The sequence below is a fragment of the Mobula hypostoma genome, chromosome 3 (assembly GCF_963921235.1).
Source record: "Mobula hypostoma chromosome 3, sMobHyp1.1, whole genome shotgun sequence".
NCBI classification, from domain to species: Eukaryota; Metazoa; Chordata; class Chondrichthyes; order Myliobatiformes; family Myliobatidae; genus Mobula; species Mobula hypostoma.
Window position 1 is genome coordinate 132,656,506 of NC_086099.1, and position 288,358 is coordinate 132,944,863.

Consider the following 288,358-nt stretch of genomic DNA (forward strand, 5'->3'; position numbering starts at 1 on the left):
CTGAGTCCATGGATGTCTTCGGCAAGAACAAGCTTGCAGCAGCCTGCAGACGAATGCAGTGCAGCTTGTCTTCCACAGAGCAAACACTGGAGGGCAGCACTGACCCCAGCATAGATGTTCTGCCACACTGCGTAAAGTGACAACCCCCCTGGGCCGCTGCAATAGATGACACCGTGGCATGAGGCCTAGACTGCACTACAACCAAGGGCACACATTTCCCCCACTGTTGGTTCCACCGATAAACCAGTGAACCGGACTTTTGGTAACCATTTAACAAAACAGTGTACCACAGCGCTGGACTTGGTTTGCCATGTTCTGTATTTAACTGTCCTGCACTCTACTGCTGACATGCTGATGAAGCTGAGATTGAATCTAAATCATGTTTTTGAGGATATCACAATGCAGAACATGCTTTATTAAGTAAAGTTTAGGGCCAGCTTAAGATCAAAATAATAAATTACATTGACAAACCTAGCAATTATAATCTAACCAAGATGACTCATTAACATGGCAATGAGACAGGATCAAATAAGTGACTAGTGTGGGTTCAACAAAATATTTATTAGAGATACCTTCATACATTATTTGTGCTAGTTCTTTTGATTATAATAATTCTGCAGAGGAAAGAAAAATTGTTCCCTCCAGTTCCTGTCTGTAGTCAACAATTTTGCCCTTGTACTGGTCTTCAAGTTTGCTGAGATGGATACAATTATTTGTGACAAGTGGAAAATCTTTCTGTAATTGAATTTCTATTTGCAAACAGATTCCTTCATTCCACCAGTGTCTACTTACAGATGGCATGCTGTGATAATGTTATTTCCTTCCTATTTATCAAATGTCTTCATCTATTTTTTTACTTGACTGCTGATCTTTAAAATGAAATGGGTCAAATTGGAATTCTTTTTAAAGAGTGGAGGGGTGGAGGCAGTGAATGAGGACATTTTCTTCTCTTTAGCAGTACTTCCTCTCTTATCTGGTTAAAGGGGTCAGGCAGGAACTTCAGATCACAAGATAAATGACAACACTGGAGCTGATAGGAATTGTCTGCAGACGCATTTGTAAGTTAGATCACTTAAAAGACATGAGAACAGAGTCTTTAGACAGAATTCATGTTACGCTTACTCCTTTAATTGTTCTTAAAGTTAATGATCTTCTAGATTATAAGTTCAAAATTGCTTAATGTCATTTCCAGTACGCAAGTGTAAAGGAGAACAAAATAATTGTTATTTTGGATCCAATACAGCACAAAAAAACCACAATGTTAAAGAACAGGATAATAAAAACACAATAAATATAAATACTTAAGATAGCTTATATACATAGATTGATTCCATAAAGTGACCATGGGTACAGGAGTGTCTGTACATATGGTAACTGACAGGAAATAATGAAGAATTGGTGGTTGGGCATGTGAAGAGTTGAGTTAGTGGGTGGAGGTGTTGATCAGCTCTACTGCTTGGGGAAAGTAACTTTTTTTGGGTCTGGTGATTCTAACGTGGATGCTATTGTAGCCTCCTCCCTGATGGGAGTTGTCAAACAGTCCACAAGCAGGACGGGAAAAATTCTTTATGATATTACTGGCCCTTTTCCGGCTCCTTTCTTTATATTTCCTTAATGGTGGGTAGGCTGATGCCAGTGATGAGTTGGGCAATTTTGAGTACCCACTGTAGAGCCTTCCTCTCCGCCGTAGTGCAGTTTCCATATCGTGCAGAGTTGCTCTCTGCTGCGTATCTGTCAAATGACATTCTTAAAATGCATACTTACAACTTGAAACAAATAAAACATGAATTAGGCAAAAGAACAGGGAAGCGGAAGCTAAATTTTATGGTATTCACCTCTTTATAAATATTTTTTCCATTTTTATTTAGTCATTTTGGTCTTAATAATTTGTTTTGAAAACTTAGAAGCAGCATAATGAAGCTATCTTATGTGAACAATGGTAAGAAACCTTGAATGACAAAAAGCAAATGAAACATAAATGAAACATAAATTAGGCAGACCTAATCAGTTCCCCTCCACCATCACTTTCATCAATGTAGCACAACTGATCCTCACTCTCAAGTATTTATCTTTCGGCATCGCCTACTTTCTCCAAACTCAACGTGTAGCATTGGGCATCCGAATGAGCCCCAGCTAAACCTGCCTTGTCATTTGCTACAGGGATAGTCCCCGTTCCAAGCCCCCACTGGGAATGCTCCCCAACTCTTTCTGTGCTACATTGAGAAGTGTGCTGGTGCAGCTTCCTGCACCCATGCTAGGTAATCAATTTCATCAACTTTACCTGCAACTTCCAACCTGTTCTCAAATTTACCTAGTCCATCTTGGACAACTCTATCCACTTTCTTGATACAGGTTGTCTACTGATATATTTTATAAACCTACTGCTTCCCACAGCTACCTGATTATACCTCTTCCCACTCTGTCACTTATACAAATGCAATTCCTTTCTCTCAGTTCCTCTGTCTCTGCTGCATCCGTTTTCAAGACGAGACTTTCCATTCCAGAATATCTGAGATAAGTCCATAAGACAATAAGATACAGGAGCAGAATCAAGCCATTTGGCCTATCAAGTCTGCTCTGCCATTTCATCATGGTTGTTCCATTTTCCTCTCAGCCCCAATCTCCTGACTTCTCTCCATATCCCTTCATACCCTGACTAATCAAGAATCAATCAAGCTCTGCCTTAAATATGTCCAATGACTTAACCTCCACAGCCACCTGTGGCAACAAATTCCACAGGTTCACTACTCTCTGGCTAAAAGAATTCTTCCTCATCTCCATTCCAAATAAATGTTCCTATCTTCTATGGCTGTGTCCTCTGGTCTTAGTCTCCCCTACAAGAGGAAACATCCTCTCCACATCTATTCTAGCGAGGCCTTTCAACATTCAATAGGTTTCCATGAGATCCCCCTCACTCTTCTGATTTCCAGTGAGTACAGACCCAGAGGCATTAAAAGCTCCTCATATGATAAGCCTTTCAATTCCAGAATCATTTTTGTTAACCTCCTTTGAACCCTCTTCAATGTCAGCACATCTTTTCTTAGTTAAGTGGTCCAAAGCTGCTCATGGTACTCCAAGGGATGCCTCAGCAGTGCCTGCTAAATCCTCAAAATTACAACCTTGCTCTTCTATTCTAGTCCTCTTGAAATGAATGCTAACATCACATTTGCCTTCCTCACCACCAACTCAACATGAAAGTGAACCTTTAGGGCATCCTGCACAAGGACCCCCAGTCCATTTGCATCTCCAATTTTTGGATTTTTTTCTCCATTTAGAAAACAGTCTGTGCTTTTATTCCTTCTACCAAATGCATGACCACACACTTCCTGACATTGTATTCCGTCTGCCACCTTTTCCCATTCTCCTAATCTGTACAGATCTTTCTACAGTCTCCCTGTTTCCTCAAACCTACCTGCCTCTCCACTGATCTTTACATTGTCTGCAAATTTGGCAACAAAGCCATTAATTCCGTAATCCAAATCATTGACATATAGTTGAAAAAGAAGTGAACTCAACACCAACTCCTGCAGAACACCACTAGCCATTGGCAGCACAATTTGCCTCCTATCAATCAGCCATTACTTTATCTATGCCAGTATCTTTTGCGTAATACCACAGGTTGCTAACTTGTTAAGCAGCCTCATGTGTGGCACCTTGTCAATGGCCTTCTGAAAATACAAGAACATAATTTCCACCAATTCCCTTTCATCTATTCTGCTTGTTATTTCATTAAAGAATTCCAACAGATTTATTAGGCAAGATTTTCCCTTAATGATGCCAAGCTGACTACGGCCTATTTTATCATGTGCCTCCAGGTATCCCAAAACCACATCAACTCCAGCACCTTCCCTACCACTGAGATTAGACTAACTAGCCTATAATTCCCTTTCTTCTGCCTCTCTCCCTTCCTGAAAAGTGGAGTGACATTTGCAATATTTGGACCAGTCCTCCAGAACCATACCAGAATCAATTGATTCTTGAAAGATCATTACTAATGCCTCCACAATCTCTTCAGCCACCTCTTTCAGAACCCTGGAGTGCAGACCATCTTGTCCAGGTGACTGATCTACCTTTGGACCCTTCAGTTTCCTAAGCACCATCTCGCTGATTTGCAACAGCACTCAAACTGCATTTTTTCAAGGTGGTGAGTTCCCTTTCTTGGAGCTCACTGACTGATAGGCCATTTTCCAACATTCTCCAAGCGTGGCGTGGAAGACACTGGGGTGTGGCCCTGCGCGGCCAGGCAGCATCTATGGAAAAGTGTACAGTTGACTTTCAGCCCGAAACATCAACTGTACTCTTTTCCATAGATGTTCCCTGGCCTGCTGGGTTCCTCCAACATTTTGCATGTGTTGCTCTCTAATCAATTGCAGTTCATGGCGTAACACCCAATCCAGAAACGCCAATCTCTAATGGGCTCAATCACAAGGTGCTCTAAAAATCTATCTCATCCTCCTTTTTCAAAGAATGGGGCTTCCTTTCCTCTACCAGTGATGCTGCCCTCATCTCCTCTATTTCCTGTACATCCACCCTCATCTCATTTGTCCACCATCATAAGAGGGATAGAGTTCTCTCTTTCTTTATCTACCACACCATAAGCCTCAGTATCCAGCACATCATTCTCCATCTTCATCGGAACTCTACCACCAAACACCTCACAAGCTAAGTACTTGTCTCCTTTATTTGCTGTCATATCAGGGAAGGAGAAAATTGTAGAAAAAGGGAAGGTATTTAAAATATTTTTTCATTGATATTTCAAGGCAGGACAAGACACTTGTCTGAAGAAGCAGAAGTATTGTGAGTTGCTGTTTTATGTTCCTGTTACTGGACAGCGTTATATGAGGAGAAATGGGAATCAGCACTGACTGATATTTGTCTGAGATTTTGTACATCTATGTGCTTCACAATAGTTAATACTGGTACTACACGTCAAAATGGAAAAAGGCTGAACAAAAAAAATGAGTATAGATAACTTTGATTGACACTGAAAGGGATATTCCTAATATGTGGGTAGGGTAAGAAATCCTTGCAGTGGTTGGCATTGTCATCTGAACCTTGCAGCATGTAAAAGGATTATGAAATGATTTACAAACAAGAGAAAATCTGTAGATGCTGGAAATCCAAGCAACACAGGCAAAATGCTAGAGGAACTTAGCAGGTGAGGCAGCATCTATGGAAAAGGTCTATTCCATAGATGCTGCCTGGCCTGCTGAGTTCTTCCAGCATTTAGTGTGTGTTGCTACAAAATGGTTCTTCTGTTTAGTCGTGCCAGGATCTGAGATGTGTTTTTTCATGTTGTGGAGGATGCCTGTTCAAAGTAATTTTATTATCATATTACCATATACAACCATGAGATCCATTTTCTTGCGGGCATACTCAATAAATCCAATAACCATAATAGAATCAATGAAAGACAACAGCAACAGCGCAACAGCCAATGTGTAAGAGACAACCAACAGTACAAATACAAATAGAAAGAAAAGAAAGAAGGAACATAATAATATTGCAATCTTGCTTCAAAATACAAACTCATTAATGAAAAACATACCTTACTATAAATACAAGCCTAATCCAGTCTTAGAGTCAGAGCACTACAAATTATATTATGACCGATCAGTTATTACAAATAGGACAATCCATGATTACGATCCAGATAAAAGAATACAGGATAAACAAACAAGAATATCTTATTTAATAGATATAGCCATTCCAAGCACACACAACTTACAGAAATCAGTAAGTGAAAAACATGGGAAATTTGCTGAACTAAAGGAGGAAATTGAAAGACTTTGGAACAAGAACAAGGTATACATTGTCCCGAAAGTAATATCGACAACTGTCATCCCGGGGCGTTACTCAATAGCATTAAACAATTAGGGCTACACAGCAATATCCATGTAAATCTTCAGAAAACACCTCTAGGATAGTCCAAAGTTCCTAGCAATTAACAAATGAACGTGCTTGGCTATGCCTGTACCTCAGGTTTTATCAGCTTGAGCTGAGAAAAAATAAATAAAGGTAATAATAATAATAATAAATAAATGCAATAAATATCAAGAACCTGAAATAAAGAATACTTGAAACTGAGTCCATAGGTTGTGGGAACAGTTCAGTGATGGGGCAAGTGAAGTTGAATGAACTTCTGGTTCAAGAGCCTGAAGGTTGAGAGGTAATAACTGGTGTGCGTCCTAAAGTTCCTGTACTTCTTTTTCCTAATGGCAACACTGAGAAACGAGCTTGGACTGGATTGTGGAGGTCCCCGACGATGAACGCTGCTTTTCTGTGACAATGCTCTGCGCTCAGTGGTGGAGTGGGCTTTACCTATGATGGGCCATACTGGGCCATATCCACTATTTTTTGTAGGATACTCTGTTCAAAGGCATTGTTGCTTCCATACCAGGCTGTGTCTTGCTGAATCTTCACAAACTCTTACGGAAGTAGAGGTGCTGCTGTACTTTCTTCATAATTGTACTTACAGTACATGCTGGGCTCAGGACAGGTCAGTTGAAATGATAACACTGAAGAATTAAATTTGCTGATGCTCTCCACCTCTGATCCCCTAATGAAGACTGGCTCATGGACCTTCAGTTTCCTCCTCCTGAAGTCAATAACTAGATCCTTGGTCTTGCTGACGATGGTTAAGAGGTTGCTCCTGTGGTACTATCCTGTCAGATTTTCAGTCTCCCACCTTCATGTTGATTTGTCAACACCTTTGATTTGGCTAGCAACAGTGGTGTCATCAGCAAACTTAAATATGGCGTTGGATCTGTGCCTAGCCACACAGCCATCAATGTAAAGTTAGTAGAGCAGAGTCTGACGAGGGTCAGCAATTGAGGAAATCGAGGATCCATTTGCACAAGGAGGTATTGAGGCCAAGGCTTTGAAGATTATTGATTAATTTCGAGGAGATGATAGTATTGAATACCGAGCTATAGTTGATAAAGTACATCCCGATGTAAGTATCTGCTGTCCAGATGCTCCAGGGTTGAATGAAGAGCCAATGAAGTGGCACCTGCTGTGGACCTGTTGCTATTGTAGGCAAATTGCAGCAGATACACTAGCAGCAGAGGCACTAACAGGGATGATGGCAGATCAGCAGTTGATGGAGTTTCTGGAGCAATTTGCAATGCACAGGAATAGATGCATCCCAAAGATGAAGAATTATTCTAAAGGCGAGATGATGCAACAGTGACTCACAAGGGAAGTCATAGCCAACATAAAAGCCAGTGAGAGGGCTTATAACAGAGTAAAAAATATTGGAAATTTAGTGGATTGTGAAGCTTTTAAAAACAAACAGAAGGCAACCAAAAGGGCCATAAGGAGGGAAAAGATGAAATTTGAAGGCAAGTTAGCCAATAATATCAAAGGGGACACCAAAAGTTTCTTTTCCAGATATATTAAGAGTAACAGAGAGGCAAGAGTAGATATTAGACTACTGGAAACTGTTGCAGGAGGGTTATTAATGGGGGACAAAGAAATGGTGGACTAACTGAAAAAGTATTTTGCATCAGTCTTCACTATGGAAGACACAATCAGTATGCCAGCAGTTCGAGAGTGTCGGGGGGGGGGGGGGAGAAGTGAGTGCCGTTTCTATTACTAGGGAGAAGGTACTTGGGAAATTGAAAGGTCTGAAGGTAGGCAAGTCACCTGGACCAGATGGATTGCACCAGAGGGTTCCGAAACAGATAGCTGAGGAGACTGTGGAGGTATTAATTATGATCTTTCAAGAATCATTACATTCTGGATTAGTTCAGAGGGAGTGTAAAATTGCAAATGTCACTCCACTCTTCAAGTAAGGCCAGAGACAGAAGAAAAAGGAAATCCTAGTCCAGTTATGTTGACCTCAGTGGTTGGCAATATGTTGAATTTGACTTTTAAGGATGAGATTTCGGTGTACTTGGAGGCTCATGACCAAATAGGCCAAAGTCAACACGGTTTCCATTAGGCAAAATCTTGCCTTGCAAATCTGTTGGAGTTCTTTAAAGAAATAACAAGCAGGATAGACAAAGGAGAATTGGTGGATGTTGTGTCCTTGGACTTTCAGAAGGCTTTAGACAACGTGCCACACGTAAGGCTGCTGAACAAGATAAGAGCCCATGGTATTACGGGAAAGACACCAGCATGGACATTGGCTGATTAGCAGGAGGTAAAGAGTGGGGAAAAAGGTGTCTTTACTGATTGGCTGCCTGTGACCAATGGTGTTCCTCAGGAGTCAGTGCTGGGATTGCTTCTTTTTATGTTGTATATCAATGATTTGGAGGACCGAATTGAGGGCTTTGTAGTCAGGTTTGCAGATGATACAAAGATAGGTGAAGGGGCAAGTAGAGTTGAGGAAACAGGGAGGCTGCAGATGGACAGTTGAGGGGATCGGACAAAGGTGGCAAATGGACTACAATGTTGGGAAGTGTATGGTCATGCACTTTGGTAGAAGGAATAAAAGCATAGACTATTTTCTAAACGGAGAGAAAATTCCAAAATCTGTGGTGCAAAGGGATTTGGGAGTCCTTGTGCAGGATTCCCTAACTTTTAATTTTCAGGTTGAGTCTGTGGTAAGGAAGGCAAATGCAATGTTAGCATTCATTTTGAGAGGACTAGAATATAAAAGCAAGAATGTAGTGCTGAGGCTTTATAAAGCACTGGTGAGGCCTTATTTGGGGTATTTTGATAAGTTTTGTGCCCCTTATTTAAGAAAAGATGCTGACATTGGAGATGGTTCAGAGTAGGTTCACGAGAATTATTCTGGGATTATTGTATGAGGAATGTTTGATGGCTCTGATATTTTACTTGCTGCAAATTAGAGGAATGAGGGTGGATCTCATTGAAACCTGTAAAATGTTGAAAGACCTAGATAGTGTAGATGTAGAAGGGATGCTTCCGATGGTGAGGAAGTTTAGGAACAGAGGGCGCAGTTTCAGAATAGATGAAAATCCATTTGAAACAGAGACGTGGAGGAATTTCTTTAGCCAGAGGGTGGTGAATCTGTGGAATTCATTGCTGCAGGTGCTTGTTGGGGGGGGGCGCGGTTAAGAAATTGGTTATATTTAAGGTAGAGTTTGATAGGTTCTTGATTAGTCTAGGTGTGAAATGTAACAAGGAGAAGGCAGGACAATGGAGTTGAAAGGGAAATGGATCAGTCATGATAAAATGGCAGAGCAGGCTTGATGGGCTGAATGGCCTACTATGTCTTCTGGTCTTCTGGCTATGATTTCCCCTTAAGGAAACCATGATCACTTTGGCCTACTTTTTCCTGCACCTCCAAGTACCCCAAAACCTCATCCATAATGAATGGACTCCAACATCTTCCAGGCTAATAGACCTATAATTTCCAGTCTTCTGCCTCCCTCAATTTTAAAGAATGGAGTGACATTTGTAATTTTCCAGTCCTCTGGAACCATGCCAGAATCAATTGATTCTTGAGGGATCATTATTAATGCCTCACAATCTCTTCAGCTACATCTTTCAGAACCCTGGGATGTAGTCCATCTGGTCCAGCTGACCTATCAGGTACAGACCATTCAGCATCCTAAGCATCTTCTCCTTAGTAATCACACCTACACTCACTTCTTCCCACTAACACTCTTGAAACTCTGGCATACTAATAGTGATTTCCATAGTGTACATTGACACAAAATACTTATGAAGTTCATCTGCCATTTTTTGTCCCCCATTACTACCTCTCCAACGTCATTTTCCAGTGGTGCAATATCCATTCTCTTTGACTTTTTATATACCTGAAAAAAACTTCTAGTATCCTCTTTAAAATTATTGACTAGCTTGTTTTCATATTTTATTTTCTCTTCCTTATGGCTTTTATAGTCACATTCTATTGGCTTTTAAAAGTTTCTCAATCCTCTAACTTCCCCACTAATTTTTGCTATATTATTTTTGCAACAGTGAGAGTAGGAATGCGATGAGGTGGAGGATAAATGCGTGGCTGAGGGATTGGAGCAGGGGGCAGGGATTCAAGTTTTTGGATCATTGGGACTTCTTTTGGCACAGGCGTGACCTGTACAAAAAGGACGGGTTACACTTGAATCCCAGGGGGAACAATATCCTGGCAGGGAGATTAGCGGGGGCTACTGAGGTGACTTCAGACTAGAATGGTTGGGGGGTGGGAATCAAATTAAAGAGGCTAGGCGTGAGGAGGTTAGTTCACAACAGGGGGATGGGAACCAGTGCAGAGAGACAGAGGGGTGTAAAGTGAGGGTAGAAGCAAAAAGTACTAAGGAGAAGAGTAAAAGTGGCAGGCCGACAAATCCAGGGCAAGCATTAAAAAGGGCCACTTTTCAACATAATTGTATAAGGGCTAAGAGAGTTGTAAAAGAGCGCCTGAAGGCTTTGTGTGTCAATGCAAGGAGCATTCATAATAAGGTGGATGAATTGAAAGTGCAGATTGTTATTAATGATTATGATATAGTTGGGATCACAGAGACATGGCTCCAGGGTGACCAGGGATGGGAGCTCAACGTTCAGGGATATTCAATATTCAGGAGGGATAGACATGAAGGAAGGGGAGGTGGGGTGGTGTTGCTGGTTAAAGAAGAGATTAGCGCAATAGAAAGGAAGGACGTAAGCCGGGAAGATGTGGAATCGATATGGGTAGAGCTGCATAACACTAAGGGGCAGAAGACGCTGGTGGGAGTTGTGTACAGGCCACCTAACAGTAGTAGTGAGGTCGGAGATGGTATTAAACAGGAAATTAGAAATGTGTGCAATAAAGGAACAGCAGTTATAATGGGTGACTTCAATCTACATGTAGATTGGGTGAACCAAATTGGTAAAGGTGCTGAGGAAGAGGATTTCTTGGAATGTATGCGGGATGGTTTTTTGAACCAACATGTCGAGGAACCAACTAGAGAGCAGGCTATTCTGGACTGGGTTTTGAGCAATGAGGAAGGGTTAATTAGCAATCTTGTCGTGAGAGGCCCCTTGGGTAAGAGTGACCATAATATGGCGGAATACTTCATTAAGATGGAGAATGACATAGTTAATTCAGAAACAAAGGTTCTGAACTTAAAGAGAGGTAACTTTGAAGGTATGAGACGTGAATTAGCTAAGATAGACTGGCAAATGACACTTAAAGGTTTGACGGTGGATATGCAATGGCAAGCATTTAAAGGTTGCATGGATGAACTACAACAATTGTTCATCCCAGTTTGGCAAAAGAATAAATCAAGGAAGGTAGTGCACCCGTGGCTGACAAGAGAAATTAGGGATAGTATCAATTCCAAAGAAGAAGCATACAAATTAGCCAGAGAAAGTGGCTCACCTGAATTAAATGCAGCATCTCCAAGTTTGCGGATGACATGAAGCTGGGTGGCAGTGTTAGCTGTGAGGAGGTTGCTAAGAGGATGCAGGGTGACTTGGATAGGTTGGGTGAGTGGGCAAATTCATGGCAGATGCAATTTAATGTGGATAAATGTGAAGTTATCCACTTTGGTGGCAAAAATAGGAAAACAGATTATTATCTGAATGGTGGCCGATTAGGAAAAGGGGAGGTGCAACGAGACCTGGGTGTCATTATACACCAGTCATTGAAAGTGGGCATGCAGGTACAGCAGGCGGTGAAAAAAGCGAATGGTATGCTGGCATTTATAGCGAGAGGATTCGAGTACAGGAGCAGGGAGGTACTACTGCAGTTGTACAAGGCCTTGGTGAGACCACACCTGGAGTATTGTGTGCAGTTTTGGTCCCCTAATCTGAGGAAAGACATCTTTGCCATAGAGGGAGTTCAAAGAAGGTTCACCAGATTGATTCCTGGGATGGCAGGACTTTCATATGAAGAAAGACTGGATGAACTGGGCTTGTACTCGTTGGAATTTAGAAGATTGAGGGGTGATCTGATTGAAACGTATAAGATCCTAAAGGGATTGGACAGGCTAGATGCAGGAAGATTGTTCCCGATGTTGGGGAAGTCCAGAACGAGGGGCCACAGTTTGAGGATAAAGGGGAAGCCTTTTAGGACCGAGATTAGGAAAAACTTCTTCACACAGAGAGTGGTGAATCCGTGGAATTCTCTGCCACAGGAAACAGTTGAGGCCAGTTCATTGGCTATATTTAAAAGGGAGTTAGATATGGCCCTTGTGGCTACGGGGGTCATGGGGTATGGAGGGAAGGCTGGGGTGGGGTTCTGAGTTGGATGATCAGCCATGATCATAATAAATGGCGGTGCAGGCTCGAAGGGCCAAATGGCCTACTCCTGCACCTATTTTCTATGTTTCCATGTTTCTATATGCCCTCTCTTTTACTTTTTTGCTGTCTTTCACTTCCCTTGTCTGCCAAGGTTGCCTCATCCTCCCTTTAGAATATTTCTTCATCTTTGGATATATTTATTCTGCGCCTTCTGAATTTCCCCTAGAAACAGCAGCCTTTGCTGTTTTACCATCATACCAGCTTGTGTCCCTTTCCAATTAACGTTGGCCAGCTCCTCTTTTATTCCTCTGTAATTTCCTTTACTCTATTGTAATAATGATACATCTGACTTTATCTTCTCCCTCTCAAGCTGAAGGGCGAATTCTATCATATTATGATCACTGCCTCCTAATTATTCCTTTACCTTAAAGTCCCTAATGAAATCTGGTTCATTGCACAACACCATATCTGAAATTGTCATTCCCCTGGTGGGCTCGACAAGCTGCTGTAAAAAGCCATCTTGTAGGCACCTACAAATTTCCTCCTTTGGGATCCCGCACCAACCTGAAATTTCCAATTTTCCTTCATTTTGAAATTCCCCATGACTATCATGACATTGCCTTTATTACGTGCTCTTTTTATCCTCCAATTTAATTTATATCCAACATCCTGGCTAGTGTACAGAGGCATGTATACAACTCCCAATAGGGTCATTTTACACTTGCAGTTTCTTAATTCTAACCACAAGGATTCTACATCTTCTGATCTTATGTCACCTGTTTCTAAGGATTTGATTTCATTTTTTTAATCACCCCTTCTGCATGCCATTTCCATACAATGTGTATACCTTGAAGTTAAGCTCCCAATTATGACTTCTTTCAGCTATGACTCAGTGACGCCCATAACATCATAGCTGCCAATGTTAACTGTGCTGCAAGATCATCTACTTTATTATGTGTACAGAGTGTATTCAGATATAACACCTTCAATCCTGAATTCATGATTCTTTTTGATTTTGTTCCCATTTTACACTTCAATTCATCCAACTGAAGGCAATTTTGCTGTCATACATCTGTCTTTCCTTACAGTCTCACTACACACTGAACTGACTTGTATACCAATTTCCCCATCTTCGGCCCTGTCACTCTGTTTCCTATCCCCCTGCCAAATTCATTTAAACCCTCCCCAACAGCTCTAGAAAACCAGCCTGCAAGGACATTGGTCCCCCTCAGAATCAGATGTAACCCATCCTTTTTGTACAGGTTATACCTTCCCCGAAGGAGACCCAAGTGATCCAGAAAATTGAACCCTGCCTCCTGCTCCACTTCCTCAGCAACTCATTCATCTGTAATATCGTCCTATTTTTGCCCTGACTACTATGTGGTACTGGGAGGTCCCACTCTTCAGCCTCTTCCATAACTCCCTATACCCACTGTGTAGGACCTCTTCCCTCTTTCTACCTGTGTCATTGGTGCCAATGTGCACCACGACCTCTGGCTGGTCGGTCTCCCTCTTGAGAATCTTCTGCAGCATCTCTGAGACATCCTGGACCCTAGCATCTAGGAGGCAAAACACCATCATGGTTTCTCTTTCTTGGCCACAGAATATGCTGTTCGTCTTCCTAACTATTGAGCCTTCTATCACTATTGCTCTGCCTGACTTTACCCTTCCCTGCTGAGCCTCAGAGCCAGCCACAGGGCCCCTGGCCTGGCTGCTGCTGCTGTGCTCTGATTGGCCATCCTCTCCAGCAGTATCCAAAGGGGTATACTTAGTAAACCTTCTAAGGATTCCCTGCACTCTGTGTGAAGGATTTTCTTTGCATCTTTGCCCTGCAAGGCTCTTTCCTTCTTTGAAATTGTGACTTCTGGCTCTAATCACCCAATTATGGAAAAATATCATCCTTGTGTCCAGCAGATAAAGCTTGATAAAAAATTTTTTTGTCCCACCCCTCCCCAACCTCCAGAATCAATATGATGATCCTTTGTTATGCTACCTTTATTAGAAATGTACCCTTCCCTAGGTAGAATGACCAGGTCTGTTCACAATATTCCAAGTGTGGTCTTACGAAGGGTTTATCTATCTGAGCTTGACGAACTAAATAAAAGTACAGAAGGGATAAACGGAGCAGCCATTGTCAGGAGTGGGCCAGTAGCAAGAGTAGGAGTGACAGGCTTTTGCTCCTACGGGCTTTGGCAAGGTAAGTGGGTAGGCGGACTTTGTTTTTGGTTTTTCTTTGTACTTCATTTGAGGAATAGCAAGCATGTCAGTAGGGTTCGTATTTTGCTCTGGGTGTCGGATGTGGAAATCCTGGGAATCTTCCAGGTTCTCAGATGGCTACATCTGCACTAGGTGCACCAAGATGCGGCTCCTGAGAGACCTTGTTAAGGATCTGGAACTGCGGCTCGATGACCTACAGCTTATGAGGGAGAGTGAACAGGAGATAGAGAGGAGCTACAGGGAGTTAGTCACCCCGAGGCTGCAGGAATTGGATAAGTGGGTGATGGTCAGGGAAGCAAGGGAAAGAGCTCAGGTAGTAGATAGCACCCTGGTGGCCATCTCCCTCAGTAATCATTATCTCATTTTGGATGCAGTTGAGGGGGATGACCTGACACAGGACGACCAGGGCGATCGGGTCTCTAGCACTGAGCCTGGTTCCGTGGTGCAGAAAGGAAAGAGGAAGATGAGGAATGCAGTAGTCATAGCGGATTCCATGGTGAGGGGAACAGACAGGAGGTTCTGTCAGCCTGATAGAGGTACCCACATGGTGTGTTGCCTCCCAGGTGCCAGGGTATGGGATGTCTCGGATCGGGTGCAGTGTATTCTGAAGGGAGAGGGTGACCAGCCAGCAGTCTTCGTACACGTTGGTACCAATGAGATAGATAGAAAAAGGGAGGAGGTCCTGAAGGCAGAATTCAGGGAGTTAGGTAGGAAGCTCAAAAGGCAGGACCTCTATGGTAGTAATCTCAGGATTGCTGCCTGTGCCATGTGCTAGCAAGAGCAAGAATAGCATGATTAGCTGTATTAATGTGTGGCTGAGAGACTGGTGTAGGGGGCAGGGCTTCAGATTCCTGGATCATTGGGGCCTCTTCTGGGGGAGGTACGGCCTGTATAAAAAAGACAGGTTACACCTGAACCCAAAGAGGTCCAATATCCTAGCGGGCATATTTAATGGAGCTGTTAGGGAGGATTTAAGCTACAAACATAATTTGGCAGGGGTATGGAAACCAGAGTGATAGGGCAGAGGAAGGGGAAAGCAGAAATAAATCAAAGATACTGTGCAACAGAGATTATAGAAGGAACAGGCAGGAGATGAGGCTTAATCAAAGCCAGTGGGATGAGTTACAGGGCAATAGAGGTGTGGTGCAGTTAAAACAGAAAGCAACAAATACTGGACTGAGAGTGTTGTATTTGAATGCATGCAGCATAAGGAATAAAATGGACGATCTTCAATTTCAGCTGCAGATTGACAAATATGACTTTGTGGCTATCTCTGAAACTTGGCTAAAGGATGGCTGCCATTGGGAGGTGAACGTCCAAGGATATACGGTATATCGGAAAGATAGGTTAGTAGGCAGAGGCGGTGGTGTGGCTCTGTGTATACTTCACTTTTCTTTATATACTTTATAGTCGCCAAACAATTGATACTAGAGCGTACAATCATCACAGCGATATTTGATTCTGCGCTTTGCGCTCTCTGGAGTACAAATCGATAGTAAATATTAAAAATTTAAATTATAAATCATAAATAGAAAATAGAAAAGGGAAAGTAAGGTAGTACAAAAAAACCGAGAGGCCGGTCAGGATATTTGGAGGGTACGGCCCATATCCGGGTCAGGATCCGTTCAGCAGTCTTCTCACAGTAGGAAAGAAGCTGTTCCCAAATCTGGCCGTATGAGTCTTCAAGCTCCTGAGCCTTCTCCCAGAGGGAAGAGGGACGAAAAGTGTGTTGGCTCGGTGGGTCGTGCGCTTGATTATCCTGGTAGCGACAAGACAAGGACGGAAGATTGGTTTCTGTGATGTGCTGGGCTGTGTTCACGATCTTCTGCAGCTTCTTCCGGTCTTGGACAGGTCAACTTCCATACCAGGTTGTGATGCACCCTAGAAGAATGCTTTCTATGGTGCATCTATAAAAATTCGTGAGGGCTTTAGAGGACAGGCCGAATTTCTTTAGCTTTCTCAGGAAGTAAAGGCACTGGTGGGCCTTCTTGGCAGTGAACTCTGCTTGGTTGGACCAAGTCAGGTCATTTGTGATATTGACCCCGAAGAAATTAAAGCTTTTGACCTGTTCCAATTGTGCACCACTGATGTAAATGGGGTCGTGCAGTCCACTATTCCTTCTGAAGTCAACAACCAATTCTTTTGTCTTGCTGACGTTGAGGGATAGGTTATTGTCTTCGCACCATGCCACCAGGTTCTTAATTTCCTCTCTGTACTCAAACTCATCATTACCAGAGATATGGCCTACAATTGTGGTGTCATCAGCAAACTTATATATTAAGTTAGATGGAAACTTGGCTACACAATCATGGGTGTACAGTGAGTACAGCAGGGGGCTGAGTACATAGTCTTGTGGGGCACCGGTGCTCAGAGTGATTGTAGAGGAAAGCTTGTCCCCTATTTTTACAGCCTGGGTCCTGTCTGTGAGGAAGTTGAAGATCCAGCTGCAGATCTGAGTGCTAAGGCCCAGGTTCTGGAGCTTAGGAATCAGTTTAAGGGATGGCTTTTTAGAACAGCTTGTTGTTAAGCCCACTAGGGGATCAGCTGTGCTGAATTGGGTGTTGTGCAATGATCAAGAGGTGATAAGAGAGCTTAAGGTTAAGGAACCCTTAGGGAACAATGATCACAATATGATTGAGTTCACATTGAAATTTGAGAGGGAAAAATAAAATTCAATGTGTCGATATTTCAGTGGAATAAAGGAAATTACAATGGCATGAGTGGGGAAATGGCCAAAGTTGACTGGAAAGAGACATTTGCAGGAAAGGCAGCAGAGCGAAAAATAAGGGAAGCACAAGGCAGATATATTCCAAATAAGAAGAAACTTTCAAATGGAAGAAGAACACTACCATGGCTGACAAGTGAAGTCAGAGCCAAAGTAAAAGCAAAAGAGAGGGCATACAAGGAAGCCAAAGCTAGTAGGAACATAGAGGATTTGGGAGCTTCTAAAAACCTGCAGAAGGAAGTTAAGAAGGTCATTCGGAAGGAAAAGATGAATTATGAGTTGAAGCTGGTGACTAATATCAAAGCAGATACTAAAAGCTTTTTTAAGTATATAAATGGTAAAAGAGAGTCGAGGGTAGATACAGGACCAATAGCAAATGGCGCTGGAGATATTGTAATGAGAGATGCAGAGATGACAGAGGAACTGAATGCATATTTTGCAACAGTCTTACAGTGGAAGAGATCTGCAGTATACCAGACATTCAAGACTGTCAGGGCAGTGAAGTTTATGCAGTGAAAATTACGACTGAGAAGGTGCTCAGGAAGATTAATGGTCTGAGGGTGGATAAATCTCCTGGACCTGATGAAATGCACCCTCGGGTTCTGAAGGAAGTAGCTGGAGAGATTGCGGAGGCATTAACGATGATCTTTCAAGAATTGATAGATTCTGGCATTGCACTGGATGACTGAAAAATTGCAACTGTTACTCCGCTATTTAAGAAGGGTGGGAGGCAGCAGAAAGGAAACTATAGACCTGTTAGCCTGACATTGGTGGTTGGGAAGTTGTTGGAATCGATTGTTAGGAATGAGATTACGGAGTACCTGGAGACACATGACAAGATAGGCTGAAGTCAGCATGGTTTCCTGAAAGGAAAATCCTGCCTGTGTCACAGTGAGGGGAGCATTGAGAGCAAGGGTGGACCCAAATGCAAGACACATCTTGTGAGGTTAATTAATTGCAGTTTCTTGCCTCGGGCTCGGACCCCAGAACCAGGCATGGACATGACATGGGCTAGGGAGAGGAGGAACATAGAAAAACAGAGCCTGGGTCTCAGGAGAGCAGGTACATGGAACCATGGACACATACACAGAACACAGAACCTGGACCCCTCCTTGGGTACAGGATGTAGGGCCGGGACTCACACACAGAACAGAGAGCCGGGACCCCTCCTTGGGTACAGGACATAGGGTCGGGACTCACACACAGAACAGAGAGCCGGGACCCCTCCTTGGGTACAGGACATAGGGTCGGGACTCATGACCCCCCACGGGGCAACGGCAAGACGGCCAGACTTACCCCACGGAGGCGAGGACCTGACAAGACAAGATATGACCCCCCCCGCGGGGCAATGGCAAGACGGTCAGACTTACCCCACGGAGGCGAGGACAAGACAAGACCAACACGAAAGAACACCAGACAGTACCTATCTAGCTTCGATGATAGAACTAGACCGAAGTGCAGGCAAGGGCTGCAGACAAAGCCTAGAGGCGAGAGGGACAGAGAAGGGATTCAGACAGTGGGGTAGGACAAGAATCACAGACCGCCAGGACCAGGACTTGACTCAGAACTTGGATGCTGCTAGGGATAGGACTTGACTCGGAACTTGGATGCTGCCAGGGCCGGGACTTCACTTGGTACATGGATGTCGCCAGGTAACGGCGAGCTCTCAACTTGGCCCCGGAACAGTAGACAGCGGTTCTTGATTCCCTCCGGCGGGTTAACTGATGGACCCACCTCGGTGAGGAAACTTTGCAGGCTCGCTTTGCCAGGGTAACTTGACAGGGTTGCTCCGGTGAGGAAAGGCGAATTACTGGCACTCGCTTCGGCCGGAGACTAGGCTTGCTCCGGCCAGGTGACATTGGCACGCCGTACCTTGGTGACTTTGCAAACGTTCTTGCGCCAAATGGCTGAAAGCTGGAGACTATAAACTACTGGTTCAGCCCGGAGTAAGTTGCCTTCAATCACCAAGGCCAAGGGACACGGGAAAACAGGGAACCAAAGGGAAACAAGGAGTCAACGGTCTGGATCGTAACATAAACAAAGTAAATTTAAAGGGACCCCGATCCGGACCATGACAGCCTGACTAACCTACTGCAATTCTTGCAGAAATTACAAGCAGGGTAGACAAAGGAGATGCAGTAGATGTGCTGTACTTGGATTTTCAGAAGGCCTTGTGAAGGTGCCGCACATCAGGCTGGCTTAGCATGTAAATACTCGATAAAATTACAGGGAAGCTTCTGGCATGGTGGAGCATTGGCTGGTCGGCAGAAAACAGAGTGGGAATAAAGGGATCTTATTCTGGCTGGCTTCCGGTTACCAGTGGAGTTACACAAGGGTTGGTGTTGAGACCACTGCTTTTTACGATGTATGTCAATGATTTGGATTATGTGATTAATGGATTTGTGGCTAAATTTGTTGATGATACAAAGTTAGGTGGAGGAGCAGGTAGTTCGGAGGAAACAGAGAGCCTGAAGAGAGACTTAGATAGTTTATGGGAATGGGCAAAGTAGTGGCAAGTGAAAGGCAATTTGGGGAAAGTGTATGGTCATGAACTTTGGTGAAAGAAATAAACGGGCAGACTATTATTTAGATGGGGAGAGAATTCAAAGTACAGAGATACAAAGGGACTTGGGAGTCCTTGTGCAGGATACCCTAAAGGTTAACCTCCAGGTTGAGTTGGCTGTGAAGAAGGTGAATGCAATGTTGACATTCATCTCTCGAGGTATAGAATATAAGAGCAGGGATGTGATGTTAAGGCTCTATAAGGCACTCGTGAGTCCACACATGGAGTATTGTGTTCCGTTTTGGGCTCCTTATTTTAGAACGAATATACTGTCATTGGAGAGGGTTCAGAGAAGATTCAGAAAAATTATTCCAGGAATGAAAGGTTTACTGTATGAGGAACATCTGGCAGCTCTTGGGCTGTATACCCTGGAGTTCAGGACAATAAGGGAGGATCTTATAGAAACAATCAGAATGTTAAAACGCCTGAACAGATTAGCTAAAGCAAAGTTACTTCCAATGGCAGGGAAGTCAAGGACAAGAGGGCACGACTTCAGGATTGAAGGACAGAACTGAGATGCGGAGAAATTACTTTCGTCAGAGGGTGGTGAATCTGTGGAATTTGTTCCCATGAGCGCTGTGGAGGCCAAATCATTGGGTGTGTTTAAAGCAGAGATAGGTAGGTGCTTGATTAGCCAGGGCATCAAAGGGTATGGGGTGAAATCAGGGGAGTGGGGATGACTGGAAGAATTGAATCAGCCCATGATTGAATGGTGGAGCAGACTCGATATGCTGAATGTCCTACTTCTGCTCCTATATCTTACAGTCTTTTGGTCTAAATGCTTGCATCGAAATTCTCCTGCGATAAATGGCAACATATAGTTTGCATTTTTCTTTGTTTCTATACTTGCAAACTAACTTTCACTAAATTATATATAGGAATAACGAGGTTCCCTGAAAACCAACTTTCAATTGTGTGCCGCATAAAAAATTTTCAACCTTACCTTTTCTGCCCACAAAGAGGATGACATCTTTTACTTTCCAAATAATGCTAAATTCACCATCAGCTATCTTATTCATTTGGCCTCTTGAATCATCATTGTCTCCACAATCCACTCAACCAGGCAGTTTGGTATCATCAACAAAGTTGGAAATATTTCAGAATTTTGAAAGCAGTGCTTAATTTTGTTGGTTTTCTAAATAAGCCATTTTTATATTGTGTAAGAACTTAAAAGTCCTTAATTGGATAAGTATGGAAAATGTTTAGAGGGCGCAATCCATTCTGTAGCTCTGTTCCTTCATTATTTTATTGCCTTGCTGTGGAGCAGTGCCATCTCATCTGGGATGCCTGTTTACACATTGTAATTATAGGATGAGAACTTTGTCGTCTCCTGAAAATTCCAGCGTACTTCATACTTAAGTAGTAAGCAGAACTAATTTTAAAAAAGATAAAAAAAATTGTTTTAATCAGCTTATGATTCTTTAATCCTCTTTGAAAAATGATAAAATACCTAATATACTTACATAAAATTACATGGTTTTGCACCACAGAAGCAAGCAATTAGTATGTCTATGTTGGTGCTTGTGTTCCATACAAACCTCTGCTATCAAACTCAATTAAACGATCTTTCAATTTTTTTTCTTTCTTGTTTCTAAATAACTTCTCTTTAAATGAGCCTATACACCCTAATTGTCTTTTGCAAATATTTTTGGATTAAGATATTTTCCCCAATTCCATCATTGCATTTTAATGTGACCTTCTGAAATATATGACATTTATCATCCAAAACAGTAAATATCTTCTCTATGTCTACCATTTCAGACCTTCACAATAATAAAGAACCCTAATACCTTCATCGATCTAGAGTAAATCGTACCAGGTCAGTCGATTTTCACTGATAACCATAAACTTTAAGAGCTGGTATCATTCTTGAAATCCTTTTTCCAAATTCTTTAGTAACTTTTTGAAATATAGAGAACAAAATGGCTTACTGAACTTCATGTGTGGTATAAAGAGCTAATAACAAATATTCACACATCATTTCTATTCTATCATATCTGATGTAAACCTCTCTGATTTTGTCTGGATGTAGGAATAATTGGCAAAGCCAGCACTTATCCCTTATCCTTCAATATCCTGACCATACTAGATCTCCGCAAGGGACAGTTAAGATTCAGCTATTAGACCCAGAGTCACACATTGTAAGGTAAGTGGATTTCTTCGCTCAAACAATGCAAGTAAATCAGTCCCTGATGAGCACACTTGTAAGAAATGCAGCTTCTTACAGGAGGACGGGCAGTGGAGGAGGATCACAAACAAGAGAAAATCTGCAGATGCTGGAAATCCAAGCAACACACACACAAAATGCTGGAGGAACTCAGCAGACCAGGCCTGCATCTATAGAAAAAAGTACTGTCCATGTTTCAGGCTGAGACTCTTCAGCCGGTCCTAGCCTGGCCTGGCTTGTTGAGTTCCTCAAGCATTTTGTGTGTGTTGCAGAGGAGGAGGGTTGTCTTTGCTAATAAAAAAAAATGAAATCAGATATTTAGAAAGTGCTGACATAGGTTTGGAGGATGTAGAATCCTTGTGGGTAGAGTTAAGAAACTGCAAGGGTAAGAAGTCCCTGATGGGACTTACTTACAGGACCCTGAACAGTAGCCAGGATGTGGTCTACAAATTACAGTGGGAGATAAAAAAAATGTCAAAAAGACAATGTTACGTTAGTCGTGTGAGATTTCAATATGTAGATAGATTGGGAAAATCAAGTTGATGCTGGATTACAAGAAAGAGAATTTGTGAAGTGCAGCTTGTGGTTGAGCCCACGAGGAAATCAGTAATTCTGTGGAATGGCTGTTTTGTAATGAACCAGGTATGATTCGGGAGCTTAAGGTAAAGGAACTCTGAGGTAACAGTGATCATAACGATAGAATACAGCCTGCAATTTGAGAAGGAGAAGCTAAAGTCAGATGTATCAGTATTACAGAGGAGTAAAGAGAATTACAGAGGCATGAGAGAGGGCTGGTCAAAGATCATTGGAAGGGGGCACTAGAAGGGATAATTGCAGAATAGCAAAGGCTGGGGTTTCTGGGAGCAATTTGGAAGGTACACGATAGATACATATCAAAGAAGAGGAAGTATTCTAAAGGTAGGAAAACATGATCGTGGCTGACAAGGGAAGTCTAATCCAACGTAAAAGTCAAAGTGAGGGCATGTAATAGAGCAAGAATTAGTTGGAAGTAAGTAGATAGGGAAATTGTTAAAAACCAGCAGAAGTCAACTTAAAAAAAGGGGTTAATAGATGAAATATGAAGCTAAGCTATTCAATAATATCAAAAGTGATACTGGAAGTTTTTTCTGATCTATAAAGAGTAAAGAGAAGTGAGAGTGGATATCGGACCACTGGAAAATGATGCGAGAGAAATAGTAATAAGGTCAAGGAGGTGTGGATGAACTGAATAAGTATTTTGCATCAGCGTTCACTCTGAAAGACCATCGTGGTTTGCCGGAAGATCGGGAGTGTCAAGGAGCGGAAGTGAGTGCAGTTGCTATTACTAGTGAGATGTGCTTGGGAAACTGAAAGGTCTGAAAGATGACTAAGTCATCTGGACCAGATCAACTACAAACCAGGGTTCTAAAAGAGGTGGCTGAAGAGATTGTGGAGGCATTAGTAATGATATTTAAAGAATCAATTAATTCTAGCATGGTTCCAGAGGACCAGAAAATTGCAACTGTCCCTCCACTCTTCAAGAAGGGAAGGAGGCAGAAGAAAGGAAATTCTAGATCAGTTTCCTTGTCCTTGATGTTCAGGAAGATATTGGAGTCAATTGTTAAGGATGTGGTTTCAGGATACTTGGAGCACATGATAAAATGGGCCAAAGTCAGCATGGTTTCCATATTGGAAAATCTTACCTGACAAATCTGTGGAATTCTTTGAGGAAATAAAAAGCAGAATAGACAAAGAACTATCAGTGGATGTTCTGTACTTGGATTTTCAGAAGGCCTTTGGCAATGTCCCACACATGAGGCTGCTAAACAAGATAGGAGCCCAGTGCATTACAGTGAAGATATTAGCATGGATGGAGCGTTGCAGGAGACAAATAGTGGGAATAAAGAGACGCTTTATAGGTTGGTTGCTGGTGATTAGTCATGTTCCACAGTGGTCTGTGTTGGGATCATTTTTTTAAAGTTGTATGTCATCAGGTTGGATGATGAAATTGATGGTGTTGTGGCCAAGTTTGTGGATGATATGAAGATAGGTAGAGATACAGGCAATGTTGAGGAAGCAGGGAGGCTGCAGAAGGACTTAGAGAGATTAGGAAAATGGTCAAAGAGTTGGCTGATAGAAGGCAGTGTCAGAAAGTATATGGCAATGCACATTGGTAGAAGAAATAAAAGTATAGACTGCTTTCTAAAATGGGTGAAAATTCAAAAATCTGATGTGCTAAGGGATTGGGAATCCTAGTGCAGTATTCCTTAAAGGTTCATTTGCAGGTTGAATCAGTGGTGAGGAAGACAAATGCAATACCCAGCTCAGTAACACAAAAAAGGAAGTGGGGAGAAGAGGAAAGCAGGATTCATAGGGAATTCATTGATTAGGGTTACAGACAGGGGCTTCTGTTGACAAGAGTGAAAATCCTAGGGTGCCAGGGTCAGGGGCATAAAATTCTTAAGAGAGGTATGGGAGCCAGACATCGAGGTCCATGTCAATAATGTAGACAAGAAGGATATCAAGGTCCTGAAAAGTGAATTTAGGAAGTTAAATGCTAAGTTAAAGGACAGGACCCAAGGGTCGTGATCTCAGGATTGCTATCCATGCCATGTGCTAGGAAGGTTTGAAGTAGGAAGATAATACAGGTGAACATGAGCAGATGATGCAGAGGGGAGGACTTCAGACTTTTGGATGATTGGGCTCTCTTCCAGGGAAGGTGGAACCAGTTCGAATGTGTTGGTTTGCATCTGAATTAGGGGGAGACCAATTTCAAAAACATTGCGGAAAGGTTTGCTAGTGCTGCTCTTGGGGATTTAAACTTGAGTTGCAGGGGGATGGGACCAGAATGCCATTGCAGCTAGTGAAGTGGTTGTGAGGAAAGAAGATGTTAAGTTGACATATAAAGACAGGAATCAAAATGTTGAGCACGTGGGGATTGTTGTTCTTAAGTTTGTCTATATCAATGCAAGGAGTGTTGTAGTTAAGATAGATGAACTTAGAGCATGGTTCAGCAGTAGGAAATCTGATGTTGTTTTCATTAGTGAGATTTGGTTGCAGAAGGGGCAGGACTGGCAGCTCAATGTTCTGAAGTTCTGTTGTTTCAGAAATGATAGAGCAGGAGGTACTAAAGGGGAAGTGGTGTCACTACTAGTAAGGGAAAATGTAACAGCAATGCTCAGACAGAACAGACTGGAGGGCTCATCTATTCTCGCTATAGAATCATAGAACCATTAAACCATAGAACCATAGAACACTACAGCACAGAAAACGGGCCATTCGGCCCTTCTAGTCTGTGGCAAAACTTTGTAAACTCTATATGGATGGAACTTAGGAATAAGAAAGGATGACCACATTAGCTAAGTATAGTGCTCCAAGAGTCAGTGGGATTTAGGGGAGAAAATTTGTAGAGAGATAGCAGACAGTTGCAAGAAACATGAGGTTGTGATAGTAACTTTCCATATATTGACTGGGGCTCACATGCTGTAAAAAGGACTGGATGGGATAGAGTTTGTTAAATGTGTTCAGGAAAGTTCTTTAATCAATGTATAGAGGTCCCAACTAGAGAGATCATGATACTGAATCTCCTTTTAGGGAATGAGGCATGGCAGGTGATAGAAGTTTCTGTATGGAAACAGTTTGGATCTAGCGATCATAACTCCATTATTTTCAAGCTAATTATGGAGAAAGATAGGACTGGCCTTCGAGTTGAAGTTCCATAATGGAGGAATGCCAATTTTGGTCACATCGGAAAAGATAAGACAGACTTGGATTGGGATAGGGTGTTTTCGGGCAAACAGATGCTTGGGAAATGCAAGGCATTTAAAAGTGAAATATTGAGAGTACAGAGTTTGTATGTTGCTTGAAGATCACCGAGGTCATCAATGCATGTAGCCAAACGACATAGGGGAGATATTAAAATAATTTTTTTGCATTTATATTTACTCTGGAGACAGACGCAGAGTCTATAGAACAGAGGCAAAACAGCAGAGATATCTTGGACTGCATATGGATTACAGAAGAGGAGGTGCATGCTGTTTTGAGGCAAAAAAGAGTGGCTATATCCCCAGGGCCTGACAAGGTATACCCACGGACAATATGAGAGGCTGCTGTAGAAATTGCAGGGACCCTGGAAGAGTTAATTAAAATGTTCTTAGCCATGCGTGAGGTGCTGCATAACCGAAGGATAACTAATGTTGTTCCAACAGTCATGTAGGACTCTAAGAATAAATTTAAAAATTATAGCTTAGTGAGCCTGTCATCAGTAGTGATTAAATAATTGGTAGGTATACTAGGATATATAAGTATTTGGATAGACAGGGCCTGATTAGGGATAGTCATAATGGATTTATGCATGGTAGGTTGTATCTAGTCAAACTTAAAAGTTTTTTGAGGAGGACACCAGGAAAGTTGTTGAAGGGAACACAGTGGATATTATCTTCATGGACTTCAGCAAGGCCTTTGACAAAGTCCTGCATGGGAAGCTGGTCCAGAAGGTTAGTATTCAGGATGAAGTAGCCAATTGGATTCAACATTGGCTTAGCAGGAGAAAAGTTTAATGTTCAAAGTTCAAAATGAATGTATTATCAACCAACATATACGTCACCATTTGCAATCTTGGGCATACTCAATAAATCTAATAACCATAATAGATTTAATGAAAGACTGTACCAAAAGTGGGTACAACCAGGATGCAAAAGACAAGGAACTGTGCAATTACAAAAAGAAAGAAAAAAAGGAATTGTAATAATAATGATAATAATAAATACTGTAATACAAGCCTGATTTAGTCAGAGTCCTACAAATTATATTACAACTGATCCATTATTACAAATAGGACAAACCATAACAATCACCTGGATATAATATTACAGGACAAAGAAGCAAGAACAACTTAATAGATATAGCATTCCAAACACACACAACATACAGAAATCAGTAAGTGAAAAACACCAGAAATATGCTGAATTAAAAGAGGAAATTGAAAGACTATGGTACATGAACAGGGTATACATTGTCCCAGTAGTAATATCTACAACTGCTATCATCCCAAAGTCATTACACAACAGCATTGTACAATTAGGCCTACTGAGCAATATTTATATAAACCTCCAGAAAGCCATAATACGAAACAGCACTAGAATAGTCCAAAAGTTCCTAGCAATTGAGAAATGAGTGTGCTTGGCTATGCCCATACCTCAGATTTTACCAGCTTGAACTAAGAAAATGTAAAAATTCACCCCGGAGCCAGAAATGATGTTGGTGAGCTGATTGTACCATCTCCATCTCTGATCTCCTGATGAGGACTAGTCCATGCATGTCCAGTTTCTTTGCCCTGAAGTCAGTAACAGCTATTTGGTCTTGGTAACATTAAGTAACAGGTTGTTGTTGTGGCACCACTCAGCCAGATTTTCAATCTCCCTTCTTTACACTAATTCATCACCACTTTTGATTCAGCCTACGGCAGTGGGGTCATCAGCAAACCTGAATATGTCACTGGAACTGTGCTTAGCCATATATTCACAAATGTAAAGTGAGTAGACTAGGGGGCTGAGCACACAGCCTTGTGGTGCACTTATGCGGATGGAGATTGTGGAGGAGATGTTACCAATCCAAACTGACTGGGGTCTGCAAGTGAGGAAATCGAGAATCTAATTTGCACAAGGAGGTATTGAGGCCAAGGTCTTGAAGCTTATTGCTTAGTTTTGAGGGGATGATAGCATTGAATAGCAATTTGTAGTTGTTTAAGAACATCTGATGTATGCATCTTTTCTGTCCAGATACTCCAGGGTTGAGTGAAGAGCCAATGAAATTCCAGAGAGAGTGTTAGTATTTGGTTACACCTTCAACTGGAGGCCTGTGACTGGTGGTCTGCCGTAGAGATCTGTGCTGGATCCATTGGTGTTTGTCAATTATATTAATGATATGGTTCATAATGTGGTAAACAGGACCAGCAATTTTGCAGATTATAAAAAAATTGGAGGTCTAGTGGACAGTAATGAAGACTATCAACACATGCAGCAAGATCTAGAGCAGCTGGAAAAGTGGAACATGGACAAGCATGAGGTGTTTCACTTTGGGAATACAAACAGGATAAGACTTACACAGCGAACTGTAGTTTTCTGAGGACTGTGGTAGAACAAAGGAATCTGGGAATACAGATCCATAGTTCTTTGAAAGTGGAATCATAGATGGATAGTGTCATAAAGAGAGATTTTGGCACAATGACCTTCATAAATCACATTATTGAGTGCAAGAGCTTGGATGTTATTTTGAAGTGTAAGATGTTGGTGATGCTAAATTTGGAGTATTGTCTGCAGTTTTGGTCACCTACCGACAGTAAGGATATCAGTAAGGTTAAAAGAATACAGAGAAAATTTACACAGAGGAGCTGGCTCAATGACTATCATGCATTAACATTCATGTTCACTGTGATTATTTCCTTTGAGAGGTTGGTCATGGCTAGAATTAACTCTTGGCTAAGCAGGGACCTGAACCTGCTGCAATTTTCCTACCACCACAATAAATCAATGGCAAATGGAATCTCACTATTTCACCACTCGGCCTTAGATCACCTGGACAACAGCAATACTTATCTCAGCTGCTGTCTATTGATTACAGTTCAGCATTCAACATCATCATCTCCTAAGTACTAATCAATAAGATTCAAAACCTAGTCCTCTGAAACTCCCTCTGTAACTGGATCCTGCATTGGGAGACCACAGTCAGTGAAGATCAGAAATAACATCTTCTCCTCACTGACGATCAACACTGGTGCACCTCAAGGATGGGTGCTAAGCCCTTTGCTCTACTTTCTCTGCAGCCGTGATTGCATGGCTCATCACAGCTCAAATAATATCTATAAATTGTCGATGACATAACTTTGTTAGTAAAATCTCAGATGGTGACATGGAAGATCAGCTAGTTCAGTGGTGTCACTACAAACAGCTTGTACTCAATGTCAGGAAAACCAAGGGAACTTCAGGAAGGAAAGGCAGGGAAGCATACGCCAGTCCTTCGACAGGTCAGCAGTGGAATTGGTGAGCAGTTTTAATTTCCTGGGTGTTAACATCTCCAAAGGTCTATCCTGGGCCCACCATATTGATGGAATTATGAATAAGGCACCCCATTGGCTATATTTAATTATGCATTTTATGAAATTTGGTATGTCACTGAAGACTCTAGCAAATTTCTGCAGATATACTGTGGAGAGCATCTGACAGGTCACATCACTGTTTGGAATGAAGGCACCAAAGCACAGAATCGGGGAAAAAACTGCAGAGCCATCTCAATAAACTCAGCCAGCTCCCTCATGGATGCTAGACATCCCAGCAGCGAGGACGTCTTTCAAAAGATGATGTTTCAAGTAGGTGGCATCCATCATTAAGACCCTGATCAACCAACACAGGCACTGTTCTCATTTCTACAATCAAGGAGGAGGTACAGGAGCATTGAGACAAAACTCAACATTTTCAAAATAGCTTTCTCCTCTCAATCATTTTTAGATTTCTAAATAGTCTATGAACCCATGAATATTACCTCAATATCTTGCTCTGTATTTGCAATGCATATTTTTATTTTATACTGTAACTTAGTGACTTTTCTGTATTGTCCTGTACTACTGCTGCAAACCAATTAATTTCACAACAAACATATGTTACTGATAATAAACCTCATTCTGACACAAGGATGCTGCTGGCACTTGAGGACTTGAGTTATCGGGAAGGATTGAATTGGTTAGGACTTCATTCCCTGGAGTGCAGGCGAATGAGGGGAGATTTGATAGGGGTATAGAAAATTATGCGGGAGTATAAATAAACAGGTTTTTAGCACTGAGGTGGGGTGAAACTGGAACTAGAGGTCATAGGTTAAGGGTGAAGGGTGAACTATTTAAGGGAAACCAGAGGAGGAACTAGAAGGTGGTAAGAGTGTGGAACGAGCTGCCAACAGAAGTGGTGGATGTGGGTTTGATTTCAACATTAAAGAGGGATTTAGATAAGTATACCAATGGGAATGATATGGAGGGCTATGGTCCAAGTTTGGTTCGATGAGATTAGGCAGAATCATGTTTTAGCATGGATTTGATGGGCCTGCTTCTTTTGCTACATTTCTTTATAACTCTGTGACTCTATTTGCTGTCTTTTTCTGAAAGAGAACATCCAGAATTTCAATACAACAGCTTTTATGATGCAATTTGAAATTTGTCTCTAGCCTGTCAGCCTTTGCCTCCAGTTATAACAACTGTACCTATATCATTAGAGACTGCTCAACCTCAGTTCCCTCTGCACCCTACTCCACTTGGATACTCATTTTCTTCCTCCAATATATTTCACAGCCTTTTTATAATATTTTACCTTTCATGCTCCAGACCATGAATTCCCAAGCTGTGGTCCAAGGACACTTTTCTTAATGGTATTGCTCCATGGCATATAAAAGATTGGGAACTCATGCTCTAGGCAGTCACTTGGGAACAAGGATGATTTGCTTCCACTCCACTTCTGTGAGTCCTGTGATGGGTGATGAGACCATTACTCCTTTAAGGGAAGCATTATCTGCATAACTCCCCCCTGGCATTCAGCATTTGTACACCGGTATCCAGTTAACACATGAGGTGTAGGCAAACAAAGCAAGTGGGAGACAGCAGCTTCCAAAACCTCCAACAGAACTACGTATAGGATCCGGATAATCTGTCAATGTGTGGCGTAAGTGCTGCCAGTTCCCAGCATGAGGCCCACATACGCAATACCAGCCAGGGTACAGCACAAAGTCTCACATCTCAGTCCTGAATAAGCTACCTACTCGTTACACTGATTCATTGCTGGATTTACACCAGATTCCTGGCATGCTCAGTGCACCACACTGGGGAAGGAAGGAGATTGTGCCAGATTCTCAGCAACACGGTGCTGTCAATTACTGATCAACTTAGAATATTATAATGACCCCTCTTAACATTGATTCCATCCATGATCTCATCCCTGGGAACACATCCTGAACACTAAGTGAGGTACTGGCGTATATTGAAAATTCCAGAGGCAGTCTGTTAAGATTCCTTAAACTGCGCATAAGTTGTTTGAGTTCCTTAAGTGTCTGAATGCATTGATCTATACACTTGGCAAATGACCGAAGTTTAAAAATTATTCAGTCCAAAACACTGAAGTTTACTTTGCCAGTTAGAGAAACTGAAAATATTCTACAAGTATATTATGAGGAAACTAGGGAGAGAATAGGCCTCCTGAAGAATCACTATGGTTGTCCATGGGTGGTGCCAAAGAAGATGGGTGAGGTGTTAGAAGAACATTTTTCATCAGTAATACCATATAGACGGTCATGGGAGTTAAGAAATTAAGGGAAGTGAATTGTAATGTATTGGAACATATTCACATTACAAAAGAAGAAGTGCCTGGGGCCTGATCAAGTGTGTCTTAGGACTTTTGTAGGAAGATGGAGAAATAAATTGTTGGCGGAGATATTTGCATCGTTTTTAGTCAAAGCTGAGATACTGTAAGACTGGACGGGAGCCAATGTTGAGTCTTTATTTAAGATGGGTTGCAAGGACAGGCCAGAGAACTACAGGCCAATGCACCTAAAAACAATTGCTCATTAAGTGGCCAATCTAGAAGCATAGAAATCTTGAGTACAAAATAGCAAGGTTGGAAATTTACATCCTAAGTATTCTTAAGTGCTGCCTCACATTTCCAATCATTTCATTTCTTAAGAGATTTGTCTTCGTAAGAAAATGAAGGTCCAACTTGAGATATCCTACTCTTCACTACTTGAAACTAACAATACTTGTTCCCTGATTTTTACAAGAATGTTAATTGATGCCCTCATCTCCCCACTTCATTCCTCTGACACCCATCTTGCTCTGACCTCACTTTCCCTGGAAACCCAACTCTCCTCTGATCTCTCTATCATTGTACCCTTCTGTGACCCCAGCACTACCCACCTTCTATCAAGTTTAGTCACTTTCACCACCCCTTCCAACCTCCCCCTTTCTGAGGCACTCAGAAAGGGCTTTATGTTTTTCTTTCTGTGCTCACACCTCAGTGAATTCTGCACCCACCATGCTACCAAAGTTAAATTTTCTGTGGAAGATTCCTTCTGGACAACAAACCTAATCAGTTCCCCTCAACTACCACCCTCTTCTATCTGACAGAACTGATTCTTATCCTCAACAATTTCTCTTTTGGCTCCTCTCAATTTCTCCAAACTAAAGGTACAGCCATGGGCATTCACTTGGGCCCCAGCTATGCCCAAGTTTCAAACCTACACTGGTGACGCTCCCCAACTTTTTCTCTGATACATTGGTGATGACATTGGTGCTCCTCTTTGCACTTATGCTGAGCTCATAAATTTCATCAAATTTGCCTCCAGCTTCAACCCTGCCCTCAAATTTATTTGGTCCATTGCTGTTATTTCTTTCCCCTTTCACTAGCTCTTTCTCCATTTTTGGAGACAGACTATCCCTCTAGCATCTTTTACAAACCTTCTTCTCACAGTTATCTTGACCATGCCACTGTCACTTGTAAGAAATATATTCCTTTCTCTCTGTTCCTCCACCTCTGACATCTGTTCTCAGGATGAGGCTTTTCAAAAACATCTGTGATATCCTTCTTTTTCAAAGAATAGGGTCTTCCTTCCCACCTCCATTGATGCTTTCCTCATGCACCTCTTCTCCATTTCCCACATATCTGCACTCTACCCATCCTCCTCTGTCATAACAGGGTTAGGGTAGTCTCCGTATGTAGCTCTTTATTTTTCATAAGTTCTCCATAAGATCCCACCACTAAGCACATCTTAATCCCCATCCCCACCTCTCTGCTTTCCGTAGAGAATGCTCTCTATGTGAATCCCTTGTCCACTTGTCCCTCCCCACTGATCTCCCCCTTGGCACTTACCCTGCAAGTGTGACAAGTGACTTGCTCTTAAATCCCCTTCCTTACCACCATTCAGGCCCCCAAAAAGTCCTTCCAGGTGAGGCGACACTTTACCTGTGAGTCTGTCAGGGTCATCCATTGTATCTAGTGCAGCCTTTTCTACCTTGATGAGACCCGACACAGATTGGGAGACTGTTTCATCAACCAGCTTCCCTCTGCCCAACACAAATGTCGAATCCTGCAAACACGAGGAAATCTGCAAATGCTGGAATTTCAAGCAACACACATAAAAATTGCTGGTGAACGCAGCAGGCCAGGCAGCATCTATAGGAAGAGGTACAGTCATAGGAAGACATTTTGGGCCGAGACCCTTCATCAAGACTAACTGAAAGAAGAGCTAGTAAGAGATTTGAAAGTGGGAGGGGGAGGGGGAGATCCAAAATGATAGGAGAAGAGGAGGGGGACAGGATGGAGCTAAGTGCTAGAAAGTTGATTGGAAAAAGGGATATGAGAGGACCATGGGTCAGGAGGCCTAGGGAGAAAGAAAGGGGGAGGGGGAAGCCCAGAGGATGGGCAAGGAGTATAGAGAGAGGGAGAGAGGGAGAAAAAAGGGGAGAGAGAGAGAGAGAGAGAGAGAGAGAGAGAGACAGACAGACAGAGGGAGAGAGAGAGAGAGAGAGAGAGAGAGAGAGAGAGAGAATAAATAAACAAATAAATAACTGATGGGGTACGAAGGGGAGGTGGGGCATTAACGGAAGTTAGGAAAGTCAATGTTCATGCCATCAGGTTGGAGGCTACCCAGGTGGAATATAAGGTGTTGTTCCTCCAACCTGAGTGTGGCTTCATCTTGACAGTAGAGGAGGCCATGGATAGACAGATCAGAATGGGAATGGGACATGGAATTAAAATGTATGGCCACTGGGAGATCCTGCTTTCTCTGGTGGACAGAGCGTAGGTGTTCAGCGAAATGGTCTCCCAGTCTGCGCTGGGTCTCACCAATATATAGAAGGCTGCACCGGAAGCACCGGACGCAGTATATCACCCCAGCCGACTCACAGGTGAAGTGTCGCCTCACCTGGAAGGACTGTCTGGGGCCTTGAATGGTGGTGAGGGAGGAAGTGTAAGGGCATGTGTAGCACTTGTTCCGCTTACAAGGATAAGTGCCGGGGGGAGGAATGGACAAGGGAGTCACATAGGGAGCGATTCCTGTGGAAAGCGGGGGGGTGGGGTGGGTACTGAAAGATATGCTTAGTGGTGGGATCCCGTTGGAGGTGGCGGAAGTTACAGAGAATAATATGTTGGACCAGGAGGTTGGTGGGGTGGTAGGTGAGGACAAGGGGGATCCTTTCCTAGTGGGGTGGCGGGTGGATTGGGTGAGAGCAGAAGTGCGTGAAATGGGAGTGATGCATTTGAGAGCAGAGTTGATGGTAGAGGAAGGGAAGCCCCTTTCTTTAAAAAAGGAGGACATCTCCTTCGTTCTGGAATGAAAAGCCTCATCCTGAGAGCAGATGCGGCGGAGACGGAGGAATTGCGAGAAGGGGATGGCATTTTTGCAAGAGACAGGGTGAGAAGAGGAATAGTCCAGGTAGCTGTGAGAGTCAGTAGGCTTATAGTAGACATCAGTTGATAAGCTGTCTCCAGAGATAGAGACAGAAAGATCAAGAAAGGGGAGGGAGGTGTCGGAAATGAACCAGGTAAACTTGAAGGCAGGGTGAAAGTTGGAGGCAAAGTTAATGAAGTCAATGAGCTCAACATGTGTCCAGGAAGCAGCACTAATGCAGTCGTCGATGTAGCAAAGGAAATGTGGGGGACAGATACCTGCATAGGCTTGGAACATGGATTGTTCCACAAAGCCAACAAAAAGGCAGGCATAGCTGGGACCCATATGGGTGCCCATGGCTACACCTTTAGTTTGGAGGAAGTGGGAGGGCCAAAGAAGAAATTATTAAGAGTAAGGACTAATTCCGCTAGATGGAGCAGAGTGGTGGTAGAGGGGAACTGGTTAGGTCTGAAATCCAAAAAGAAGTGGAGAGCTTTAACACCTTCCTGGTGGGGGATGGAAGTATAAAGGGACTGGACATCCATGGAGAAAATAAGGCTGTGGGGGCTAGGGAACTTAAAATCATCGAAAACATTCAGAGCGTGAGAAGTGTCATGAACATAGGTAGGAAGGGATTGAACAAGGGGGGATAAAACAGTGTCGAGGTATGCAAAAATGAGTTCGGTGGGGCAGGAGCAAGCTGAGACAATGGGTCTATCTGGACAGGCAGCTTTGTGGATCTTGGGTAGGAGGTAGAAATGGGAAGTATGGGGTGTGGGAACTATAAGGTTGGTAGCAGTGGATGGGAGTTCCCCTGAGCGGATAAAGTTGGTGATGGTGTAGGAGACAATGGCCTGGTGCTCCTTTGTGGGGTCATGATCGAGGGGTAAATGTAGAATCTTGCAGTAGTTTCCCATTCTGAGATATCTGTCCAAGGTCTCACCTGCTGCCAGTACTGAGTTTGCCCTCTATTTTTCTCCCCTCCCTCCTTCTCTCTTTTTCCATTCCTCATTCTGTTTGCCTTCTCATCCCTTCTCTTCTCACCTGCCCATCACCTCTCCCTGGATCCCTTTCACCTTCCCTTTCTTTCATAGTTTGCTGTCTTCTCTGACTTGATTTCTTCTTCAGCCTTTTATTTCTTCAATCTATCACCTCCCAGCTTCTTACTTCATACCCCCCTCTCCCACATCCCCCACCTCCTCCCTCACCTGGTCTCCCCTATCACCTGCCAAAGTGTGCCCCTTCTGCTCCCCTCTCCATCTTCTGCTGACTTCTACCCACTTCCTTTCCAGTTCAGAGAGTCTTGGCTCAAACTGCCAGCTGTTAATTCCTCTCCATAGATGCTGCCTGAAATGTTAAGTTCCTCCAGAATTTTGTCTTTATTGCTCAAGATTTCCATATCTGCAGAATCTCTTGCAGTTGTGTGTGTTTAATTAATGCTAATTTTAATGATTTGAGTTATGATTCACGAGTTGTTATTTATGAGTTATTAGATTGGTTCGTTATTGGCTAGAACAATAACAATTAGCCAGTTACAAATCAACACATCTATGTTAAACCGGAGGAAGTTTTAGTTTCTCATTCTACTCCTCTCAGAATCTTGCTCCTTTGCAGAAATGGGACTATGTAAGATAATTTAATATAGTTCTTTCACAGAGATAAGAAAATGCTTATTGAAAAAAAATAAAATAGTGTGTGGTAGGAAAGACATAAATATAAAGAATGCATTGATTGAGCACAACATGAAGGAGCAAAGTGTTGAATATTCAGCCAACACTGGCAGTGGAGCAGAGAACAGTGAGGAGTAATTTTGGAGTCAGTGGAAATGAAAACATGGAATGGTGCAGAGATGTAAAACAGATGACTAAATCAATAATGCCTGCTTTTTTCATTATTCATTTGCACAATGAGGGCATTGCTGGCCTCTTGAGTTTCCACCACTCAACACAGGCCAGTTCCATCACTGCGCAGAAACAGGTTGAATGGAAAGAAAGTACATGGAACAAAATACACTAGACCTACTGATCTCCCACGTGGTAGTTATCCCTGCAAGTAAGAGAAGTGCTACATCTGCCCATGTACCTCCACCCTCACCATCATTCAAGCCTTCCTTCCAGGAGAGCTATCATTTCATCTGTGAAGCTGCTGGCGTAATCTATTGTATCTGACACCCCTGCTTCATCCTCCTCTACATTAGTGAGACTGATTGTAGATTGGATCAAGAATTTTGTCAGGGACCTTTGCTCTGTTTGTCGCATAAAACGGGACTTTCCAGTGGCCACCATTTCATTTCGACTTCCCATTCCCATTCTGACATGTTGGTCCACAGCATCCTCGACTGTATTAGAACATAGAACGTAGAAATCTACAGCATATTAGAGGCTCTTCGGCTCACAGTGATGTGCCAATCATGTAACCTGCTCTAGAATCTGCCTAGCATTTCCCTACTGCATTGTTCTCTATTTTTCCAAGCTTCATGTACCTATCTAAGAGTCTCCTAAAATACCCTATTGTATCAGTCGTCGGCAGTGCATTCCACGCAGCTGCCACTCTCTGTGCGAAAAACATACCCTTGACATCCCCTCTGTACCTACTTCCAAGCCCGTTCAAACTGTGCCCCCTCGTGTTAGCCATTTCAGCCCTGGGAAAAAGCCTCTGGCTATCCACACGATCAATGCCTCTCATCATCTTAGACACCTCTATCAGCTCACCTCTCATCCTCCATCACTCCAAGGAGAAAAGGCCAAGTTCACTCAACCTATTCTCATAAGGCACACTCTCCAATCCAGACGACATCCTTGTAAATCTCCTCTGCACTTTTTCTATAGTATCCACATCCTTCCTGTTGTGAGGTGACCAGAACTGAACACAGCACTCCAAGTGGGGTCTGACCAAGGTCTTATATAGCTGTAACACTACCTCACAGCTCTTGAATTCAATCCCACGGTTGATGAATGCCAATACACCATACGCCTTCTTAACAACACTGTCAAACTGTGCAGCGGCTTTGAGTGTCCTATGGACACGGACCCCAAGATCCCTCTGATCCTTCAGTCCGCTAGGAGTCTTGGTATTAATACTATATTCTGCCATCATATTTGACCTTCCAAAATGAACCGCTTCTGTTTTGAACTCCATCTGCCACTTCTCAGCCCAATTCTGCATCCTGTCTGTGTCCTGCTATAATCTCTGACAACCTTTCAGACTATCCAGAACACCCTAGCTTTTGTGTCATCAGCAAACTTACTAACCCACCCTCTACTTCTTCATCCAGATCATTTAGAAAAATCACAAAGAGGAGGGGACCCAGAACAGATCCCTACGGAGCACCACTAGTCACCGACCTCCATGCAGAATACGAACCATCTATAACCACCCCTTGCCTTCTGTGGGCAAGCCAGTTTTGGATCCACAAAACAAAGTCTCCTTGGATCCCATGCCTCCTTACTTTCTGAATGAACCTTGCATGGGGAAACTTACCAAATGCCTACTGATATCCATATTCACTACATCTACTACTCTACCTTCGTCAGTGTGTTTTGTTACATCCTCAAAGAATTCAGTCACACTCGTAACGCATGATCTGCTCTTGACAAATCCGTGCTGACTATCCTTAATCAGATTCTGTCTCTTCAAATGCTCATAAATCCTGCCTCTCAAGACCTTCTCTAACAAGTTGTTCACTGCTGAAGTAAGACTTGCTGGTCTTTAATTTCCTGGGTTATTCCTACTCCCTTTCTTGAAGAAAGGAACAACATTTGCAACCCTCCGATCCTCTGGTACTTCTCCCGTCCCTATTGATGATGCAAAGATCATCACCAGAGGCTCAGCAATCTCCTACCTCGCTTCCCACAGTATCGTAGGGAATATCTTGTCTGGACCTGGCGACTTATATAATTTTATGTTTTTCAAAAGCTACAGCACATCCTCTTTCTTAATGTCTGCATGGTCAAGTGTTTCAATCCGCTGAAAGTCATCCCCACAACTGGTAAGTTCCTTTTCCCTGGTGAATACGGAAGGAAAGTATTCATTAAGTACCTCCATTACCTCCTCCTACTCCATGCACACAATTCCACTATCACACCTGATTGGTCCTATACAGCTCATTCTCTTGCTCTTCACATACTTGTAGAGTGCCTGGGGGCTTTCTTTATTCCTGCTCACCAAGGTCTTCTTCATGATCCCACACTCAGGGTGGAGAAGCAACCTGTCATATTCCATCTGAATAGCCTCCAACATGATGGCATGGACATAATTTTTCTTTAACTTCCAGTAATTTCTCATACCTTCCCCTTTTCTCTTTTTCCAATCCACATTCTGGTAACTCTGTCAACATTTCTCTTTTCGTCAACTGCTCATCACCTCTCTTTGCTGCTCATCCTCCTTCCCTTTCTTTCATGCTCCACTATCCTCTCCATCTTTAGGCTTCATCTGCCTGGATCTTTATCTATTCCACCTGTCATCCCCCACTGCCTTACTTCATCTCCCATCCCTCCACCAACCTCCTTCCCCCCTCAGCTGGTTTCACATATCACCTGCGAGTTTATACTCTTTTTCCTCCCCTTCCCTCCACCTTCATATTCTAGCTTCTACCCCTATCCTTTCCATTCCTGATGAAGGGTCTTGTCAACTATTTCTTCCCTTCCATAGATGCTGCCTAGCCTGCTGAGTTTCTTCAGCATTTTGCTTTTGTTACTCAGAATGTGCTGCAATACAATCTCTGAATCTCATTGAGTATTTGAATTTGAGCACTTCCCCATTATGACACAGGAGAAGACCTTTCAACCCATCAGGCCAATGCCAGCTCTCAGCAGAGCAATACTATTCCCCCTCTAGTTACCCAATTTTCTCCCATGGCCGTGCTACATGGAGGAAGTGTAATCAACAGTGGACAATCACTGCACACATTTAGAATGAGACGGGGCCCCTGGAGGAAACCTTCAGAGAGAGAGAGTGCAAATTCCACACGGACAGTATCTGAGGTCAGGAATGAATACAAGTCACTGGAACTGCATCACCCCAGGCTGAGCAAGAAGTTGTACACCCTGGCTAATGATATTCTGTCTTCTCAGGAAGTCTCCTGAAGTCAAGAATACTTGCTTCCTCTTTGGAGGCAGTGGAGAGGAGGTTAACCAGGTTGATTCCAGAGATAAGGGGGTTCGACTAGGAGGAGAGATTGCATCACGTGGGACTGTACTCGCGGGAATTCAGAAGAATGAGAGGAGATCATATAGAAACTTATAAAATTATGAAATGGATAGATAAGGTAGAGGCAGCAAAGTTGTTTCCACTGGTAGGTGTGACTAGAACCAGGGGACATAGCCTCAAGATTTGAGGGAGTAGATTTTGGATGGAGATGAGGAGGAAATGCTTTTCCCAGAGCGTGGTGAATCTGTGGTATTCTCTGCTCAATCAAGCAGTGGAGGTTACCTCAGTAAATACATTTAAGACAAGCCACTGACATATCTTCTTCATAGTTGCAGCAATGTGTAGAGCAGAGGACAGATCCTTGGAACTTGAAGCAGCTTACTCTTTTCATTGCTGATCCCTCAGTGAGAACTTGTGTGTGTGTGCTCCTGTCTTCCCTTTTCTGAAATCTTCAACCATTTCCTTGATTCTGTTGATGTTGAGTCGAAGGTTGCTGTGGCACCACTGAACCAGCCGATGTAGCTCACTTCTATACGCCTCCTCATTGCCATCTGAGATTTTACCAACAACAGTTGTGTCATTGGCATATTTATAAATAGTGTTGAGCTATGCCCAGCCACAAGCTCATGAGTGCAGACCAGGGGATGCCAGCCTTTTTCATGCCAAGGACCGATACCATTAAACAAGGGGTCCATGGACCCCATGTTGGGAACCCCTGGTGTAGAGAGAGTAGAACAATGGGCTAAGCACATATTCTTGAGGAGCGCTTGTGTTAATTGGCACCAGTCTGCACTGACTGTTGTCTGCAATGAGGAAGTCGAGGATCCAGTTGAGGAGGAAAGTACAGAAGCCTAGCTTGGTAATTAATATGGAGGCGATTACAATATTAAGCACTTAGATGCTCAGAAATTTTTTGAAAAGCAGCAACCTGATATATCTTTCTCTTCCAATTATCTGGCATCAGAATAGATACATTTTGCCAGTCGGCATAGTCGGCGCCACTTTCATTATAGAATTAGAGTCACTTAACCAGTCACCAGTTCCAGTACAAGACAGACGTATGTTTGGAAGCTAAACTCTGATTCAGTATAAGAAGACTTCAATAGAAAAGGCCTTACTCTTGAGCCAGTTGTCCCAAATGCATGATGCAATACCCAAAAATAATGGCTCACAGGGATCTTCAACAGAGGACAGTTCCCATATATCAGAGACCCTTCTCAATTGAGGTAGATGATAAAATACACCATTGTTTAAGGTACCAGAAAAGGCACTGACCAAAAGGCAAACTGTCTGTATCCTCTGCACAATTTGCTTTTCCACTCAATTTAGTATCATCGGCAAAATTAGATACACTATGCTTGGTCCCCACTTCCAGATGGTTAATGTATATTGTGAACAGTTGCCCCTGGGACACACCACTCGCCACTGATTGCCAACCAGAGATACACCCATGTATCCCAACTCTATGCTTTCTATTAGTTAACAGTCCTCTATCCATGCTTATACATCACCCACCCCCATCTCCATACACCTTTATCTTCTGGATAAGTCTTTTATGCAGCACCTTATTGAACGCCTTCTGGATATCCAAGTAAGTAACGTCCGTCTGTTCTCCTCTATTCACTGTGCTCATTATATCCTCAAAGAACTCTAGTAAGTTTGTCAAACAGGACCTGCTTTTTCTGAATCCTTACTGTGACTGCCTGATTGATCTATTTCTTACCAGATACCTTGCCATTTCTTCTTTTATGATAGCTTCAAGCACTTTCCCAACTACAGACGTTAAACTAACTGTCCTATAGTTACACAAACTCAAGATAATCTGCAGATGCTAGAAATTCAAGCAACACACACAAAATGCTAGTGGAACGCAGCAGGCCAGGCAGCATCTATAGGAAGAAGTACAGTCGAAGTTTCAGGTTGAGACCCTTCGTCAGGACTCAACCCGAAATGCCTGCTGTACTTCTTCCTATAGATGCTGTCTGGCCTGCTGCGTTCCACCAGCATTTTTTGTGTGTTGCCCTATTGTTACGTGTCTCTTGCCTACATCGTTTTTTGAACAATGGCGTGACATTCGCAACAGTGGACTCGCCCAGAGTCCAGAGAATTTTGGTAAATTATCAGCAAAGCCTCTACTATAACTTCTGCCATTTCTTTCAGTACCCTGGGATGCATTCCATCAGGACTAGGGAACTTAACTATCTTCATGCCCACAAGTTTGCTCAGCACTACCTCTGTAGTGATAATGCCCTCTTCTCATTACTACCATCATGGAGGAGAATACAGTAGCCTAAAGAATCACACTTCATGATTCAGAAACAGTTTCTTCCCCTCTACCATCAGTTTTCTCAAGGTCTATGTACCCTTGAACTCATTAATTCTTTCTTTTGAAATTTGCAATAATTTTATATTGTCGCACTGTACTGTTTCCACAAAACAACAACTTTTAGATCAAATAAGGTGTGATACTAAGCCCAATTTAGATTCTGAGGCAATGGCTGTTGAGGTTTCAGCTTGGATGAGGTTTGATTTGAAATGGAGCTAAATCAGGAGCCAGAGGGGCTTTGCTATTTTAAACAGGGAAGTAACAGCTTCCCATTTACCCTGTAGATTAGCTCCACTCAAGTAGCCAGCTTGTTAGAGGTCACATTCAACAGTGTGATGAGGAGGACTGTGAAGAGTTCTGCTCTGATATTGTAGCCTTGCTTGATGCCAGTTTGAAATTGACCAACGGATGGGTCCATGTCTTCTGTGGCTGGAACATGCTAGCTGGTCCTGCCTGGAATCACAGTCCTATGCTCATCTATATTCATACCTAGCTGGCCCAATGTGGAAGGCCTATCTTACTAAGCATTACATACCCTGCAGACTGGCAGCACGTTCTGGTGCCAAAACAGGCCCTGAACCTCACTGCCTGACACCCAATTTCCTGAAGGTCTCTTACAGCCTAAGTTACAGGGAAAGAAGTGGCTCAAATTATAGCTTATATCTACATCTATATCCAGCTTATATCTATAAATGGTGGAAATAGTTATTAAATATTTCTAACTCTTTGAGCCATTTAAAAACTATTACAATTGAAATGCATAGTCTTAAAGAAGGAACATCACTAGTGAACTTTATACATAAAAAAGTAAAGTGAAATCACGTAAGTTATTGAAAACACTAAAGGACAATAATTTTACTAAGGAACATAATTCCCTCTTTGCTTCTTAATCCATCGATTTACAACCTTCATATAAATCACTTCAGTTTTAAATGCTCTGCCTGGCCTCCTGAATAAATCAGTAAGTTCCATAACTCACCTCAGTGTGATGCGTAGTAGTCTCAGACTGATGGTCATTTAAAGACTGACAATTCCAATGGCAAGATTCGGTACAATTTGATCCTAACTGCACTAACTGGAAAAATGCATCTATTCAGATGTCAGATAATTCAAGAAGAAAGTAACTGCTGAGGTTTCAGCCTTGCAGGAAGGGGATGTTGGGGTTGATTTGCAATACTGTTGAAATTGGAGGCAGGATGGGACCTTGATATATCAAGCAGAGAAAAAAATAGATTCCGTTAAAAACCAATTGTAGGAATTATGTGAGTAGATAGAATTATTTTGTATGCATAAGTTAGGGCACAACAATGCAAAATGGTTGATAGGTTATTTGGAACAACCAGAGAGATTTTGGACTGTGGAAGAAAGAATTGATTATTAGCAAGCATTGATGTAGAGTTCAGGTCATGCTGCTGGCTTCTCTTATTTTTGTTTTCTTTTTCTTTTTCTTCACTCTGTATCTTCGTTACCGTCATCCCATCCTATTATCCTTGTTCTTCCCTGACACCTGCGATATTATTGAAGCCACATGTGGGACCACGTCCAAATTCTGTTGAACTTCTCATGAACTGGAATCCTATAAATCTTCATCCTCTAAAAAACATTTGCACTTCTATTAATAATGTCTGTGTTGTGAGGGGATCCAGGAGTACCCCTATTAACTGTTTGGAGAGAGACATTTATCATTGATGGTTTGTTTGGAAAGGAGAGAGCGACAGAGTTATTTACCACTGATATGTTGCTTTTGAAAAGAGAGAGAGAGAGAGACGAAGATTGATGGTTGGACTGTCACTTTAAGGCATTGGAAGTAACTTCGGATTTTTACTGAGTTTGGAGTTAGAGACAGCACCGAGCAGCTTGAAGGTTGCTATGGTGAGAAAAGTCTGGTTGTTGATGTTACTTTCAAGGACAGGTTGCCTGCTTGCACTCCTTTACAGACAAAGGAGGGAGGGACTCTTTGAATGACAGGTGATGCTCAGCCTGGTGAAATAAATGGGAGGTCAGATGATACAGACCTCAGGACACATGATCTGGACACTGAATGAGCATTGTTGTGCCCGCAGAAAAAGTGGGTTTTGGAGGATCGATCAGGCGGATCGATCCAAATTGCTATTCCAGTTTGAGGAGAAGGGGTTGACTGGTGGGGAGTTGTCTATGTGTCCACCCTTGCCGGGGTGATAGCTCCATCACAGGAAGACAGGTCCCCCTGGTTAAAATCACAGTCGGTGACTCGTAAAGGATTTCAGAGGACGACGGGAAGATCGACGGCATCAGCTCACCTGAAGACTCAACTCTCTGTCTGTCTGTCTGTCTCTCTCTCTCTCTCTCTCTCTCTCTCTCTCTCTCTCTCTCTCTCTCCATCACTACTCAACTAAATACCACGAACTGAACTGAACTGAACTTTAGTCAACATCATAAGACTATCTTTTTACCCCTAGACTTAACGAAGCTTGGTTTTTTCATACATATATATTCCACACTTACTTTTATATATAATCATTGCTAACCTGTTTGATTTATTTACATCTATATTACTGTATTGCGTAGTTACTAATAAATATTATTAGTTTATAGCAATAGGAGACTCCAAAGTGTTTTCCATCTCTGCTGGTTCTTTATCCCCGTCACAGGGTCCGTGACAGTGTCTATATGTTTTAAAGTGAAAAAAAAGCCAGTAGCATTTGCAGAAAATTGATTTCCAAACCTCAGGAAGTTACTAATATGTGATACATTATTTGTGGACATGAAAGGTGCCTGGATTAAATTTAAGATCTTCTTTATCATTGTCCTCAATCTGAAGTTATTTGTTTGATTTAGTGGTGACACCATCGCTTTAAACTCCAGAAATCAATGGTTCATGTTACCTTTAGGTGGTAAGCATAAAATGCAGGTTACATTGTCAAAAATAGTTAATTAATGTATTGTCCACCTGTTCTAATGGTTTAGTTATAATTTAGATAGCTTAGAGAGTACTGTTCAATCAAATCCTTAAAAAAGTGGATAACGGAGTCATTCTTGTCACTGATAGAAAATGCAAATGTATCCATATGAAAAATTCTGCCATTATAAATATGGTGTAAGTTGTTGACAAGTGTTGCAAGGTGCACTTTGCTCTGTCTCAGAGAGTTGTAAGTCCACTGATATATTGGTCTAAACCCACTCCAGTATTTAGATCATTACATCAGTCAGGAGGTGTTGCACTGTCACATTCACTCTCTATTGGCTGGGGAGTAAAGTGCAAATTATACCTGCTGACACTAAAGATCCTGTGGCACTCTTCAAAGTGGGCAAGATTTCTTCATGTCCCGGTCATCGTTAATGCTCAATCACTACCACCAAGACTGTCATGTTTAGTAACTTAACTGCAGCTGTAACAGTAATTAGTTGTGAAGTATTTTGAGTTGTCCAAAGGATATGAAAGATGAGATACGAATGTGAAATCTTTAGGTGTAAAATGCAGCCACTAAATGCAGTGATTTTCTCCTGGTTAGTATTTCAACGGTCACTTATGGATATTATTGGTGGTGGCTTACTTTTCGGGTAAGATACAAAGTCAGGTAATACGCTTGAACACCCGAAGTATACATGGAAGGTATATATAAAATGAATGAATGATTTGATGCCAGTGTTGCAAAACTGAAGCTCAGTCATGGAACTACTATCACCTTGCTATTGTTACAACTTAAGCTGTGTTTGGAAACATGAAGATCTACTGGCCATTTCCTCCAGCTATTCCAACCAACCTTTCCATGTTGTGAAAGTATGAGAAAGCTTTCTCACTTTTGATTTAATAAATGAGAAAAGATCATTGATGAAACAATTGAAGACTGTTGGATCTAAAAATACCCTAGGAAACTGTTGCAGCACATTATTGGCTGAGATGGACAACCTCCAATAATTGACAATTAACTTTTATGCAAGGCATGACTCAAACCACTGACGGGTTTTTTTCTTATAATAATCATTCATGTCACTTTATCAGATTTTTGATGTCAAATGCTGACTTGATCTCAAGGGCAGTCACTTCTTGCATGATTTATAATTCAGCTCTTTGATGCACATTTGCACCAGCTTTTTGATGAGGTCTGGAGCTGACTAATACTGGTAAAACTCAAACTAGGCATCAGTGAATAAGCTATTGGTATATAAATGCCTGTCGATCGCATTGCCGACAACAGCTGCCAAAATATTGCTGGTGATTAAAAAAAGAAGAATGAATGCAGATTGGATTAGCCAGGTTGGATTTTGCCTGTTGTTGTGAATAGGACAGAACTGAGAAATTTTCTGCATGGTTCGAGTGTAGTAGAGGGAGCTTAGCTGGAGGAAGTTTTGAAGTATGGCTGTTCTATACTATGCTGGGAAGGAGCATAGTTCTGCAGTATTTGTTGCATCCAATGTTCTCAACTATTTCTTGATTGGCTGGAGACTGGCTTCTGGGATGATGGGGTTCTCAGAACTGAAATGGTTCTACTCAATACTTCTGGCTGAACATTTTTACAGAGGCATCAGCCATATCTTTAGCACTTCTTTGAGGAGCAGTATCTCTGGCAATTCAAATTCAGCAGGCAGGTCTAAACTTAACAGTGTGGGATTTTACATCCACAGCCAGAACTGTTCTATCATTACTCGTTATGTCAGAGTGGCCAGCAAATTTTGCCTTCCTGTAGCCGAAGGGTGTCAATTCCTGAAAACACAGCTGGGCAGTATTGAATTCAATAAGAAACTGTCTCTCGGTAACTTTTAAATGTGCAACCAACCTCTTGCAATCAATGACTTCTTGGATGTGTTTAAATTGTAGTTGTTCATCTTGTTTACAATTTTTATGCACCTATTCAATTCAAACACGTTTGTTTTTGGATTAAGGTTATCTTTCTCCCATCTCTGTCAACAGGTGATCATTTAAATCATCTGTTAAATACTCCATGATTATTATATAATAATCATTGATAATGTGACAAGGATGTGAATAACCATAGAAAAAGTATTCCAGATATGGTGTTGAATCAGCTAGCACTACTACATTAAATATAAATTTTGAATAAAAACATAAAATATTTATTTCCAACCCCCATACTCACTGTTCCATTACACTACTACTACTATGCCAACTCAGGCCTGTGTTCCATTACAGGTTGAAGAATATGCATTGTAGTGTTCTCGTGCAGTGTGTTGAAACTCTGACTGAACACCAAGTTAAACCGGAGCCAATGAAGACAGAGTCGTAGTTAGGTTAACCATTTACTGTGCACTATTCCACATTAACATCGTATGGTGCGAAGGCATTGCTTCTATAATGTTTCTTTGTGGGGAGAAATGAAGATCTTCACAATCATGCTGCACGCATGGCACCCGCCTTTACACCTTCCCAGACTGGTTACACATAAGACGCGGCGAAACCGGAGGTGACGTCATCGCATGCCGCGATATACCGTAGGCAATGAATTTACCTTTGTTATACTGTAACATAATTATCTACCTTTAACTAGAAAATAGTTACAAACAAATCTCTTAAAGTGTAGACCCAACAAAGTCAAATAAATGCCTTAAGAGCAACACATGCATAATATATTGTCTAGCAAAACAATTTATTTCTTCCCATGTTTAGCTGCATGATACATTTTCTGAGTTCAAATTATATTTATTATCAAAGCACATACAGTATACGTCACCACATACTACCCTGAGATTCATGTTCTTACTGGCATTCGCAGTGGAACAAAGAAATACAACAGAATCTATAACTCTACTGTAATCAGTGAAAAACTACACACAAAGACTGACAAACATCCAAAATGCAAAGAAGACATTCTGCCCAAAGACAGTAAATAAATAAATAAATAGAAAGATAGATAGATAGATAGATGGAGAGGTACTGAGAACATGAGTTGTGAGTCCTTGAAAGTGAGTCCATAGGTTGTTGAACCAGTTCAGCGTTGAGGTGAATAAAGGAGCTTAATAGCTGAAGGGCAAAAACTTTTCCTGAACCTGCTATTATCTCCTTCCCAATGACAGCAACAACAGTGGCCTGGATGGGATGTGGGATGCTGCTTTCTTGTGGCAGCGCTCCTTGTAGGTGTGTTTAATGGTGAAGAAGGAATTTCCTCTGATGACCTGGGCTTTACACAACTACTTGTGTAGGCTTTCCATTCTTAGCCATTGGTGTTTCCATACCAGACAGTATACTCTCCACTGCGCATCTATAGAAGTTTGTCAAAGTTTTAGATGACATGCCAAATCTGCATCAACTTCTATGAAATTAGGTCCACTGACTTGCCTTCATTGTAATACCACTTAGGTGCTGGTCCCAGGACAAATCTTTTGATGTGATAATGCCAAATAATTTAAAGTTACTGACCTTCTCCATCTCCCATTCCCTAACGAGAAACGGATCATGAACCTAAGGATTCTTCCTCCTGTAGTCAATAATCAGCTCTTTGATTTTACTAATGCGAAGTGAGAAGCTGTTGTAGTATATTCAACCAGATTTTCAATTTCGCTTCTATATGCTGATTTGTCACCACCTTTGATTCAACCAGCAGCTGTGATGTCACCAGCAAACTTAAATATGGCATTTTAAATACCATATTTAAGTTCTTGCAAATTAAGGTACAATTTTCATTTAAATTTATTAAAGGATATTCTAATCCTCAGAAAACTGGAGCCATCATTTATTTGTCTGTAGAAAATGCAAACTTCATAAAGGCCAATTATTGTAATTTCCTGACCAAACCAGATTGGGATTTTTAACTGCCCCAGTTATTCTGAACTAACTGAGAATTAGTTTTGGCTGAATTTCAAAATTAATATAAGAGGAATATACCGTAATTTATAAACAAATGGATTCCAATTATGCTTCTATAGTAATGCATAACAATTTTCTCATGAAGAAAATCTCCAACTTCCTTTAGAGAACTGTGACATTCAGTGCAAACTCATTTCCTCTGAGTGACAGAGCTTAATGTAAATATCATTATTACATCTTTACTCTGTCATTGCTGGGTTTTCCTTAACTGCCATTTGAATGAATGATATCATGTGCAGCTGTAATCTTTCAGCAAAGTTTGTAACTTTACCTTTGTAGTTTCCCCATATGATATATTTAATTTTCAACAGTTCAACATATTCAATTATTCTCCTTCTCATCCTAGTTTACTTTGCCTCATGATTTATTGGTCAAAGGTATCATTGCATAAAGTAAGGCCAAAAGTTTTGCCATTGTTTGACTCATCACATCACATTGTTTGATTTCATTACGATCAAGATCTGTGCACATCTTTCCATGTCTGTGGATCACTGAATCAAAAGGGCATCTTTTGCATACATGGCCTCCACCTGATGGGGCAGTTAAATTAGCAACAAGGATACTAATGCAACAGCTGTACTGCCTTGTGTTTCAGAAAGCCAAAGACCAGGTTACACATTCTTACCAAAAGATAAAATAAATTTGATCATGGAGTCCATTCCCTCTCTTCGGATATTCAGAAGACTATTTTTATTCCCTTTCTACATTTGGTAAACCTAACAAGGTGATAGACCCAAATTTCTCAGCTTCCTAGGAATGTCCTCCAGAGTGCCTCAAATTGCTGTCATAGCATAAATGTACTCCTCTATTGGAAATTATGTATTAGTGTAAGTAGGGAAGAAAAATGCTAGAATCTACTTTGGCCAATATTGCAAATGTTATTCCAGCAACAGACTGTCATGTTGCAGATGAGGTTAGGAGTTCATGTTTCTACATTATTGACTCTCCACTCCTACCCCTATCCTTGGCTGTTCCAGCATAAACCATTTGTGGACTGGAGAGAGGGGAGAATCATTGTTTGGTCCAGTCATTGTAAAAGGGTTTGTTTGTGGTATGGTGTTCCAACACCCAGACTCTCACATGACCTTCAGCCAGTAAGGGGGCAGCCTTCAGTGTATGAGAACCTGAGACCTAGTCTGGTCCTCAAGAGCAGAAAGGGCGGTTCCGGTCAATGGAACTGTGCAAGGCCTGACACTGTGTAGTCGGGATCTCGCAGAATTAGAGAGGGAGAATCTCTAGTTCATCAGAGGCCCAAGGAAATGCTTGAGAAGTCTGGGAAACACCACGAAGCTTAAGAATCGAGCTGCCAGGTCTCATTATGCCGATCCTTGAAGCCTATTCCTGGAGGGGCAAGATCCCATTGTAATGCCTCACTGCCATTGCTGGAGGATAAAGATTGGGATTTTGACACTGTTTTTATAAATTAACTTTGTGAGCTTAGGGAGAGGAGTCTGAAGTATGTTGAATCACCCCTGCCACCTAAGAAGTCTTAGAAGGAAGAACGAGGGGAGATAGCACACCCAAACTGGTCAAAACCCCTTCCGTCTACAAGGACTTGGAGGAAGTCTTCAGCAAGGAAAAAGCCTTGATTCTTCCATCGCACCAACCCTATGACTGTATTATAGACCTGTTGCCTGGAACCTGTCCATAAGACCATAAGACAATTAGATATAGGGAGCAGAATTAGGCCATTCAGCCCATCGAGTCTGCTCTGCCATTCCATCATGGCTGATCCCAGATCCCACTCAACCCCATATACCTGCCTTTTCGCCACATCCTTTGATACCCTGATGAATTAGGAAGCTATTAGGAAGGGGCTTGATAGAGGTCTACAAGATTATGAGAGGCATAGATAGGGTGGATAGCCAATATCTGTTTCCCAGGGCATGAATAGCAGACACCAGAGGGCATATGTACAAAGTTAAGGGAGGGAAGTTTAGGGGAGACATCAGGGATAAATTTTTTACACAGAGGTTTGTTGGTGCCTGAAATGACTTGCCAGGAATGCTGGTGGAGGCTAAAATATTAGGGGTATTTAAGAGCCTCTTGGACAGGCACATGGATGAAAGAATAATAGAGGGTTACAGGGTAGTGTGGGTTTAGTACTTTTTTGAAGGACTATATGGGTCGGCACAACATCGAGGGCTGAAGGGCCTGTACTGTACTGTGCTGTAGTATTCTAGTGTATAGTGTCTATCAAATTCCACCTTAAATATACCTATGGACATGGCCTCCACCACAGTCTGTCGCAGAGCATTCCACAGATTCAGTACTCTCTGGCTAAGAAACCTCCATTTCACTTTTGTTCTAAAAGGTCACCCCCCAATTGTGAGGCTGTGCCCTCTGGTCCTGTATACCCCACCATAAGAAACATCTTCTCCGCATCCATCTTATCTAGTTCTTTCAACATTTGGTAGATTTCAATGAGATCTCCCTGCACTCTTCTAAATTCCAGTGAGCACAGGCCCAAAGCTGCCAAATGCTCCTCATATGTTAACCCCTTCATTCCTGGAATCATCCTCACGAATCTCATCTGGGCTCTCTTCAAAGAAAACACATCCATTCTGAGATATTAGATTAGATTATGAGAACACTCAGTCCTCTTTTATTGTCATTTAGAAATGCATACATGCATTAGGAAATGATACAATGTTTCTCTGGAGTGATATCACAGAAAACAAGACAGACCAAAGACTAACACTGACAGAACCAAATAATTATAACATATAGTTACAGTAGTGCAAAGCAATACCATAATTTGATAAAGAACAGAACATAGGCACAGTAAAAGAAAGTGTCGAAGTCCCGAGTACATCGACTCCCAAGTCCCCAATAGCAGGCGGCAAAAGGGAGAAACTCGCTGCCATAAACCTCCAGGCACCGTCAACTTGCCGATACCTTGGAAGCAGCCAGCCACAGCCGACCCTGAGTCCATCCGTCCAAAAACTCCAAGCTTCCGACCAGCCTCTCCGATACAGCCTCCCGGCGCCATTCTCTGCCAAGCGCCTTCGACCTCTCCCCAGCTGCTGAAAGACATTAAGCCGAGGATTTCGGGGCCTTCAGCTCCAGAGATTCCGGTTACCACACAGTAGCAGCGGCAGCGAAGCGGGCATTTCAGAAGTTTTCCAGATGTTCTGCTGTGCTCTCACGTCTGTCTCCATCAAATTGGGATTGTGCACGGTCCCCTACTTGACAGATAACAGATATTCATCACCAAAGTGGCCACGCGTGCTGTCGTCGTGCCGCCATCTTCTCCCCTGTCCCGGGAGATATGGAGCCCAAAACTGTTAACAATACTCCAAGTGTGGCCTGACAAATGTCTGATAAACCTCAGCATTATTTCCTTACTCTTCCCCACGGGGTCAATAGTACACACTCTCAGGCCCAGAGAGAAGCACGATGGAGGAATATATATTGGAGGCTCTTGCCATGGGCTTCGCTCAGCCCTTCACCCCACCCGCTGGCACAGACTTCTTTGTACAAAAGGAAGGCGGAAGCCTGCATTGATTCTAGGGGATTAAATCATATAATGGCCAATAAGCACTCTCCCTTTCCACTTGTGAAAAGCCTTCAAGATGTTCCAAGGAACCAGGGTATTCACAAAACTAGATCTACGGAGTGCCTACAATCTGGGCCATAATAGGGAAGGCGATGAGTGGAAGACTGCATTTAATACACCAGCAGGGCACTATGAGTACCTGGTTATGCCCTTTGCCCTTGCGAATGCTCCAGCCGTTTTCCAGGCCTTTATAAATGACATGCTGCAGGATACTCTCCACATGTGTGCCTTCATCTACTTGTATGATATTCTAATTTCTTCAAAGTCCATGGAGGAGCATGTCGCTCATGTCGGGAACATTTTAAAGAGCCTTCTAGACCATGGATTTAATGTCAAATTGAAGAAGTCTGAGTTTCACATAACGACTGTTTCATTTTTGGGTTTCATCATCTTCAATGGCAATCTGAGAATGGACCCTACCAAGATCCAGGCAGTCAGAGACTGGCCAGCACCATCCAGTATCAAACAACTCCAGTGATTCCTGAGGTTTGTAAACTTCTACCGGAAGGTAGCTTAGCTGATTGTGCTAAGTAAGAAATCCACAGGCCCTTTTGTCTAGACGACTGAAGCAAAGGCTGTTGTTGCAGGGCTTAAACAGCAGTTCACAACAGCTCCCATCTTGGTTTCTCCTAACCCGGACCGTTCCTTCATCATGGAGGTTGATGCCTCAGACATCGGATTGGGTGCCATCTTGTCTCAATGACCACTTTTGACACTCTTGTTCAAGAGGCCCAGGTGCAAGGGGAGGTTACTAAGAACGGTCCTGTGGGTCGTCTGTTCATCCCAAGTACCGTCCAGTCCCTCATACCCCAATGGGGCATTCATTGAGAATGACTGCACACCAAGGGATTGCCAGGACCTCGAGTTTATCAAAAGGAGGTATTGGTGGTCTGGAATGACAAAAGAGATTTGGCAGTACGTGCAGGTATGCATTGTGTGCACCCAGAACATGGAACCCCATATCCAACCTCAAGGGCTCCTCCATCCATTCCTGTTCCAAAAAGACTGTGGTCGCACATCTCAATGGACTTTTTCACACGTCTCCCACCAACCAAGGGGAAGTCCGTCATCATGGTGGTTATCAATTGGTTTTCAAAAGCCTGCAAGTTCATTGCCTTGGAGAACAGAGATGACCAAAATTGTTCTGGACCAGGTCTTCAGGATCCATAGGTACTCAATGGACATTGTCTCAAATTATCATCCACAATTCATACCAAATTTCTGGAGGGCATTCTGCAAACTGATAGGGGCAACAGAAAGCCTTTCCTCTGGGTTTCTGGGTTTCACCCACAGTCCTACAGCCATACGGGGCAGACCAACCAAATTTAGAACGTATCCTAAGATGCCTAGACTCAGAAAGATCTGATGAGAGGTGTGACCATTTGACGTGGGCAGAGGTCTCCTACACACCTTACAACATTTGGTACATGGGATATCACCATTCAAGTGCCAGTGCAGTTATCTTTCACCTCTCTTTCCGGACCAAGAGGCCTAGGTTGGGTTCCCTGCGGCCAAGGATCTCATCCAACGCTGCAGGCAAAAATGGATTAGGGCAAGAGAGATTTTGCTGGACACTACCCAGAAAGCAGAGACCACGGCAAACCAAAAGAGAAGACAGGGATCCACTTTACAGCCTGGGCAACAAGTCTGGCTGTTCATTCATGATTTGTCTCTCCAAGTGGAATCTCGAAAGTTGATGCCCAAGCTCATTGGCCTCTTCATAATCCTGAGGAAAGCGTGATGGCTTATACCTTGCAGCTCCAAGACCCTAAAGATCAACCCACCTTCCACATCTCTAAATTTAAGACGTTCTGCCACCACCAAAGGGGACAGGCCTTCACAGTGAGAAGACTTCTGGACTCACGTACTATTCGGGGTGTTCAACAATGCCTCATGGACTGGGAAGGATTCGGACCATAGCTGAGGTGCTGGGTGCTTGAAAGAGACATCTTGGATCCAGCTCTCATCAACAATTACCATCACAGCCTCTCCGAGCAACCAGGGCTGTCAGGAGGTCGGGAGTCAGCCGAAGGGCTGGGGGGGTTGGTGACAGGAGATCCTGTTCGGAGATGCTCCCAACTGCACCAGATGCCAGGATTTAGATTCTGTAAATCCCTATAGTACGGATAGCTGGAGCAACCCTTTTAAGGGTTCAGGACGGTCCTGCTAATTGGTAATCTTGTTTTTGATGGCAATAATTGGTTATCTAAGGAATATCTGAACTGCGGTTTTGTGCTCAATCATAAGCCCACTAGTGATATCATCTAGCATTTGTTTTATGCTCAGATCCAGTTTGATACCATGCTTCAAACCTTGCTTCAGATATCCCAACATCTGGTTCCAAACCATCCTCATCAAGGACTCTTGTCACACTAAAGTATTTGATTTGTTCCTCCTGTATACCCATTTCTATTTTCCCACCCGTTATTTTTACAAACTGTCAATTGATTACTTACATAGAACATAGAACAGTACAGCACAGGAACAGGCCCTTCTGCCTGTGATGTTTGTGCTAATCATGATGCCAAATTAAATTTATCCCATTGTTTGCATATGATCAGCTTGTTCATCTGTCTATCTAAATGGTAGACTCTGCTTCCACCAAATCTCTAGTAGTGTGATCCATCAAACTCTACATGTAGTACTTGTCCTGTAAATCTCCTTTAATCTTTCCAGTTCTTACCTTCGAGCCAAGCCCTCTAGTACTAGACATTTTTACCCCAGGGAAAGGTCTCTGACCATCCAACTTATGTACGCCTCCTATAATTTTCTAAACTTATATCAGGTGTCCTCCAACCTTCAATGAGTAGAGTAAACAATCCAAGTTTGTCCAACCTCTTCTTGTATCTAACATTCTCTAATCTAGGCAACATCCCAGTGAACCACTGTTGCACTCTCTCCAAAAACTCCATCTACTTTTTGTAACATAGCAACCAGAAATAAACACATCATTTTCACTGGAATTTTAAAAATATGTGTTCCATCACTTTGACTAAAAATAAAATGGTAATCCTTCAGCTATTGACATCCATCTTCCTCTTCTAAACAGAGCTTGTTGCATTGGATTTAATATTCACCCCTGTACAAATGACGTTAAATGAAGATGCATGCACTTACATATCTACTCTTCTCAATGTTTTAAAAATCATACAGTCATAGAAAGCTACAGCACAGAAACAGGCCCTTCAGCCCATCTACTCCATGCCAAACCATTTAAACTGCCTAATCTCATCAACCTGTACCCGGATCATACCCCTCCAAGCCCTACTATCCATAAACCTATCCAATCACCTCTTAAACATTGAAATTGAGCTTGCATGCACACTTTGTTATGACCAACCAGGGTAGGTCTTACACAATGAGTGGTAAGGCACTGAGGAGTGTGTTAGAACAAAGGGATCTGGGAATACAAGTCCATAATTCATTGAATGTGGCATCACAAATAGATAGGGTCATAGAAAAAGCTTTTGGCACATTGGCCTTCATAAAACAATGTACTGAGTACAGGAGATGGGATGTTATTTTAAAAATTCCAGTGGAATTAGTGACTTGTGCTGGCTGCTCATTCCACGTTCTCATGATCCTCTGATTGAAGGTGTTTTCCTTCATGTTCCCGTTACGCTTTTTACCTTTCACCCTTAAGCAACGACCTCTGTTTGTAGTCCCACCCAACCTCAGTGGAAAAAGTCTTCTTGCCCTATCTGTATCCCTCATAATTTGTATGTCTCTATCATCTTCTACATTCCAAGGAATAAAGTCCTAACCTATTCAATCTTTCCTTATAACTCATGTGCTCCAGACCTGGCAAAATCCTTGTAAATTTTCTCTGTACTCTTGCAACCTTATTTACATCATTCCTGTAGTAAGTGACCAAAACATGCACACAATGCTCCAAATTAGGCCTCACCAACATCTTATACAACTTCAACATTAAATCCCATCTCCTGTACTCAATACATTGATTTATGAAGGCCAATGTGCCAAAAGCTTTCTCTATGACCCTATCTACTTGTGATGCCACATTCAATGAATTATGGACCTGTATTCCCAGATCCCTTTGTTCTAACGCACTCCTGTGTAAGACCTACCCTGGTTGGTCCTAACGAAGTGCAACATCTCACACTTGTCTTCATTAAACTTCATCTGCCATTTTTCAACCCATTTTTCCAGCTGATCCAGATCCCACTGCAAGCTCTGATAGTGTTCTTTGTTGTCCACCACACCCCCAATCTTGGTGTCATCCACAAATTTGCTGATTAACTTAACCACATTATTATCCAGGTTGTCAGATCATTGATATAGATGACAAATAACAATAGATCCAAAACTGATCCCTATGGCACTCCACTAGTCACAGGTCTCCAGTCAGAGAGGCAATCATCTATTAGCCAATGTCTCTTTCAATATTTTTATTAGTTTCTACATATAAGAATACAGAGTACAAGAAGATATATATCATAAATTAAAAAAAGATAATATAATACCAAATACATTATATTAGAATCACACTTGCAATCACATTACCCTATATTCCTGTAAATTAAATTAAATCGTAAAGTTGAAATGTATTAATTTTATTATACGGGAAAAAAATCTAAACTCACTACCAAGATCAAAGCTGTTTGGTAAAGAAAGAAAAAAGGAAACAAAAATCCTTATCATGTAGTGAAATATGTTATTAGCCACCATCTGTACCTTAACAGCAATTCAAAGGTTTTGAAAATAGTTCAAAAATGGTCCCCACAATGTTTGAAAGTCTTGGCTAGATTCAGCAATTGAACAACGTATCTTCTCTAAATTTATGCATGACATAACATCACGTAACCATTGAGCGTGAGTAGGTGGACCAACATCCTTTCATTTAAACAAGATCGCCCTCCTAACTGTAAGAGAAGTAAATGCCAAAATGTGCAATTCAGGTGTCTTCAAAATAATATCTTTTCCTCCAACAATACCGAATAGAGTGGTCAAAGAGTTAGGCTTAAAATTTATCTTAAAAAGTACCGAGAAAGTTTGGAATACTTCCTTCCAATATCTTTCAAGACTTGGACATGTCCAAAACATGTGGATTAATGAAGCTCCTCCATTGTTACATCTATCAAAAAAGGGAGATATATCCGAATAAAAACGAGATAGCTTATCCTTAGTCATATGAGTCATATGAGCCCTATGGACCACTTTAAATTGTAGGTGGGAGTGGCAGGCACATAACGAGGAAGTGTTAACCAATTTAAAAATTTCGTTCCAAGTTTCCTCAGAAATTGAAGTCTGTAAATCTTGTTCCCAGAGATTTTTAATTTTGTCTAAAGGAGCATTTCTCATTCCCAGCAACATACCATAAATATTGGATAATGAACCATTAAGGAAGGGTTTCAAATTAGGAATTACATCCAATAAGTCCTTCCAGGACTATTAGGAAATGTATATAATTGAGAACGCAGAAAGTCTCTAATTTGTAGATATCGGAAAAAGTGGGTTTTTGGTAAGCTATATTTAGCTGACAATTACTCAAACAAAAAGAGACTTCCTCAAACAAACAAATCCTGGAAGCATTTAATACCCAATCTATCCCATTCTTTAAAAACTGGATCAGTCATAGAGGGTTTAAAAAAAAATTAGAAAAGATGGGACTTGAAACAGAAAATCCCATTAAACCAAAATATTTTCTAAATTGTACCCAGATCCTCAAAGTGTGTTTAACTACCAAATTATCAGTTAATTTGCTTAAGGACAAAAGTAGTGAGGATCTAAGAAGCGAAATGATAGAAAATTTATTAACAGAGTTAGCTTCTAAAGAAATCCATATCAGACAGTTCTCACGGTTAATATAATATGACCAAAACGTAAGATTTCGTATATTGACTGCCCAATAATAAAACCTAAAATTTGGTAAAGCTAAACCTCCATTCTTTTTAGCTTTTTGAAGATGAACTTTATTTAGTCAAGAATATTTATTTTTCCATATACTGTATTAGAAGATATAATAGAATCAAGAGAGTCGAAAAAGGATTTAGGAAATTAGCCAATGTCTAATCCAATTTACTACCTCATCTTGAATGCTGAGCAACTGAACGTTCTTGAACAACTTCCCTTGTCAAATGCCTTGCTGAACTCAATGTAGACTACATCCACTGCCTTGCCTTCACCTACTTTCCTGGTAACTTCCTCAAAATACTCTATAAGATTGGTTTGACTTGACCTACCACAACAAAGCCTTGCTGACTATCCTTAATCAGTCCATGTCTATCCAAATACTCATATATCCAGTCCCTTAGAAAACCTTCCAATAAATTTCCCACTACTTGTGTCAGGCTCACTGGCCTATAATTTTATGACTTGCAGCCTTTCTTAAACAGCATAACAACATTAGCTATCTTTTAATCCTCCATACCTCACCTGTCGTTAAGGATATTTTAAATATTTCTGCTATGGCTCCTGCAATTTCTGCACTTACCTCCCACAGGGTCTGAGGGAATACCTTTTCAGGACCAAGGGTTTTATCCACCCTAATTTTGCCTCAAGACAGCAAACACCTTCTCCTCTGTAATCTGCATGGGGTCCATGAACTCTCGGCTGCTTTGCCTCACTTCTATACACTCTGTAAATTTATAACATTGTGAATCTCATATATCTTCCACGTGAATTGGGATAGGAATGGTGGTTTTCTTTAGGACGATGGTCAAAATGAATGTAATTGTTATGATTCATCTTGATCACCAAGGGGCGATAAAGTCCTCCAGGATGCATTGCCCCACTCCCCTGTTTATTAGTTCATTATTTTCACCTGTGTCTCGTTTTTGTTATCAGTGCAAATGTGCCTTGTTTTGTTTGTTGTTTTTTGCTCAGTCTTTATTTCAAAAAACCCTACATTCAGTGATTCTCGATTCCTAACCTGTGTTCTCTACAAACCAATCCACAAGTAAAGATTTTTTGTTCAACTCTATCCTCACTTCTGATTTCCTCTGCACTTGGGTATCTTGATGCCTCCATTCAAGTTGAGAATTGTCTCCACGTAAGGAGAAGTGAGTGCCCCAGTGAGTCATCTCGGGCTGCCAGTCTTTGAGCCCCTCCACCCTCATCATCCTCGGTGTAGTCATACACTCCCCTCAGCTCCCCTCAACTTCTTTCAGTGGAACTGGGGCAATTGGGAAGAAATATACTTTCTCCAGTTGAGCGGGAATGGATAACGAAGGCAAATTGCTGCCTCTACTGTGGTGAGCTGGGCCATTTCTGGTTTGTCTGTCCAGAGTTGTGGGGAAAACATCCAGACCCATCCAGTGAAGAGAAGCTTGTGATTAGTTCCACCATACTTCCTAAGTTGGCTGCATCCAGGATCTTGCTGTCTACCCCTCCGTCTCCTGGGGTGAGCAACATTATGTCCTTGACACAGCAGAAAATTTCATGGACCTTAGGTTAGCGAGACATCTCAGAGTTCCCCTGGCCTGCCTCAACCTTCCGATCATAGTCACGGTTCTGGACAGAAGATCTCTAAGCTCTGGGAAGATCTTACCTACCTCTCCTGAGTTACCTCTTGTCTCTCCAGAGCTGTACCAAGTTCCTGCTGAGTATGCAGATGTGTTAAAGGTTTTTAGTATGAAAAGGACTACAACACTCCTGCCTCATCAAACGTATGGTTGTGCAATTGAATTGCTGCCTAGAACCTGTCCGCCCCAAGGAGGACTCTAATTCCTGTCAGCTCCAGAAAGGCTGGTCATGGAAGATTACATCTATGATGCCCTGGTGTCTGGTTTTGTCTGCCCCAGCACATCCCCTGCAGGTGTGGGCTTCTTCATGGTGAAAAACAATGGTGGACTCTGTCTGTGTATAGACTAACAAAGTCTCAATAGGGTGACAGTGAAGTACCCTTTGCCACTGATAAACACAGATTCAAGTTGCTGCAAGGGACAACCATCTTTACTAAAATGGACCTCCAAAAAGCATACAACTTAGTCCACATTTGGGAGGATGATGAATGAAAGACCACTTTTAACACCCCTACTGGCCACTACGAATATCTTCTGATGCCAATCGGTACAGTCAATGTACCAACGGTCTTCCAGGCCCTTATTAACAACATTCTCTGGGAGACGCTAAATAAAAAGGAAAGACCATGACTGTCAAGATTACTTGTGATGCATCCAGCCACTGACTAGATCTTATGTAGGCTGTAGATGCTGAGACCACACTAATTCATATCGCCTTTTAACCGTATTTGAACCTCATCCAGCTAATTCAGAAGACTAAGATGAAGAATAACAGTTGAGACTAAACAGGGTTTCTGATTAATCAAGAACAAAGTGCAGGTGCAGTGAAAAGAAGAAGAAGAAGAAAGCCCTTAATTTCAAGTGGAGTCATCGGGACGCCGTTCATGATGGCGTTTATTTAGCAGGCTTATTTTTACGAAGCCGGGTTGCTAGCTCGACACTCAACCCAGCACGGATGGAAAGTGTGCAAGGGAGCCAGCTGGATTCGAACTCGGGAGCCTTCGCTCCCAAGTCCGGCGCTGATGCCACTATGCCACCAGCCGGCCAGGTGCAGGGAAAACATCATATTTATTGCCCAATACAGGGAAGCTTGTTTGAAACTTTGTCTTTAATCTCAGGGAGCTTGCTTAGATCCGTTTTATTAACAGCCTTCCCACTATTATACTGAACTATTGCTTTTGTGATGCCAGTGTTTGGTTTAGAAGTTTTAATGGCACTGATCTATTTATTCTAATGTAATGTTCTAACAAAATATTCTAATGATACTGGCTGTTTGGTGTATAGCTTCCTTGCTTATCAATACATGTAAAGTATGCATTCTGCTAGCTTGCTATCCATAAGGCCAATCAGGGTACTGCATTACTTTCACAATCCATGTTAGTCTGTTCATTTACGCTTAAAGCCTTAAGTATGGTTTTATGTAGTAGGCCATGGTAGGCCCTTCTTTGATCAGGGTTGACTATGGATGTTGTATCCTAGCTGTCTACGCAAGCCAGTACACAATCCAGGGCAGTACAATATGCAGGAGTTGCATTCAACTCAACGTAGGACTGCTTTAGGGACTCCAGCTCTGGATTTTTCCTCAGAGTGTATTCCTAAAGCCTTCCACATGAGTGGATTTAACTGCAAGGCAGCACAGGTTTGAGAACAGAATTTTCATTTCCTAGATGATCTGCCAACCATGGCTAACGAGACTCATCTACCCAAAGTGACTGATTTTAAGGCACCAGTAACCCAGCTTTGCCACTTCTCCTCTCAGGAGAAATGGTTCCGCCAGGCTTAGTAGTTAAGCCAAACATGAAGGCCAGGCTGTGGATTTGGTTGACTATCTGAAATGCATGTTATTGGGATCATTAAATAGGTAGAGGGAACTTATTCCCATTACTCCCCCCAGCTATGACAACCTTAAGGAACCATGTATTTATGTATTATGTATACTTGGCTTTATGTATATTTGCTATAATTACAGCCCCTCACATCGTTAGAGTAAGATATATACATCAGATTACAATACTGATCTCTGCAACTTGTTGCTTTTATTGTAGAGTCTTTGAAAGCTTGTGACAAAGTTACTAGGAAGCACTTGCAGCCAGCTGAGAGAGGTCAGAGCAGAAATAATCCAAGGCAATCCTTTGGGGAATCGAGGAAGGGCTGGCAGCAAGCTGGAAGTTTCCAGGGCATTTTTATAAGCAGCTTTTTAACAAATTGTTGGTTAAGCTAGTCAAATGCCTGTGCTTAAATTAGAAGTTTTACCATCACCAAATGGAATGTATACAATGCACAGCTCACCCATAAAACATCACTGTACTTTAGAGTGTCAGGAGAGGAGAAATGGTTTCTCCAGAAGGATTGCTTGATTGAATGAAGATCTTTTACACATGACAACTGTAGTCTCCAGTGGCTTTGACACAGATCAGAACAGCTCCTACAGGATGCTTTCCTTTTAACATTAGTAATGAGTACTGCAGCACGATGGGAGCTGGGGAGAGGTCTGAGCATATGAAAGATTGTCTTATCATATTCCAAAACAAATCTCTTTTAAGTGGCCATCAGCTATATTTTGAGACATGGCAACTGCAAATTAAAATCACTTTCTAGCCTTCGGCTTGAGTAAAGACAAATACTTTTAAACATACAAATATAGGTAAAATAGTTTAATGAATTAGCACACAACAAATAACAGTGATCAGTTAAGTTTACATCCTGTATTGAAATCTACTGGACGTGTTTGGGAAAATAATATGAAAAACTCTTGGAAGGCAAACTGCTAGACAGCAACATGAACCTACCCACAGTTAAAAATAATTCACCACATTACCATCATGCAAGTTGGAAAACATTAAAATAGACACATTTTCTTGCTCAGTCCACATTTTGTATTTATTTATTTAATTTTAACCTGCATACGTTTTGAAATGGGCAAATTTTATTTCATCTCTTGGATTTTCGGGTAATGACTTGTGTGAATTCCATAAGGATGAATTTCTGTAACCCGAATGGGTGTATTGTGGGGGTTACCCACACTGATTGTCAATTCACAGCATAAACAATGGAAAGAACACATCAGCTCTCAAACCACTCACAATGCATCACAGAATACCATATTCCTGTATAAATGACAGGAGAGCACAACATCACAAACTAAAAATCAACCACTTCCTGCCTTGTATGTGGAGCATTCCACAGATCCCATATTAATCTAACCAGTCTCCAGAGAACCCACAAAGATTTTTCTTTATTCATGTTGTGGGATCACGGCACAACGTTACTGCATATCCCTCCTTGTCATTGAATTAGGATACTTGCTCAACCACTGCAACGTTCGTCATCCTGGTGGAGGTCTGAAGTCACATGTAGACCAGACCCCAGCTAAGGATGGAAGATCTCCTTCCTTGAAGGACATACTGTAAGTGAATTAATGCTTTTTTTAAAAACCTTTATCCAAATGTCCTGGGGCCAGATCTAATGATAATAATGATTTTAAATTGACATCTAAAACAACAGGAATTCTGCAGATGCTGGAAATTCAAGCAACACACATGAAAGTTGCTGGTGAACGCAGCAGGCCAGGCAGCATCTCTAGGAAGAGGTGCAGTCGACGTTTCAGGCCGAAACCCTTCGTCAGGACTAACTGAAGGAAGAGTGAGTAAGGGATTTAAAAGTTGGAGGGGGAGGGGGAGATCCAAAATGATAGGAGAAGACAGGAGGGGGAGGGATGGAGTCAAGAGCTGGACAAGTGATAGGCAAAAGGGATACGAGAGGATCATGGGACAGGAGGTCCGGGACGAAAGACAAGGAGGTGGGGGGGGACCCAGAGGATGGGCAAGCGGTATATTCAGAGGGACAGAGGGAGAAAAAGGAGAGTGAGAGAAAGAATGTGTGTATAAAAATAAGTAACAGATGGGGTACCAGGGGGAGGTGGGGCATTAGCGGAAGTTAGAGAAGTCGATGTTCATGCCATCAGGTTGGAGGCTACCCAGACGGAATATAAGGTGTTGTTCCTCCAACCTGAGTGTGGCTTCATCTTTACAGTAGAGGAGGCCATGGATAGAAATGTCAGAGTGGGAATGGGATGTGGAATTAAAATGTGTGGCCACTGGGAGATCCTGCTTTCTCTGGCGGACAGAGCGTAGGTGTTCAGCAAAGCGGTCTCCCAGTCTGCGTTGGGTCTCGCCAATATATAAAAGGCCACATTGGGAGCACCGGACGCAGTATATCACCCCAGCCGACTCACAGGTGAAGTGTTGCCTCACCTGGAAGGACTGTTTGGGGCCCTGAATGGTTGGAAGGGAGGAAGTGTGAGGGCATGTGTAGCACTTGTTCCGCTTACACGGATAAGTGCCAGGAGGGAGATCAGTGGAGAGGGATGGCGGGGATGAATGGACAAGGGAGTTGTGTAGGGAGCGATCCCTGTGGAATGCAGAGAGAAGGTGGGAGGGAAAGATGTGCTTAGTGGTGGGATCCCGTTGGAGGTGGCGGAAGTTACGGAGAATAATATGTTGGACCCGGAGGCTGGTGGGGTGGTAGGTGAGGACCAGGGGAACCCTATTCCTAGTGGGGTGGCGGAAGGATGGAGTGAGAGCAGATGTACGTGAAATGAGGGAGATGCGTTGAAGAGCAGAGTTGATAGTGGAGAAAGGGAAGCCCCTTTCTTTAAAAAAGGAAGACATCTCCCTCGTCCTAGAATGAAAAGTCTCATCCTGAGAGCAGATGCGGCGGAGACGGAGGAATTGCGAGAAGGGGATGGCGTTTTTGCAAGAGACAGGGTGAGAAGAGGAATAGTCCAGATAGCTGTGAGCATCAGTAGGCTTATAGTAGACATCAGTGGATAAGCTGTCTCCAGAGACAGAGACAGAAAGATCTAGAAAGGGGAGCGAGGTGTCGGAAATAGACCAGGTAAACTTGAGGGCAGGGTGAAAGTTGGAGGCAAAGTTAATAAAGTCAACGAGCTCTGCATGTGTGCAGGAAGCAGCGCCAATGCAGTCGTCGATGTAGCGAAGGAAAAGTGGGGGACAGATATCGTGACCCCACTAAGGAGCACCAGGTCATTGCCTCCCACACCATCACCGACTTTATCCGCTCAGGGGATCTCCCATCCACTGCTACCAACCTTATAGTTCCCACACCTCGCACTTCCCGTTTCTACCTCCTACTCAAGATCCACAAACCTGCCTGTCCTGGCCGACCTATTGTCTCAGCTTGCTCCTGCCCCACCGAACTCGTTTCTGCATACCTCGACACGGTTTTATCCCCCCTTGTTCAATCCCTTCCTACCTATGTTCGTGACACTTCTCACGCTCTTAAACTTTTCGATGATTTTAAGTTCCCTGGCCCTCACCGCTTTATTTTCACCATGGATGTCCAGTCCCTATATACTCCAATCCCCCATCAGGAAGGTCTCAAAGCTCTACGCTTCTTTTTGGATTCCAGACCTAATCAGTTCCCCTCTATCACCATTCTGCTCCGTCTAGCGGAATTAGTCCTTACTTTTAATAATTTCTCCTTTGGCTCCTCCCACTTCCTCCAAACTAAAGGTGTAGCTATGGGCACCCGTATGGGTCCTAGCTATGCCTGCCTTTTTGTTAGCTTTGTGGAACAATCTATGTTCCGTGCCTATTCTTGTATCTGTCCCCCACTTTTCCTTTGCTACATCGACGACTGCATTGCCGCTGCTTCCTGCACGCATGCAGAGCTCGTTGACTTTATTAACTTTGCTTCCAACTTTCACCCGGCACTCACGTTTACCTGGTCCATTTCTGACACCTCCCTCCCCTTTCTAGATCTTTCTGTCTCTATCTCTGGAGTAAGCTTATCCACTGATGCCTACTATAAGCCTACTGACTCTCACAGCTATCTGGACTATTCCTCTTCTCACCCTGTCTCTTGCAAAAACGCCATCCCCTTCTCGCAATTCCTCCGTCTTCGCCGCATCTGCTCTCAGGATGAGGCTTTTCATTCTAGGACGAGGGAGATGTCTTCCTTTTTTAAAGAAAGGGGCTTCCCTTCCTCCACTATCAACTCTGCTGTCAAACGCATCTCCCCCATTTCATGTACATCTGCTCTCACTCCATCCTCCCGCCACCCCACTAGGAACAGGGTTCGCCTGGTCCTCACCTACCACCTCACCAGCCTCCAGATCCAACATATTATTCTCCGTAACTTCCGCCACCTCCAACTGGATCCCACCACTAAGCACATCTTTCCCTCCCCCCCTCTGCATTCCACAGGGATCGCTCCCTACGCAACTCCCTTGTCCATTTGTGCCCCCCATCCCTCCCCACTGATCTCCCTCCTGGCACTTATCCGTGTAAGCGGAACAAGTGCTACACATGCCCTTACACTTCCTCCCTTACCACCATTCAGGGCTCCAAACAGTCCTTCCAGGTGAGGTAACACTTCACCTGTGAGTTGGCTGGGGTGATACACTGCATCCGGTGCTCCCGATGTGGCCTTTTATATATTGGCGAGACTCGACGCAGACTGGGAGACCGCTTTGCTGAACACCTACGCTCTGTCCGCCTGAGAAAGCAGGATCTCCCAGTAGCCACACATTTTAATTCCATATCCCATTCCCATTCTGACATGTCTATCCACGGCCTCCTCTACTGTAAAGATGAAGCCACACTCAGGTTGGAGGAACAACACCTTATATTCCGTCTGGGTAGCCTCCAACCTGATGGCATGAACATCGACTTCTCTAACTTCTGCTAATGCCCCACCTCCCCCTCGTACCCCATCTGTTACTTATTTTATACACACATTATTTCTCTCATTCTCCTTTTTCTCCCTCTGTCCCTCTGAATATACCCCTTGCCCATCCTCTGGGTTCCCCCCCCCCACCTCCTTGTCTTTCTTCCCAGACCTCCTGTCCCATGATCCTCTCGTATCCCTTTTGCCTATCACCTGTCCAGCTCTTGGCTCCATCCCTCCCCCTCCTGTCTTCTCCTATCATTTTGGATCTCCCCCTCCCCCTCCAACTTTCAAATCCCTTACTCACTCTTCCTTCAGTTAGTCCTGACGAAGGGTCTCGGCCTGAAACATCAACTGCACCTCTTCCTAGAGATGCTGCCTGGCCTGCTGCGTTCACCAGCAACTTTCATGTGTGTTGCTTAAATTGACATCTGGTCTTTTTACTTAGAGTTCTTCACCACTGTTGGATTCTGATGTTTTTTGATCCAAAGTTCCATTAAAAGTCAGGAAAGAGCCATAAAACCTGTTGCTTCACAATCATTTTATAAATAGAACAAAAGGAATTGGAAATGGGAATAGAAAGAGTTTAAGAATAGAGAATAAAGGAAGGAAAGGAATAATGATGGTAAGACCATGTATTCAGTGTTTGAATGGAAAATCGTAGTAAAAGTACTGGATATGGCTCAATACATCATGGGTAAAGCCTTCCCACCACTGAGAACATCTATACAGAGCATTGTTTCAGTAAAGCAGCATCCATGATCAGGGAACCCCACCAATCAGGTCATGTTCTTTTCTCACTGCTGCCATCAGGAAGAAGGTATAGGAGCCTCAGGACTCACACCACTATGTTCAGAAGCAGTTTTTAAACCCTCAACCACCAGAGCATTTTTGGGGTTAGCACATATAACAAATAACTTCAGCAACTAATTCAGCCACCAATCTTCAAATCTGAATATGAACCGTAGATTAAATTTTAAATGCAGCTCTAAACAAGGGTTCCTGTGAGCCGTGAATCACAGTGAATGGGAAAACCTGATAATGCTGCTTAAAATTCATTTGGGTATCTGTGTGTGTGTGTAAAGGTTCTGTGTCATTCAATGGAAGCATTGTGGATGCACTGTAAATATGGAAAATATAGAACTGTGCTTTGACCTTTAGCGCACAAAATGCCATGTAGCATTGGGTTGAGCAGTCTTCCTCCTCCGAAAGGGGTCTCAGTATGATGCCTGCTGTGTCGCATTTTGTCAAATAAATGATTGCTTCATATCTACCAGTACATCTCTCCAGTGACTTTGTTCATGCGATAACATTTGAGGGCTCATCCGGGAGACCTTCTTGTGACCCATCATGTAGCCAGTGATCTCAGCATTCTAAGTGGGTGAGTATTTTTAAAACTAGCACTTACAGTTGAACCTGTTCGAGTCAGTGTCTATGGGATTACGAATATGATAGACAGCTGAACTGGTAGATAAAACATAGAACATAGAAATCTACAGCACTTTACAGGCCCTTTGGCCCACAATGTTGCGTCGAGCATGTAACCTACTCTAGAAGCTGCCTAGAATTACCCTACTGCATAGCCTTCTATTTTCCCAAGCTCTTATGTACCTTTCTAAGAGTCCCTTAAAAGACCTTATTGTATCTGTCTCTACCACCATTACTGGCAGAGCATTCCACACACCCACCACTCTCTGTGTGAAAAACTTAACCCTGACATCCCCTCTGTACCTACTTCCAAGCACGTTAAACTACGCCCTCTTGTGCTAGCCATTTCAGCCCTGGAAACAAGCCTCTGACTATCCACATGATCAATGCCTCTCATCATCTTATACACCTCTATCAGGTCACCTCTCATCCTCCGTTGCTCCAAGGAGAAAAGACAAGACCAATTTCACTCAACCTATTCTCATAAGGCATGCTCTCCAATCCAGGCAACAACCTTGTAAATCTCTTCTGCAGTCTCTCTATAGTATCCACATCCTTCCTGTAGTGAAGTGATCAGAATTGAACACAGTAGTCCAAGTGCGGACTAACTAAAATCTTATATAGCTGTGACATTACTTCATGGCTCTTGAACTCAATCTCACAGTTGATGAAGGCCAACATGCCGTACGCCTTCTTAACAACACAATCAACCTGCGCAGCAGCTTTGAGTGTCCTATTGACACAGACCCCAAGATCTTGCTAATCCTCCACCCTGCCAGGTGCCTTACCATTAATATTATATTCTGTCTTCAAATTTGACCTACCGAAATGAACCACTTCACACTTATTTGGCTATCAATGACCCGTTGTAGTTTCTGACAACCCTCCAGACTATCCACAACACCCCCAACTTTTGTGTCATCAGCAAACTTACTAATCCACCCTTCTACTTCCTCCTCTAGGCCATTTATAAAAATCACAAAGAGGAGGGGTCACAGAACAGATCCCCACAGAACACCACTAGTCACCGACCTCCATGCAGAATAAGAAACAACTACAACCACTCTTTGCCTTCTGTGGGCATGCCAATTCTGGATCCATAAGGCAATGTCTCCTTGGATCCCATGTCTCAAAACTTTCTGAATGAGCCTTGAATTGGGAACCTTATCAAATGCATTACTGAAATCCTTATACACTACATCCACTGCTCTACCTTCATCAATGTGTTGTATGGATGAGGCTCTACCTTAATCAAAAGTAGTATGGTGTGTGTCCATGCATGCGTGTTTATGTATGAGACTAAACTTTGCGTATTAATTTGTGAGATGGGGCCAGCAGTAGCGAAGGATGGTTATTGAAGATTCGGGATGCGAGTAGGGGCGTGTATATTTATTCCAGGAATTGTATTTTAGTACACGCATTTGCAAATGTGTGTGCCTTGGTGTACCATTCAGACACAAAGGAATACAGCAGTCACCATGAGTTTAGACACACATAAGTGGCAGATTGCGGAGAGCATACTCTATGTTTTTAAGTGCGTACAGTTTAACTTGTACCAATCATTTATATTTTGTGTAGTGTGGGAATCAGCCTAGAGGTATTTCAGAGAGAGGTTTGATCCAGATATATCTGTTAGGATGGCACCTACTGAGGTCAAGCAATGTCAGGTCAAGAACCCTGATGACCTGTGCTACTCCTAGACTTTGATTGCATGTGGGAATTCAAAGTTCTGGTGCAAGCTCGAGGAAGTGATTGAAAAACAGCAGATGCACCCTAAAGATATCCATGCCAAGGAGGGTGGTGATCTGCTGGGGTATGAACTGACAAGAAGTGAATGCTTTTTTGGGCCTTGGGGCAGCCAGGAATTTCCTGTACTTGGGGATCACCCATTGGCTCAAGGTACCGCTGCTGGAGTAGAGCCAGCTCATGTCCACTACTGTCTTCGATGGCCGTTCACTTGGTTTCAGGCAGACCCAGCAGCAGACATTGGTCTTGTGGGTGAGGGTAAAGGATCAAGTGGAGGACATTAGTTTCTATATTATTGAGTCTCTTCACATTCTCCTGATCCTTAGGCACCCTGGGCTGTCCCAGCATAGCCCTTCTGTGAACTGGAAGGAAGGGAGGATCATTGCATGTTCAATCGCTGCAAGAGGATATGATTTCGGCTTGGTGTTCCAACCTCCAGACTCTCCCGATACTAGTGGCCAACAAGGGGACAAACTCCTGTTCAGGGTAACCTGGAGCCTTCAGGAAACACAGTCTTGTTGTCAAGGACAGACAAGCCGGCCACAACCAATAGGACGGAGCAAGTTCCGACCTTGTCCATTTAGGGGTGCACTGGAAGTAGATTTCTAGTTCAGGAGCAAACCAAAGAGTCTGGAACTCTTGCGGGTAAGCCAAGCGTCTCCAGTTCCCAGATCCTGTTTAAGGAGAAGGCTCCAAAATGGAGACCATTGGAGCCTAGTCCCAGGAGCACAAGGAACATCTGTCACGCCTTGCTGCCGATGTCTGAGGATACAGACAAGGAGCTGTGCTGTGATTTAGCTTCTGTTTTCACTAAAGACTTGTGTGAACCGATGGGGGAGACTCTGGGCACTGTGGAATCACCTCTGCTACCATTGGAGTCTCAGGAACTATCTTCGGAAGAAGGTTCAGCGGAAACTGCAGCAGCCAAACTGGTAGAAATCCCTTCCATCTACAAGGATTTTGAAAGAGGTCTTCAGCAAGGGAAAGCCCTTGACTCTTCCACTGCACCAAACCTACAACTGTGCAATAGATCTACTGCTTGGTACTTGTCCTCTGCAGGGTCAATTATACATGCACTCGGGCCCAGAGAGAAGCACTACAGAGGAGTATACAAAGGAAACTTTTGCCCTGGGACTCGTTCAACCCACCACCTCTCCAGCTGGTGCTGGCTTCTTCTTCGTACAGAGAAAGGAAGGGAGCCAGCGGCCACATATTGATTATAGTGAGTTGAATTGCATAGTGGCCAAGAATCGTTACCTTCTTCCCATCATGAACACTGCCTTTGAGATTCTCAAAGGGGCAAGAGTATTCTCAAAGCTAGACTTGTGGAGTGTGTACAATCTAGTTCGCATAAAGGAGGGTGATGAATGGAAGACAGCATTCAACACACTGGCAGCACACTATGAGTCATACCCGGTCATGACCTTCAGTCTTGGGAGCATGCCAGCAGTTTTCCAGGCCTTTATAAATGACTTACACCAGGATGCCTTCTGTAAGTATGTCTTCGTCTACTTGGATGACATCACAATTTTCTCAAAGTCCATGGAGGAGTATGTCACTCTGTCCGAGATATTCTAAGGAGTCTTCTTGATCATGGACTTTACATCAAACTGGAGAAGTCCAAATTTCATGTAACCACCATTTCACTTTTGAGGTTTCACCATCTCTAATGTCAATCTCAAGACCTGACATTGTGTTGAATTGTGGTCCACAATTCCCATCATGTTTTCGAAGGGAATTCAGTAAGCTAACTGGGGCAACAGAGAGACTTTCCTCTAGGTTTCACCCTCAATCCAACAGATAGATAGAGTGGGTGATCCAAGATTTGAAATGACCCCTAAAGTGCCTGGCCTCTGAAAAACTGGACGAGTGGTGTGAACATTCGATGTGGGTGGAGGTTGCCCACAACATTTTATGGCATTTGGCCTATGGGCATATCCCCTTTTGAATGCCAGTTTGGGTATTCTTTGCCAACTCTTCTCAGAGCAGGAGGTTGAAGTTGGGGTTCCCGTGGCCGATGATCTAGTCCAATGCTGCAAGGAGAAATGGACTAGATCAAGAGAGATTTTGTTAGCTTCTACCAAAAGGCTGAAATAAAGGCTAATTGCAAGAGAAGACAGGGACCAGTTTTACAACCTGGGCAACAGGTCTGGCTGTCAACTTAGGAACTGCCTTTCTGAGTGGAGTGCAGGAAATTGGACTCTTCAAGATTCTCAAGAAAGTAAATCCAATGACTTACACTTTGCAGCTCCCCAAGACCCTCAAGATCAACCCCACCTTCCATATTACCAAATTAAAACTGTGAACACCAGACCTTTAGCCCCTCCACCATCACTCCCACTGCTGACCAGGTTTGTCGATGGGGAATGGGTCCTCACGGTGAGAAGAACTTTGGATTCACAGACTGTCTGGGGTGTTTGGCAGTTCCTTGTGAACTTTGAAGGATTTGGACTTGAGCAATGGTGCTGTGTTCCTGAATGGGACATCTTGCATCTGGCTCTCGTCCATGACTACAACCATCTAGCCAGGGCCATCAGGAGTCAGCCATGGGGGGGGGGGTGGTCCTATTATAGCATACCAAACCATGCCAGCGTTTGTGGTTTAGGTGCTCTGACTCTCCGGAACATGGATAGCTGGTGAGGACCCTTTAAAGATTCAAGTCTGTCCCGCTAATTGGCGGCCATGTTCTGCGCACCATGAATTGAGTATTTAAAGTACAACTGAACTGAGGTTTAGTGCTTAGTCATAAGCCCTACTAGTGATATCATCTAGCATTTGTTTTGTGCTCAGTTCTCTATCCAGTTTGATACTGTGTCTCAACCCTTAGCTCTGGATACTCCAGCATTTGAGTCCAAACCATCCTTGACAAGGACTCTGGTCAGAGTGGTATCTACATTAAGTATAAAATAATGACAAATCCAGTTAAATTATGGAAACATCAAAGTGTTATGTCATGGTTAGGCATATTAGTATATATATACATAAGTTTAAACTACTCTATTAATGCTTACAAGTAAAAAAATGTAAATTATAATAAAGCACATCAGGATAAATATTATGACTCATAATATAGAGTAACTTCGGCTTCTGAGACTTAAATGAATCCAATTATAGAAATCCTGTCCATCAGATTGATGTATTTTAGTTGTTTCTTTATGAATATAATTGGCCAAATCAGTTATGTCTTCAGACTTGTCAAGTGTGTGAGTACAACACTCCTTGTCTATTACTGTACATGTTCCCTCCTTAACTGCTAAGAGAAGATCTAATGTTATACACTTTTACACCATAAGACCATAAGACATAGGAGCAGAACTAGGCCATTTGGCCCATCGAGTCTGCTCTGCCATTTCATCGTGGCTGATCCATTTCCCTTTCAGCCCCACTCTCCTGCCTTCTCCCTGTAACCCTTCATGCCCTGACCAATCAAGAATCTATCAACTTCTGCCTTAAATACATACCCAATGACTTGGCTTCCATGGCTGCCTGCGGCAACAAATTCTACAGGTTCATCACTCTGTGAATTTTGAAGAACCATCTTATGCATGGTGTCTATTTCTGTTGTTACCTTTCCCAAAACATCAGCAGTGTCATTGCTTACTTTCCGAAGCTGCAGCAACATTCTTTTAACTTGTACTCCTTTTAACACCATAAATGGGGAATGAAATTGATACAAAAGTAGCCCCTTCTGAAATGCAAACAACAGGAATTCTGCAGATGCTGGAATTTCAAGCAACTCACATCAAAGTTGCTGGTGAACGCAGCAGGCCAGGCAGCATTTCTCTTCCTAGAGATGCTGCCTGGCCTGCTGCGTTCACCAGCAACTTTGATGCGTGTTCCTTCTGAAATGTCTTGCTTACCTCTTGATTTGGAGGATAAAGTTTGTCTCACGGCAGAAAGACATACCCCAAATAACAAGGTCTTAACCAATTACGTTGAAGAGAGGTGTAGGCTCCATTTCTGCACATGAAGTACATATGGTTCCATGAACTTAGACCATTCCTTATTACTGAACTGGAGCCTTTTGGAATTGTAATACTTTTCCAATGGATATCGTCAAAGAAAATTCCAGAGTCATTATCCCATTTTGGACAATGTAAAGTATAATTATATAAACTGTGTCCTATTGGAACTCCAGAAAAAGGTAGTTTTTCCAGGTGGTTAGTGATTTGCTCACTGTAGCCCGGCAGCAAAGCACTGGGTCAGAGGTTACTAGCATGTTAACCATAGTGCCTGTTGTCCTCATTGGGTACCACTTCAGCTTTCTTGCAGTGGCTGGCTTGTATCACTTACTTTTAACTTCTACCCTTCCCTCTGAGTAAGTAAGTAATAGCATGTACCTATCCAAATTTCTCTTAAAGTCACAATTGAACCCTCCTCCACCACTAGCAGTTGCAGTTCATTCCACACTCTCACCACCTTCTGAGTGAAGAGGTTCCCCTTCATGCTGCCCTTAAAAATTTCACCTTTCACCCTTAACCCATGACCTCTATTTGTAGTCTCACCCAACTTTAGTGGAAAAAGCCTGCTTGCATTTACTTTACCGATACCCCTCATAATTTTGTGTACCTCTATCAAATCAGCAGGAGGAGAAGATGGTGGCGCAACGCAGCGCGCACAGCTCTCCGGTGAAATGATATGTAAGTAGGATGCCATGCACAATTCTGATTTGATGGAGACAGACGTGAGAAGCACGGAGGAACATCTGGAGAAACTTCTGAAATGCCCAGTTTGCTGCTGCTGCTACTGTGCGATCGAGAATCTCTGGAGGGAAGGCCCTAAAATCCCTGGCTTTGTCTGCTGCTGGCAGCCGGGGCTGGGGTTGAAACACTCGGCAGAGATAGTGCTCGATGCTCGGTGTCAGAGGGCTGGTCGGAGGCTCGAAGTTTTCGGACGACTCAGAGTCGGACTGTGGTCGGGCAAAGCAGGGAGAGTTCTCTTCCTTCTCCCGTCTGTGTGAGATGTGGGACTTTCGAGAGACTTTGAACTATTTTTACCATGCCCATGGCCTGTTCTTCATCAAGTTATAGTATTGCTTGCACTGTTGTAACTATATGTTATAATTATATGGTTTTTGTCAGTTTTTCAGTCCTGGTCTGTCCTGTGTTTCTGTGATATCACACCAGAGGAATATGGGATCATTTCTTAATGCATGCATTACTAAATGACAATAAAAGGGGACTGCGTGTCCTCATAATCTAATCTATTCTAATCTCCCTCCAATCTTCTATATTCTAGAAAATAAAGTTCTAACCTATTCAACCTTTCTTTCTAATTCAGGCCCTCAACTCCTGGCAAAGTTGTTGTAAATTTTCTCTTCACTCTTTCAATCTTGGTTATATTTTTCCAGTAAATCAGTGACCAAAACTGTACATGATACTCCAAATTAGACTTCATCAATATCATGTACGATTTCAATATAACATCTCAACTCTTGTATTCAGTACACTGATTTATGAAGGCCAATGTGCCAAAAGCTTTCTTTTCTACCCAATCTACCTATTAAGCCACTTTAAAGGAATTATGGATCTGTATTCACAGATCTCTCTGTTCTACTGCACTCCTCAGTGCCCTACTGGTCACCGTGTAAGGCCTACTTTGGTTGGTCTGTCCAAAGTGCCACACCTTACTCTTATCTGCATTAAATTCTATCTGCCATTTTTCCAGATGCTTCAGATCCCACTGCAAGCTTTGGTATTATTCCTTGCTATCCATTAAACTCCCAGTCTTGGTGTCACCTGCAAATTTGCTGATCCAGCTCACAACGTTTTCATCCGGATTGTTGCCATTGATATGCGATGGACTGCTCCCTATGGCACTCCACGAGTCACAAGCCTCCAATCAGAGAAGCAGCCAACTACCACTGTTGTAGGATGATGTAATAGATGACAAATAACACATACTGTTGATAATAGGAACTATTCTACATAATTCACAGCCCCATCATTGAGTTGTATTCACTTTAAGAAACGGTATCTGACATGATGATGTCAGTGTAAGACGACTGCTTTTAGTTTGTTCGTAATAGAAATAAAGGGCTGCGGCTTTTGTTAAACACATAACATGACTCTCACATCTTTTATTCACAAAATCCTACATTGGCGCCTGGCACTCTCAGATGATTCCAGAGTTATTCAGCCAATGCCATCACTTTGAAGCAGCCAGAGTTTGGGGAGCAGCACATTCCTGCATGGTTTGCATAGGCAGAAGCCCAGTTCTTACTGTGCGGAAATCACCACAGACAATACCAATTTTTACTAAGTACATCATTGCACAGATAAGTCACTCCACCACAGCCAGAATAGTGAATCTACTAAAAGACCTGCCTGCACATGACAAATATGCCACTCTGAAAACTCACCTTTACAGACTTCTGGACTGTCTGAGTCTGAGTGCACCAACAATTGCTCTCCTTGCCCACCCTGGGTGACAATAAGTCTTCAGAACTAATAGACTACATGCTGTCTCTCCTGGGCAATCTACACCCTTGCTTCATTTTTAAAGAACCCTTCATTCCAACAAATGCCTGATCAAATTCGCATAGCCCTCACTAATACATTCATGAATCACTATAGGGAGCTTACTAAAATAGCCAATAGTCTACACTCAGTCAGGCAGGGGTATATTGTTCCTCATCCTTTCCCTGTCTCAGTTAAGCCTGTTAGCAGAGCCTCCAGCAGACTTGTACCTGTGGCTCTGAACCAGACAATGCCAGGTCTATGTTTTTACTGTGCACACTTTGGCACAAATGCCAAGAAGTGCCAGCTGCAATGCAGCTTCCACAGTGCCAGCGCATTGGGACATCGGAGGTCTGTGAATGCCATGGGTTCCATTTACCAGGGTGTTCATTATTCAATCTGGACACCCTTTCAGGGCGACTCTTGCTGTGTGACATGGGCGTTCAAGTGAGTGTGTTGCCAGCATCACCACTGGTTATAAGGCAGAGAGTGACGGACCCTCACTGGAGGCTGCCAACAGCAGCAGGATCTGGACTTATGGAACACAATGTATGATGCTTTACTTCAGTAGATGACGCTACACATGGGACTTTGTCTTGGCTAAAGCTGCACAGTGCCGATTTCCTGTGCACCAAAGGACTGTTAGTAGATCTTAAGACTGCCCACAAAAGACTTAGAGTCATTACCCTGTACCCCCAGTAAGTTATGACATTCATGAGTTCTTGTACCAGCTGGCGATTTTTGCTGGGGTTCCAACAGGCATAAGAAACAATCTTCGTCCCCATAAGTTTTCAAAATCTTTTCTTTTTAAATCTTTTTATTGAATAAGTATACAAAAAGTTAAGCCATATAGGCACTAATACACTGTTAGAATATAATAAAACTACAGAAGATATTAATACAAAAAAATATATAAACAATGTAATTTAAACATAACGTACCAAGGTAACATAATAGTATACTAATTTTTATATATATATCAATAGAGAAAAGGAAAAAATAAACCCCCAAAAAAACCCACCGTGCAACTAACTAAAAGCAAAGCAAAGCAATGGGCTAACTTGAAACCAAACAGAGTTAAAAAACTTAAAATCACGTCCTCAATCCCGACCTCCATTAAAAACAGTAAAAAAAAAACAAGGGTAAGTTTTCAAAATCATGACCAACTCCAAAAGCATACCAAGAATCAGTGTAGATGTTAGCTGTTCTTCCTTCGGCCTCCTTACAGGCTTCAGTAAGAGCTTTCATTTCCTCCTCTTGCATAGAGGTACCATGAACCATTTGAATTCCTCTCTCAATTATTGAGGAGCCATCAGGTCTTCGTCCGAGTAATAACTTTCCATCTTTAGTCCTACATGCCTTCAATCCCTTGGTCTATATTGGGGCAAGCTGTGACATATTTGCCAATCTTATTGTTTCCTCACTTGAGTCATTAGAGACTGCTGAAGAGTCCATGTCATGATCATCTGTAATTTCTCAGAGTTCGGATGGTTCAGCTGTCTCAGAGGACTGACCAATTTCGGGGTATTTCCCAAGAAGAATTATCAGAGGAAGTGTCACTGTCAATGTCACTGACAGCTCCACCCCTTACAACGATAGTATTGAACAAAGGATCAGGCTCAAGTGGCCAGGTTGTCTACTTCTTTATTATTAAAGAGCTGAAATGGGATGACCTCCAGATCATTCTGGGAGGCTGAGGTGGTGATATATTGGACATATAGAGAGATACTTACACCCAAGGTTTATATTGTTTCTTCGCTCATTCGGTTAATGCAGAGATTTGCTCTTTCAACTTATGACTGTCTCCATCATCCTGTTTTTGTTGTTTGTTACACATTTCACATTTCTTTCCCAATCAATTAGTAAATGCCTTTACTCGTCCCGTTGACTTTTCCAGTCGCTCACACATTCCATCAAACTGACAACATGTTCTTATCTTTAACTCATATGTTTCAGTTTTTCTTTCTGTCAGACACTCTCTGGATCTTATCAAATGCATTCCTAAACTTAATATTGCTGATATTTTTCAAACTGAGATGTTTTATTCAGCTAGGAGCTTGGTTTTAATGACTTTGGCCATTGCCTTAATTCAATCTCATGTAAAACTTAACTTGTACATATTTTTTGTTACTTTTACCACAATCTCAAAATATTAATAGATCATAACGAATAGATGGTCCTGTACCACGTGGAGTTGAGCTGAATCGCTGTACTAGAATCTGGCCCTTTTGCAGTGTGGCTAGAGTCTCACAGGGGCAGGATGCTTACAACATGTCGGGGCGGGAGTTGCTGGAGGGGATTTGGAGGCAATTAGATGCGGTAGGGAGGAGAGCCATTTTATTGAAGTGGAAGGATTCTAATCCACCTATGGTCTTTTATTGGCTCTCCTCCATTATGTCCTGTTTAAGTTTAGAGAAAATAATAAGTCAGACATTTGATACATCCTTTAAATTTGAGCAAATCTGGTGGCCTTTTATCCAATATTTTCATTTAATTTGATTTATTACTCTTTCAATCTTTTTTTTTTGAAGTTTTAGATTTGATCAGAAAATCTTCCTTTCTTTTTTTTTGGTCATATCCTCAAAATGGACTACCCAGTCCCTTTTATTTTTGTTTTTTTTTAATATAGTATAGTGTTTTTTTTCTCTTCATTTAAAACTCAATGTTTTTTTTCTTTTCTCTTTCATAAACTGATAAGAGGAGAATTGCTATTTTCATTTTTTTATTATATATTTTATACTAGTTTAACAATATCTATGATTTTGACAATGTTTATCTGTATCTTGGTTTATATTTTTACTGATTTGAGATATTTGAGATAATTCTCCTCTTGTTTGTATTTATGCTCCTTTTGAATCAATAAAAAGATTAATAAAGATAGGGAATTGCTGGGAGTCTAAGGACAGAGAAGAAAGGAAGGAAAAGAATAAAGACAGAGAGCCTACCTGTTCAACTCTTCTTATACCCCAGAGATAAGAGATATTCCATTCCAACATGTAGATAAGTGTTAACCAATCAGATAGCCCCTTTTCAAACAATGTGATACGACAGAACTTTCCAGGATCAAACAAAGAACTGTAACCTCTATGGAACACACTGACCAGTTACATGTATACAGGTAGCTATATAAAATACAAGCAGGCATAACTGTTAAACTGCATAGATAATAACAATTATATGGTTTAATCCCACATTACCCAGAAATTCAATGCTGCTTCATGGAGATTGGAACACCACATGATGCAGTCAATCACTTCTGGAATTTTTTGAGTTCCCTGCAAACTGGACGGGTTTAAGTGCTCTCCCTCCCCAATCCTCTGTTCTCTGGAGAAGTGAGATGAATTCCTCACTTCTAAGTAGATAGTGCCAAAATGTATAGAGCAACAAGAGCCAAATAACAGCTACTGTTCCTTGATCTAAAGATTGAGAAGTTCAGGGAGACTGCAAGCTTCACCAAGGCAGAACAGTAAATTCAGGCAGCACCTTGGTGAACTTCTCCACCTTCACCAAATCCTTCCTATATTGTGGCAACCAGAACGAGACATAATACTCTAAATGCAGCCTAACCAAAGTTTCATGCAGCTGCAACATGACTTGACAAGTTTTACACTAGATGCCCCAATTAGTGAAGGTGAGTGTGATGTAAACCTCGTTCTCCATTCTGTTCACTTCTGTTGATTTACCAGGGAACTATGGACTTGCACCTCAAAATTCATCTCTACATCAATGCTCCTAAAAACCTTGCCACTTATTGCCTACTGTGTACATTCCGCATGCATTTGACATCCCAAATATATCAACTCACAATTGTCTGGATTAAACTCCAAATGCCATTTTCCTGCCTGAATTTCCAACCAATCGATACCTCTGGTATTCTTTGACCATTCACTGTATCCCCATTATCCACAACTTCAATAATATTCATGTCATCTGCAAATTTACTAATCAGACCACTTACATTTTCAACAGATCAATTATATAAATTAGAAGCCAGATAGATCCCAACACTGATCCTTGTGGAAAAACAGTGTTCATAGACATCCAGTCAGCAAAAAATTAAAACTCCTCCATCACTTCCCTCTATCTTTTAAACCTAGCGAATTTTCTGTCTAATTTACTAACTCATCTGAATCCAATGTGACATCTTCCATGTAAGATTTTGTCAAATGCATTATCAAATCCATGTACACAATATCCACTTCATTATTAATCATCTTTATTACCTTCTCAAAAACTCGATTAAGTTTGTGAAACAGGATCTTCTCCTGTCTCCAAAGCCATGTCTCCAAAACTATCTCTAACAAATCATTACTTTTTTTTCAAATGTGAGTAAATACTGTCCATGAGAATCGTCTCCCATAATTTGCCTAGCACTGACCTAGGTTCAAAGTCTTTAATTTCCTAGACTATCACTGTTTCTTTTCATAAACAAAGGAATAATATTGACTATTAATTCAACTATAACTAATCAGAATGCAAAGATCTGGAAGAGGTTCTAACAATCTCACCCCTTGCCTCCCTTATTATCCTGGGATACATTAGTTTTGGTCCTGGAGACTACCTGACCTTATTGCTTTTCATGATGCCAAACAACTCCTCCTTTATAATATCAACATACTGCTCCCTGATCTCATAATCACCCTTAATTATCCTTATCCTTCTAGCAAGCCATGATAGCTGACAAAGCATAGCACACTTGCCAAAGGCAGGCAATTGATGTCCAGATCTTGTGCATTGTACTTAAGGCTGGGGGAGAAATATATTGTGAAGTATAAAGCTTTTAAGCTTTGGGGTTCTAACAATTAACAGTCATTCATTCTTTGGGGCAATCCTCTGTTTTGTGGATGTTTATGAAGAAAAAGTATTTCAGAATGTATGTTGTATGCATTTCTCTGACATTAAATGTGTTGGCGCGTGGTCAAGTAGTTAAGGCTTTCGTCTAGTGATCTGAAGGTTGCTAGTTCGAGGCTCATCTGAGGCAGTGTGTTGTGTCCTTGAGCAGGGCACTTAACCACACATTGCTCTGCAATGACACTGGTGCAGAGGCAACTGCCGATCTTCCGTATAACCTTGCCCAGGCCTGCACCCTGGAAATCCTCCAAGGTGCAAATCCATGGTCTCACGAGATAACGGATGCCTATAAATAATATAAATAAAAATGTACCTATTGAAACTAATTGAAGTAGAAAAAGTGAAGGTGGGATGCTGGTGGGTGAAATGGAAAGACATAAACCACACTATTTGACATTTCTGTGTGACACATCTGCCATACTTCAGATAATCCATCCAGCAGGACAATTGATATCTACACTCAGTGGCCACTTCATTATTTAATTAGAGATACAGCGTGGAACAGAACCTTTCTGCCCTTCGTGCCCAGCAACCCCCAATTTTACTCTAGCCTCATCACAGGACAATTTTACTATGACCAATTAACCTACTTTAGACTATGGAAGGAAACCAGAGAATCTGGAGAATACCCATGCATCCTCATAGAGGGTGCTGAACTCTGACAGTCCACGGTATAATAGTGTCACACTAACCACTACACTACCATGGCACCCCACGGTACACCAACTAAAAGCATTCAGGCATGGTCAAGAGGTTCAGTTGTTGTTCAGACCAAACATCACATTGGGGAAAAATATGATTTAAGTGAAAGTGACTGAGGAATGATTGTTGGACTAAACTGAACATTCCGAAACTGTTCCGAGGACAGTGTGGTTTGATGCTTAATATTCTGTGTGTTAATCACTTGCTCTTTGCCATTTGCAAGATTTGTTCTTTTTTTCACGCATTGGGTGTTCGATGTTTTCTTTGAACTGGCTTCATGGTGTTTCATTGTTTTGTGGCTGCCTGTGGGAGGATGAATTTCATGGTTGTATACTGTATACATACTTTGATAATGTATGTACTTTGAATCATTTTATCTTTGGTGCCAGGCGGGGTGGTTTGAGTATCTCAGAGCCTACTGATCTCCTGGGATTTTCAGACACAACGGTGTCTAGAGTTTACAGAGAATGGTGCAAAAACATCAAGTGAGTAGCAGTTCTCTGGGCACAAAAGTCTTGTTAATGAGAGACATCAGAAGAGAATGGCCAGACTGGTTCAAGCTAATAGGAAGGTGACAGTAACTCAACTAACCACGTGGTGTGTAGAAGAGCACTTCTGATTGCATGATACGTTGAACCTTGAAGATAATAGACATTAGCAACAGAAGACCATGGACACACACCCAGTGGCCACTTTATTAGGTAAAGGAGATACCTAATAATGTGGCCAGTGAGTGTACTTCACTCATGCTTAGTACCAGGATAATATTGCATTCACCAGGAAATTTACTGTAGCTAACAAAAGTTGAACTACAAATTTAATTTCCTAGCCATATTGAGCAGTAATCACCATTAGAAAGAAAATATAACAAAAGGTGTTGGATGCAACCTATACAAGATCTCTTGCCCAGAAAAGCAAAATTAAAGTGAAAGCCGAGTTTGCTGTTATTTGCACAATTATATACATGAACAGGTGCAGTGATAAACCGACCTGATGCACCATCACAAGTATGTGGCATCAGATAAATAACATTCACGAGAAAAACATAAATATAAAATCACAATTTTTACAAGAATGAACACAAAGACGAGGGGTGATTGATAAGTTCATGGCCTAAGGTAGGAGTCAATTTTAGAAAACCTAGCACATTTATTTTTCAACATAGTCCCCTCCTACATTTACACACTTAGTCCAGCGGTCGTGAAGCATACGGATCTTGGACCTCCAGAAAGTGTCCACAGCCTGGGTGATTGATAAGTTTGTGGCCGAGGGTAGAAGGAGGTGAGTTATACAGCTCTTGTTACATTCACATGCAGTTCAACTCCTTGAGAGATGATGCAGAAAGTTTGAAGTTAATAACTCATCAGTAATAACTCATCAAGGGTGTTTGATAAGTTCATGGCCTAAGGTAGAAGGAGATGAGTTATTAACTTCAAATTTCTGCATCATCACTCAAAGAGTTGAACTGCATGTGCATGTAACGAGAGCTGTACAACTCATCTCCTTCTACCTTAGGCCACAAACCTATCAATCACCCCTGCTATGGGCACTTTCTGGAGGTCCAAGATCCATATGCTCCACAACCACTGGACTAAGTGTGTAAATGTAGGAGGGGATGATGTTGAAAAATAAATGTGCTAGGTTTTCTAAAATTGACTCCTTCCACCATAGGCTATGAACTTATCAATCACCTCTCATAGAACAGTCAGTCAGTTGGAATGCAAAATTGACAAAATGGTCATATTAGTGATTAGGGCCGTACAGATTCTTTGACCAAAAATGTACCGAATACAACATTGATTATAGAATTATAAAACCTGTATTACTGTAGTTTATGTGCAAACCTTTAAATCACGGGTGATACCAGCTCTTCAAATTTAATCCCATTTTCTTGTTTTTCTTTCATTGCTTTTAATATTCTGGTGTTTTTTTTTTCAAATATTTATCCAATTCTGTTTTAACTAATCTAAAGATTCTTTTCTGAAGTGCAGTTATGATAAAATATCTTAAGTTTCAAACATGCTGCATGTGGAACATTTCTTTAAGCTTCTGAATTTCTGCCTTTATATTTTTCCAATTCCTAATATGTTCTTAATTCATATGAAAATAATATTTTACTGTTTATCCGCTTGAAACATTTCTTAATTTTGTAATTTTATTTTTGCCCACCAAAAATCGGACTGTTCCAATGCATAGAGAGAAAAAAAGAAACTTTTCAAATCTGTCTTTTAAATTTTTTTTCACATATGGGATGTGGGTGTCGCCAGGTAATCCAGCATTTATCGCCCATCCTTAGTTGCCCTTGAGAAGGTGGTGATGAGCTGCCTTCTTGAACCACTGCAGCCTCTGAGGTGTAGATGCATCCACAGTGCTGTTAGGGAGGGAATTCCATGATTTTGACCCAGCAACAATGAAGGAAAGACAATATGTTTCCAAGTCAGGATGGTGAGTGTCTTGGAGGGAGATTTCTAAGTGGTGGTGTTCACAGGTATCTGCTGATCTTGTCCTCCTAGATGGTAGTGGTCGTTGGTCTGGAAGGTGCTGCCTTAGGAACTTGAGTGTGTCTTCTTAAATCGTATCTTTTATTCTACGTATTGTCCTTGCAGCTTTTTCCTTGCCTCTCAACTTGTCAATTGTAATAGCCTACCCTGAGCTGTATATATTTTTCCATACTATTATATCTGATATCTTCAATGTCCCATTTTTAAAACCCAAACCCTCAGTTGCTTTACTGTTACCTTTCCCATCTCCTTCTTATATATCAGCCCACCTCAATTCTTAACTCTTCCAAACCCATAGACTATGTTACTACAGGGAACAATTTACTATAGGGTTTATCTACATTCAAAAATCCTGCATGGGTCGACGTCTCTTAATCTTCAAACTCATTAACCTAACAATCTTTCCCTTTATTACCATCACTCGTCCTTACCATTACCAAACCTAACAAGGCATTAATGGCAAAATAAAATAATCTTCTCTTTGTAATGATGCTCAGAAATTTGGTTTTAGTTCAGATTCTTGAAGAGACCACCTTTTATGCCTCAATGATAGAAAATCTGTATTATTTTTTATTTTACTCAAACAATTTCTTCATTGCCTTTCACATAACTTGTCTCACCTTTTGCATTTGGTACCTTCTGAAAATCTATAAAATCAATATCCACCACATTCAAGTTAATGTCCTTATATTATTATAAATGCATTATTGCATTATAACTTTAACAATAATGTGTATTATCAGCAATGCAAAACTAACTTCAGGATTTTCCATTACCTGAATTAACAAATTCAGATGAGAGTATCTGATCAAATACCCTCATCTGAGGTATTTTGATGAGGGTATGGTAATGGATGTTGTATACATAGATTTCAGTAAAGCATTCAACCAGGTCTCTCATAGTAGGCTGATCCAAAACTTTAAGGTCCATTTGATTGATGTGATATGGTATTGTGGATTTAAAATTGGGTAGGTCATAGAAGACAGATGGAAGTGATTGAGAAACATACAAAAATGCTGGAGAAACCCAGCAGGTCAGGCAGCATCTACAAAGGGAAATTAACAGTGACTTTTCAGTAGTTTTTATTTTTTTTTTAGCACAATAACAGGCTCTTCCAGCCCAACAAGCCAGTGCTGCCAATTACATTATGTAACCAATTAACTTAGTGATCCATATGTACATGTTTGGAAAGTGGGAGGAGACTGGATAACCTGGAGGAAACCCATGTGGTCACAAAGAAAATGTACAAACTCCTTACCTACGGAGTCAGAAACGAACCCGGTTTTTGATGCTGCAATGGTGTCAGGCTAACCACTACTGTTCCACAAGAATCAGTTTTGGGGCATCTATTGTTAGTGATAAATATATATGATTGAGATGAAAATGTTGGTGATTAATTTGTAAATTTTCAGATGACACAAAGATCATCAAAGTTGTAGATAGTAAGGGAAGTTGTTAAATGATACTGCAGAAGATAGACCAGATAGAAATATGGGCAAGGAAATAGCAGGTGGAATTTAATCGGGCTAAGCATAAGTGCACTTTGAGCGGTCAAGTATATATGAGGAAGATATACAATAATAGCAGAAGCCTAGGATGTACAGAGAGATCTTGGGATTCAAGTCCATATCTCCCTTAAAGTGGCAACACAAGAAGGTAAAATGCTCTTTGCGTTGAGTATAAATGTAAGGAATTCATGTTTCAGCTGTACAACACTTGAGTGTTTTGCCCCATTTGGAGTATTGTGTACACTTCTGGTTGCCACATGACAGGAAGAATGTGGGGGCTTTGGAAAGGGTGCAGAAAAATTTCTGTAGGACTAGAGAGTACTAGCTATAAAGATAGAATGGGAAAACTTGGATTATGAGGGGAATAGAAAGGATATATAGTCAGAGTCTTTTCCCAGGATGGAAATGACAAATACTGGAGGGCATAACTTAAGGATATTTACAGGCAAGTTTTTACGTGGAGAGTGTCTGAATTGTGCTGTTGTGATGGTGGTGAATGTAAATAGGGTAGCAATTTTTGGAGGGTAGTGAATGGAGGGATATAGATCATATGCAGCTTAAATTGGCGTCAAAGTTAGCACAGATGTCTTGGGCCAAAGGGCCTGTTTCTGTGCAGTACTGTTTCACGTTCTATGCTCTATGAATTAAAGAAGTCATAGTGCCACTACTTTGAGAATTCCTGATAATGGAGCTGTCATGAAAGATCTACATGGGAATGTACATTTGTTAAATTATCATTCTAAGCCTGTAAGATATAATTATTTTCTCCTCAGAATTGCTGCAGACATATCCTGTATATGAAATTATAACTTTGCAGTCAGAAGTAAAAATAGTTATTGAATACATTGGATGAGAAAAAATGCTGGAAGAAGTACTGGTTCATACAACATAATGCCTTATAATTGCTCTGTTAGATTTAAGCACTATGTAACTGAAATAAAAGCATATGTTTAATAGCACATTATTGAAATTATTGACTTACATCTGTTTGCAATATAAAATTTGGTCATAGTGTAACTTAGAACTGAAGCAGAGGATTAAAATTCTGGAATTCACAGAGGTACTTAAATGGATTAGGTTTTCCTTCTAATCTCAGCTAAATTTATGATTTTAGTTTACTGACCATTTGCTGCTATTAAAGTAATATCAGAATATGAATAAATCTTGAATATGATCAAAGTGTACTTAATGCCTACTTTGCTATATTTTATCTGGCAGTAACTGCATAAGAAAAAATTGAGCACTTCAGATATCTCGGTTTACAAATCAAATGCTCAGATCAAAATTGATTTAATTACCAAATAACTCAAAAACAAGAGGACATAGGTATAAGGTGAGGGATGGGTTTTTAAAAAGGATTTGTGGGAAGAGTTTTTTCTACAGTAAATGGATGGCATCCAGAACTTACAGCTAGAGGAGATGATGGAATCACATCTCAGTTTCCTCCAAATCCAGAGAAACAAATGACCAAGGCTACCCAATCTCTTATGATAACTCAAGTTCTTTAATTCAGGCAATATCCATAATAAACCTTTTTTGCACTAACTCCAGATTAATCACATCCTTCCTATAGTCTAGTGACCAAATGTGCACACAATCCATCAAATATTTTTCATTGCTTCATTTTAAGATTTCATAGATTAAGACATTGAGTTCAAGAGGTGGTACAAAATGATGTCCGAACTCATTTACTCAATGCCTTATCCAATGAAGCATGCCATACACTTTCTGCCTATCACTAGACTCTAGAATACTACAGCACAGTACAGTCCCTTCGGCCCTCGATGTTGTGCTGACCCATATATTTCTTAAAAAAAGTACTAAACCCACACTACCCTGTAACCCTCTATTTTTCTATCATCCATGTGCCTGTCCAAGAGGCTCTTAAATACCCCTAATGTTTTAGCCTCCACCACCATCCCTGGCAAGTCATTCCAGGCACCCACAACCTTCTGTGTAAAAAACTTACCCCTGATGTCTCCCCTAAACTTCCCTCCCTTAACTTTGTACATATGCCCTCTGGTGTTTGCTTTTTGTGCCCTGGGAAACAGGTACTGGCTATCCACCCTATCTATGTCTCTCATAATCTTGTAGACCTCTATCAAGTCCCCTCTCATCCTTCTACACTCCAAAGAGAAAAGTCCCAGCTCTGCTCACCTTGCCTCATAAGACTTGTTTTCCAATCCAGGCAACATCCTGGTAAATCTCCTCTGCACCCTCTCCATAGCATCCGCATCCTTCCTATAATGAGGTGACCAGAACTGAACACAATACTCTAAGTGTGGTTTCACCAGAGATTTGTAGAGTTGCAACATGACCTCTCTACTCTTGAACTCAGTCCCCCTGTTAATGAAGCCTTTCATCCCATAGGCCTTCTTAACTATTCTATCAACCTGTGCAGCGACCTTGAGGGATGCGTGGATTTGAACCCCAAGGTCCCTCTGTTCATCCACACTCTTAAGTAACCAACCATTAACCCTGTACTCAGCTTTCTGGTTTGTCCTTCCAAAATGTATTTATCCTTTTACCTATGTTCTAGTTTTCAGTGACAAACATAATTGTACCCAAGGTGTCTCTGTTCAACAACAGTCCCCAGGACCTTTTCATTTACAGTATATGTTCTGCCCTCATTTAACTTTACACTTTCTGTCTGCCATTCCCTTGTACAATTATTCAGTTGATCTGCATCCTGCTGTACCTTTCGACAAGCTACCTTCTACATGGTCCACTATACAGGCCATTCTGGCTTAAAACCACCCATTTTATGGCATAGTTGGAGAGTGGTTCCACACATCAGTTGGAGCCCCATCAAGGCTACCTTCTTTCACTCATGCTGCTCAATATTTTCCTGAAGCAAATAATGACAGATGCTCTGGAGGATCATATTGGCACAGTCGGCATCGGAGGACAGATCTCAGGTTCATCGATGACATTGATGGGCTGGCAGGAATTGAGGTTGAATTGGCCTGCCTTGTGAACCATCTGGATGATACATCTACCAGATATGGCATGAAAATCAGCACAGGGAAAACCAAGCTGATGGGAAACAGTGAGGAGTCAATCACAACAAAAATCACAGTCAGTGGAGAAGAACTAGAGGCTGTCAAATGGTTCATGTGTCCTGGTGTCCTTATCAACTGAGAAGGATCAAACTCTGAAGTCCTTGCAAGGACAGCTCAAACAACAGCAACACTAGCTAAGCTAAAACCAATCTGGAGAGACAAGCACATCGCTCTCAGATCCAGGTTGAAACTCCTGCATGCGCTTGTGCTCCTCATCTTCTTGCATGCATGCATGAGGTGCTTCAGAAGGCTCCTCGACATCTCCTATACTGACCATGTCTCAAATGAAGAAGTATGAAGAACCATCACCCAGTACATGAGACACTACGAAGATCTATTGTTGAGGATCTGAGTTGGTATGGCCACATAACAAGATCAAGTGGACTCTGAAAGAGCATTCTTCAGGGAACGGTGCAGGGGAAAAGAAAAAGGGGCAGACAGATGATGAAATGGACAGACAACATTGCAGAGTGGACCAGATAGAGCTTTGCCACAACCCAGGCACTCGCCCACAACTGTGAGAGATGGGAGGCAATTGTTGCAGCGCTATCTGTACAGCACCCCTACACCCTGGAGAATGGCATGATCTGTAACTGTTACGTAACAGAAGAATGCACTCCCATAACACTGTTAATTTCAAATGTCTGTTACTGACAAGAACAGAACAATTTACCTCCCACCCCCTCTCTCTCCACCTTTAGTAATTGCTCTTTCTTACCAATATTATGTGCTTCCAATGCCATTCATTACGTTACCATGGAGGTATGTTACAATAGTGAGTGATTTTTGTGTATTTCCGGACTATGAATAAAATTGACTTATGGACATCTGTAAAAAGGGAAATTGTTTATTTCCTAGGAACAACAACTTTGTTGCCACCTTCACATGTTGTTACCATTGCAAAGCAATATTTTACATGGAACTAACAGAAAGAGGATCTTTTAGGCTATTTTGCACAGATCCACTGACCTACCCAAGAAATCAGAGTTGTTTATTGCTTGAGAATTTTATTGAGTTCTTTGCAGAGTGTTAATTGTAGTGCAGTTTACAAACTGAACCTTGGTTTCTCAGTTGAATTCCAGGAGGCGTGGAGTGGCAGCTGTCTTGTACACCGACATCTGGAGACATACTGGTTTTACAAATTAAATCGAGTGGTAATCCTTACAATTAAGTTATGTGGAGGTCTCTACAGGACGACATGAACATACTCAACTTGAGGGAGCTTCCTTCATCATGTGTGAATCTGTGGCCTTATAAAAAGTGGTGTGCCACAGGGAGTAGGTTTTTTTGTCATATACAGTATATTCATAATTTAGATGAGAATGTATTTTTTTTTTAATGTACAATACCATTTTGGAATGGAAACAACACGTGAAGGTGCCACTGAATGAGAACCTTCAGTACGATATCGGGGAAGACTCTGACAACACGGGGAACGATAAAAAACAGGAGGGCAATAATTTTTTACAGCTGGAATGCCTGTCAAGAACTTATTGAAGAAAACAAAATAATTCCTCCTCCCCAACATTCAGTCATATACAACGTAGTCTTTTGCCCTTATCTAATCTGCACCTAATCAAAGACCAAACTTCATGTCAACAATCTTTTTCAATAACAAATATTTCAACAAAACCTTAAATTATTCTGCATTATGTAAATGCATGCACGCTAATCATTATATTCTGAAATCTCTTGCTCCCTTGTCGACTTGAGTACTTCCATATGTTGCTGCCACCTGATTCCTGATTGGGAATCTGCTGCAAACGTGGGCTCACAGGATGCTGTTGGAAAATTCCAGGTTCTCCAGCCTCGGATGTGCTCTGTTATCAGGATGGGCAGAAGGTCATGAAGTTTCATCCATTCTGTTATCATGCGACAATGTAATATATTCCATTCCTATTTCTTCATTGCCCCTGCTGTCAGATTTTGCCACAGTGCTCCTTACCTGGGGCAGAGCATATTGCAATTCTTTGGTGATCTAGCTCATTTCATAATTCCACTATGAACATCCTGCTGAAGAGCTATTATTAGTGTAGAACTGACTCCAATGCCGCACCTATTGGACTGAGCACATGAAACGCTTTATGCTACTTATAACAAGTGTGAAAACACTGTTCATTTGGTAATGAATTGATGCCTCCACGATAGCTGATATGCACTGAAAACTCCAGAACACTGGATTCAGTAATGACTTCTCATAGAAACTACCTCTCTTTTAAAGGTTCAGCTGTCAAAGACTGCAACTTTTCATGAAAGTGGATACAAGATTTCCCTGTGGTTTCCCTGGGTGGGCTTTTTGGCAGCACCTGTTTCTTTTCATTCATGTTCACCCAACTAATTATTTCACAGAGAACTAATTTTTATATGGTGTTTTCATGCTCTGAGTGTTTGGAGTAAGTGGTTATGCAATTTTGAAGTGGTTTCTACTCAATTTGTGTAACAGTAGTAATTACTTTCAAATTAAGTCTAGGCAAAGAGGAGAACTAGCATATAGTGATTGAGTAATAGTGCAATACAGCACAGAAATAGGGCCTTCAGTCCAATATGTCTATGTCAACCTGAGATGTAGATGGTGGTGCTTCACCCAGCTGACAGCGAGTCACTTTATGACTAGAAACATGGAGGGAAGTATAAAAGATACATGAAGAGCTCACTTGCTTTCTCTGATCCAGTTTTGTGCTTAACTTGATGTTTTGTGGAGCAATATGATTTCCAGCTGAGCTGATCGGCTCCTTCTTGTGCCAGCTTCTCCAGCAAGAGGGGAAGAAACAGGTTAATGTAATAATGTAATGACATAGGTTAATAGGTGAATCTGAGCATGGTATGAAAGAGCAAGTATAACTAAAAGCAAAAGTAGGGCTGACTAGAGTAATACGAGAAGAAGCAAAACAAAATTGAATTGGTAATGAAATGACTAGTAGTTCTAAGTCTGAAGGAGAGTTACACAAAATGGAGAATTACACTGGAACCCTGTCTAAATCGTTAACTTTCATTGGATTGATGATGGACTTTGGGGACAACACTGATGTCATAATATTTTCTGCTGCCACTCCCACCCCCCTTCAATACTTGTCTACTTTGCCTAATCTGGATGTAGAATAAGATTTTACTGGTTTAACCCTGTGTTAACTCTGACTCTCAAACATATGACTACTCAGAATCCAGTGTTAAAATTATCCTCGCACTGTAGCTCAATACTGCTGCACACGAATTCATCACTATAAAACATCCTGCCTGCTTATGTGTTGCAGCTTTATGTTTTAATTTAAGTTTACTTTGTATTTTTATTCATTTAGAGATACAGCACAGAATAGGCTGTTCCATCCTAATGAGTCAGGCCACCTAGCAACACCTGACAATGTCCAATTTAACCCTAATGTGTCACAGTGGGGGGTGCTGGGAACAGACCCAAATGCGAGGCACAGACAGTGAAGTACAAGGAACAGGACTCGACTAGAGTAGGGACGTGACAGGATTCAGACCAGGAACAGGGACAAGAACGCAGACTTGGGCTAGGGCAGGGACAAGGACTAGAAACCATGGACTAGGAGACAAGACTTCGACACCGAGCCCAAGACTGGACAAGGACCCAGAACCTGGGACTTACCTCAGGCTCAGGTCCCAGAACCAGGCAAGGACATGACATGACTACGGGACCTGGGGCTTGGCTGCGGGATCCTCGAGGCTTGGGTTCCTGGGGCTTGGCTGCGGGATCCTCGGGATCCTCGAGGCTTGGGTTCCTGGGGCTTGGCTGCGGGATCCAATTTACTACCTCACGTTTGCCTGCATTAAATTCCATCAGCCATTATTCAGCCCATTTTTCCAGCTGCTCCAGATTCTGCTGCAGTATCTGATTGTCTTCCTCACTGTCCACTACATCACCAATCTTAGTGTCGTCCGCGAATTTCTGATCCAGTTAACCACGTGATGGCACTAAATTGGGACATCTTTAATGCCTCTCCTCTTCTGTGCCTTCGGGGTTCTGAGGTTTCACGGTTCTGTGGATGGGCTGATTCTATTCCAGTGTTGTTGACTGAAGTGTTGCGGGAGTAAACAGAACATCGGGAAACAGAACATTGCGTTGCTTTGTTTTATGGCTGCCTGTAAGAAGAAAAATCTCAAGGTTGTATAAAGTGTAGATACTTTGATAAAAATGTACTTTGAACTTTGACCTTTTGAATATATATTAATGATTGTGATAATCATTAATAATAATAATCAACATTGAGTCCTGGGAAGAATTTGCAGCTGACTCTACCAGACGGAGAATCAACCAGAAACAACACCGTAAGTCACCCTCCCATCCACATACCAATCCAAATTCTGTTAAACATTGAAATCAAACCCACCTCCACCATTTCTGCTAGCATCTTGTTTGACAGTCCCACCACGCTTTGAGTGTTTGAGTGAAGAAGTTCATCCTCATGCTCCCCTTAATCATTTCACGTTTCACCTTTAACCTGTATCCTCCAGTTCGAGTCTCAGCCCTCCTCAGAAGAGAAAGCCTGCTTGTATTTACTCTATCTATAACCCTCATAATTTTGTATACTGCTTTCAAATCTTCTTTCTTTTTCCCATGCTCTAGGGAACAAAGTCCTAACCTGTTCGACCTTTCCCTGTAACTCAAGTTTTCATGTCCTGGTAACATCCTTGTAAACTTTCTTGCACTTTTTCAGTCTTACTGATATCATGTTGCTGATGCATGATTGCAGTTTAAACCGAATCAATAAGTTTGCTGATGACACAACAGTGTTTGGCCTCATTAACTTCGACAACGAGACGGTGTAAAAACGGGAGGGGGAATAGCTGGTAGAGTGGTGTGAGCACAACAACTTTAGTCTCAATGTGGACAAGACAAAAGACATGATTGTGGACCTCAGGCTGACTACAAAAGATTGCGAGGACTGTGAGAGAATCATTGGAGTCTCTCTTTCACCCATCAGAGATACTTATCAGTAGCACTGTGCACACAGGGCCCTTAGCATTGTCAGTGAGCCCTCCCACCTGTCCAACAGTCTCTTTGGCTCCTTACCATCAGGCATGAGATAACATAGCATTAGGACAAGAACTGTTAGGATGAGAAAGAACTTCTTTCCCCAAGACGTAAGGCCACTGTCCTCCTCCCCACCCCCCAGGTCTCATCATGCGTGAAACGCCAGTAGCGTTATACTGTTTAGTTTTTAACATGTGTCATACTGTAATATTTGTTAATTTATTTGTGGTAATATTGCTTTATGTGTTATGTGTGTGAGTTATATGTACTATGTTGTGCAACTTGGTCCAGAGGAACATTGTTTCATTTGGGGGTACACATGCGTCTGGTTGAATGACAATAAACTGAACTTGAACTACCTACTGTAGGTAGATAATCAGAACTGCACACAGTATTCCAAACTGGGACTCTGCAATGCCTTTTACACTTCAACATTACATCCCAAACTCCTGTGTGCAATACTTTGATTTATGAAGACCAATGTGCCAAAAGCTCTCTTTAGAACCCCACCAGCATCAATAGGAAGAAGTACAGTCAGTGTTTCGTGTCGAGATCCTTCATCAGGACTCCTGCTGAAGGGTCTCGACCCGAAACGCCAACTGTACTTCTTCCTATTGATGATGCCTGGTCTGCTGCGTTCCACCAGCATTTTGTGTGTATTGCTTGAATTTCCAGCATCTGCAGATTTTCCCGTGTTTACGACTTTACAACTCTATCTACCCATGACACCACTTTCAAGGAACTATGGGTCTGGATCCCCAGATCTCTGTGTTCTAATGTGCTCTGCAATGCCCTACCATTCACCATGTATGTTCTACCGTGGTTTGACCACCCAAAGTGCAAGTCTCACACTTGTCTGCATTAAATCCACTGTCATTTTCAACACATTTTTCCAGCTAGTCCGAATTCTACTGCAATATTTAACAGCCTTCCTCACTGTCCAGTACACCCACAATCTTGGTGTCATTGACAAATTTCCTGATCCAATTTACCTTATTATCATTCAGATCATTAATATATAGTAGATGCCAACCATCAATGGCTCCTATCTGAGGAGGCAACCATCTACTACCACTCTCTGGCTTCTCCGTTGAAGCCAACGTCTCAATCAGTTTACTGCCTAATCCTGCGTGCCAAGTGATGGAACCTCTTGAAAAACCTCCCATGCAGGACTTGGTTAAAGGTCTTACTAAAGTCCATGTAGACTGCATCCACTGCCTTTCCTTCATCAACTTTCCTGGTAATTTCCTCGAAAAACTATGATTTGTTAGTACCAGTGTCCCACCCACTCTACCTACCTTCACCGTTGGTGATGAAAAGCTGTCAGTAATGCCATCTTTCAAATATCTGGGGAGCATTCTCTCTGTGGATAGTGGCATTGACACCGACATCCGGAGCCACATTAAACAGGCATCAGCTGCCTTTGAGAGACTTCGGCGTAGAGCCTTTCAGATCAGGAGCCTTCCTTCGTCCCTCCACAAAGGTCACCATATACCAAGTGGTCTGTGTCACCACCCTTCTGTGAAACTTGGGTAGCCTACAGCCATCACATCAAGTCCTTGGAGCGCTTCCACATAAGCTGCCTCCAGCGCATCCTGGGAATTACCTGGCATGTGTGGGTGCCTCACACTGAAATACTTGTAAAGACCAACTGCAGGAGTATTGAGGCCATGATCACCCAGCGTCAGCTGCAGTGGCTGGGGCACATGATAAGGATGCCCCCATGTCGGCTACCCCGCAGAGTGTTATACGGCCAGCTACATCATGGTCAATGCTCAGCTGGAAGGCCGGAAAAGCGCTATAAGGATCAGATGAAGAATGCTTTAAGGAAGTGCAAGATCAGATCCGGGGACCTGCAGGATGTTGCTGCTGACAGTACCACTTGGCGACAGCTGTGTAGGGATGGCGTTCGTATTCTGGAGATGGAAAGAACAACCAGAAGAGAGCCAGGAGAAATGCAGCCATGGTTGCCACCACTACCACCACTTCCACATATATGTGTCCCACCTGCAATAGAGCTTTTGGGTCCAGGATAGGACTGTATAGTCATCAAAGATCTTACCGTTAAAGGAGTGGACGTTCTCATCAGATCTTGAAGGACAACTGATTGGATTGGATTGGTGAGGGCTAATTTGGATTACAGTGTGTAGCTTTGGTCACCTACCTACAGGAAAGATGTAAATAAGATTGAAAGAATGCAGAGAAAGTTTACAACAATGTTGCCAGGACTGCAGGACCTGAGTTATTAGGAACAACTGAATAGGTTAGAACTTTATTCCCTACGACGCAGAAGATTGAGGGGAGATTTGATAGAGGTATCAAAACTGCCTTCTCCTATCAACCTGCACCAGGACCATAGCCCTCCATACCAGTACAATTTATTTACCTATGCAAACTTCTCTTAAATGCTGAAACCGAGCTTGCATGCACCACCTGCATTGGAAGCTCTTTCCACACTCTCATGACCCTCTGAGTGAAGAAGTTTCTCCTCATGTTCATCTTAAACATTTCACCTTTCACCCTTACCCTTACCCTGTGACCTCTACTTGTATTCCCACCTAACCTCAGTGGCAGTGTGTAGTCAAACCCACACAAGGAAGATGTTTGCCGGAACAATTTTGCACGTTGCAGACAGATAGGTGAGAATAATGTTGATAGTCTGTAATCAGCATAGAAGAACATAGCTTCCCCTTACTCAGTAGGGGTTGCCAGAGAGAGTCAAAATAGGAATAATGGAAGGATGTGAAACTCACCCAACAACTAAGAGATAATTGCTTCTGTAAATTCAAAATATCATCAGTTGTCAGGTTGAAGTTTCATTTGATTTTTAACATCTCTATTGTGAATGGTGATTGATTTTGCCAATAAGGAATTCAAACATATATAATTTACCAAATGTTCCTACCCCTCCTACAACCAAGTCTCGTTAATGGCTACAATTTCATAACTGCATGTGCTGAGCCGTGCTCTGAGCTCATCCACCTTTTTACAAAGTTCCTTGCATTGAAAGAGACACAACTCAGAACATTATTCCCACCACGCTCAACCTTTCAATTCCTGTCTTTGTTTATAGACTTAGTAACGATTTTTCCCACAACCACTCCAACATCTGCTCTGGCACTCTCGTTCGTATCCCCTGCAACTGTAGATTAAACTGCCTGGTGCAGCACTGGCAAACCCTTCCGCGAAGATATTGGTCCCCCTCCGGTGCAGGGGAAATTCATTCCTCCTGTACAGATCCTACCTTTGCTGAAAGAGAACCCAATGATCCAAAACTCTGAAGCCCTCCCTCTCACACAATCTCCTTAGCAACATGTTAAACAGCATTACCCTCCTATTTCTAGCCTCACTAACAATCCTGAGATTACAACCCTGGAGGTCCTATCCTTTAACTTAGCAGCTAACTCCCCGAACTCACTTTGCAGGACCTTGTCATCCTTCTTACCCCATATCAGTTGTACCCACGAACCACGACTTGTGGCAACTCACCTTCCCACTTAAAAATGCTGAGGACTCAATCTGTGATGTTCCTGACCCAGGCACTGGAAAGGCAACATGCCATCCAGGAATCTCGTTCTCGTACACAGAACCTCCTTTCTGTTCCCTAACCATCGAATCCCCATCACCGCAGATCACCTCTTCTCCCCCTTCCCTTCTGAGACAGACTCGGTGCCAGAGACCAGAACACTGTGGCTTTCTTCTGCAAGTCAGCCTCCCAACAGTATCTAAAGTGGAATACTTGTTATGCGGAGGATTGACCACAGGGTTACCCTGCACTGACTGCCTAGCCTCTTTTCACCTCCTGACCCAGTTCCCTACATCCTGCACCTTAGCTGTAACTACATCCCTGTATTGCCGTCAGCTTCCTGAATGATCTGCAGTTCAGCCAGCTCCAGTTCCTAAACATGGTCTGTATGAAGCTACAGCTGGTTGCACTTCATTCGGGAGTAGGGACACTGGAGGTCATTCTGCCTTCCCATATCCCACAAGGGGAGAATTCCACTAACCTACCTGGCATCCCCACTGTTCTGCGCAATAAGAAAGACAGAATTTTATCCTAAATTTCTTCGCCCTTCGCCCTCCTCGCTGAAGACCCTATGAGCCAAAGCCTCAACTCCCCACTCTAACACCAGACCACTCACACAATGGCTGCCCTACTTAAACCTAACTTCATTCTGTTGTCCCTTGCCAAGTATCTAATTACCCCACAGTCTGTGATCCACAGTATGCTTCTCGTGTCCCCACTCGTTTATTTTCAACTCTGGTTCCTGCTTTGTACAATAAAAATGTTCCTAGCAATCTATGTTGGACAAAATATCTAGACTGCCTCTGCTCACTTCTTTTCAAATTTGGTCTAGCTACGTACAATCCAATAGCTCCTAGTGATCTGTGGCATGTAGAATGTCCCAGCTGCCCTCGCTTGCTGCTTTTCAAATCTTGTGCTCGATACACACAATCCAATGGCTCCGAGCAATCTGTGGTGCGCAGACTGCCCCACCTACAGCCTCTTGTGTCTGTTCAAATCTCACTCTTACTATGCACAATCAAATGGCACCCAGCCATCCGTGGCATGTGGAATGTCCCCAGTTATGCAAGCTAAATCTATGGATATAGTCAACAGAGAGATAGACATACACATTATAGAAACATAGAAACATAGAAAATAGGTGCAGGAGTAGGCCATTCGGCCCTTCGAGCCTGCACCGCCATTTATTATGATCATGGCTGATCATCCAACTCAGAACCCCGCCCCAGCCTTCCCTCCATACCCCCTGACCCCTGTAGCCACAAGGGCCATATCTAACTCGATTAATTAATAGGGGAGTCAAGGGTTATGTAGAGATGTTGGAAGAGCATTTGGAGAAGCATAGTCAAATTAGGGATAGTCAATGTGGCTTTCTGAGTAGCAGGTCATGCCTCATGAGCCTGATTGTATTATTTGAGGAAGTATCAAACATATTGATGAAGGCAGAGCAGTGAATGTGCTGTATATGGATTTTTGTAAGTCATTTGATAAGGTTCCCCAAGGTAGACTCATTCAAAAAGTCAGGGGGTATGCATTCCAGGGAAACTTGGCTGCATGGATTCAGAATTGGCGTGCTCATAGAAGTCAGATGGTTGTTGTAGATGGAGTGCATTCTGCCCGGAGACTGGTGTTCCACAGGAATCTGTTCTGAGACTCCTGCTCTTTGTGATTTTCCTAAATGACTTGGGTGAAGAAGTGAAAGGGTGGGTTTGTAAGTTTAGAGATTGCACAAAGGCTGGTGGAGTTGTGGATAGTGTACAAGGTTGTTGTGGGATACAAAGGGGCATTGATAGGATACAGAGCTGGGCTATGAAGTGTTGGATGAAGTTCAATCTAGCAAAGTGTGAGGTGATTCATTTGAAGGTCAAACCTGAAGGTAGAATACGGGGTTAATGGCAGGATTTTTAACAATGTAGAGGAACAGGGGGATCATGGAGTTCACGTCAAAGTTGCAGCACAAGTCCATAGGATGGTTAAGAAGGCATATGTTGTGTTGGCCTTTATTAGTCAGGGGAACTCCTTCTCAAATTTTAGGGTGAATTTTATCATATTATGATCACTTGTCTCCAAGGATTCTTTCACCTTAAGCTCTCTAATCAATTTGTCTTTATTGCACAACACCCAATCCAGAATAGCTAATCCCCTAGTGGGTCAACCACAAGCTGCTCTAGAAAGCCATCTCATAGGCACTCTAGAATTCCCCATCATGGAATCCAGCACCAACCTGATTTTCCTAATTAACCTGCATATGGAAGTCCCCCATGACTACTGTAACATTGCCCTTTGGCATGTATTTTCTATCTCCTGTTGTAATTTGTAGGCCACATCATTACTACTGTTTGTGGGTCTATATACAACTCACATCAGGTTCTTTTTACCCTTGCAGTTCCCTAGCTCTATACACAATGATTCAACACCTTCTAACCCTATGTCACCTCATTCTAATGATTTGATTTCATTTTTTACCTGCCAATCTGCAACTGTGCTGAAAGTTCATCTACCTTATTCTGTATACTGCTCATTCAAATATAACGCCTTGAGTCCTGTATTCACCTCTTTGTCCACCTTTTACATTGCAACTCATCCATTTGATCTCAATTTTGCCCTATCAACCACCTCACCTCACTACACATTGACTCTTGTTTGTAAACCAGCACTATCATTCACCTTTCCTTCCATACTTCTTGCATAGAAATATATGCAGCCTGGGACACTAGTTGCACCATTCTCAACCTTTTGATTCCTAACTTTGACGACTTACCAACGCCTGCCTCCACAACCTCTCCACTAACTGTTCTAGCACTCTGGTTCTCATCCCCCTACAAATCTACTTTAAACCCCACTGTGTAGCATTGACAAACCTTCCCATCAGATTATTAGTCCCCCTCCAGTTCAGGTGCAAACCATTCCTTCTGTACAGCTCCCACCTTCTCTAGAAGGGTGCCCAATGATCCAAAAGTTTTATGCCCACCCTGTCTCTTACACCAACTCCTTAGCCATGTATTAAACTTATAATCTTCCTAATTCTAGCCTCACTGGCACATGGAATGGGATCCTCAGATCACAACCCTGGAAGTCCTGCCCTTTAACTTATCACCTGACTCTCTATGCAGAACCTCATCACTCATCCTACCCATGTCATTGGTACCTAAATGGAGCATAACTTCTGGCTGTTCACACTCCCACTTAAGAATGCCGAGGACTCGATCCAAGATATCCCGGACCCTGGCACCTGGGAGGCAACATACCATCCGGGAATCTTGTTCTCGCCCACAGAGCCTCCTGTCCGCTCCATTAACTAACAAATCCCCTCACCACAGCTCACCTCTTCTCCCCCCTTCCCTCCTGAGTCACAGAAGCAGACTCAGTGCCAGAGACCTGACCACTGTACCTCCCCTCCCCCCGACAGTATCCAAAGTAACTGTTGTTGAGGGGGATGACCACAGAGGTACCGTGCAATGGCACCTAACCCCTTTCCCTTTCTGACTGTCACTCATTTTCTTTAATCCTTTACCTTAGGTGTAACTACCTCTCTATATGTCCCATCTATCACCTCTTCAGCCTCCCGAATGATCTAGAGTTCATCCCGTTCCATCTCCAACTCCTTAAAGTGGATTGTTAGAAACTGCAATTGCATGCACTTCTCATAGTTATAGTCATCAGGGACACTGTGGGTCTTTCTGCCTTCCCACATCCCACAAGAGGAGCTTTCAACTATCCTGCCTGGCATCTTCTCTATCCTAGTTGAGCAGATAACAAGAAGTGAGGGAGGAAAAATGTAACCTTAAGCTTTTCTTTCTTTGCTTTCTCTGACTGAAGCCTCTCTTCATAGAAGCCTCGAAGAGCTAAAGCCTCAAGGTCACCACTCTGACTCTGTCCACTCAGATAATGGCTGCTGTGAAGATGGCTGCTGGAATTGCCCCTGCCTTCCTTTAATTTGCTCTTGCTAATCAATCACCAATGTCTATTGGTTGCTGGTTAAAGCTCTTTTTATCTCAGAGTCTCCTTCCTGCACTAAATCCATTATCCAGGATTACCTTGCTACCTAAAAATTTCAAAATGTATTGATTTCTGAATTGTTCCATCTCTATTTCTCACTGTGACTATATATTCACTTGGATGCTTTTATCTTGTGATACAATACTTGGGATATAATTTGTATTATACACTGAATGCCTGAAAACTCTTCTGATTTATTATGCTGTAGCACCCATTCATGCTTCTGACCACTACAGCCTCAATTCCCACACTCTCTTTAAAATGACCACAGTCCTAGTTTCCTTTGTACTTACTCTTCCTTCTGGGAAATTTATTATAATGATGTGAACATCAAGAAATTAAATTTTAAAAAAGCGTTTGGCCATTTAACTGGGAATAACATTCAAGAGTGCAGAAGATCTGCTAGTTTGATACCACCAAGTCCTTAACTAAACCATTTTATTGAGTTTTACTGTACTTTAGTAGAAGTCCAACTTTAATTGCACTCAGGAAAGGATAGCATGAAGTCTGAAGATAAATGTTTTTGATTCATACTCAGCTGGAATCAATACTGGTCTAGGTTTTTTCAATCTAACTTTATCTTCAGTTTGTGTGCTTAACAGTACGTTAGCCACATGTATTTTTTTGGTTTAAATTTTGATAATGGTGGCACACATCTACCTAACACCAAAATCAACTTTGCTCTCAAACGCATCTCCACCATTTCACACACATCTGCTCTCACTCCATCCTACCGCCACCCCACTAGGAATAGGGTTCCCCTTGTCCTCACCTACCACCCCACCAGCCTCCGGGTCCAACATATTATTCTCCGTATATTCCGCCACCTCCAACGGGATCCCACCACTAAGCACATCTTTCCCTCCCCCCCAACCTGCTTTCCGCAGGGATCGCTCCCTACCTGACTCCCTTGTCCATTCGTCCCCCCCCATCCCTCCCCACTGATCTCCCTCCTGGCACTTTTCCTTGTAAGCAGAACAAGTGCTACACATGCCCTTACACTTCCTCCCTCACCACCATTCAGGGCCCCAGACAGTCCTTCCAGGTGAGGTGACACTTCACCTGTGAGTCGGCTGGGGTGATATACTGCGTCCGGTGCTCCCGATGTGGCCTTCTATATATTGGCGAGACCTGACGCAGACTGGGAGATCATTTCGCTGAACACCTACGCTCTGTCCACCAGAGTAAGCAGTATCTCCCAGTGGCCACACATTTTAATTTCACGTCCCATTCCCATTCTGTTATGTCTATCCATGGCCTCCTCTACTGTAAAGATGAAGCCACACTCAGGTTGGAGGAACAACACCTTATATTCCTTCTGGGTAGCCTCCAACCAGATGGAATGAACATTGATTTCTCTAACTTCTGCTAATGCCCCACCTCCCCCTCATACCCCATCCGTTATTTATATACACACATTCTTTCTCTCACTCTCTTTTTTCTCCCTCTGTCACTCTGACTATACCCCTTGCCCATCCTCGGGGTTCCCCCCCCCCTTGTCTTTCTTCCCGGACCTCCTGTCCCATGATCCTCTCATATCCCCTTTGCCAATCACCTGTCCAGCTCTTGGCTCCATCCCTCCCCCTCCTGTCTTCCCCTATCATTTTGGATCTCCCCCTCCTCCTCCCCCTCTCACTTTCAAATCTCTTACAACTCTTCTTTCAGTTAGTCCTGACGAAGGGTCTTGACCTGAAACGTTAAATGTACCTCTTCCTAGAGATGCTGCCTGGCCTGCTGCGTTCACCAGCAACTTTGATGTGTGTTGATCAAAATGGTTGAAGCATATGCCTCAGTGTTCAGAAATGTGTTGTACTATCAATAGATTTCACTCGTATTACATTATCCGTCCACTAATTAGGCCCTCACTAGATATTAGTAGCAGCAAGATAAGTAAAATCATATAATAAATTGAGAGGAAGAGAGCTTTTTCTTATCCTTCCCAAAAACTCTTCTGTGCCCGATATTAATATCCAACCAACCATCTCCTAACTGATTATTAATGCTTTATTTCTATTGTCCTCCTGGGATTTTATACAAGTGTTGATGCCTGTCTGACAAAATTTATAATTCCTGAAGAAGTCACGAGTGGATAACTGATGTTAAAAGATATATATTTGTCTACCACTGAGGTTTAATGGATAGGCAATTTTATTCTTGGATTTTTTGTTTTTTCTAAACAGTGAATTGTAGGTAGGATTTTTCCTCTTACTATCTCTTCTTTCAGTTAGTCCTGACGAAGGGTCTCGGCCTGAAACATCGACTGTACCTCTTCCTAGAGATGCTGCCTGGCCTGCTGCATTCACCAGCATTTTTTGTGTGTGTTGCTTGAAATTCCAGCATCTGCAGATTTCCTCGTGTTTAGGATTTTGCCTGTTGGGAAGAAGAAACTATTGTTAAAAATGACATATGATTAATTAATATTATTGTCAGAAGGTTAAATTTTGAACAGAATACTTTCTCATTTAATCAAAATTATCACGTAAAATTGCATTATTATTCAAATTGTCTACTGTGACAGAAAATAATAAACATATTTGAAATAAATGTTCAAATGTAATGAAATCTCAATAATGTCAAGAAACCAAATATTTGAAGAAATCTTTTAAATACAGACTGGTTTAGAGTTATTTTACATATCTTAGAGAATGCTTCTTTGAAAAGACTGATGTATTTCAACAACAACATTACAAGATTTAAATACAGGCTGGGTAGTGCCACAAAAGAGATACTGTTACTTAAATGAAGAGGGAAAACTATGCATGGGGTACATTTAATACAGTAGGTTCCAGCATGCTTGAGCTAAAATTAGCAGCTATCTACACAAACCAGATGTAAAGAGAAGGATAGAATATCCTTTTTATAGGAGTTTGGGGAACATTATATAGCATGCCCCTCAGAAAATCAGCAAAGGATGTGGTTGCAAAGAATGCAAATAACAACGCATGGGAAAGCCAACAAAGGGGATTTACAAGGGAAGTGGTCTGCTGTGCGCAACTCATGCCAAGAAAAGACTTGTCTGATTTTCATATCATATATGTGACATTAAACATAAAAGTCTTTATCAATGCATGGGAAGGCTGAAGGATTTTTTTGTTGTAAGGAATATCTTGACAGAATGATCTGTAATTTTAACAACAAAGTAAATACAAGGCAATAAGATAATCATCATTTTGAGTAAAACTGAGTAACTGACTACCAAGAACACACTTATATATCTTTAACCCTACTGGAGCCTGACTGGTGTCTGAATAATGTTAACTCCATATTATACTTTCTATGTATTTATAATCTTATCTCAGTGTGTAGAGGCACATAAAATTCATTTATTCACAAAGGAAAATCTGGTGTCTTCTGTGAGAACCTCTTTATATTTTTAGGGAAAGTGGATGTATTTTCCTGAACTCCATTCCCATAACATTCAGTTCTGCACTGACATGAGAAATTGATTGTGTGTGAAATTTGGACAAAAAGCCTACAAGGCAATTCTCCTTCCCCAAAATATATGCTGTCCACAGAAATTTCTAGATTTTTTTTGTGTGAAATCATGCTATATTTTTGGTGGTGGTATGTTAGATACACTGGAGTTGAGCCAAAATTCCAAATGCTTTATTCCTTTTGGCCTTAGGCTAAAAAGTTTACTGTGGCCTATTTCTGATTTAAATAATATTCATTAGCATAAGAAAGGCAGAGGTTGGAGTTTTAGTTCCTTACATCAGGACCTCCAAATTTACTTATCTTCAAGGGCTGGCTGGAAATAAGCCAGCAGTAAGCAAGAGTGGAGAAGAAGATTGTTAGAGGAATAAAGTAATAGAACAATACAGCCCACAAACAAGCCCTATGGCTCATCTGATCCGTGCCAAACAATTCCTCTGCCTAGTCCCAATTGCTGCACCAGGATCATAACCCTCTATACCCTTCCCACCCAGGCACTTATCCAAGTTTCTCTTTAATGCCGAAATCAACCACTTCCGCTAGCAACATGTTCCACACTCTCATGACACTTGGAAAGAAGAAGCTCCCACTCACCTTTCACCCTTAACCTATGACCTCTAGTTATAGTCACACCAAAAGTCAGTGAAAAAATCCTGCTTGCATTTACACTATCTAAATCCTTTATAATTTTGTATACCTCTATCAAATATCCCTGTATTCTCCTACACTCCAGTGGAAGCCTTCAGGTCTGATGATAGACAGGTACCGAGGTGAGTACCGAATGAACTGAGGGTAAAGCTAAGGGAGTGCATAGAATCCTACAAGAGGAAGCAGGAGTACAAATTCCAGCGGAATAGCATAAGGAACGTGTGATCGGCCATGAAGCAGATCATTGGCTTCAAGGTTAAGGAAAGGAAGATCAGGGCTGCCTGGATAGGGCCGACGAATTGAACTTGTTTTTTAACAGGGTCAGCATGGAACCTCCTGCTGTCCCCTTCCCCATTTGCCTGAACCAAACACCCACACTGTCCCTGAAGCCTTCTTCCTGCACCCTTCCCTCCCCTCTGGAGAGTGCATGTATTCCAAACCCCCAAACTATCTCCATGGGATGGCCACCCTCCCCTGCATGACTGTGGCTGCAGGTCAGGTTGAGAGACAGCTGGAGAGACTACATCAAGGCAAGGCTGCTGAACTGGATGGTACCAGCCCCAGGGTACTGAAGGCATGTGTGAGCCAGCAGTCTGGTATTTTGTAGCACCTTTACAATCTGAGTCTGAGTCAGGAAAAGATACCAATGCTATGGAATACTTTATGCTTGGTTCCTGTACCCAAGAAGGCAACTCCATCTGAATTTAATGACTACAGACCAATTGCCCTTACATCTCACGTGGTGAAGGTGCTGGAGAGGCTGGTCCTGACTTACCACGGACCACAGGTGAGATCTTCATTGGACCCTCGACAGTCTGCCTACCAACCTCCTGTGTGAGTGGATGATGCCATCGTCTACTTGTTGCAGAGATCTCAGTCCCACCTGGATGCTGCTGCTGGCATTGTGAGAATCACATTTTTTGATCTCTCTAGTGTCTTCAACACAATCCAGCCTCTGAGTAAGAAGCTGCAAAGGATGGGAATAGATAAATCCACTATCTCGTGGATTATTGACTACCTGACAGATAGACCCCAGTTTGTACGACTGGGTAGTTCTTTGTTTGAGATGGTGGTGAGTAGAACTTGAGCACCACGAGATACTGTCCTGTCTCTGTTTCTGTTCACATGGTACACCTCAGACTTCCAGTAGAAATCGGAGACTTGTCACCTGCATTTGTTCTCTGATGACTCTGCGCTGGTTGGGTGTATCAGAGCAGGAGTTGAGTTCAGAGGACTGATGGAGAAGTTTGTGGAGTGGTGTGGAAGGAATCACCTACTCCTGAAAGTGGCCAAAACCAGGGAGATGGTGATTGATTTTAGGAGGAAGAGGACTGTGATGAATCCTGTATACATTCAGGGAGAAGAAGTTGCGGTGGTGGAGGAGTACAAATACTTGGGCGTTTACTTCGACAACAGACTTGACAGGAAACCCTACGTCAAGGCTGTTTACAAGAAGGGGATGAACAGACTCCATTTTCTAAGGAAGCTGAGATCCTTCAATGTGTGAAGCAGGATGATGGAGATCTTTTGCCAGTCTGTTGTAACGAGTGCAGTCTTCTTTGTGGCTTTATGTTGGGGGAGCAGCCGATTATCGGTGCTGGTGATGCAAAAAGACTAAATAAACTCATCAAGAAGGCTGGATCTATCCTTGGCTACAACCCAGAGTCTCTTGAGTTAGTGGTGGAGAGCAGGCTACTAAACAAATTGTTATCCATTAAAGACAATCAGACATATCCTCTCCATGACCTACTGAATAAGTAGCAGAGCACCCTTTCAAACAGACTCATTCAGCTCCACTGTCACAAGGATTGTTACAGAAAATCTTTCCTACCAAATGCAATAAGCATATACAACAGTTCATTTCTGTGCAACAGGAGAACTCACATCATTGTACAATAGTCTCTATTTTATTATTTCGTACATTACTATTGAACAGTATTGCATATTATTAAACATTGGTAAATTATTACTGTGTAAATTAATTTTCTGTATGTTATAAGTTCATATTATTATTATTGCTAAGTGTGTTTTTAAATGTTGGTGCTGTAATGAAATAATTTCCCACTCAGGATCAATGAAGTAACTATTAATATTCTATAGTCTCAACCTGTTCAACCTTTTCCTGTCCTCAGATCCTCAAATATTGGCAACATTCTTGAAATTTTTCTCTGCAATCTTTCAAAGTTCAAAAAAGTTCAAAGTAGATTTAATCAAAGTGCATATACATAACTATATACAACCCTGAGATTTATTTACTTGTGGGAACTCACAGTAAATACAATGAAACACAATAGAATCAATGAAAAAGCACACACGAGATGCTGGTATTGAGTAAGAAGTTGTTGTTGAGGCATCTCCCTTCTAGATGCTGATTCATCACCACCTTTGATTTGGCCAAAGGCAGTGGTGTTATCAGCAAACTTCAATATGGTATTGGAGCTGTGCTTAGTCCTATAGTCATCAGTATAAAGTGAGTAGAGCATGGGTTTAAGTACACAGCCTGGTGGTGCACCTGTGCAGATAGTGATTGTGGATAAGATTTTGTTGCTAATCTGAACTGACTGGCATCTGCAAGTGAGGAAATAAAGGATCCAGTTGCACAAGGAGATATTGGAGCTTATTGATTAGTTTCAATCTTATTGATATCTTTCCTGCATGTAGGTGACCATAAATGTACACAATACTCCAAGTTAGGCCTCTCTAATATCTTGCACGAAATCTTACACAAATTCAATACCCTAACATCCCAGTTTTGATTTTTGAATGCCACTGTGCTAAGAGTTCTCTTGATGATTCTGTCTATTTGTGACACCACTTTCAAGGAATTCTGGTTTTGTGTTCCCAGGTCCCTCTGTTCTACCACACTCGTCAGTGCCCTACAGTTCAATGTACAAGTCCTGCCCTGGTTTGTAACACCTCACATTTGTCTGCATTAGATTCCATGTGCCATTTTCAACCCATTTTTCCAGCTGATCCAGATCCCACTGCAAGCTTTAATAGCCTTCCTTGGTGTCTATTACACCTTCAATCTTGGAGTCATCCACAAATTTTTATTCGGAGAAACACCCTTCCAGCCCTCTGAGCCACGTGGCCTACAACCCTAAGCTGATCATCGCACAATTTACAATGACCAGTTAACCTATTAACCAAAACATTTTTGAAGGGTAGAAGGAAACTGGAGCTCCTACTATGACATCCACAATATTATCATCCAGATCACTGATATAGATGACAAACAACAATGGACTTACTGCCAATCCCTGCAGCACATCACTAGTCACAGGCCCCTAGTCAAAGAGGTAACCATCTACTACCACTCTATGACTTCTCCCACAAAGCCAATGCCAAATCCAGTTTACTACCTAACACTGAATACCAAGTGACGGAACATTCTTAACCAGTCTCCCATATGGGACTTCGTCAAAAGCTTTGCTAAAGCCCACGTAGACAACATCCGCTGCCTTGCCTTCATCAACTTCCATGTTAACCTCCTCAAAAAACTCTATCTGATTGGTTAGGCACAACCAACCACACACCAAATAATGCTGACCATCCCAAACATGGCCCTGTCTATCCAAGTACTTATATATCCCATCCCTTAGAATACCTTCTAAAAGTTTATCCACTACTGATAGCAGGCTCACCCACTTATAATTATGTGGCTAATTCTTAAAGACTTTTTTGAACAATGAAACATTAGCTATCTGCCAGTTCTCCAGCACTTCACCTCCGGCTGAGGACATTTTAAATACCTCTGCTAGATATACTAGCAAATCCTGCACTAGGCTTCCACAATGTCCAAAGTAACACCTTCTCAGGCTCTGGGGATTTGTCCATTCTAATTTTCCTCCAGATGGAAAGTACCTCCCTCTCTGTAATCCATATACAGTCCAAGAACTTCTGCTATTTTGCCCCAGTTCTGTAGATTCTGTGTACTCATGAGTAAATGCAGGTGCAATATACTCATTTACGATATCCCTCATCTCTTAAGGCATCACATGTGACCACACTAATTTTCAAGAGGAACAACCTTGTCCTTTGCTATTGTTTTGCTCTTAATATATCTGTAGAAGGACCTGGAATTCTCCTTTACCTTGTCTTCTAGAGCAACCTCATGCCTTCGTTTAGCCCTCCTGATTTTCTTCTTAAGTGTTATCTTGCATTTCCTTGACTCCTCAGGTATCTTATTTATTCCTGTCTGTCTATACCTGCTGTACACCTCCTCCTTCTATTTAACCAGGGCCTCAATATCTCTCAAAATCCAAGGTCCCCTAAACCTATTACCTTGCCTTTTATTCTGACAGAAGTATACATACTCTGTACTCTCAATAATTCACTTTTGAAGGCCTTTCTTTATTCGAATATTTTTGTCTGCAATCCCTCTGCCAGAAAACAACCTATACCACTCCACACTTCCCAGATCCTTTCTGATGCTATCAGAATTTGTCCTTTCTCCAATTTAGAATCTCAACCTGAGGACTGGATGTATTCTCCATAATTAACATGAAACTAATAGAATTATTTATTGAATGGTCTATAATATAATCCTATTCATGTAGTTTTTAGATTAGATTAGATTATGAGGACACGCAGTCCTCTTTTATTGTCATTTAGTAATGCATGCATTAAGAAATGATACAATGTTTCTCCAGAATGATATCACAGAAACACATGACAAACCGACTGAAAAACTGACAAAAACCACATAATTATAACATATAGTTACAACAGTGCAAAGTAATACCGTAATTTAATAAAGAACAGACCACGGGGACGGTAAAAAGTATCAAAGTCTCTCGGAAGTCCCATCATCTCACGCAGACGGTGAACCTCCAGTGCCGCAAACTTGCCGGTGCAACATCCTGGAAGCATCTGACCACAGTCCGACTCCGAGTCCAACCGAAAACTCTGAGCCTCCGACCAGCCCTCCGACACCGAGCACCGAGCACCATCTCTGCCGAGCGCTTCGACCCCGGCCCCAGCAACAGGCAATAGGCAAAGCCGAGGATTTGGGGCCTTCCCCTTCGGAGATTCTCGATCACACAGGAGCAGCGGCAGCGAAGCAGGGATTCCAGAAGTTTCTCCAGGTGTTCCTCCGTACTTCTCATGGCTGTCTCCATCAAATCAGGACTGTGCACGGCCCCCTAGTTAACACATACGATATCATTCGGAACGGCCACGACGCACCGCCATCTTCTCTTCCCTATGCCTTTCTTCCCTTTGCTAGTCAGCAGGACACCCTTGGGCAAGGTGTAGCACCTGCTTAGAGCCCCACCACCCCACCCACAGATCAGGATCACATGAAGCCATGAGAGCAGGTGGAATATGATCAGATAAGCAGCTGGTGCATATCACAAATCCTGGTTATGTGATCAGTGACGCCTGGAAGACAATCTCCGATGAGTATTGCTAATGTCAGGGGTCACCTGCCAGGAGAAGGTGATGACAAGCCACTTCTGTAGAAAAAATTGTCAATAACCATCATGATCACATGATTGCCCATGTCATACGACAAGGTACATAATAAACGACCAATCCCTTTCTTATTCCTCAATTCCATCCATATAGGTCAGTTCTTGAAACCTCCAGTCTATCCTGTCCGAGCAGTGTTGTGACATTTTGACATTATGATTTTTGTTTAGTTTCTTTCAGGAGATTCTGTTCAACCAGCAGTCCAGACATTAGGACCCAGGCATAGGTTAGGGCACTTCCTGTAGCTACACCCTGAGGTGTACCTGATAGAAAAGCTACAAGGCATGTCCTGGTGATCGATGACATTAAACCAGGCATTTCTTGTCATGAATCATCCTAACACACATTTCTTTGGCCGATTTTGATCACATAAGATGATGTCACTAATGGACAGAAACAGACTCGTTTGCCCATCTGATTCATGCCTCCAAAATGCCCATCTAACTTAGTCTCATTTGTGCATGTGTGACCCACATCACTTTAAACCTTTCCTATCTATTTACCTGTCCAAATACCTTTTTAATTTTGCTTTTGCACTTAACTCAACCACTTTCTTTGGCAGATTACTTCATATACAGACCTCCCACTGAGTGAAAATTTTGTTCCTCGGTTTCCTATTAAAATTTACCCCTCATACCTTAAATGTCTGCCCTCTAGTTTTTAATTCCCAACCAATTCTGGGAAAATATAAGCTGCTCATGAGTATCTCTATAAGATCACCCTTCTTTTTCCTATGCTCCAATAAATAAAGTCCCAATCTGCTCAATCTCTAGCTATAACTCAGTCCTTCAAGTCCTGGCTGGCAACGCTTTCATAAATCTTTTCTTTATTAGACTATTTTTGTCCCCATTTCCTCTTTTTTAGTAAATATGAACATGAGCAGATTTGCTGCATTAGTTTTCATCCTTCCTGCTTTGTCTCACAGTGAGGATCTACATAAATGAAAACAAGCACCATTATACAAGATTACTACTGCTTGTTTCAGACAGAACTTGAACCCATTACCAAAAAACAGAAATAGGATCCAAGGGTTACAACCTAGGACTAATTTACTCTGAATAAAATGTGGAATACACCATATTAAAAGTAATGATTCTTGATTGATTTAATTTTATAGTTTATGGATCACCCCCTGACTCTTCTGTAAATTTTACCATATTAAAAAAGTTTGAACTCACACTCCCCAGTTTACTCGCAGCCTGGCTCTGACTGATGTAACCCTCAGTTCACCTCCAGCCTGATCCAATTTCTTCTCCATTAGATACTGATACGTACAGTACAGTATATCTGTGTCTGGACAGTGGGTTACACCTGTTTCAGATATTTCACTTCATTTTGCAATAACACTATCTTGGGTCCCCCTCCAAGAAGATTAGATCATTATTAAAATATCATAAAATTATAAAGTGCTTAAGTGTGGAACGATGTTGTCTTTAAATAAATAAATAACTTATTACACTCAGAAACAAGTGCTAAGCCACAGACTCTGCAGTTCTTGACTGGATCATGTATAGTTTAGAGCAGATGTTTTACACTCTGCTGCTCAATAATCAGAGACTTGGTGTCATCCCTTAAGTGGCAACTGTCAGCAAAAAATAGTCATGTTTCTGTGGAGGAGAAAGAAAATCTGTAGAACAGAGGGAGAGAGCTCCATAGTTCATAGAGAGGGATATAGAAGCCATGTTGCGTGAGAACAACACCCAGAAATGGAGCACAGTGTTGATGGCTGTGCTCCTATCCCTACATCCCCCATCAGCCTGCAAGGACAATCATGCCCATCCCATTTTCTCTAACACTCCTGCCAACAGTCTGACAGTCACAGAAACATCCACTGAATACTGTAGAAATAACTTCCTCTCAGCTTTAGCATAAGCTGCAGACTTTGGAAGTTTCAGGAGCATTCTTCTGCAAGTTCTGAAGCTGACAGTCTAGTCTCCCAATACTGGCGGAGTGCATCTTTAAAAAGCAATAAAAATAAGACTATAAGACCATAAGACATAGGAGCAGAATTAGGCCACTTGGCCTATAGAGTCTATTCCGCCATTCAATCATGGCTGATCCTTTTTTTCTCTCTCCTCCTTAACCCTGTAACCTTTGATGCCATGTACAATCAAGAACCTATCAATCTCTGCCTTAAATACACCCAACGACCTGGCCTCCACAGCTGTACGTGGCAACAAATTCACCACCCTCTGGCTAAAGAAATTTCTCCACATCTCTGTTTTGAATGGATGCCCCTCTATCCTGAGACTCTGCCCTCTTGTCCTAGACTTTCCTACCATGGGAACCATCCTTTTCACATCTACTCTGTCTAGGCCTTTCAACATTCAAAATGTTTCAATGAGATCCTCCCTCATCCTTCTAAATTCCAGCGAGTACAGATTCTGAGCCATCAAACTTTCCTCGTATGATAACCCTTTCTTTCCTGGAATCATCCTTGTGAACTTCTTCTGAACCTCTCCAATGCCAGCACATCTCTTCTAAGATGAGGAGCCCAAAACTGTACACAATACTCAAGGTGAGGCCTTACCAGTGCCTTATAAAGCCTCAACATCACATCCTTGCTCTTGTATTCTAGACCTCTTAAAATGAATGCTAACATAGCATTTGCCTTCCTCACCACCGACTCAATCTGCAAGTTAACCTCTAGGGTGTTCTGCACAAGGACTCCCAAGTCCCTTTGCATCTCAGTTTTTTGGATTTTCTCTCCGTTTAGAAAATAGTCCACACATTTATTTCTACTAACAAAGTGCATGACCATGCATTTTCCAACATTGTGTTTCATTTAGACATTCTCCTAATCTGTCTAAGTCCTTCTGCATTCTACCTGTTTCCTCAACACTACCTGCCCCTTCAGCAATCTTCATATCATCTGCAAACTTGGCAACAAAGCCATCTATTTCATCATCCTTATCATTTTACATACAGCATAAAAATAAGTGGTCCCATCACCAGTAGTCACTGGCAGCCAACCAGACAATGATCCTTTCATTCCCACTCACTGCCTTCTTCCAATCAACCAATGCACTAACCATGTTAGTAACTTTCCTGTAATACCACAGGCTTTTAACTTGGTAAGCAGCCTCATGTGTGGTACCCTGTCAAAGGCCTTCTGAAAGTCCAAATATACAACGTTGACCGCATCCCCTTTATCCATCCTACTTGTAATCTCCTCAAAGAATTCCAATAGGTTCCCTTAAGGAAACAATGTTGACTTTGTCCTATCTTGTCCTTGTCCTGTGTCACCAAGTACTCCATCACCTCATCCTTAATAATTGACACTAACATCTTCCCAACCACTGAGGTCAGGCTAACTGGTTTATAATTTCCTTTCAGCTGCCTACCCCTTTTCTTAAAGAGTGCAGTGACATTTGAAATTTTCCAGTCCTCTGGCACCATGCCAGAGCCCAATGATTTTTGAAAGATCATTTCTAATGCTGCCACAATCTCTAACACTACCTCTTTTAGAACCCGAGGGTGCAGTTCATTTGGTCCGGGTGACTTACTGTATGTACTTTTAGGTCTTTCAGCTTTTTGAACACATTCTCCCTTGTAATAGTAACTTCAGCCACTTCTCTTCCTTCACACACTACAACATCTGGCATACTGCTAGTGTCTTCCACAGTGAAGACTGATGCAAAATACTCATTTAGTTCATCTGCCATCTCGTTGTCCCCTGTTGTTATTTCTCCTGCCTCATTTTCCAGCCGTCCTATATCCACTCTCATCTCTCTTCTATTTTTTACATACCTGAAAAAGCTTTTACTATCCACTTTGATATTATTTGCTAGCTTGCTTTCATATTTCATCTTTTCCCTTCTAATGATTCTTTTAATTGCTCTCTGCAGGTTTTTAAAAACTTCCCAATACTCCATCTACCCACTAATTTCCCTTTTGTTTTTACATTGGCTTTGACTTCCCTTGGTTGTACTATTTTGCCATTTGAGTATTTCTTCACTTTTGGAATGCACATGTCCTGCACCTTCCTCATTTTTCCCAGAAACTCATGCTATTGCTGCTCTGCTGACATCTCTGCCAGCAGCTCCTTCCAATTTACTTTGGCCAACTCCTCTCTCACTGTAATTTCCCTACTCCACTGAAATACTGCTACGTCAGACTTTACTTTCTCCCTACTAAACTTCAAGTTGAACTGAATTGTATTGTGATCACTGGCTCCTAAGGGTTCTTTTACCTTAAGCTCCCTAATTGCCTCCGGTTCATTACATAACACCCAATCCAGTATAGGTGATACCCTGGTAGACTCAACGACAAACTGCTCTAAAATGCCATCTCTTAGGTATTCAACAAACTCGCTCTCTTGAGATCCATTACCAACCTGATTTTCCCAATCGACCTGCATGTTAAAATCTCCCATGACTATCTAGTATAAGTGTTCCTATTGTAAGTGAGGCTTCTATAACAGAAAATGTAAGGAGCTTTGAGTCCCAGTTTTTGATGGAACAAGTGAAAAATGGAGTTAAGCTTCTGACATCATTGGCTATACATCTGAAACCAGGAAATTTGTCATATACACTGGTGAGATCTGGCAAAATTTCATTCACGAATGATTGCTAACACGATTACTTTCCAGGAAAGTTAAAATTAGTTCCACAATGGACAGTCCCCAGCCCAGCTACGAAAGGAGGAGGATTGGGCATGAGGTTCACAACTCCGTCCCGTAAAAATCCAGTGCTATAGAAATGCCTACAGTAGCTCCAAGAAGCTCATCACTGGGAGAGGATGGATCTTTGCCTAGAAGAAGTACGAAGCCATCTGGAGAAAGGGGAAGCCACAGGGCTGATCAACCTTGAGGCCTGAACTGAGGACTCAGGTGAGCTGCCGTTGGTGGCCTATGCCTAATAGGGTTGATGGGTTTAAGAAAATGAAGAAAGTTAAAACTGCATAGTGGAATGTTTCTATCTTGACTTTCATCCTGACTAAAACTGGAGATCACAGAGCAATGCTTATAAATTCATCTGAACAGGATACCTAGAAACATTGGGACTATCCACACTGCCTCAAAAATTTGAAGCATTGAAGTTAATAAAGGTTTTATGCAGAGCATTTAGAGCTAATGGTGGACAATGATGTTCCAGGCACTCCATCACAAAAAGAGGCCAATTTAACTCCTTTTCCCATCAGATTTTTGCAGAAACAATCTAAATAAATATAATTTACTTTCCTCCAAACTATGAGAGTTATAGACAAAAAATCAAAACCCACAATTTTATAGCACTATGTTGTGGTATTGTATAGTTCACATTACAAAAGCAAATAACAGCAACTAAAATTTAAATTTGCATTAAAACATCCCAAGATTTTTCAATTTATCAAATTAAGTTTGACTCCAAGGAGATTTAGTAGTCATCACCAGAAGTCTCCGAGTTGGGTACAATCACAAAATTTAAAAGACACTTGGACACATACAATTGATAAGTTCATGGCCTAAGGTAGAAGGAGTCAATTTTAGAAAACCTAGCACATTCATTTTTCCTACATTTACACACTTAGTCCAGCGGTCGTGGAGCAAATGGATCCCTTCTTTGTAGAAGTCAGCGTCTTGGACCTCCACAAAGTGGTCCACAGTAGGGGTCATTGATAAGGTCGTGGCCTAAGGTAGAAGGATATGAGTTATTAACTTCAAACTTTCTGCATTTTCACTCAAAGAGTTGAACTGCACATGCATGTAACGAGAGCGGTATAACTCAACTCCTTCTACCTTAGGCCACGAACTTATCAATCACCCCTGCCGTGAACCACATCTACAAAGAAGGGATCCGTATGCACCACGACTGCTGGACTAAGTGTGTACGTGTAGGAGGGGACTATGTTGCAAAATGAATGTGCTAGGTTTTCTAAAATTGACTCCTTCTACCTTAGGCCACAAACTTATCAATCACCCCTCGTACTGTATACAGACGGGAAATGTTTATGGACCAAATGCAGACATGTAGTGCTAGCTGAGCTCTCCAACTTGGTCAGCATAGATAAGTTCAACTGAAGGGTCTGTTTCCACATTGTGTGGCTCTGTGACTCCTCAAGTTTCAAGGGTAAAACACACAAAATTCTAGGGAAACTCAGCAGGTCGGGCAGCATCTATAGAAATGAATGAACAGTCGATGTTTCATGACGAGACCCTTCATCAGGACTGGAAAGGATGTGGGAGCAAGCCAGAATAAGAAGGGGAAGGAGTACAACCTAAAAGGTGATAGGTGAAGCCAGGTAAAAAGCTGGGTGTTGATAGGTAGAAAAGGTAAAGGGCTGGTGGTAATATGTCCTTGGAATCTGGTAGGCAAAGAGAGTGCTACATCACACTGCGCACTAGCAACCCCCAGGGCTGTGTGCTCATCCCACTGCTGTCCATGCTGCTGACTCACAAGTGTATTGCCGGATCCAGCTTAAACTGCATCATCGAGTTCACTGAAGATACGACAGTGGTTGGCCTCGTTGACAACAATGATGAGTCGGCATACAGAGAGGAGGCAGAGAGGTTTGTCAGATGGTGTGAGAACAACAACCTGAGTCTCTACATGCATTTTGAATTATATTTTATTAACTTTTTTGAGGTAATATTTTGTTTTATGTGCTGTGCATTATATAGGTTGTGTGAGTGCATCGTAGTCCAGAGGAATACTGTTTCATTTGGTTGTACAGTCAGATGACAAAAAATTTGAACTTGAACTGGAAAAGGAAAGAGCAGGGGCATTAGGGGTAAGTGATAGACAGGCAAGGAGAAGAGAAGCGGCAAGAGGGGAGGCTGAGTGGAGATTGGAAGGAGAGGGAAGGAGGAGGGAGAAAAAATACTGGAAAGGGGATAAGAATTAAAATTGCTAGCCACCGGAAAATCCTGCTTTTCATGGGTGGAGCAAAGGTGCTTGACAAAGCGATCCCCCAATCCATACTGGGTCTCACCAATGTAGAGGAGGACACATCGGGATGACCCCAACAGATCTGCAGGTGAAGTGTTGCCTCAGCTTGGAAGTACTGTTTAGCGCCTTGAATTGAGGTGAGGGAGGAGGTGAATAGGCAGGTGTGGCACCATCTCCGCTTGCAGTGATAGGTGTTGGAAGGGAAATCAGTGGGTCAGAACAAATGAATAAGAGAATCATGGAGGGAGCGATCCCTTTCCCAACAGAGAGTGGGTGGCGGGGGGGGGGGGAGAAAAGGATGTATCTAGTGTTAGGATCCCGTTGAAGATGGCAGATGTTATGGAGAATGCCGTGCTGGACGTGCAGGCTCATGGGGTGGTAGGTGAGGAGAAAAGATATCTATCCCTGTTAAGGCAGCAGGAAGATGGAGTGAGATCGGATGTCCAGGAAATGGAGGAGATGGAGTGAGGGCCCATCAATGGTGGAGGAAGGGAATTTTTATTCTTTGAAAAAGGAGGACAACTCAAGTGTTCTGAAAAGGAAATCCTCACCCTGGGAACAGATGCAGCAGAAATACAGGAACTGAGAAAAGGAATGGCATTTTACAGGAAACACGGTGGGAAGAGGTATAGCCAAGATAGCTATGGGAGTTGGTAAGTTAACAAAACATTTTGGCAGACAGTTTGTCCCTTGAGAGAGATCAAGAAATGGGAGGGATGGGAGGGAGGTGTCAGAAATGGACAAAGTGAATTTATGGGCAGGGTGGGAGTTGGAGGCGCAGTTGATGAAATTTCTGAGGTCAGCATGAGTGCATAAGAAGCACCAATGTGGTCATCAATGTAGCACTGAAAGAGTTGGGGAGCATTAGCTGGAAAGGCTTGGAACATGGAGTGTTCCATGTAGCCAATAAAAATGAAGGCATTGGACGTCATGGTAGCATACCGGTTAGCGCGATGCTTTGACGACTCAAGAGTGTTTCAGAGTTCGGAGTTCAATTCCAGCACAGTTCTGTAAGGAGTCTCTGTACGCCCTACCCATTGAATGTGTGGGTTTTCCTCGGCTGCCCTGATCTCCTCCCACAGTCCAAAAATGTGGCAGGTAGGTTAATAGGTCATGGTAAATTGTTCTGTGATTAGGTTAGGTTAAATTGGGTTGCGATGTTGCTATGGTGGCGTAGCTCAAAGTGGGGGAAGGGCCTACTCCACACTGTATTGCTGAATAAATAAAATTAAGTAGCTGGTAGCCATACGGGTAAGTTGTAAGGAGCATTTTAACAGAGCTAAATGGAAAAAGGAGTTCCTTAGCTTAAATAATTCCCAGTGGGCAAGTACAAAGGGACTAGATATCTCAGCTGTTTGGTGGAAGTAGGTGAGAATGATATGAACATCAAGGCCATAGTAGGATTTGAAAATAAGTCAGAGAGTTTAAAAATTGTGGTTTTGCTGAACCAGGAGTTACTTTAAATCCACCAAGATAAGGCTAATGGCTGCAGATGGCTGTTACCACAAAAAGCAACTATGTGCTAACAAAAAGTTAATGTTTCAGGTCAAGGCACTTTGTCAGAAAGGAGAACAGGGAAGACAAGTTAGTTTTAAATTACAGAGAGGGTGGGAAGAGGTGAAAAGGACAAAAGATACTTATTTCTGAGAAGGTGGATGCATGGTCACCATGGCAATAAGTCACTATTGACTCTATCCAGGTTTATAGATTAATGAGGGAGTTAGCAACAGAGAAAACAAATCAAGTGATGTGTAATATCTGTGAAATGCTGGTCAGAGCCGTAGTAAATGCTCAGCAAATCAGCCGGTGTTGGTGGAGAAAGCAAAACTGGGTAAACAGTGCAGAAAGATATTCAGCTTTGACAAATCCCACCATAAACTCATTTCATCCCTTCTGTATTTTCCTTCTCTGTTTCTTTAGCTGCACTCTTCCTGTCACTCCTGACTTCCGTGCATCTCCGAGCTTCCCACTTGTACTATGCCTTCGATTGGAGCTGGTGATAGTCCCTCCGTTTCATTATATAGAACTGCCTCCTCAGTTACACACATCAAAGTTGCTGGTGAACGCAGTAGGCCAGGCAGCATCTCTAGGAAGAGGTACAGTCGACGTTTCGGGCCGAGACCCTTCGTCAGGACTAACTGAAGGAAGAGGTAGTAAGAGATTTGAAAGTGGGTGGGGGAGGGGAAGATCCAAAATGATAGGAGAAGACAGGAGGGGGAGGGATTGGCAATGGGGATATGAGAGGATCATGGGACAGGAGGCCCAGGGAGAAGGAAAAGAGGGGGAGGGGGGGAAACCCAGAGGATGGGCAAGGGGTATAGGCAGAGGGACAGAGGGAGAAAAAGGAGAGGGAGAGAAAGAATGTGTGTATATAAATAAATAACGGATGGGGTACGAGGGGGATGTGGGGCATTAGCGCAAGTTTGAGAAGTCAATGTTCATGCCATCAGGTTGGTGGCTACCCAGACGGAATATAGGGTGTTGTTCCTCCAACCTGAGTGTGGCTTCATCTTTACAGTAGAGGAGGCCGTGGATAGACATATCAGAATGGGAATGGGATGTGGAATTAAAATGTGTGGCCACATGTGTGGCCTAAATTATCTGCTTCTTCCAGTGTTTCATCGTCCACTGGACCTACGCATTGTTAAGCTTTTCACTACTTTTCTTAATCTTACCTATCCACATTCAACAAAAGATTTACAAGCTGCGGAGATTATATTCATATTATGATTGTTTTTTTATTTTACAAAAAATAACAAAATATGCAATCATATAGCCAATGACTGCTAAATTTGAACACCATTATAATTATGGAAGGGTGTGTTTTGCAATGTCTCCATTAAGTAATTATAACATCAAATATTTTTGCTAAGCCTCACACAGACAACTCTGTCTATTTATACATTACTAAGGCAGCTTCCATTCTCCAGCTGGCTGGTGTAATTCTGGTAATTTCTCACCCATCCCACTTCTCTCCTTTCCCATTTCCCATTCTGGCTCCCCTCTTACCAATCAGAAAGTCGTCCTGGAACTTAATCAACAAAGTTAAATATTGGAAACACTTTCCAATCTATTATAAAATAAAAGGACTATATCTATTTTAATATCAATATAATTAAATATCCACAATAACAGTTGTAATGCAAATGCAATGGGGTCTGGATAAACCAGCTTGATACAATTACTATGTTTCCAAATATTTTTCAGAAAAAGACATCACCAGCAAGGCCAGTATTTATAGTCCATCCTGGCTTTCTTTTTGAACTAAAGTAAACCTGAAGTCTGGAGTCATATATGGGCCCAAGCAGGCAACGATGTTATAGTTCCTCCCCAAATGACATTAATACATTACGTGAGCCTTGGCATCATTACTATTAATGATAAGTTTGATGTTTAAATTTAAAAATTACAAAAAAAAAATCCAAGAAGATGCTGAGCTGTGACCTCCATTGAGTCACAGTTCAGATTTAGTTTTTAATTGTTCATTTTTAATTGTTTTTCAGGTTCATAAGGATGATTTTGGGGGCAAAGAGAGGAGTTAGAGTTCAGATTAGGTTTATGGACAGAGAGGTAAGGGAATTAGAGGTCAGACTTGAGTCTAAGACTCCGCTCCGCATTCGAAAACCAGCGTCATGGATGCGAGACGTGGAATGAGTTCTGATGATGCTCTGGGTTTGTGAATCAATGAGACCGAAGTTTGAGGCCTAGTGTTCAGGGTACTGTCATCAGCGAGTCCAGAGTTCGAGGCCTAGTGGTCGGTGATAAGTATGTCTTGGGATGGATGCCAAGGATCGAGGGACAAGGTCAAAGGGAAGTCCAGAGTTGAGGCCCATTGACTGGAACCGAGTCTATGAATCTCTGTGAGTCTGCTGAGTAGACCAGAGCCCACACTCTGCAGACCTGAGTCCGTACCTGTTGGAGTCTGTAGGCCTAACCTGGGGTTAAAATCTGTTTATGCGTGTGGATGAGAGGGAGGAATGGTACCTGTTTTTGCTGCTGTTGCTGTTACTTGTTATATTCTGTGTCGTTCTGCTGAGCATTGAGGCCATGCTATGTTGGCAACAGAATACATGACGACACTTACGGGCCGCCCCAGCACACCCTCAGGTACGTTGGTTGTTAAAACAAACAACACATTTACTGTATGATTCGATGTACAGTACTAATGACAAATGAACCTGAATCTTGAATCTTGTTCACTGAATTTAAATTCAATGGTGGGATTTGAACTCAAGTATCTACATTGTTAGTCTGGCATCCAGATTACTTGTCTGGTAAATAAAACACTTCACCACCATCTTTAATATGCTCTTATCATTCAAGGCATATCTTGGGCATTGTCAGTTTTAAAGCCACAAAGTGTTCTTAAGAGACACTAACAGCTTTCCTTGAAGAAGTCCTCCAATTTAAAACCTGAAATATTGACTGTAATCTGCTCTTGACTTCCAGAGGGAGACCATATTTACTCCTTCGCAGAATGATGTGTGTCATTTATTGTAAAATGAGTAATCCCTTAGGGCTAGCAATGAGATCTCTTAATCCTGGTTCTACCCCTTCATACATTCATAGCTTTGCAAAGTATAAGCATTGCAGATACGTTTGTTGCCTGCTCCTCAGCATGGTATTGATTTATCTAATAATTGCTTTCTCTTTCATAGTCAGAATATTTTGGACCCCAGAGCATGTGCATAGGATTGAACTGTGCAGCTGTTACCTGTCAAATGCCAGATGCATAGTCCAAATAATTAGCAAAGCTGTATTTCCTGGTACTGTCAACATTTGATTATTATCAACTGCTTGGGTGAAAAATTGAAGGCATCAGAAAGAGTTGCATGTTGTGTTATACTGTTGCTTCTACTGACAGTTGTTGTGAATACATTTCAGTCAATGCTGCTCTCAATAATCTCCCGCCAACATGGTTTCACAGAAAGTCTATTGCAACATTTAGTAATTCATTAAGCAGTTTTATGAAATCTTAACAGATTACTCACATGTATGAAAAGGGAGCTTTGCGTGCTTAGTAACCTAAAATCTAAAATGTGTTTACACACTTAGGACACAGCATTTCCATTATTGTCATTATTTCCCTAATTTGGTAACAATGGGCTTCCAATTACAAAATGTAACACTAACAATTTCTTGACCAGAAAACCACCCACTGGCAACAATGAAAGAGTGCAAGGTTGACCTAAAACTAGACAAAAAAAGCTGTGCAAAGGGTTTTCACTGAGGTCTCCCCGCAGTCAGCACACAAATAGCATCTGAACACTAGGAGTCTTGTTCAGGGTCCTGTCCCACTGAGAACAAGACTCCTCCTATGATTCCTGGAGTGAGAAGGGATATTTTTGTTTGTTTTGTTTTAATCAGAGGAGTTGAGTTGAGGCTTACCTTCAGAAGGCAAAAGAAACCCCTCAAAGATCTGGAAAAATTATAGCCAACTGAAACTTTTTGATCCAAACAATTTTCCTATTATTGCTAAACTAATTATGTCCCCTCTGATTTTTTAAAATAAAAAATCCACATTAGTAAAGGTTCAGTTTCTAAATTTAATGAGTCTTAAAAATATGTTCCCATTTGCTTTTCACATGAGTAGTGAATATTTGCATTTGAAATTCACTCTAATTTTTGACACATGTTAGCAGAGACCTGTTGTCAAGTTACAAACCATCTGCTTTAAAGGTGTGGTCACATTGTAGAAACTTCACGCAAGTTCATCAAACTTGTGAGCATTCTGACCCCAAGATATAAAATGGACAGAAGTAAAAAGATCGCTGAGGAGCAACAATGTAGCATGAGCAAAGCACAAAAAGTCAGCTGCAATGATGAAGTGCTAAATGCATTCATATATTTTGGCTGCAACCTTTAAAAAGGGGAAATTACAAAGCAGGCATTAAGAAATGAATGCATAAAGCACTTTGAAAGACACAGTTACTACTCTAATATAATAACAGCAATGCCCTCTTCACTGTGTTTAGCTTTCCTGTACTTCAGTTCAGCTCAGGGACATAAACAATGACAGCATCTGAAGCAGGCTGCATTTAACCAATTGGTGGATTAGCAACACTGTGAGTGCACAGAGCCGGGAAACTTGGGTTCTTCACACACGATGCCCAGGCTGATGTCCTGGCCGTTACAAGAGAACTGTGTGCATCAGCATCGATGGTCTGTCACAAGATACAGTAAACGCAACCTCAAGTTAGCCTGCAATCATGTGGGCACATGACACATCAAGGCTAACTTCAATCATTGAGATTTTGGATGGTGATCGTCATAGCAACATGCTGTAAGTTAGGCCATCTTGCAGCATTTTATGAGGTCTGCTACACACTATGTTGGGGCAAACAACTGCTGATAATGAGACAGTATGCTGAGTAAAGGCCAGGTATATAGAGTGATGGAAGTTTTAGTGCAGTTATTACTTTTGTTCACAATATACAAAAATATTGGACTTTGGAATAAAAAAAACACAAAAATTCCACATTTGCAGTTCACGTCATGCTGGGAGAACAGAAACATATTAAAAGAAGATATTAATAAACTGATAGAATGGATACATACTTGGTAAATAAATTTGCTAAGAAAGACATTTCTAAAGTAAACCTATGGATTCCTGGATCATGCTGCCTGGTACAGTGGTAGAGGCAAATGCATTAAGAGACGTTTGGATAAACACATGAATGTAAGGAAGATGGAGGGATATGGACATTGTGTAGGTAGGAGGGATCAGTATTCGGGTGTTTGATTTGCTTTTTTAGCTGGTTTGGCACAACATTGTGGGGCCGAATGGCCTGTTCCTGTGCTGTACTGTTCTATGCTCAGTGTCCTATGACACTGTGGCTGAATTAAAAAACTATCTCCACTCAAAGTGCAGTTCACCCTGAAACTTCCGCAGGCTTTTGGTTCATTCACCAGCTGCTTCTCAAAGAGTATTAAAAAATAATGTCTGGTGTCATGTGCTCCATGGCTAACTTTTTTCTCTCTCCTTCATCTCGTAATAGATTAAAAAATGCTAACATTACAGACTTGTGTACTGTGAATATAGGTACTTGCACATAGTCAATTACTGAAAAATACTACCGTCTAGCACTTCAGGCTGTCATTCCCTGCCATAAGTTCCTCAAATGAATGATCTTTCATCAGTTTAGTATTAAAGTTAATGCCAAGATACTGACTAACACCAAATTATTTCACACTTTTGAAGTGATAGAACAGGAACTTCAATAATGTATATAACATCAGTTGACATTAAGCCAGCTGCACAAGGTACAGTACTGGGGATAAGATGTCTTAGAGTCTGGAGTCATAGAGTCATACAACACTACAGCACACAAACAGGCCCATGGGTCACGTTGTTCATGCCGAACTGTTAATCTGCCTACTCCCATCAACCTGCACCTGGACCATAGCTCTCCATACCCCTGCCATTTGTGTCTCTTTCCAAATCTCTACTAATACCGAAATCAAACCCACGTCTATTACTTCCACTGGCAGTTCCTTACAAATTCTCACCTCCCTCGAAGCGAAGGATTTCCACCTCATGTTCCGCTTAAACATTACACCCTTAACCACGACCTCTAGTTGTAGTCTCACCCCACTTAAGTGGAAAAAACCTGCTTCCATTTACCCTATCTATTACCCTCATAGTTTTGTATTCCTCTATCAAATATTCCCTTATTCTTCTATGCTCTAAGAAATAAAGTCCTAACCATCCAACCTTTGCCTGTAACTCAGGTCCTGAAGTCCTGGCAACATCCTTGTAAATTTTCACTGCACTCCTTCTATCTTATAGACATCTTTCCTCTAGGGAGGTGACCAAAGATGCACACAATACTCCAAATTAGGCCTCACCAATGTCTCAAACGACTTTGACATAACATCCCAACTCGTGTACTCAGTACTTTGATTTATGAATGACAATGTGCCAAAAGCTCTCCTTATGACCCTATCTACCTGTGACACCACTCTCAAGGAAATATGGATCTGTTTTCCTAGATTCCTCTCTTTTACAGATTCTTCGGTACCCTACCCCTCCACCATGTAAGTCCTACCTTAGTTTGTCCTCCCAAAGTGCAACTCCTCACACTTGCCTGCATTCAATTCCATCTGGCATTTTTCAGTCTATTTTTCCAGCTGCCCTCATCCCACTGCAAGTTTTAAAGGTCTTCCTCACTGTCCACTCAGACTCTTGGTGTCATCCATTTGCTGATCCAGTTTATCCAGATCATTGACAATAACAGACTCAGCACCAATCTCTGCAGCACACCGTGAGTCACAGGCCTCCAGTCAAAGGTGCAATCATCTGCTACCACTCTCTGGCTTCTCCCACAAAGCCAGTGTCGAATTCAATTGACCACCTCATCTTGAATGTCAAGTGACTGAACTTTGTTGACCAACCTCCCATGTGGGAATTTGAGAATTGATTTAGCATAACTCAAGGAACATACAGCCTATGTATATAAGCTAATCATGCATTTATATTTATATTTATTGTGTTTTTATTATGTTCGTTATGTCAATTGTGTTTTTATGTTGCAATAGATCTGGCGTAACCATCATTTTGTTTTCCATCACACTTGGGTACTGAAGAAACAATGTTCAATCTTGAAATATACAAATGTAAATATGTCTATTATCCTGAATGTAATTTTATTTTATCCCACATGATGGAGCCATAACCTAGAACTGATTTGATATAGTATCCAGACACTTGTCCGAACTTCATTTATTTAAAAGTATCCAATTTAAATAATTTATTGATAGATCAGTTCCATACAAGGGATTTGTTTTCTAACAAATATATATTAATGCTGAATGAAAGCAAACATCTCTGCCAAACATTTCTCGCCCTTTTTCACTATTTCCTCTCTTTTACACAAATGTGCTCAAAATTCATACTGACCAGTAAAGTAGGAGCAGTTGTCCTTGACCCTGAAGAAAATTCTCCACAAGGATTGGGCATTTCATTACTAAGAACTTCCCCTTTACCAGCATTAATTCAGGAAAATTCCTAGTTGCTAGCATGTGATGTCATCAACTAGGCTGAACAAGAGCCCATCACGATTTTCATGGATAATGAATCAGAACAAGAGGAAAATATGTAAACAATGTATAAGTTATTGAACACTATGTGGAGTTTTAAAGTCTGGAGTATGTCTTTATGAATAAGGTAAAGTTGGACTATAAACAATACTTAAAACAAGAATATTTTAAAATCCTGATATTGTAATACTCATGGGAAGAATTTATGAAATACTTCATTAAACATAGTTCTTTTTTAATGTCCAGTAATTTATTCAGCAGGAACTATGCCTTACATATGGAAAAAAGATAGCATTTTCATAGTATGTGTATGTAAAGTTTATTCCTATATGGCTCAAGTCATTTCAAAGGATTTTTTGGGATTCCATTAGTGAAGTCTGGAAGCAAAACAACACGTACGAGTGCAGTGACTCACAAACACCAACGTACTGATTTCTGCTTTAACCTGCACATGCTTGGAAATTCTTAGTTTGCAGCCTTTTTTGTGGTCACGTCATGAAGAGCACTAATGGTTTTGCCTTTACCTTTGTAAAGTCAAGTCTAAACTCAACTTTGTTAGAAGCTTCAGTTGTGAAAATATGAACTTTGGTTCATTATTTATCCACACTTAATTGATTTAGTGACTTTTTTTTTCTTCAGAATATGCCAAGGAAAATGTTTCCAGCCCTAAGAAAATTGAACTGTGTAATTTATTTCTTGATCTCAGGATAACTCGATGCTTTTTGCAGTAGACAAAGTATCTGAATGATTCAATGAGCATTCTTCAACTTAGTTGTAAATTATCACTTGGACCCTCAAAGAGAGCTCATATTATTTTCCTAAATCTTGCCCAGTAGATGTTTGATTGATTATATTTTAATTAGTCCATAACAAAGAGCTTTTATTGAGAATCTGACATACTCAGAGCCGAATTATGGCAAAAGAAGTTGGCAAAGTATTAATTAACGCAAATATGATGGGGAAGATTTTTAAGTTAATTAATATTGTTTATTTTGTCACTTTGTGTGAGTATTTAATGTTCTTGAGCAAAGAGTAGCAAAGGTTAATCATAAAGCATTATTTATTTGCTCCAAGACCTTCATTTGTACCTCATATGCACATTTGTCACTGTTGGCACGACTAAATTCAACAACAAATCTGTCGCACAAAACCAAGAGTATAATGTTCATGTTACCACCAAACAGGCCCAGGAATATGAGTAAGTATTGTAATCAGTACTACAATTTATGTGATTAAATCAGGTCGTATTGTGTCTGCCCTGGGTTACTTGCCTCCAAGCTAGAAAGATGAAGTTTCAAATCCCACTCCAGAACTGCAATCACAAAATGTTGGCTGATAATATTGAACTGAGGACATGCTACACATTTGGCGGTATACAACTTTCAAAACAGAGTCCTGTGTCTCTTTTCAGTCTGAACATGGACGATCTCATTCATGAATTGAAGAAGAAGTATATTTGGGCACATCAAGGATGAAGTACAGAATTTAACAAAATAACGCCTTCAATTCACAGAGAGAGAAATTGGTATCATATCTGCAGGAGCCCTACATCAGAACTAGAATCAGGTTTAATATTACCGGCATATGTCGTGAAATTTGTTAAATTTGTTCTCGATCTGCATTGCATTCTGTGTTGTTTGTTATGGTAACCAGTCACATGAGTGAGGCATGGTAAAAACAAAGGGAATAAGTTATGCTTTTGTTCACGGCAGTTTGTAGCTGGGCCCCAATGGATGTCATATCTTTTGTTGACTGCTCCGTTACACTAAAGTTTCACCACTTCAATTTTAGATGTTTGCTAATTGCTAATAAAGGATCAAATACAGTTCTTTGATTTTTGGAACAATCATTATTGGAGTGATTGGAGAGCACATCATACAAGTATAACAAATCTGTGGAGGTTGCCACCAGCAGCAATTGGTTTGTTGGAATTTGCTACAACAATATCAATCATTGTTAAACCTGATAAAGGAAAAAATTTACTTTCATGCAAAACAGGCATCAACTCAGTAGCATAAGCTCTCCTCCCTTGCATCCTTTTCACCCAAAGCATCATTATATGCTATTTTTTCACTGTAATGGTTAGCAAGTAGATATCTTACTGCAGCTCATTGTTTCCTTGCAAATCAATATTTTTTAACTTACCTTTAAAGAGCTACTCTTCACCATTTAAGTGGAATGCTCATGATAGTCTGCCCATGTATGCCTGTAAATTCCAATTAAGGTCTTACAGTTCTAGTACGGCTACTATTTTCACATTTAAGCTGCTTTTAGCGTACTTCATCAGACATACTGCATACCCTTTGACAAAGTCATCAGGCCTGGAGCATGAATGGGATAACTAAGGTTTGTCCTATGCTACCCCAAGCCCCAAGCCACTTCCCACCCTCCACCCCCAACCACCCTCAAACCATGCCCAAAATTAAACAACAATAAATTTTTCAGGTCTGAAGCAGAAAACAGCAGCTTCAAAAATCTTTGTTTACTTGATATCATTTTTTAGAAATCCCAGCAAACTTCTTAAAAAAGTGCAAAGCCCATTCCAACCTTAAACCCATTTCCGTGGAGTGAGTGAAGTTAATTCCAGCAAAATACTCAATCCACACAGCATATCAAAAATTATGCCAAATTAATCAATTTCTTTAGCTTCCCTAATGAAAAACATACTTTTATGAGCACAGAGATGAATCAGCAAAGGGGAGACAAAACCTATAGTGAAGCACATTCAGCACAAATTAATCCATTCATTGAGGCAACAGTATCATCATATTGACAGAAATACTATTCAAAAAATAAATGAAATATGGAATTGCTTAAATCAGGATTCTGCTTTTTGAAATTAATTGTCAGAGGAAAATTAGACTATGCATGAAGCAGCTCTTTAAAGCAACATACACACACACACAATGTCGATTACACTGAGCCCACTGGTAAAGCATCTACCTGTGCAAAACTTGACAGGCATGAAACAAATCTTCAGCTCAAAACTTGAAAAAGAATTTGAAAGCTAATTCAAAATAGATCTAAAGCAAATACTGCTAGGCGAAGCAATGTTAGGAATTAACCAAATTCACTTCATGGTGATTGGGTTACTTACAGCTTTATAGCTGCTTTTCTGAAAGAGTGTTTACCTAGCCTCCAGTGTTTGAGATTACTTCATAGTCATGCATCTACCGAGTGCAGCTGCAGTTTCTCAGTGTTGTCATAGCAATTGATGGTATGTGAGCATCATGTTTCCCGTTAGTAAAGAAAACAAGGAAAGAAGAAGCAGCCTCAACCACCAGGGGGTAGAGAGAAAGCTTGGTGCAATGAGCACTGCTTGGAAAATGAATTTATGTAATAATATTTTTCAAGATTGGCACCAAACGTTTTGGCAAAGTGAAGTAAGAGCACAGCAAGGGCTGGAAAGTTTGGCTGTTAAAATTCTACTCTATTGCAATAGGAGCCAGATTTGCAGAAGTTGTTGACCTTTGCTAAATGTCATTCTCAGTACAAATATAAATCCTTGCTACAATAATTTTAAAAATTGGATTTTAAGTGAGTTGCCTCTCTCCAAAACATAGATCATCGTTTTGTTGTCCTGGTGCCCAACACTAATATCAACATTAGACAATGCTGTGTAATTTCTAACAAATATACTCAATCTGTAAGAAATTGCAGAGAGTTGTGAACGCAGCCCAGATTATTATGCAAAACAATGGCCCCTCCGTTGACTCTGTCTATATTTCCCACTGCAGTTATTATCATCAAAGGTCCACGGGAGTCACTTTCCCATCTTCCCACTCTCACTGGGCAGAAGTTAAAAAAAACCTAAGAGCGTGACTCATTAGACTTGAGAATAGATTTATCCACACTGTTATCAGAACCTTCAACTGACCTCTTATATGCTAAAGAATGAATTCTTAATTTCTTAATCTCCCAGTTTAACTTGAACTGCATTTATCTACCTGCACTACTCTTTCTCTGTAACTACAAAGCTATATTTTCCATTCTGTTTGTTTAGCTACCTTGATGTAATTATGTATAACATGATCTGTCTAAATGGTAGAGGAACAGATGGTTTTCACTGTATTCCTGAACTTGTGACAATAATAAATCAACAGCAATATGAAACTAACTACTGTGCAACAAATTCCCCTTTTAACTGCTTTTTCCACAGTAATGCATTTCTCACCCACACATGCACCTATTGGTTTGAGGAAAGTATGCAGTAAATGGCGGTACGTTTAGGAGAACTGATATACAGGGGGAATTTAGGGTGCAAATCTATTACTACTTGAAAGTAGCAACACGTGAAGAGAGTGTATGCAGTCTTTAAGGCACAGGGCACACTTGCCTTCATCAGTCAAGGTGTTGAATATAACTGTATGATGCAGCTGTTGCAAACTTTGATTAGGCCTAATTAAAGTACTGTGTGCAGTTCTTGTCGGTGCAATAAAGGAAGAATGTGTAGGCCTTGCGGAGGTTGCAGAACAGAGTCACCAGATTGTTGCTTGGATTGGAGTGTATCAGCTGTTCTTCTGTCAGGTAAATATGGCTTGTTTTCTCTGGAGCACTGGAGGTTGAGGGATGACCTGATACAACGACATAAAATTCTGAGTGCCACAGATAAGGTAGATAGATAGAGACTTTTTCCCAGGGTGGAAATATCAAATACCAAATGGTATAGCTTTAAGGTGAGAGAGGAAGACTTCAGAATCAGAATCAGGTTTATTATCACCGGCATGTGACGTGAAATTTGTTTAAATGACTTCAAAGGAGATTTATGAGGAAAGATTTTTTTTAACACAGTGAGTGGTAGGTGACTGGAAGTTATTTATTTGTTTGTTTGTTTGTTTATTTAGTGAATGAGTGAGTGATACTTGGACCCATGCTGTCTCAGCAACCCCCAGCAAACCCGGTTAACCAAACCTAATCACAGGACAATTTACAATGACCAATTAACCTACCCAGTGTGTCTTGGGACAGTGGGAAGAAACCGAAGCACCGAGGGAAAACCCAAGCAGTCCGCAGGGAGGATATACAGACTTCTCACAGATGGTTCCAGAATTGAACTCTGAACTCTGGAACACGCTGAGCTGTAATAACATTGCGCTAACTGCCACACTACCATGGTAACCACTGTATGTGAAATGTGCTTCCAGTGGAAGTGGAAGGAGCAGATTAAATAGGAATATTTAAGAGGCATTTGGACAGATACGTGAACAAGTTGAGAATCATACAGCTGCCCGCCCTGAGTTTCTGCACTTACCATTTGGACTGCAAAATGCAGCACAGACTTTCCAACAACTGGTGGACTCTGTATTAAAAGACTTAGGTTTTCTTTTTGTTATCTGGATTAAATACTTGTTGCCAGTGCATCCAAATCCGACTATGTATCTCATCTCCACACACTTTTTTAGTGCTTAATAATAATAATAATAATAATAGTAATAATAATATTATATTAATCCTGAGTGGGAAATACTTTGGTTACAGCAGCAACATTCAAAAACACACTTAGCAGTGTGCAGATTTAACTAACAATGAAGTACAGAATAACAATATACACAATAATTTACCAATGTGCAATAATTTGCAATAATGTGCAAAAATAATGCACAAAATAGTAAAACAGAGACTATTGCACTATGATGTGTGTTCTCCTGTTGCACAGAGATGAATTGTTGTATATGCTTATTGTATTTGGTAGGAAAGATCTTCTGTAATGATCCTTGTGACAGTGGAGCTGAATGAGTCCGTCGAATGGGTGCTCCACTGTTTATTCAGTAGGTCATGGAGAGGATATGCCAGATTGTCCATAATGGATAACATAGAAACATAGAAAATAGGTGCAGGAGTAGGCCATTCGGCCCTTCGAGCCTGCACCGCCATTTATTATGATCATGGCTGATCATCCAACTCAGAACCCCGCCCCAGCCTTCCCTCCATACCCCCTGACCCCTGTAGCCACAAGGGCCATATCTAACTCCCTCTTAAACATAGCCAATGAACTGGCCTCAACAGTTTGCTGTGGCAGAGAATTCCACAGAGTCACCACTCTCTGTGTGAAGAAGTTTTTCCTAATCTCGGTCCTAAAAGGCTTCCCCTCTATCCTCAAACTGTGACCCCTCGTTCTGGACTTCCCCATCATCGGGAACAATCTTCCTGCATCTAGCCTGTCCAATCCCTTTAGGATCTTATACGTTTCAATCAGATCCCCCCTCAATCTTCTAAATTCCAACGAGTACAAGCCCAGTTCATCCAGTCTTTCTTCATATGAAAGTCCTGCCATCCCAGGAATCAATCTGGTGAACCTTCTTTGTACTCCCTCTATGGCAAAGATGTCTTTCCTCAGATTAGGGGACCAAAACTGCACACAATACTCCAGGTGTGGTCTCACCAAGGCCTTGTACAACTGCAGTAGTACCTCCCTGCTCCTGTACTCGAATCCTCTCGCTATAAATGCCAGCATGCCATTCGCCTTTTTCACCGCCTGCTGTACCTGCATGCCCACTTTCAATGACTGGTGTATAATGACACCCAGGTCTCGTTGCACCTCCCCTTTTCCTAATCGGCCACCATTCAGATAATAATCTGTTTTCCTATTTTTGCCACCAAAGTGGATAACTTCACATTTATCCACATTAAATTGCATCTGCCATGAGTTTGCCCACTCACCCAACCTATCCAAGTCACCCTGCATCCTCTTAGCATCCTCCTCACTGCTAACACTGCCGCCCAGCTTCATGTCATCCGCAAACTTGGAGATGCTGCATTTAATTCCCTCATCCAAGTCATTAATATATATTGTAAACAACTGGGGTCCCAGCACTGAGCCTTGCGGTACCCCACTAGTCACCGCCTGCCATTCTGAAAGGTCCCGTTTATTCCCACTCTTTGCTTCCTGTCTGCTAACCAATTCTCCACCCACACCAATACCTTACCCCCAATACCATGTGCTTTAAGTTTGCACACTAATCTCCTGTGTGGGACCTTGTCAAAAGCCTTTTGAAAATCCAAATATACCACATCCACTGGTTCTCCCCTATCCACTTTACTAGTTACATCCTCAAAAAATTCTACGAGATTCGTCAGACATGATTTTCCTTTCACAAATCCATGCTGACTTTGTCCGATCATTTCTCCGCTTTCCAAATGTGCTGTTATCACGTCCTTGATAACTGACTCTAGCAGTTTCCCCACCACCGACGTTAGGCTAACCAGTCTATAATTCCCCGGTTTCTCTCTCCCTCCTTTTTTAAAAATTGGGGTTACATTAGCCACCCTCCAATCCTCAGGAACTAGTCCAGAATCTAACGAGTTTTGAAAAATTATCACTAATGCATCCACTATTTCTTGGGCTACTTCCTTAAGCACTCTAGGTTGCAGACCATCTGGCCCTGGGGATTTATCTGCCTTCAATCCCTTCAATTTACCTAACACCACTTCCCTACTAACATGTATTTCACTCAGTTCCTCCATCTCACTGGAGCCTCTGTCCCTTACTATTTCTGGAAGATTATTTATGTCCTCCTTAGTGAAGACAGAACCAAAGTAATTATTCAATTGGTCTGCCATGTCCTTGCACCCCATAATCAATTCACCTGTTTCTGTCTGCAGGGGACCTACGTTTGTCTTTACCAGTCTTTTCCTTTTTACATATCTATAAAAGCTTTTACAGTCCGTTTTTATGTTCTCTGCCAGTTTTCTCTCATAATCTTTTTTCCCCTTCCTAATTAAGCCCTTTGTCCTCCTCTGCTGAACTCTGAATTTCCCCCAGTCCTCAGGTGAGCCACTTTCTTTGGCTAATTTGTATGCTACTTCTTTGGAATTGATACTATCCCTAATTTCTCTTGTCAGCCACGGGTGCACTACCTTCCTTGGTTTATTCTTTTGCCAAACTGGGATGAACAATTGTTGTAGTTCATCCATGCAACCTATAAATGCTTGCCATTGCATACCCACCGTCAATCCTTTAAGTGTCATTTGCCAGTCTATCTTAGCTAATTCACGTCTCATACCATCAAAGTTACCCCTCTTTAAGTTCAGAACCTTTGTTTCTGAATTAACTATGTCTATCTCCATATTAATGAAGAATAACAGTTTGTTTAAACCAATACGGGTGGATTATTAACCCTGCTAAGTGCCAGTTTGGATCATCAACCATTAACTTTCTCGGCCATCACTTCTCCGCAGAAGGTGCGAAACCCGTCCCATCATAAGTAGCCACTATCATAGTGCCCTGAACTACTAAAAACTACGGGAGTTTTTAGGCATGGTGAACTTCTAGCACCGCTTCATTCCGCGGGCTGCTGAACTTATGCTTCCCCTGTATCATGTACTTAAAGGCAATACCCCTAATCATGTGCTTCTCCGGTCAACAGATGTGACCAGGGCACTTGATAATACCAAACAACCTTTTTCCAGCATGACCCAGCTGGCACACCTGTTTCCCAATGCATCCATAGTCATTACAATTGACACTTCAGACTACGCTGTGCCAGAACAAGTTGGTCGGAGGCATGTGGCAGCCTCTCGTCTTCTTCAGCTAGCAGCTTCGTTCCCCCTGAAAAGTACAGTAGGTTTGAAAATGAGCTTCTCGGTCTCTTTCTAGTTGTGCTCCATTTTTATTTTCCTCTAGCGGATCGCCATTTCACAGCGATCACTGACCACAGCAGCAACGTCACCTGGCCTACATATCGGAGTTCTCAACTGATATACAACATATCAAGGGGAAAAATAATGCTGTTGAAGCCATTGGGGTCAACTATGCCGGCATGACAGATGAGCAAGCTACTGACCCAAAGTTCCAAGCTTACTGAACAGTGTGTAACAGGCTTGCGGGTTGGCTGATACTAAGTATGGGGAAGCTGGTGTTTATGATTATGCGGACATGCAGTCCCCTTTTATTGTCACTTAGCAATGCATGCTGGAGAATGGGCGTGAAATCACAGAGGGACATCTGGAGAAATTTCTGAAACGCCCATCCATTGCTGTTGTTACTGTGTGGTCGGGGTTCTTTCGGAGCGTAGGCCTCAAAATCCCCGGCCTTGCCTGCTTTTGGTGACCGAGAAAGAGGTCGAATCGCTCGTACAAAGATGGTGCTCAGTACTTGGTGTCGGAGAGCTGATCAGAGCTCAAAGTTTTCGGATGACTCAGAGTTGGATTGTGGTCAGCATGGCAGGGAAAGTTTTTCTTCCCTCTCCCGACTGCGTGAGATGTGGGACATTTGAGAAACTTTGAACTTTACTGTGCTCATGGACTTTCTTCATCAAGTTATGGTATTGTGCACTGTTGTAACTATATGTATAATTATGTGGTTTTGTCAGTTTTTTCAGTCTTGGTTTGTCCTGTGATTTGTGATATCACACCGGAGGAAATAATGTATCATTTCCTAATGCATGCATTACTAAATGACAATAAAAGGGGACTTTGTGTCTTCATAATCTAAAATGATAAAAATGCTTTTCCAGAATGATATCACGAAAATACATGACAAACCGACTTAAAAACTAACAAAAACCACATAATTATAACATACAGTTACAACAGTGCAAAGCAATACCGTAATTTGATAACAACAGACCATGGCACAGTAAAAGTCACAGAGTCTCTCGAAAGTCCCATCATCTCACGCAGACGGTAAACCTCCAGCGCCGTCAACATGCCGATGCAGCATCCCGGAAGCATCCGACCACAGTTCGACTCTGAGTCCATCCAAAAAACTCCAAGCCTCCGACCACCTATTCGACACCGAGCACCGAGCACCATCTCTGCCGAGCGTTTTGACCTCGGCCCCGGAAACAGGCGATACGCAAATCTGAGTATTTGGGGCCTTCATCTCTGGAGATTCTCGATCACACAGTAGCAGTGGCAGCGAAGCAGGCTTTTCAGAAGTTACTCCAGATGTTCCTCTGCATTTTCACGACTGTCCCCATCAAATCCTGATTGTGCACGGCACCCCTATTTACTCCTCCTGTGCAACATCTCAACTGGTTGCCCTTGCCCCATAGTCCCCGCAAACTGGAGATGGAATGTTTTTGACTCCATACATGCTGTCTCGCGTCCAGGCCAGAAGGCCACACCGGAAACTGTTTGCACTAAAGTTTGCATGGCACGTCCTTAGAAAGGACGTGCACGATTGGAGTATGGCCTGCGTTGAGTGCCGGGTGCAAAAATTAACCATCACGTCCCGGTTCCACTGGCACTTTTTGAGTGATAGTTTGACCACACTCCTCCTTACCCTGGTGAAACGTACCACCAGGTGGTCAGAGGGTATCCCTCTAGCATCAACCACGGCCACAGATGTGGCTTGGGCGTTCAACAGCACCTGGGTTTCTTGGTTTGGCGCCCCATCTGATATTTCCTCTGACCATGGTCCCCAATTAATTTCAAACCTCTGATCTGCGATGGCCCAGATCCTTGACATTAGGCTACATCACACCACTGCGTACCACCTGCAGTCCAATGGCCTATGCGAGCACTTTCACCCCTCTTTAAAGGCTACTCTGAGAGCTTCCCTGACGGTTGAGTGTTGACATGATCATCTCCTGTGGCTTAGAACGGTTCCAAAAGAGGACCTGCAGTCGTCCACAGCTGATTTGGTATACGAGCAGTCATTACAAGTCCTAGCTGATTTTAATCCTGATGCCATGACTGCCTGATCGGCCTCTCAACAGCATTCCATCCTCCTCAGTAAATTCAATTACTTTGCACCTATTCCTAACTCCCATCATGGGGTACAGCACTCTTGGGTTCCTGTTGACCTACATTTTGCCTCGTTTGTTTTCGTCCACCACGATGCACACCAACATCCCCTTAGGCTCCCTTACAATGGCCCATTCCACATTTTGGAATGGAGGGAAAAGACTTTTATCATAGGTAAGAGGGATAATCCTGAATGTATTTCAGTAGATGGTCTTAAACTGGTCCACCAAGATTTGGAGGATTCTGATACCATGCCCCTGCGATCACGACATGACCATGAGCATGTCAACACACCTCTGGACAAGCCGGAGGCCTGTGCTGTTCCTTCATCCATGGAACTTAAGACCTGAGCGAGACGGTTCATCCAGATGCTGATTTTAGTGAATTCTGGGTGGGGAGTGGGTGCAGTGGTGTGCTTTGTAGGGTAACGTAATTGGTGGAAACATACATAATTCACAGCCTCTGACGTTGAGTTGGGATTCAACTTAAGAGGCTGGTCTGACATGATGACGTAATTAATTAAAGTACAGTTTGCTACGCTTTGTGTTCAGATTTAGGAGTACAATAAATAACTTGTCACATTTTTTGTTAAACATAAAATGCTCCATCATCTTTTTTTGTGAAAACCTACAGAATAATCTCCACTAACCAAAGTGAGTGTAGTGCTACTAACCCTCTGGAAGCTCAAAATCATCCAGAAGAAAGATGCCCACTTTGTTTGCACCTTATCAAACAGATTAAATATTAGCCTCCTTCATGGCCATCACAGAACCACTACAGTGTGTACCACCTCCAAAATGCTTTACAGTTACGGTGTATTTCCAGGGAAGTCCAAAAGCTTCCCAAAAGCACAAGTTCCAAGAAGGACAAGGCTTTAAATTTACAGGAGCATAAATGCCAATCCACACAACACCCTTATATAGATATTTATTATCGCTTCTTCTTGTTACTATCCTACATTACTGTGGGACACATTCATCAATACGCCTAGGAATAAGAAAACAACTCAGCAAAACCATTGGAAGGGCAATTAGGAATGAGGTAAGTGTGTCTCTAGGCAATGACACCTGGATCTCCAATTATAGGTAAGTAAAAAAATCTGTATAAACTTCCTACTCACGGTAATGTATCTCGAGCTAGAAGGGGAAATTAAACCACGGTGATAAAGAATGGGTGACATGTTATGCAACTGGTCAAATTTTATTCCGATTTACATCAATAATCTGGTATATAGCAGGGCGTACCACTTCTTCAGCAACTCTTCACCGTGGTTCCTTTCCATTATATCGATCGCACATTATTCAATTATCCCAGGAATAATCATGGAGATCAATTTTAATTGGGAATAATATTCATATTATGTGGTGATATAAAATAAGTGATATTGGCTGCACCACTTTTCACAATTCTCATCATTTTGATTTCCATGGTTTGCACACAGAGGTAAAATGGATCGCCGAAACAACTGCTTCTGGAAAATGATTAGAACCACTTAACTTAACCCAGACAGAACAAAGATCTAATTGCCAGAGTTAATCAAAATGGGACTTTTTACAATTTATGTAATTGTCTTATTAAAATGTCCAAGAAGAAGGGAAATATTACAGTCATAATATGAAGCTTGACATTACACACCGGCTGGTGTCATGGTATGAGAATGGGCCTCATCATTGGCTAATTCACAACCATCTTAAAGACAGGAAAACTCATATATTAAAACTAGTATCAGGTGCACAAAGTACCTTGTTGCTGAATGAGTCCTTTTATGGCAATCTGCATTCTTACTGGACAGCGTATAAGAACAGAGAGACCCATTTCTATTTGCGATGGAAAAGGTCAACTACTATGGAAAGATGCCAATGAAAAGAACAGGTTTAATTACTGATTTCCCTTGCTCAAAACCATCTTCGACATATTGTAAACAACAGGAATACTGCAGATGCTGGAAATTCAAGCAACATACATCAAAGTTGCTGGTGAACGCAGCAGGCCAAGCAGCATCTATAGGAAGAGGTGCAGTCGACGTTTCAGGCCGAGACCCTTCGTCAGGACTAGAAGGGTCCTGACGAAGGGTCTCGGCCTGAAACGTCGACTGCGCCTCTTCCTATAGATGCTGCTTGGCCTGCTGCGTTCACCAGCAACTTCGACATATTGTGTGAGGTTGAGCAGTTGGCTTCTTGTTGATTTGCCGGGGCATTATTTCTAAGGTATTAAATATAGATATCTCTCCTCACCCTATTACTGCTATCTTTGGACTACCTAAAATTTCTAGTAATCTTTCCCCTTCAGCCCGTAGAATGATTGCATTTCTTACTTTAATGGCGAAAAGATGTATTTTACAACATTGGAAAGAGCTTAATGCTCCAACTACCTTTTTTTGGTTTTCTCAGACGATTTTATGTTTGAATCTGGAGAAAATTAGAAGTAACCTTTATGATTCTTCATTTAAATTTGAACAGATTTGGGGACCTTTTATTCGATATTTTCATTTAATGTAATATTTACCCTTCTTGTTTTCTCTTCACTGTTTTAATGGAGGTCGGGATTGAGGACGTGATTTTAAGTTTAACTCTGTTTGGTTTCAAGTTAGCCCATTGCTTTGCTTTGCTTTTAGTTAGTTGCACGGTGGGTTTTTTTTTGGGGTTTTTTTTTCTTTTTTTCCATTGATATATATAAAATCTAGTATACTATTATGTTATCTTGGTTTCTTATGCTTAAATTACATTGTTTGTAGTATTTTCTTTTTGGTATTGTTATCTTTTGGAATTTTATTATACTTTAACATTGTATTAATGTTTATATGGCTTACCTTTTTTGTATACTTACTCAATAAAAAGATTTAAAAAGAAAAAGAAAGAAAGAAAGATTTGCCGGGGCAGAAACCTGCTTGCTCTGAAATGATCTTCTCATCTACAGTTGGTGCTATCCTATTGAATATCAGGCGTTCAAACAGCTTATTGGTGTGGCAAAGCAGTGAGAATGGCCGAAAACTCTTAGGTTCTGAGGGATCGTTTCCGGGCTTTAATAGTGCTATTACATGTGACTTCTGCCAAATATTAGGTAGCTTGTGTGTTGCCAGACAGTGGTTGAACAATTGTAGGAGCCATTTCTTTGCTTGCTGTCCAAAACGCTTTATTTGCTCCAATGCTATGTTGTCAAGACCAATTGCTTTCCCGTGTTTTAGACTAGATGTACCAATTTCCAGCTCTTCCATGGTGAGTGGTCCAGCGAAGCCAGGGTCATCGCTGTACTTCTTTCTATCTAGTTGTGCTCTTGGTTGTTTCTTGTTGGTTTTTCCATTTAGGAGCAACTGGCTTGCAACTTGGTTAGCAGACACATTGGGATGTTGGGCAGCAACATCCCAATGTTTGAGCAAGGGATGGTAACAGGTGCTGTTTTTGTAGACATCGGCAGGTTATGATACAGTGAACCATTGACGTCTCCTCTGCAAGATCGTAGCGCTGACAGAAGATATTCACTTAACAGAGCTGTTAGAAAGCGTGCTTCGGAATCGCTGGTTCTCTGTTGATCTAGGTGGGAAGCACAGCAGGTGGCGTATTCAGAAGAATGGTCTTCCTCAGGGAAGTGTGCTCGCACCACTGCTGTACGACATCTACATGAATGACCAACCTATGGATGACGTCACATGCCGTTTTATATATGCTGATGACTTGTGCATCACTGCCCAAAGCACCGATTTTAGCACCATGGAGAAAATGCTTTCTGAGGCCTTGGAAGGACTACCATCCTACTATGTAGAAAACCACCTCCATGTAAACCCATCAAAGATGCAAGTTTGTGCATTCCACCTCAGGCACCATGAAGCCAAACGACAGTTTAAAGTAACCTGGTGTGGAGCAACACTGATGCATTGCAAGCACCCTATCTACTTAACAGATGCCTCACTTTCAAGAACCACATCAACAAGACAATGGCAAAAGTGAGCACACGAAACAACATCCTGAATAAGCTCACTAACACAAAATGGGGAGCAAGCTCGAAAACATTGCGAGCCAGTGCACTTGCTCTTTGCTATTCCACTGCCGAATACGCCTGCCCTGCATGGGAAAAATCTACTCATGCTAAGAAGATGGATGCCTTTCTGAATGCAAGCTACCAACTTATTACAGTTTGTTGAAAACCAACAAACAGTGATAAGTTACATATCCTGGCGGGTATCACTCCCCCGATACAAGAAGCATGATAGCCAGCAAGAAAGAACGACTCCGTCAAACATCAGATGAGAGGCACCTACATATGGTCATACACCTACACCCAGCTGCTTAAAATCAAGGAAGAGCTTCATGAACAGTGTTATTCCATTACAATCAACCCCATCTGAAGCCCGCATCGCCTTGTGGAAATACCGGCTCGCCAGGCTCAAACAACCCCCAACGATGGAAATTCCACCGGGTGAAAGCCTTCCTCCAGGAGCTAATCGCAACTGGGCAACCTGGAAGTGCCTTAACAGATGTAGGACTGGTATAGGTCGTTCAAGGGTGTCACTAAGCAAATGGGGATATACAACCAGCCCGACAACTTGTGAATGTGAAACTGAGCCACAATCTATGCGACATCTCCTGCAATGCCCATCGCTAGAGGAACCATGTACCGTTGCAGATCTTGCCGAATTCAACAACAAGGCGCAAAAATGTGTCCAGTTCTGGCTAGACCATGTATAGACTGTCCGTGGACATGATAAGAAGAAGAAGACTGATTTCCCATTCTTTGTGAATAGATTTTGGTCTTTCACTAGTTTTTTTTTTAAATTTAGAGTTACAACATTGTAACAGGCCCTTCCGGCCCAATGATCCCCCGCCGCCCAATGATACCCATGTGACCAATTAACATAATAACTGGACACCTTTACGATGTGGGAAGAAACCGAAGCACTAGAGGAAACCCAGTGAAAGGGAGAACATAAAATCTCCTGACAGCTAGCAATGGAATTGAACTCGGATTGCTGGCCCTGTAATAGCATTATGCTAACCAGTAAGCTGCTGTGCCATTCCTAAATCTAATTGCTCTTAGCTGTTTACAGAGCAGATTGATTAAGAGTAACTCAATGGATTCCCTAAGCAAATTGAAGTGATTGAGAGCTGCTACTCTTTCTCATAGTCCAATGTACGACATTGATTGTTAATGTACTGTACCTATATATTAATATTGATTTCTATTTACTTCATTCACTTTCTGCATCTTGTTCAAACAGCTAACAAGGGAGTGGATGTAATGAGGAAATAACACTCTACCGCATTGTTTCTTACCGCTGGATAGCTATAGACAGAGGTTTTTGACTTAAACTTGCTGATCTGTCTTTCTTTAAAACGAATGTTTAAATTTCTCATTCAGAGTTGTGACTACCTGCCACTGTAAAAATATTTCATTTTAGTTTACTAGGTTTTGTTTGTTTCTTGTTATTGTATTGAGGATATCAGTCTGGCTGGGCAATTCTGGGCATTTATGGCACATACCATGAGTTGTATCATTTTTCACCTTTCAGTTTCAATTAAAAAAAGTTGTGAAAAAATATATAAACTTAAGTGTAAGAAACTCTCTAGGAGCAATTCACCACTAATCATTTCCAACTGTTTTTTTTCTTACAGTTTGAGTAACATGACCACAGAAACTCTTGTTAAAACTGCAGCCTTAATATTCTCCTTGAGTTTCACTTTTATTTATGGCAGACATTCAGCAATTTCTAGATGCACATCATGAACCTGACCCAATACAGTAATCATATTTTAAGCGTGTATGTTTTTCTCTTTTAAAAATTGTGCATCTTCATTCATTTACTTTGCCTCCAAATTCTGAACTGTTATTATTTTCAGTGTCAATAATATATCAATGTTATCCTTGTTGAACATCAAATTATTTTTAGCCATTCCAATGCGTCAGATCATCAATTGCTATTTATTGCTGTTGCCTTGATAAAGATTGAATTTCTGTATTAAATCCTTATTCCAATATTCTAATTGTAAAATGCGATATCTAGATAAATACAATAAAGTGTTCACTCCCTCAGAGCAAATTATTAGGTGCTAATAGGACATTAGAAACTACTCAGTGATGGAGACTAACAAAGGTTATAAAAAAATTCCCTGGAAGAAAATTAATACTCTCCTCTTGACTTCTCTGTTGTACTGAAAAGAGCTCCAATATCTATCCAAATCATAATTAATATCGCTCACCGTTTCTGTTCTCAAATTTTGTAATGCTGTGGGTGTAGTAGACTGTTGCTTGAAGGACTCCAGTTCTGAGCATCCATGACAAGCTGAAATTTGTGTGGTCAGCAGTCCAGAAGCATTATAACTATCGTGAATAGCTGTGCAGTTCTTTCAGAATGAAACTGGCAACCCTGTAAAGCAAAATAAAACATTGAATCTAGGTGTATAATGAGACCAAGAACACACACATATTTCAATTGGAGACTTCAGTATCCTGCCCATTACTTTGACATTCTTTTCAGGGAAGACAATATTAAACTCACAAGTTATATAAAAAAAACAGGATATTATTTACTTCTTTACAAATTAGTTTCTGCCACCAGAACAATAGGAGGCATCAAGTAGACATTTCTATTTCTGCTCTTCCTGAGGCTCCACAACAACAGATGCCAATATCAGGCTACTTCGCTTTATTTCTCATAATGTTGAGAAACAACTGAGTAAATAAAGTTATACAGTGATTTGAAGGTTCACAATCAGAACAAAGCATTTTGTGGTCAGTGAAGTACTTTCAAGTGTGAAATACTTTCAAAGTGAAGTACTTTCCACTGTTGTAGTATTCATTGGCAAACAGAATTTCATTAAGTGCTAAACAAAGTCTCATGAATAACAATGAATCAATAATTTGATTTGATTAAGCACAGCAAAGAAGATAATCCACGATAACAATTCACTGCAGTGTACCTTCAGTAACCCCTGGCCCATTAAACCTTAAAACCACACCATTCCTAATTTATTTGTTGTCACAATCAGATTCAGGCTTAATATCACAGGCATACGTTGTGAAGATTGTTAACTTAACGGCAGCAGTACAATGCATGATAATATAGAAAACAATAAATAAGTAAACAAATTACAGTAAGTATATATATGTACATTAAATAGTTAATTTTAAAATAGTGCAATAACTGAAATAATAAAACTAGTGTTCATGGGTTCAACGTCCATTTAGGAATTGGATGGCAGAGAGGGAAAAAACGGTTCCTGAATCATTGAGTGTGTGCATTCAGAGTTCTGTACCTCCTTCCTGATGGTAACAATGAGAAGAGGGCATATCCAGGGTGGTGGGGATCCTTAATCATGGACACCGCCTTTCTGAGGCACCGCTCCTTAAAGATAGCTTGAATACTATGGAGGCTGGTACCCAAGATGGAGCTGACTAATTTCACAAATTTCTGTAGCTTCTTTCAGTAGTCACCACACCCCCTTCCCCCCATAACAGACAGTGTCGCAGCCTTTCAAGAGTCAGAATGCTCTCCACAGTACATCTGTAGAAGTTTTCGAGTGTCTTAGTTGACAAAACAAATCTCCTCGAACTCCTAATAAAATATAGCTGTGGTCTTACTTCTTTATAGCTGCATCGATATGTTGGAAACAGGTTAGATCCTCAGGGATCTTGACACCCAAGAACTTGAAATTGCACACTCTTTCCACCTCTGATCCCTCTATGAGGATTGTTTTTGTTGTTCCTTCATCCTACCCTTTCTAAAGTCCACAACCAGCTCTTTGGTCTTAATGACATTGAGTAAAAGGTTGTTACACCGACACCACTCAACAATCTGATATTGTTCATTCCTATACATCCCTTTGTCTCCATCTGAGATTCTGCCAACAATACAACAATCAGCAAATTTCAATAGGTACATTTAATGTCAGAGAAATGTATGCAACATACATCCTGAAATTCTTTTTCTTCGCAAACATCCACGAAAACAAAGAAGTGCCCCAAAGTATGAATGGCAGTTAAATGTTAGAACCCCAAAGCCCGCCCCCCCCACAGCCCTCCTCCATTACACAAGTAGCAGCAAGGCAACAACCCTGCATCAATCACCAGCAAAAAAGCATCAGCGCCCTCCAATGAACACTCAAGCATACAGCAAAGCATCAATAAAGACACAGACTTCCAGTACCCCAAAGACTACTTGTTAACCCAGAATTTGAAATACCACAGGCTCTCTCTCTCCCTCTCTAAAAAGGGAAAAAGAGGTGTCCCCGTTTTACAGCAAGTGGGGAGACATAACAAACAGCTCTCTGATTTAAGTTGTTAAAAGTCTGTTGTGTTGCTTTTTCTGAGCCCTGTGCCCAAAGAACTCGAGTCTCTGGTCACAGAGCCAACAGCCAGCCCACTGCTTCTGATCTTCCGTGTTCTCCTGCAATGCATCAGTCGGCAGCAGCACCAGCCTTGTATCAGCCCGTCTCCAGAGCCACAAAAATCCAGCACTCTAAAGGTGTGCTAGTCTTCCAGGCTGTGCCCTTGGCATGTCGAAAAGCGGCCGGTTGTGAGGCCCTGAGAGCGGGTCCCATTCCCGCAAAGAACTGCTCAGGGTGTAACTCCAGATCAGGATCTTCAAAAGAACCTTGAAAGGGAAAAAAAAGAGATAGAAATAGCGCTGTGTCCAAAGATGCAAGCAAAGGGGTTGACATTTAACGCCATCATCACTAAACTCTGCTATATAGATGGCATTTGAGCTATGCCTAGCCGCACAGTTGTTGGCATAGAAAGAGCAGAGCAGTGAGCTAAGAACACAACCCTGAAGTGTGGCAGGATCAGCGAGGAGGAGATATTATTATCAATCCACACAAGAGTGTGGTCTTCCTCTTAGGAAGTCAAGGATTCAGTTGCAGAGAGAGTTACAGAGGCCCAGGTTCCATAGCTTATCGATCAGGACTGCAGGAATGATGGTGTTAATGTTAAACTATAGTCAACGACCAACACCCAGACATAGGTGTTGGTATTATCCAGGTGATCTAAGGCTGTGAGAAGAGCCATTGAGATGGTGTCTGCCATGGACCCACTGTGGCGACAGGCAAATTGCAATGGGCCCAGATCCTTTCTGAGGCAGGAGTTGTTTCTTGCCATGACCAACCTCTCAAAGCATTTCATTACCGTAGATGTGAGTGTTACTGGATAAGTCATTAAGGCAGCTCACACTACTCTTCTTGGCCACTGGTATAAATAATTCTTGTCCTTTTGAAACAGGTGGGAACTTCCAACCATAGCAAAAGGAGTTTGAAAATGCTTTCAGTACATGCTTTCATCTAACAGGGAAGAAAAATTGCCCAAAGTATATTTTTCACAAGATAGACTTAACTCAGGCAATTATCACCTTATTCTAACCGTTAGAAGGGGCAACTTTAAACAACATATAGTTACAAAAAATGTATTCACCAACACTGTTCAAAACTCTATTTATAGCATGCAAATTTTAACTTCATCATGTCCAGACATAGAAACAAGAAGTAATTGTATTGAGCAGCAAGACTTTTGTACAATTAAGGAGTTTCAAAACAAATTCTATCACTAGAAGCACCTTCCAGTTGTCAGATAGATGCCTGTCATACAGAAAGACGGTGGACATCAGAGGATATTCAACACCCAATCAGGGTATTTGCCAGGATTCTTTAGAACAGCATTTTAGAGTCAACCAAGCCCAGTTGCTTTGATGATGAGTTTCTTTTGTTATAAGACAGGAATGGGCTGCTCCCTGAGAACTTTCTGATATAAATATCAATGCAGAACTACTCCATGTCAATTTACAGGAAGTCCTGAATCAAATACAGATTAATTTGACAAGCAGCAGGTAGATTTTGGCGTATGAGAGGAAGTGCAGCTGGGCTGGGAGTAGCACAATGACTTTTTAACTCAAAACATTTACCCTTGCATCATCTAGGATGAAAGGCCAATGAAGCAGCTTCTAATATGACTAACAACCTCTCCTGGGCTTTGCTAGATATTCCAGTACCATGTCCAGTGCAGTCATTCACTTGGGACCTGGTTCCCGGCCCATTGGCATTGCAGCTTTCCTATTGTCTCAATGCATGAGAACCAGCAGCACTCAGAGAACAAATTTGATAGTGCTTCAGGATGCAAGCTCAAATCGACTAGTTGAGGCTCTAGCAGTCATCTGAGTCAATGAATTAGTGTTACAAATATTGTCTTAGCAAATATTGAATTCACACACTGGAAAACAATTAAAATAGAAAAATGATATAAATAAATAATACACAAAAACACATCTGCCAATCATTTTCTTTTCACCAACCAAATTCTCTGATTCAACTTAAAAGGAACTACTGCACCAGCAGACTTCCCACCCTGCTCTATTCCAAAGTAATTCAAAGGCAATTCAAAGTAAATTTATTATCTAAGTATACATATGTAACCAGAAACTGCCTTGGAGATTCCTTTTCCAGCAAGCATTTACGGAAAATAATAAATATTTTTATATTTTTATTTAGAAGTACAGCATGACAACAAGCCTTTCCAGCCCAGTGACCCTGACATGCCTTTGTGACTCACTGACCTACTAACCTGATTGTCTTTGGAATGTTGGAAGAGACCAGAGTACCTGGAGGAAACCTACACAGTCATGTGCAGAATATACAAAACCCTTGCAGGTTTCATCTGATTTCTACTGGAATGTTCATTTGCCAAAGAAATCCTGAAAGACAATTTTTGTTGAGTTTCATCCTGAACAACTGTGTAACACAGGACACTTTGCACTTTGTCTCAGGGCACACTCTAAGATTAACAGCAACCGATCTTGGAAGACTATCACGTCAAGCCATTCTCCTATCTTCCAGCACAATCTATACTGGGTTCAGCATGTAAGTCGCATTACAAAGGAGGAGCGGTGGTGCCTTTACTTTTTTTGAAGTTTGCAAAGTTTCGGCACGTCATCAAAAACTTGACAAACTTCCATCGCTTCATGGCGGAGAGAATATTGACTGGTTGCATCACGGCCTGGTATGGAAACACCAATACCTCTGAATGGAAAAGTTTATAAAAGGTAGTGGAACAGCTCAATCCATCTTGGGTAAAACCATCCCCAGCACTGAGCACAGCTACAAGGAGTGCTGTCGCAGGAAAGCAGCATCCATCATCAAGGACCCTCCACCAACCAGGCCATGTTTTCTTCTCACTGCTGCCATCTCCAGCCCTTTACCTTTCCTACCCACCTGGTTTCACCTATCACCTTTTAGCTAGGCTTCTTCCCCTCTCCTATATTTTTATTCTGGCATCTTCGCCCTACTTTTCCAGTCCTGAGGAAGGGTCTTGGCCCAAATATTTGATTGTTTATTCAGTTCTATAGATGCTGCCACACCTGCAGAGTTCCTCTAGCATTTTCTGTGTGTTGCTGAAGAACTGAAATTCTGTGAAGAGAAAGATGTGGGTTTTTTGAAAATGTTGTTTGCCTCTTTTACTTTTTGCATTTGCGCAGTTTGTTGTCTTTTGCACTTTTGGTTGTTTGTCCATCTTGTTGAGGGCAGTTTTTATGTTGATTCTATTGTGTTTCTTTGTATTTTCTGTGCATGTCCACAAGAAAATAAATCTCAGGGTAGTATATGGTGACATATGTATTTACTTTGATAATAGATCTATTTTGAACTCTGAAAAAGGAGCTATCTGAGACCAACTGTCACAGGCTGGCACATTCAGGTCTGAAGGATGAGATGATGCTTGGTGTGACTTCCAGAAAAGTTTGGAAAAGGACATATAGGAAAGTACTTAGTGTAAGGCCTTCTCACAAAGGGGCTGAAAACATTGTAAAATCCCCTCACCAACACACAAAGGACAGGAGGGTCTCTGAAGGTCAAGAAGCATCTGTGGAAGGAAATGGGCAGTTGAGACCCTTCATCTGGACTGAATCTCAAGGGTTGCCAGATTCCAGTACCTGCAGTCTATTGGATCTCCGAATGAACTAAAATATTAACCAATCCCTCTCAATAATACTGTCACTTGCAAGGCTCAAGTGGGTACTGAGATACAATGAGTTCTGCAACACCGAAGATCAAGAATTCAAGTTGGGGTTGGTCTCGGTTTACTATTGTCACATGTACCAAGATACTGTGAAATGCTCGTCTTGCAAGGTGTTCGTAGAGACCCAGTGTACTGAGGTAGAGCAAGGTAAAACAATAACACAATACAAAATGAATTGTAACAGCTACAGAGAAAGTGAAGTGCGGTAGACAATAAAGTGTAGAATCATATTATGAGATCAAGGGTCCGTCTTATTGTACTAGGCAATTGTTCAATAGTTTTATATCAGCAGGGTAGAATCTACACTTGAGCATGCTATTATGTGCTTTCAGGCTTTTGTATCTTCTATTATGGTCCAGCAATTTTAAATTCCTCAGTGTTATCTGTCCTAGGCCCAGCATGTAAGTGCCATTACATAGAATATATGGTAGCACTATTACTTCCTTGGAAGGTTGCAGATTCGGCATAACATCTAAAACATTGTCAGACTTCTACAGATGTGCAGTGGAGAGTCATGGGTAAAGTCCTCCCCAGCATTGAGCACATCTACATGGAGTGCAGTCCACAGGAAACAGCACCCACCATCAAGGACCTCAGCACCCAGGCCATGCTCTCTTCTTACTGCTGCCATCAGGAAGAAGGTACAAGAGCCTCAGGACCCACACCATCATGTCCAGAAACAGTTATTACTCCTCAACCATCAGGCTCTTAAATCAGAGGGAATAACTTTCCTCGCCCCAATCACTGAACTTTTCCACCACATAGTAAGCCGACCACAAACTGTGGACTCACTATCAAGGACTCTTCATCTCATGTTCTTGACATTTGATGCTTATTTATTTATTCATTTTTTTCCTTTTGCATTTTCACAACTTGTCTTTTGCACTTTGGTTGTCCGTCCTGTTGGTTGAAATCTTTCATTGATTCCATTGTGTTTCTTGGATTACTGAGTACCTCATCAGAATCTCAGAGTTGTGCAGTATATGGTGACATATCTGAACTTTGAAAATAAATTTACTTTGAACTTTTCTGCTTGACAACAGAGGGCAAAAGAGAGAATGTCCAGGGTGAGTCAGATAATTGATTATGTTATACTGAGGCAGTGAGAAATGTAGACAGAATCCATGAAGTAGAGGTTGGCTTCTGTGACGCGCTGAGCTCTTCCACTGCTTTGCAGTTTCTTGTTTACATGGACAGAGCAGTTGCCATAGCAAATCACGATGCCTCCAGATAGGATGCTTTGATAAAAATTGTTAAGGGTCAATGAGGCTGCCAATTTTCTCTAGCTTCCTAAGGAAATAAGCAGCCTCCTCCTACCCAGAGATGAAAGTAACAAGTTTCTTACCATGGCCATTGTACAAATTCTTGCTTGGTGAGAGCACTGGCAGGAGTTAAGAGGTTTATTATTGTGGCTCTGGAGTTTTGCTCCATCCTGAGTGACCTATGCATAAATGGAATCTGGATTAGAGTGTGGAGAGCATGAGAAGGGATTCCAGAGTTGCTCTGCACTCATCCATTCTGCAGAGACTTGCACCTTCCACAAATTAATAGGAAATCTTTCCAAGAGACTTATCTTTCAGCAGCACAGTCAATAATTAAATGAAACATAAACGCAAGAAATTCTGCAGATGCTGGAAATCCAAAGCAACGCACAAAAAAGTGCTGGAGAAGCTCAGCAGGTCAGACCACACGCATGGAAATGAACAGAGTCAGAATCAGGATCAGGTTTAACATCACTGGCACATGTCATTTCAGGCTCTTCTTCAGGACTGGAAAGGAAGGGTGAAGACATCAGAATAAAAAGGTTGGGGGAGGTGAAAGAGGGGAAGGTTTGATTGAAGGCTACTCATTTTACCTATGTCAGAATACTGTTTATTGACTACAACTCAGCATTTAACGCCATCATTCCTACAGTTCTAATTGAAAAGCTCCAGAACTTAGGCCGCTGTACTTTCCTCTTCAACTGGATCCTCAGCTTCCTAACAAGAAGACCATAATCTGTATGGATTGGAAATAACATCGCCACCCTGCTAACGATCAACTCTGGTTCACCTCAGGGACGTAGGCTTAATCCACTGCTCTACTCTTTCTACAGCCATGACTGTGTGCTAGACCTAGCTCAAGTGCAATCTTTAAATTTGCTGATGTGCAATCATTGTTGGCAGAATCTCAGATAGAGATGAGAGCGCGTACAGGAGTGAGATATACCAGCTAGTGGAGTGGTGTCGCAGCAACAACCTTGCACGCAATATCAGTAAGACAAAAAAGCTGACTGTGGACTTCAGAAAGTGTCAGATGCCGGAACGCACACCAGTCCTCATAAAGAGATCAGAAGTGGAGAGGGTGAGAAACCCTTAGATGTTAATATCTCTGAGGACCCAATCTAGTCCCAACATATCAGTGCAGCTATAAAGATGGCAAGACAGCGGCTATATTTCATTAGGAGTTTGAGAAGATTTGGTTTGTCACCTAAAACACTCACACATTTCTGCAGATGTACCATAAACAGTATTCTATCGGTTATATGGGAGGGGGCAAGGTGGTACCTACTGCACAGGACCGAAGTAAGCTGCAGTGTGTTGTAACATTAGTCAGCTCTATCATGGGCACCAACCTCCATAGTATCCAAGACATCTTCAAGGAGCGGTGCCTCAAATGTGGCATCCATCATTAAGGACCCCCCACCCCACCCAGGTCATGCCTCATCTCATTGTTACCATCAGGAATGAAATACAGGAGTGCTACTTATTTAATTTAACTATATGTGTGTGTATATACATACATATATACACACACACACATACACATACACACTTACTGTAATTCACAATTCTTTTTCTTCTGTATTATGTATTGCATTATACTGCTGTCACAAAGTTAACAAATTTCATGACATATGCCGATGATATTAAACCTAATTCTGATTCTGATATTGTATCCAATTTCCATGATGGACAAGGGAATCTTTCTTAACTGGAAGTACATTTCTTTTGTATTTTTTTAATGCAGAAGTTGTGGCATTGTATAGAATTATTATATGATTATCAAGTATTGAAAATTAGGGAAAGAGAAGGATGTGAGGGTATTGAATATTGGGAATACACTCCTCATATTGAGATTGAATAGGAATAGAATGAGGAGGTGCTGGCACTGTTGGTGAAAGAGTGAAAAGAAGCAAAAAAAAACCTGAATAAGAAACAAAGACAAGTCAATCGGGGGAAGAAACGTGTGGGGAAGATGACACTCTGTGACAAGAAGGTCATCACACTTGGAAGAGTGGAAAAGATCAAGTAAATTAAAAGTTAGTTAATGGGAGCTAAATATGTAGGACTAACAGGAAGTGGAGGTATCTGGAAAACATACTCCTTTCTTCAGGATTTTGTTAAGCAAGAGAGGGTCAGCAGAGCAAAGATTAATCCATTGGAATTGGTATGGCTGTATTATTATCACATATATCAAATAAATGTAAACTATTTATGGAAGTTCCAAGATGCAGTATAAATAACAACCACCATTCCCAAAAGATCACAAATATCCAGACAACAGTACACATGCAATATACACTCAATATATTTAGCCACGGTTCACAGCTGAGTGAAAATGTACTTTAAGCCTATCTGGGGAACCTTTGGCATATCCCAGAATCAGAATCAGAATCAGCTTTATTATCACTGTTTTAATAATGTCAACTTTACTGTTTTATGGAATCACTACAGAGCAAAGACATAATATTACTGTAAATTATGAATTAAAGTAAATAGATTAAGAAAGGAATAATGTGGTAGTGTTCATGGGTTCGTTCACCATTCAGCAATATGATGATGGAGAGGAAGAAGCTGTTCCTGTATAATTGAGTGCAGGTTTCTGTACATCCTCCCTGATGGCAGCAATGAGAAAAGGGCACGGCCCTGATAGTGAGGGTCCTAAATGATGGCTGCTCCTTTTCTGAGGTACTGCTTCCTGAAGCTGTCCTCAGTGGTGGGGATAGCTGTGCCCGTGAAGGAGCTGACTGAGATTAAAACCGTTTGCAGCCTCTTGCAATCCTTACTGCAGATTGTCTTGTGACCTCTAATCAACCCAAGGATTTTATAAAAACATTTTTGTCAACTAATAACGGCTGCATCCTTTAATCTTCATAGAAGCCCACTGGTGCATCAAAGCATCTAAATCTTATCTAATCCATTCAATTGATTAACCACTGTTCCATGAAAAGAAAAAACTAATTCCCGGGACTAAATCACCTACTCCTGTTTCAATGTTCCTTTGCAAATCGACACAACAGGCAGCAATACAAATATTCAATTGAAAAATAAATTAATAGATTAACAGAATAAAGTAACTGAGCAAAGGCACACACATAAGTGTTCCAAATTCATATCACAACTAATTCCTGGAGTAATTAGCCTCAACAATATTCTGTCAGTTTTCAGCTTGTTATGAAGACTTACTGAGAACTGTGACTACTTAGTCCGTTTCCCTGCTAAGCGTGAGCTGCTTGCTCCTGCACTTCAACATGGTTCAAATATCACAAGAGTCAAAGAGAGGGAATCAAGTTCTGTGACCAAGGTCAACAGCTCATACTTAAAGCTCCTTACACTATCTCCAAGCTAAGTGACACGATTTATGGGAAGTATGCTAGCAGATACAAACACAGTTTCCAGATGAGCTTTCACAAGTGGCTGGAGCTGCTTAGTGTCAGTAACAAGGGACTGGTTAGAATTTAATTAATCTTACACTGGAAGTATACTGTGTCTCACAAATACAGTAAAAGTCCCACAAAATTCCCAGCAGAGCAATTCAAAGTGTAACCTAAAACATACACTAAAGGCTGCTGTTGATCTTTACTGCTGCTAAAAGAATTACTCTATATAATGAGATAGCTTTACGTAGAACTTGTTTTTACAAGATGGGACTTGTTGCCTTATTTTAATGTCCCAGTTCTTTCCAATTGTTGCCAAGTACTATTTGCCGAGTCTGGCCTTGGCACTTTTGAAGGTGAATTCTAATTGTTATTTCAAACAGCAATGCTGTTGATTTTATTTCTGCCAAGTTGCTTAGGAGACTCACTGCTACTGATTAGCTGTAGCCCTTTGCCTTGATCAGATCCAAGGTTGCTAGGTTGTGGCTCTCTAAGCCACTTTTCCACCATAATCCAAACTCCTTCACATTACACCATGGCAATACAGAAAAAAATAAGCAATTGATAAATATATTTCCCTGAGGAGCAAAACTCCATTATACAAGATGATGGATTCTCTTTGTGTTGCACTGTTTCAAATTGATATAATATTCATAAAAGTCATAAGTGCTTTGAAGTGCTCTTCTCCCTTCCCTTAGAGTTCCTGGTAGAGGTGCAATCCATCCAACATGAGGTGTGTCAATGTGTTAATAGATTATTCTGAGTTTAATGCTATTACAGAAGTATTTCTTCTTTGAAGTCATCCTGAAGAGAACTCTCCTGCCTTGGAATAGATGGACTTATGGCATACTAAATAGGAATGACCAGAATGGCCCTTTGATCCTTTTTAATAAGGCTCATCTGATCTTGGGCTCAAAGCCCCATTTCTGCTCAATCCCTGTTTTCTTGAGTTATCTTTCGCTGAAATAACTATTCTCCTCAACTTTGAGTTTATTCTGTCTTGCAATCTCCAGAGTCCATTGTGTTGAATTTCAAAAAAATTAATCTGTCTGAGAGATGAGAATTCTTTTCACCCACCATGAATGGCTGACACACTATTTTAATTTGATGCCCTCTAGTTCTACATTTTCACGAGGAAAAATATTTTTTCAACATCTACCTTATCAACTCAATTCAATGTTATATGTTTCAACAAGATTAGCTGTCTTTCCTCTAGACTTGACTGAATAGGCCATCATACACAATTATTACTCAATCCTTCATTCCAGGAATCAATCAAGTGAATATTCTGAGCTGTCCCCAAGGTAAATAAGGGGATCCAAACTAGATGTCGTATTCCCTGGTGTGATTTCCCCAACGTGTTGCAAGACTTGCCTACCTTTGCATTACACCCCTCTTACCGTAGCTGTCTAATATCCATTTGTTTTCCTAAGTAAATTATACACCTTCATGCTAACCTTGGGTCTCATGTATGATAACAATCAGGTACTCCTGCAGTAACATTTTACAATCTATTCCATTTAAGTAATGCTCTGTCTTCCTACCAAAATTATAAGTCTGGACATCATGCAAAATTTGGCAACATTTGGACTACTCACTTTACCTATCTATATCCCTTTGCAAAATCTTTACCTGGTCCACACCTGCTATCTACCATTGTGTGGTTAGCAAATTGGGGTACACCTACCTAGTCTTTACACTGAAGTCATCAATGTGAATTGCAAATAGATAAACTCTAGTATTAATCCATATGACATTCATCAGTTACAATTAACCAGCCTGCTGATGATCCAATTGCCTGGACTCACTGTTGTCTGTTGACTAAGCAATCCTCTTTCCATTCTATTAATTCAGTTCTGTGAGCAGTACTTTATGTGACTCTTCAGTAAGTGCTCTTTGATAATCCATAGACACTGCAACTACTGTTTATTCTTTATCCCCCCTCCCCCCATCACATCCTCAAAGAAAACTAATAAATTTGTCAGATGTTATTTTCCTTTCAAAACCTAGGTGGGTTTTGCTGATTATATCATTAATTACTTTACTAATTCATTATATTTCCCCAGTAATGGACTTCAGCATTTTCCAAGAAATATTTATGTTAGGCTGACTGGCTGATAGTTTCTTGCCTTCTGTCTCTCTTATTCCTTGTAAAGAGGTATTATGTTTACAGTTTTATGATCTGTTCAAACCTTTCCAGAATTTAGAAAAAATTGGAAATTCATGACTAGTGATTGACTTTTTCAAGGAAGTGACAAAAATTGAAGGTAAAGCAGTGGATGGGGTGCCTGGAAACCTGGAAACTCCTGACTACGGGGTTCTGCAGAGATCTTTTCTGGGACCCCTGCTCTTTGCGATTTTTATAAATGACCTAGATGAGTTATCTAAAGGTGAGTTAGTAAGTTTGCAGATGACGCAAAGGTTGGTGGTGGTGTGGATAGTGGCTGTTGTAATTTACAATGGGATATTGATAGGATGCAGAGTTGGGCTGGGAAGTGACAGATAGAGAGTTCAATTCAAAGAAGTATGAAGTAACACACTTTGGAGGGTCAATCCTGAAGGCAGAGTATAAGGTTAATGGCAGAATTCTTAGCAGTGTGAAGGAACAAACACATCTTGGGCTTTGTCAGTGAGTATCCAGAGCTACTTATTTAAAAGTGTATGAGAAAGATCCTGGCCTGCAAAATGTCTTATCACCTTATGTAGAGGTGATTAACTTCTGCCCATCACCTGCCCCTCAAGGCATAATTAAATGTGTAGTAACACCGCTGATTTTATGTTGTTACAAAACACTCAGCAACTGCAAAAGAAGCATTGAATAAAGGACTAAAATCAAAATTATGTGATTACATTCTGAATGCATTCGGGATATAGTTTAATTTTATCCTAAGGTAAGTATTTGGGGCATTAAATAAGTAATAACTACCTAACGCATTTAAACCTCAGATTAGCAACATGCTAATTATTAAATAGCCCATCAGAGAAGAAATAAACTATTATTTGAGGTATAATGCACTGATGTTCAGTTTCTACTTGCACTAGTCTTTTATCCTTAGGTAAGTTAGAAATATTTCATCTTTGCCAGACATCACCTGACACAAAAAAAAATCACTGAGGGATTGATCCATGTTTCCCGGGAAACAGCAGGAGTCAACATAAATGTGCAGCCAGCAGCCATTACACATAAAGGGCCCTTGCTGCAGGTGCTGCTCTGAAACTGTCTGGCAGCCACAAGTTTATTTGCTGTTAATGCTTCTGTAGATTTTGAGTTCATCAAGATGAAGGATTCTATTTTTGAAAATCATCCTTTTCCGTTTCAGGCAGTATCATGGTCTGCCAGGTCACATGCAGCAATAAGTTTGATTCATTTAACAATTAATTTGTAAAAGAACATCTTGCCTCAGTTTGGAGAGGAAAAGAAGGGGGAGGCGAGGGGCCAGACATTCATTAGGAAATAATAGGACTTGGTGAGAGTTCAGTCAAAGTGCTATGTGTTTGGAGGGTTTGGAAGTAGAAGGAGAGATGCAATATGCAAGAAACTACCGGAAGCTGCAGAGAGACTATGACATTGAAGGATTACCTCTCTGATCTAAGTTCAGATGGTTGGAGGGTGTGGGTATCAGTTTCAGCCGCAGTAGACTGCTTAAAAAAGGAGAGGTAAGGCACTGAGTTATTATTATGATCTTGAAAGTGTAATTACATAATAAGTAGACAAAAAGTTTATTCTTAAACATTATTCAATATTAAACAATAGCTGTGGGATTAGGACTTTTTTGGGGGTAAAATAGTTAATAAGAATATTTATGACATATAGCAAAAACACTACCCAGAAAATGATGAAATCTTAGGAATTGCATCTGGAATTAGGAACAGTTATTACCTTTTAACTATCAGGCTCTTGAACTGGCGTGAATAAATTAACTCACCTCAAAACTGAACAGATTCCATTACCTATTGTCTCACTTTCAAGGACTCTATGAGTGATATTCTCAATATTATGGATTGTTATTTTTTTTTGTATTTGCACCTTGGTTATTTGTCCATCTTTGTGTGCAGTTTATATTTGGCTCGATTGTGTTTCTCTGTATTTATTGTGGATGTCCATAAAAATGAATCTCAGGGTTCTATATAGTGATAATACTTTGATAATAAATTCACTTTGAACTTAGAATCTTCTGAACATTGCATTAGTCGTCAAAATATTAGGGTGAAAAGCAGTTAAGTGGTATTCTGCCAGAGAAATTCGAGGCTTTATGAATGCAAGAATTACGTGGGCTGATTTTTCTTTGGCCAACAAAATTTTTCTTTGTAACCTTCATGCTGCCTGACACATACAGCCTTTGGAGCTGAGCCTTTTCCATTTGGTCTGAAATTTGCATGGAGGAGGAAGAAAGTTGCAGAATCCTGTATCTTAAGGAAGTGAAAATTATTAAGGGGAACTCTTTGGGGGAATAAATGATTGTTAGAGAGTTTCAGCATGACGAAAGAAGGAAGAAAAACACAATGAGCACCAGAGTTCAGAAGAAGTGATCTTGGCTATGGTGCAGAAATGATAATGGGAAGAACACACCTTGAATAAGCAATCATGAAAAATTTGTACCTTTAAGAAAAGGGCAATTTCCTAAGCTCATTATAACTTACGTGGCCTTGGATCACCCGGACAATGCAACTACCAATGTCAGGGTGTTGCTTATTGACTACAGCTCAGCATTTACCATCATTCCTACAGTCCTGATTGATAAGCTGCAGAACCTGGGCCGTCTGCACAGGATCAAAGTAAGCTACAGAGAGTTGTAAAATTAATCAGTCAGCTCCATCATGAGCACTAGCATCTGCAGTATCCAGGATAGTTTCAAGGAACGGTGCCTCAGAAAGGCAGCATCCATCACTGAGGATTCCCATCACCCAGGACATGCCTTCTTCTCATTGTTACCATCAGGAAGAAGGTACACATTCACTGATTCACAAATGGCTTCTTCCCTTCTGCCATCTGATTTCTGAATGTACATTGAACCCATGAACACTACCTCACTACTTTTTCCATTTTTTCACTAGTTATTTAATTTGACTATTTCATATATATATATATAGATATAGATATATGCATACACACTTACTGTAATTCACAGTATTTTTCTCTCTTTTATCATGTACTGCATTCTACTGCTGCCCCTAAGTTGACAAATTTCATATGCCGGTGATATTAAACCTGATTCTGATTCTGACCGCCATGTCAGTGAGTGAAATGTATAGGAGACCATCTGTTCTTGTGCTGTACTACTCCGTGGTTTGTATTCTGTTTAAGACACGGAATACTGCAGATAGGGAGCAAAAAATAGGGTGCTTGAAGAACTCAATGATTCAGTTAGCAACTGTGGAAGCAAAGGATGCAAGTTGATGCATGACGTCCAGACTCAAAAAGTTGCCTGACATTATTTGCCTCTGGAGATCCTGATCAATCTGCTGAAATTTATAATAGAACTCTCAATCATTACTTTTTCCATCTTTCCAACATTCTCTCCAATGCATTGCAATTACAGGATCACATGGAAGGAGAGGTTGGTGCGCAATGAGTTAATAGTTGATGTTGTGCAGCAGGTGTCGCTTTCAAGTACCGAGCGGCAACATAAAACATTACCTGACCCCAGCATCCATAACCAAAAATGGTAAGCAGATCATCTGGGGTCTGAAAGAATTCTAGCAGACAGTCAATATTCATAAGATTACATCCATTGTTCTTTCAGACTGGAATTCAGGTTTGAAACTCCTCTATACTAAATTAGTGAAAGAAGTATGCTTGTGCAGTCTCAGTACAGCTTCTAATAAGTTCATATAAACAATAGAATGCAATTTGGCTCTGAATTGACCCTGGACTTGGAAATAAAATCAAGGGTGCTGTTCTAAGACTGAAACCATGGCTCATATTTGGAGCAGAGAAACAGGAACTTCAAATTGTTTTTTCTCTGTGCAATACCAACTCTGGGATTGCTTAACTTTATCACTGAGTGCCAAAAGAGGAAATATCACCTTGATGAAACAAGAAAACATAAAAAATACAGTACAACCCATCTTCTATTTTCTCTAGGACAGAAGTTCTGACTGCTTTCCAGAAACCATGTCATTTAATATGTGTTTTTTTTTTGTCTGCTAAGTATTCCTTAAACATAGAGCTTTGGCAAGAAATTCAAATCTGGATTTTTTTTCTAAATGTTATTTTTAAGGCTTTATTAAACAGAGTGTATCAAAGAGCACAATCTCAAACTTCTTCTTCAGACTCTAGGTTTTCATACCAGTTTCCAGCATGGTGAATTGTGAAGGGCTATACAGACACAAGAGATACTGCGATTCTGGAAATCTTGAGCATTGCACACAAAGTACTGCAGGAACTCAGTAAATCAGGCAACATCCGAGGAAAAATTAACAATTAACATTCCGGCTGAGACTGGAAATGAACCCATAGAAGCTAAAATAAGAGGGTGGGAAGGAGGGGTGAAAAAGTACAAGCTGGCATGTGTTATGTGAAACCAGGTGAGGGCAAAGGTGAGATGAAGTAAAAAGGTGGGAGGGGATAAGTGGAAGAGATAAATGGGATGTTTTATAAATCCAAAACATAAGACTAATTGGAAGAAAAACACGAGAGTCTGAAGTGTGAGTCTAACTTAGGTTCACTTTAAACAAGGTGTGCACGAATGATGTGGCAACGTAATGGTGTATGCCATTTACGTACTTTTACATACGACCAACAATGAGTTGTGTAAACAACAAAGAAAGCTTAATCGAACAATATATTTACAATATTACCCAACTGTGACACAACCTTTGGCCTTGGAACACCCACCACTTCTTGAGCTTTCTCAGCACACTTGTGTAATCCTTGTGTATCAAAAGTGTGTTCACTGTAAGTGATGCTTGGTTTAGAGAACTCACGCTTGATGTGTCAGTCTCTGAGACCATAATCTTTTAATCTTTTTTATACTGTCTTGAGATTGTGGAGGTGTTCCTTGCCATCCTTTCTGGCAACAATGATATCATCCAGATAACACTGAGTACCGGGGCAGCCTTGCAGCACCTAGTCCATAACTTTCTGCCAGAGTGCAGGCACAGATGCTACTCCAAAGATAAACCTATTATAGCACTAAAGACACTTCTGAGTTTTTATAGAGAGAAACACTTTGACCTTTTCTTCCATTTCTATCTGTGGATAGGCTTCAGCTAAGTCCACTTTGCTGAAGTATTTCCCCCCAGAAAGGTTTGCAAAGTTCTCTATCCTGGGCAGAGTGTATTATCTACTTTCAGTACTGGATTAACTGTGACCTTAAAATCACAACAGATCCTGACAGACTCGTCCTTCTTGGCTACTGCAACCATGGGTGTTGCCAATGGGCTCCACTCAACTGTGGAAAGAGCTCCTTCAGCCTCCATATGATCTAGTGCACTGGCTACTTTATCATGGATGGTATAAGGAACTGGATGGGCTTTCTAAAACTTGGGTGTGGCATTTACATTTAAAACTACATTACCCTTGATATGTTTGAGTTTTCCAATGTCATCCTTGAACACTGCTGCAGCATCATCCAGTATCTTCTTTAATTCACCTTCAGTTGAACCTGTTGCAGGGGATGTGGCATGGAAATTGTGGATGGATCTCCAATCAAGTTGTAGATGTCTTAGCCATAATGCTGGCCTTCCTGCTTTAATCACATACAAAAATGTAGCTTTTTAGTTGTTGTATTTCACTACTACAAATGTCATTCCCTCAGCAGTAATCTTTCTCCAGTATATGTTCTTAGCTGGATATCTGCAGGCTTCAGTTCAGTATCTTTGAAATGCTGTTCAAACTCATTTTGTGGACTGACTGAAACAGCCGAACCAGGGTCCAATTCCATTTTAAGTAACTTGCCATTCTGGTGTAAGCCATATTGCTTGTTTCTGGATAGATCTCACATCGTAATTTTCAAGGCTCCCCAGTCTTGCATCACTCTCATCATTATCAGATTGTTTATCAGAATGTAAATTAGTGTTCTTTTTGAAACTGCACCTTGACTTTATATCTTTTTCTCTTCATTTATTCTTGTCTGCCTGATATGTTCTTTGTATGTGCCCTACTTTGTTGCATTTTCTTCAAATTTCACCTTTAATTCCGCATTGGTCTGGTCTATGTGAGCCCCTGCCGCAATGACAACACAATCTTTTGAGCTAGGCTGGTTTCTGTTTAGACTTTGCAATTTTGTTCACGCTAACTTTTATTCCTGACTGCAATTCATTTGTGTCTCTGTTTGCTGACTGCTGTGCATCAATAAGCCCATTATTGAACTGACAATGCCCAATCTCTTCATTTTGCCCACTTGCACAGAAATGGACTCCCCTTCCTTTTGATTCTGCTTATGAAACCTAAAGTTTCCAGCAATCAACAATGGCTTTGTTTCTAAATGATCCTGCATTACTTTCATTATATAGGAAAGTTCATTTCAGCCAGTTTGGTTGGAACAGTTAAACTTCTAAGCAAACTGTATGTCTTTAATTCCAACACACTCAGCAAATTTGACACTCGCTTCTCATTAGCTATTCCATTTGCTTTAAAATACTGCTCAGTGTGCTCGGTATACAATATCCAGTTACCTGTTGTAACAATCAAACATGTCAATCTTTCTGATGTTGCCAGGCATTTCTGCTATTTTTTTCAGAATTATTATCATCTAGTACTCACTGTTCATAAACTCATTAATTCTTCCGTTATCTGCCTTTTTTAAACTCGATCATCTTCCTTTTTGCGAAGAAAATACGCTGCACTATCTTCTTAATTTGACCATTTCTCCCTGTTCTAGCATGAACAACAGCAGTGCAGCAATGACTGGAGTTTCTGCGAGAAATGAGGGAAGTGCAAAACAGGTATATTCCAAATAAGAAGAAATTTTCAAATGGAAGAAGGACACTACCATGGCTGATGAGTGAAGTCAGAGCCAAAGTAAAAGCAAAAGAGAAAGCATACAAGGAAGCCAAAGCTAGGGGGAAGATAGAGGATTGGGAAGATTTTAAAAACTTGTAGAAGGAATCTAAGAAAGTCATTAGAAAGGAAAAGATGAATTATAAAAGGAAGCTGGAGACTAATATCAAAGATACTAAAAGCTTTTTTAAGTATACAAAGGATAAAAGAGAGTCGAGGGTAGATATAGGACCAATAGAAAATGACGCTGGATATATTGTAATGAGACATAGAGATGACAGAGGAATTGAATGCGTATTTTGCATCAGTTTTCACAATGGAAGACATCTGCAGTATACCGGATATTCAAGAGTGTCAGGGAAGTGAAGTATGCGCAGTGAAAATTACGACTGAAAAGGTGCTCATGAAGCTTAATGGGCTGAGCGTGGATAAATCTCCTGGACCTAATAGAATGTACCTTTGGGTTCCGAAGGAAGTAGCTGGAGCGATTGCAAAGGCATTAACGATGATCTTTCAAGAATCAATAGATTCTGGCATTGTACCGGATGACTGGAAAATTGCAAATGTTACTCTGCTATTTAAGAAGGGTGGGAGGTAGCAGAAAGGAAACTATAGACCTGTTAGCCTGACATCAGTGGTTGTGAAGTTATTGCAATCGATTGTTAGGAATGAGATTACGGAGTACCTGGAAGCACATGACAAGATAGACCAAAGTCAGCATGGTTTTCTGAAAGGAAAATCCTGCCTGACTAACCTACTGGAATTTTTTGAGGAAATTACAAGCATGGTAGAAAAAGGAGATGTAGTAGATGTGGTGTATTTGGATTTTCAGAAGGCCTTTGACAAGGTGCCGCTCATGAGGCTGCTTAGCAAGATAACAGCCCATGGAATAACAGGAAGTTACTAGCATGGGTGGAGCATTGGCTGATCAGCAGAAAGCAGAGTGGGAATAAAGGGATCCTATTCTGGCTGGCTGCCAGTTACCAGTGGAGTTCCACAGGGGTCGGTGTTGGGACCAATGATCTTATGAAGTATGTCAATGATTTGGACTATGGGATTGATGGACTTGTGGCTAAATTTGCCAATGATATAAAGATAAGTGGACGAGTGGGTAGTGTTGAGGAAACAGAGAGCCTGCAGAGAGACTCAGAAAGTTTAGGGGAATGGGCAAAGAAGTGACAAATGAAATACAATATTGGAAATTGTATGGTCATGCACTTTGGTGGAAGAAATTAACGGGCAGACTATTATTTAGATGGGGAGAGAATTCAAAATGCATAGATGCAAAGGGACTTGGGAGTCCTTGTGCAGGATACCCTAAAGGTTAACCTCCAGGTTGAGTCGGCGGTGAAAAAGGCGAATGCAATGTTGGCATTCGTTTCCAGAGGTATAGAATATAAGAGCAGGGATGTGATGTTGAGGCTCTATTAGGCACTCATGAGACCACACTTGGAGTATTATTTACAGTTTTGGGCTCCTTATTTTAGCAGGGATATACTGACATTGGGGAAGATTCAGAGAAGATTCACAAGAATATTCCAGGATTGAAAGGGTTACCATATGAGGAATGTCTGGCAGCTCCTGGGCTGTATTCCCTGGAGTTCAGGGGAATGAGGAGGGGATCTCATAGAAACATTTTGAATGTTAAGAGGCCTGAACAGATTAGATATGGCAAAATTATTTCCCATGGTAGGGGAGTCTAGGACAAGAGGGTACGACTTTAGGATTGAAGGATGTCCATTTAGAACAGAGATACAGAGAAATTACTTTAGTCAGAGGGTGGTAAATCTGTGGATTTTTTTTGCCATGAGTGGCTGTGGAGGCCAAGTCAATGGGTGTATTTAAGGCAGAGATATATAAGTTCTTGATTAGCCAGGACATCAAAGGGTATTGGGAGAAGGCAGGAGAGTAGAGATGGCTGGAAGAATTGGATCAGCCCATGATTGAATGGCAGAGCAGACTCGATATGTTGAGCGGCCTACTTCTGCTCCTATGTCTTATGGTCTTATGGTCTAACAGGTAGGTAGTCATCTCAGGTTTGTTAAAACCTCCTCATCACTACTGTTATGTTTTGTAACTCCAAAACATAAAACTAATTGGAAGAAAACAAGGGAGTCAGAAATGCAAGTCTAACTTCGTTTTTAGTCTAAACAAGACGTGGATGTATGATGTGGAGGTGTAATGTCATATGCCATTTATGTACTTTTACATATAACCAACAATGAATTATGTAAACTACAAAGAATGCTTAATCAAACAATATATTTAAAATATTATTCAAATCATTTCAAAGGACCTGTCCTGGGCCCAGCATGTAAGTGCAATTACGAAAAAAGTGCAGTAGCATCTCTACTTCCTTAGGAATTTGCAAAGATTTGGAATGACATCTCAAACTTTGACAAACTTATATAGACATGTAGTGGAGAGTATATTGACTGGCTGCATCACAAACTGGTATGCAACACTGGTCAAGCCCTCCCCACCACTAAGCACATCTACACAGAGTGTTGCTGCAGGAAAGCAGCTTCCATCATCAGGGACACCCACCACCCAGGTCAGGTCCTCTTCTCACTGCCATCAGGAAGAAGGTACAGGAACCTCAGAACCTGCACCATCAGGTTAAGGAACAGATATTACAACTCATCCATCAGTCGTTTTGAACCAGAGGGAATAACTTCACTCAACTTCACTTGCCTTGCCACTGAACTGTTCCCTCAACCTATGGATTCACTTTCAAGGACAGTTCATCTCATGTCCATTGACATTTATTGCTTATCAATTTATTATTATTAATAACTACTTGCTTCTTCTTCTTCTAATTATTATTATTATTTCTTTTTTCTTTTTCTTTTTGTATTTGCACAGTTTGTTGTTTTTTGCACACTGGTTGCCTGCCCTGTTAGTGCGGTCTTTCATTGATTCTATCATGGTTATTGGATTTATTGAGTATGCCCACAAGAAAATGAATCTCATGGCTGTGTTTGGTGACATTATGTACTTTGATATTAAATTTATTTTGAACTTTGAACTTATTACTGAAATACTAAAAACACAACAATAAAGGACTAAAGAAGAAGGAACTTGCCTTAAATAGTAGACCTTGGAAGAAGGAGGGGAACTCCCATTATACCCTTAACTCATCCTTCTGCCACCATTATAGAGATAGGGCTCCCTTTGTCTATACCTCCTACCCCACAAGCCTTTGTTTTCAGCTTATTATTTTCCATAACTTGCGTCATCTCCAATGGGATCCTACTACTAAACACACCTTCCCCCCAACTTCCAGTTTTCCATAGCAGTGGCTCTCTACTGACTTCTTTATCCACTCTCCCCACCCCACTGATCTCCCTCCTGGCGCTTATCCCTACAAACAAGAGAAGTTCTACTCCTACTGCTACACCTTTTCCCTCACTACAATTCAGGACCCCAAACAGTCAACATTTCACCTGCAAGTCAGTCAGGGGCATCTAATGTGTACGGTCCTCCCAGTGCAGCTTCATTTACACCGGTGAGACCCAACACAGATTGGGGGACCACTTTGTCCTTTCACTTTGTCCACTGCAAAAGGCAGGTTTTCAGGTTAGCGTTCATTTCAGTTTGATATCCCGTTCTTATTCTGACAATTCTGTCATTAGCTCCTCCACTTATGCCATGATGAAGTCAAACTCAAGTTGGAGGAACAATATCTCATTTTCTATCAGGGTAGCCTCAAACCTGATGGGATGAACATCTATTTCTCTAGCTTCCAGTAATCTCTACCCCTCTCTCTTTTTCTATTCCCCATTTTGGTTACCCTCTCACCCCTTCTGTTCTCCTCATTTGCCCATCAACTCTCTCTGATTCCTCTCCTCCTCACTTTCTTCCATGGTCCCCTGTTCTCTTCTATCGGATTCCTTCTTCTTCAGCTCTTTTTCCTTTCCACCTATCCCCCTCCTAGTTTCGTACTTCATCTCACCTTTCCACTCACCTGGTATTACCTATCACCGGCCATCTTGTACTTCTTTCCTTTCTCTCTCCCATTTTCTTGTTCTGGCTTCTGATCCTTCCTTTCCAGTCTTGATCAAGGGTTTCAGAGTGAAATGTTCACTGTTTATTCCCCCGCATAGATGCTACCTGAATTGCTGAATTCCTGCAGTATTTTGTGGTCTGTTGAAGGAGTTATATAGTTGCTTGATAATGAAGTGTGCAAATCAAAAGAACTGCAGGCTGATTTACCTTTGACAAACTAGCAATTGGACTTATTTTGAAACTTTCAGGTGGCTTCAACCTGAAGCATTAATTTTCTCTTTCCACAGTTGAATCCTGCTTGTTGAGCTCTTCCAAAATTTCTGATTTTATTTCATATTTCCAGCATCTGACATTTCTTTCTTCAGATCTAAGGCTTCTTTGTCTAAGCAGCTATTTTTTTTCTTCAGATGAGATAATTGTACTTGAGGACCACTGTGAGTCAACCAAGAAGCACTTTGGCATATGCAAGAAGCACATCAGAGCAAATGACTGTGGGTCATAGTTAGTCTCTTTTGTGCAATGATATCTCAGACAGAATGTAAGTTAGGATGTCTGCCAATGCATTTGGCATTGATAAAATAAATAAAAGAGAAGAGATGGTAATTGGATAACCTAATTCTTGCCATGAGAACATCTACTGTTGAATGGCTGGATACAACAAACTCACCATTTGAGTCTAAAGATGAAATACACATATTAATTTCCTTCCTTTAAAACAATCAGAGCTGAATTAGATACCTATTATCTAACCACTAGGTATTACCAGGAAACCACAAAGTTTATAACACTGCAATAATAGAGACAGGCAGATATATGTTAATTTCAATGAACATATTATTCCAAGTCCCTTTCTCTTCATCATCTTCCTCATTACAATAACCCTAGTTTCCAACCTATAAAATTAAACAAAAATATATTCATGCTGAATTATTGAATTAACTCAGATTTAAAATGGTCAAACTCAGCACGATCATCACAGTGACTGATAATGAGTAGGAAAGTCATTTAAAATTATTTTAAGAGCTATGGCTTCATGAAAAAATATTTGGGAAATAATTTTTGAATTATTTGTCCAAAAACAGCAGTGCAAACAGCCACAGATTCAAATGCATTCTGAAGTAATTTATCATCTACTTGATGTTACTTGAGAGGAAAATTCACATTTTAACTGCTTTTATTTAGAATATTATTACTTTCAACTTCGCTACAACAAGCAAATTAATTACATCTGATCAGTTCTACACCACCTCTTTGTTCCCCTTAGTCTATTCTCTCTCACATGTCTATCACTCAACTCCCACCCTCAATTATCTTGTTACCCACCTACAGTAGGAGCCATTTCCAGCAACCAATCAATCTACTAGCATGCCTTTCGAATGAGAGAGGAAACCAGAGTTCCTGGAAAAACACATAAAGTCGCAAGGAGAATATGCCAACTCCACAGAATAAGCAGTTTTTCTTCCATCTTTTTCATAGATGCCACCTGGCTTGTTGAGTTCCTCCAGCATTTTGTGTGTGTTGCTTGAATTTCCAGCATTTGCAGATTTTCTTGTGTTCGTACAGAGTACCACATATTCATATTCATCAAATTGAAAACATTGCTAAAAGGAAATCTTAATGTCAGAAGACGAATTGTTCTTCCAGAAACATCCATGTCATTTATGAATTGAAACCGTACTCACACTGAGCCCATGAAATACTTGGCCATAATTTGGTGTTTCACAGCAAGTAAAGAAATTACCGCTTAATGCTCTTGCACTTTTGGCATTGTAAAATATTTTGAAGAAAGTGGAAACTGAATATGGCGCAGTGAAGTGAAATGACTTTCCAAGATCTGAAAGGACATGACATGCAGCTACTGCATGTATCTTCTCAACCCAATGAATTGCACGGTAAATGGTGCAAGTTCATCAGAATGGCTGAACTGAATGTCACAAAATAAAGAGAAGACTGAGTGAAAGAAAATGTTTTAAAAACAACAGTTTAAATTTAATACTTCCATCATTAAAATCTGCAACAGTAGGTAATTGCTGAAGAACACTGAGCATAGAACAGTACAGCATAGCAACCGGCATTTTGGCCCTCAATGTTGTAACAAACCAGCTATAAAGTAAATCAAAAGACCCCAAAAACTAATCACTCCTACCTACACAATGTCCATATGCTTCCATCTTCCTCATATTCACAAATGTCTCCTACAAGCCTCGAATGTATTTGCCTCTACCATCATACCAGGCAGCCACATCTCTCTGAGTAAAAAAAACCTTACCCCTCCCATTCCCAATGAACCTACCCCCCACCACCTTACACATTTCTACCCTGGGAAAAAGATAATTCCTGTCTACTCCCTTTATGTCTCTTATAATCTTTTATACCTCTATCAGATGTTCCTTCAGCCCCTGCCGCTCCAGAGAAAACACTCAGTCTGTCCAGTCTCCTGTGATAGCACATGTCCCCTAAGCCAGGCAGCAATCCTGGTAAAGTTATCTTGTACGCTCAGCATCCTTCCTATAGTGGAGCAACCAGATGCAATACTCTGTATGCAATACTCCAGATGTGGCCTAACCAAAGTTCTATAAAGTTGCAACATAATCTCTTTATTTTTTAACTCATTGCTTCAACTAACAAAAACAAGCATTCCGTAAGCCTTTTTAACTACCCTATGACTTTTGTATCCATTTTGAATGAGATATGAGCTTAGACCCCAAGATCTCTCTGCTCAGCAACATTGCTAAGGGTCTTCCCCTTAACGGTGTACTGTCTCCTATCTGGGTTAAACTCCATCTGCCACTTTTCAGTCCATATCTGCAACTGATCTATATTGTCCTGTATTCTTTGCCAGTCTTCTACACTATCCACAAATCCATCAGTCTTGGTATCATCCACAACTTAATAACCCACCTATTTACATTTTCATCCAGGTCATCTATATACATCACAAACAGCAGAGATCCCAGCACAGGTCCCCGCGGAACACCACTAATTGCTGGCCTCCAGCTTGAATAAGTGCCTTCAACCACTACCCGCAGTCTGCTATGTGCAAGCCAGTTCTGAATCCAAACAGCCAATTCGCTGCAAACCCATGAAACTTAATTGTCTGTATTAGCCTCCCATGAGACACTTTGTCAAACACCTTAATAAAATTCAGGTAGACAACCTGCACTGTTCTACCTTCATCAATTTCTCTCATCTCCTTGTCAAAAAATTCAATCAAATTGGTAAGGCACGACCTGCCACATACAAAGCCATGCTTTCAGTACGCTAGATGAACCCAGCAGGTCAGGCAGCATCAGTTAGAAACAATGAGTCGATGTTTCGGGCTGGAACCCTTCGTCAGGACTGAAGAATGAAAGATAGGGGAAGAATTTGAAGAAATCCTTCTTTCTTCAAATCCATCCCCATCTTTCATTCTTCAGTCCTGACGAAGGGTTGCGGCCCGAAATGTCGACTCATCGTTTCTAACTGATGCTGCCCGACCTGCTGAGTTCATCTAGAGTACTGAAAGTGTTGCTTTGATCAGAGCATCTGCAGATTATTTTGTGTGTACAAACAAAGCCATGGTGGCTGTCCCTAATTAGGCCATAGGTTGCCAGATACATATATATCCTATCCCTAAGAATCTTCTCCAGCAATTTTCCTATAACTGACATGAGACTCATCAGTCTATAGTTTCCAGAATCTTCCTTTGTTCCTTTCTTAAATAGAGGTACATCATTAGCCACTCGCCAGTCCTCCAGGATGTTGTCTATGCCTAGAGAAGACACAAAGATACTGGTTTAAGGCGCCAGCAATCTTGTTTCTTGCCTCCCCGAACATACTGTGGTAGCTCCCATCAGGTCCTGGGGACTTATCGACTTTAATACTCATTAGGAGACCCAACACTTCCACCTGCTTGAACTCTAAACATCCTAACATTTAGTTAGGATCAAATGAAGCAAATGAGGTGTATAAAGAAGCCAGAAAAGAATTAGAGAAGGGAATTACGAAAGCCAGGAGGGGCCATGAGATGTCCTTGGCAAGGAGGGTTAAGATGAATCCCAAGGGCAAGAGGATAACTAGGGAGAGGGTGGGGCTGCTCAAGGATAAAGGGGGAAACATTTGCTCAGATGTAGAGAATGTGAGTGATGAACTTAATGAGTACTTTGCTTCAGTATTTACCAATGAAAAGGATATGGAGGTCCAGGAGATCAGTGCTGAGAGTATAAATACATTACGGCATTAGTCCTTCATGGGAGGCTAATCCAGAAGATTAAGATACATGGGATCTGCGGCAAATTGGCTGTTTGGATTCAGAACTGGCTTGCGCATAGAAGACAGAGGGCAGTGGTTGAAGGGACTTATTCAAGGTGGAGGTCGGTAATTAGTGGAGTTCCAAAAGGATCTGTGCTGGGACCTCTGCTGTTTATAATGTACATAAATAACCCGGATGAAAATGTAGATAGGTAGTTTAGTAAATCTGCAGGTAATACCAAGGTTGGAGTTGCAATAGTGTGTAAGACTGGTAAAGAATACAGCATGATATAGATTGATTGCTGATATGGGCTGAGAAATGGCAGATGCAATTTAACCCAGATAAATGTGAGGTGTTGCACCACAGTAGAGCAAATGCAAGGAGGCAGTACACTGTTCAAGGTTAGAGGCAAGATCCTTAACAGTGTTGTTGAGCAGAGAGATCTTGGGATCGAAGTTGATAGATCCTTGAAAATGGCTACACAGGTTGATAAGATGATTAAGAAGGCTTATGGAATGCTTGCTTTTATTAATCGAGGCACTGAGCTGAAAAGTCAGGCGGTTATGTTGCAACTTTATAAAACTCTTGTTACCTCAGTACTCAGTACCTAGCGTACTGTCTATAGTTCTGGCTGCTCTCCAGTAGGAAGGGTGTTGAGGCATTGGAACAGGGTGCAGAAGACTTTTACCAGGACTCTGCCTGGTTTAGAACGCATGTGCTATCATGAGTTTGGCTGGATAAACTTGGTTTGTTTTCTCTGGGTTACAAGATAATGAGAGGCACAAGTGGTCAGTGTGTATCTGTTTCCCAGGGTTGAAATGTCTAACACCAGAGGGCACATATTGGAGGTGAGAGGGGGTAGGTTCATGGCAGATGTGAGAGGAAAGTTTTTCACTTAGCGAGTCATGGATGCCTGGAATGCGCTGCCTGGTATGGTGGTAGAGGCAAATACATTGTTGGCTTTTATGAGATTTTTAGATAGGTACATGGATGCAAGGAAGATGGACTAAATGGCCTGTTCCTGTACTGTACTGTTCTATGTTCTATATAGAAACCAGGGATAAATAGTGTTCACAATAAAATATCGTTCATGGAAGGAAAGCATTTTGAAAATTTATCACTTAGAGGGCAATATTATTTATTTTTGTATTTGTCACACCAGTTAATATTATAATCACATTTGCTCTTCATTATTGTTGAAATAGGGGTAGGTGGTCTAATAACATGAATTGTATTATGTAGAAGATTGAGGCTAGGCAACCTTATTTCTCTTGAGGATTTTTGCAACTGGTATCTAATTGGAATTAATTTTCTTATTTAGTATTTCAACCAAAGAACCGCAGCTGCTTTTACTCTAGCGCTTACATAGATCTGAAAATCTGGAATATAATTTCAGAAAATTATTGTTGATGGCTCATAATGCAACAAGAAATTGATTTCTGTCCTGGTATACCTTTTCTCAGTCTGTCCAGCTACAAAAATGTTAAATGAGGCATTGAAATAAAGACAGAAAATGCTAGATGTACTCATTCAGGCTGCTTTTGTGGAGGGAGAGTTAAAGTTTCAAAAAGATCACCATTCCTTGGAACTGAGAATAGTCAAAGCCAAAGGTTAAAGTCAATATGGTTGTCAAATGCATAAACACATCTATGCACAGGTGCAACGAAAAACTTACTTGCAACAACATCACAGAATAAGCATCATTCACAAGAAAAAAATAAATTAATCATAAATTATATGCCAGTTTTACAAGAAAACAAAAAAAAATGAAGCCCATTTTAGTGCATTGTGGTCCAAGTGGCAATAGTGTTGCTGAAGTGTGCTAACTGGTGTCTAAATCAAGCATGTCTTAACTTGCAGAAAAGAGAAAGGTGAGGAAAAAGTGATTTTTTAAAAATAACATTAAGGACTGAATAATCTAAGTGGTGGTAGGGCCATTTGAGAGAGGGTAGTAAATCTTTTTAATTACAGTTGATCTACGTGGACAGAAGGAAATTGAAAGAAGTGAATGATAGCAGAGAAAGAGAGAGGTTAACAAATTAAAGCTGAAAATATGAGATACAAAACATAAGAGAAATAAAATACAGCAGTTGTTGGACATTTCAAATTTTAAAAAAAACAGAATGCTGGAAATACCTAGCAGGTCAGGCTGCATCAGGTATTGTCTTTAGGCACTGTGTCATCAAGGAGGCTCTTTAGAATATAGAACAGTACCACAAAGGAAAAGAATCTTGAGTCAAAAATATTGTGCCAAAATAATTAAGCTTAGGATAACTAATCCTTTCTTCTTAGAAATGGTTCATGCCCTTCCATTTTCTCTGTATGCATGTGCCTACCATTATAGGTTCCTGATGCTGATAACTGTCTTGATAGCTAATTTTACGCGAGAATCACTGGAAGCAAAGCAAACTGCCTAATGGGGTAAATTCTGGGTTTTATTGTGTTGTAGCAAAACTGTGTTTATTTTCAGATAAAATTCTTTGCCATATCCCAAAGAAGTAAGTTTTGTCTGCATTTACTTAATGGAAGTGCAGTCAAACCTACATTTATAATACATTAAAAAGTTGGTACACAAAGACACATTCCTTGTTTGCACTTAAGAGCCTCCACTAGACAAAGGGATAGCTTTATCTGACTGCAAATGGCCAAACTGAGAAATTATTACAGATTACTGAGAAAAAAGATCAATATTCTTGACTTTAGGTTTATTTTAGTGAAGAAATGTACATTTCTATCATTTCTGTGACTGGAGGCGTAGCTTACTATACTTGCCTTTTTATCTCTTTTTACTGTTCATCCTCACAGAAATCTACTGTATTTCATAATTCATTTAGGTCCCAAGAGAGAGAAATTGTAGAATGTTTATGAGACAGCTTTTTAGAGCAGCTTGTGGTTGAGCCCATGAGGGATCAGCTTTCTGGATTTTGTGCAACAAAGCAGAATTTATTACAGAGATTAGGGAAAAGAAACTCTAAGGAGGCAGTGATCATAATATGATAGAATTCACCCTGCAATTTGAGAGGGAGAAGCTATAGTCAGATGTATCAGTATTACGGTGGAATGAAGGGAATTACACAGGCATGAGACAGGAGCTGGCCAAATTTGATTGAAAGGGGACATTAGCAGGGATGAGGGCAGAGCAGCAATGGCTGGAGTTTCTGGGAGCAATTCAGAAGGTGCATGATAGATACATCCTAAAGAAGACGAAGTAATCTACAGGCAGGATGACATGACTGTGGCTAACAAGAGAAATCAAAGTCAGCATAAAAGCAAAACAGAGGGCATATAATGGAACAAAAATTAGTGGGAAGTTAGAGGATTGGCAAGATTTTAAAAACCAACAGAAGTCGATTAAAAAAAAGCCATAAGAGGGAAAAGATGAATTATGAAGGTAAACTAGCCATTAATGTCAAAGAGGATACCAAAAGTTTTTTTTCAGATTTATAAAGAGTAAAAGGAGGTGAGAGTAGATATTGGACAACTGGAAAATGATGCTGTAGAGTTAGTAGTGGAGGTTAACCTAAATAAGTATTTTGCATCAGTCTTCACTGTGGGAAACACTAGCAGTATGCCAGAAGTTCGAGTGTGTCAGGCAGCCGAGTAAATGCAGTTGCCACTACTAGGGAGAAGATGTTTGGGAAGGTGAAAGGATTGAAGGTAAATAAGTCACCTGGACCAGATGGACTATGCCTGAGAGTTCTGAAAGAGGTAGCTGAAGAAATTATGGCGGCATTAGTAATGTCCTTTCAAGAATCACTAGATTCTGGCATAATACTGGAGGACTGGAAAATTGCATATGTCATTCCACTCTTCAAGAAGGGAGAGAAGCAAAAAAAATGGAATTTATAGGCCAGTTAGCCTGACCTCAGTGATTGGGAAAATATTGGAGTCGATTATTAAGGATGAAGTTTTGGGGTACTTAGAGACATATGATAAAATGAGCCAAAATCAGCATGGATTCCTTAAGGGAAAATCTTGCCTGACAAACCTGTTGGAATTCTTTGAGGAAATAACAAGCAGGATAGACAAAGGAGAATCACTGGATGTTATGTATTTCAAAAGGCCTTTGACAAGCTGCCACACATGAATATGTTTATCACAATAAGAACCCATGGTATTACAGGAAAGATACCAGCATGAAAAGAACATTGGCTGATTGACAGGAGGCATAGAGTGAGAATAAAGGGAGGCTTTTCTGATTAGCTGCCAGTGACTAGTAGGGTTCTGCAGAGGTCGATGTTGGGACTGCTTCCTTTTATGTTGTAAGTTAATGATTTGGATGATAGAATCGATGGCTTTCTGGTCAAGTTCGCAGATGAAATGAAAATAAATAGATGGACAGGTATTATTCAGGAAGCAGGGAGGGTGTAGAAGAACTTAGACAGATTAGAAGAATTAGCAAAGTAGTGGCAAATAGAATACAGTGTCCCGAAATGTATGGTCATGCACTTTGGTAGAAGGAATAAAAGGGTAGACTATATTCTAAATGTGGAGAAAATGTAAAAATCCTGAAGTGCAAAGGGATTTGGGTGTCCTCGTGCAGGATTCCATAAAGGTTAACTTGCAGGTTGAGTCGGTGGTGAGGAAGGCAAATGCAGTATTAGCATTAATTTCAAGAGGACCAGAATATTAAAAAAAAGATGTAACATGAAGGCTTTACAAAGCACTGGTGAGGCCTCAGTTGGAGCAGTTTTGGACCCCTTCTCAAAGAAAGGATGTGCGGACATTGGAGAGTTCAAAGAAGTTTACAAAAACGATTCCCAGATTGAAAGACTTATCATATTCGGATTACTTGATGGCTCTGGGCCTGTACTCACTGGAATTTAGAGGAAACATAGAAACATAGAAACATAGAAAATAGGTGCAGGAGTAGGCCATTCGGCCCTTCGAGCCTGCACCGCCATTTATTATGATCATGGCTGATCATCCAACTCAGAACCCAGCCTTCCCTCCATACCCCGTGACCCCTGTAGCCACAAGGGCCATATCTAACTTCCTTTTAAACATAGCTAATGAACTGGCCTCAACAGTTTGCTGTGGCAGAGAATTCCACAGATTCACCACTCTCTGTGTGAAGAAGTTTTTCCTAACCTCGGTCCTAAAAGGCTTCCCCTCTATCCTCAAACTGTGACCCCTCGTTCTAGACCTCCCCAACATCGGGAACAATCTTCCCGCATCTAGCCTGTCCAATCCCTTTAGGATCTTATACGTTTCAATCAGATCCCCCCTCAATCTTCTAAATTCCAACGAGTACAAGCCCAGTTCATCCAGTCTTTCTTCATATGAAAGACCTGCCATCCCAGGAATCAATCTGGTGAACCTTCTTTGTACTCCCTCTATGGCAAAGATGTCTTTCCTCAGATTAGGGGACCAAAACTGCACACAATACTCCAGGTGTGGTCTCACCAAGGCCTTGTACAACTGCAGTAGTACCTCCCTGCTCCTGTACTCGAATCCTCTCGCTATAAATGCCAGCATACCGTTCGCCTTTTTCACCGCCTGCTGTACCTGCATGCCCACTTTCAATGACTGGTGTATAATGACACCCAGGTCTCGTTGCACCTCCCCTTTTCCTAATCGGCCACCATTCAGATAATAATCTGTTTTCCTATTTTTGCCACCAAAGTGGATAACTTCACATTTATCCACATTAAATTGCATCTGCCATGAGTTTGCCCACTCACCCAACCTATCCAAGTCACCCTGCATCCTCTTAGCATCCTCCTCACTGCTAACACTGCCACCCAGCTTCGTGTCATCCGCAAACTTGGAGATGCTGCATTTAATTCCCTCATCCAAGTCATTAATATATATTGTAAACAACTGGGGTCCCAGCACTGAGCCTTGCGGTACCCCACTAGTCACCGCCTGCCATTCTGAAAAGGTCCCGTTTATTCCCACTCTTTGCTTCCTGTCTGCTAACCAATTCTCCACCCACACCAATACCTTACCCCCAATACCGTGTGCTTTAAGTTTGCACACTAATCTCCTATGTGGGACCTTGTCAAAAGCCTTTTGAAAATCCAAATATACCACATCCACTGGTTCTCCCCTATCCACTCTACTAGTTACATCCTCAAAAAATTCTATGAGATTCGTCAGACATGATTTTCCTTTCACAAATCCATGCTGACTTTGTCCGATCATTTCACCGCTTTCCAAATGTGCTGTTATCACATCCTTGATAACTGACTCCAGCAGTTTCCCCACCACCGACGTTAGGCTAACCGGCCTATAATTCCCCGGTTTCTCTCTCCCTCCTTTTTTAAAAAGTGGGGTTACATTAGCCACCCTCCAATCCTCAGGAACTAGTCCAGAATCTAACGAGTTTTGAAAAATTATCACTAATGCATCCACTATTTCTTGGGCCACTTCCTTAAGCACTCTGGGATGCAGACCATCTGGCCCTGGGGATTTATCTGCCTTCAATCCCTTCAATTTACCTAACACCACTTCCCTACTAACATGTATTTCGCTCAGTTCCTCCATCTCACTGGACCCTCTGTCCCTTACTATTTCTGGAAGATTATTTATGTCCTCCTTAGTGAAGACAGAACCAAAGTAATTATTCAATTGGTCTGCCATGTCCTTGCTCCCCATAATCAATTCACCTGTTTCTGTTTACAGGGGACCTACATTTGTCTTTATCAGTCTTTTCCTTTTTACATATCTATAAAAGCTTTTACAGTCCGTTTTTATGTTCTCTGCCAGTTTTCTCTCATAATCTTTTTTCCCCTTCCTAATTAAGCCCTTTGTCCTCCTCTGCTGAACTCTGAATTTCTCCCAGTCCTCAGGTGAGCCACTTTCTCTGGCTAATTTGTATGCTACTTCTTTGGAATTGATACTATCCCTAATTTCTCTTGTCAGCCACGGGTGCACTACCTTCCTTGATTTATTCTTTTGCCAAATGGGGGGGGGCGTGGGGAATCTCATCGAAACTTATTAATGTTGAAAGACTTAGATAGGATGGATGTGGAGAGGAAGCTTCCTGTTGTGGGGGAGTCTAGGACCAGAGAGTACAATCTCAGAATAGGGAAATGTCCATTTAGGACAGCGATTAGGAGAAATTTCTTTATCCAGTGAGTGGAAAATCCATGGAATTCATTGCCACATGCAGCTGTGGAGGTCAGGTCATTGAGTATATTTAAAGCGGAGGTTGATAAATTCTTGATGAGTCAGGATGTGAAAGGTTACAGGGAGAAGGCTGGAGAATAGTGTTGAATGAGAAATGGATCACCCATGATCAAGTTGTGGGGCAAGTTTGATGGGCCAAGTGACCTAATTATGCTCTAATGTCTTACGGTGTATGGTCTAACACAAGAAGAAATGCTTGACCCCCCACAGGCATATTTCATGGTGTCTCTTTGCTTTTACTGAACTCATAATTTTAAAGTTCATAATAATATTAGAAGGAAAAAGGGCACTCAGATATTGGTTAACACCATACCAAATTGGCAAGGAACCTCAAGAAATAAAACAAAATTAGAAGAAAACACGAGCAATTATTTTCCTTTAATCAAAGGGATTTGTTTTTCTTGATACTCATTCTTCAACGATAATGTTTTGAAGTGGCAGTACAGACATTTTAAAATGTAAAAGTTGGCAAATTAACATGTTTTTTTTCATAGCTTTTTGTAAAACTGAGGGATGGATCCAATATCAACAGTGCTGTTGAAAGAAAATGATTCTGTCAGTACCCACGGGATAGTCTATGTAGAAGCCATAACATTCTGCAGACATAGAAATGTTTATCATGAATATTTGGTAGGTAACAGGCTACTAATCACTAAAGTATGTTGGTTTTGAAGCCTGACTTCTGCTTTAGCAAGGGGGTAGGTAATGTTTTTTTCCAGCTATTGGGAAATACTGTCTGAATAAGAACAAGTGGGTACTCACATTTTGCTGTAGTGTATGGCATTTGTATCATTTTAACTGGGCAGACATTCCAGTGGCCTGACTCAACAATGGGTGCCCGATTGTACATTTTACAGAAAACATATATGTTTTATGTGCTTGTTTTCCAGAGAATAATGTCAATTTTTGTGAAATCAGAACCAGAGTTGCTACATGATAAACAGGATTTGCATTGTCTCCATCGCCGCCTTGTCTGTGAAAAATTAATTTATTTTGAATTTTATTTTCTTGATCGCTGGTTCCATATTTAAATTCAATTTCTTGGTTTCCAATTCTCCACTTTCCTTGAAAGTGGCACCACAGTTAGATGGGGCCTTCACAAATTAGGCCACTGAGGTAGAGGAGTTTGGATGTAATGTTGAATTTGTATAAGATATTGGTGAGACTGAATTTTGAGTGTTGTTTGCAGCTCTAGTCACTTACAGACAGAAAAGGTATAGAGTCATAAAGTCATACAACGCAGTTCTGAAATAGGTCCTTTGGCCTATCTAGTCTGTGCCGAACTATTAATCTGCTTAGACCCATTGTGCTGCATCAGGAACATAGACCGCCAGACTCATCCTATCCATGTACCTATCCAAATTTTTCTTAAGTATTGAAATCGAACCCTCATCCATCACTTCTGCTGGCAGCTCGTTCCACACTCTCACAACCCTCAGGGTGTAGAAGTTCCCCCTCATGTTCCCCTTAAACTTTTCACCTTTCACCCTTAACACATAGCCTCTGGCTCTAGTCTCACCCAACTTCAGAAGAAAATCCTGCTTGCATTTACCCTATCTATACCTCTCATAATTTAGTATACCTCTATTGAAGTTCCTTTCATTTTTCTACACTCTAGGAAATAAAGTTCTAACCTATTCGGCCTTTCCCTATAACTCAGATCCTCAAGTCATGGTAATATCCTTGTAAATTTTCTCTGTGTCTTTCAATCACATTGGCACCTTTCCTGTAAGTAGGTGACCGAAATTGCACATTACTCCAAATTAGGCCTCATTAACGCCTTAGACAATTTCAACATAACGTCCCAACTTCTGGACTCAATATTTTGATTTATGAAGGCCAATGTGCCAGAAGTTTTCTTTACGACCTTGTCTACCTGTGATGCCACTTCCAAGGAATTATGGATCAGTATTCCCAGCTCCCTCTGCTCTATGGACTCCTCAGTACCCTGTCACGCACCTTGTAAGTCCTACCCAGGTTTGTCTTCCCCAAGTGCAACACCTCACACTTGTCTGCATTAAATTCCGTCTGCCATTTTTTTCAATTTTTCAAGCTAGTCTGGGTGTTGCTGCAAGACCATAAGACATAGAAGCAGAATTAGGCCAATCGGCCCATCAAGTCTGCTCCACCATTGAAATCATGGCCGAACCCCGATTCCACTCAGCCCCAAACACTTGTCTTCTCACCATATCCTTTGATTACCTGATGATCAGGAAACAATCAACTTCTGCCTTCAATATGCCCACAGACTTGACTTGCACCACAGCCTGTTGTAGAGCATTCCACAGATTCAGCACTCTCTGGTTTAAAAAAAATTCTTCCTGACCCCTGTTCTAAAAGGTCGCCCCTCAATTTTGAGGTTGTGCCCTCTAGTTCTGGATACCCCCACCATAGGAACCATCCTCTTCACATCCATCCTGTCTAGTCCTTTCAACATTTGGTAGGTTTCAGTTTCTAAATTTCAGTGAGTACAAGCCCAAAGCTGCCAAATATTCCTCATATGTTAACCCCTTCATTTTGAGAATCATCCTCATGAACCTCCTCCAGACTCTCTCAAATTACAACACATCCTTTCTGAGATATGGGGCCCAAAACTGTTGACGATACAGTCGGACTAGAGTCTTATAAAGGCTCAGCATTGTCTCCTTTCTCTTATATTCTATTCCCCTTGAAATAAATGCCAACATTGCATTTGCATTCTTTACCACAGACTCAGCCTGTAAATTGACCTTCTGGGAGCCTTGCACAAGTACTCCTAAGTCCCTCTGCAACTCTGATATTTGAATTTTCTCCCCATTTAGATAATAATCCGCACTATTGTTCCTTTTAACAAAATGCATGTTCATATATTTCCCAATAATGTATTCCATTCTTCCAACTTGTCTTAGTCCTGCTGCAATCGCATTGCTTCCTCAGAACTACCTACCCTTCCACCTATCTTTGTATCATCTGCAAACTTTTCCACAAAGCCACCAATTCCATTATCCAAATTATTGAAAAACAACGTGAAAATTAGTTGTCCCAAAAATGACCCCTGAGGAACACCACTAGTCTCTGCAGCCAACCAGAAAAGGCCCCTTTTATTCCCATTGACTGCCTCCTGCCTGTCAGCCATTCCTCTATCCATGCTAATGTCTTTCCTGTAATGCCATAGGTTTTTATCTTGTTCAGCAGCCTCATATATGGCACCTTATCAAATGCCTTCTGAAAATCCAAGTAGATGACATCCACTGCCTCTCCTCAAAGGACTGTAACAGATAGTTCAGGTGAGATTTCCCTTTACAGAAACCATGCTGTCTTTCACTTATTTTATCATTGGTCTCCTAGTACCCCGAAACCTTTTCCTTAATAATAGACTCCTACACTTTCCTTTCCACTGAGGCTAGGCAAACTGGCCTATAATCTGTGATGAAGTTCATCTGGTCCAGGTGACTTATCCACCTTAAGACTTTTGAGTTTGCCTGGCATTTTTTCCTTTGTAATTACATTGGCACTCACTCCTGCTCCTTGACACTCACAGACCTCTGGCACACTGCTAGTGTCTTCCACAGTGAAGACAGCTGCAAAATACCCATTAAGTTCATCTGCCATTTCCTTGTTCCCCCATTACCACCTCACCAGCATCATTTTCCAGTGGTCAAATATCAACTCTCATCTCCTTTTCACTCTTTATATAACTGAAAAAAACTTTTAGTATCCTACTTTATATTACTGGCTAACTTACCCTCATATTTCGTTTTTTTTTCCTTTGCATAGTGTTATTAGTTGCCTTTCGTCGGATTTTAAAGCTTCCCAATTCTTCAGCTTCCCACTCACTTTTGTTACCTTATATGCCCTTTCCTTGGCTTTTTCCAGTTCTTAACCTCCCTTGTCAGCCACGGTTGCCTGTCCCTACCATTTCAGAACTTCTTCTGTGGGACATATCTATCCTGCGCCTTGTGAACTATTCTCAGAAAACTCAGCCGCCTCTGCTCTGCCATCATCCCCACCGTATCCTCATCCAATCCACTTGGGCAAGCTCTTCTCTCATGCCTCTGTAATTCCCTTTATTCCATTGTGATACAGATACATGTGAGTTATGCTTCCCCCTCTCAAATTACAGTATGACTTCAATCATATTTTTAATCATTGCCTCCTAAGGATTCCTTTACATTGTGCTCCCTAATAAGATCTGGTTCATTACACAGCACCCAATCTAAGATGGCCTTTCCCCAAGTAAGATCAAGTACAAGCTGCTCTAAAAACCCATCTCATTAGTGTTTAACAAATTCCCTCTCTTGCAATCGAACACCAACCTGATTTTCCCAATCCCCTTGCATATTGAAGTCCCCCATTACAATTGTGTCATTACCCTTATTATATGACTTTGCAATCTCAACCCAACATTTTGGCTACTATTTGTAGGCCTGAATATGATTCCCATAATGGTTTTTTCACCCTTGCAGTTTCGTCACTCCACCCAGAAAGATTCAACATTCTCTGACCCTATGTCACCTCTTTCTAAAGATGCAATTCTATCTGTTACCAACAGAGTCACACCATTGCCTAGCTTTGATAGTCTTAATTGCTGTCCACTCCCAGTCTTGGATTCATCCAAAAATTTGTGATCTAGTTTGCCACATTACCATCCAGATCTTTGATAAAAATGAGAAAAATCAGTGGATCCAGCACCATCCATGTGGCAACCACTAGTCAGAGAGGCAATTATCTACTACCATTGTCTGGCTTCTCCGGCAAACCAAATGCCAAATCCAATTTACTACCTCATCTTGATTGCCAAACGACTGAACTTTCTTGACCAGCCTCCCATGTGGGACCTTGTCAAAGGCCTTGATAAAGTCTACGTAGACAACATCCGCTGCCTTGCCTTCATCAACTTTCCTGTTAACTTTCTTGAAAAACTGAAAGATTGGTTAGATACAACCTACCACGCACAAAGCCATGCTGACTATCCCTAATTATTCCCTGTCTATCCAAATATTTTTAAATCCAATCCCTTATATTACCTTCCAATACCTTACCCACTGCAGATGTCAGGTTCACCAGCCCATAATTTCCTGGTTTGCTCTTAAAATTTTCTTAAACAATGGAAATGCATGAGCTATCCTCCAATCCTCCAGCACATAAGCACATTCTAAATATCTCTGCTAGGGCCACTACAATATCTGCACTATCCTCCCACAGGGTCCAAGTAAACACTTGTCAAGTCTTGGAGATTTATCCACCTTCATTTGCCTCAAGAAAGCAAGTACCTTTTCCTCTGTAATTTGTGAACAGTCCATGGCTTCACTGCTGCTCTACCACACTTCTATTAACTCTGTATCTGTCATATGAATAAATACAGATGCAAAACATCTATTAAAGATCTGCCCCATCTCTTTTGACTCCAGGGGACCAATTTTGAAACATGCTATCCTTTTGCTCTTAATATATCAGAATCAGAATCAGGTTTGATTTCACTGGCATATGTTGTGAAATTTGTTGTTTTGTGGAAGCAGTAAATAATAGAGAAAAAAATATACGTGTGAAATTAAATAAGCACTTTGAAAACTAAAAATAAAAAGAAGCAGTGAGGTGGTGTTCATGAGTTCAATGTCCATTCAGAAATCAGATGGCCGAGGGAAAGAAGTTGTTCCTGAATCATAGAGTGTATGTGTTCAGGCTGCTGTACCTCCCTCCTGATGATAGCTGTGAGAAAGGAGCAGGTCCTGAATGATGATAGTCCTTAATAATGGATGCCATCTTTTTGAGGCACTGCTCCTTGAAGATGCCATTGCCATCACCCTCCACCTGGCCCTAACCCACCTGGACAAAAAAGACATGTATGTTCAAATGCAGTTCATAGACTTCAGTTCAGCATTCAATACAATCATTCCTCAGAAACTGATTGGAAAGCTGAGCCTACTGGGCCTGAACACCTCCCTCTGCAACTGGATCCTAGACTTCCTGTCTAGGAGACCTCAGTCAGTCCGGATTGGAAGCAGCATCTCCAACACCATCACACTGAGCACAGGGGCCCCCCAGGGCTGTGTGCTCAGTCCTCTGCTGTTCACTCTGCTGACCCACGACTGTGCTGCAACACACAGCTCGAACCACATCATCAAGTTCGCCGATGACACGACCGTGGTGGGTCTCATCAGCAAGAACGATGAGTCAGCATACAGAGAGGAGGTGCAGCTGCTAACGGACTGGTGCAGAGCCAACGACCTGTCTCTGAGTGTGAACAAAACAAAAGAGATGGTTGTTGACTTCAGAAGGACACGGAACGACCACTCTCCACTGAATATTGACAACTCCTCCGTAGAGATCATTAAGAGCACCAAATTTCTTGCTGTTCACCTGGTGGAGAATCTCACCTGGTCCCTCAACACCAGCTCCATAGCAAAGAAAGCCCAGCAGCGTCTCTACTTTCTGCGAAGGCTGAGAAAAGCCCATCTCCCATCCCCCATCCTCACCCCATTCTGCAGAGGTTGTATTGAGAGCATCCTGAGCAGCTGCATCACTGCCTGGTTCAGAAATTACACCATCTCGGGTCGCAAGACCCTGCAGTGGATGGTGAGGTCAGCTGAGAAGATCATCGGGTTCTCTCTTCCTGCCATTAGAGACATTTACACCACACGCTGCATCCGTAAAGCAAACAGCATTATGAAGGACCCCACACACCCCTCATACAAACTCTTCTCCCTCCTGCCATCTGGCAAAAGGCACCAAAGTATTCGGGCTCTCACGACCAGACTATGTAACAGTTTCTTCCCCCAAACCATAAGACTCTTCAAATACCCAGAGCCTGGACTGACACCAACCTACTGCCCTCTACTGTGCCTATTGTCTTGTTTATTATTTATTGTAATGCCTGCACTGTTTTGTGCACTTTATGCAGTCCTGGGTAGGTCTGTAGACTAGTGTAGTTTTGTGTTGTTTTTTTTTTACGTAGTTCAGTGTAGTTTTTGTATTGTTAATAGAGCACCATGGTCCTGAAAAACGTTGTCTCATTTTTACTGTGTACTGTACCAGCAGTTACGGTCGAAATGACAATAAAAAGTGATTTGACTTGAGATGCTGCGGAGGCTAGAGCCCATGATGGAGCTCACTCAGCTTACAAGTCTCTAGCTTACTTCAATCCTGTGCAGTGGCCTCCACATACTAAATGGTGATGCAGACAGTTAGAATACTTTCCGCAGTACATCTGTAGAAGTTTGCAAGTATCTTTGGTGACATACCAATTCTCCTCAAACTGCTAATGAATTCTAGCCGGTGTCATGCCTTCCTTGGGCTCAATATAGATCCTTAGAGATACTGACACCCAGGAACTAGAAATTGCACACTCATTTCACTTCCAATCCCTCTACGAGGACTGGTGTGTGTTCCTCATCTTATCCTTTCTGAATTCCACAATCAGTTCTTTGGTCTTACTGACGTTGATTACAAGGCTGTTGCTGTGACACCACTCAACTAGCTGATATATCTTGCTCCTGTACACCCTCTTATCACTGTCTGAAATTCTGCCAATAGTTATGTCTTCAGAAAATTTACAGATGGCAGTTGAGCTGTGCCTAGCCAAACAGTCATGGGTGTAGAGAAAGTAGAGCGGTTGGCTAAGCACACATCCCTGAGGTGCACCAATATTAATTGTCGGTGAGATGGAGAAGTTATTTCCAATCTACACAGATTGTGGACTTCTGATGAAGAAGTCAAGGATCCAGTCATAGAAGAAGGTAAGGGAGCCCAGGTTATGGAGCTTTTTGATCAGAATTGTAGGAATGATTGTATTAAACACTGAGCTGTAGTCAATAAACAGCATCCTGACATAGGTTTTTGTATTGTCCAGGTGATCCATTTCCAGGTCCTTGCTGAAACAGGAATTAATTCTAGCCATAACCAACCTCTCAAAGCACTTCATCACTGAAGATGTGAGAGTTACTAGATGATAATTGTTAAGGCAGCTCACTGTGGTCTTCTTGGGAATTGGTTTGATTGTTGCCATTTTGAAGCAGTTGGCAACTTCAAATAGAGGCAATGAGTGATTGAAAATATCTTTGAACACACCTGCCAGTTGGTTGGCACAGGTTTTCAGAGCCCTACCATGTACTCCATCACAAGGGTTTACCCTTTTGAAAGATAGTCTGACATCGGCCTCTGAGACAGAGATCATTGGGTCACTGGCTGCTGCAGGGATTCTCATAGCTGTGGTTTTGTTCTCCCTTTCAAAGTGTACATAAATGGCATTGAGCTCATCTGGGAGTGAAGTGCAACTGCTATTTATGATGTTAGGTTTCACTTTGCAGGAAGTAATGGCCTGAAAATTCTATCAGAGTTGAGATACATCGAAATCCACCTCCAACTTCCTTCGAAATTGTTGCGTTGCTCTTGAGATAGCCCTCCGTAAGTCATATCTCAATTTTCATACTTGAATGCTATAGGTCTGGCTGTCTGCGGACTACAAACCTAATGGTTCATCCATAGCTGTTGATTTGGATATGTACCGTATGTTTTTGTAGGCACACTTATCCATTAGAGTTTTAATGAACTCAGTGAAGGCTGTGACATGCTCATTCAGACTCTACGATGAATCCCTGAACACAGTCCCGTCCTCCAATTCAAAGCAGTCCAGTAAGCATTCCTGCACCTCCCATGTCCACACCTTCTTGGCCCTCTCTACTGGTGTCCTTGGGATTCTCCTTCACTTTGTCTGCTAGAGCAACTTCATGCCTTCTTTTAGCCCTCCTGATTTCCTTTCTTTTTGTGTCCCACAAGTATTTTATTTGCTTCTTCCTGCTTATACCTGCTATGCACCTCCTTCTTTTTCTTAACCAGGGTTTCATTATCTCTCATAAATCAAAGCTCCCTAAACCTGTTATCCTTGATAATAGGTACTCCTGTTTGAGTATTGTTGGTAGGGGACAGCTTACCTGGGGGAAGCGACAGTGGCCGTGCCTCCGGCACAGAGTCCGGCCCTGTAGCTCAGGGGGGTAGGGAAAGGAAGAGGAGAGCAGTAGTAATAGGGGACTCGATAGTAAGGGGGTCAGATAAGCAATTCTGTGGACGCAGTCCAGAGACCCAGATGGTAGTTTGCCTCCCTGGTGCCAGGGTCCGGGATATTTCTCATCATGTCCAAGATATCCTGAAGTGGAAGGGTGAGGAGCCAGAGGTCGTGGTACATATAGGTACCAATGACATAGGTAGGAAAAGAGAAGAGGTCCTGAAAGGAGAATATAGGGAGTTAGGAAGGGAGTTGAGAAAAAGGGCCACAAAGGTAGTAATCTCAGGATTACTGCCTGTGCCATGCAACAGTGAGAGCAGGAATGGAATGAGGTGGAGGATAAATGCGTGGCTGAGGGATTGGAGCAGGGGGCAGGGATTCAAGTTTTTGGATCATTGGGAATTCTTTTGGCGCAGGTGTGACCTGTACAAAAAGTACGGGTTACACTTGAATCCTAGGGGGACCAATATCCTGGCAGGGAGATTTGCGAGGGCTACTGAGGTGACTTTAAACTAGAATGGTTGGGGGGTGGGAATCAAATTAAAGAGACTAGGAGAGAGGAGGTTAGTTCACAACAGGGGGATGGGAACCAGTGCAGCGAAACAGAGGGGTGTAAAATGTGGTTAGAAGCAAAAAGTAGTAAGGTGAAAAGTATAAGTGGCAGGCCGGCAAATCCAGGGCAAAAATCAAAAAGGGCCACTTTTCAACATAATTGTATAAGGGCTAAGAGTGTTGTAAAAGCGAGCCTGAAGGCTTTGTGTGTCAATGCAAGGAGCATTCGTAAGAAGGCAGATGAATTAAAAGTGCAGATTGTTATTAATGAATATGATATAGTTGGGATCACAGAAACATGGCCCCAGGGTGACCAAGGATGGGAGCTCAACATTCAGGGATATTCAATATTCAGGAGGGATAGACATGAAAGAAAAGGAGATGGCGTAGCATTGCTGGTTAGAGAGGAGATTAACACAATAGAAAGGAAGGACATTAGCCGGGAAGATGTGGAATCAATATGGGTAGAGCTGCATAACACTAAGGGGCAGAAAACGCTGGTGGGAGTTGTGTACAGGCCACCTAACGGTAGTAGTGAGGTTGGGAATGGTATTAAACAGGTAATTAGAAACATGTGAAATAAAGGGACAGCAGTTATAATGGGTGACTTCAATCTACATGTAGATTGGGTGAACCAAATTGATAAAGGTGCTGAGGAAGAGGATTTCCTGGAATGTATGTGGGATGGTTTTTTGAACCAACATGTTGAGGAACCAACTAGAGAGCAGGCTATTCTGGACTGGGTTTTGAGCAATGAGGAAGGGTTAATTAGCAATCTTGTCTTGAGAGGCCCCTTGGGTAAGAGTGACCATAATATGGTGGAATTCTTCATTAAGATGGAGAGTGACATAGTTAATTCAGAAACAAAGGTTCTGAACTTAAAGAACCGTAACTTTGAAGGTATGAGACGTGAATTAGCTAAGATAGACTGGCAAATGACACTTAAAGGGTTGACGGTGGATATGCAATAGCAAGCATTTAAAGATCACATGGATGAACTACAACAATTGTTCATCCCAGTTTGGCAAAAGAATAAATCAAGGAAGGTAGTGCACCCGTGGCTAACAAGGGAAATTAGGGATAGTATCAATTCCAAAGAAGAAGCATACAAGTTGACCAGAAAAAGTGGCTCACCTGAGGACTGGGAGAAATTCAGAGTCCAACAGAGGAGGACAGAGGGCTTAATTAGGAAGGGGAGAAAAGATTATGAGAAAAAACTGGCAGAGAACATAAAAACTGACTGTAAAAGCTTTTATAGATATGTGAAAAGAAAAAGATTGGTTAAGACAAATGCAGGTCCCCTACAGACAGAAACAGGTGAATTGATTATGGGGAGCAAGGACATGGCAGACCAATTGAATAACTACTTTGGTTCTGTCTTCACTAAGGAGGACATAAATAATCTTCCGGAAATAGTAGAGGACAGAGGGTCCAGTAAGATGGAGGAACTGAGGGAAATACATGTCAGTAGGGAAGTGCTCTTAGGTAAATTGAAGAGATTAAAGGCAGATAAATCCTTAGGGCCAAATGGTCTGCATCCCAGAGTGCTTAAGGAAGTAGCCCAAGAAATAGTGGATATATTAGTGATAATTTTTCAAAACTCTTTAGATTCTGGACTAGTTGCTGAGGATTGGAGGGCGGCTAATGTAACCCCACTTTTTGAAAAAGGAGGGAGAGAGAAACCGGGGAATTATAGACCAGTTAGCCTGACATCAGTGGTGGGGAAAATGCTAAAGTCAGTTATCAAAGATGTGATAACTGCACATTTGGAAAGCGGTGAAATCATCGGACTAAGTCAGCATGGATTTGTGAAAGGAAAATCATGTCTGACGAATCTCATAGAATTTTTTGAGGATGTAACTAGTAGAGTGGATAGGAGAGAACCAGTGGATATGGTATATTTGGACTTTCAAAAGGCTTTTGACAAGATCCCACACAGGAGATTAGTGTGCAAACTTAAAGCACACGGTATTGGGGGTAAGGTATTGATGTGGATTGAGAATTGGTTGGCAGACAGGAAGCTAAGAGTGGGAATAAACGGGACCTTTTCAGAATGGCAGGCAGTGACTAGTGGGGTACTGCAAGGCTCAGTGCTGGGACCCCAGTTGTTTACAATATATATTAATAACTTACATGAGGGAATTAAATGCAGCATCTCCAAGTTTGCGGATGACACGAAGCTGGGCGGCAGTGTTAGCTGTGAGGAGGATGCTAAGAGGATGCAGGGTGACTTGGATAGGTTAGGTGAGTGGGCAAATTCATGGCAGATGCAATTTAATGGGGATAAATGTGAGGTTATCCACTTTGGTGGCAAAAACAGGAAAACAGATTATTATCTGAATGGTGGCCGATTAGGAAAAGGGGAGGTGCAACGAGACCTGGGTGTCATTATACACCAGTCATTGAAAGTGGGCATGCAGGGACAGCAGGTGGTGAAAAAGGCGAATGGTATGCTGGCATTCATAGCAAGAGGATTCGAGTACAGGAGCAGGGAGGTACTACTGCAGTTGTACAAAGCCTTGGTGAGACCACACCTGGAGTATTGTGTGCAGTTTTGGTCCCCTAATCTGAGGAAAGACATTCTTGCCGTAGAGGGAGTACAAAGAAGGTTCACCAGATAGATTCCTGGGATGGCAGGACTTTCATATGATGAAAGACTGGATCGACTAGGCTTATACTCGTTGGAATTTAGAAGATTGAGGGGGGATCTTATTGAAACATATAAAATCCTAAAGGGATTGGACAGGCTAGATGCAGGAAGATTGCTCCCGATGTTGGGGAAGTCCAGAACGAGGGGTCACAGTTTGAGGATAAAGAGGAAGCCTTTTAGGACCGAGATTAGGAAAAACTTCTTCACACAGAGAGTGGTGAATCTGTGGAATTCTCTGCCACAGGAAACAGTTGAGGCCAGTTAATCGGCTATATTTAAGAGGGAGTTAAATATGGCCCTTGTAGCTAAAGGGATCAGGGGATATGGAGGGAAGGTTGGTACAAGGTTCTGAGTTGAATGATCAGCCATGATCATATTGAATGGCGGTGCAGGCTCAAAGGGCCGAATGGCCTACTCCTGCACCTATTTTCTATGTTTCTATGTTTATTCTCACAGGAGCATACAAACTCTATGCTCTCAAAATTTCACTTGTGGAACCCTTTCACTTATCAAGTACAGCTTTGCCAGAACACATTCCTCTCATCTGTCTAAGTCCTACTGCAGTCTCTCTGCTTCCTCAACACTACCTGCCGTTCCACTTCACTTCATATCATCCGCAAACCTTGCCATAAAGCCATCAATTCCTTCATCCAAATCATTGACATATGATATAAAAAGAAGCAGTCCCAACCCAGACCCCCGTGAAACACCACTCGTCACCAGCAGCCAACCAGAAAAGGCTCCCTTTATTCTCACTTTTTACCTCCTGCCAATCGGCCCATGCTCTATCCTTGTTAGTATTCTTCCTATAATACCATGGGCTCTTAACTAGTTAAACAGCCTCATGCTTGGCACCTTGTCAAAGGCCTTCTGAAATTCCAGGTGTACAACATCTACCAATTCTCCTTTGTCTATCCTACTTGTTACTTCTACAAAGAATTTCAACAGATTTTTCAGGCTAGATTTTTCCTTAAGGAAGCCATATTGAATTTGGCCTATTTTGGCATGTGCCTCCAAGTACCCCAAAAGCACATCCTTAACAATCAGCTGCAACATCTTCCCAACCACTGAAGTCAGACTAACTGGCCTATAATTTCTTTTCTTTTGCCTCTCTCCATTCCTGAAGAGCGGAGTGACATTTGTAATTCTTCAGTCCTCTGGAACCATGCCAGAATGGATTGATTCTTGAAAAACCATTACTACTGCCTCCACAATCTCCTCAGCCACCTCTTTCAGAACCCTGGGGTGTAGACCATCTGGTCCAGGTGACTTATCTACCACCAGACCTTTCAGTTTCCCAAGCACCTTCTCCCTGGTGATGGCAAATTCACTCATTTATGCCTCCTGACACTCTCAAACATTTGGTATCATGCTGGTGTCTTCCACACTTATTCTGTTCATCTGCTATTTCCTTGTCCTCCATTACAACCTCTCCAGCATCATTTTCCGTAGTCCTATATCTACTTTCACCTCTCTTTTGCACTTGTAAGTGGTTTCTTCTTTTATGTTACTGCTAAAGATAATGAAAATGGCTTCTTTGTTATGTTAGAATAAAATGGATTCTTTGTTATGTTAACTGCTGAGAAAGTTCTCTCTCAAGTAGCTTGTTTGGGTTATATTACTGATAAGAGGATTGTATTCATTTGCTAACCAGTTGGGATAGATGTTATTCTTTCTTGTGTGTTTATAAGCTATTGTTTTTCACAGGCTTTGGGGCAGAAGGCGATGGGGACAGAGAGAGGAGACGCGATGCTGTAAGCTGGGTGGCGGGACAGACCCTGAGCGGGAGTCCGAGGTCCAGCGTCTTTGGCGAGGAGAGGAGACGAAGACAGACTCATGTGGAGCATCTGGTCGACCACCATTGTTGGTCCCAGGCAGCAGGTCGAGGGGGTCGGAGGGGATCGAATGGTGGAAAGAAGACTCGGTTAATTGAGCTCCAACTGTTGTGCATGAAGTGGTTGAACGTTGATAAGTTTGGCACCTTTTATTTTCCTTTCATATTTTATATCTATTAATTACATAGTTCCAGTAGGATATATAAAGTGTAATCATTTACTCGCATATTTTTAAAAAAGGAGGGAGAGAGAAACCGGGGAATTATAGACCGGTTAGCCTAACGTCGGTGGTGGGGAAACTGCTGGAGTCAGTTATCAAGGATGTGATAACAGCACATTTGGAAAGCGGTGAAATCATCGGACAAAGTCAGCATGGATTTGTGAAAGGAAAATCATGTCTGACGAATCTCATAGAATTTTTTGAGGATGTAACTAGTAGAGTGGATAGGGGAGAACCAGTGGATGTGGTATATTTGGATTTTCAAAAGGCTTTTGACAAGGTCCCACACAGGAGATTAGTGTGCAAACTTAAAGCACACGGTATTGGGGGTAAGGTATTGGTGTGGGTGGAGAATTGGTTAGCAGACAGGACGCAAAGAGTGGGAATAAACGGGACCTTTTCAGAATGGCAGGCGATGACTAGTGGGGTACCGCAAGGCTCAGTGCTGGGACCCCAGTTGTTTACAATATATATTAATGACTTGGATGAGGGAATTAAATGCAGCATCTCCAAGTTTGCGGATGACACGAAGCTGGGCGGCAGTGTTAGCAGTGAGGAGGATGCTAAGAGGATGCAGGGTGACTTGGATAGGTTGAGTGAGTGGGCAAACTCATGGCAGATGCAATTTAATGTGGATAAATGTGAAGATATCCACTTTGGTGGCAAAAATAGGAAAACAGATTATTATCTGAATGGTGGCCGATTAGGAAAAGGGGAGGTGCAACGAGACCTGGGTGTCATTATACACCAGTCATTGAAAGTGGGCATGCAGGTACAGCAGGCGGTGAAAAAGGCGAATGGTATGCTGGCATTTATAGCGAGAGGATTCGAGTACAGGAGCAGGGAGGTACTACTGCAGTTGTACAAGGCCTTGGTGAGACCACACCTGGAGTATTGTGTGCAGTTTTGGTCCCCTAATCTGAGGAAAGACATCTTTGCCATAGAGGGAGTACAAAGAAGGTTCACCAGATTGATTCCTGGGATGGCAGGACTTTCATATGAAGAAAGACTGGATGAACTGGGCTTGTACTCGTTGGAATTTAGAAGATTGAGGGGGGATCTGATTGAAACGTATAAGATCCTAAAGGGATTGGACAGGCTAGATGCAGGAAGATTGTTCCCGATGTTGGGGAAGTCCAGAACGAGGGGTCACAGTTTGAGGATAGAGGGGAAGCCTTTTAGGACCGAGATTAGGAAAAACTTCTTCACACAGAGAGTGGTGAATCTGTGGAATTCTCTGCCACAGCAAACTGTTGAGGCCAGTTCATTGGCTATGTTTAAGAGGGAGTTAGATATGGCCCTTGTGGCTACAGGGGTCAGGGGGTATGGAGGGAAGGCTGGGGCGGGGTTCTGAGTTGGATGATCAGCCATGATCATAATAAATGGCGGTGCAGGCTCGAAGGGCCGAATGGCCTACTCCTGCACCTACTTTCTATGTTTCTATGTTTCTATGTTTCTATATGGTGCATTGTCTGTTACTTGGCGGGGTGAGGTACATCAAACAGCATCCACACAACTTTATTACCCAGTTTGGCGGGGCCGAAGGCTGCTCCCCCTAAACGAAAGTGAGCTGAGCGAGCCTGAGGCTTACCGGGGGCTACACACTTTATATATGTGAAGAAACTTTTGGTAACCTCATTTTATTATTGGCTAGCTTACCTTCATATTCCATCTTCTCCTTTATGACTTTCTAATTCCCATTTTTTTGTTTTTTTTTTAAGTTTCCAAATCATCTAATTTCCCACTAATTTTTGCTCTATTATATGCCTTCTCAGTATTTTTATTCTGTCTTTGACTTCTTTTGTCAGCCACAGTTGCGTCATCCTGTCTTTAGAATACTTCTTCTTTGGGGTGTATGTATCCTGCATTTTCTGATTTTTTCCCAGAAATTCCAGGCATTGCTGCTCCATCATCATCCCTGCTAGTGTACTCTTCCAATCAATTCTGGCCAGTTCCTCCCTCATGCCTCTGTAATTTCATTAACTCCACTGTAATACTGATATATCTGACTTTAGCTTCTCCTTCTCAAATTGCAGGGTGAATTCTATTATATTATAATCACTGTCCCCTTAGGGATCCTTTACCTTAACGTCTCCAATCAATTCTGGTTTGTGGCACAACAACCAATCAGAATAGCTGATATCATAGAGGGCTCAAGTATGAGATGCTCCACAAAACCATCTCATAGTTATTCTACAAATTCCTCCTCTTGGGATCCAACTACAACCCGATTTTCTCAATCCCTTTGCATATTGAAATCCTCCATGACTAGCATAAAATTAACCTTCTTCTGTAAACTGTAAACAACATCTTTGCCACTGTTTGGAGGTCTATGTATAACTCCCATCAGGGTCTTCTTACCCTTGAAGTTTCTTAGCTCAACCCACAACAATTCTACACCTTCCAATTCTATGTTACCTCTTTCTAATGATTCAATTTCTCTCTGCAATAATCTTCTTTCAGCCATGATTCAGTGGTGCCCACAATGTCATACATGCCATTCTGCAACTGTGATATAAGTTCATCTACCATATTCACACCTTTGGTCCTGTATTCATCACCCTTTTTGATTTTGTCCCCTGTTTACATCGCAACTCATCTCATTGACTGCAATTTTGCCCTATCATTAACCTCTCCTTGTTAGTGGTCTCACTACTCACTCACTCTGTTTGTAAACCAACAATTCCATCCTCAGCTCTATCACTCTGGTTCCCATCTTACTTGCCATATCCCTTCTAATACCATCACAACTGGCCTATCTCTAATTTAGAATCTCACGTTTAGGACCAGATCTATCCTTCCCCATAATTATTTTGAAATTAATGGCATGATCACTAAATGAGAAGTATCCCCCTACACAAACTTCTGTCACCTGCCCTGACTCATTCCCTAATAGGAGATCTACAGACAGTGCCTATGAACAATGCAACCAATGTCAATGTCTTGCAGACGGTTCATGAAACTACTTATTTTAGATAGATAGATAGATATACTTTATTGATCCCGAGGGAAATTGGGTTTCGTTACAGCCGCACCAACCAAGAATAGAGCATAAATATAGCAATACAAAAAACCACACACAATCAAACAACAAAATGCAAACTATGCCAGATGGAAAATAAGTCCAGGATCAGTCTATTGGCTCAGGGTGTCTGACCCTCCAGGGGAGGAGCTGCAAGTTTGATGGCCACAGGCAGGAACGACCTGCCGCCCAGTGTTGTATCTCAGTGGAATATGGCCGAAGTCCAACAGTAAAAAGTTCAATATCCGGTCTACAAACACGTTCCTCGATTGTAATATGACCCGGATTGCACCATCTGTTGTTAACCAGAACAGTAAGCACCCAACTCCTTTACACTTACTGCTTTCAGTGCACTTCCGGTCAGCCCAAACGGTCTGGAAGCCGTCCATGGAAAAGTTTTGATCGGGTATGTCCTCGTGCAGCCCTGTTCCAGTGAAACACATCACACTGCATTTTATTTCTTCTTCTTCCAAGTATGATTCTACTACTAAGCTGTGAGCTATTGGAACCTGATGATGTGCTTTGGGGCCGACTGGCCGATCTCATGTCTTGCTGTTTCCGAGGAAGACTGGTGAGGTTTGGTGGGGAATGTGCATCTTGAAGGCCTGGAAGCATGGAGATGAGGCATAAGCCCATAGTCAACTCCATTGGTTCTCTCCGACTGAGGCCTAAGCAGGGTAGAAGTCAATGAGGACAAGAGCAGAGGGCAGACGGATGTTTGGTGCCATTTGCCTGCGTTTGACCAGTCTTCCTTTCCCTCTCACTAGATGCTGTCAGAGGAAAATGCAGGAGTCTTGGGGTCCACATTGCCAGTATTGATTAGCAGGACTGTGGACTCATCTTGGAGTGCGCTGAGGTTCATGTTTCTTGTGTTTCTGGATCCTGATTGCTCTTTCTTTTTGCTGTTTTTCAGTGGCCAGGTTGGGGAAATCGATGTGGATTGGAGCAGTTTGGTGAGAAATAGCACTGAAGCCTGTATTGTTGACAACTGGCAAGAACACCACTGGACTCCTGGTGTAATTTTTGATACTCTATGTGCTGTTCACTTGCTTTTTGACGCTTTCACAATTTGTTCTTTTTTTCACACTTCAGGTGTTTGATTTTTTTCTTGACCAGATTCCATGGTGTTTCTTTGTTGTATGGCTGCCTGCAGGAGGATGAATCTCAGAGTCATATTCTGTATACATACTTTGATAATAAACGTACTTTGAATCTTTGAATCTAGAATCATACTCTGTCTAGTTGGGACCTTTATTTACTGATTAAGGAAACTTTCCTGAATACATTCAACAAACTCTATCCCATCCAGCCCTTCTACAGTATCGGTGTTCCAGGCATTATGTGGAAAGTTAAAATCACCTATCATCACAACCTTATGTTTCTTGCAAGAGTCTGCAATCTCTCAATAAATTTGCTCCTCTAAATCCATTGCGTGGTCTACGATATAATCCCATTAATGTGGTCATCCCTGTCATTCCTCAGTTCCACCCATATCACATCAGAAGACAAGCTCTCCACTCTGTCTTTCTGAGCACTGCCGTGACCTTTGCCCTGACAAGTAATACCTCTCCTCCTTTAACCCGTCCCGTACTCCCACGCCTAAAACAACAGACCCCTGGAATATTGAGCTGCCAGTCCTGCCCTTCCTGCAACCAAGTCTCACTAACGGCAACAATGTCATAATTCCATGTGCAGATCCATGCCCTAAGCTTATCCACCCAGCCTACAATACTCCTTGCATTGAAATATGCATAGCTCAGAACATTCGTCCCACCATGCTTGACTATTCGATTCCTGACTTTGTATGTAAACTTAACAACATTTTCCCCCACAGCCACTCCACTATCTGCCCTGGCACTCTGGTTCCCGCTCCCTGCCACCCTAGTTTATACCCTGCCTGTGCCTCCCCCCACTTCCCCATGCAGCATCATCAAACCTTCCCGTAAGGATATTAGTCCCCTCCAGTTCAGGTGCAATCCATTCCTTCTATACAGGTTCCATCTTCCCTGGAAGAGAGCCCAATGATCTAAAAAATCTGAAGACCGTGTCGCCAGTACACCATCTCCTTAGGCATGTTAAACGATACGATCTTCCTGTTTCTGGCCTCACTAGCACATGGCACGGACGTCACAACTCTGAAGTTCCTGTCCTGTAACTTAGCACCTAAATCCCTGAGCTCACTTTGCAGGACTGGGTCACCCTTCCCACCAAGGTCCTCTGGACCATGACCTCTGGCTGCTCAACTTCCCATTTAAGAATGCTATGATCTCAATCTAAGACTACTAGACAGGTATATGGAGGAATTTAAGGTGTGGGGTTATATGGGAGGCAGGGTTTGAGGGTCGGCACAACAATGTGGGCCAAAGGGCCTGTACTGTGCTGTACTATTCTATGTTCTATGTTTTATGTCCCAGACTCTGGCACCGGGGAGACACATACCACCCAGGAATCTCATTCTCATCCACAGAAACCTCCTGACTGTTCCCCTAACCAATGAATCCCCAGTCTACAACTTGCCTTTTCTCCCTGCTTCCCTTTTGAGACCCAGAACCAGACTCGGTGCCAGAGACCTGACTGCCATGGCTTTCCTCTCTTTGTACTCTAAGAAAGCTCTTTCTAACCAAGAACTGAATACTTATAGAAACATAGAAACATAGAAAACCTACAGCATAATACAGGCCCTTCAGCCCACAACGTTGTGCCGAAAATGTCCCTACCTTAGAAATTACTAGGCTTACCCATAGCCCTCTATTTTTCTATGCTCCATGTACCTATCCAAAAGTCTCTTAAAAGACCTTATCACATCCACCTCCATCATTGTTGCCGGCAACCCATTCCACACACTCACCACTCCCTGAGTAAAAAACTTACCCCTGACATCTCCTCTGTACCTACTCCCCAGCACCTTAAACCTGTGTCCTCTAGTGGCAACCATTTTAGCCCTGGGAAAAAGCCTCTGACTATCCACACGATCAATGCCTCTCATCATCTTATACACCTCTATCAAGTCATCTCCCATCCTTCATCGCTCCAAGGAGAAAAGGCCAAGTTCACTCAACCTATTTTCATAAGGCATGCTCCTCAATCCAGGCAACATCCTTGTAAATCTCTTCTGCACCCTTTCTATTCATTAAAAACAGCTAAAGTATTTCCCAATCTTTGCATAAAGTAACATTTGCTCTTTCCAAAATGAAAACCACTGATTAGAAATTGTAACTTACAATTAAGGGTAGATTGTCGATGCACAAAAACAGCAGTAACTGGTTACCATCTGACCACTGGGCAGTAAAGGGTACAGTTCTGATTTTCCAGCATTCCAGGTTTTACTGTCAAGGAAAACTAATGAAATTTAATATGGAGTGGTATTTTAAAATATTGGATTTACTTGCATCCATTGTGTCCTGCTTAATAAACTAAACAGCAGTTATCCCATGTGTTGACTACGGGGTTCATCATTCTTATATCCCAACTTAGTTGGCTAAAATCCCTAGCAATGGAACTAAAGTCAGGTTTCCCATTGTTTGGATGATAAGGAGCCAGCGTTGGATAGAATTGTAGATTTTTTAGCACTTGGAGAGGTTAGTGGTATTTGTGATGCTCTTACATGCTGGAAATGTGCAAAGTAACGCATTGGATCTGAGTGATGTACTACTGAATACTATAAGATAAACCTGCATTTGGCAGCAAGAAGATCCTCACATTTTGTATTAGTTTAAAGAGATTAGTGATCAGCAGCAGGCCAGCTTGCCATTGATTTGATGGAGAGACATAGTGTAGTTACACCTCCTTGTACTATATTTCCTGGTTTTCGAGAATAAACCACCTCTTTTTTCTCTGCATGGTATTGTGGAGGTAGGGAAGACAGCAATGCCAAGCGGGAAACAACATCTTCCTGTAAATCTCATTGTGCAAAATGGTAGTGTAGGCAACAGGTAACTTTATGTAAGACAGCTTTCACTGAGTAACAACTACCTTAGAGCTTTTCCTCTCTCAGCAACTGTACCTTGAAGGAGTAGCAAGGCTTCTGATCAAGATGGTGCCTACGTACAATGCTCCTTCGGTTGAAATCTTCTGGATCGATCATCAAACTGCATGTTTCACTTCTTTTATGTGTTTTACACTTGTTTTTTTTTTGTCTTGGATGTGATTCTGGAACTGCTGGAGCCTGCTCTTTGGAGATTGGGTGTTCCAGTGCTCTGCAGTCTCAGAAAGGATTCCCGGAGGCAGAGGCAGTGTGCATAAACCTTATGGCAGGCAAGCCATGGGACGGGGTGTGAGTCAATGTTCGACACCATTTCGCTGATTAAAGCTTCCATTGTTTGCTGATTAAAGCAACGAGGGAGATTGAAACATCGAGGCAAATGCGGAAGGTGAGCAACAGCTGCTTGCTTTTTAATCACTGAGGGTCGCTCTGCTGCACTACTGGAGAGAGGAGAGCCTGCCACTGTGCCTGGTGAATGTTGTCCAGGTTTTTTTGCGTTTTGGATGTGGACTTGCACTATAGACTTTTATCGATCTTATAGTTTTTCTGTATTCTGTGTTTATCGCCCGATCTTTCTCTTTTTTGTGAGGGGTGGTGGTGGTGGTGGTGTAGATTTGGGGGAATTGATGTGCCTGGTCCATTTTTGTTCCATTTTTTTGTATAGAAAAAGGGATTTGGGGGCTGATGTGCCAGTTCTGTTTTTGTTCAATTTTTTGTGTCGGGGGGGGGGGGGGATTTGGGAGTTGACGTACCTGTTCAATTTTTGTTCATTTTTTTTGTGTGCCAGGAGGGGAGTTGGGGGTTGGTGTGCTGTTCCATTTTTATTTGTTTATTTTGTGTGGGGAAGGGGGGGGGTTTGCAGGCTGATGATCACGGTGCCTTTCTTTTCTACTCTTTCTTGGTTTCATGGCCACCCAGAGAAGAAGAATTTCAGAGTTATATTCTTTGATAATAAATGATCCTTGGATGCCTTTGATATGAGACTGTCCAATGTGAGGAATGTGAGGATAACTCCTGGTAGGGTCATTGATGAAGGAAAATCATGTGGCCTAGCTGAATAGCTGCAGGGGAACATGATGTTCTGCAGAATGGAATGCAATGTGACACCCCTACCACAGTTTAATATTGCACACATAATTAATAATATGTAATGGATGTAGTGTTTTACCTTATATGTTACTGCACAAAGAAGAATCTGACAAGCTATCCAAAAACATGATTACTTTTGTTCAGGACGCTGCTATAACTGCAATAGCACAGTTTAATTCCCTGAGACATCTGCATAAATAGAGAATGCAGCATCATTATGAAAGGTTTCACATGGAAGGATGCAAAACATAATTTTCACCCCAAACAACATATTCACCCCAACATTTTGTTATCAGCAGTTTCCTAAGAATAGGTTCAGTAATATGTGTGTAAGAAGCCTGGGACAAAAAAGAGCTTATTGCCCTCCTTTACCTGCAAAACAGTTAGTAGATCACAGTTATCTACTGACGACTAAGGTTGAAAGAGCTTTCAAGTTTTGCACAACTTTAGGAGGTATTTCAAGTCCCAGTTAACTTAGCAATAGTCATTAAGGATACAGTGATTTTGATTAGTATGGCGACCAGAGTCAACAATAATGTTCTTGAACCAACTGGCAAAATCCTAATTGCAACGGTTTAGCAAAACTGTGACCACTTTGATCAAATGGCACTGAAATGATATTTTTGTTCAAATAGTGTTCTTACTTGTAAAATGTTTGCCTGATTTATGTTCAAATTATGTTTTATTGTGAATGCTGCTGTATGATCCTAGGTTCCTGGGATGCTGGTGCAATTAAGTTTTTCATTACACCTGTGCATGTACTGTACTTGTGCATTTGACAGTAACCTCAGCATTGACTTTACCTGTTTTAAGGTCACAGTAAAGAAAGTTAATATGTTCTAATTATTTGAACCTTTTCTAAAAATAAAGAGCTCGCAATCACAACTGGCCTTAGATTCGTAATCTTCTTCTTCGGTAGCCCATCGAAATCTGATGACGACGTCCACTCCTTTAACGGTGAGATCTTTGATGACTATACACTTACTATCCTGGACCACAAGCTCAATTGCAGGTGGGACATGTATATGTGGTAGTGGTGGCAACCATGGCTGCATTTCTCCTGGCTCTCTTGGGCTGTCTTCTGGTTGCTTTTTCCATCTCCAGAATACGAACCCCATCCCTACACAGCTGTCGCCACGTGGTACGGTCAGCAGCAACCTCCTCCAGGTCCTCAGGTCTGATCTTGCATTCTTCATCTGATCCTTATGGCGCTTCTTCGGCCTTCCAACTGAGCGTCGACCATGATGTAGCTGGCCGTATAACACTCTGCGGGGTAGCCGACATGGGGGCATCCTTATCACAAGCCCCAGCCACTGCAGCTGACACTGGGTGATCATGGCCTCAATACTCCTGCAGTTGGTCTTTACAAGTATTTCAGTGTGAGGCACCCACTGGATGTACTGGAGGAACATGGAAGCGCTCCAAGGACTTGATGTGGTGGCTGTAGGTTATCCAAGCTTCACAGCTATAAAGGAGGGTGGTGACACAGACTGCTTGGTATACAGCAACATTTGTGGAGGAACGAAGGCTCCTGTTCTGAAAGACTCTACACCAAAGTCTCCCAAAGGCAGTTGATGCCTGTTTAATGCAGCTCTGGATGTTGTTGTCAATGCCGCTACCCTCAGAGAGAACGCTCTCCAGATATTTGAAAGATGGTGAAGATTTGAAAGATTTGTAATATGTCTCTGTTTACAAGCACATATCTGAAAATATTAACCTTTGTTGCATATTAATAGTTTCTATTCTACAGCATCATTTGACTTTTCTCAATAAAATTTCCTTATCTACAAACTATTAGTGGGATTCATGAAGAGTGAATTATTTCATTATTGTTCAGTCATGGTACAGCATTCATTTGAGAATCACATGCAAAGCTGATCAGCATGCTAGAGTTCACTCAACTCCTACATACTCAGACAGTCACGTATGCCAAAACTTGTCAAGGGAAAATTAAGTTTAGTTGGAGAGTTTAATGTTTTTTAAAATTCTTGACTTCGTTCAGTTGATACATATTTTTGGCCTCCATGTTACTCTTAGGAGAGCCGTTACTCAAAATGTCCCAGAAAAGGTGTTTTTATTGGCTCAGCTAACTAGGTAAATACACTGTATTTCCAGAAATTAAATGGAGAAACCTCCTTTCAGCTAATAATTTTATCTCTTCTTTAATGTGATCTTACCTTACTTTTGCAGGTGGCAGAATCACACCATTTTTAAGACTTTGACATGGCCATTAGCAGCAATATAAAATATAATATTGAACTTTGTAGGTAAGCTTGATCGAAATTCAAGTGCAGAAAGAAATAAATTTATTCAGCATTATATTAAATGGGGATAGACAGGAACGTGAAATACGGCATAGTTTCATTCTCAATCTTGCTAAATAGCAGAACAGATTCAACTGATTGTCTAGTCTCTTATTTCTCTTTCTTTTGTTGTTATAATGATTAAAATACTTTTAACATGCAGCAGTTATTTTTACATAAATAATTCTTAGAATTTGTGTGTGGTTGGCGGGGCCGGATTTAGTGGGGCCAGGGCCCTTGGGCTGGAGGCCCTGATGGGCCCCTGCCAACACCGTAAAATGCTGCTGTACCAAACAAAAAAAGGCAAGAACAGGAGCAGAGGTCGTTATAGTCTAAATATCAAAGCTGTGGACCAAGACATTGGTTTAGTACAATACGTAGGCTATAAACTTACAGGCCTTAAGAGGGAGGACAGAAAGTAATACAGATTCTTAGTTTGAAGGACAGCATCTAAAGCACTCAAAAATTGACCTAGGCTTACTTGGCTTAGAAAAGTTATGAGGGAGACGAAGTACGATGTACCTAATCTTACATCTTTATTTAGCTATTGCTTCGCATACCATAGGCCTTACCTCAAACAATGCCGAAGCATTTTTATCCAGGTATTTTTCTCAACCATGTGTTCTGAGAAAGTGAAATGGAAATGAGAGACAAAAGGCCAAGAGAGATGGCACTATGGCAAACCAGCAAACTTGACAATACTCCAAAAATCTTTTTGAAAAATGAGATCTAGCGCATACTAACCTATTGCGGTGCTGTGTGGCTTGCAGAGTAAAGACCAATTATTACTTACTAGGTTTGTAAACAGTCAACTATTAGCCTATTGCCACAAAAACAGGAACAGCATTGACACACAAGCCTAGATGTTTACAAAGTCAGATGCTTGCTTTTCAAAATTAAAGCCTAGTTCTTCTGGATTTCTTCGCAGTAAAGTCCTTGATCAGATCACTAAGATCCAGTTTCCGAACAAGATCACTTTCGAGTGACATCAGAGTAAGATGATTCACCCTGTCCTGTCCCATTGTGGATCTGAGCCTATGTAGTTGCCGTTATCAGGCTTGCCAAATATGTCACTGGAGCCTCCGACAGCCAGTCCCCTCTCGACCAAAAACTTCACAACTGCCAACACCGTTCTCAATACGTCCGCCCAGTAGACACACTCTGACTCGAACTGTTTTTGCAGTTCTGTATCTATTCTTCCACTGTCAGACACTAGTGTAACGTAGGTCAGTATCGTTTTCCTGTGGTGTTCACTATTTTCATGCTCTCCTATGCGCTCAACGGCATGTTTCCAGTCGCTAAAGCCAGTTTCGAAGATGGACTGACAGTTACCATCACTGAAGGTGTGGCATGCAAAACAAAACACACAGCTGCTGGAAGGGGAATACAAGAGCCATTGCCTTGATATGTATTCACCATTTATGAGCTTGCGTTTGAAGGGAAATTTGGAGAAAAAATGTCTCTGCTGTTTGTATACTCGTTCCAAAGCTTTGATATCCACATCCTTATTCTGGCAGGACTCCGGCCCTTTCTTAGCCCAGTATGATCGGACTGAATCATCTAACGTTTCCTTTCCCCAGAGAGCAGGATCAGTGCTGTAAGGATCCTCAGTAGCGGTAACGTTAACATTAATGGCGGCCCGACTTGGTTGTTCAGAGGCCTCTGTGGTCGGGAATCCCAAAGTCATGCTCTCTGCCTCTTCAGCGTTAGCTGCTGACTGTGGCAAAGATGGTGGTCCTGTGCTAACTCTGGTGCTAGCGCTAGCTGTTGAACAAGTCTCCATGTGTCTACCAGTCTCAGACTGTTACAAGAGCGATGATACAGCTGCATCATCGAGAACAGGTTTAAAAAATTCTATCAATTTCAATGTCTTTTTTAATGCTTCTTTCTCACGGTCCTCTTTTTCTTATTTCTTTTTTCTTTTCTGTGCTCCTCTCTCATACTTCTTTTTGTCTGCCATGATGATAGCTACCTATTTTGGGCCCCTCTGCAGCTCGGGCCCCTGGAGTGCAGCCCAGCCTAGCCCTGCCTAAAGTCTGGCCCTGGTGGCTGGTAAGAACATATTTTAATCGTGATGCTTAATTATCCTTGGAAAGGTGATGGTGATCAGGGTTCATGGTACACTGGTAATTCTTGTAGTGAACGTACTTTCAAAGATTTGTTGAGCGGAGAGTGGACAGAGAAACAATGAAGAAATATTGATACATTTTCAAGCCAGGTAGGAATCTAATGGAGTGGAGTTTTACTGTAACTACAAACTTTGTATATCCCCAAGTACCTGTTTATCCTCTCCTTTTGAGTGCCTCAGGTAGTGGGTTAGGAAGGCAGGTTTTGGGCCGTCTGAGATGATCGATGTTTCAGCTGTGCTGAGAGGTGGGGCTCAGGGCTTCACGGAGGGTTCAGTCATTGCTGCGGACTAGCAGCGGCTCCCCTAGTGTTCCGAGGCCACTCAGACACTACAGTCTTATTATACCCTGCTGGATATGATGACAATCATAATTTCACTTCTCAATGAAAGCTCCTCATATGACAAGCCTTTCAATCACAGAAGTGGCCCCAAAATGCTCACAATTCTCTAAGTGAAGCCTCACCAGTGCCTTATAAAGCCTCAGCATTACATCCTTGTTTTCATATTATTGTCTTCTCAAAATTAAAGCTCACCACTGAATCAAGCTACAAATTAACCTTTAAGGAAACCTGCATGAGGACTCCCAGGACTCTTTGTGCCTCAGATTTTTGAAATTTCTTCCTGTTTAGAAATAGTCAACGCTTTTATTCCTTCTACCAAAATGCATCTATATATATTCTTTTGCCACTTCTTTGCCCATTCTCCTAATTGATCTGAGTCCTATTGCATGCTCCCTGCCCCCTCAGCAGTACCTGCCCTTCCACCCATCTTTGTATTGTCTGTAAACTTGGCAACAAAGCCATCAATTCCATCATCTAAATCATAGACACACAACATAAAAAGTAGTCCAAATACTGATCCCTGCAAAACACCACTAGTTATCAGCAGCCAATCAGAAAAAGCTTCCCTTTATTGCCACTTTTTGCCTTCCTGCCAATCAGACAATGCTCTGTCCATGCTAGAATCTTTCCTGTAATGCCATGGGCTCTTATCTTGCTAAGCAGCCTCATGTGCAACACCTTGTCAAAAGCCTTCTGAAAGTCCAAGTACACAACATTCACCGATTTTACTTTGTCTATCCTGCTTGTCTTTCCTCAAGTAATTCTAATCGGTTTGTCAGGCATAATTTTCCCATGTGCCTCAAAGTATCCCATCCTTAATAATTGACTCCAACATCTTCCCAACCACTAAAATAAGAATAACCGGTCTATAATTTCCCTTCTTATGCCTCCCTTTTTGAGGAATAGAGAGATAATTGCAATTTTCCAGTCCTCTGGAACCACACCAGAATCCAGGGATTCTTGAAAGATCTTTACTAATGTCTCCACAATTTCTTCAGCTACCACTTTGAGAACTCTGGATTGTAGTCCATCTGGTCCAGGTAACTTTCTATCTTCAATTCTTTCAGCTTCCCAAGCATCTTCTCACCAGTGGTAGCAACTGCACTCGCTTCAGCCTCCTGACACACTTGAACTTCCGGCATACTGAGTATCTGTTCTACAGTGAAGACTGATGCAAAATACTTATTCAGTTTGTCTGCCATTTCTTTGTCCCGATTACTTCCTCCCCAGCATCATTTTCAGTTGTTTGATATCTATTCTCGCCTCTCTTTTACTCTTTATACATCCGTAAAAATATTTGGTATCCTCTTTTACAGTATTGGCTAGCTTATTCTCGTATTCCATCTTTACTTTTTTTATGGCCTTTTTAGTTGCCTTCCATTAGCTTTTAAAAGCTTCTCAATCCTCTAACTTTCCACTAATCTTTGCTCTATTATATGCCTTCTCTTTTGCTTTTATGCTGGCTTTGACTTCCCTTGTCAGCTACAGTTGTGTCATCCTGACTTTAGAATGCTACTTCTTCATTGTGACGTATCTATCCTGCACCTTCTGAATTGCTCCCAGAAATTTCAGCCGTTACTGCTCTGCTGTCATCTCTGTAGTGTCCCCTTCCAATCAATTTTGGCCAACTCTTCTGTCCTGCCACTTTAATTCCCTTTACTCCACTGTCACACTGATACATTTGACTTTAGCTTCTCCCTCTCAAAGTGCACTGTAGCTGAAAAGAACAACTAAGAATAACACGAATACCACTATTCTTCACAGTCAGTTGACTCAACAGTCCAATTTCTCAGGTAAGGTGGAATGGAGATAACGGAGCGTAACTACGTCCTGGGTTCAAGTCTCGACAAGCACTACAACGGAGCGAATGGAGTTAAATACTATCACAATAAAATAATAATTAGCTGGCATGTGCATATTCACTAGCGCAATTGCCGAATCTGCTGTGCTGCCGAATCCGTGATTGTGACAATTCCTCCACTTTCTGACCTGATACTTTGGTTCCCATCCCTCTGCCAAACTCGTTTAAAACCTTCTGAGTAGCACCAGTGAACCTCTAAACCAGAATACCTTTAAACAATTAAAATACTTAGACTAAATTAATTTTAATACTGTGGATTACATAGTACTTACCTAGCTCCCTCACAGCTGTTCCTCTCCATTCAATTGAATTAACTCTCTTTTCCACATTGCATCTAATTTGTGCTTCCTGATGTACCCATGTCAAGTTTATAAACTTCTGTGGACCTAAACACTATGTACTGCTTCTTTTCTGGCATAATTAAAAAACAGACTGTTATTGCAAATAATATTGATAAAGACTGGTTCATGAAAGCTTCTCATAATTCTTGAGGGAATATCAGCCATTCTACAGATAAGGTTATCTCACAATAACCTTATTTACATATTAGTTATTAAATTTGCAAAGAAATTAAATAAAGGAGAAATAAGTAGCTCCATTTCCTACAAGCTCTCCTAAATTCATTCTGAGGGGGATAAAATTACAAATGCCAGCCTGCTTTGTAAACGAATGAGTGCAGAATTTGCTAAATGTCTGAGATGCCACATGGCAGTTCATTTGACTTTTAAAGGCGGGGGCAAGTCATTGTTTTAGAATTAACTTAAAGCACTTCAATAGCTGTGAGTTGTATAACTCTGTAGAGCCCTTTGTTATCTTAATGATGTGAAGGCAACACAGGCTGAAAAAAAGGTGCTGAGGTTTGTGGTAAATACTGATTTTTTACAAATCTGATGAATCTGAATTCAGTCTGTTTGCTCGTAATCGTTCAAACTTTGCTTATTCTCTTTCTTTTAAAGTACTTGAGTGAAACAATATAATATCTTTTTTAGAAATATCAATTTAATAATTTATTACAAAGTCAATTGTGCCAAGTATTTAGACCTATATATTACAGACAGCACCAGGATTTGTGGGATTAGATACAGGTTCATCACCTTACATGGCAACAGCAAGCACCAAATATTTTCTTAACATGGTCCTGTTGTCCACAACAGCCAAGCTGGCATATGTTGTGGAATTGACAGTACCATGGGAAGATGGTGTCGAAGAAGCTTATGAGAGGAAAAAGACCAAGTACTCTGAATTGGCAACTGAAGCTGCCCAGAATGGCTAGAAGACCAAGATTTTCCCTGTAGAAGTGGGATGCTACATCTGCGACCAGTCTATTGAAGAAGATAGGGGTGAGGGGTCACTCCCTCCATCAAGCAGTCAAGTCCTTGTCAAGTGCAGCAATTGGATTTGGATTAAAAGGAAAGACAACAACTGGGCTGCAAGATGAAGACAGGAGGGTATGGAACTGAGGTGGGGGGGGTGCATCTGGGATGCCAGGTAGCACCATTGAGCCCTCTGGAGATGTCATGGGCTTATCAACGAAACGTCAAAGAAGGAGGGTGCCCACCTGATGACCCTGATGACGTACCTACCCTCCCTCCGTGTCACCACTCCAAGCCCACTGCCAACATCAAGAGTGCTGACCTATCATTGGGATTGAAACATCAAGTCCCAGTAGCTCTACAATAACTAGGACGTATTATCAGATGGCATTTGTGTGTGTGTGTGTGGGGGGGGGGGAGGAAGAGGATAGGTAGGAGTCTGTGATATTTTTGAAATCTGTATCTGAAATTCAACTCCATTGAATGGATTTAAGTTTCATAAGTAGATCATAACAAATGGTTAGTTTTAATTACTTGCTTATTACTGGGATTAATGGTTTTAATGGAGACAAGGGTTCAAAAAGCAGATAAGAGAATGTACCTGATCAGTTTATTTAAATAGATGTAATGGCAAATACTTAGTTCCCAACAACTAGGAATTATGTCAATGTGCGCTTCTATGTGCAGGTAAAGTTATGTCAATGGGTGCTTCTAGGTGTAAATAATGTCATGTCAGTGGGTGCTTCTAAGTGCAAATTATAGCCAAGAATTGGCAATGCTTACTCTAGCAAAATTGCTTGTTTAGTTTATATCATTGCTCTATGGAACTGAGAACAATTTAAGGATTCATCCTCTCTCATACACACAAAACTACACACAGGTACAAAAAGTTGACATGGAAATACCAGAATCCCATTGCAGGCTTTTATTAAGCTGATCAACTTACTTGAGCTCTTCACCCCTATTAGGGCATAGACCACCAACAGCAGCTCGCCAGGTTCCCCATCTTGGGCCGCCTTTGTCAAAGATCCTTCGTCTCCTCGGGATGAAGTCTGTGAAACTTCTGTTGGCATGTCTTTAGTTCTTGGTTTTTATGGAATGGGGTTGCAAGCCCCATGCCCAGCCCTGCTCCTTTCACAGCCAGGCTTGGGACCATCCATGGTGGAGTTTGGCTAATCCATCGGAAACTAATTAAACTGTTATGAGTAAAGCTTTTTATGAACATGTCAAAGTAAAATACGCTGAAAATCATGCTCTTTTTTTTGTGGTGACATTATATATTTTGGAAACAGAACCAAAAGAATCTTAGTTTTTTTATGTACTATAAGTTTTTTTTTACATGAATATTACAAAATATGTGAGATATCAAAGTTCTGACATTGGAGAGAATCTCAAAGGAGGGTCACAAAAATGATTACGGGATTGAAAGGTTTGTCATATGAGTAGCATCCGATGGCTCTGGGTTTCTATTCACTGGAATCCAGAAGAATGAGGGGTGATCTTATTGAAACCTATCGCTAGAGTGGATGCCGAGAGTATGCTTCCTATGGTGGGGAGTCTAAGACCAGAGAAGTCAGCATTAAAATACAGGGGCATCCTTTTAGAATGGAGATGAGGAGGAATTTCTTTAGCTAGAGACTGGTGACCGTGGAATTCATTGCAAAATGTAGCTGTGGGGGCCAGGACATTGGGTATATTTATGGTAGAGGTTGATAGATTTTTGATTAGTCAAGGCATGAAGGGATACGGGGAGAAGACAGGAGATTGGGCTGAAAGAGAAAATGGATCAGTCATGATGAAATGGCGGAACAGACTCAATGCACCAAATGGCCTAATACAGTTCCTATATCTTATAGTTCTGCTTCTGGTTAATCAGCTCTTTGGTTTTGGTTTTGAATGAAAGGTTATTGTTCTGGCACCATCAGCCAGGTTTGCAATCTCCCTCCTATATGAAAATTCCTCACCACCTTTGATTTGGTCAACAACAGTGGCGTAATCAGCAAACTTGAATATGGCATTGAACTGTACTTAGTCTCACAGTCATAAATATAAAGCAAGAAAAGTAAGGGGCTAAGCATACAGCCTTGTGGTGCACCTGTACTGGAGGCTATTGTAGATGAGTTTATAATAGTCAGCAAATTAGTGACTTTTGTATTGTAGAAATGTGGATCTCTAACCTTGAATTTCTTACTAAATCTTTGGGAGGAGGGGGAGGGAGTTATTCACAAATCTTCAAAGGAAAGATGTTACAAATCGTTCTGCCCTGACTTTGTTATCACTCCAAGGCAGTGAGCATCATTGGACTTTTCTGTGAAGAAGACGTTTAAGGCTGTGCATATTAACAATGCTAGGTGCAGAAAGACAGAAAATAGATAGAAAGGAGTTTTACAGAGGATAATGTCTGTTGACAATATTGTTGTAAATAAATGACATGAGCATGATACACATGAGCAACATGATGACTGTAATTCCATTCAGTGCATCTTTCTGTAGATTTTCTCCCATTTGAAGAGGATGCTGTGCTTTTTGCCATCAACATTCCTTCCTCCACTCAGTAAAGAATAGAATAAACTGATTTTTCTGCACAATGAGGGGCCTGCCAGGGCTCAGATTAGACTCCAGCTCTACCAACATATTGATAGATACAGTGTTGTCAAAAGACACCCTGATAATGTGCCTTTCAGAATTCCCAATATTTAAACACATGGCTCACCAGTCAATGTATACCATATTCCTTTTTGATTCACTTTCACCATGGACCCTGCATATTCTTTAAACTGACCAGGGCTAGGAAACCTCTACTGCCAGCACCATCAAAGTGGGGAGCACATAGCTAAACTAATTTTTCATTGGCTAATCAACTGGGCACAGGTATATGATCAACTCACTGGTAAATCCATATTGGAACTTACCATTCATAATTTGTCCCAGAATGTATACAGTATACAGTATCCAGTATGGTATTGTTCATCAGTGGACTGTGTTATTCTAACATGGTTTGTATTTTACATAACTATTAATCATAGTTTTCTTTTGAAACGATATTATGAGATTGTCTGATATATTAAGTCGTTAAGAGACCTAATGAGAACGCTAGTTGGATAAAATTGGTTTAATTAAATAAATCAGCCAATTGAAACAGGATATGCGTCTGCCTTAATCAGCACAATACTCAGTGCGGTTGTCAGCACTGAAAAGACGTGGATAATGACTCTAACTTTGCCAATGAACTTTGCATATAATTGCAGAATTTTATTCCGAATTTTATTTGAAACACTGGAGATCGACTTTGATTAAATCATATGGATGCATCAATACAAAATTCAAGTCTCACCCTCCTCCCTCTCGGGGAATTGCACACGTTCCGCAGTCTGTAAAGGCCGATTCTTTTCAGTATGATAATCAGTTTCTAAGTTGAATCTAACCAAGTGGCCTCTTTTGTTCCTTTCATCCTGACTTTAGCAGCTCAGAAGCAGCTGGCAGTTCACTTTCAACAAGGGACCCAGCTTCTGAATGTGGCTTTGGATTGCGCAGCCAAAACTTTGAGCCAACTTTCCGAACATCAGTAGAAGACGGAAATTATGGACGTTTTGCGTGGGGTTTATGCAGAAAACAGCGACCAGGATAAAATTTCGGCGAAGAAGAAGAAAATACGAAGGAGGAAGAAGATGTTGACAGGGGTCAGTCGTCAGAGAAGAGCTGCCAACACAAGGGAGAGACAACGGGTCCATGGAGTCAACTTGGCTTTTCAGGACTTGCGTAAGCTTCTGCCGGTCCTGTCCGAAGTCGAGGTGTCGAAAATCGATATTCTTAGGCTGGCCACGAAATGGATAGCCCATCTCACAACCGTGCTGCTTTTGGATGATCAGAAACAACATCAGCGCGAGAACGGCTTGTCGGTGGAACCTGGCGAAAAGCTGGCAGAATTGACTCGAGTTTGTGAAGAACTGGCAACAGATTTTATTATCTGTCAGACTGAAGACCCATTGTACCTCGGCGGTTGTGTTTTTGGAGACTTCCAGAGTCTCCGCTCTTTCGCTGGTCGTGAGATGTCCCTGGAAAATGGCTATTTCTCTCCATGCCTGCACTAGACGGACCAAGCGTGGTGCTGAAAGTTAAGTACGTGTCAGTTTCCCATGTTTGGCGCGTTAATGGGTTGAAACTGACAGAGGCTGCAACGAGGCGTCAATCAGGCCGTCATTTGCAAATCTAATCAAAGATGTTTGATCAGACCGAGATTATAAAGCATATTTCTTATTATTGTTTCCACACCGACATATAATGGATACAGATTACTGAGTTCAAAACGGTTGGATTATTTGAAGAAATGTATTAAATCCCTTTGATGTTGAGGTTTGTGAGATGATTTGGTTAACGCTATTCAGGATCATGTCTGGAAGGGATGTGCAGAACAACTATATAAAACATTTTTTCAAGAGGTTGATGTAAAGGTCAAAACTGATCAAAAGATCGAATTGAAATGCAGCCTGTAGTGTCCTTTTGCCGAGTTTTTGAGAACTTCGAAGTGTTCAGCTACCCCATACCAGCACTACTATTCAAAATATTATTTGCTAATTGTGAACAGACGTAAATAAATGATTACGAATTTCTCAAACCCTTCTAGTAACCCTTATGAAACGCACCGATACGGTCGATACATCTGAGGAGTTGTTTAATGTTTACTAACCTAACCCCACTGTATGTTAGAGGTATATTTTCCATCGTTTCATCTTTTACTGGAGTAGTGATCTCTTGCAGCATGAGATTTACTTCCTAAGTCAAAATCCAGCAACCCACATGTTATTATGTCAACCCGCAGTGCTCAGTATTTCCAAATAATTTCACTCAATCGCTATCTTTTAGTATTTCTAGTATTTATTATTGAATTTATAATGGACTAGAATGAAAATATTCTAAATGCTGTATCAATTCCAAAATACGTTCGAACTCTATACAGATTGTCACTATTTCTGCAAGTCTATGAAGCTTTAAATTTCTCCACATAAACCCTAACCCTCGTAGTTGGTGTAACTGACAATGCTATCGCGACATTTGGGCCTATAAATACAAGCGCAGTTTCTTTTATACCGCAGTTTGGCAAGCTGCCGTGAACGGTCTTTCAGCCTGCCTGGACCACGGCCTTGCAAGGCTTGAACGCAGCATGAAACTTTCGGGGAATGCTCAAACCCTTGAGAACATTCGAGCATCAAGGATGAGATTAGGCGCACAACACAAAGAGTCGCCCGAGCCTTAATGTCTCTCTACATTCAGGATCAGCGCCCTGTTAAAAATTATCTGATTCCTTTGTGTGTGGCATTTTATGAGTCCTCTTTTGTTCAGCCGACAGTTCAATTTTCAGCACTGCGGCTCTCCTCTTTGCCAGCCGGTGGTTGTTTTATAGAGCAAATGCGGGGTAGTTGTATTCTTCCCATAGGTTGAAAGCAATGTGTTTGGCATTGGTTTGAAATCGAACTTTCACGTGCTACTCTCTGCGCCCGCTGTGGATAAAATGAGCAATGGCCCAGTTGCACACTGAGGTCTCAGGGAGTGTTCTCACGTGCAAGGCGTAACATAACGTTTTATTATAATAGCCTGTCAAAATTAGTTGGCGCAGTCTGAATCTGACCTTCCCTACCAAGTATTGCTCTGACAACAGGGGGTCATCATTCACTTTAGCAGTGATATACTTTCCAACTCATGTGAATCAGCGAACATCTGCATTGAATCCATCCTTGGGTTTCAGAATGCACTAGAGGCACGCATTCGCCTGAAAATTTTCGGCTTTTAATGAATGGAAGTAACAGCGCAGTGTGCATTCAACCTCTGACACGTTAACTCTGAAAGCTAACATATCAATCTGTTTCCAGATGAGTCGATTGAGAAGAAAGTCTCGTGTCTCCAAAAAAATCAAAAGTGTGGCTGGAGAGCTGTGAAGAGCAAATTTCAAAGCCATATGATTTTACGAATTTCACTGCAAGACCTTGTTGCTGAATAAGAATTCTGCTCCAATTTGAGCTACTTGTAAAACAGAAACATATTATTTACTTATCCCTAGCAACCTAATTTTCATTAATAGTGTCAATTGCATTTGGATAGAATAATTCTGGTTTTTCAAGTCTGAAGCTGCATATTACACAGAAGGCCTAAATGTTAGCTTTTCAATAAGACATAAATAATCTGGATTGTGGGACCTGAAAATACGTTTAAAAATGTGAATTGAGACACAAGAAACTGCATAATTATGGATCAATACACAAAGAAGATGGGAGAATTTAGCAGGTCAGGCGGGATTAATAGAGTGAAATGGGCAGTCAGCATTTTGGAATGAAACCTATCATCCGGACTGGAGAGAAAGAAGGGGTATAAAAAGGTTATGCCTGCCTTACCAGCCAGGATCTCCCGGTAACCAATCATCTTACCTCCACTTCCTAGTCCCACACTGACATGTCTGCCTCCTTTACTGCCAAATTGATGCTAAATGCATTTCAGAAGAACAGCACCTCAACTTTTGCCTTGGTAGTCTCTAAATGGATGAATTGAGCATTAATTTCTCCAACTTCTGGTGACCCTCTGTCCCCTTTATTATCCTTATCCTACCTCTTTCCCCTCGCCATCTCTTGATTTGCCCATCTCACACTCATCTCTCCCACACTGTTCCCTTTCTCAGCTCCTCTTTATTCCACGTTCCACTGTCCTCCCCTATTAGATTCCATCTTCTTCAGCTGTTCGTCACTTCTTCATCCCCTTTGTCCAAGGTGTATGATGACAGGCAAGTAGTACCAGGTAGGGGACTTGAGTGAGGGGGGAGGGGGAGTGTGGAGAAGATGGCAGGTGAATGATAAATGGAGGCAGACAATTTTTATTATTTTCGCTTTGTCTGCCTCCATCTCCTTTTACCTTCCTCAGTCTACCAATTCTGTCCCCACTCACCTCCCCTACGTTGCACTATCTGCCTGTCATCCTACACCCTCCTTAGCCAATCAATCACCCCAGAATTCTTTCTCACCACTCCCCTTCCCTGCTCCACGTTGGTCATCCTTGCTCTCCACTCTCAGTCCTGATGCAGGGAATCAGCCCCAAAAATCAACAGTTTGTTTCCTCTCAGTGATACTGTTTGATCCACTGCATTCTTCCAGCTGATTATGTGTTGCTCCACATATCACCTCCCAGCTTCTTGTATTATTCCCCCTCTCTCCTCCTCAGCTGCCAATCACTCCCTCAGCTGGATCCATCTATCAACCACTACTCTTTCTCCACCCCATTCCTCCAACTTTTCATATCAACTCTCTCCCCTCTTTCCTTCCAATCCAGCTATAAAGTCTCAACCATTTCCCTTCAAAGATGCTGCCTGATCTGCTGAGGTTCTCCAGGTCCTTTGTATGCTGATAATGAATCTGAATAAACACTGTATTTATATTATAAATACTATACGTCAAATGCTGTGGAATCTGGAAATATGAAAGAGAAATAAACAGACTGGAAACATTGACCATGCAAATTACATTCTGCGGATAGAACAGGCACATCAAATTGCTGAAGTAAATACTCTCCAGAACTGAAAAAAATAAAAGATTGGCCCGTGCCTTTTATCCAGAATAAGGGATACCAAGAATAAACTATATTAGGAAGAAAGAAAATACAAAGAAAGTAGGAACAGATGTGCTTTGATATAGCTAATCAACTAAGCAAGTAGTATAAAGGTATGAACCAAGTTATAAAAACAAGAGCTTCTGCAGATGTTAGAAATCCAGACCAACACACACAAAATGCTGAAGGTACCCAGCAGATCAAGCAGCATCTATGGAAGAGAATAAACAGTCGATGTTTAAACCAAGGCCCTTCATCAGGACTGGAAAGGAAGGGGGCAGAAGGCAGAATAGGAGGAGGAGTACAAGCTGGCAGGTGAGGGGGAAACAAGTTAGATGGATTGGAATAATCAAGAAATTCAAGTAAGTAGAAGATCTAAATAAATGCAAAAGAATAGAATAGATGTAAATTGTAGGAAAAATGTAGAGCAAGAAAAAATTGAAAAGGGAATTTGCAAAAAGGTTAAGTTTGAATTTACCCAAGTATATTATCACATTTGAGAAGTGAGTTTTGTTTTTGCAAAGTATAAAGCTAATGATAGAGAGGTCAGGGAAAGATGAGAGGGATGATAAAGTGTCAGACAACAGGTGAATATAAAGCACATCAGAAAAACAATTAACAATAAGCTTTACACTCCTCAATACTGTTCTGCTATTCAATTGCACAGTAGATCAGGACCTGAACTCCACTTTTTTACCTTCTACCCTAAATTGTTGACTCTTGTACAGTCCAAAGTTCTATCCATCTCAGTCTTGAATATATCCTTAGAATCAGCCTCTCTAGCTCTCAAAGGTAAAATGTTCCAATTAAACTGTGCCTCAAAGTTTCAGATTTTCTCATCAGTTAACCTACCAGTCCCCCACATATTTGTATAGTTTAAAATCTCACCTCTCATTATGTCATTGGAAGACATTACCATGTAGACAGGGGAAAAGTTTGAAGATATTTTTTCAAAATCTGCATGAAAAAAATGTATCATCCACACTGCTTACAATGAATGGCCACTCGGAGTGGAGAAAGAACATGCGGCGTGCCACAGAGATTCTCAAGTTCATACACTAGGGGCACACAGAAGTCCAGTGTAAACATTGTAAAGTTGACACCTGCCTGCATTATCAGGCAACTGCTGCTCATTTTTGGTAGTGTTGATGGATTCCTCATTAGCCTCATCAGCAACCTTAATCCCCAAAAAACTGGGGATTAAGCAAAGAACTCTTTATCCTAAAGGACCTTCTAAGAAAAGAAATCTCAAACATAAGCTCAAATCTCTTCTTTTGTCATCAATATAAATTTATCTTCTCAGTATTTTGTGGATTCATTTTGTTTCAATAGTTTTATTACATATGTCAATTACTTCTTTCTCTGTCATCTTTAGTAGTTGATAGTTGATAGTTAATATCAACTAAGTTCATCTTTTGTTAATATTTAAGATGGATAATGTTGGATTTGTCACTCAGTGGTTTAAGCAGATAAGTTAGCCTAACTCTTCAATGAAGTAGCATGCACAACACGCTGGAGGAACTCAGCAGGTCGGGCAGCATCCGTGGAAATGAACAGTCAACATTTCAGCCCGAAACGTTAACTGTTCGTTTCCACAGATACTGCCTGACCTGCTGAGTTCCTCCAGCGTGTTGTGCGTGTTGCTTTGACCCCAGCATCTGCAGAGTATTTTGTGTCTTCAATGAAGTACTATTGTAAAGGGTGGGTTGAACAGCTTCAAATAGTAATGATAAAGTAAAAGGGAAGGAAAGAGCAGGAGAGGTTATGAAACTATCTAGAATTATTAAAAAAAGACAAAAAGATTTCAAAGGGATAAGAATTAAGCATAAGATATAACATTTAGAAAAGGATAATAATACAACATATAGACAAAATTGTGAAAGCTGAAGCATACAGGACTGATGATATGATATTTTAATGCATGCACTATACAAAATAAGGTACTTGATCTAAGCGCAGATAGAAATTGTCAAGTATGAGCGATGGGCAACACTGAGTTGTGGCTGGAAGAAGATCTCAGTTGGGAGCTTAATATCCATGGATACACATCGTATTGAAAGGACAACCAGGTGGGCAGAGGGGGTGGGGAGGCTCTGTTTGTAAAAAATGAAATCAAATCCTTAGAAATGATATGGGATCAGAATATATGGCATCCTTGTGGATACAGTTAAGAAACTGCAAAGGTAAGAAGACCCTGACGGGAGTTATATACAGGCCTCCAAAAGTATCCAGGATGTGCTGTTCAAATTACAGTAAGAGATTACAAATTACAAAGGCATGAACAAACAGCATTGTTATGATGATCATGGGGGATTTCAATATTCAGGTAGATTGGAAAATCAGTTTTCTGCAGGATCCCAAGAAAAGGTACTTGTAGAATGCCTATGAGACGGCTTTTAAGAGCAGTTTGTGGTTGAGCACACCAGGGAAATGGCAATTCCGGACTAAGTGTGGTGTCATGAACCAGATTTAATTAGGAAGCTTAAGATAAAGGAACTATTAGAAGGCAGGCTGACATCACAAGAAGAAATTTGCAACAGATCTCACTGTATGCCAGAAATTCAAGTGTCAGGGGGCTGATGTGTCAGATGTGAATCCGGTGGATATGCAATGGCAAGCTTTTAAAGATCACATGGATGAACTACAACAATTGTTCATCCCAGTTTGGCAAAAGAATAAATCAAGGAAGGTAGTGCACCCATGGCTGACAAGGGAAGTTAGGGATAGTATCAATTCCAAAGAAGAAGCATACAAATTATCCAGAAAAAGTGGCTCACCTGAGGACTGGGAGAAATTCAGAGTTCAGCAGAGGAGGACAAGGGCTTAATTAGGAAGGGGAAAAAAGATTATGAGAGAAAACTGACAGGGAACATAAAAACTGACTGTAAAAGCTTTTATAGATATGTAAAAAGGGAAAGACTGGTAAAGACAAATGTAGGTCCCCTGCAGACAGAAACAGGTGAATTGATAATGGGGAGCAAGGGCATGGCAGACCAATAGAATAATTACTTTGGTTCTGCCTTCACTAAGGAGGACATAAATAATCTTCCGGAAATAGTAAGGGACAGAGGGTCCAGTGAGATGGAGGAACTGAGGGAAATACATGTTAGTAGGGAAGTGGTGTTAGGTAAATTGAAGGGATTAAAGGCAGATAAATCCCCAGGGCCAGATGGTCTGCATCCCAGAGTGCTTAAGGAAGTAGCCCAAGAAATAGTGGATGCATTAGTGATAATTTTTCAAAACTCTTTAGATTCTGGACTAGTTCCTGAGGATTGGAGGTGGCTAATGTAACCCCACTTTTTAAAAAAGGACGGAAAGAGAAACCAGGGAATTATAGACCGGTTAACCTAACATCGGTGGTGGGGAAACTGCTAGAGTCAGTTATCAAAGATGTGATAACAGCACATTTGGAAAGCGGTGAAATCATCGGACAAAGTCAGCATGGATTTGTGAAAGGAAAATCATGTCTGACGAATCTCATAGAATTTTTTGAGGATGTAACTAATAGAGTGGATAGGGGAGAACCAGTGGATGTGGTATATTTGGATTTTCAAAAGGCTTTTGACAAGGTCCCACACAGGAGATTAGTGTGCAAACTTAAAGCACACGGTATTGGGGGTAAGGTATTGATGTGGATAGAGAATTGGTTGGCAGACAGGAAGCAAAGCGTGGGAATAAACGGGACCTTTTCAGAATGGCAGACAGTGACTAATGGGGTACTGCAAGGCTCAGTGCTGGGACCCCAGTTGTTTACAATATATATTAATGACTTGGATGAGGGAATTAAATGCAGCATCTCCAAGTTTGCGGATGACACGAAGCTGGGTGGCAGTGTTAGCTGTGAGGAGGATGCGAAGAGGATGCAGGGTGACTTGGATAGGTTGGGTGAGTGGGCAAATTCATGGCAGATGCAATTTAATGGGGATAAATGTGAGGTTATCCACTTTGGTGGCAAAAATAGGAAAACAGATTATTATCTGAATGGTGGCCGATTAGGAAAAGGGGAGGTGCAACGAGACCTGGGTGTCATTATACACCAGTCATTGAAAGTGGGCATGCAGGTACAGCAGGCGGTGAAAAAGGCAAATGGTATGCTGGCATTTATAGCGAGAGGATTCGAGTACAGGAGCAGGGAGGTACTACTGCAGTTGTACAAAGCCTTGGTGAGACCACACCTGGAGTATTGTGTGCAGTTTTGGTCCCCTAATCTGAGAAAAGACATTCTTGCCATAGAGGGAGTGCAAAGAAGGTTCACCAGATTGATTCCTGGGATGGCAGGACTTTCATATGAAGAAAGACTGGATGAACTGGGCTTGTACTCGTTGGAATTTAGAAGATTGAGGGGGGATCTGATTGAAACGTATAAAATCCTAAAGGGATTGGACAGGCTAGATGCAGGAAGATTGTTCCCGACGTTGGGGAAGTCCAGAATGAGGGGTCACAGTTTGAGGATAAAGGGGAAGCCTTTTAGGACCGAGATTAGGAAAAACTTCTTCACACAGTGAGTGGTGAATCTGTGGAATTCTCTGCCACAGGAAACAGTTGAGGCCAGTTCATTGGCTATATTTAAGAGGGAGTTAGATATGACCCTTGTGGCTAAAGGGATCAGGGGGTATGGAGGGCAGGCTGGTACAGGGTTCCGAGTTGGATGATCAGCCATGATCATACTGAATGGCGGTGCAGGCTCGAAGGGCCGAATGACCTACCCCTGCACCTATTTTCTATGTTTCTATCAGTATATTAGTAAGCAGAAGGTGTTTGGGAAGCTGAAAGGTCCAAAGGTAGATAAGTCACCTGGATAGACTAAACCCCAGGATCCACTTTTATATGATTTGCTAGATTACCTTCTTATTTCATCTTTTCTCTCCTTGTTGCTTTTTTATTTGCCTTCTGATGGTTTTTAAAAGATTCCCAATCCTCTAGCTTCTCACTAATTTCCCCTATATTATGTGCCATCTCTTTTGCTTTTGTGCTACCTTTGACTTCCTTTATTTTACTTCTTTGTGATGTATCTATCCTGTGCCTTTTGAATAGCTCCCAGGTATTCCAACCATTGCTGTTCTGACATTATCCCTGCTAGTGAACCCTTCCAATAAACTTTGGCCAATTCCTATCTTATGCCTCTGTATTTCCCTTTTACTCTAGTGTCATACTGATACATGCGATTTTAGCTTCTCCCACTCAAACAACAGAATGAATTCTATCATATTGTAATCACAACCTCCTAAGTGTGCCTCTCCCTTAAGCTCCCTAATCAAATCTGGTTCATTACACAACATCCGATTTGGAACTGCATTTTCCCTAATGGGCTTAACCACAGGCTGCTCTAAAAAACCTTCTCACAGGCATTCTACAGATTCCTTCTCATGGGATCCAGCAGCACCCTGATTTTCCCAATCTCATGCATATTGAATCCTCTTATGATGATCAAAACATTGCCCTTTCTACGTGCTGTTTCTATCTATTTTAATTTGTACCCCACGTCCTGGCTACTTTTCAGAGGCCTGTACATAACTCCCAGTAGGGTCTTTTTACCCTTGCAATTTCTTAATTCTACCCACAGAATTCATCACTTTTCAATTTGATTTCATTTTTACCAACAGAGCCACCCCATCCCCTCTGCTTGGGTTTCTAGCTTCTGCAGATTTTCTCTTGTTTGTGATTGACCCTCTGGTTACCTGCCTGTTCTTTCAATACAATGCATATCCATGGATATTAAGCTCCCAATTATGATAATATTTCAGTCTCAATTCAGTGATGCCACCAACGTCATACCAGCCAATCTCTAACTGTGCTACAAGAGCATCCATCTTATTCTGTATATTGTGTGCATTCAAATATAATACATTCATTCCTGCATTCTTCATCCTTTTCCCATGTTACTGGAGGTTAAATTCTTATCTTTTTCTAAACTTTTTTGCCTTTTTATTTATTCTGGCGATTTTTGTAACCTCTCCTGTGCTCTCCTTCCCTTTAACTTTATCATAATTTTTCCAAACCGTAGAACTGTTAAAACTTAATATTCACTGTAATGGCACACTTCAACTCATCCCTCTGACTGCAATTTCCCCAATCATTTGCCTGTCCTTCCTCACAAATTTACTACGCGCTGCATCTATTTGTATACCAACTGCCCCATCCTCAGCCCTATCACTCTGGTTCCCATCTAACAAATTATTTTAAATCCTGCCCAACAGCTCTATCAAACCAGCCCGCAAGGATGTTGATCCTCCACACCACCGCCCCCCTCCAGGTTCTCCAAATAAGCAGTCCGATCCATCCTCAGTATCAAGAAGCATGTTGGTCTTACCAACGTATCTGATGTGTCCAGGTGTAACCCATTCTTTTTGTACAGGTCATTCCTTCTCCAGAAGACATTCCAATTATCCAGAAATCAGAAACCCTGCCCCTTGCACCAATTCCTCAGCCATACATTCATCTGCCAAACCATCTTATTTTCCCTTACTGGTGCAAGACATAGGCAACAATCAAAAGATTACTACATTTCAAATCAGTTTTTCAGCTTTCTACTTAACTCTCTTTATTCTTTCTTCAGGAACTCATCTATTTTCCAACCTATGTCTTTGGTACCAATATATACCACAACTTCTGGCTATTCACCCTCTCCCTTTAGATCCAAGACTTCCATGATCCTGTATCCTGGGAGGCAACATACCATCCAGGTGTCTCCTTCACTTTCACATCATTTCCTGTCTTCTCTAACTATAGAAGACCCTTTCAGTACTGCACTCCTCTTGTCCCACTCTCCTTCTGAACCACAGAGCCAGGCCCAGTGCCAGAGACCTGGTTACAAAGTTTTCCCCTAGTAGATCGTTCCCCCCAGCAGTATCGAATATGGATATTTATTATTAAGGGGTACAACCAAAACTGTATTCTGCAATGTTAGCCTATTCCGTTTCCCTCTCCTGGCTGTCACCCATCTACTTGCCTCCTGCAACTTACGGATACCTAGTAGGGAAGAAAAGCAAACTGTGCTCACAATCATGGAGAAGAATCCTGTTGGTAAGTAGTACAGTTAGCACTTAATTGTTAAGTGTTCCAGGTTGGGGGAACAAGAATGTGACAAGACCGCTATGTGTGAGCATCACAGAGAGTTTATAATAAAACTCAGACCCCCATCTTTGCCCTTCTCCAAATGAGCAGTCCAATCCATGCTCAGTATTGAGAAGCCTGTGGGTCTTACTAACATAACCGATGTGCCCAGAGTGAGCCATGTCTCCCTGAAACACAGAACACAGCAGATTCTTATTTCCCTTTGATACAGCAGTCTTGCCCTTAGGTTCTCAATCTTGTTCTCCAGTGACTGTAGATTTGCTAACAAGATGCTGGGTAGAGGAACTTTCATACCTTGGTGTTTCAGTCTGGCACGGTGTCCTCCCCTCTTCCCTCACTTCCGGCCATGGTGATGTACCTTCGTCCGCTGTACTTGCAAGCGTGTAATTTATGTCTGCCGAATCCTTCAGAAAATCATGAAATGGCTAGTTAATTAAGATGGTTTAAATGTATTTTGCTTAAAGGGAGATTATAGTCTACAGATTGAAGTGAGAGTAATTCAGAAGAGGTATATTTAGAAGTTTAGTAAGCAGCCTGTGACTCATGGCCTTGGTTCACCAGTGCCATCTTGGATCTTCTGGATATATATATATATGTAAAATAAAAGAAAATTGAATTAAGTAAGTAGTACATAAAGAGAGGAAAAAAATACTGAGGCAGTGTTCATGGGTTCATTGTCTCCAAAGAAAATTTAGTTTCACATTTCAGTACTCTGCTGCACTCTCAAATTGATACGTTTTTATTTAAAATGTTGTTAGGTATTATCTGCCTCTGGAAGTGGACATAAAAGATTTACACCACCACTATTTAGTAGAATAGCATGCCTGTTCACCTGTTCAAAAAACACATTTTGAAAATACTGGAAAACTGAAACTAAAAACAGAAAATGCTAGAGCTACTTCATGGGTCAGGGGGCATCTGTGGAATTACAGCCATAGAGTCATAGAGAAGTACAGTATAGAAACAGGCCCTTCAGCCCTTCTATTCCATGTCAAAACCCTGAAACTGCCTACTCCTGTTGACCTGCACTGGGACCATAGTCCTCCATATCCCCACTATCCATGTACCTATCCAAACTTCACTGAAACGTTGAAATCGATTTCACATGCACCACTTGTGCAGGCATCTTACTCCACACTCTCATCTCCTTTGGAGTGAAGTTTCCCTTCATGTTCCCCTAAAACTTCTCACCATTCACCCTTAAGACATGACCTCTGGTTTTGTCCCACCCAACCTCAGTGGGAAAAGCCTGTTTGCATTTACCCTATCTATTTCTCGCATAATTTTGGATACCCCTATCAAATCTCCTCTCAATCTTCTTCGTTCTAAAGAATACAGTCCAAACCTATTCAATCTTTCCTTGTAACTCAGGTCCTCCAGAACTGGCATCATCCTTGTAAATTTTCTCTTAACTCTTTCAACCTTGTTTACATCTTTCCTGTAAGTAGGTGACAAAAACTGCACAGAATATTCCAAATTAGGCCTCACCAACGTCTTATACAACTTCAATATAACATCCCATCTTCTGTACTCGGTACGTTGATTTATGAAGGCCAATGTGCCAAAAGATTTCTTTATGACCTTTGTTACATACCCCTTAACTGAGTTGCCAAACCAGCAGAAATGGAACACTCATTGGAGTCTGGATTACTAGGAACTAATAAAGTTTTATTAAAGAAACAAATAATATAGTACTCTAATCGTAAGGATATAAATGTAACAGGTTAGCAATGATAATACACACCTATACACAGAACTAGGGTAATAGGAATCAACCAAGCTCTATCACAGTCTAGGCGTAAAATGATCAGTCTTACAGTAACGCAGACTTCTTTTCAGCTTAGTGCAGTTCGCAGTAATCACTGTTGTACCGTTGGAGAGAGAGAGAGAGAGAGAGAGAGGGGAGATGCAACTTGGTTCAGGCAGACCTTTGATGTCTTCTATCCCGCTGTGGTCACCGACTGTGACCCCTCCGTTCCGGATACGACAGTTCTTCCGCGGTGAATCCAGCACCCAGGCAAGGGCGGACACACACACCAGGTTTCCACCGATCGTACCTTTACACCCTGTGAGCCTATGGTCAGTTCCCGCGAACCAGACCTTCAAACTCCCACCACTTGTGGGGGCACACCGCTCTTTTCAGGGTCTTGTTGTCTTGTGGTCTCGTGGTGCGTCGTGCCTTAGCGAACCTGTTCTTTTTATCCCCCTGCTGGGGTATCACCTGTCCATCAAACTTCAAACAGTTCAGGTTCAAAGCAACCTGAATTGTATTTCTTTTCCGTTAATCCCTCTCTCCTCTCTTATTAACATTTTGAACGTTTCTCCATTGTCTCTCTTATCTCTCTCATTAGCATCAATCATCCGATAGCTTTGTTTGGCCTCACACCCCTACCCTTCAAAGGATTTTTACCGGGGTAAAAATCATGGGCATGAATGCACATTATTAGATACACACTAATATACAGGGTCATCAGCTATTCGGCTAATACAGAGGACTTTAAGTTTCAACACCTTGACAGACAGTCAGCAATCACATTGTCCGTTCCTTTTATATGTTTTATTTTAATATCAAATTCCTGTAAGACCAGGCTCCAACTTAATAACCTTTTGTTTTTATCCTTCATAGTGGCCAAAAACACTAATGGGTTGTGATCAGTGTAAATTATCAGTGGTTTCCGTGCCAGACAAATATAAACCTCAAAATGTTGTAATGCTAGTATGATGGCCAGTAATTCCTTCTCCACAGTGGAATAATTTCCCTGATGAATATTAAATTTCTTAGAAAAATAAGCCACTGGGTGGTCAACCTCCTCTTTGTCTGTCTGCAACAGCACCGCCCCGGCTGCTTCGTCTCTAGCATCTGTTGCTAGGGAGAAGGGTTTTGAAAAGACAGGCGCATTCAGCACAAGATGGTGACACAGAATCTCCTTCAGACTCTCGAAGGCCTGTTGACAAAGGTTGTCCCACACAAACTTTGCATTCTTTGGCAAGAGCTTAGTAAGAGGGAGGGTAATATCCGCAAAGTTTTGCAAAACTTCCGATAGTACCCCACCATCCCCAAGAACCTTCTCAGGGCTCTCTTGTCCATCGGGATGGGCACTTCAGAGGTAGCCTGCACCTTAGCCTGCATCGGTGCCAGCTGCCCCTGTCCTACCACAAATCCCAGATAAGTGACCTTCGCGTGGCCGAATTCACTTTTTGCGAAGTCCATTGTCAGGTTGGCTTTGGACAGCCGTTTAAACAGTTCCTCTACCGCCACAATGTGCTCCTCCCATGTGTCACTCCAGACCACTAAATCGTCAATATACGCTTCTGCGTTCTTTAGCCCTTTTATCACTGAATTAATCATCCTATAGGGGTGTTGCTTACTAGGCTGATCTGATGTGACAACAACGACATCATGTACCGTCCCTTTGTATCACCTCGGGACATCCGGACATACGCCTGCGTGCTGGTTAATTAGCTTTATCAGCGGCTCGCTCTGTTTGGGGGTTAAATGAGAGACCTTATCAGCAAAGTTGGCCAAAACAATAGAGTTCTCCAATCTGGTCGGCACCATATTTATTTTTTCAAGATGGGTTTTCCCCTTCTAAGGTGGCACCCGAGCCTCATTAATTTTTGTGATAACACAGACTAGGTCTGCTTCCTTATTGGGGTAATCGGTTAACATATTAAAAGGCTCTAACTGTGTCGGCTCACATCTACAATACTCAATGATATCCTTCCTCATGTTCGGCCAGTAAAACTCTTTCATAATTCTATCAACTGTCTTCCTCACCCCAAAATGTCCACCGAGGGGTATCTTGTGGGCCAGGTTAAAAATCTCGTCCCTATAAATTTTCGGTACTATGACCTGGTGCACCCCCCCCCCCAACTCCTCATCTGCGGGCACGGTACTTGGTCTCCATTTCCTCATTAGTACTCCCTCCTTCACATAATAGCCCACTGGCTCCCTTTTTAATTCTGCTTCGGAGAGAGCTGTCTCCGTCAAAACCATCAGCTACTCGTCTCGTTCCTGTGCCTGTATAAATTCCTTCCTTGCTAATGATAAGTCTACCTCAACTCCCTCACTTCCTTCTGCTCTACTATGCTCCTTCTACTCACTTTCTAACCCCTGCTGGTACAAGGCTGGTACAAATGTCTCAGCTAAATCTACATTCGCCTTGGCAGCCTTTCTGGACATGCGCCAAGTCACTGCGCAAACGGGATAAACCTGTGAGTCCATGGGCGGGGCCTCAATCCTGGCAGGTTTGCTTGTCAGTTTTACTGCTGGGTACACATCTCCACCTGCAAGGTTGTTACCGAGTAAGACCTCCACGCCTTCCATCGGTAGTTCGGACCTCACCCCTATCATGACCGGTCCGGAGACCAAGTCGCTTTTTAGGTGTATCTGGTGCAAAGGTACTGCTTCAGTCCCTTTCCCAATGCCTTTTATCACACTGACCTCCCCAGTCTGAGTCTCTGAACTAAAGTCTAACACACTCCTTAAGATCAATGACTGACAAGCCCCAGCGTCTCTCCAGATCCGTACTGGAACTGGGTTTGACTCCTCCTTCACCGACACCAATCCGGCCGAAGTAAACTTCTCACGCCCTTCCTGAACTCTATCAGACCTCTTCTCCCCTAGCGGTTTGTTTGCCGGCTCAATACAGCCAGTCGGAGTTGTCGTTTTTCTTTTCCCCGTCTCCTTCTTTGGGGCAAAGCCCCTGGACGCAAAGTGACCAGCTTTCCCACAATTATAGCATACAACCCCAAGAGACTTCCTACCAAACTGCTCCCGGTCTTCCTTATCCTTCTCACTAGTCCCCAGCTTACTTTCTGGCTTTTCTGGCGGACTTTCTCTGCCCTCTCGACTACCATTCTGGTAGCTTTTACTCAGGGTAAACTTTGCTTTGTGTGTTAATGCATACTCATCCGCTAACTTAACAGTTGCGGCTAAGGTTTCTGCCTCTTTCTCATCTAGATAGGGTCTCATACCTTCAGGGACACAACCTTTAAATTGCTCAATCAGTATTAGCTGTAGCAGTCTGTCATAATCCCCGTTGACCCCTCTCGAGGCGCACCAACGCTCACAATACATCTGCATCTCACGGGCAAACTCTAAATATGTGCGGCCCCTCTGCTTCCTCACATTCCGGAACCTCTGCCGGTATGCCTCCAGGACCAACTCATAAATCCTGAGTATAGCCTCTTTCACCACATCATACTCCTGGGCATCTTCTGCGGACAATGCCGAGAAAGCTAGCTGAGCCTTCCTTTTAAGTACGCTCTAAAGCAAAACAGCCCACTTATCCCTCGGCCAGTCCTGACTTGCAGCGACTTTTTCAAAATGTAGAAAGTACCGATCAACATCAGTCTCCTCAAATGGGGGAACCAGCCTAACCTCCTGGGTCGCCCTAAACCCTCCACCTTGGTTCGGCATGGAGCCCTGCACTAGCATCATCCTTAACTTCTCCAGCTCAAATTCCCTGTCCTTCTGCTTCTTTCTCTCTTCTCGTTCTAACTGCCTGTCTCTCTCTTCTCATTCCAGCTGCTTTAACCAGAACTCGTGCTCGAGTCTCAATTTTTCCATCTGCAGCTGCACTGCTTCTCCACCAGGTTTGCTCATAGACACCACCTCCAGCTCCCCTTGGGGAAACACACCTTTAGATACATAATGCTCAACGATAGTTCTGTGCATCTCCGCTCTCCTCATTATCGACTTCCCCTTAAAAAGATTCAACCGTTTGGCAACAGTCACCAATTCTGATTTCTTGGCATCCTCTAATGCCTCCAAGGTTGGCACCTTTAGAAATTCCTCAATCTCCATTTCTGCTGTTTGCCCTTTCTTTCTTTCGGGAATTTTAACCCAATCAATTTACCCAGTCCAAAATTTGGTGTTCAAAATCCTGGACGAGATCCCCACTTATGTTACGTACCCCGTAACTGGGTTGTCAAACCAGCAGACATAGAACACTCGTTGGAGTCTGGATTTCTAGGAACTAATAAAGTTTTATTAAAGAAACAAATAATACAGTACTCTAACCATAAGGATATAAATGTAACAGGTTAGCAATGATAATACACACCTATACACAGAACTAGGGTAATAGGAATCAACCAAGCTGTATCACAGTCTAGGCGTAAAATGATCAATCTTACAGTGACACAGACTTCTTTTCAGCTTAGTGCAGTTCGCGGTAATCGCTGTTGTACCGTTGGAGAGAGAGAGTGGGGGGGGCGAATGCAATTTGGTTCAGGCAGACCTTTGATGTCTTCTATCCTGCTGTGGTCACCGACTGTGACCCCTCCGTTCCGGATACAATTGAACCCGGTACCCAGGCAAGGGTGGACACACACACCAGATACCCACCGATCGTACCTTTACACCCTGTGAGCCTATGGTCGGTTCCCATGAACCGGACCTCCAAACTCCCACCACTTGTGGGGGCACACCGCTCTTTCAAGGGTCTTGTTGTCTCGTGGTCTTGTGGTGCGTCGTGCCTTAGCGAACCTGTTCTTTTTATCCCTCTGCTGGGGTATCACCTGTCCATCAAACTTCAAACAGTTCAGGTTCAAAGCAACCGGTCTGTCAATATTCTGAATTGTGTTTCTTTTCTGTTAATCCCTCTCTCCTCTCTTATTAGCATTTTGAACGTTTCTCCATTGTCTCTCTTATCTCTCTCATTAGCATCAATCGTCCGATAGCTTTGTTTGGTGTCACACCTTATCTAACTGTGATGCCACTTTCAATGAATTATAGACCTACATTTCCAGATCCATTTCTTCTCCCGCACTCTGCAGTGCCCTGACTTTCACTGTGTGAGAACTACCCTGGTTGGTCCAGCCAAAGTGTAACACCTTGCAACTGTCTGCATTAAATTTAATCTGCCATTTTTCACCCAATTTTTTCAGCTGATACAGATCCCTCTGCAAGTCATGATAGCATGCTTCACTGTCAACTAGACCCTCAACCTTAGTGTCATCACTCAAATTTGCTGATCCAATTAACTACATTATCATTCAGATGATTGATATAGATAGCAAACAACAATGGACCCAGCACCGATTCCTGCGGGGCACCACTAGTCACAGGCCTCCAGTCAGAGAGGCAACCCTCTACAATCTCTCTCTGACTTCTCCCACAAAGCCAATGTCTAATCTAATTTACTTCCTCATCCTGAATGCCGAGCAACTGAGCCTTCTTGACCAGCCTCCCATGTGGGATTTTGTCAAATGCCTGCTAATGTCCATGTAGATAACATCCACTGCCTTACCTTCGTCCACTTTTCTGGTAATTTCCTCGAAAAACTCTATAAGATAGTTAACCATGAACTTCCATGCACAAAGTTATGCTGACTATCCTTAATTGGTCCATGTCTACCCAAATACTTATATATCTGGTGCCTTAGAATATCTTCCAATAACATTCCCACAACTGAAGTCAGACTCATCAGCTTATAATTTCCTGGTTTCTCTTTGGAGCCTTTTTTAAACAGAGGAACAATATTCGCTATCCTCCAGTCCTCTTGTACCTTTACTGTTACAAAGGATGTCTGAAATACCTCTGCTAGGGTCACAGCAATTTCTGCATTAAATACATGTAACTCTCACTAATTCTCAACAGGGTTCGGACAAATCAGCACTAATGTATCAAGGACCTAATCAGCACTAATGTATCAGCATTAATGTATACAGCAGGCGGTGAAAAAGGCGAATGGTATGCTGGCATTTATAGCGAGAGGATTCGAGTACAGGAGCAGGGAGGTACGACTGCAGTTGTACAAGGCCTTGGTGAGACCACACCTGGAGTATTGTGTGCAGTTTTGGTCCCCTAATCTGAGGAAAGACATCCTTGCCATAGAGGGAGTACAAAGAAGGTTCACCAGATTGATTCCTGGGATGGCAGGACTTTCACATGAAGAAAGACTGGATGAACTGGGCTTGTACTCGTTGGAATTTAGAAGATTGAGGGGGGATCTGATTGAAACATATAAAATCCTAAAGGGATTGGACAGGCTAGATGCAGGAAGATTGTTCCCGATGTTGGGGAAGTCCAGAACGAGGGGTCACGGTTTGAGGATAAAGGGGAAGCCTTTTAGGACCGAGATTAGGAAAAACTTCTTCACACAGAGAGTGGTGAATCTGTGGAATTCTCTGCCACAGGAAACAGTTGAGGCCAGTTCATTGGCTATATTTAAGAGGGAGTTAGATATGGCCCTTGTGGCTACGGGGATCAGGGGGGTATGGAGGGAAAGCTGGTGCAGGGTTCTGAGTTGGATGATCAGCCATGATCATAATAAATGGCGGTGCAGGCTCGAAGGGCCGAATGGCCTACTCCTGCACCTATTTTCTATGTTTTCTATGTTTCTATGACCTCAGACACTCCCACGTCGGCTTCCAAGAACTCCAACTTCACTGAAAAATAACCATCGTATATATAATCCCTAGCACTAAGGCCCCGGATCTCCAGTGCCTTGAATGGGGTCAGAGGTAAATGATTCAGAAACGAACTGTACAACAACACGACCTGCAAACCAGTGTTGAGTATGGCTTCAGCATAAATACCTTCTATTCGTAGTGACACACTGGAGCATGGTCCCACTAAGCCTTCAGGAATAGGGTCTTTCGCTTTCGGGGGTTCCTCAGTACATTGCTGGGAACGTGTTCCCCCAGAGACACCAGGCAGTTCCCTCACTGGGTCTCCTCTACGTTTTCCCAATGACTCTCTCTGCTTAGTCACCTTGGGGGCTCACTCTCCTTCCGGCGTGACACCTGCTGCCAGCAGCCCTTCGCATTGTTCGTCCCCTTGGGGGATCCGCCCTGCCATCAGCTCCATCATATGGGGGTCACACCCATTGATAACAGCCGATATATCTCCATTCTCAACTCTGCCACAATCTCCTCTACCACTCCCCGGGGTAGGCTATCCATGGTTACTTCACTGCAGGGGACCACTACCGAGAATTGTACCCTGTTGATAGAGGCCTCCCACACTTCCAAGGCGTTCTCCTCTTCCCATACCTCTCTGATCAGCTCAACGAAAAGGGAGGGGGCGCATTTTACAAGACTGTCTGAGACACCAAGCAATCAGGTCTTGGGACTAGGCGCCCTTGGCTATCTGGTCCACTCATAACTGATCCACTTCAGCTGCCTGAATGACCCTTCTGCACCACAAGCAATTTAGCTGCCTCTCTAGCCGAAAAATGTAAGCTGAAAGCTTCTCCCCCTTCTCTGGACGCATGTTCTGAAACCCTACCATAAGCTCCATTGGGCTTCCTGTCAGGCCAAAAGCACTGTCCAGTGCTTGCATGTAATTGACAGCTGTCGCTACGGGATACCGCAACCTGACGGCTCTCACAATGTCAGCAACCCGCCCAGTCAAACTCTCAACCAATCCCTGTCGCTTTACATCATCAGAGCACTGCCACTCATCTAACAACTGAGAGGTATGCTCCGCCCAAATCTCATACTCCTCTTCCCCATTAGGGGTGGGTGCTATTCCAGAGAATAGGTGGAGCCTACCATAGCAGGAATTTGAACCTCGACATTTTTCCATTTATTCGCCAGAGAGGTAAGGGCGGGTACTAACTCAGAATTCTCACTCTTCACTGGGAGACGGGGACTAATTAGACATTCCAAATCTGACCACTCCTTTCCTTCACTCCTCAGAAACGATAGAACCCTGTCTTTCAAATCTCCGGCCCCAGCTACCCACTATGTCAGCACTGGTCTGCATTAAAATGAAAGCTGCGCCAGCCATTTTATCAAACCTCTGCCCCACGATAGCAACTTTATCAGTACTCAACAGGCGAATTATCAATTCATCTGGAGTACGAATATCTACCCCACTGGTTCAATGCTCAGGGTAATTGCACAGCATTTAACAAAACCAATCCCAGACGATATCCCCATGATTGTAACTCTCGGTTTGGCTAACATCTTCATCTAGAGAAGACAGCCCCTGGCCAGGCCAAACTTAAGAAATCTTGTTTGGGTGGATGCTGCGTGATGTGTTCCCCTGTTACAAATCCGTACCACGAAATAACAAACAGTCCACAAAATATGATCAAACGATTGAGCTTTGTAATTATTAATTTGACTATATGGTTAGTAAAGAAACCAAAAAAAGGGCTCATTCTCATGAAACTGTCTAATGCACAACATTGGATCTCATGGTTCAGTTCAATGGTTCCCGTCGACTTCCTCGGGGCGTAGCCGACCCTCAGCCCCTCACTCCAAGTCCATTCCATCCAGCAGTCTACCAACTGGCTCCATTCGTGTCTTCTCTCTTCATCTCTCCCCGACAAAAGACCAGAAGATCCCTGCTCCCAGACCCACGAGAAAGAAGACCATCCCTCTCATTGACTAGCATACATTCCAAAGCCCCGTTATCTCTCGTAATAACTCAAACATTGCTGTTACAGGGAAACCATTATCTTAGCAGTGAAACCTTACAGTGCGTTACACACAGATGCAAAAAGTTTATTTAAGATCTCCCTATCTGTTTTGGCTCCACTCATAGGTTACAATTCTGGTCTTCCAGAGGACGAATTTTGTTGCTTGCAACCCTTTTGCTCTTAACATATTGGTAAAATCCCTTAGGATTCTTCTTCACTTTGTCTGTTAGAGCAACTTCATGTCTACTTTTAGCTTTCCTGATTGGTTTGTGTAAGTGTTCTTTTACATTTCTTATATTCCATAAGCTCCTTATTTATTCCTACTTGCCTATACCTGCAATGCACCTCCTTATTTCTTGTAACCACATCTGTAATACCTCTTGAAAAGCAAGATTCCCTATACTTGTTATCTCTACCTTTTATTCTGACAGGTACCTACAAGCCTTGTACCCTCTCAAAATTTCACTTTTGAAGGCCTCCAACTTTTCAAGTACACCTTTGCCAGAAAACAACCTGTTCGAATCCACACTTGCCAGAATATTTCTGATACCATCAAAATTGGCCTTTCTCCAAGTTAGAATCTCAACTTGTGGAAAGACCTATTTCTTGAATGTACTTTGGGAGGACAAACCAATATAGGACTTAAAGAACGAATGGTAGGATACTGAGATGTGCAGTGGAACATAAGGATCTGAGAATACAGATCCATCATTTTCTGAAAGTGGTGTCGTTAGGATCACAAAGAGATATGTTGGCACATTGGCCTTTATAAATCAGAGTACAAGAGTACAGGAGTTGGGACATTATGTTGAAGTTGTACAAGATACTGTATTTATGAGGCCAAATTTGGAGGATTGTGTGCATTTTTGCTTAGCTACCTATAGGAAAGATATCACTAAGGTTGAAGGAGTGCAGAGAAAATTTACAAGTACATTGTCAGGACTTGAGGCCCTGATTTACAAGGAAAGATTGAATACATTAGAACTTTATTCACTGGAGCATAGGAGAATGAGGGGAGATTTGATAGAGGTATACATAATTATGAGGAGTATAGACAGGGTAAATGCAAACAGGTTTTTTTCCACTGAAGTTGGGTGGGACTAGAACTGGAGGTCATAGAATAAGGGTAAAAGGTGAAATATTTCAGGGGGGCTTCTTCACTCAGAGGATGGTGCAGATTCAATTGGAATATTTAAGAGACATTTGACAGGTATATGGATGGGAGGGGTATGGAGGTCTATGATCCAGATTGCTGGTCAATAGAACAAGGCAGAATAATAGTTCTGTACAAACTACATGAGCCGAAGGGCTTGTTTCTGTGCTGTAGTACACTATGACTCTATGACTCTATCTACACTGTCACTTCTTCATCTATTACTGTGTGTAATTCTCTGATGGCTTCGCAGGTTCCACAGCACACGTTGAAGCAATGGGATGGACATCAGCAACCAGCCAGAAGTACCTGATTAATTAAAGGATCCTGAGGAAGGACTAAAGTCTGTTTACCCTATCCCCAAAAGGGATTGGGTATGCAGCTCTCCAATGTACCTATTTGATGGGTTTCTCAGAGACAATAAAATGGAGTTTGACAAACAATGCAGATAAAGCTTAAGCTTTGTGACTGTGCCTGGTGATTATTTTGGTAAGAGAGGTCAAGTTCACTGTAACTTTGAATTCCATGGCCTATCATCGCTTCGGGCTGTGGTACTATGCCTGATCTATATCATATTTTCGAGTTGCTGCAGGCCACAGCATTAGTAATGTCAACTTTGCCTCCTTTTCCTTGAATGAACATCAGGCTGAGCAGGCCTGTGAGAACTATTAAAGTTTCAAAGTTTCAGACAGTGATAGGTGGTACTTGAACAGAATTCAAGCTCTGCCTGAGTCCCCAAAATCTTCCATGAATGCAAGGATCTATCAGATCTTGAACATTCAATGCATGTATGATTCTCAGGAAATAATTTGATTAGTCAATACGATGTGCATCAGAAGATGGCATTGTTCCTTTATTCTTAAATTATGTGTTGATTGCCTTATTTCACAACAGTACCATATGGCAGGAGTGATGTAATATCAGGCCATATTCTGCTGATGACTTGTGGAAATTTAACTATATATACTGTAGATAATGCATTATTAAATATATGATTTTTACCGAATGAAGCAACACCTTTGAAAATAATTGTTGTCCAGTGTAATTGAAACAGATCAAGGCTCTGTTAAACAAGCAGAACTGGACAAAATTTTGTGTCAAGATTTTTAAGACATCGTGCTTCTAATTATAACATTCCTGTGGAGTTTTCATCTTGTAAGCTTTATAAAATATGTTACCATAACATGACAAATAAACTTGGGCTTCCAGCTAGGTACAGGTATCGATTATAAATAATGTTTTGATGACAATGAAGATGGTAAAGTTTGTCATCGAAACATCAGTTATAATCGATACCTGTACCAGCTGGAGCCCAAGAAGAGGTTATTCGTCATATATGCCGGGAAAACACTAGGTTCTTTCTTATTTAACCATAATATGCTTTAAAGTGAGTGTCCCAAAATGCAAACATTAACTTAAGATTATCTTATTCATTCAATATTTTTAGTGATATATGTTGTAGAACTCCCTTTGAGCACTTTACTGGTGGTAGCATTGTAACAGCCTGTTTTGGTGTCCTCTACTGGTCAAGTAATGAATAATGTGTTTAGAAACACTTCTGTGTTTCTCCAAAACTCATCTGTGGTTAAGCGAGGGAACACTATGCATCTAAAACTTTCTGGTGTAGGCGTACTAATAAACTTTACACTCCTACCCGTTTAAGACAAATGTCAGGGGTAAGTTTTTTAAGCAGAGTGGTGAGTGTGTGGAATGGGCTGCTGGTGACGGTGATGGAGGTGGATACGATAGGGTCTTTTAAGAGACTCCTGGATAGTTACATGGAGCTTAGAAAAATAAAGGGCTATAGGTAAGCCTAGGTAATTTCTAAGGTAAGGATATGTTCGGCATAGCTTTGTGGACCGAAGGGCCTGTATTGTGCTGTAGGTTTTCCATGTTTCTATGTTTCTGAACCATTTAGAGTGTTGATATTTTACATGGGCATAAATAAGTATTCTTCTCTCCTCTTTAAATTGCATCAAGAATTCTTTTACATCCATTTGCATAGACAAGTAACCCTTTGTTTCAGCATTCAAAAGAAGCATCTCTATCATCTCAAAACAATGCCAGAACATCTGCATGAATTAAACATTCTGGTATAAGGATGTGCCTTGAACCTATAAACTTGCAGGACAGAGTGAAACTGCCAACAATAAGGAAAATTGAGGCATAAAATGGAAATACCTGTAGGCTACATACTACCTTTTTTGTGAAATATTCCTAATCTGTTGGCATACTACTGCAAAAGTTTTTCCTTCAATCAGTATTGACAAATAAAGTCATGAATGTTGGAATCCTAAATACAAATAGAAAATGCTCTAAATACTCATTAGATCAGGCAATGCCTATCAGAAAAGAAAGAGAATGAACATTTTTGGGTCAATTACTTTTATTTAGAACAAATATCAAAAATTAATAGGCTCTAAAATTCCTAAAAATGTTATCTTACATCTTCCAAGATTTCACCATGTGAAACACAGTTACAGAGGGTGGATATGTCCCTGCACCTTACTGTTGTTTGCAATCTATTTCATGCATATTATTTTCCACCAAAACATCATAGGATAACAGACTTGAGCGGAGCACCAACACAGAGTACAAGACGGACCAGATTCACCTCTACTTCCTGAGGAGACTGAGGTCCTTCGGAATATGCAGGCCTCTCCTTCATATGTTCTTTAATATTCTTTTTATTTTTTTTATTACAAACAAAAAAACCAAAAAAAAGCACATCTACAAAAACCACGACCTTACCAAAATCTAATTAAATATTGAGCAGCAAAAAGGGAGAAAAATATAAAGGCTAAAGTATACATACACAGCAGAGGTGCACTGCATCAAAATACCGCAGTCCTCACCCCGTAAGGAAGTCCAATACAGGGCCCCATATCCTTTCAAAGATGTCCCCTCTGTCCTCATTACATAGTCTCAGTCTCTCCAAATGTAAAGTATTTGCCAGTTCTCTCAGACACAGATCGTACATAGGCACAGAGTCCATTTTCCACATTTGCAGGATTAACTTCTTAGCAATCACCATGCCAAACAATACAGCCTTTTTTTCATACTTATTGGCTGGAGGTAGGGAGCTTGTTGCTCCAAGGATGGCTATAAGCGGGTCTGGTTCCCACCGCTTCCCAAAAGCCTCAGAGAAACAGTGAAAAATAATTTTCCAGAATGCATAAATCTTACAACATGACCAGAATGAATGTGACAAGTTACTGTTCACAGATTTACATCTATTACAAACTGGTGAAACATCAGGGTAGAAACTGTGCAATTTTTCTTTGGAATAATGAAGTCCATGTATTGTTTTAAACTGTATAAGTCTGTGTCTGATGTTGACCGAACAATCATGTATACTCTTTAAACACTCATCCCAGACCTCCTCTGTCAGCTCTATACCCAATTCATCCACCCATGCCTGTTTAAGACCTGCAGCATTCACCCGAGCTCCATTATGTAGGATCTGATAAAAACAGGATACCGCACTACGAGTAACAGGATCAAATTTATTTATTGCCTCCAGGGATTTATGTTTGTCTAAAACTTCGAAGTTAGGTATATATTTCCGAACATAATCTCGAATTTGTAAATATCTAAAAAAGCTAGATGCAATGATATTGTAAACTGCTCGTAACTGCGCAAATGAGGCAGTTTCCTTTAAGATATAGGTCACATATTCTACCAGTCTGTTGTTGCCAGTACAATCTTCTATGTAGTGATGTGCTGGAGCAATGGGTGATGCCAACAGGCTCAATAAACTGATTAGAAAAGCTGTCTCTATTATAGGAGTCAAACTGGACACACTGGAGGCTGTGGTAGAACAAAGAACCCTACAGAAAATCCCAGCAATTCTGGACAATGTTTCTCACCCTTTGCATGCCACCCTGGCTAAACAGAGGAGCACTTTTAGTAATGGACTAAGACAACAGCGCTCCTCCAAAGAGTGCTGTATGAGGTAATTCTTACCCTTGGTCATTAGGCTCTGTCGTGAGTCAGCCTATGGCCGGGGATGTAATGAACCCCTCCTGTTAGAATGTCCATGGTAATTTATTTTTTTATTCTACTTCCCTTCTAATGTTTATATCTGTGCACTTGAAATGCTACTGTGACACAACAATTTCCTTATCAATCTTTCGGCAGTGACTATGAAAAGGATTGACCCCCTTGAAAGTTTTTGTGTTTTATTGTTTTTCATCATTGAATTACAGCAGATTTAATTTTGCACTTTTGACACTTTTTAACAGCAAAAGACTCTTTAATGTCAAAGTGAAAACAGCTCTCTACAAAATATTCTAAATTATTTACAAATACAAAACACAATATAATTGATTGCATAGGTATTCAGCCCCTCCCCCCCCCCCCTTAGTAGGACACACCAAATCAGCACTGGTGCATCCAATTGGTTTTAGAAGTCACATAATTGATTAAATGGAGATCTGTTTTTAGAGACCTGTGTGCAGTCAAAGTGTTTCAACTGATTGTAGTGAAAATAAACCTGTATCTGGAAGGTTCAACTGCTGCTGAGTCAGTATCCTGGCAAAAACTACACCATAAAGACAAAAGAACTCTCCAAGCAACTCCATGAAATGGTTACTGAGAAGTACAAGTCAGGAGATGGATAGAAGAAAATTTCCAAGTCACTGGATATCCCTTGGAGAACAGTGAAGTCAATCATCAAGATATGGAAAGAAAATGGCGCAGTTGTATATCTGCATAGAGTAGGCCATCCTCAAAAATTGAGTGAAGGGGACTAGTGAAGGAGGCTACCAAGACACCAATGACAACTCTGGAGGAATTACAAGCTTCAGTGGCTGAGATGGGAGAGACTGCACATACAACAACTGTGGCCTGGGTGCTTCAACAGTTGCAGTTTTATGGGAGAGTGGCAAAGAGAAAGCCACTGTTGAAAAAAACTCTCATGAAATCTTGTCTAGTTTGCCAGAAGGCATGTGGGAGACTCTGAAATCAGCTGGAAAAAAGGTTCTATGGTCTGATGAAACCAAAATTGAGCTTTTTTGGTGTAAGCCAAATACCGCACATCTTAAAAAAACACACCATCCCTACCGTAAGGTGGTGGCTGCATTATGCTGTGGGGATGCTTCACTGCAGCAGGCCCTGGAAGGCTTGTGAAGGTAGAGGGTAAAATGAAAGTGGCAAAATACAGGGAAACATGGCGGAAAGAGAAGATGGCAACTCGACGCAGCTCGCAGCGACCACTCCAGTGATGATATCTGTTATCTGTCAAATAGGGTGCCATGCACAATCCTGATTTGATGAAGATAGACGTGAGAGCATGGAGGAATATCTGGTGAAACTTCTGAAATGCCTGTTTCGCTGCCGCTTCTACTGTGTGATCCAGAATCTCCGGAGGGAAAGGCCCTGAGTCCTCAGTTTTGCTTGTTGCTTGGCGGCCGGGGCGGGGTTGAAGCGCTCGGCAGAGGATGGTGTTCAGTGCTCGGTGTTGGAGGCTTGAAGTTTTTGGACGGACTCAAAGTCGACTGCAGTCGGGTGCTTCCAGTGGTGCTGCATCGGCAGGTTTGCGGCGCTTGGAGGTTCATGGCAGGGACAGTTCCTCCCTTCTACCGTCTGCGTGAGGTGATGGGGCTATCTGGACTTGAGACTTCTTTTACCGTGCCCATGGTCTGCTCTTTATCAAATTACGTATTGCTTTGCACTGTTGTAACTATATGTTATAATTTTGTGGTTTTGTCAGTTTTAGTCTTGGTTTGTCCTGGGTTTCTGTGATATCTTTCTGGAAGAACATTGTATCATTTTTTTAATGCATGCATTTCTAAGTGGCAATAAATGAGGACTGAGTGTCCTCATAATCTAAAAAAAATAACCCTGGAAGAAAACCTGATGTAGTCTGCAAGAGAACTGTGATTTGGGAAAAGATTTGTTTTCCAGCAAGAAAATGACCCCAAGCATAAAGCCAAAGCTGCACAGGAATGGCTTAAGAACAACAAAGTTAATGTCCTGACATGACCAAGTTAGAGACCAGAGACCTTAATCCAATTGAGAATTTGTGGCTGGCCTTGAAAAGGTCTGTTCACTCACAATCCCCATGCAATCTGAAAGAGCTTGAGCAGTTTTCTAAAGAAGAATGGGGGAAAATTGCAGTGTCCAGAAGAGCAAAGCTGATAGAGACCTATCCACACAGACTCAAGGCTGTAATTGCTGCCAAAGGTGCATCTACTTAACACTGACTTGAAGGGGGTGAATACTTATGCAGTCAATTATTTTGTGTTTTATATTTGTAATTAATTTAGATCAATTTGTAGAGATCTGTTTTCACTTTGACACGAAAGAGTTTTTTTCTGTTGACAGTGTCAAAAAAGCCAAATTAAATCCACTGTGATTCAATGTTGTAAAACAATAAAACATAAAAAACTTCTGGGGGTGGGGGGAGGAGTAATACATTTTATAGGCACTGTATCTGTCTATCACCTAGTTACAAACTTGTAGCTGGATTGAGGACTTCATTTTAAAACTGATTATTCTACATACAGGAGACTATTTCAAAGACTGTCTGCATCTCAGATGGACAGTGGTGTTTACTAATGAGCTGATAACTGTTACTTAACAAGTAAATTAAGCACTTGCCAGATTGAACTCATCTTCCACTATTCCTTATATCCTTGTGTTGACAATGCTAAATCTAAAAGACAACATTTATTTGTCTGTGGCATCTTTTTTTCGGAGTTTGCAAATGTTATATGTGCAGAAGTGAACATAAAGTTAGAGAAAGATGTGTCTTCTGGGATCATGTAAAATTTTGATATTTTATTAGAATGGATCTAGTAGGAAATGAGCCAGCATTATGGTCAGGACGTTTTATATTTTGATGTTTGTGGTGCAGCCTTAGATCACCATTTAAATAGGTTATTTAATTAGTGAGAGTGTAATAGAAAACACAAGTTAACTGACTAACATCTTAGCTCTACTTTTACGGGGCCAGTTTGGCAGAGCTCCACTTCTGCCTGTTTGACAGTGCCTTGATCTGTTTCAGTTATAAGATCCACCTTCTCAGAAAATGAAAGCAAATTCCCTCAGTTTTCTAGATCATAAGCCTGCTAATAACAGGCAAATGCATCTTTCAGCTGTTAGATCAGTCTTCAGAAAAAATGAAGTACTGATTTCTTCTCAAGACTAAAATAACAATTTTTATATAAACATCTGGAGTATTTTATTTCCATAACTTAACCTTATCTGTTTTAAAGATTGAACTTCATGGAGATAATGTATGCAACGTTCAAAGCAGAGGCAAACTCCACTCTGTAATTTTTTCTATAAATTACTTACTGCTACTCAAGAAAACATTGCAGTTTTAAACTAATATTCACTTATGACAGCGAATCAACATTCTTTAACAACTTCTAATCCTGAACTGAAAAATTGCATGTCATTCCTAAGAGGAAGGTGGTACAAAGTAAACTCTGTACCATTTGTACCCCTTCTATCTTTACTACTTTAATCCTGGACTTTTTCCAGCTGACCTATCACTCAACAACCACTAATTATGAGGATTCAGATTCAGATTCGATGATTTATCATAAGACCATAAGACATTGGAGCAGAATTCAGCCATTCAGCCCATCGTCTGCTCCATTTCCCTCTCAAACCCATTCACCTGCCTTCTCCCTGCAACCTTTCTTGCCCAGTCTAATCAGGAATCTATCAACCTCTGCTTTAAATATACTAGACGATCTTGCTTCCAGAGCCACTTGTTGCATGGAATTCCACAGATTCACCACTCTCTAGCTAAAAAATTCCTCCTCACCTCCATTCTAAATGGGCATCCCTCTATTCTGAAGTTGCACCCTCTGTTCCTAGACTCCTCTGCTCTAGGAAGCATCCACTCCAGATCCACTCTGTCTAGACCTTTCAACATTCCATAAGTTTCAATGAGATCCCCTCTCATTCTTCTGAATTCAATGAGTATAGACCCAGAGCCATCAAGTGGTCCTCATATGATCAGACTTTTCAATCCTGGAATCATTTCTGTGAACCCTTTTTGAACCCTGTCCAATGTCAAACGTCCCAAAACTGCTCACAATACTCTAAGTGAGACCCGACCAGAGCCTTACAAAGCCTTGCCATTACATTGTTGTTTTTAAGTTCTAGTCCTCTCAAACTGAATGCTAACATTACATTTGCTTTCCTCACCCCTGACTCAATCTACAAGTTAACCTTTAGGGAATCCTGCATGAGAACTCCCAAGCCCCTTTGCACTTCTGATTTTTCAGTTTTACTCCGTTTAGAAAATAGACTCTGCATTTATTCCTTCTACCAAAGTCCATAACCATACACTTCCCAACCCTGTATTCTATCTGCCACTTCATTGCCCATTCTCTTAATCTGTCTAAGTCCTTCTGTCATCTCCCTGCTTCCTCAACAGTACCTGCCCCAAAACCTATCTTCATATCATCTGAAAATGTGGCCACAAAGCCATCAATTCTGTCATCCAAATCATTGACATACAATGTAAAAAAGAGCAGTCCCAATTCTGACCCCTGTGGAACACCACTAGTCACCAGCAGCCATCAAAAAGGACTCCCTTTATTACCACCCTTTGCCTCCTGCCAATCAGCCAATGCTCTATCCATGCTCGTATCTTTCCTGTAATACCATCCTGTAATACCATGGGCTTTTGACTTGCTAAGCAGCCTCATGTGTGGCACCTAGTCAAAGCCCTTTTGAAAATCCAAGTACACAACATCCACCAATTCTCCTTTGTCTATCCTGCTTGTTATTTCCTCAAAGAATTCCAACATATTTGTCAGGCAAGATTTTCCCTTAAGGAAACCATGCTGGCTTTAGTGTAACTTATCATGTGCCTCTAAGTACCCCAAAACCACATCCTTAACAATCAACTCCAACATCTTCCCAACCACTGAAGTCGGGCTCACTCACCTATAATTTTCTTTCTTCTGCCTCCCTCCCTCCTTGAAGAATGGAGTGACCATATCACATATATATTGAAGCATACAGTGAAATGCATCATTTGCATTAATAACCAACACAGCCTAAGGAGGTGCTGGGTGAAGCCTGCAAGTGTTGCCATGCACCAATATAGCATGTTTGCAATGTTCAGCAGAAGTAACACAATTAACAACAACAGCGAAACAAGCCCCTTTTTCTCGCTCCCACCTGCTCACACACGTAGACAGTCCTCCAGCCACAGCAAAGGCTGCCTCCGGGCCTCCAGACAGCAGTGCACTCATAGGCTTGCAAACAACAGACCGCTGATGTCTCCAGTCGACTTACAGACTTGTAGATGACTGGACCACAGACTCAGACCTCGAACTGTGGACTCACCGATGATGAGTTCCAAAACTCCAGGCCTTGAACTCCAGACTCACCAATGATGGGACCCCTACACTTGTAGCCACAATACTTAGGTAGCTGGTTCATTTTGGACTCTAGTCATATGAACTCCAAAATGTGAGGAATTTGATAACTGTAATGTCATTGAATTACACAGGCAGATGGTTCAATGCCCTCACTTGCCTCGCGTTTGTAAATGTTATTTGCCATTTTGCAGCTTATGTCTTAATGTTGTCAAGGATTGCTGTAAGCAGGTATGCACGTGTTCATTTTTGAAGAAACATGAATGGAATTAAACACTGCACATTCATTGGTCATAACCTGGGGATGTTCAGCTGGCGTGGAACTACATCCCGCACACGAGTCGGCACCGTTGTGTTCAGGGAATAACTTTGGAAGTACATTATTGGTCATAAGTTTTGAGTCTGCAAGGATCTTATTGGGAAAATGTGGTTCTGAATACCCGTGAGCATATTTCATCAGCTGTCGTTTTGCTGAAGGTGCCATTTCATTCAAAGTGAAAGCTTGCATAAAGTGCATGGAACAGGCAGATCATTATGCAGAAGTGTAATGTAGATTTACACCAATCTGTGAGAGTGGATTTCTACACTATAGTGACCACTCAATCTTAATCTCTCTACAGATTTTTCTTTAAATTCCTTCATGAAAAATATTGTTTGGAACCTACTTCTAACGTCCATCCTGACAATTTCCTACACCACAAAAATCCCATTTCCTCTCTGTGCTTTTACATTTCCACCCCCTTTATGAACAGTTTTCACCCTATCAATTTTAACAAATCCTTTATAGCTTTAAGCAATCTGTTGTATAACAATTTCCCTTAATCCTTCCTCTTCCAACGCAAATCATTTCATTCTCCCTACCGCTCGACATAAGTGAAGTCCATCACTTTACTTAATTATTCCTCTTACTTAAGCATTACTGCCCGGTAGTGCCAGGAAAGCAGTGATCTCATCTTTTAAAGTGCTGTGGGCACGCTGATAAAGGTACTCCCACCGTGCTGTCAGGGAGGGAGCTCCAGGACTTAGAAGTCTTGACAATGAAAGGGTAGTGACTGTGTTCTTCACTAGGATGGCATGTGAATTGGTAGAGAATCTGGAGCAAAGGTGTTCCCTGAGGCCTTTGTCTTCCTTGGTGTGACCTATTTCTAGATTTGACAAGATATTGAACCAAGTACTCTCCTGAGAACAATGGTTTATAAAATTTACAAAACACAACTTCTTCTGAAATGCTCCCACAAAGTCGAGTAAGATATTGACCAGGTAATCTGTTTCAGTAACACTAGTAAGGAATAAATATTGGTCAGGACACTGAGATGAATTTGCCAGGTTTATTTCAAATGCCAATGTTATTTGGTGTTTATCTGAGAGGACAGAAGTCAGTTTAACAACTCAGCTGAAAATTGACATATTTCTCAGAAGAACTTCCTTTTTTACTAAACTAAAATGTGAGCATAGATAGAAACAGAAAACCTACAGCACAATACAGGCCTTTCAGCCCACAAAGCTGTGCCAGACATGTCCTCACCTTAAAACTACCTAGGCTTTACCCATAGCCCTCTATTTTTCTAAGCTCCATGTACCTTTCCAGGAGTCTCGTAAAAGACCCTATCGCTTCCGCCTCCACCGCCGCCGGCAGCCCGCTCCACGCACTCACTACTCTCTGCATAAAAAACTTACCCGTGACATCTCCTCTGTACCTGCTTCCAAGCACCTTAAAACTATGCCCTCTCGTGCTAGCCATTTCAGCCCTGGGGAAAAGCCTCTGAACATCCATACGATCAATGCCTCTCATTATCTTGTACATCTCTATCAGGTCACCTCTCATCCTTCATTGCTCCAAGGAGAAAAGGCCGAGCTCATTCAACCTATTCTCACAAGGCATTCTCCCCAATCCAGGCAACGTCCTTGTAAATCTCCTTTGCACCCTTTCTAAGGTTTCCACGTCCTTCCTATAGTGAGGCGACCAGAACTGAGCACAGTACTCCAAGTGGGGTCTGACCAGGGTCCTATATAGCTGCAACATTACCTCTCGGCTCTTAAACTCAATCCCTTGCACTCAAGTCTCAGTGACAAGACTTGGTTCCACACCATCCTGACCTAGAGCTAGACCAAAAGCAAGCACAAACACAGTGATATCCAGTGCAGTTCAGCATGTTGCATTCCAACGAACCAATTTCCATTCCGGTCCACTATCAACTCAGCAGGATGTGTTCATTATCAGTCAGTACTTTGTATGATATGTACAGTGACTGGAATGAGTTTTATTCAAGAAACAGTTGCAATAAAATTGATTGGCGATAACATGTAGACTACAAGTCTCAAAGTATAAAAATCTTTCAGCAAGTAATAACAATAAAACACTGCCATATTGATTTCCTTTGGAATTGAATCTATATTATGAAGACAGAAGATTGTAACCATACCTTTTAAAATAATCAGGTTGTGAATATTCAACTCAATTAAATAAACTCAAACAATTACAAAAAAAGATTTTATGACAGAAGTGACAGAAAAGAATTATTATTGTACCACATTATTGTTAAAAGTAGATGCAGATTGTTCCAGGAAGAATAAATCTAGTATCTTGGCACATGAATCACAGAAACATAATTCATATAAAATTTAACATTAAACTTCCTATTTTTTTTCTAGATTCAATCTATCATTTGGTGAGTTCTTTCCTGAAAGAGACAATGAGAATAAAAGGACTTGTCTATGAAGAAATGTCATGACCTCTTTATCAGAAAATGTTGTCACAGTAAAGAAGATTAAAGTCTCTAAAGGGAAAATTGACCTTGAGGAGATGCAGCCTTATAACTTATGATTTAAAAAAATACTCATTCATAAATTAATGATGAAAGAGTTTTTATTGAGGCTAATGGGGGAGTGAATGAAAAGGATTGAGGAACATACAAATTCTCAAAAGAGTGTAATTAGTTACCTTGATGTCACAAGTTGGATGGATACAGAGATCAAGAAGGATTCTGAGAAAATTGCGTTCAATTGAGGCAGTAACTTGACTACAGTTAAGAATGTTGGAAATGTTAAATCCAACCACTGACACATTCAGAACATGGAGATGGACTTGCCCCCATTGCTGCTAGAGTGCAAAATAAAGAAGTACAATGTAAAATGTAGTTTGTTCATTTCTTTGCCATCACATCAGTCCTGAATTTGCAAGATGTATTAAGGCCACAGTTACCCTAGAAAAGTAAAAGCTGATGAAAACTTTTTACATTTGTACATATGTAGTAAAGCATGGAAATCAGTAAGATGTTTGGAATAATATTATGTTCCCTCATAGGCTGTTATTGCTATTATGTCAAGAACCCTATGGCTTCTGTGGTGTGGCATGCCATAGAGTGTCAAACTTCTGGGGTTCTTGTATTTAATAATCATTATTTTAACCAAAGCCGTTAAACCCCTGTGCTTTTGGTTTAATCTTGTCAATATAATTGTGACTGGCACATGTTTCCCACAGTCTATGATTATTTAAGAGGGACCTCATTTAGTGCCTTAGTGAAGCCATCGTGCTGGAGAGAATGAAATGTCTCGCAGTGTCGCTCAGTCATTTCTCTGAGACTATGTTTGTATTCCTAGGTCTAACCACTCACTTCTGTCTTTTCATGGGGGATCTGCCACCCTTCGCTCCTGGGTCGAGCTGTGAGCCTGCTTTCTGCCACTCCTGGGTTGAGGTGGTGTCAACGACCTCCCCCCCCACCCACCACCCATGACAGAGAAAGCGTGCCATTCCTCTGCACCTGGGTTCCGTCCTCTGAGAGCACACCATGACATACTACTGCTTTTGCACAGTATTCCCATCCTTAGAAAATGCCATGATTTCCATTTAAACAATATATACATCCCAATTTTCATTTTACTTTTCCAAAAGAAGTTTTTCAAATAATTAAAAACCCCTGTCATTTGCTTTAGTACGCTTGAAGGTCTTGCTGTTATTAGGTGCTGCAGAAAGAAGGTACTGGGCTCCAAATTGCCCACAAGTAAACCGCTTATAACATTGTGGAAAGCAGTCTTGAGGACACGTGCTTGTGTGACCCTTCACCAGAAATTCTGCACTAGTATAATAGTAGTCATAGTCATACCTTATTGATCCTGGGGGAAATTGGTTTTCATTACAGTTGCACCATAAATAATAAATAGTAATGGAATCATAAAGAGTTAAATAGTAATATGTAAATTATGCCAGTAAATTATGAAATAAGTCCAGGACCAGCCTATTGGCTCAGGGTGTCTGACCCTTCAAGGGAGGAGTTGTAAAGTTTGATAGCCACAGGCAGGAATGACTTCCTATGACACTCTATGCTGCATCTCGGTGGAATGAGTCTCTGGCTGAATGACTCTTGTGCCCAACCAGTACATTTTGTAGTGGATGGGAGACATTGTCCACGATGGCATGCAACTAAGACAGCATCCTCTTTTCAGACACCACCGTGAGAGAGTCCATGTTCCATCCTCACAACACCACTGGCCTTACGAATGAGTTTGTTGATTCTGTTGGTGTCTGCTACCCTCAGCCTGCTGCCCCAGCACACAACAGCAAACATGATAGCACTGGCCACCACAGACTCGTAGAACATCCTCAGCATCATCCGGCAGATGTTAAAGGACCTCAGTCTCCTCAGGAAATAGAGACGGCTCTGACCCCTCTTGTAGACAGCCTCAGTGTTCTTTGACCAGTCCAGTTTATTGTCAATTCGTATCCCCAGGTATCTGTAATCCTCCACCATGTCCACACTGACCCCCTGGATGGAAACAGGGGTCACCGGTACCTTAGCTCTCCTCAGGTCTACCACCAGCTCCTTAGTCTTTTTCACATTAAGCTGCAGATAATTCTGCTCACACCATGTGACAAAATTTCCTACCGTAGCCCTGTACTCAGCCTCATCTCCCTTGCTGATGCATCCAACTATGGCAGAGTCATCCGAAAACTTCTGAAGATGACAAGACTCTGTGCAGTAGTTGAAGTCTGAGGTGTAAATGGTGAAGAGAAAGGGAGACAAGACAGTCCCCTGTGGAGCTCCAGTGCTGCTGATCACTCTGTCGGACACACAGTGTTGCAAGCACACGTACTGTGGTCTATTGGACTATTAAGTAACATAAGGTATTATGTTACTGCCCCAATAGTACGTGGAGATACTGAATATTTTAAGAGGTTAAAGTCTACCTTAAAAGCCAATTCTATCCAGCCAAGCTAAACTTTTTCATGGATATTCTGTCCATTCATAAAACAGGTAAAAGGAACCGACAATGTGGTTGCTGATTGTCTGTCCAGATGTTAAAATTTAAAGTTCTCTGTATTAGCCGAATAGCTGATGACTACCTTTATATTAGTGTGTATTTTATAATGTGCATTCATGCCCGTAATTTTTACCCTGGTAAAAATTCTTTTAAGGGTGGGGGTGTCATGTTTGAAGCCAAGCAGAGCCGCAGAACGGATGATGTTAATGAGAGAGATAACAAGAGACAACGGAGAGCCATTCAAAATGCTAATAAGAGAGAAGAGAGAGATAACGAGAGAGAGACACGCATAATTCAGATGTTGGCGTGTGCCACAGACAGTTTGCTTTGAACCTGAACTGTTCATTAACAATCCTGCTGAGACAATAGGAAGTGTGAAGTTTGATGGACAGGTGATACCCCATCGGGGGATAAAAACAGTGGATTTGCTAGGGCATGAGACACACGCCACAAGACCCTGGAAAGAGCATTGTGCCCCACAAGTTGGTGGGAGTTTGGAGGACTGATTCGCGGGAATCAGTTAGAGGCTCACAGGGTGTAAAGGTACGACCGGTGGGGACCTGTTGTGTATTCGCCCTTGCCTGGGTGCCGGGTTCACCATGGAAGAACGATCGCATCCGGAACGGAGGGGTCACAGTCGGTGACCACAGCAGGATCAGAAGGCATCAAAAGGTTTGTCTGAAACCAACTGTATCTCTCACTCTCTTTCTCTCTCTCTCTCCCCAACGGTACAACAACAGCGATTACTTCGAACTACACTAGACCGAACTGAACTCTGCTTCACCTTAACACCGATCATTTTACCCCTAGACTGCGATAGAGCTTGGTTGATTCCTATTACCTTATTTCTGTGTACATGTGTATACTATCATTGCTAACCTGTTACATTTATATCCTTGCGGTTAGTGTACTGTATTACTTATCTTTGTTAATAAAACTTTCTTAGTTTCTAGTAATTACAGACTCCAATGAGTGTTCCATTTCTGCTGGTTAGACAACCCAGTTATGGAGTATGTAACACTACAAATAAGAGATTTTTTACAGTCTCAAATAAGTACATTTCCTAAAAGCCCTGATAAGAATGTACTAGGTGTAATCTTTAATCTGAAACCTTTTTATAATGGGTCTATATCTAATACTTATAATATGCTGTTGGGAACGAGAAGTGTTCCTTTAGATAAAATTAAAAATCTTTGGGAACAATATTTGCAGATTTCAATTTCTGAGGAAACTTGGAATCAAGTTTTTAAATTGGCCAACACTTCATCGATATGTGCCTGTCACTCTCTCCTTCAATTTAAAGTGGTCCATAGGGCCCATATGACTAAGGATAAGTTGCCTCGTTTTTATTTAGATATAGCTCTGTATTGTGATAAATGTAATAATGGAGAAGCTTCACTCATTCAGATGTTTTGGACATGTCTGAGTCTTGGACAATATTGGAAAGAAGTATTTCAAACCTTTTTGATACTTTTTAAAGTAAATTTCAAGCCTAATCCTTTGACTACTGGCGAAGCATTCCAGCCCGAAATATCAACCCATCTTTTCCACGAATGCTGCCCGACCTGCTGAGTTCCTCCAGCGTGTTGTGAGTGTTGCTAATCCTTTGACTGCTTTATTTGGTATTGTTGGAGGAAAGGATATTATTTTGGAGCCATCTGATTTGCACATTTTGGCTTTTGTGTCTCTTATGGCCAGAAGGACGCTTTTGCTTAAATGGAAAGATGTGGCCCCTCCTATTCACACCCAATGGTTACATGATGTGATGTCATGTTTAAATTTAGAGAAGATCCGATGTTCAATCTTTGAATCTAATCAAGACTTTCAAACATTGTGAATAATTTTCTGAATTATTTTCAAAATCTTTGATTTGCTGTTAAAGCACAGATGATGACTAACAATCTTTTTTGGTTTATTTTCTACTAATCAGCTTCGGTCTTGGTAGTGGGTTAGATTTTTTTTATATAATAAAATTATTATTTCTCAAAGATATGAACGAATTGACCTGTACAAATATAGGGTAAGGAGTCTTTATATGCAATTTAGTTTAATGTATTGACATATATATATTTCCTGTACTCTGTATTCTTATATATATAAATTAATAAAAATATTGGAAAAGGAAGGAGGGACTGGAGAGGAAGGAAGCTGTTAGGAGAGGAGAGTGGACCGTAGGAGAAAGGGAAGAAGGTTGGGGACCCAGGGAGGCTATAGGCAGGTGAGAATAGGTAAGAGGCCACAGAGGGGAATAGAAGAAGAGGGAATGGGAAGGAATTTTTTTATCGAAAGGCAAAATCAATGTTTATTCCATCAGCTTGGAGCCTACCCAGACAGAATATAAGCTGTTGTTCATCCACCCTGAGAGTGATCTCATCTTGGGACAAGAGGAGGTCATGTACCAGCATGTCGGAAAGGGAATGGGAATTGCTTTTATCTGTGTTGTTTCCCCTGGCAGATGGTTTGTTGCTCCATTTGAATCTACCTCTTTCAATGACAGCAGCGATCATTTATCTAAACTGTGCTGCTCTATTAATCCTCAGAGGATAATCTCCTCAACCCACACATCAACCTAACGGATCTTCACTATTTCTTTGTTAAACCAAATATCCATTTCATTAAAAATGGATACCTAAACACCGATTATGGTCTCACCAACGTCATGTAAATTTGGACAGAGTTTCATCACTCTAGTACTCCAACCGTCCTAAATACCAACAGTACATTTTCATGCCCTGTCTGCTTGTTAACCTTATGTGTTTATTATATTAGAGCACTCAAAACTCTCGGTGCATTAACATTTATTAATATCCCTCCACTAAAGTAACAACCTTCAAAGTTTGGCCTCTTGCTCATTTGTTTCACAACAGTTTTCTGCTTCAAGGAACTAAACTCAGGGATAAATACCTCAGAACTATTCACCTTTCTAACTATTTCCTCTAAGATATTCCTTTAAATTTATCTCTTTGATCAAACTTTCACCTATTCTAATATCCCCCATTGACATCAATCAATATTTACTTGATCGCAATTTGTGACATTAAAGCTGCTGTAGGAATAGAAATGATATTGCTTTCTGATTGCCTTTAGGTCTTTCAGGGAGGTGTTATTTCTTAAATAACTATTGGAATATGTAAGTTATTTAGGCTTAAGTTGACAAATAAAAAAAAACTGCATTTAACTTTTAAGATTCTGGGTGAAATTATATAAGAAGTCACAGAAACCTTATTATGACTTTCTTAATTTTTGACTAAAGGAAGACAAATAATGAGATGGAGATAAATCTATAAATATCACAGATTAAGTGTTACTAAACTAGTTGAGCATATAAGGGAATAAGAATGAGAATCAGGTTTAATATCACCAGCATACTATGTCATGAAATTTGTTGTTTGTGGCAGCAGTATATTGCAACATATAATAATAATAATAATTCAAAAAACTATAAATTACAATAAGTATATGTAAAATTAAATTAAATAAGTAGTGCAAAAAGTGAGCAAAAATACTTTAGTCTGTGTTAAAGAATCTACCCTGTTTTACCATATTTTACTGTAAGAGATTTTACCTTGTTAGCTGACAGAATTAAAGACACAGACCTCGGTATATGGTTAACCCTTTAATACATGACCATAGGGAGCCGTTGCCTTACAAGTCTGCCAATGTCAGGTTACATCTTAAATTTGTACAGTGAATTTTGGGCAATAGCCAACAACTAAACATAGTCAGTGATTTTAAGAAGCACTCATTAGCTATCAGCCAGTTCACAACTGTTCCCGCGTGATACGTAAAATCAGTACTGCATGTCTAAAGTCAGTTCCTCTATTAGTCAGACAGTCTTGGACAAAGGTTAACAATACCTCATCACTGGCATGAGCTATTGTTAGCTAGCACAAGCAAGGCAGCGTCTACATCTTATCCTGTCACTCTCATGACACAAATCTTAAGCAATACTTAGCTAGTCAAGCTTGACAACAAAATTTAATTCAAAGTTTAATTTTCTTCCACAATCTGTATTCCCATTTTGCTCCCATTACTCTGATGAAAATTTGATTACAAGTGTTAATTGAAGCCACAATGTCCTTGCAGAATGAACATTAAAACAGACTTAATGGGCCAGATATCCACTGTAGCATCTTATAATTTCAAGAAATGACTTTCTTCTAATTCACACCTTTCATCGGTAATTCGGATCTCACCCCTATCGTAACCGGTCTGGAGACCAAGTCACTTTTCAGGTATATCTGGTGCAAAGGTACTGCTTCAGTCCCTTTCCCAATGCCTTTTATCACACTGACCTCCCCAGTCTCGGTCTCTGCACTGAACTCTAACACCCTCCTTAAGATCAATGATTGACAAGCCCCAGTTCTCTCCCGATCCGTACTGGAGCTGAGGTTGACCCCTTCTTCACCGACACCGATCCGGGCAAAGTAAACTTCTCGCGCCCTTCCTGAACTCTATCAGACCTCTTCTTCCCTAAGGTTTGTTTGCCGGCTCAATACAGCCAGTTGGAGTTGTCGTTTTTCCTTTCCCCATCTCCTTCTTTGGGGCAAAACACCTGGACGCAATGTGACCAGCTTTCCCACAATTATAGCATACGAAACCAGGAGACTTCCTTCCAAACTGCTTCCCATCTTCCTTATCCTTCTCACTAGTCCCCGGCTTACTTTCTGGCTTTGCCAGCAGACTTTCTCCGCCCTCTCGACTACCCTTCTGGTAGCTCTTACTCGGGTAAACTTTGCTTTGTGTGTTAACGCGTACTGATCTGCTAACTTAGCAGTTGCGGCTAAGGTTTCTGCCTCCTTCTCATCTAGATAGGGCCTCATACCTTCAGGGACACAACCTTTAAATTGCTCAATCAATATTTGCTGTAGCAGTTTGTCATAATCCCCAGTGACCCCTTTTGAGGCACAACAACGGTCACCATACATTTGCATCTCACGGGGAAACTCTAAATACGTGCGCCCCACTGCTTCCTCACATTCCGGAACCTTTGCCAGTATGCCTCCGGGACCAACTCATAAATACTGAGTATAGCCTCTTTCACCACATCATACCTCTGGGCATCTTCTGCTGACAACACTGAGTAAGCTTGCTGAGCCTTCCCCTTAAGCATGCTCTGGAGTAGAACAGCCCACTTATCCCTCGGCCAGTCCTGACTTGCAGCAACTTTTTCAAAATGTAGAAAGTACCGATCAACATCGGCCTCCTCAAATGGGGGAACCAACCGAACCTCTTCCGTGGTGAACCTGGCACCCAGGCAAGGGTGGACACACAACAGGTCCTCACCGGTCGTACCTTTACACCCTGTGAGCCTCTGACCGGTTTCCGTGAATCGGTCCTCCAAACTCCCACCAACTTGTGGGGCACAATGCTCTTTCCAGGGTCTCGTGGCGTGTGTCTTGTGCCTTAGCAAACCCACTATTTTTATCCCCCTGATGGGGTATCACCTGTCCATCAAACATCACACTTCCTATTGTCTCAGCAGGATTGTTAATGAACAGTTCAGGTTCAAAGCAAACTGCCTGTGGCAGACGCCAACATCTGAATTATGTGTCTCTCTCTCGTTATCTCTCTCTTCTCTCTTATTAGCATTTTGAAAGGCTCTCTGTTGTCTCTTGTTATGTCTCTCATTGACATCATCCATTCTGCAGCTCTGCTTGGCTTCACACGACAGTAGATATCGAAGAAAAGTGTTTTGGGTAAACTATATTTAGTTGACAATTGTTCAAATGAAAAAAGAACTGCCTCTACAAACAAGTCCTGAAAGCATTTAATTCCTAATCTATCCCATTCTTTAAAAGCCACATCAATCATAGAGGGTTTAAAAAATAATTAGAAAAAATGGGACTTGAAAAAGAAAATCTCAATAAGCCAAAATATTTTTGGAATTGTATCCAAATCCTCATATGGTGTTTAACTACCACATTATCAATTAGCTTACTCAAAGACAAAGGAAGTGTGGATCCAAGAAGAGAAATAATAGATAATTTATTAACAGAATTAGCTTTTAGAAAACCCACATCGGGCAATCCTCACGATTTATATAATATAACCAAAATGTAAGATTTCTTATATTAACTGCCCAATAATAAAATCTAATGTTTGGTAAGGCTAATCCTCCATTCTTTTTATCTTTCTGAAGATGAATTTTATTTAATCTAGAACACTTATTCTTCCATGTATAAGGTATAATAGAGTCAAGAGAATCAGAAAAGGATTTAGGAATGAAAACCAGCAATGCTTGAAAAAAGATATATAAATTTAGGTAATATATTCATTTTGATAGAGTTAATTCGACCAATTAACAATAACGAAAGAGGCGACCACTTTGATAGTATTCTTTTTACATGATTCATTAGAATAAGAAAATTCTCTTTAGATAGACACTTACAATTTTAATGCTTGTTACACCTAAATAGGTAAATTGGTTTCTTACAATTTTAAAAGGAAAGTTAGAATTTATTGGTATCAAATCATTCAAAGGGAAGAATTCATTTTTGTGTAGGTTTAATTTATAACCTGAAAACTGGCTAAAGCAGGAGAATAAAGAAAGCACATGGCGTAATGAAGTCTCAACATTAGAGATAAATAGCAGCAAATCATCAGCATACAATGAGACTTTATGAGTAGTGTCTCTCCTTAAAATACCGGTGATATAATTAGATTCTCGAAAAGCAATGGCTAAAGGTTCTAAGGTCAGATCAAAAAGCAAAGGGCTCAACGGATAACCTCGTTTAGTGCCGTGTTGAAGATTAAATGGTTTGGAGTAATGAAAATTAGTGATAACCCTAGCAGAAGGGGCTAAATAAAGTAATTTAATCCATTGAGTGAAAACAGGTCCAAAATTAAATTTTTCCGAAGTTTTAAATAAATAATTCCATTCAACTGGGTCAAAAGCTTTCTCAGCATCTAGGGATACCACACATTCAGATACCATGTTAGAAGGAGGATAAATAAGATTTAATATCTGGCAAATATTAAAGTGAGTATATCGATTTTTGATAAATCCGGTTTGATTAACAGAAAAGACAGATGGTAAAATATTTTCAATCCTATGGGACAAAACTTTAGGTAAGATCTTAACATCAACATTAAGTAAAAAAAATTGGTCTATAAGAAGAGCATTCAGTTGGATCCTTATTCTTTTTAAGAATAAGTGAAATGGAAGCCTCAGAAAAAGATTGAGGAAGTCTGCCCGATTTAAATTAATCCAAAAAAACTGAACATAAATGAGGTATAAGCAGTGAGGAAAAAGTCTTGTAAAATTCTCCAGAAAACCCATCTGGACCAAGAGCTTTCCTTAAACGTAATGAGCGCACAGCCTCAACAATTTCCTCAAAAGAAATATGTTGTTCCGACAATTTTCTGTTGTCGGCAGAAATTATAGGACTATTTAGTTGATCTAAAAAATTGTTCATTACAGTATCATCCTTAGAAGATTCAGAACTATAAAGTTTAGATAAAATTCTCTAAAACTATCATTTATTTCTAAATAATCAGTTGTCCTATCACCATTAGTTTTGCATATTTCTTTAATCTGTTGTTTAGTTCTAAAGGTTTTAATTTGATCAGCCAATAGTCTACCTGTTTTATCTCCATGTATATAAAATTGACTTTTATCTTTTAGGAGTTGGGTTTCAATTGGATAAGTTAAAAGAAAATCATATTTAGTTTTAATTTCAACACGTCTTTTATATAAAGCAGGTTCTGGAGCCAAAGCATACTCTTGGTCTAACTGTTTCAGCTGATTAGCTAAATCACTTCTCTCTTTATTAGCTTTCCTCTTAATACTTGCAGTATAAGAAATAATTTGTTCTCTAATATACGCCTTAAAGGCATCCCATCTGAAAAGACTAGAAGTCTCTTCTAACATATTCTCTTCAAAAAAAAAGTAATTTGTCTCACCAAAAACTTTAAAAAATCTTTATCAGATAACAAAGTTAGATTAAATTGCCAAAATCTGTTTGTTTGAAGAAGACCAGGAAGATTTAAAGATAGAAACACAGGAACATGATCTGAAACAGCAATCTCTTTATATTCACAGGATTGAACTAATGGAATCATTTGGCTATCAATAAAAAATAATCAATCCTGGAATATTTATATTGCAGATGAGAAAAAAATGAATATTCCTTATCTACTGGATGAAAAAAATGCCAGGCATGAACAATGCCACATTTCATTAAAAAAGATTTAATAAACAGAGCTGACTTATTTTGGTATCATTGGTTTAAAAGCTGAACAATGTAAAACTGGATCTAAGCAACAATTAAAGTCTCCACCCATCATCAATGAGTACAGACTTAGGTCTTGCAAAAATGAAAAAAAAAAACGCTCAAACAAACCTGGGTCATCTATATTCAGAGCATATACATTGGCAAATACCATTAATTTGTTATTTATTTTCCCTGATAGTATAAAAAATGCCCATTAGTATCAGAAATTACTTTATGTTGAACAAAGGGAACTTTATTATCTATGAGGATCAAAACCCCTGTTGCTTTGGTCTGAAACGAAGAATTAAAATGGCATCTTCTCCATCGATAAAAGAAGTGTGAATTGTCACACTGATGTACACGTGTTTCTTGAAAAAAAACAATGTGTACCTTAAGGTTTTTAATATAGGCAAAAATCTTATTTCTTTTCATGGGGTGATTTGGTCCTTTTACATTAAAACTAAGTAAATTAGTACTTTGATCCATTTTAAGGCTCTGTATAAGAAAGATTAAAATAGCAATTAGAAAAATGTATATCAAACCCAAATAATAAACAGTGAAATATATTAACTAAGCAACAGAATTGACTAGATTCCCAAATCAGCTTCAAGAAGAAAAGACTCCCTATCCCTCCTCCCCCTCCCAAAGAGAGAAACTCGGTCATAGAGCAATTGATATCTACTTCCCCTAAACACATTCCCTTAGAAAACCTGTTGAAACCGCTCCAAGAATTCAAGGTTATTTACTATTCCAACCAAGACTAATTAAAATACAGTGAGAAACAAGCTTAGACGAGTTTATCAAACAGAAATAACAATTATTCATATTAAAAAATATTAAACAGTCATTTTTTAATATGTAGTATTTCTGTTTTTGCAAGATTTTTAGTCTATTCTATATGTATATATACAGTCATTCATTTTTGACAGTATAACTCCGTCATAACTTTTTTGAACTTGGCACGTTCTGCCATAACTTCTGATGAAAAATCTTGAACAATACGTATCCTTTGATTTTGGTAGTCAATCATACCTTTTCCATGAGCAGGTCGAATCAGGTGATCCTTTATTTGAAACTCATGTAAACATATAATGACTGATTTTGGTTTAGATTTTCAAACCGATCCATAGGTAGGTGACCTGTGAGCATGATCTATCAAAGGCAGAGGCTTTATAATATCAGGGAATAGTTCCATCAAAAGATTTGCAAAGAATTCTTTAGGATTATCTCCTTCTGTTTGTTCTTTAAGTCCCAAGATTCGTAGGTTGTTCCTCCTATTTCTGTTTTCCAAATCAATAACCTTCTGTCTCATCATTTTGCTGGTCTTAAATTGCTTTTCATATAGCTTTTGCATATCATCCATTCTCCCGTCCAGTAAAGTAATAACATCTTCGTGTTCCTTCATCTTCTTATCATGTTTGGTTAGAATTGCTTGAATATCTTCTAGTTTCATACCTATTTGTTTAATTTCAGTGCTGATTTCTTTTCTAAACTGTTGAAACTCCTCAGTAAACTTTTGAATTGAACTTGTAATAGCTTCTAAAGCTGCTTTAGTAGTCATATTAAAATACTATTCCGTCTAACAATAGTATTTCAAAAGGTTGGAGAGAAAAGTAAGTAAACTAGGAGCAGCAGTAGAGAGCTGTTACTCCATCAGCGGCCAACAGTCTCCTTTATCTTTCCAACCCACCTGGCACCACTTCCTTCCACTCCTTCCACTCACCTGAACTTTTAATTCTGGCATCTTCCCCCTTTATTCTCTGTCCTGAAGAAGGGTCTTGGCCCAAAACATCATCAGTTTATTCATTTCAATAGTTGCTGCCTGACCTGCTGAGTTCCTCCGGCATTTTGTGTGTGTTGCATTGGACTTCCAGCATCTGCAGACATTCTCGTGTTTATAAAGCGGAAATATTGGCAACAACATGTCAGACTGCATTTATGGAAAGGGACACAGAATTACTGTTTCAGGTTCAACATCCAGGTCTCTGGCACTGCAGCTCAGAAGAGAATGGAGGTGAAGAGCACTGCAGTAGTGATAGGAGATTCCATAGTTAGAGGGATAGAGATGAGATTCTGCAGATGTAATAGAGATACTTGGATGGTATGTTGCCTCCCTGGTCCCAGGGTGGGTCCATGACATGCTAAAAAGGGAGGGTGAGCAACCAGAAGTCTAGGTACGTATTGGCACCAACGACGTAGACAGTAAAAGTGCAGAAATCCTGAAGAGAAATTTTAGGGACCAAGGTAGAAAGCTGAAAAGCAGGACCTCCGGGATAGTCTCTGGACTGCTGCCTGGGCCAGGCGCCAGTGAGGGGAATAACAGGAGCATTTGGCAGATAAATGTGTGCCTAAGGAACTGGAGCGGGGCAAGGGTTCAGATTTCTGGATTATTGAAACCTCTTCTGGGGAAGGTACCACTAGTACAAAAGGAGCAGGTTACATCTGAACCCAAGGCAGATGAATATTCTTTTGGGCAGGTTTGCTCAAGCAGTTCAGGAAGGTTTGAACTAATTTGGTAGGGGGTTGGGAACTGGAGTGATAGGGCTGAGTTTGGGGTAGTTGGTTTACAAACAGAGGCAGTGTGTAGTGAGACTGTGAGCAAGGATAGGCTGATAATAGGGCAAAATTGGAGTCAACGGGGTGAGATGAAATGTAAAAGGGGACAAAATCAAAAGGGTGATGAACACAGGAGTGAAGGTATTATATTTGAATTCACACAGTATATGGAATAAAGAGTAAGATAGATGGTCTTGTAGCACAGTTACAGATGGGCAGGTTACGATGTCGTGGGCATAACTGAATCAAGGCTGAATGCCGATTATATCCAAAGTCAGGAATCTAAAGATTGAGCAAGGTGGCACTAATGTTCTAAGTTGTGTGTATGTCAGTACAGGGTACATTGTAGGAAGGGTGGATGGATATTGGGCACAGATCAGCACATGGAATTATGACATTATAGCCATTAGTGAGACATGGTGTAGGAGGAGCAGAACTGATAGCTCAATGTTCCAGGGTCCCATTGCTTTAGACATGATAGTGCTTGAAGGAGTAAAGGGGGAGAGATAGCGTTACTAGTCAGGAAAAATGTAGCTGCAGTTCTCAGACAGGACAGACTGCAGAACTTGTCTAGTGAGGCTATGTGGTGGGAACTGAGGAATAAGAAAGCAATGACTATGTTAATGTGATTATACTATAGACCACCCAACAGTGCACAAGATTCAGATAAACAAATTTGCAGAGAGAGGTCACAGACTGTTGCAAGAAACATATGATTGTGATAACAATTGATCTTAACTTTCCACATATTGACACATATTATAAAGGGACTGGATAGGATAGGGATGTCAAATATGTTCAGGAAAGTTCCCTTAATCAGGAGATAAAGGTTCCAGCTAGAGAATGTGTGATACTAGATCTCCCATTAGGGACTAAGATAGAGCAGATGACAGAAGATTTGTAGAGAAACACTTGCATCTGGTGATCATAATGGCATGAGTTTCAAGATAATTATGGAGAAGGATTGTTCTGGTCATAGAGTCAAAGAAAATTACTGCACGGAAATAGGTCCTTCAGCCCATCTAATCTGTGCCGAACCATTTAAACTGCCTAGTCCCATCAGACTGCACCTGGACCATAGCACTCCATGCCTCCCATCTATGTACTTATCTAAAATGAAGTTAAATGTTGAAAGTGAACTTTCCTCTACCTCTTGTGCTGGCAGCTCCTTCCACACACTCATGACCCTATGGGTGAAGACATTTCTCCTCATGTTCCAATTAAACATTTCACCTTTCACCCTTAACCCATGACCTCCAGTTGTAGTCCCACCGAACCTCAGTGGAAAAAGCCTGCGTACATTTACCCTATCTACACACCTCACATAATTTTGTATACCTCTATTAAATGTTCGCTCAATCTTCTACATTCCAAGGAATAAAGCCCAAGTAATTGAATCTTTCCTTACACTTCAGGTCCTCCAGACCAGGCAATATCCTTGTAAATCTTCTTTCAACCTTATTTATAGACCCACACTGCACACAATTAGGCCTCGCTAATGCCTTATACAGTTTCAACATAAATTCCCATCTCCAGTACTCAATACTTTGACTTATGAAGGCTAATGTGCCAAAAGCTTTCTTTACAACCTTATCTACCTGTGCCACCACTTTCAATGAATTATGGACCTGTATTCCCAGATCCCTTTGTTCTACCACACTCCTCAGCGTCCTACCATTCACTGTGTAAGAATGGTTGTGGTTGAAGTGCAATACCTTACACTTGTCTGCATTAAGTTCCATCTGACATATTTCAGCCCATTTTTCCAGCTGATGCAGAACCCCTTCAAGCCATAACACCACTCACTGTCCACTACACCCCCAATCTTTGTGTCTCCTACAAATTTGCTGATCTAGTTCATCACATTTTCATTCAGGTCATTGATATAGATGACAAACAACAACAGACTCAGCACCAATCCCTGTGGCCCTCCACTAATCACAGCCCTCCATTCAGAAGGGCAACCATCTACTACCGCTTTCTGGCTTCTGCCATGAAGCCAATGTCTAATCCAGTTTACTACCTCATCTTGAATGCAAAACAACTGAACCTTCTTGACCAACTTCCTATGTAGGACCTTGTCAAAGTCCTTGCTAAAGTCCATATAGATATCTGTCTCCCTAGTAAATACAGATGCAAAAAAACCAAAATCCATTTAAGGTCTTCCCCTTCTCTGCTGGCCATGCACAGATTTTCATTCTGATCTTACAGAGGACCAATTTTGTCCTTTGTAATCTTCTTGTTCTGAACATATCTGTAGAATCTCTTTGAATTCTCCTTTACCTTGTCTGCTAGGGTAATCTCATGCCTTCTTCCAGCCCTCCTGATTTATTTCTTAAGTGTTCATTTCCATTTCTTATACTCCACAAGTCTCTCATTTGTTCCTACCCGCTTATACGCAGAATATCCCTCCTTTTTGTTTAACCAGAACCTCAATATGTTTTGAAAACCAAGGCTTCCTGAACTTTTAACTTTACCTTTTATTCTAATGAGCACGTATAAGATTTGTACTCTGAAAATTTTACTTTTGAAGGCCTCCCACTTAACAAGTACAGCTTTGTCAGAAAACAGCCTGTCCGAATCCACACTTGCCAGATCTTTTCTGATACCATCAAAATTGGCCTTTCTTTAATTTAGAACCTCAATCCGCAGACTAAACCTATCTTTTTCCATACTTACTTTGAAACTAACGACATTATGATCACTAGATGCAAAGTGTTCACCAACACAAACTTCTGTCACCTGCTCTGTCTCATTCACTAATAGGTGATCAAGTATCAAACATTTTCTCATTGGGACTTCTATGTACTTAATAAGAAACTTCCCTGAACATATTTGACAAACTCTATCCCATCTAGTGCTTTTACAGTATAGGAGTCCTAGTCAATATGTGGAAAGTTAAAATCACCTTATGTTTCTTGCAACAGTCCACGATCTATCTGCAAATTTGTTCCTCTAAATCCCGTGGGCTGATACTTGATCACCTATTAGTGAATGAGACAGAGCAGGTGACAGAAGTTTGTGTTGGTGAACACTTTGCATCTTATTGTTCATTTCCACCTATGCCTCACTAAACAAGTTCTCAAGTCTGTCCTGACTGAGCACTGCCATGACATTTTCCTTGACTAGTAATGCCAGAACTGCCCCTTTCATCCCTCCCACTCTATCACATCTAAAACAATGGAACCCGAGAACATTGAGCTGCCAGTCCTGCATCTTCTGCAATCAAGTCCCACAAACGGCTCATCATCATCATCAGTTGCCGTGCCCAGTTTGAGCTTTGACTACCATGGCCCACATACTCCCGTTTCAGGTCAAGTGGATCAATTCACTGGTATTTGTTTCCAGTTCTCTGGTTGCTGTCTCCATCATCATTTGCCTTTGCCTTCTAGTTGCTTTCATCCCTTCAATCTTTCCCATAATTACCGTGCATTCTAACACCTCTTTCCTAATCACATGTCCAATTAAGTTACGTTGCCTTTTCATGATCTCATACATTATTTCTCTTTTTGTGCTTGCTCTGTTCATGACATCCTTGTGAGATATTCGTTTCATCCATAATATTCTTTGCATCCTCCTCAAAAACCACATCTCTGCTGCTTCAATTTGTTTCCTCACGTTAGTAGATATTGTCCAACATTCTGAGTCATATAACATTACCGGATAATAGCTACAAAATCATAATTCCAGGTGTTGATCTATGCCCTGAGCTCATCCGCCTTTCTTACAATACATCTTACACTGAACTATATGTAGCTCAGAACATTAGTTGCAGCACGTTCAACATGTTGATTCCTGACTTAGTCTGAGGTCTGAACAACATCTGTCTCCACAATATCTGCACTATCTGTTCTGGCATTCTGGTTCTCATACCCCTGCAACTCTAGTTTAACCGTCACCCCCCACCACCCCCGTGCAGTACTAGCAAACTTTCCCATTAGGATATTATTGCCCCTCCAGTTCAGGTGCAAACTGTCTCTTCTGTACATGTCCCACCTTCCCTGGAAGAGAGCCCAATGATCCAAAAATCTGAGACCCTCCCTCCTACAGCAACTCCTTGGCCATGTATTAAACTATATGATCTTCCCATTTCTGGCCTCACTAGCACATGGCATGGGTAACAATCCTGAGATCAGAACTTTGGAGGTCCAGTCTTTATAACTTACCACCCAACTCCCTGAATTCACTTTACAGAACCTTGTCACTCTTCCTGCCTAGGTCATTAGTACCTATATGGACCATGACCTCTGGCTGCTCACCGTTGCACTTAAGAATGCTGAGAACTCAATCTAATATGTCCCGGACTATCTCACTTGGGAGGCAACATACCATCCATAAATCTCATTCTCATCTACAGAACCATATTTCTGTTCCCCTAACTAATGTACCCCCTGCCACCACAGCTCGCACCTCTGCCCCCTGTTCAAATTGCCACAGATCGATGCCTTATGCACTCAGCCAGCAAACTTGCGTGAGCTACGTCTTCTCACTCTCCCGATTCCTGATTGGTCGCTCTTTAAACGCCAAACTGCCTTGAATCAATACCTTATGTACTTAGTCAGTGAATTTGAGTGAGGATTCTGACGATCCTGATTGTTGATTGGCCAGTGTTCAGAAAAATAATGGTTGAGATTCTAAATTGGAGAAACGGCAATTGTGACGGTGTCAGAAAGGATCTGGCAAGTGTAGATTGGGACAGGTTGTTTTCAAGCAAAGGTAAGTGGGAGGTCCTCAAAAGCGAAATTTTGAGAGTACAGAGTTTTCATGTTCCTGTCAGAATAATAGGCAGGGATAACAGATTTAGGGAACCTTGATTTTTGAGAGATATTGAAGCCCCTGTTGAGAAAATAGAAGGAAATGTATAGGAGGTATAGACAGGAGGGAGGAAATAAGAAACTTGAGGGGTAAAAGAAATGCAAGAGAACACTTAAGAAGGAAATCAGGAGGGCAAAAAGAAAGCATGAGGTTGCTCTAGCAGACAAGGTGAAGGAGAATCCCAAAGGTCTCTGGAAATAAGTTAAGAGCATTCAGAGGGCAGAGCTTAGTCAAGATGGTGCAAAACGGCAATTCCTTTGCTTGCATCTTCAGAAACAGTTCTATTTCCATCTTTAATATCTCTATTTTTTCCTTTCAGGTTTCTTTCGAAGACCCTGACCTGGAGTTACATGCTTACTTCGGTTCTTTGCAGGAATAGGACCTGCTCTCGGCGTGCCATGACTGGCCGTTATCCGACATGCCAAGGGCACGACCTAAGAGTTTGGCTCACCTTTGGAGGCCTAGGATCTCAGGGCTCTGGAGATGGGCAGATTGAAGGCCAGTGTCCCAGACCGGTGTGTTGTGGGAGCTTTGGCTGTGGGCCCAGAGACCTGAGAACTTTGGGTACAGAGCTCGTAAAAAGCGATGCAACGGACTTTTAACATCATAAACCAGTGAGCTGTTTGTTATGTCTCCCCTCTCACAGTGAAATGGAAACATCTCTTTCTCCCTTATTAGGGAGAGAGGGAACCTGTGCTATGTCGAATACCGGGTGAACGCATAGTCCTTGGAGTACTGCAAGTCTGTGTCTTTGCTGTTGCTTTTGCTGCACGTTTGAGTGCTCGGTGGTGGGTGTTGATGCTTTTTTTCTGCCGGTGAGGGGAAGGGGGTTGTTGCTCGCTGCCGCTTATGTGCAGGAGGGAGGAGAGCTGGGGGGGACTTTGGGGTTCTAACATTTAACTGTCATTCATTCTTTGGGGGCACTCCTCTGTTTTTGCGGATGGTTGAAAATAAAAAGCACTTTAGGATGTATATTGTATTCATTTCTCTGACATTAAATGTACCTTTGAAACCTTTGAAGGATAGAAAGGGACAAAATTAATTTTGTGGAATATCAGGTTGGTCATCTGTGCATAAAGCCGAAAGAGATGGGGGAGATCTTAAATTGATTTTTTAAATCTGTATTTACTCAGAAGGTGGAAACAGAGACTATAGAAATGAGGCAAAGCAGCAGTGAGGCTGTATACCGTATACAGATTACAAAGGAGGAGGTGTTTACTGTCTTGAGGCAAATTAGGATGGATAAATCCCCAGGACCTGAGAAGTTGTTTCCTCGTAACTTGTGGTAGGCTAGCGCAGAAATTGCAAGGGCCCTTGAAGAGATATTTAAAATATCCTTCGCCATGGGTGAGGTGCCTGACGATTGGAGGGGAGCTAAAGTTTTTCTTCTGTTTAAGAAAGGCTCTAAGTACAAACTAGGAAATTATAGGCCGGTGAGCCTGATATCAGTAGTGGATAAGTTATTAGAAAGCATTCTAAGGGACCAGATATATAAGTATTTGGATAGACAGTGACTGATTAGGAATAGTCAAAATGGCTTTCTGTATGGTATGCTATGTCTAACCAATCTTATAGAGTTTTTCAAGGAAGTTACTAGTAAAGTTGATGAAGGCCAGGCAGTGGATATTGTCTGCATGGACTTCAGCAAGACTTCTATCTGATTTAGTTAGCATCAGTGAGATTCATTAGAATAACCTTTATAACTCCAATATCTCTAATTAATTAGATCTAGAGTTATTCTCTACTTAAAGGTTTAGAGACTAACAATTGCCTATCTGTTTATCCCTAGTTAGTTAGAAAATTAATTGAATTCCTATGCTTAAGTATTATTAAGAATCATGGGTAACCAGCTTCAGTTCAGGTCACTACGTCTACAGATTCAAATTCAACACCAAAAATAATAAGTTCTTCCAGAAAATCAAATTCAGATCCTTCAAATGAGAAATAAACTTACACATCCAACTGCATTAAATCCTTTACATCTTGAAATACTTCATTCCCGCGCTGGGTCTTCGATCTTGGGTGGCTCGCCATCTTGTTTCTTGGTTCATTGGATGAAAAAGTGCGTCATCCACAGAAAGTTGATTCAAAATACTTACACAAAAAATAAACCTGACCTGCATACAACAGGATTACAATCTATAAGTTCTTATATACATTCTGTTTTCTATTTCAATATCACATTGTCATTTCCAAACATGTCTCAGTTACAACACTACTTAACATATTTCACACACAAATTATACAGTCACTCGGAACAGTAAAAGTGTTTTAACTCACCAAATTCCTTGGCATGATTTAACAGAACTAATTCCCAGCTACACGGTAGAGATATTGGACACTAGTCTCTGCCAATATCATCTCATTATAGCTGTAGCTTCAATAAATCTTTTTATCGATATTGTCTTGCTTCTAAGGGTTTCACCCTAAAGATTTCCAGTAAGTAGGGTAGAGATACTAACTACTAATTCCACTTTTATCAGTTTTTATCTTTAGTTAGATTCTACAGTTTGCTGCGTTTTTGTTGCTAGTCTATGCCTAGTCAGCAACGCCTCGTTCTTGCTTAGCTTTTTCTTCCTAAGTTCTCTTTTTCTGATAAGTAAACCTAATTTTCAACCCTCTACAGGTGGAGCTTTCTAACATAACATTATTGGGTTTAATAAGCCTGGGTTACAGTATCTTTCATGATTTATACAGTGCACACTGACTGTAGACTTCTGGAATATGGACTTTAGATTTTCACCCTGCCAACCTGACTGGCCCTCTTAATCGGGGAGGGAGCAATTAAGATATCCACATTTACATCAGCTGCATCTTCTAAATCTGAAAGGATTGCGGAATAAGGAGTAAGTGGTATGTGAGCAGGGGAATTAAACATCTTCAAAGTTGTGGCACTGCCACTGGCCTTGGACTCCCTGCTGGCCTCTCTGTCATTCTGACCTGTGAGCTCGTGGATATAGCCTTACCACCTACCACTGTTGCTGCTGGTGGCAATTGTCACCTTCTCCTGCAAGGAATTTAACAGAACATTGGACATCTTGTAATTCTGTCTGGTGATGTGTCTGTCCTTCAGTTTAGGTAAGGTATGAAGAGTGAACCTGAGCCTGCTGTGACAGTGAATGTCTGAAGGCATGGTGATGCTAATCAATTGTTTGATAGAATTTTCTATTAGCTAAGTGGCAAGGGGTGTATTGCACAGAACAGTGTGTAAGATCATTGGCTTAAGGATCTAGGATTTTAAAAAAATTCTCCAACCTTCATCACGTGGGCTAGCAAATTAAACCTCCTTGGATGCATTCATTTCGTGAATACTTCATCTCTGGTATACACCTTGCTAACCGCCCCTCGCTGCTGTTTGGAGCTTAAGCGCACGGCCATGAGAAATTTTTTCTCCTGCATCAATTCGCTCAGAGGCACATCAGAATACCAGGGAGACTCGCCAGGGTCTGCACCTCAGAATCAGAATCAGGTTTACTGTCACTGGCATGTAACATGAAATTTGTTAACTTAGCAGCAGCAGTTCAATGCAATACATAATCTAGCAGATAGAGAAAAAATAATAAATAAAGCATAATAATAAATAAACAAGTAAATCAATTATGTATATTGAATAGAATTTTTTTAATGTGCAAAACAGAAATACTGTATATTAAAAAATGTGAGGTAGTGTCCAAAGCTTCAATGTCCATTTAAGAATCGGATGGCAGAGGGGAAGAAGCCATTCCTGAATCACTGAGTGTGTGCCTTCAGGCTTCTATATCTCCTACCTTATGGTAACAGTGAGAAAAGGGCGTGCCCTGGGTGCTGGATGTCTTTAATAATGGGTGCTGCCTTTCTGAGACACCACTCCCTAAAGATGTCCTGAGTACTTTGTAGGCTAGTACCCAAGGTGGAGCTGACTAGATTTACAACCTTCTGCAGCTTCTTTCAGTCCTGTGCAGTAACCACTCCATACCAGACAGTGATGCAGCCTGTCAGAATGCTCTCCACGGTACAACTATAGAAGTTTTTGAGTGTATTTGTTGACATACCAAATCTCTTCAAATTCCTAATAAAGTATAGCCGCTGTCTTGCCTTCTTTATGACTACATCCATGTGTTGGGACCAGGTTAGATCCTCAGAGATCTTGACATGGAGGAACTTGAAGCTGCTCATTCTCTCCACTTCTGATCCCTCGATGTGGATTGGTATGTGTTCCTTTGTCTTATCCTTCCTGAAGTCCACAATCAGCTCTCTTGTCTTACTGACGTTGAGTGCCAGGTTGTTGCTGTGGCACCATTCCACTAGTTGGCACATCTCACTCCTGTACACCCTCTCGTCACCACCTGAGATTCTACCAACAATGGTTGTATCATCAGCAAATTTGTAGAGTATTTGAGCTATGCCTAGCCACACAGTCATCCAGGGGTAGCTGGAAATAATGAATAACCCTTTTACAAAGGGAACAGGAACGACTTTAGCCAGCTGTAACCAGCCACTCAGAAAATTGTCCCATGGATATATGCCAATGCGCACATCAGCGCAGTTAGCACAATCTAGTCTCCGCAAGATCGATAATAAATTGGAACCTGTTGTTTTTTTTATGCGTGACCGGCGCCACGTTAAATGTTTGCGGGTCCGTCGTTTATCATCGTCGCACAATATGGTCCAGCTTGACTGAATTTCACCAACTTCCATCTGCACACATACCTCTCCACCAATTCCCTCTACCATTTTCGCGCAGCGCCACACACACACACACACACACCCTCACCATCTCCCATCCCATGCACACACACAGACGAAATAGTTTCAGGCTCGGCTTTCGGAAGAACAAACCATCTGCTGGAGGAAATGAAGGGTCGAGCAGGCCCTGGTGCAAGGTTCTGAACCGACAAGTTCCTTTACTCCCACAGATGCCGCTTGACCCATTGAGTTTCTCCATCGGATAGTGTGTTGCTCCCGATTCCAACAGCTGCCATTTCCTGTGTCTCCGCGGCTTTGGGTGGGACGGCCCCGAGTGTTTACTATGAATTTAACTGCTGCTCTGTAAACTTCTCTTATCTCAATGCAGCCACAAATGCTGGCTGAATGAGCAACGAATAAGGAAAAGGCTTTCAAGAAAACCAACTTACGATTTTACACCACACACGCTACCGGCGCTGATGGCATGAAGATATTTACCTTCTGTGAAGTTGTCCGTGAGACGGTCATTAATATCGGGGTCAGTCTTGATTGTGTCAAATAACGCAACGCAGTCCTAGCAACAACTGGACAACCGCGAGTAAACCTCGGCTTTATTTAAACAGTAACGCCTCACTGGAAACAATACCACGATAGAAAGAAAAGTCTATCAAGACCAAATTCATAATTCTCTTTGAAAATAGTTCATCTAAGTCAAATTCGAAGCTTGATGTAAATTTATCAAGATTGATTCTACGAATATATTGTAATTAAATAGAACGCATGTACATTCAGAATAACTGTGAATCTAACAAAATTTATTTAAGCAATTAAGAAAAACCGAATCAAAGAAGGTAAATAAAATACAAAGTGCCTATTCTTAATTTTGATGCTGCATGCAGTAGATCTTTTAACTTATTTGCTGAAGAAAACTGAGTTATTCAGAGGATAGTATACACGGTCTCCTCAACTGCTTAGTTCATATAATGGAGATCCCACTGCTTAGCTTGCATTGCACCGGGATACAACGTCAACAATTCATGTTGACCCTTTGTGTGCAGGTCCTGTCTTCTCAACATCATTAAACCATACATGCACTTGTCAAAGGGCTGGAGATTTCAGCTGGGTTTACCAAATCAGTCCGGGAGAAAAGGAAGCAAAATGGTTGCTTTGGAAAACACGGAATGTTTGCAGTGCAGAATATGTTAAGAAGATTTGAAAACACAGCAGGTAAGGTCTGTGGACAGTTGCCAACAAGGATCTAAAGTTGGTGGCAGGAAAAGGATACGATCAGTTTTAGTTTCCTTGAGGTTTCCACGCGCTTGAAAGTGTCGGTTGTCTTCACTCATCAGTGTTAAACTCAATTGCTTTCTTTTGTAGTCTCTGCTCTCCCTTGTTTTAATCCTGTTAGTTTTGCTGTTATAAATATTAATGCCCTCACACAAAGGCAATGCAGCAATCGAGATTGTCCCTTAACTGACATATTGTCACCTGTTTCACCAGGCGCGCTGCTGAAAGTTAACTTTTGAATCTACACATATACACGCACATGGAATTTCAAGAAAACATCGTGGAATCTTCTTTTCTGGATTTTGTTACAGAATCAGATTTTGCTCTGGGTTCTCCAGAATCGGACCACACTGAAGTCAATTCAGTGCACAGTATGGACCTTTGTGACAGACTGTGTGATTTGGCTGGGATACGGGCGTTTTCGGACCAGTCAATTCCATTTGGAGGCGATGCGGAACAAATGAATGGACTTGGAGACCAGGGAACGGCTTTTAAATTGGGATCTTTCAATTCCCTGATGGTTAGACCCAAAAGGAAACGTGTGATCACTTATGCCCAACGTCAGGCTGCCAACGTCAGGGAGAGGAAAAGAATGTTCAGTCTGAATGAAGCATTTGATCAGTTAAGGAAAAAGGTGCCTACATTTGCTTATGAAAAACGACTGTCCAGGATTGAAACTCTGCGTCTTGCTATTGTCTACATCTCGTTTATGACTGAACTTCTGAACAATAAAGAAAGAAATCCAACTTCAGAATGATGTTTTGCTTCTCTTCTTGGAAAATAATCTTCATCCTCTTGGTTAGAGTGGTGCGTTAATCATACCCAAAGTCCTAGGGATTTAGGATTCTACAACACTAATCTATTTTACTGTGAATAGCTGATCGACGATGGACTATATAAGCGTTTAAATATAATTCTTCTCTCTGTGACCCTGGTAGACACATCTTCAGACATTTATGTATTTAATATTGTGAGCGCCAAAATGCAATGGAACCGATAAAGCAACAGACGGGGAACGAATATTTCACAGAAAAGGTATTCAAACTTGCATAGTTCATATTTCTTTGCATGAAGCTAGAATTTTCCGCGACGTTAAAATCGATTAAAGCTGCATCTGGAAGAGGATATTCCTACTTAAACGCATTTTTCGAATGCATACTATTAATAAAGAAAAAGAAACGTGGTTGCCAGAGACAAAATTAACGCACAGCAAATGATGCATTATTGAAGAGAAAATGCGTTGAAAGAAAAACCCTGAACATTGTGATGTATAATTTGGACATGCTGATGTTAAGTATCTTTGAGATCTACAAATGTCGTGATACTAGGAGAGAAAGGGAGTTGTATAATGTTAGAAAATGTGGATACCACTTATCCAGCCATTGTTCCCAAACATTGCGACTGGGTGCCCTAGAAACGGCGGCTATCCTCTTGTTGGAGGTTCACACGGGCACTAATTGGCTTTTGATAACTGTTGATTCTGGCTAGTTATACCTGCAGGTGGGAGGGCTTAGGCTTCGCAGGAAAAGTTAAACGAATCGCTAGTTTAATTATTTTGGCATTAACCTTTTAAACGTATTTCGGTTTGATGCTGTTACAGAATGGATGTCCTCAAAAGCGGGCACTTCGCCGGCACGTAGTTGACTTTCTGAGACAACGGCCTCGTGGTTTATGGAGGATATTGAACCAGGTGCTGGTTGCGATTGGAAATTAGTAACTGACGTGGGACATTCCAATTAAAGTGCGGAAACAGAAGTAAACACTGGCTCCTGTTTATAAACGGCAAAGTAAATAAAAGTTAAACTCAGCTCATTGTGATTGTATTCTTCTGTGTTCATGTATAGTACTGTCACAATTTGTTGCGGCGTGCTGTGCTCGGACGTTCTGAAGAAACCTCAGTGCTGTTTCTGCTTATTTGACTTCGGATTTAGTCTCCTGTCCGACTATTCCTTTCTGAGCATTACCAAGGGAACGGCAAACCCTCTAGTAGGAAATTACTCCGTCCATTTTTCAAAGTTAAAGTTAATTTTGACGCCCTTGATCCTAGTTATTATCGGTCGCTGTTCTCCGTTCCACATATGATTAAATGCATTGATTTTGGATGTGTAGTTGTCGAACTGTGGCTTTCGTTTCTGCCGTTATCATCCACCTCTGTGTTTAATCCCACCCAACTTTACCCTGGATACAGTGCTGTTCAGCGCTTAGCAACTAGTTCCAAAACGATCATTCCTGGCATCATCTATTGATGGAACAATTCTATATGAAGTGGGGACATTTGGAAGTCGTGTGATTTCCCACTAGCTATGAATTAATTATTTATCTTTGCTGCTATTAATCCGAGTGCTGATCTTGGTAAAAATTCTACCCCGGCTACGTAAAAGGGTGTTGAAATTATATCAGATTCATCATCAGCACTTGTGATTCTTATCGATCAGTCCATTGGATCCAGTCCGTTTTTTTTAACGCAAACGATCTTAGAATCTCACACCACTGACTTTTACTGTTACATAATGGAACAGACAAGTGTTCCATATGCTAGAGCAGTTTACTGATCAATCAGTCGGTATGTATGAGGTAGCTATACAATCGTTGCCGTTTAAATATGCGTACATTCTGTTTTGTAAACTAGTTCACACATTTGAAATGCATTTATGATTACTGTATTCCTCTGAATTTTCACGTTTGCAATTCCAAGCAACTTCATTTAAATGCAATAATATAAACAATTGAATTGCACACTTGTAAATTGGCTGCTACATCTGCCACCAGTTTAAAATACACAGTGATTAAGTCAATATGTCCTTGATTGGTATAGCATGATATCACAAACTTGATTATTGTTTTATTATTGCAACTTGTACAGTGAAAAAAAAACTTGTCTTTCATATAGTTGATGCCGTTCAAATCATTTACAACAGTGCATTGGGGTAACAGAAGGTAAAAGAGTAAGAATGCAGAATGAAATGTCACAATACAGAGAAAGCACAGTGTAGCTTGACAGTAAGGTGCAAGGTCACAACAATATAGAGTGTGTTGTCAGAAGTCCATCTTCTTGTACTGGGGAACCACTTACTAGTAGGACAGAAGCTTCCTTCAGCCTGATGGTTCCCACTTTAAGGCTTTTGTACCTTTTGCCCATTGGGAGGCGGGAGAAGAGAAGCTGATGGGTGTGGGTGGGGTCTTTGATTATGATGATTGTATTACAAGGCAGCAAGAAGTGCAGACAGAGTCCATAGAAGGGAAGCTGGTTTCCATATTTTATTTATTTATTCATTTTCCAATGTAGCACAGAGGAAGACCTTCCAGGAACCTCACTGCCCCAGTAGCACCACAACCCCAATTAACACGAGTCTTATCATAGGACAATTTACAATGGCCAATTAACCTACGCAGTATGTCTGTGGACTGTGGGAGGAAACCCATGCAGTCCACAGGAAGGATGAACAGAGACTCCTTACAGAGCAGTGCTGGAATTGGTCTCTCAACTCTGGAACATCCTGAGCTGCAAAAGCCCTGCCCAATCGTTACGCTATGCACAACTCTGCAGTTTCTTGCAGTCTTGGGCAGGGCAGTTGCCATACCAAGTCTTAACGCATCTGGATAAGATGCTGTCTGTGGTGCATCTATAAAACTTGGTGAGGGTCAAAGGAGAAGTGCCAAATTTCTTTGGCCTCCCGCGGATGCAGAGACATTGGTGAGCTCAATTGACTGTGTTTTGCAAAAACAGTGTTTCAAGAATATGTAAAACTTCCTGGAGTATAATGGTACTGCATGGAAATTGAATTTTCATAGTTTCCGATTCCAGATGTAAAGATCTGGTGTCCTTGTTTCTCCTGACTTAAAAGAACTTCTTCCTGTTTGAATGTGAAAATTCTATTCCCTACATTATAGCCATAGTTTCCCCTTCTTCCAAGGGTCATGTAAATTTAGTTCCACATTCTGTTTATTAGTTCCTCAGAACTACTCCAAATTAATTTGAAACTTCTAGAAACTATTGTCCTCAGGTTTCCACCTACCTGAGGAGAATTTTCCATTCTAAAACTGTGGGTGATTAAAGCCACTGCAGCTATATAGGCATGGTGGAATGGAAGCAAACCTGTTCATGAGTAATAACATGCAAAAATAGTAATTTATGGTTGAGCCATTTAGTTCGTTCCTCGCAGTTATCATATCTTATTCAACATGCTTGCACATTCATGGTCAGTGAGGAACCACATGAGCTTGAGAGATGGGAAAATAGCTGTTTAACATCCAACACCAATGAGAATTGAAACAAAACTACCATCTTCCTCTGGCTAGACTAGTATCCCAAATGTATCCAAAATGAAGCATAGGTTGAGAGGATAACATACAGCATCTACTGGGATCAATTTATTACTCATTTCATAGGATAAGAACTCTTCCTAAAGAGAAGAAAGAGCTAAATCTTTGAGTACTGTTTTAACGTAGAGCTACAGAGACACTTGATAAGCAACAGGGTGACAGGTTGCCAAAGATGCACAGGACTGCAGTAACAATGAGATCTGCCCTAATTTAATTAAATGGTAGAGCAGATTTGAAAGGCCAAGGGATCTGCTTCTGCTCCTGCTCCTAATTCATATGATTGTATGTGCATATAATTGCATATGGCACCATTTCATATCCACCTTCATTGACTCTGGACAAAAGAGGTAGTCAACAATAACGATGAGTCTGGAGTGACACATTAACCAATCTAAGTAAGGATTAACTCTCCTAAAGAACATGGCAAACCAGATGGATTATTACAACATCCTGCAATCTCATGATTATTGCTCAAAGACAGTTTCTTTTCCCCAGTTTATTTATGGGAACGTCCAGAATCAGAATCAGGTTTATTATTACTGTTGCATATAATGTTAAATCTGTTGATTATTTCAGATTCTTAATAGAGATATTTTCATTCCCAATCTGTAATACTGGAACTAAAATAAATGTCCTTGGATTTGGCTGTAAGTTCAAATGCTTATTTTGAGTTCCTGTTGTGTAAATGATGTGAATATTGCACAATGCTAGTCTATTATAAACTGGTTCTGATCTAATCAATATAGTCAAGAAAATAGTCTTATTGCATACAGTATTTTACAACAAGAATGAATAGTCTACACTATTTAAGTAAATACTGTTTTCGCATTCCTTCTGCTCTCTCTGGTAACGGCAAACATAAGAACCTTCAATGGACTTTGGCACTGCAAGGACATGCACATCTTAAGGAAATGTTTGTTGGATGTAGTTTAAAGCAGGGAAATGAAGTTTGTACATTTTATTAAAAATGTGTGAAAGGGTATATAACACTGATGAAAAGGAAATCAAAGAAGACAATACGATGCTTCTGAAACCATGCAGGGCTCTCTCAATCTCTTTTGACTTTGAAAGGTCTAGCAAAAACCAAACAGAAAGCACAAAATTATCTCTTGGGTTATTTTCACTCTTTCTCTCAGGATTTTGATGGCTTACTGTCAAAGTTTGAACGAAAACTGAAAGAAGGCTCGTGAACTACTACTGGGAGTAACTTTTCAAAGGTGTGAATAAAGATAGAAAGAGAGTGATTCTGAAATTGCCCGATCATGGGTTGGCACTAAAATAGATGTAATTAAGTTATGCTGAATTCACGCCAAATATAGATAAATCAGAATTGGAATATTGTGCAGATTAAAGGATTCTTTAAGGTATTGTATTCAGCTTCAGATTCATTCTATTTATCACATGTACATTGAAACATACAGTGAAATGTATTGGAGACATAGTCCAGAATTACACAGGATTAGCAATGCTAAATGACATTGAATTAATGTTTTCTAATTTGAAGGGTATAAACAAATGCTGGAGAAAAACTAAGGGGAAGACATTGATGAAGTAAGGAAAGAAGCAGAATGCAAAAATATAGTCTTTGTGAGGCAATTCAAAGTCCATCTTGAGGGGTGGCTTGCTAACATCCCCACTAATGGAGTCATGGCTGACGAGCATAGTCAGCACTGAGAAATGAGTGACCAAATGAGAAAATGGGGAAGAAATTGCTTTGACTTTGTCCTCGCCAGTCTACCTTTAGCAGATGCATCTGTCCACCTTAGCACTGATAGAGTGAAAAGTAAGCAGAGCTCATGGAAACAAAGTCCAGTCCTTACACCATCATGTTGTGTGGGATCACAAAAATGCTGAACCTAGGCTGAGGACAGCTCAAACCTAGGTCATCATGCTGCCTTCTTGAGTGTTGCTGCAGCCGTCCAGGCAAGTGGAAAGTATTCCTTCACATTGATGACTTGAACCTTGTAGATGGTGGACAGACTTTAGGGAGTTGGGAGGTGAGCTACTTGCACAAGATTCTGAGCCTCTGACTTGCGATTATATCCATCTTGTGTATATGGTTAGTCCAGTCTGTCGTTGCTTAACGGTAACCCCAAAGTAAAGGATTCAGTGATGCGGTGATGGTGATATGAGGATGCAGCCTGGAATGAAGTGTTTCAGGGGGGCCTGGATAAACCGGGTTTGTTTATCTTGGAGGATAGTAGGTTGATGGCAGACCAGGTAGAGAAGTACAAAGTTATGAGAGGCACAGAGTAAAGAACACAACCTTCTAAAAGGTGATATATAAAATGGGAACACTTCCTCATAATAGGGACATCTAAAACCAGATGTCAGAGGTTTAAGGTGAGGTGTAAGAGGATTAGACTTTATAAGAGGATTTTTTTTTCACTCAGGTCGTGACTTCAATCTGGAATACACTGCCTAAGGGATGATGCAGGAAAATAATTTTTTAACATTTAAAAAACATCTAGATGAACACTTGAACTGCCAAGGCTAGAAAGTCATGAACCACATAGGATTAGTATAGTTGGGTACCTAATATTGGCATGTTCATGATGGACTGAAGGTCTTTCTCTGTGCTATATGATTATACAATTATGATTTCATGACTCTTCAGCTAATGGACCAGCCCATGCCTTCATGGAGAAAGACCTAGACAATACTGAGGCATGAACTAATAGCGTCACAATGGGGGCATTGGGATCAGACCCAACCGCAGGGTAACAGCAAACGGCCTGCTTACCCGACAGAGGCAAGGGACAGGAAGGGACAGAACCAACCACAGGGTAATGGCAATTATGGCCTGGCTTACCCAGCAGAGGTAAGGACAGGAAAGGAGCTCAAAGCAGGGTGGCTCTGAGTCTCGGGGCAGCCAGCAACCTTGGCTGGCTTCAGAAGTGGCCAAATTCATACCACGATGACTGCTCCAACGAGTGGCAACAAGGCTCCATGAAGCAGTGGCCCTCCAACCAGGCCTAGAGATCACGGATGGTTTCACTAGCCTTCCACCAGCAGGTTGCTCCAAGGGGGACTGACAAGACAAACCAACAGCTCACACTTGACCCCAAGGCTACTTATATTCCAAGCCTCAAGATGGGAATCAGGTGCCTATGCTTAACTCAACCAAACGAGGGACAGCTGGAAGACCTGGAGCCCTGAGTCCACGGACCGGACCGTGAATCGGAATGCGGACTTCATGGACCGGACCATAACAAATAGTGACAATTAACATTCCTTCCACAGAAGTTCCAGGTAGTGAACATCTCCAACAAAATAAGAACTTAATCACCCACTGCTACAGTCAATGACATTATTTCCAATCGTCCAACATCTGGGGAGTCGTTAATGTCTTGTAGCACAACTGGAACACCTCCATGAATACTATAGCCAGAAAAGCAGCTACATAAATACCGAGGCAGGGCATCCTGTAGTGAGAGAAACACCTCCTGATGTATCAAAGCCTTCCCACCATCTACAAAGCCTGCATTCATCTGGGCAAGTGGATTATATTTCATCATCCTTCCTGAATAACACTGTCCACAAGCCTACGTGAGTGCACCACTAAAAACTTCCAAGAAGTTCAGCACCATCCTGGACAATGCAGACCATTTTACTGGCACCACTTAAACCTATTTCAACACTTATTTCTTTTCCCTACCAGAGAACAATGGTTACTGTATGTTTTGTCTACAAAATGCATTGCAGTTACTCACTCAAGTTGCTCTAAACCTCTTATTCCCACGGCATCAACCTAGAAGATAATGGCAGGAGACACATGGGAAGACCACTGCCTGCCAGCTCTAAGCACACAACATTTTATAAAATATGTTCTGTGTTCTTCACTGTCGCTGGTTCTAAAACCTGGGCCTCCCTTCCCAGCAGGCAGTGAGACTGTATTCATCAGAGGGAATGCAAAGGCTTAAGAAGGCAGCTCATCATCATCTCCTCATCAGAAAATTGAGGTGGCCAATAAAAGCTAGCCAGCAATATTTAGATCCCAAAAATAAATACAAAAGAAAAAAAAAAGAGGCAAATGAGCAAAATGAGAAATTAGATTCTCCCCAGGCAAATAGTTACTGGAGCATGGAATATTTTATGACAAATAGGTATTGAGACAGTCATCTGTGTGGTGTGGATGATGCAATTTCAGTCGAGCTTCTGCAAGCAGAACAAATGTAGGGACACAAACCAGATGGCCTTAGTACAAGGAGATAATCACCAAGGAGAAGAAATTAACTGGCCTCCTTCTGGATGCACTTCGGTAGATTTCGAGAATTGCTCAAGTTTACACACAAAATGCTGGTGAAACGCAGCGGGCCAGACACCATCCATAGGAAGAAGCACAGTCGATGTTTCCGGCCAAGACCCTTTATCAGGACTAACGGAAAGAAGAGAAAGTAAGAGATTTGAAAGTAGGAGGGGGTGGGGGAGATCTGAAATGATAGGAGAAGACAGGAAGGGGAGGGATGGAGCCAAGAGCTGGGTAGTTGATTGGCAAAAGGATGCAAGGCTGGAGAAGGGAGAGGGTCATGGGATGGGAGGTCTAGGGAGAAAGAAAGGGGGAGGGGAGCACCAGAGGAAGATGGAGGGAAGGCAAGGAGTTATTGGGAGAGGGACAGAGAGAGAAAAGAGAGAAAGAGAAACAAAAAGAAAATATAATAAATAAATAAATAAGGCTGGGGTATGAAGGGGACGAGGGGCATTAACTGAAGTGAGTGAAGTCAATGTTCATGCCATCAGGTTGGAGGCTACCCAGACGGAATATAAGGTGTTGTTCCTCCAACCTGAGTGTGGCTTCACCTTGACAGTATTTTGTATTTTGGGGTTTATTGCGGGATTTTTTTCCAGTTTTTTTCCCATTGTGGAGTTCCGGAGCATGTGTGTTTTCTATATGGTTATACTCGTCACTGCCATCTTTGATTAGCCCGCGATGGTATGCGTGTATTTTCGTGTTTAAAACAATATTCTATGGTAATTAAACGGATAAACATTATTAGTTGGAACGTATGTGGATGGAATCACCCTATTAAAATGATTAATCGATTCCAGCACGATATAATTTTTGTTCAAGAAATGCATATCATAACGGGTGATCAAAATAGATTTTTTTAAATGTGGAAGGGCCTTCAATATCATTCTACTTGTCAAAATAAATAAAGAGAATATCTATTTTATTAAATCTAATATTTTATTTATCCAAGAAGACATCGCCTCAGATATCAATGGTAGATTTTTAATTATTTAAAGGAACAATTTTTAATAGAAAAATTGTCCTGGTTAATCTATATGGACCTAATGTAGATGATCCTCCAGCCTTGTATCCCTTTTGCCAATCAACTTTCCAGCTCTTAGCTTTAACCCTCCCCCTCCTGTCTTTTCCTATCATTTTGGATCTCCCCCTCCCCCTCCCACGTTCAAATCTCTTACTTTCTCTTCTTTCAGTTAGTCCTGACGAAGAGTCTCGGTCTGAAACAGCGACTGTGCTTCTTCCTACGGATGCTGTCTGGCCTGCTGCGTTCAGCAGCATTTTGTATGTGTTGTTTGAATTTTCAGCATCTGCAGATTTCCTCATGTTTCCATTTATATTGCACTCTTTAGTTTTATATGAATGATATTGATGGTCCTTGTGCGAAATTATCTGGAAGGTTTTACTGTTCAAGGCAATTCCTAGTTGAGTGGATTGCAAGAGTTTGTGCTTGATAATACGAGATCCCAAAAGTTGGGTGCAGCAGCATGAATGAAAATAGAGAAAGTTTCGTTGAAGTGTGCAGTAAAAATCATCTAATCATCGACAAAATATTATTTCAACATTTTGAAATATATGAACCGACACAGTACTTTCCAAGTGCTAAAAATAACAATGCGGTGGTCAATGATAAAAGACCAAGACCAAGGAGAGATATTGATAGTGAACTCCATTTTAGGACTACTGAATCTGAGAAGTTTGGGTTCCCCAAGTAAGTTTCAAGTCAACATTGTGACAATGGCAAAATGAAGTCAACTGAATGAATCAGACAACACACATCAAAGTTGCTGGTGAACGCAGCAGGCCAGGCGGCATCTGTAGGAAGAGGTGCAGTCGACGTTTCAGGCCGAGACCCTTCGTCAGGACTAACTGAAGGAAGAGTGAGTAAGTCCTGACGAAGGGTCTCGGCCTGAAACGTCGACTGTACCTCTTCCCACAGATGCTGCCTGGCTTGCTGCGTTCACCAGCAACTTTGATGTGTGTTGCTTGAATTTCCAGCATCTGCAGAATTCCTGTTGTTTGAATGAATCAGAGTCAGGTTTATTATCACAGGTTTGTATGACATGAATTTTGTTGTTTTATGGCAGCAGTAAGTGCATAAATCTAAAACATAAACCTTCATTTTGCAATTAAAGAACAGGTTTCAGGCACTTGAAGACATTAATGAAGAAGAGGAGAATGAAATGACAAGACCAACAGGAGGTCGAACAAATTGGCAACTATCTAAAAGGAGAACAATAAAGCCTATTTGGAAATCCGTGTAAACCAGCAACCCATGAAAAAGAAGGTACTTGACTCAAAATTCTTGAGATTAAGAGAGAAGCATGGCAAACTGTATAACAAAAATCTTGCAGGACTGGAAAATCCCTCGGAACTGGGCCTGAAATTCTAATTCTGCTTCTCTTTTTACAGATGCTGCGCGATCTGTTGAGGGTTTCTAGAATTTTCTGTTTTATTTCAGATTTCCAACATTTGCAATTTTTAAAAAAAAATTTCACCATTTTACTAGCCTTTATGTACAACCAGAAGATGCTGCTACCAGTTTAGAACAAGGGACCATCAATAACATTACAGGACATCAATGGCCAATGATAGACATGAATCAACATACTTATCAGCCTCAAACAATAGCACCTATTCACAACAGGAATAGACAAAGAATTGCACTGGACAGAGCACTTCAAGCAATTGCTCAGCAAGGAACCACCCGGAAATGAAGCCCAAACATCTGGAAGGTTGAGTCATTCCATGAAAAGGATAAATCATACAAGTTATTAATTCCTTTAAAAATTGGAAAACTGCGGGGAGGACAAATTGAATGCAGACTTGTTGAAGTTAAATCCTGAATAAGCAGCAAACTTCCTCACCTTTCAATGTACATCAGTCTGTGAAAGGGAAAAAGCAACAGATAAATGGACCAAAGGGGGTTACAGTGAACATAAATAAGAGAGCAACAGACAGCAGATTGTCTTGAAAACTGCAATTTGGTTTTTGGAAAGGTTCACACACCGGGTCTTTGCTCAATGAAGCATAATAAAGCAATGCTCAGAATGGCAACAACTCTAGGTAATCTGCACAGATGTTAAGAAAGCTTTTAGTCCATGGTGTATTCTATACATATTTGCAATTCCCCTTTGTGCGATCATTGTCATCAAAAACTTCTAGTCCAAATTTACATGTAGTGCTGTTCACAGTGGGATTGGTTTTGAGGTCTCAACATATGAGCCAGGTCTGCATTCTTCAATATTGCCACTTAGTGATAACATAGTAATTGAAGGCAAGGAACAAAAGAAGGATGCCTTTCTCACCTTCTGAAAATATTCATTTTGAAGATGATCTTGCCTACCCGTCACTTACACAGCATTTAAAAGAAAAAGAATCAACTTAATCAATGCATACAGGAAACAAATTCATCTGAAGACCAACTGCAACGAAACAGATTATTGTGATCTTTAACACTGCTTTACCATCATCAGAATGGATAGAAGATCATATTCTCACTCACAAGGAAACATGCACAAACTTGGACCGCAACAGAATATCCATAATAAAATCAACAAAGCCACAGACATCTTCAGGTGTTAACTTTAACCAGGAAACAGTATGTTACAGGCCCTTCGGCCCCACAATGTTGTGCGGACCATATAACCTAATCTAGAAACTGCTTAGAATTTCCCTGCCACATAGCTCTCTATTTTTCTAAGCTCCGTGTACCTATTTCAGAGTCTTTCAAAAGACTCTATTGTATTCACCTCTACCACCGTCTCTGGCAGTGCATTCCACGCACCCACCACTCTCCGTGTGAAAAACTTACCTCTGACATCCCTCTTGTACCTACTTCCAAGCACCCTAAAACTATGCCCCTTGCGTTAGCCATTTCAGCTCTGGGAAAAGCCTTTGGCTATCCACACGATCAATGCCTCTCATCATCTTATAAACAGACCACCTCTCATCCTTCATCACATCAAGGAGTAAAGGCCAAGTTCACTCAACCTATTCTCATGAAGCACTGACTCCAATCCAGGCAACATCCTTGTAAATCTCCTTTGCATTCTCTCAATGGTATCCACATACTATAGTGAGGTGACCAGAACTGAACACGTTACTCCGAGTGGGGTCAGATCAAGGTCTTACATAGCTGTAATATTATGTCATGGATCTCGAACTCCATCCTACCGTTGATGAATGCCAACACACCATACACTTCTTAACAATGCTGTCAACCTGTGCGGCAGGTTTGTGTGTCCAATGGACATGGACCCCTAAATCTCTCTGATCCTCTACACTGTCAAGAGTCTGTACACACCAGCCATGTGGTGAAAAAGGCACAACAGCGCCTCTTTCACCTTAGACGGTAGAGGAAGTTTGGTATGGGTCCCCAGATCCTAAAAACTTTCTACAGGGGCACAATTGAGAGCATCCTGACTGGCTGCATCATTGCCTGGTATGGAAACTGTACCTCCCTTAATCGCAGGACTCTGCAGTGAGTGGTGCGGACAGCCCAGCGCATCTGTAGTTGTGAACTTCCCATGATTCAGGACATTTACAAGGACAGGTGTGTAAAAAGGGCCCATGGGATCACTGGGGACCCAAGTCATCCCAACCACAATCTATTCCAGCTGCTACTATCCAGGAAGTGGTACCGCAGCATAAAAGCCAGGACCAACAGGCTCTCGGACAGCTTCCTCCACCAGGCCATCAGACTGATGAACTCATGCTGATTTGAGTGTATTTCTATGTTACATTGACTGTTCTATTTATTATAAATTACTATGATTGCACATGACACAGTTAGATGGAGACATAACGTAAAGATGTTTACTCCTCATGTATGTGAAGGATGTAAGAAATAAAGTCAATTCAATTCAATTCTATTCACTATTAATATTATATTCTGCCTTTAAATTTGACTGACCAAAATTAACCAGTTCACACTCACAACATGCTGGAGGAACTACCTCGACTATACCTCTTCCCACCCTGCCACATTCAAAAATGACATTCCCTATTCCCAGTTCCTCCACTGCATCTGCTCCCAGGATGAGGCTTTCCGTTCCAGGACATCTCAAATGTCCTCTTTCTTTAAGGATCATGGTTTCCCTTCTGCCATCATCAATGATGCCCTCACCCGCATCTCCTCCACTTCCCACACTTCGGCCCTCACCCCATCCTCCCGCCACCACAACAGGGACAGAGTTCCCCTTGTCCTCACCTACCACCCCACCAGCCTCCGGATCCAGCACATTATCCTCCGCAACTTCCGTCACCTTCAACAGGACCCCACCACTAAGCACATCTTTCCCTCTCCACCCCTCTCCGCTTTATGCCGGGATCGGTTCCTCCGTGATTCCCTGGTCCACACGTCCCTCCCCCGGATCTCCCACCTAGCACTTATCCCTGTAAGCGTAAGTGCTACATCTGTCCCTACACCTCTTCTCTTGCCAACATTCAGGGCTCCAAACAGTCTTTCCAGGTGAGGCAACACTTCACTTGTGAGTCTGTTAGGGTCATCTATTGTATCCGGTGCTCCCGGTGCGGCCTCCTCTACATTGATGAAACCTGACGCAGATTGGGGGACCGCTTCGTCAAGCACCTCCGCTCCGTCCGCCAAAACAGACAGGATCTCCCAGTAGCCACCCACTTCAACTCTACTTCACATTCCCATTCGGATATGTCCATACATGGCCTCCTCTACTGCCATGATGAGGCTAAACTCAGGTTGGAGGAGCAACACCTCATATACCGTCTAGGTAGTCTCCAGCCCCTTGGTATGAACATAGAATTCTCCAACTTCTGGTAATTCCCTCCCCCTCCCTTCCCCTATCCCAATGTCACTCTGCCCCCTCCCCCAGCTGCCTACCACCTCCCTCATGGTTCTGCCTCCTTCTACTACCCATTGTGTTTTCCCCTATTCTTTCTTCACCTTTCCTGCCTATCACCTCCCTGCTTCCCCTCCCCCACCCCTTTATCTTTCCCCTTACTGGTTTTTCATGTGGAACCTACCAGCCTTCTCCTTCCCACCCTCCCCCTACCTTCTTTAGAGGGCCTCTGCCCCTTCCCTCTTCAGTCCTGACGAGGGGTTCTGACCCGAAACATTGACTGGTCGTTTCCACGGATGCTGCCTGACCTGCTGAGTTCCTCCAGCGTGTTGTGAGTGTTGCTTTGACCCCAGCATTTGCAGAGTATTTTGTGTTTACAAGCAGTTCACACTTATCTGAGTTAAACCTCATTTGACACTTCTCAGCCCAGTCTGCATTCTATCAATGTCCTACTGTAACCTCTGACAACCCTGTAGATTATCCACAACACCCCCAACTTCTGTCATCAGCAAACTTACTAACCCACCTTTCTACTTCCTCATCCAGGTCATTTACAAAAATCACATAGAGGAAGGGTACCTGTGGAACACCACTGGTCACTGACCTCCATGCAGAATACAAACCCTCTGCAACCACCTTTTGCCTTGCAGGCACGTCAATTCTGGATCCACAAAGCAAGGTCTCCTTGGATCCCATGCCTCCTTACTTTCTGAATGAGCCTTGCATGAGGAACCTTATCAAATACCTTACTGAAATTCATATACGCTACATCCACTGCGTTGCCTTCATTAATGTGTTTTGTTACATCCTCAAAGATTTCAATCTGGCTTGTTAGGCATGACCTACCCTTGACAAAGCCATGTTGACTGTAATCAGATTATGTCTCTCCAAGTGCTCACAAATCCTGCCTCTCAGGATCTTCTCCAACAAGTTGCCCACTACTGAAGTAAGACTCACTGGTCTATAATTTCCTGGGTTATCTCTACTCCCTTTCTTGAACAAGTGAACAACCTTTGCAACCCTCCAATCTTCTGGTATGTCTCCCATCCCTATTGATAATGCAAAGATCATTGCCAGAGTCTCAGCAATCTCCTCCCAGTCTTCCCACAGTAGCCTGGGGTAAATCTCATCTGGACCAGGCGACTTATCAAACTTAATGCCTTTCAAAAGCTCCAGCACGTCTTCTTTCTTAATGTCTATGTGCTCAAGCATTTCAGTCCGCTGTAAGTCATCCTCACAATTGCCAAGGTCCTTCCCCCGATGGATACTTAAACAAAGTATTCATTAAGTATCTCTGCAACCTCCTCTGACTTCATGCACATGTTTCCACTATTGCACCAGATTGGTCCTTTTCTCACATGGCTCATCCTCTTGCTCTTCACATACTTGTAGAATGCCATGGGGGTTTCCTTAATCCTGCTCACTGAGGCCTTCTCATGGCTCGTTCTAGCCCTCCTAATTCCATTCTTAAACTCCTTCTTGGCAATCTTGTAATTTTCTAGAGCTCTAACAGTACCTAGTTTCTTGAATAGATTTTCTGCACCCTTTGTTCACCTTGGTTCTTTTACCCTACCATCCTTTCCCTGCCTCAATGGAACATACCTCTGCAGAACTCCATGCAAATGTTCCCTGAACATTTGTCACATCTCTGCTGTACATTTCCATGAGAGCATCTGCTCCCCCAATTTACGCTCTAAGTTTCTGCCGAATAGCGTCATATTTCCCCTACTCCAATTAAATATTTTTCCAAATTGTCTGCTCCTATCCCTTTCCAACACTATGTTAAAGGAGATAGAATTGTGATCGCTACCTTCAAAATGCTAACCCACCGAGAGATCTGGCGCCTGACCAGTTTATTTCCCAATACAGACTTTCCTATAGTTGGCTTATCTACATATTGCATCAAGAAACCTTCCTGAATACACCTAGCAAACTCCACCCCGTCCAGACCCCTTGCTCAACCGAGGTTCCAGTCAATATTAGGAAAGTTAAAATAGCCCATCACTACAATCGTATTACTATTGTACCGTTCCATAATCTTCCTCCCTATATGCTTCTCAATGTCTCTGTTACTATTGAGTGGTGGGGTCTCTAAAAATACCCAATAGAGATGTTGCCCCATTTCTGTTTCTGACTTCCACCCACACTGACTCCGTGGACAATCCTTCCATGACTTCCTCCTTTTCTGCAGCCATGATACTATCCCTGATTAACAATGACATGCCCCTACCTGTTTTGCCTCCCTCCTGGTTCTTTTTGAAACACCTAAAGCACTTAGCAGCCTTTCTTGCCCCTGAGGCATCCAAGTCTCTGTAATGACCACAATATCATAGTTCCATGTATTGATCTACGCTCTAAGTTCATCTGCCTTGTTTATGACACTCCTTGCATTAAAATAGACACACCTCAAACAATCTGGCTGAGTGCATCTTTGCTCTATTGTCAGCGTGTCCTTCCTCACAAACTCCCTACAAGCTGTCTCTACCTGTGTGCCAACTACCACATCCTCTGCCTCTTCACTTCAGTTCCTACCCCCCGCAAATCTTGTTTAAGCCCTCCCCAACAGCATTAGCAAACATCCCTCCCAGGATATTGGCTCCCCTCCAGTTCAGGTGCAACTCGTATGGGTCACCCCTTCACCAGAAAATGTTCCAGTGATCCAAGAACTTGAAACCCTGCCCCCTGCACCATCTCCTCAGCCACCCATTCATTTGTGTCATTTTCCTGTTCTGTCCTTCACTAGCTCATTGCACCGGGAGTAATCCAGAAACTGCCACCTTGGAGGTCCTGTTCTTCAGCCTCCTTCCCAACTCCCTAATCTTACTGTGCAGGACCTCTACCCCACGCCTGCCTAGGTCATTGGAACCAATATATACCATGACCTTCGGCTGCTCAATCTCCCCTTCAGTAATATTCTGCAACCACTCTGAAACATCCTGGACCCTAGCACCTGAGAGGCAAAGCAGTATCCTGGTATCTCTTTTGCTGTTGCAGAATCTCCTATCCATCCCTCTAACTATCCAGGCCCCTATGATTATTGCTCACCTGACTTCACCCTACCTTTCTGAGGCTCACAGCTGACCACAGTATTATTAGTCTTGCTGATGCTGCCTTGCCCAGATAGGTCATCCCCTCTTCAGTATCCAAAGGGGAATACCTGTTGCTGAGGGGAATGGCCACTGGGGACCTTGCACTGACTTCCTTCTCCCTTTACGTCTCACTGTGTTTACCCATCTACTCCCTGAATTCTCCTCTCTGGGTGTAACCACCTGCTCAA

General features: G+C 41.5%; 1 protein-coding gene and 1 long non-coding RNA gene across 2 annotated transcripts; one reads left to right on the plus strand and one right to left on the minus strand.

Moving 5' to 3' along the window:
* Positions 1–103,224: 103,224 nt before the first annotated feature.
* Positions 103,225–223,357, minus strand: LOC134343553 (uncharacterized). Its single transcript, XR_010017262.1, has 3 exons — positions 223,308–223,357; positions 143,324–143,490; positions 103,225–103,353 (listed from the first exon to the last, which is right to left on the minus strand). It is a non-coding gene; the product is annotated as an uncharacterized LOC134343553 (long non-coding RNA).
* A 47,595-nt stretch (positions 223,358–270,952) lies between these two features.
* On the plus strand, positions 270,953–271,450 carry LOC134343742 (fer3-like protein). Its single transcript, XM_063042486.1, has one exon. It carries the CDS (start codon positions 270,953–270,955, stop codon positions 271,448–271,450), a length of 498 nt encoding a protein of 165 aa, XP_062898556.1.
* The last annotated feature ends 16,908 nt before the right edge of the window (positions 271,451–288,358 follow it).

Bases quoted from the DNA above. Each gene is read 5' to 3' on its own strand.
- LOC134343742 (XM_063042486.1), top strand. From the start codon at position 270,953: ATGGAATTTCAAGAAAACATCGTGGAATCTTCTTTTCTGGATTTTGTT.